We start from the raw sequence: 228,573 nt of genomic DNA, 5'->3' as shown, positions 1-228,573 counted from the left end.
AAGGATGCGAGAAATTATCCAAGCGTCCTTCTAGTAAAGGAAGATAAGCGACATTGAAAGGATAGTCACAGTTTGGATCATTGGATTTAATTTGTTCTTGTATTTATCATCTTGCAATCCTTGAAGGTGAGTCAATAGGATTCCGTGACAATGCATCCGCATTTACATTAGTTTTCCCGGCCTTATAAACTACATCATAATCATACTCAGATAATTTCAATCTCCATCGAAGTATTCGCATGTTCGCATCCTGAGCGTTCTTAAACCACATTAGAGGTTATGATCTGTTACAAGAGTGAATTTTCTTCCGTATAAATACGGTCTAAAATGCTTAACACAATATATTATTGCTAAAGCTTCCTTTTCGTAAGTATCATATTTTATTTCATTCTCACTCAGGGTACGAGATGCGTAAGCTATAGGTCGATCCTTATTAATAACTCCTTGAGATAGAATTCCGCCTATGGCATAACCGGATGCGTCGGTTGTTAAAATAAATGATTTTGAGAAATCGGGTATTGCAGCACAGGTTCCTTACATAATTCGTTCTTTAGTATTGTGAATGATTGTTGTTGTTCTAATCCCCATTGGAAAGGTATTTCCTTTTTAATAGTTGTGTTAAAGGTCTTGATAGTTTAGAAAATTCAGGAATAAATCTCCTGTAATACCCCGCTAATCCCAAAAATTGTTTAATATTTCTTGGTGTTTTCTGGTATTGGAAATTCTGTACAGCTTCTAGTTTTTTAGGATCCGGTTTCACTCCTCCATTGCTAATCACATGACCTAAATAATTGACTTCTCTGCGTAAAATTGACATTTATCGGGTTGTAATTTTAAATTAGCTTCTTTGAGTCGTTGCATTAATTTTTCGAATTTATGTTTGTGCTCTTCTAGAGATGATGCGTATACTACAATATCATCCAAGTAAACAAATGCTTCCTGTCCTTGTATTCCCGATAAAACGATGTCCATTAATCGCTGAAAAGTTGCAGGAGCATTTTTTAAACCGAAAGGCATACGATTAAACTCATAATGTCCAAAAGGTGTGGTAAACGCGGTTTTATGTCTATCGCGAGGATCCATTTCAATTTGATGGAATCCTGAAGCTAAATCAAATACAGAAAAATATTGAGCTCCACCGAGTTGATCTAGGATGTCGATTATATTAGGTAACGGATAAGCGTCTCCAATAGTTTTATCATTTAATAAACGAAAATCCAATACCATACGCCATCGCTTATTGCCCAATTGATCTGCCTTTTTGGGTACAATCCAAATTGGAGTATTATACGGCGATTGAGAAGGCCGAATAATACTATTGGCTAATAGTTCTTTACTTGTTTGTCAATTTCTTGTTTGTGAATTTGAGGAAATCTATATTGTTTTGTATTAATTGGATATTCGTCTATAGTCGGTATGCGATGTTGCAGTACGTGCGTCGAAGTCAGTTGTTCTCCAGGCAAATAGAAGCAATCTTGATGAGATTGTATTAATGCAATTATGCTACTAGTTTCGTTTTTATTTAAATGGTTAAAATCCATTAGGTCAAATAGTCTGTCTAATCGTTCGTCATCATGGTTGTCGGTTTGATTTTTTTTGGGGAACGTTTGTATGCAACTTTGAATTAATGAAATTGTTATTGAGATAAGTGGCAGTGTCTATATCGCACTGTTGTTTTGTTCCGTCGTATCGTTGAGACGTGTCAATGTTTCGTCCGTTCGTCAAGAAATCGGCTGCTGCAGGCTTTCCAGCATTTGTAGTTGAGACTGGGAGAGCTAGAACTGTCGTATTGTTATTAGAAGCGTGATTACATTTAAATTCAATTGCATTATTTTGGTTGGAAGATTGTAAAGATTCCTGGTTACGAGGGAAAATTGAAAGATCAATTACTGGCACACAGTTAGCATCATTTATAATATTTTCATTTCTATCTGTATAATTCTCATTGCATTTTTTAATTTTTTGAGTTTTAACATTTTCATAGGAAGCTTTAAATACTCCCTCTTGAGTTTCATTAAATTTTGTACATATCTTTTCAGTTACATTTGAGAAATTATATTCTGGATAATACGATTGTATCTTATCGTGTGACTCTTCTTCGATAATATATATACTTTCATTAGTTTTTAGAGTATTTTCCTTAGAGTTATTATATATTTCAAGAGATTTTTCCTCCTGGTTACCCACTTTCTCCCTTGGACGAGGAATCTGGAAATTGTCCCCTTGGTCGGGAGGATCGTGGTTTGGATAGGAGAATTGGGAATTTTTCCTTGAAATCTTATCTAAGTCTTTGCCTAATCCTACAAGAAGAGTCGATTCGAACATTTTTTGTTGATTAATTTTTTCTTTTTGTTTAATAGGAGCATGGAAGGTCGCTCCTTGCTTCTTATTCTGAATTTTCGTCACTAGGCGGGGAAGTTGAGATTGATTCCCCTTTTCAAAATTTTTGTTTTCAACATTTCTTGATTCGACAGGGGTTGCGAGATTTTCCTCCGGTGAGTTAATATGTATATAATTAAATGTACCTTGGCCGTCGCATGATGCCGCATTTCGTGGTTCTCTTTCTTCGCGGTCAAGAATATATTCCCCTTTATCTTTAGGTTTTTCGTTATCTCTATTATTCTCAATATTTCCATCTTTAATATCGTTATCCTTCTCGTTATCCTTTAAAATCGCGGGTCGTACATTGATAGTTGGTATTAATATTTCTATCTCAGTATTCAAAGAATTAATTACGTTAGTGTAAGCCTTACCGTCAATATTCTTTATTAAGCCGGTTGATTCTACTTCTACACCTTTTCCTATAGTTATCTTGGGTAAATATCCCTCTTTAATATGCGGATTTCCGATGCGCACGAAAAACAATGCTTTAGAGTGCGCAGGAATTATTACAGATTCTTGTGAATAAAAAGGAATTTTAGTGGTTAAGACTTCTAAGTGACCTTTTGAATAATCAATTTTAGCTTTAGTTTGTTGAAAAAAATCGTTGCCTAATATCCCACAAGATTGAATAGGAAAATCATCGGAAATTACATGAAAGTCAACAGGAATTCCCAAAATTATCTTAGTAATTTTTCCGATAGTGTACACGGGTGAATTATTAATTCCGTTTAATTTTAATATATGCGTTGAATCTAAGTCTGGAGTTCCTGAAATGCGAGCTTCCTTAATAAGGTTGGGCCCCGATCCTGTATCTAACATGAAAGTTTCAAAATAACTATTTCCATTTAAACTTAACTGAACAGTAGGCACGCAGCTTTCTTTATTCAAATTAATTTCTACCGGTTTAATTATTGGAGCTCGATTATTGTGTTTTCTGTTAGTGCAGTCATCACTGGGCGCCCCGATCCGTCGGCTCCCCGGTTCGCGCCCGCCGTCGGAGACCCTTGAAAGTTTCCCTGTTTCTTACGATTATTTTCGATTCTCAAAACGCAATTTTCTATTGTGTGCCCCGTTTCCTTGCAATATCTACATTGATTTGCTAAATCTTGTGTTGTAGAATTGGAAGTATTTTCCGATGACCGATTTTCGCGACAATTACGAGCACTATGTCCCGTTCTATTGCAGATTTGACAAATAATTTGGATGTTATTTCTCGGAGAATTTCTATTAATAACTTGTCTTTCTCTACATTGAGATGCTTGATGTCCACGTCGCCCGCACCATTGACATACTTCGTTATTAGGAATATTATTCCGATTAGGATTTGAATAACAATTCTTCGCGTTATGACCTGGTTTATTGCACATTTGACAAATAATATTAGTAAAATTAGAGGAATTACCTCTACAACCTCTAGAGACGTGACCAGGTCTCTGGCAATTTTGGCATATAACCTGCTAATTAAGTGAACGGCAATTTTGAGCAGTATGACCGGGTTTAGAGCATATTTGGCATGAGACGAAATCGCTTTGTACAATTTTTACCGGCTTTTGTCCGATAGTTTCTCGGAATCTACATTTATCTGCACTATGGCCCCGTTTTTTGCAAATTTGGCAGACTAAGATTTCGGTCCCCAAGGATCTTGTTGTATTTTGTAATATTAGGTTACATTTATCTGCTGTGTGACCGGATTTTTTACATATTTGACATAAATCTGTATTGACTTGAAAACCTTGCAACCCACGTATTTCGAAAATATCCCGTAATTCTTTTTCAATTCTTAAAGCTTCTTCTACAGTTGCGGTTACATCTAAATTTTTGGCAATTCTTTGCTCTATTTCAGGCTTCAGCCCTCTGATGAAACTGTGAACCAATTCATTTTCTAATGATGTTTTATAAGAGCGATCTATTGCTCCGTTATTCGTGGTTCGGTGTGCCTCTAATATACGTTTGCCTATTGCTTTCGTTCTGTTTGCATATGTGAGTACCGTTTCATCGGCCCGTTGGTAATTTCGTCCTAATTCAACTTGTAATTGCATTAAGCTTTTAGAAGAGCCGTATACATGTTTCAAAAAATTTGTTAACTGATTATTCCGCGAGAAATCCTGGTCTTGTACAGAATGACGAGCGTCGCCAGTTAATCTAGTTTGAATTATTTTAGTCAAATATTTTTCGTTTTCGGGCGGTAACATGGACTTTGCTAATTCGCATCCTTCTATAAAATATTCTACAGGTAGATTTTGACCATCAAAGAAAGGAACAGCCTCTACGGCATATCGTAAAGTAGCGGAAGAGTTATTTGTTACTACGTTATCGTTCATGGTTTCTGTGGTTGTAATAAGTTCTAAATTAGATTGTTCTCTATGATTGCTTTGTTCCGTAAGATCTTTTACCGTAAGTTTACTGCTGGGATCAATTTCACTTTCTGTGACAACCAGACGGAAAGAATATAAGGAATTATCAAAAGATTTATACCGCGTAGGTTCAGCGCAAAAACTAGTTTCTTCGACAGATACTTCTGCGATAGGACTCGGGGGTTTATTAGTTCTTTGAGGTGAATGAGTTATACCAAATGCGCTGAGAGAAAGTGGGCTATCACTCAAAATTTTCCGGATAGTTGAATATCTACGTCAGATATAGGAGCAGGAAATGTTTCAGTGGTATTAGTGGTAGTTTGTTGGTTGTGTGGCACGAATGGTGTAGATGTATGTTGAGGTTGTTCCGATGATTCTAACTCGCGAGGACGACGAAGTGGTGTATTCTCGACAGCTCCGCGGAAAGTTTTTTCCACCTCGTCTTTATCAGATTTAGACCGCGTATTCATACCCCTTTTCAACAGTCACTCTTATCATCCCGGACGAGCCCCCAAAATTTTGGTATGTTACGTCCTAGAGGAGGAACGCAATCCTTTCGTTCGCGAGTAAGGCGAATCTCGTTCGTACACGCGTATCAGTGAACGGGTCAGGGACCCGACGGGTCCCTTTACTCGGGCACCGACGTACGACGAGCGGTCCGTTTTTCGGTCAGGGACGCGAATCCCTTTACCGGGGATAGGACCATGAGTTGACTGTTGGAAGGGTATATGTGATTTTGAAATTAATTGGAAAAAGAATGAAATATAAACAGATTTATTAAAATGACTATAATAACAAAATGAATTACGGCGCGGTTTAATACAGTTGAGGAATGACTGTGTATGTATATGTGTGTATGTATGAGAAGTGAAAGAAGGAGGAAATAAAAAAAAAGATAGAAGCAAAAAAAAACAGAACTTACTGCTGACTCCTGTTATCCCGAAGGTGAGCAAAAAATAAAATTGTCGTTTGGTAGCTCCTGCTCGGTAGGTTAAGTTGTGCTCGTCCACTCCCTTCCGGTTGTTCAATTATAACACAAACACTAATGCCTTTTGCTGATTTCTTTGAATGTTCGCACAAACTCGGATATATGAATCGTAGATATATTATCTGAATGTCTGACTTGAAATCTAAATTCTGAATGCTCAAAACAGAATATCCGAGTGAGAGTATGACTGCCTTTTTCAGAGTAGAATTAGAAGTAGAAGTAGCAGTGCCCGCGGAGGCGGATTACCGCGGTTTTTATAGTGATAATCGGAAGCAGAAGCTATCAGGGTGGGTAGAGAAATGGCCTTTGAGGAAGGGGTGGATTGGTCTTAGTGGGAAAAAGTTTCAGCCATTAGCAAAGTTAAAAGACATTGTGGGAGGAGACAGTTAGTTTCTGGAGATATGAATATGGAAGGGCTAAAGGGTGGAGCGTGAGTGTCTCATAGTTTTAGGTGGATATATGATTGGCTGAATGAGTTAGGCGCGACAAGCGTAGAGGTGGTGGGTTCTTGAGATAGAGAAATGTATACAAGTGGACGGCTGGAAAAATCAAAATGCCGTAAATCAAAGGCTGGGATCAGATTTTACAACTATCAGTGAAGTAGGCTTTGTTGGTTGACTGATTGGGCACATATGGTTTTGGATTGGGAAGATGTGAGTTTCAAGTTTTAGGGCAGGGATGCTCTGAGTTGCTTTGTTTCACTGAAGGTTTATTAGCGCGGAGTTTCAAGTTTTTATAGCTGGGACGACGGACACACGTGGCGAACACTACCCAGGTATAGATTTTTACAACAGGGCACTGTTTCCTGTTATGGAATTTTCCCGAATCGCCTTTCATTTGGCGCGACGGCTGTTCCCCAGATGGGTCTGTTTCCTAATTTATATTTATATATGTATATATTCCTATTATAGTTATATTAGGAGAATATAAATCCGCGAGGGGAAAGAATTTTTGCTAATTAAATCTACAGGACGTAACACCGGGTGTACCATTCCTTTTGGGATGAGGCCTTTCTGCACCTCAATAATCCCGATGGGTTCTTCCTCTTCCTCTTCCATCATATTCGCTATTGGAGGAGTAATCCTTCCTCCTTCTGTTCCTTCCTTTTTCCCTTTCATACAGGTCGGAGGCGAGGGGGCACCCGACATCAGCTGCGGTGTCCCCTTTATACTCCCGCCTGTATTTCCTTCTTGTTTCGGAGGAAGGGGGGATAATGCCACAAGAGGCGTTATCTCCCTTATACTCCGAAGCGTCCCTTTTATTTCCTCTAGTTCTTTTTTAACGTCTTTCAGGGATTCCTTAAGACTGGCATTTTCTATCCTGAGTTCCTCAATCATATTCAGGTTCTCCCCGCTTTTATCATTGGAGATATATTTTGCCATCATATTTGTTCCCGCAGCTATTGCAGCTGCAGCATCCCGCAAGACTTTAACATGCGTTCCCTTAAGATTTTTTTATTTCACCGAAAAGCCCAGTACTTTCATTGACGCCTCTAATACGGAGGACGTCAGTTCCCTGAATGGGGCTTCCTCCATGTGCTCCATGAGTCTCTTAACTTCCGCTTTGTATTTTCTATTTTTTGAGCAGTCTTGAAACTCCACTAGCGGATTTTCCATTCCTTTGAGGTCTTCCTCCCTCCTTTGGTTTAACAATTCCTGTTTTTTCGCCATGAAAATTTTCTTTTTATGATATTCTCCCGTTGTTGTCGGCCTTCCTCTTCCTCTCAAGGCTTTTTCCACGAAACGTTCCTCATCCGTTTCTCCATCTGTGTTATGTGGAATATCATATTTCCCTTTCATGGTTACTTCCTCCTCTAACAACTCCTCTTCTTGTGAGCTGGAGTCAGACTCTAACCCAACGACATCAATATCATTAGGGGATCTGGACCTGTCACTGTCCCTCTTTGTGTCCCTTATTGCTTCTAGGGATCTAGAACTCCTCAGTCCCTTCCTCCTTGCCATCTGCTCAGGATGGTCTTTTGGGGTGACAGTCGCTGGTGCCCTCCTACGAGAGCGGTGAGCTGTCATGTCCATTTCATTTGCCAGGGTCGTCTTACGCTGTTCCGTATCCGTTAGGTCAATAGAAATTAAAGAGTATGTCATTTTGGTTTCTAACCCACAACTCCGCACGGCTCCGGTGCCCGGGCATGCCCGCATCCCTCCGGAAAGGGGGAGCCTCCGAGTTCCCCCAGAGGAGCACCATATAGCACGGGCCGACGGAATGTGTCATCGTCGGCACAGGCCTCCCGCCCCCTACACGCGCCTTGACCACCATTTCTGGTGGCCAGACCGCTTTCGGGGGTCCCACACCTCCGACAATGTGGGCACCGTGCAGAGCGCCGCCACGCGGGGGGCCCCGTGGAAGGAGGTAGTTCACCGGTGTTGCACCCCACCTGGAACGCCTCCCCAATGGCAGCCAGCGTGCTAGCGCCGCCCGAGGGTCCGCTTTAGGGTGATGCGATCGCATTCCCTCGGGCACAGCACACCGGGGCTCCGGCCGCGCCTCGGAATACGTCCGAGCGGCCAGGAGCACCCCTCCACCCCCCAGGTACCGTGAGGGGTTCCAAACCCTCATGGTGTGCAGACCTGGGTGTGAGTACCTCTCTCCGCCTGGCCGTGGCCAGGACGGATGAGGGAGAGGATCATTCCCTTTGGCTGCCGGAACACCGGCGTGCAATGCCTTCGGGGATGATTCCTCTAGATGGCGCATGAAGGTGTCTCGACCCCGACCTCGGAATACGTCCGAGCGGCCCGGGACACTCCTCCACCCCCAGGTACCATGGGAATAGTCCCATGGTGTGCAGACCCGGGTGTGGGATTCTCCATTCGCCCAGCCGTGGCTGGGACGAATGAGGGAGAGAGGTCCTCCCCTCTTCGGCTGCCGGAGCATCGGCGTGCAATGCCTCAGAGGGTGGGATCTCTCAGGACGCGATAGGGTACCCCGACCCCGACCTCGAAACGTCCGAGCGGCCCGGAGTACCCCTCCGCATCTCAGGCACCATGGGGGAGGATCCCCATGGGGTGAAGCCCTGGATGCGGGTACATCCCTCCACCCCGGTCTAACCATAACGGTCCAACCGAGGCAGAAGGAAATGGTTCTCTCTCTTCGACTGCCGGAGCACCGGCGTGCAATGCCTCGGAGAGAGAGGTCCCCTTCCTAGAGCGAGTGTAGAGGAGGTCATCCCTGTCGGTTGCCGGAGCACCGGCGTGCAATGCATTCAGGGATGGTGATCTCCTCCCACTCGCTCTGTGACCATACTGGTCATGGATCAGGCTGGTCATTCAGCCCGGTCGGGTGCTCTTGGTCCTGTCCCTCCGTACAGACCACACCGGCATGGTAGAACCTGCCAGGGGCCGAAACCCCCGCCGGTATAGCTCTGTACATCATCGGGACCTTCAAGCCTCCCCACCACGTCAAGGTGGCACCCACGGGGAGGTTTTTTAAAGGTGTGTGGGGTCCCGATGGGACCCCCCCCCCTCGGTGAGGAACCGAGGGGGAAACTGCAGCACCCATCCCCCGGGGGGTGGGTCTTCCCCCCAGGGCTCCCTCCTCCGTACTAAAACGGATTCGGGGGTCACACCCTGGGGGGAGGCTGTCCCTCCTAGCGCGGTCAGGGGTGTTCCCACAAGGGGTCGGCCCACTCCTGACCGCTCCTTCCTGGCCCATGAGTCCCGGTGCGGGGGCCTCTAGCACTGCGAGGCCACTACCGCACCGGCAGATCTCATGGGCCTGGGGTGAGGGAGTGGGTGAGGAGAGCTACTCATGCTCATTACCCCCTCCACTCCTCCCACCCCGCCTCCGCTAGGAGGGAGACTGAGGCCTCAACCTCCATCATCGCCGCCTCGGAGACCCCCTCCGGCCTAACCGCCGGAGGAGGGTCCGGCGCAGTTGGAGCGGCCGTCGCTCCACCCGCCCCTGGCCCTGCCCGATCCGTGGGCGGCAGAGGCTGGATATCCCCAGCCTCCGTCGCCCCCATCCCTTCCCCATCGGTCCGGCTTGTGCCGGCGACCGATTTCTTCGCCTCAATGGCAGCATTGCCGGGAGCTGCGGCTGGACACCAGCCGCAACTTCCCCGCGTGCCGCCTTCTTCTTTTTCTTCCTCCTCTTGCGAGGAGGAGGCACCCCCCCTCTCGGGGCAGTCCGGGGGACCGCCCGGCCACCCATACGGTGGCCGGCATCCCGCCCCTCTTTTTGGCACAGGGGGCACCGCACATCAGCAGTGCACCCCTGTGCCACGTGACCGGCCCCTCCGCTCCGGAAGCAGCGGCCTGCCAGACCGTTATCGGTCTGGCAGGTCGCTGCCATATGGCCATAGTGCAGGCACTTATAGCACTGGAGGGGCCGGTCCTCCAGTACTCTAATTTGGGCTTTACCCCATCCCACTATCAGCCCCCCGGCTGCAAGCAATTTTTGGGCCGGTGCCAGCGGGCACCGTACCCAAACCTCCCCTAGTCCCCCGGACGACCTCCTGATCTCCCCGATCTGGAGATCGTCCGGGGGACAGCCTGTGGCCCTCAAGATCGTGACCCGCACCATTAACGTTGTCACGGAGTCCTCCAGTCCAACGAGGCGGAGCTCTGTCCTCCTCGTCGGCCTGGAGACCACCGCGTCTCCGCTCAAAACATCCTGGAGATCCCTAGCCAGGCGGTCGGCTTTACTCCGACCGTCCTGGCCAGCGATCTCCAGGATGACCCCCCCGTTTCCGCTCTGCCCCTCAGGCTAAGGATCGACGAACTGACAAAACACCCAATAACGAAGATGCTTTTTTTTTCAGTGCCCCGAACACAAAAAACAGTTTTTTTTTTACATAATAATGGCCGCTTCGCGGGAAACAAACAAAAAAAAGAAAAACGGCCCGCTCCTGTGAGGGATGCGATGGCCTAAGCAAGGGGGGGGCGATCCCTTTTCCCTCAGCCGCGGGAACGCTCAACGCCGCTCACTCCAGGTCCAGGTCTTGGTGGTGGATCTCGCGCCAGACTGGTCCGCAGCGCGGGCAGGTCCGCATGGTGCACCCCGGCCTGGCGCACCGGTAGCACCTCGGCTGCTCATGGCGGGGACTGGGGCACTGCGCCAAGAGGTGGCCCGTTCCGCCGCACCGCCAGCACTTCTTCGGGGCCCAGTCCGCCACCCAACGCCGCGGACGGGCTCGGGCCGCATCTATGGCGCGGACACGCACCTTCGCCCATTCCTCTGTCGCGGCCACGCCCTCCGCCCCACTCCTCCTCGTCGAGTAGCCAATCCCCTGCCGCCCACTCCGGCTCGGGCTCCGCTACCCAGCGGGCCATCTCGGCGGCCACTCGCCGCGCCTCGGGGTTCGCCCCGGCTCGCCGCTGCTGCGCGACCCTCTCAGCCCCGGCCTCCACCGCCAGCACCCAGGCCCGTTGCCAGGTGCTGGGTGTCGGACGGGGACGGGGGTTCTCCGCGGAATCCATCGCAGGGAGCCTACAAGGGAGGTACATATTGTTTGAGATCCTTCGCATGGACCTTTCCTATTGGTTTACCCGGCTCATCAGCCAACTCATACACGGCGCTCGACCGTCGTGCCGTCACCACGAACGGCCCCGAATATTTCGGCGCCAATTTCGCCGCGATATAATTGGCCGCCGACGACAGCACATGCTGCTTCTTCCACACGAAATCGCCAACACCAAAAATCGCCGGTCGCTTACGCAAGTTATACCGGCCGGCCTGCCGCTCGTAGGCCTGCGCTAAATTCTCTCGCACCCAATCTACGAGCGGCGCCAATTTCTTTCTCCGCTCAGACCAATTGACCGAATTACCCGGATCCAGGTCCTTCCGCCCTTCTCGACGCCGCCGCAACGACACGGTCGGCTCTAATTCGCGTCCCAAATTCAGAAACGCCGGCGACATCCCCAGCGACGAATGATGTGCCGCGTTGTACGCGAATCTAAAATCCTTGAGACGCCGATCCCACTCTCGGTGATCTTGCTCAATAAATGCCACCACCATGGTCTTGAGGACTCGGTTCACCCGCTCCACGGGGTTCGCCTGTGGATGATACGGCGGGGTGGTCGTGTGCTCGATCCCATGATCCCTTGCAAAAGCTGCAATATCGTTGTTGACAAACTCTGTCCCATTGTCAGTCATCAAGTACCGCGGTGTTCCCTAACGCGAAACGACCAGCTCGTCCAGGGCCTCGCTAATCAACCTCCCCGTGGCGGCTCTAAGAGCGCGGCATTCCACCCACTTGGTAAATAGGTCCTGCACGACTAGCAGGTACGAAAACCCAGCTCGACTCCGCGGAAAGGGTCCCATTATATCCGCGGCTACCACTTCCCACGGGTGTTCGACCGCCCGCCGTCCCATGAGCTCGGCGGCCGCTTGTTGTTCCACCTTCGTTCGCTGACAGGTGTCGCAACTCCGGACGTACTCGACTACCTCGCGGAACATGCGCGGCCAGAAGTACGCGAACGCCAAGCGGTGGTACGTCTTTTCCACCCCTAAATGTCCGGCCTGAGGCTCGTTATGGGCCTCGGCTAATGCCTCGGACCGCCCCTCTATAGGCTGCACCAGTTTCCACTGGTTTAAATCCTCCGCGAACGCGGAGACCACTGGGTGAGGTCGCAAAAAATATAGGTGGCCGTCTATTATTCGCCATGTCGCAAAGCGTCGCGGATCCCGCCTAACGTCCTCGTAGCGCTGGCGGTACCACGCGTCCGTGACTCCCGACAACGAATCCCCCTCCTCGTCGCGCTCTTCGTCCGCGGCGACTGCCGACCCGCCAAACGGAGTTCCTCCGTTCTACTCCGGAATACGCGATAACGCGTCGGGCACATGGTGCAGGGCTCCCTTGCGATGCTCGATCGTGTAGTCATATTCGAGCAACTCTAAGGCCCACCTTGCTAATCGACCAGTTGGGTTCTGCAGGCGGTGTAGCCAGCGGAGGCTACTGTGGTCCGTAACAACCTTAAACGAATATTCCTTCAAATACGGGCGGAACTTCCGTATCGACCACACTACTGCCAAGCACTCCTGCTCCGTGGTGCTATACCGTCGCTCCGCATCTGACAACGCCCTGCTCGCGAACGCGACTACCCGTTCGACCTGGTCTACGGTCTGTGTTAATACTGCCCCTAACCCGACGGCACTCGCGTCGGTGTGCAGCGTGAACGGTATCGAGAAGTCGGGGCACGATAACATCGGAGCCGTCGCCAAGGCCCCTCTAATCTCCTCAAAAGCCCTGCGCTGATCCTCGCCCCATTCCCACCGACTCTTTTTCCTCAGCAACCGGGTGAGAGGCTCGCTAACCCCCGCAAAACTCGGCAGAAACCGCCTATACCACGAGGCCATGCCGAGGAATCGCCTCAGTTGTTTAATACTGGTCGGGACTGGGTACTCCAAGACGGGCCGGACTTTATCCGGATCGATTCTTAACCCGTCGAGCTGCACCACGAATCCGAGGTACCTCACCTCCGATCGACAAAATTTGCTCTTCTCAGCGTTAATCACTAACCCCGCCCCGACGATTCTTTCGAGTACCCGCCCCAGCCACAGCAGGTGTTCCGCAAAGGTCGGAGTCACGACGACAATGTCGTCTAAATAGGCGAACGCGTATGACTCCATCTCCGGCCCAATTAAACGGTCCAGTAACCGCTGGAACGTGGCCGGGGCCCCCGAGAGCCCGTACGGCATCCTCCTAAAGTGGTAATGCCCCTTCGCCGGCACCGAAAACGCGGTAATTTCCCGATTCTCCCTGGCCAATGGGATCTGATGGTAGGCCTGACTGAGGTCAATTGGTCGAGATGTAACGAGCCGCCCGCAACTTATCCAATATACCCGTCATATTGGGCAGCGGGTACGCGTCTCGTTTCGACACCTCATTGACTTTCCGGAAATCCAGACAAAACCGGTACGATCCGTTCGGCTTCCTAACCATCACGACCGGGTTAGCCCACTCACTATGGGACGGCTGGATTATACCCGCCCCCAACATGCGGTCGACCTCCGCGCGAATCGCGTCTTGCACCTTCGGCGACACCAAATAGCACCGCTGCCTTAACGGTGCATGTGCTCCCACGTCCATCCGGTGTTCCGTTAACGTGGTCGTCCCTATACGTTCAGGCGGGGGCGGAATAGCCTTCGCTAGGAAAGCTCAAAGCCGCGCGCTCTAATCCTCACTTAATTCCGCGAGCCCCAAACACCGGGCGCAGTCCGCCGTCGTACGCATTAGAGGGTACCGACCCGACGGTTCCCCTCGGAGACCCCACTCCCCGCTCGCAAAATCGAGGTTGATTCCGAAGACTCGTAGAAAATCCACCCCCAATATCGCCGGTACCGCCAACTTCGGTAACACGTGCCACATCATCTCGCGCTCCACTCCGCGCAATCGAGCTATCACCCGCATCGAGCCATGCATCGGCACCAACGAACCGTCCGCCAACGTCAGACGCGAAATCTGGGCCCGCTCCACGGGCGTCCCCTGTGCCCGCAGTATCTCCGCGGTGGCCTGGTCTATCAAAGTTCGGTTCGAGCCGGTATCCACCAGCCCACGAACGGTATGCGCGCCGACCTCGCACTCGAGGTACCCCAGCGGCTGACTCACGCCACTCTCGTATGCGCCATACTAGGTGGCTGCCGCGTAACACCTTCGGCACTTTCTTGGTTTTTTCTCGCGGGCGCTTACGCACCTTTCCGCCCGCGTCGGCTCCCCTTGGGCCTCTAACAACGCCGAAGACGCAGGGGCCCCGCCTAACGTCTTCGTCGCCCGTTTCCCGCACACGCCGGACACGTGCACAGGATTTGCTCGGGTCGCCCGCATCCAAAGCAGTGCACCCTGGCCGGTGCACCACACTCCCTCGCGAGGTGCCCGTCGCGGCTACAATTCCAGTACCGACCCCCTCGGTTGGCCCTAGGCGTGGGCGGCGTCACCCCCTGCCCCGCTTCCAACCGGGTCGGCGCCCCGCGGGCCCTATCCCATTCCGCCCCTACTCGCGGCCCTATGAGCGCGGGCTCGTCATCCCGTCGCCGACTAATTCCTACGGCCGCCTGCGGTCCAGACTCCCGTCGCGACGAGGCCCGCCTAACCTCTCCCCGTCGCGACCCTCGTGTTCTGTCTTCTAGAGGTGTCGACCCTCTTGCCCTCGACGGCTCCACCGTCTCAATCGCTTCCTCCTCTTCAACCCTCCCCTCGGGTTCTATGTTTTCCCGTCCCCATCGACGCTCCCGCCCTCCCGGCTCGGGGACGTCGGTAGTCGCCAGCGCGGTTGCCCCCTTCGCCTCCCCGTGGCGACGGGCGGTATGCCAAATCTGGGCAAACCGATCTCTCCGGCGGCGGCGGGGCCCGATATCGGCTGGCCGTCGCGTAACTCAGCTCGATACGGGTCGCCAAGATTTCCAGCCCGTCAAAATCCGCGAATTCATCTCTGTGTACCGTGATCTGTAACCGGGGCAGCAAGTTACGATGCGCGTAATTCAGCTGTTCCCGCAGCGACCAAGGCGGATCGAGTCTAGCAAAGAGGGCCATCATGCAGGCCAGATAGTCGGCTACCGGTTCATTCTCCCCCTGCGTACGGCGCATTATTTCGTCCCGCAACTCGAAATCTGCCGCCCCGAATCGTGTGCGAAAAGCCGCCTCAAACGCCCGCCACGTAGGCCATCGCGACCGCTTGGCCCGAAACCGAATAAGCGCGATCCCGCTCAGAAAATACGGCAGGGATTTTAAAACGTCTTCATCCGTCATCGTGACGACCTCCCGTGCCTCACGAATCCTCTCCAAGAACGCGTTCGCGTCCGCCCCGCGAATTCCCGAAAAACTGATATTCCACCGCCGTAACGCATTTAGTGCGTCGGCGGTGGAGAACACCCCGCGTCCCCGCGCCGCGACCTCGGCCCCGAGGGACTGTTGGCGCGCTTCGCCGGGCCACTCCGCGTCAGCGGTCCCGGCCGCTCGGTGTTCGCGCTCCCTCATATTTTCGCGGGCGAAAAGCTCGCGTCTTCCCTGCCCGGTCTCCTCCACGGGTTCCGGGAATGACGCTGCCCCCAACGCGCGGATTTCCTCGTCCGTCGGCAAGTCCAACACCTGTCCCAGCGGCGGGTCCAACGCTTCCACGGCCGCGAGCTCATGCCGATGTAAACGATCTCGCAAAACGGGCAAAATTCCGAGGGTCGACAGCCCTCGCTTCTCGCACTCCCCCTTAACTGTTCTACCGAGAGCGCGTCTATCCAACCTCCCCCCACCGGCTCCGGGGTGTGCGCCCCCCCCACGCGCCCCCCTAGTTCCGGGCATGTTCCCCCAGTATACCTCCAAATCTCTTCGTAATTCCTAATTCGCCTCTCACGCTGACCCGGCCGACCCCAAAAACCCACAGAGGATTTCCGACGGGGTGTTCTCTAACACGTAGCTATCCTGAGAGAATGTAGCGTCGTCCCTCCCGAAAGGTTTTTCCCTCCCGAAGGCCGATAGTGCCCGACGCTCGTCTGGACACGTGCGCGTTGCCTCTTCCCGCCAACAGTACAACGGACCCTCTTTTGTCGCCCCCAAACGCGGAACGCACGGTATGGCCCTGACGGCTCTCTTCCGCCGGTACCCCACCCGCTACCGCGCCACTAAACCCGATCGCACGCACGGATCCTTCCGAAGCGACGTCGGTCGTCGTCGTCGTCGCGCGGGTCCCCCTCGCGTCCCCACTTCACACGCACGCACACGACCACCGCACGCACTGGTCCTCGCTGATCACGCGCGCGACACGTGCAAGCCGCTAAAGTTTCACTCGCGAACCTTTCGGTGTTGACGATTTCGTGAGGTGTTGTTCCGCCGGGACAACTCAAGACGGACACTTTCTTACATGCACACACATACAAAAACAGACGAGACAAAGAGAATTCTTATCTTCTCTCCTCAAATCCTCGATACGCTTTAATATGTTTCGCTCAATACTCGATATTTGCCGCGAACGGTTCTCTGCTGCAAATTACGTGATCTCTATTACTTGCGCGAGCCCTACGTTGGGCGCCAAAATTTCTCTTGCGACGTTTTTCACTAAGCGATTAAAAGGAGATCCGCGCACGATTGCCCGTCGCAAGGAATTCCGCCGGTAGCGGGGCCCGGCGGGCCCGATCCGACCCCAAATAGTATATCGCTCAAAATTCCACCAAATTCGTGGGCGCCAGGTACGGAGGCGGCCGTACCACCGATCCTCGCCAACGTCACCAAAGTTATGGCCGGATCGCAATACCCGCTTCCCGCCCCGTGCGGGACCGACTAGCTTCCCATTATTTAAGTCGGAGGTGGGCGGGGTCGAAAAATAGAAGTCAACTACTAACGCGGTCTCGTCTGTTTGTAACATGCACTATATTTACAAATTAGCCTACGCAGCGGGCGATACGGCTAGCCTCCGCCCGCCCGATCGTCTCGCACGCACCAAGAGCTCGTTGGTTCGAGCCGTCGTTGACTTCACCGTCCGACGGGTTCCGCCAAGGATCGCCACCGCTACCCGGTAGTTGGCACCAATGTCTCGGACCGCAATCTCCGGAAGGAAGGATTCGGGCACTCTCGCAATAGGCGAACACGGGTTGTGAACTTACGCAGCAGCTTCCTCCTTCTGGTCCGGCTCCATGGCTACGGACTTCGCGTCCCTTCGCTGCTGGCTCGCCGTTCGCTCGTACTCCCGTGCTCTCGCTCCCTCGCCCGCTCGCTCACTCGATCTCCCCCTCGCTCGGTCTCTCGTTCGTTCGGTCGCTCGTTCGCTCGATCTCTCCCTCGCTCGGTCTCTCGTTCGTTCGGTCGCTCGTTCGCTCGATATCTCCTTCGCTCGTTCTCTCGCTCGCTCGGTCGCTCGTTCGCTCGCTCGCTTTATATTCGCTTCGCTCAGTCGCTCGCTCGAGGTTCCCAGACGGAATAGAACGATTTTGTCCTGTCGTCGCAGGGACATCGGCTCGAAGGCCCCCCACTCGCGGGACCTCTCAGGGAGCCTTGCGCGATCCCGCCGCCGTGCCCCGCCGTCTCGCCGAATCTTTCCCCTGTCGCGACCGCTGTCGCGCCTCCCCCCGCATTCGCGGGCACCCCGCTCTCACGGGGTTCCGCCGCCAATTCCTAAATCTAGCCTTAATTATTTACCCCGTAAAGGGCGCTTTAAGCTACCACGTTACACTCTCTCTCTCTATCTCGATTCGAGCGTGACGTCGAATCGCGAGCGACGGTATATATATACGCGACGACACGTTCGAACCGAGCGTTGTCGGAGCACGGTCGAATCTGTCCTCGCGCGACATGTTGACGCCGCGACCGATCGCGCGCTTCGTCGACGAGTACCTGTTCATCGATATCGACTGCATCAAGTGCAAATGCGCGTTCAAAGACGAAGCGATCGATCGGGCGATCGATCGCGCAGTCACGTCGCGGCTTCGTCGGCGTTACTGTGGCGAGACCGGTTGATCGATCGAACGCGTCGAACGCTGCGCGCCTCGTCCACTGGTCGAGCGTGGATCACCTCGCCGCCGATCGGCGATCGTCACGGTTATCACATCTACGTGGCCGATCCTTCGAGAGAATTCCTACGAGCGTGGGACGCGTCGTTGGATGATCGCGACCGTCGTTTTCGTCCGACCGCTGTGTGCGGTGAGGACGCGCCGCTCATGTACGACCGGAACTCCACCGTTCGGCGACCGATAGTTCGCGAATTCAATCCGTTGTACTCGTGCACTCGCATCGTTCGAGCTGTCGAGGAGACCGAAACGGACGACGAGCGCTGCTCAACCACGATGGATCTCTCGAGCGTTCAACGCTTGCTGATGCGTCACTACGGCGATTCGTTGACGTACAAGCGAGACGACGCTTCAATGCTCTTGTTGCGCGACATAATTGCCTCTCTCGAGCGCCAGCTCCGCTACGATGGCGACGATGATTGGTGGCGATGTGAGCGTCGTTCGATCGCACCCCGTCGCTGCGTCGACGGCGACGCGCTCGTCTCGATCGCGCGACGCGTGCTCAGACGCGATCGACGCGTCGCCGAGAACGACGCGCTCTTGCAATTCGTTCTGTGCAAACTAGCGCCGATCTTTAACGACGAGGCACCGACGATCGACAACTCGGCTCGACGACTCTGCGCGAGCGTACCATGCCGCGTCGTTTCCGTGTCGAGAGACGTGACTGTATCGCGACGATAAAAGGCGATTTTTTCCAACGATATTTTTTACCCCACCCCCCTCCCCTATTACCCACTCCCAGCGATGATGTCCGTTGTCGTCAACGACGAGGACGCTGCGAACGTGGAAACGATGGAATACGAGGAAAACGCGGTGTCCGCGCACGCATCGACGAAGAGCGAAGACGTCAGCGAGGAGAACGATCGCGTGTCGATATCGCTCATAGACGTGATTCCGTGCAATCTCTACGATCGAAGCAATTTCTGGACTCGCGCGTCGAAGCCACCGTGTCGAGGAGCGGTTTGCGCCTGTTTCTGCGCTGCTACGGATTTCTGATGTACGACAAATCGGCTAAACTGTAGGTGTTTCTCTCGAACGAGGACGCTCGAGTGCGAGACGTGGCCGCTGTGCTGAACGAATGTTCGACTCTGGCCGGTTTCAAGGTGTCCACGCGCGAGCATCTGGCCCGCGTCAAGGACATGCTGGCCGATCCGAGCGTGATCGGTGCCGTCGCTCCCGAGCGCGACGAATCGACTCGGCGCAATCAACTGTACATCCTCGACGTGGCGAAACAGTCTCTGGAGTAAGTGTTCGCGTTCATTCGCGACTCCGACCAACTGCGTCGAAACGTCAATGTGAACGAGTACTGTCGTCGCACGCTCTTCGGACCGAACGAGCGAGCCCTCGAGGAGACTCTCGCCGCTTGGCACGATTCCGCCGGCTGCGACTTCGATCGTTGCGTATCCATCGTGCTGCGAGACGCTATAGTCACCACCAGGCTGCAGACGCAATCGACGCTGTTGTTTGTGGTGCGATCGTCGCTTCTGCTGACGTATCTGGTCATGAACTTCATGGTGCGCGGCGAACGCCGTGCGAATTCACGTGCGAATGCCCGATGTGCCCGAGTCCGCGTTGCTGGACGAATTTTGGCGGAGATGTCACCGTTTGACGGTGGACAAATTAGTGGCCACTATCATGGTGACTGTAACGCGAATGTACATAGCGTCGTGCGTGGCCTGGCCAACGCGCATTCGCGACGAGAGCGCGATCTCGTTGTCGGACGTTCGAACGAGACTCGTCGGCAAGTTGCTGCGAACCAACGCAGCGTAGCGAGAACGAGTCTCGGCGAAAGCTCACGATTAGCTGCGAGTGATGATCAGCGGTGGCGCGCGTCGACGAACCTGCGCCGATGAGCGCCACGGCAAGCGACTCTACGTGCGCTTCGAAGCACTGATGGACATGTTCGAACGACTGAGCGCGAGTGTCGATTCGCTCGCGCAACCTCGAAAATCGGACTCCTCGTCGATCGACGAAACGGACGATCGCGAGATCGGAGACCTCGGCTCGACGACGGTGCAGCTTCGAGGCGGTAGCGAGCTCGCGAATCGACAATGGGCCGAATACGAGAACGAATCGCGACTGTGCGTGTCGTCGATCGTGGAGAGTATGCGCGAGCGCGCGTTGTCCGGCGACCGAAGAGACCGCGACGCGTGGATAGAACGGTTCGTGGTGGATGCGAATTCGGGTTATCGAGATCGCGGGGACGATTTGGTCTCCGTTGTCCGATCCGTCGTGGCTCAGGTGGACGAGGTGGAGCTTCTGAGCTCCGACATAGGACGGGCTCTCATGTTCGCGGTACTGTCACTGGCGCGTTACACACCACCGTCGACGGCCAGCATCACTGAAGCCGACGTGGGCCACGAGGCCAAATCAGTGTTACTGGTGCAGGCGATGAGTTATCTGTTTCGCGCCAAACTAACGGGGACTCAAGTTCGCGAACTCTTCGCATATCTCTCCGATCTGTGGCAGACGCAGATAGGCATCGTGACGTTGGAGCGACTGAGCGAAATGCTCTTCACGCTGTATCGCATGTTCCACGCGTCCGCAGCGACGTTGTCCGGCGAGGAACCACGGACGACGACGAAGGATCGGTAACATTCGCGCCTCTCGTCCGCGTCGTCGATCGAGCGCCGCGCGACATCGACGAGAAACACACGCTGTGCTCTCGCGACTTAAGACAGTGACGTCGCACCGCGCGCGAAGCCGCATCATGCGTTGGTGGGACGGAGCGATCGCGACCATGTGTCGCGCGCTGCGAAATCCCGCGCGATCACGTCGTTTGCGCGTCGTCGCTCTGGGAACACCGGACAGTGGCAAGACTTCGGTGTTGCGAGATCTGTTGCTGTTGGATGACGGAGACGTCGTCGCGAGAACGTCGCGACATCGCGCCGCGCGACCCATCGTCGTGGAATCGAGACATCTGTCGTGTCAGGAAGTGCTCGTGGCGCACTGATGTCAGCGGACCGGAGGCCGAAGCGAGGGCTCGTCCCGCAACAACGACGAATCGTCGACGACGGACATCGAGGGATTCGTGTTCCTAGACACCGACGCGACGGACGATTCGTCGTTGTTGCAGAACGAATTGGCGCGAGACGCGCTCTACGCGGACGCGGTGCTCCGCTGGTGACGATCGCGGAGACGCGACGCGCGCGCATCGTGCGTGCGCGCGCTGGTGGGTTACGAGTTGTACGACACGTCGGTGGGTCTGTGTTCGAATCGCGCGCTCGATCATTTGGCGACAGCTTACGCGAACAGCGCCGATGTGATCATCGTGGCGTACGATCCGATGAGCGAGGAGTCGCTGCGCTATTTGCTGCGAACGCTCAGCACCGTAGCCATAACCGATGGCGATCGCGCGCGATCCGTCGTACTGATCGAGTGCGATCGTCGAGCGTCGCGCGCGCGATCGGAACCGCTCGAGGGGCGAAGACGCGACGGAGACAACGACCAACGTTACGTCGATCCGACCGCGATCCGGTTGCTGCGACATTACTACGACGCTACTGTCGACCTGAACGCGACGACGACGACACCATTCAACGCCGAGAACGGCGCCGCGGAACGTCGAGTCAATTGCTTCTTCACGCGCGTCGACCCAACGGTAAACAACCGTCGTAGATCCAGCATACGTGATGTTCGAACGAATCTGGCAGCGATCGATCGTCATTGCGCGCGACGGTGTGATCGTCTTGCACGTAGCAAAAGTCGCTCGTGTGCGTCGCGATGCGAGTGGATCGCGTTTGCTCGGCCAGTGGCATGAAATCGACGACGCGACGCAGCGATGATATTCCAGTCTCCGTGTGATGCAGTCTCACGTACTGACGGGAGTCACGGCGTTTCAACGACACCGTGGTAGACGCGATCAATCGTCGGGACAGCGGAGACGGCAGTCGCTCCAATGCCGCGAACCCGACGGCGATGGCGCAGCAGTTCAGACGATGTCGCTGGAGCGAGCGGCGCGCGAGATCGCGCAGTAAGAATGCCGTGTCGGTCGAGTCGACGTAGAGCACCACGCGTCGCTGGCGATTCGGATCGATCGAATCGTCGTCGTCGTGATAGAGAGCGCGATGTCCGATCGTTCCGTCGCTGATGCGCAGAAGAGCCGACAGCGCGTCGGTCAGAGCGACGCGATCCTTGCGAAAAACGTCTCGCACGAGCAGCAGTATCGCGCGGCCGCGCCATCGCGGATCGTTCGTAGTCGCGGAGTTTCGTTTGTCCAAAGGCGACCGTATCCACGAGATCGTGTTCACAGCTCCGTCACATCCGGACTCAACGTCGTCCAGCACCACGAGGTCGCACGACAACGTTACTCCGCAGCTGGAACAGCGCAGATACGAGTCGTCCGATCGCGCCATTGACGAATAATCGATCGTTCGCCACGGATCGTTTCGCGCGCGCTTTTTTTCTCGTTTGCTGTCGCGTCAATGAAACGAACGTGAATTTGCGAAATCGCGGACGCGCTAGGTATAAATGGGGGGCCCCTTCAATCGTCCTCACTGATCACAAAGTCGCGACGCATGACTCTTCTCACACTTCGTAGCGACGTGTCGTCTACCATTGGTATGAATCTCAACAACGATGTTCGCAACGTCGCCGATGCAGTGGCGCGCGAAAGCGATCGTATTCGAACTATGGAACACTTGCATCAATACACCAGTAACTACGATATTCAGGCTCGATCGCTGGACAATCTAGAGTTGACCGATTGACGATTGCTTCGAGTGGAAGATGACCGTGCGGGCAAAGTGGGTTTTTACGATGTGCGAGGTCGATTGGTGCAGGGTTAGGACGTCACGTCTACGCAGAGTACGAGAACGATCGCGCGCGACTCCCGAGGACCCGACTCTGTTCGAACGAAATCGCTCCGTTCGTTCGCTCTCTTCCCCCCCCCCGCCCTCCGCTCCGAGATAGAGAATGACCAGAGACGGCCGAACTGTCGACGGGATTCGGGAGGAAAGCGAACGGATGTCGCGCTAGCGTTCGATTCGGACGACTGCCGCCTGATAATTCTCGAAGCTTTTTTTCGTCCGCTCAGCTCCCGATCGAATATCGCACGGACTTCCCATGCCCAACAGAATACAGGATCTCGCCTCGCGTTTGAATCAACGCGACTCGTCGTGTCGATTGGACGAACGATGATGACTCTGGAGAAACGCGTTCGACGCTGAGAGATCTTCGCTTCGCGCCGCGACACGGAGAACGAGACAGCCGCGCGGAAGCCCGATCGATCGGTTCGCAAGTCCGTTGTATGACGATTTCGGGGAACCGTCCAACCGGAGCGTAGGATCCGTTTCACCGGTGATCCTTGGCGACCAAGGATCGCGCAGGGTTCCCTCGCGCCGTTCGGACGGTTCCCCGAAATCGTCATACATTACGCGGTGTCGGCATACGAACCACCCTGTAGTATACTATTATAACGTTTATTTGTTTTATTAGCTATTTTACAATTAAGTATGTCATCAAATGTTCTAATAAAACTGTATTCATTTTTTTTACAATACATTATTCTTTTGTATCCATGAATTATGCGAATTGCCGAATCCCAACCATTTTATATATACCTTGTCACCTTGCCTGCGCAACGTCATTTCTACTAAGAATATATCTGGAATGGCGACACTATGTAGTTCGTGTTCGTAGAAACCCCCGGCGATAGGTTTTCCGTGCGAATCTGCGAGTAGGTAAGTTGTAGGATTAGTTGTCTGCACTTTGACGATTTTAAACACTTCGGTTGTCCATTCGGTGTACAGCTTTTTTCAAAGATAGTTTTGAATTTGCTGATACGTACTAGATCATCCACTTTGAATTTTGCAGGCGCTGCAATTTTTACGTTACTGTAGACTGTGTTTAAGAGCTTATTAGCAATCGCAGGTGTCACATCGATAGGACGCATGCCGATAGTTCGATGTTTTCGCGCGTTGTATTCAGCGACAAGGCGGTAACGAGTCGATCCATTTATAAGTTCCGTTAAACGTAAACATTTTCCACATGTCGTTCTTTATCGTGCGGTTGAATCGTTTCACAACAGATGCCTTCATTACTGAATAAGTCGAATAATGATTGACACCGTGTTTCTTCACAAGACTGCAACTCTGTATTGTAAAACTCCTTTCCCTGATCAGTTTGCAAGTTCTTCGGACATCTTCCATCCGCTCGAATTATCTTTGCGAATGCCTTAGCTACCTCCTTTCCGCTTTTGCTCTTTAACGACACGGGCCATGCATGCTTGCTCAATTCATCGATAATGGTGAGTATGTAGCGGTGGCCTCCATCGAATCGCGAGTAAGAACACATTTTCACTACATCGGCCTGCCAAAGATCATCGTATCTACGCACTATCACGCGCCTACGAGGAAAATTTCATTTCACTGAAGCGTGTAATTTTTTCACTAGTTGTTGTTTTTCGGAATGTTCCTACTCATATTTTTCCTCGTTATTCGCCGAGTCGTTTTCCTATCATGCGTGAGGTTTCGTCGCTTTACACCGGCAGAAACAGTTGAAATAGTATCGATGAGTTGCTTCTCTGAACTTTTCTTCTTTTGTTAAATTTTGACGATTGCTTCACCATTGCAGCTCGTGATGATCCATCTCTTCCTTATGTCGATACTATATGTCAATTTAACTGTAATATTCTACTTTTATATTTTCCTTGATGGCTTTATCTCTGAACGTGTCCAGTCTAAAATCCGTTCTATGTTCTCATTTCTGATACGATCCATCATATCCTGTCACGTCGTTAGTGGTTGACGGAACACTGCGTCTTTAAAAAATCCCCACAGATAAAAACCCAGAGGAGTAAGGTCGGGTGAGCTTGATAGCCACCAAACTCGACTATCCCGACCTATCCATCGATGAGGGAAAGTGGCATCGAGGTAATTCCCGAAGGAATATAAACTATGATGTACAAATTCGACCGAGCAACCTCTCCGCGGTGTACATCGGGTAATGAGAATGCCGGTGGTATGTCAATTTTAATGCTTCATATCTTGGGAATGGCTTACGTAAAATCCAAAAGTAGGTAGTGTTTTGGAAACATCTCGATAAGAGCTAGAAGAATATGTAATAAAAATGGAGGGTTCCACTTAGGATTTTAAAGTTGACCTTTACGTGACTTTCAAACAACAATTCAAGGCCAAGCCAGGGTCATCATCAGATATACTCCTCTGAACCCTACAACTTTTGTTTGAAACATTTTTCGCGATCCGGCTTGCCTGATGAAATATTTCAAATTGTCGATTAAAATCCCAGTAAACAAATTGACCACAGACTGCGCGCAGATTGACACCAAATTTGATCAGAAACCCACATCAGAACCATAGCCATCTGTGTCCGCATTCAGCTACGGTCTTGGCGACAGGACCTGCTGTCGGGCAATTGCTGCAGATTTGCAACAAAAACCGCGCAGGGCCTGCGTGCATAACCTTGCAGCAGATAGGCGGCTGAAACCGAGCGGATCCTGCGCACAAAACTTGAGAGCAGATTGGCAGCAAAACCGGAGCAGGCTCTGCGCGGAATCAGCTGTGATTTAAATGAACGCGCGGTGCATTGGCTTTTAAATGATTTTTAACTTATATCGTTATATTAATGCAGCTTTTTACATGAATGTAACTTTTTGGTCCATATTCTGAGCTCTCTTTTATCGTTAAAAGCGTCTCTGAACATGGCTTATAAGTCTTGTGATTACAAGTCTTGTGCTACAAACCACTTTTAGAGACGTTTCTAGCAATAAAAAGAATTCAGAATATGGACCTTTGTGTTAAGAAGGGGATGTAGAAAGAAAAACTATGACAAAAAGAGAATATATTGTTGTGCCCACGCCTTTGGGGAACGTATTGTTCCCACACTCTTGGGAGAAGACTGTGAAGAAGACATATAGAGAGTGTTTGACAGCTGTTATCGTTGTCAAGGAGTTTGTTTACTAACAACTAGAAGAGAGTCGCTCTAGTCCTGTCACGGCGTACGGACGTAAAGCGAATTCGTGCGATTATTTTGAGATTGATTAAGATCCGTTTTTCTTGGCTGTAAATAAAGCTTTTCTCGTTTAGTTTATCCCGAGTTATTTCTTTCACGCGCGGGCACAACATTTGGGGGCTCGTCCGGGATCAATAACGATAGAAATCGTAGACGTGCTCGTGTGTGAAAGTGAAAGAAAAAGAAATACCTGTTCAATATTTTTAAAGAACATAATAAAAGAACATAATAAAAGAACATAATAATAATAATAATAAATAATAATAATAAATAATAATAATAATAATAATAATAATAATAATTTTTAAAGAACATAATAAAAGAACATAATAAAAGTGAGCTCTGACCGCATTGCACTGCCTTTTATAATAAGCCGTAGTTCGCCATACACCCACAGTGGCGCGTCGAGCAGTTCCCTCTTCGATTCGGGTTCCCATTTGAGATTTGAACGATACCACCCACCCTACCCCGAGAGGATGGGGGGGGGGAATAACTTTTATTATGTTCTTTAAAAATATTGAACAGGTATTTTTTATTTCTCAATCCAATGATCATTTCTGGAGAATTGCGGAAAATATATTAGGTACGCAACTAAGTTCTCGCTGTTTTTTTTTATGAAAATGCAACTTTATTGTGAAAAAATAGTTACAAATGAATCATTCAAAATATTGCCCATCGCTAGCGACAACTTTTTCCCATCTTTCTGGCAGAGCTCGAATACCGTCACGGTAGAAGTGTTCGTCTTTTGAGGCTATCCACGAATCAAGCTATTTTGAGATGTCTTCATATGAGCGGAACTGCTGATTAGCCAGACCATGTGCCATCGAACGGAACAAGTAATAATCGGACGGCGCAATATCTGGGGAATATGGCGGGTGGAGTAGGACTTCCCATTTGAGCGTTTCTAAGTAGGTTTTAACGGGTTTGGCAACGTGAGGCCGAGCGTTGTCATGCTGTAGAATCACTTTTTCGTGCCTCTGCTCGTATTGTGGCCGCTTTTCGCGCAGTGCTCGGCTCAATCGCATCAATTGAGTTCGATACCGTTCCCCAGTGATGGTATCGTTCGGTTTCAACAGCTCATAATAAATAACACCGCCCTGGTCCCACCAAATACACAGCAAAACCTTCGCAGCGTGAATATTCGGCCGAGCTGACGACGTAGAAGCATGACCGGGCAGTCCCCATGATTTTGTTCTCTTTGGGTTGCTGTAATGAATCCATTTTTCATCACCCGTAACGATACGATGAAGAAAACCCTTCCTTTTTTGTCGCTGGAGCAGTTGTTCACAGACGAAAAAACGACGCTCAACGTCTCTTGGCTTCAAATCATAAGGAACCCAAGTTCCTTGCTTTTGAATCATTCCCAACGCATGCAATCGCTTGGAAATGGCTTGGCGGGTAACTCCTAATGCTGAAGCAAGCTCTTTTTGCGTTTGGCACGGATCCTCATCGAGCAATGCCTCCAATTCAGCGTCTTCGAAGGTTTTTGGCCTTCCTTCACGCGAACGGTCGTCAACATCGAAATCACCGTCTTTGAAGCGACGGAACCAATCGCGGCACGTTGTTTCACTTAGAGCAGCATCTCCGTAAACTTTTTGGAGTTCTCGATGCGCTTCAGCCGCCGTTTTCTTCGAATGAAAGAAGAAAAGCAACACTTCCCGCAAATGACGATTATTTGGCACAAAATCAGACATTTTCACACAACCAAAAGTATATGACGCAAAAACAAAATCACTAATGTGTCAAAGCGGTTTGTTTACCATATGTCTAAGCTTGGTTCATGACGTTTTGGTTATGCCACAATCGACCAGTACTTACTACTGGAGCCATCTCTTGAAAAACAGCGGGAACTTAGTTGCGCACCTAATAATTTTTTGCGATTACAGCGCCATCTATCACGAATCAAAAAAAAAGTTTCGAAGAAAATTTACGTATTTTGTGGCGTAGAATCCGTATCTGCAATAAAAAATGGGGGTTTCCATTTAAGATTTCAAAGTTGCCCCCAACCCTCACCCCCAGGGGGTGGGGTGGGAGGTCGAGTTTGGTATCATTGGATGTCCCCCTTCGAGACTAACAACTTTCATTAACCACTTTTTTTATCCAATGCATAGTTCTCGAGATATTTCAATGTCTTCAGATAAATCGTGCACCCTGTATAAGAGAATATAGGAATTAATTGTTTCTTCGTAATATGTTCCCGATAGATGCCCAGTATTACAAAACTTACAAAAAGACATTTGCTATTACATTACAAGCTGTTTGTGATGCTCGCTTACACTTCACAGATTGCTTTGCTGGCTATCCTGGCTCAGTTGGTGATTTGAGGGTCTTGCGAAATTCTGATCTTTGGAAAGAAATCCAGGCAAATGAAAGAAATTATTTTCCTGAAGATGAATTTATCATAGGTGATAAAGCTTATCCAGTGTTGACCTGGTGCATTCCTCTGTATATAGACCATGGTCAGTTATCTAATGTAAGTCTAGAATTTAAGTTTTCTAATTTACATATTTTGTCTTCATAGACAATAACTGCTGCGATGTTAGATATTTAATTACATTTGTTTTTTTCCAGGCTCAGAAAAGATTTAATAAAGAGATCAGTTCAAAAAGATCTGTTATTGAAAGAGCATTTGCTCTATTGAAGGGCAGATTTCGAAGACTTAAATATCTTGATATGAACAAAGATGACCAGATACCTAACACAATCATTGCGTGTACAGTATTACATAATATTTGCTTGGAGGGCATCGATGACAATGTGGAAGACTTCATAGAGGAAGGAGCTGAAGAAATAGATGAAGAGCCGCCTGATGGTGGTATAGTCAATGAGGTAGCAGGAGAAGTGAAACGTGATTACCTGTGCAATCTTATATTTACTAGAGATTAAATCTATTATTTGTTTATCATTAGAAAATTTTCCTGAGTGTTCCCTGAGTGTACAAAGTTAAATTTTGTACTCACGAAATTTTATACTAATGGAATTTAATTTATGAAAAAATAAAATTAATTATAATAAATGTTAAATTTTGTTTCATTCAATTGACATAATATAAGTAATATAAATAATTATAAACATGTTAATGTTTTAAATTTGACATGTTAATGTTTTAAATTAAAATAAAACTTGCTTGTGTTAACAATGAAATAAAATATTCAGTCTTACATTTCCATGCATAAACTTATACATAAGCAACATCTCAATAAATAAACATAAGTGGAGTGATGCAAAACAAAGTAACGTTAATAATCTAGTTTTGCATATCACAGTAATGTTAAGTTACTACAATATGAGAATAAAAAAAAATGTAAAAAATGAGAATTAAATAAAAAAAATAATCATAATTTCTGTAATATCTTTTTCATATTATCGTTGTATATCTTAATTGCTTCATCTTGGCGCTGCATCTTTTTCTCATGTCGCCTTTTTTTAGCTTGCTCTCGTACAACATTTGCTTCTTGTTGTAAAAGTACCCATTTATTTAACTCGATGCTAATTTTACTTTTCTTCTTAGGTTTCTGACCAGAATTTTTCACATTCTCCTCGTCTTCAGATGAATCAGACGTACTGTGAAATGTTGAACGCTTGTGTTTCTTTAGGGTAGAAGCGATAGCCACAGGTTGAATAATAGGCATTTCACCAAAAACTTCGTCTATTTCTTCATAGAATTTACATGTTTGCAAATCTTGTCCACTCTTGTTCACATTGTTGTCCTTAGTTTTATATAATTCTTCCGAATATCTTTAAATTAATTTTCACACTTTGCAGTGTACTCCCAAAGAGGATTTTCCTTCATTAATTTGACAGCGATCATATTCCATACTTTGTCATTTGTGATAGTAGTACTCTTAAATTTCTCTTCATGCAACTTCCATTCACGAACAAGTGCCTTGACAGCATTATCATCTTTCCAAGAAGCTTGTTGTTTGATACCTACAAACAAAAGGAAATATTGTAGAAATAAGAGAAATCATAAAAGTAAATTAACAATTATGCGATACTAACTAATAGCTGCAGTATTTTTATTTTCCTCTTTGTCATATTCTTTGATGTATTGTTCCTTTTCTACATCCGACATGTGTGTTATGTTGAAATATTTACGAACATTCTCCTTATTTGGAAGATGTATTAATCATTCGGCTGAAAAAAGAAACAATGAATCTAGTACTATTTTGGCATTTGGTAAAAAGCAACTTATTTACTACAAATTAATAATGAAAAGAGCAAAGACAGAATTACTGTCTAAATTCTACGTATATACGCATATTTCTTCTAATAAATTATTATTACTTTATAAAAATATAAAGCAAGGATAAAAGGAGTGATGCCGGTTTTTGTCATAACCTCAAAAGAATTATATACATGAAATATATATTTAGATTATTTTACCTTTGCAATCAAATGCGACAAATCTATTGTTTTGTAAAATGACGTGTCCGCTTTCGTTGGTACATAATTTTAAGTTTTTCAGCTCCATCATATAATTGTTCAAATGAAATACGAATGTAATACGAAATCAAACAAACATATGACTCATTCACATATACGCACTAAGAAATACAAAGATACTTGAATTTGGCAGTTTCGCGCTTTTTCAACTTACTCACTCGACGACCCGGCTCCAATAGCTAGGTGAGTTGAGAGTCTCTCCGAGAGCTCTCGACTAGGAATCCGAACGCTATTCCTAGTAACTTTGAGGAGAGCCGGAGAGAATCTGAACGGCTTTTGGGTAGCAGGGGACACTCGAGTAGGGAATCCGAACGCACTCCAGAGTGTGTTCCGTTTCACGTATGCGTGTGATGCTATGTGATGTGTAAGACGTTACGGAAAGACGGTTTTTCATTGGCTACCATGTTGCTTTTTGCCGCGCGCCAAATGTTTCCGTGTTTTGTGGGCAGAAGCCGTCTAACGGTCATTCCGAGTTCAATTGTAATCGTAATAACTTGTACTCGACGAATTTGTGATTTCAACTCTAAGGATACCACATTGAAGCCGCATCTACAACAATAAAATTACGTAAATATGAAACTACATTTAAAATTATCCACCTCGCGCAAATTGTTGCATAAATTGTCCATGAGACAACGAAATAGGATTATAGTACGAAATAAGGCACAAATTGCGCATGCAAAATACTAACGTTACACGTACGGAACACACCCATAATTCATAGCGTGTTTGAGTGCTTGCATTTTTCATACTCAATACTTTGGTTTTACTTCGTCCAACGTTTGAATATGAATCCGTTTGTTTCTAAATAAGAAAAATGTGAAAAATATAAGCAACGCGATAAATATAATATCCGAGATGAGATCCATTAAACGCTACAAATGCTTACATATAACTTCTAGACCAATCATAGCTTTTCTTTGAGTGTTTCAAAGCGTTTGCAGCATTTAGGGGATCGCATGTCCAATATAGATTCATTACTTTAAAAATCTTTTTTTCACGCATATTCTAAAGAGAGATCTCAGATTGGTAAAGCCATGTTGTAAACGTTATTCGATATTGAGAAACGTAAATAAATAAAATAAAATAAATAATGACAAGATCTGAATATTTCTAAAAGTATCTAAATATTTCATAATAATAGAGAATTATTTCACTATTTTATTTTGTAAACATTAAGCTAATATGATTTGCCATGTCGTTAAAATTTTACTGAAATGTTTACAAAAATTAAATTATTATTTCACAAATTTGTGAAATAAATATTATCATTATTATTTCTTAAAAGTTGTGTCTTAATGTTGAGGACAACAAAACATAAATGCATATGTATGAAATATATATTAATATATATGTTATAATGCTTACAGATGGAACGGCAAAAGCGCATTGTTCCCAAGCCATTGCGCTATCAAACAACTTCTTCTGACGAGGGTTCAAAGCGGAGAAGGAACAGCTACAGGAGCAGCAGGTGCCATTGCCTGGAATAATCGACGAAGATATCAACGATATCAACAGGATGCTGCAGCAGGATAAGAATTCAACCGATTTTAATATTACAACACATATGACACACACACATACACAAAATACACAACCATATACAAACATGCAAACAAATACGAACAATTCTTCATATATAGTATATACTCCACACACACAGACACACACAAACACAATATATACTCCACACATTGAGACACACACAAATATTGCACACAGACAGACACACACATACACATCACCCATAGTGACACAAGAACATGCACAACACACTCAAAATTTCACAGTACGCACTGAGTCTGACAAAATGTACTATACTAATGATATATTGTCTCAGCTGCAGGACACCTTGCCTATGCAACAGGATGTATCTTACCAACGTGAGGAGAGCGAAGGACATGCTGTCTGTCAAGCGTAGAATATCTCGTTACAAAAGGAAAGGACAGATAATAGGTATGTTTCTAATAATAAATATATAGAATATATTCTTACAATTGGAACAGTAAGATAAAAAACAGTAAAAAAAATTAGTTGTGAATAATAAATAATCATTGCAATTTGTGTATACTTACAGGAAAATAGAAGAACGATTGAAGATTATGGAGGACCGATTGAAGATTATGGAGACAGACATGAAGTAAGTAATTCGTACATCATGATTATCGGTATGTGTGTATGTCTGTATTTGATGTTTTTATTTTCAGGAAATCGCATGGATTGTTGCAGAAAATATTGAAATGCGTCCAGGATCGCCATTCTGCGCCACAAAAGCCGGCTGTATTACCCATTTCAACACTACAACAGATGGACGAATTCGAAAATTTGACCGAAGAAAACTATTCCGATGTTGTAAGTGACATAAATACCTTTGCTGTTAGAAAAGAAATATTTATACATTATATTTATTGTAACTATTTTTTTAGGTTAATTCTTTTCATTATGTCGGTGGCTTTCACTTAAAGGAAGCCATCAACCTGCGTTTAAAAGAAGGCTTATCCGACTCGCTGACACAGTCGTTTACATGGTTCGGTCGCGAGGAAGGACGACGACCGTTGTCTCGAATACTCGACTGGTCCAAGCGATTTATGGTAAGACATTTTTATTATATTATACAGAAAAAGAAATGTTAATAGTTTATTTATAATATATCTTATGCTTCTTTTGCAGATGCCTTGTGCAAGAACCGGCACTTTGACAGACCACTTAAATCAGAATTCCAGATGCAGATGCGGGAATCTCTGCGTGTAGCAAAGGAGAGACATCGGAGCAGGATGCGTGGTCCACGCAGACGAAACACCTGCGCAGAAGCGAACCAAATTTATGGAATGACAAGGCAGACGAGGGCGACGTTGAAGCAAGCGACGACGAGTAACAACATTATTTAAATGTAAATAAAAGATGTAAAGATATATATTGATGTATTGGTACTTTTATTGTAACAGTTATGATTTTCCTTGTACATTATTTTCATACATGCTTTATTCGCAGGATCTAGGTCTGATACAAGTCCAATGGAACAACGCAGAGACAACGCGATGAAGCAACGCAGGGAGGACGTCCAGGAAGGTGCAGTGGAGGAACGCAGGGACAGAATGAGAAGAGGAAGAAGAAGGAAGCAGGAAGAGATAGGTGGAGAGAGGGGAGGAGAAGGAGGAGAAACCGGTGGTTGGTTTCTGTCTGCGTCGTCAGACGAACCGGCACTTTTCAGTGACTATTTTGATGTCTTAAACGTGGGAACCTGTCGTGTTCGAAATACATGACACGGCGCTTTTTAGCGCCGCACCGAATATAATAAAAACATCACATTTCGTTCAACATACGACGATATGCGATGAAAAAAATTTCTTTTTTTTATAATTACAATGACACAAATTGGATAATACAAGTTGATAAATTAATGTGTATGTATATTTTTCAAAGTAAAAGAAGGAGAGAGAGAGAAGGAGGATTCTATTTCTATTTCTTTTTTATTTTGACAAATATTCATACGCATTAACTTAAAAACTTCCATTCTTTGTGTAATTGTGTTATTCTAATTATACAAAAAATTGCATATCAAACGTACATCGATGTGGATGTGGATTGGTCGCCTGCATACGAAATGATCTACTGTACGTTGTGTTGGAGTTCGTGCCTAGCGATAACCTTTGAGATTTTACATGCATTCACGGATCAGTGTTCAGAGTATGATCTGAAAAAGCAGAAGACATTGAAGGACGCAGAAAGACCCGATTTCCTTTACGTACCAAGCGGCATGAGAGATGAAGTACTTTGCCGCCAAAAATTTCCTTGTCACAGATGAATACATACGTATTGAAAATTGCTAACGGATGAATGGTCCTGGTAAAGTGAATAGCGCCACAAGCTCTCGTTCACCGTGTTTACATCGCTGAGTCTGACGTGTAAGTAATTTAATCCACTTAGTTCTGTTAAAATAACTTGTATTAACGAAATTAACGTTTCGAGAATTGATGAGAATCGTTTGTGATTAATTATTTTCATTCCACTCACCAATTAGATGCGTTATAACACTATGCGAGAAAGTTCATAACGCATCTGATTGGTTTGCGGTTACGCATTACGCGGAAAATACCTTCCATGACACTCCAACCTTAGGGAAAAAAGAAACTTTAATACAATTGTTTTTTATACACATCATATGTTTATATGAAATAAAAAATAATACATATATTCTCTTTTTGTCATAGTTTTTCTTTCTACATCCCCTTCTTAACACAAAGGTCCATATTCTGAATTCTTTTTATTGCTAGAAACGTCTCTAAAAGTGGTTTGTAGCACAAGACTTGTAATCACAAGACTTATAAGCCATGTTCAGAGACGCTTTTAACGATAAAAGAGAGCTCAGAATATGGACCAAAAAGTTACATTCATGTAAAAAGCTGCATTAATATAACGATATAAGTTAAAAATCATTTAAAAGCCAATGCACCGCGCGTTCATTTAAATCACAGCTGATTCCGCGCAGAGCCTGCTCCGGTTTTGCTGCCAATCTGCTCTCAAGTTTTGTGCGCAGGATCCGCTCGGTTTCAGCCGCCTATCTGCTGCAAGGTTATGCACGCAGGCCCTGCGCGGTTTTTGCTGCAAATCTGCAGCAATTACCCGACAGCAGGCTTTGTTGTATATCTGATGGCACTTTGGCAGCATGATTTAATATAACAGATCCTACATCAAATTTATTGCCTATTTGGCATCAAAAGTTGGTAGCAGGCTCTGCTCAAGATCTGCTCGCGCAGGTTTGGCTATCTGGGATGGACTTCTCTGTATAATACATATACATAAATATAAATTTAACATATAAATGCAGGTTGCCGAACATTTTTCTTCATTAGTGATATTCTGCAACATTTTCACTTACAGAAGTTTATTATTAACTATAATAAACTAGCGAGTATTAATAATTAATTTTATTACTCATATGAATAATTTTATTGGTAATTATGCAGAATAGGTACTTTTTCGAATTTTGAAATTTTTTTGTTGCTATTGTGGTAAAAATTTTTGTTGTGACTCCAAAAGTAATAATGAATCGGGGAAGCCCGAAAAATATGCAACCTACATATTTTTTTTAACAATTTGTGGTAAACTTGTCAAAAGGCTACAGTACCTTCAATTTCGATGAAGATAGACTAATATATGTTTTAATGGTAAATATGGTTAAAGGGACCCACTTCTGATGACCTTGAATTTTACATATATTATCAAGAACATCCTCCCGAGTAACATGCAAAAAGTTTTAGTCCATGCTTACTGTTCGTTAAAAAGTTACTAACAAATGAAGTTAGTGATAAGAGTTTGCACCGAGCATGTGTACACACACATACACACACCGAAGGGGGCGTGCGGGAGGACCTTCGGCCCCCCACCCGCCCCCCCCCCCCCTCAAGGGTTAACGGGTGAAACTTGCTTCACGTGGAAAGTCGCAATAAGTCGCAAACTCACATGTGACTTTCCATATGAAGCGAGTTTCACCCGTTGACCCTCGAGGGGGTGCGGGTGGGGAGCCCCCCCATGCCCCCTTCGGTGTGTGTGTGTGTGTATGTACATATGCTTGGTAAATATGTTAGTTGCATACTTTTCGGGCTCCCCCGATTTATTATTACTTTCGGAGTCACAACAAAAATTTTTACCATAATAACAACAAAAAAATCTCAAAATTCGAAAAAGTACCTATTCTGTATAATTACCATTTTATTATTCAATAAATAATAACAAACAATAGAATTATTTATTATCACTAGTCAATTTATTACAGCCAGTAATATTAGGAGTACAAATAAGTTTCTGCCGTTTGACAAAAGATGGCCCCATTAGAAGGTTATATTGAAATTGTTAGATGTAAAATGTAATATCGTAAGTTTGGACATCTGGTAACAACATAACCTTGAAGTATTAGTGACTCCGTATCAGCATCACGTAATTTTTTTCGTTCGAAAATGTCAAGTTTTGTGCCGAATAAGCGTCATTTGCCGGAACTTTTGATTTATTTCTTTAATTTGAAGAAATCTGCAGCTGAGGCTCATCGATTGCTTGTAGAAGCATATGGTGAGATTGCTTTAAGTGAGAAAAGTTGTCGTGGGTGGTTTCAAAAGTTTAAAAACGGTGAGTTTGACGTGGAAGACAAAGAACATAATGGAAGGCCGAAAGTGTACGAAGACACGGAATTGGAAGCATTATTGGAGGAAGATTCGTGCCAAACGCAAGAAGAACTTGCACTTACATTAGAAGTGACTCAACAAGCAATTTCACATCGTTGGGAATGATTCAAAAACAAGGAAATTGGGTTCCATATGAACTGAAGCCGAGAGACGTTGAACGCCGATTTTGCACGTGTGAAATGCTGCTTGCCAGGCATAAAAGAAAGGGTTTTTTACATCGTATAATCACTGGTGATGAAAAATGGATCCACTACGATAACCCAAAGAAGAGAATATCATGGGGACCACCTGGCCATACTTCAACATCGACAGCCAAACCGAATATTCATGGAAAAAAACTCATGCTGTGTATTTGATGGGATCAGCTTGGTGTCGTGTATTATGAGTTGCTCAAACCGAGCGAAACCATTTTTGGAGCTCTCTACCGAACACATTTAATGAGATTGAGCCGAGCACTCAAGGAAAAATGCGCCCATTACTACTCCAGACACGACAAAATTATTCTCCTACATGACAACGCTCGGCCACATGTTGCAAAACCGATCAAAACCTATTTGGAAACACTTAATTGGGAAGTCCTACCCCACCCGCCGTATTCATCAGACATTGCCCCTTCGGATTATCACTTGTTCCGATCGATGACACATGGCCTGTCTAAGCAGCGCTTTACATCATATGAAGATACTAAAAATTGGGTCGATTCGTGGATAGCCTCAAAAGATAAAAAGTTCTTCCGATGTGGTATCCGAATGCTGCCAGAAAGATGAGAAAAAGTAGTGGCTAGTGATGGACAATACTTTGAATAAAACGTAATGTACCGTTCTTTCACAATAAATTCCTAATTTTTGATAGAAAACGGCGGAAACTTATTTGTACTCCTAATATAACGATATTTAGTAACATGTTTTCAAATATGTCGTATCTAACGTTGTATACAATATCATAATTAACAAACTTTGACTCCAATTTGGAGGTTTCGGTAATGTTGATTTCAAATGTAAAGTTGTTATAAATAATGTTATGCTAACGTTTTGTTAACATTTTGGTAATGTTTCTCAACACGAAAATTAAAAACTAATTATTGCTCTTTTCTAGTAGAAATGATTCTTAAAGTTGTTAAAGTCCATGCTGGTTTTACTTTACTGGTGAAACTTAGTTTATTTTATTGATATCATGTCATGTTACATTTGAAAAACTCACACTTGGTTAGTCTTGGTGTACTGGTGGGACATAAACTCGGACACTCAAAACGGCTTCGGATTATAAGTCTACCACTTTAATACTACACCAATTCTTCATTTTATATAAGCGTGTTTACTTTGGGCATAATTTGGAAGTTTCAGTAATGTTTAAATGAGACTGTTATAATGTTACAAATCTAATATCAAATTATAAGCATTTTTTGGAAGGACCCCGCAGAAAGTATATGGAAATCCGCTCTCGGTCAATTCATAGTTGCTAGATGCAATATATTGCGATGCTACGGCGCATGCGTGAGATGACGTAGAGCTCGCTGCTTGAGTAAAAATCTCAGTATGGTATCTTTTTTAAGGTATTATAGCGCCCGTATTATATTATATGCATAAGCATTGAGAATTGCAATTGAGTAAATTAGATAATCTAAATCGTGGTTACTTTAATTAATCCGATAGTAATTCTTAATTTATAGTCTAATATGAGCGTAAGATCCCTTATCTGAAATAAAAAATGTAAGAATTATAGGGAGAAAATAAAGGTTTTGTAAAAAGACAAAATAATGTTTATAATTAATAATAAGCATATTATTTTATTTTTTAATAACTGCAGGCAATTACATGAATATCAACATTCGTTGTAAAAGCAAGGGAAACTGCAAAAAAAACCTTACTAGTATTCTTACAATAAATATGAAATACAAAATATTCTTATACAAAATACATATTAATGCCATTAATATTTTTAATAATTTGCATACATTTTTTTCGTTTCAGTCTCACAAGGGGAGGACGCATCGACCGGGAAACGGTTTGGAACAAAACTTACGGAGTTAATAGTACTTGACTACTAATAACTCATAGTAATAGCATACGATGCAATACCTCTTCGTTTTCAAGAAAAAACGGTCTAAAGAAAAGAGCCAAGAAAGTGTACGAGTTAGTAAGAAGGGTATTCAATGAAGCGGTGTAGCTCAGCAGTGAAGATAACTGACTACTGAGCTGATGGCTGAGGTTCGATCCTTGTTATATGGTTTTTTTTTATTCTGTAAGCATAAAAATAAAACAGAAAACATTAATATTGCTCCACTTTATTTTGGCAGGAATATTTGCCGTACAAAAGCGTTTTCAATTCCGTACTGCTAGTGCGACGTAAACGTTGTAGGAGGAACTCGGTGTCCTATTCGCAATAGTATCCCATCGCTTTTTTCGGATGATTTGAATACTCCGCTTTATTTTGGCAGGAATATTCACTGTACGAAAACGTTTTCCGTATTGCTAGTGCGACGTAAACTTGACAAAAAGAAGTCGCTGACACGATGAAGTGAAAAGCCGATTTACGTGAAAACAAACATACTCTTTCTGAAGAATCATTTTCGTCTAATAATATTCATTGTTCAAATTATTCTTTATTATGTTACACTGCATATACATCAGCGAATCGAAGAATCCGATAAGCAGCAGCAAAATGCACATTTCGGAAAGAAAGCAAATATCGGCAGCGTCGCATTCACATTCATATTAGATCTGTGTGTAGAAAAGTCGAAATGACAATGCAGCACACACCCATTTGTCCGAAATCTGTGAGAAAAGATATCCTCTCTAAAAAAGTGCGTGTTATTGTGAATGTATTTCTTATCGAAGCGTTGAAGCCTCTTTTCCGCGATGTTGATTAGCCGTCTCGACTGCCTCGATCGTCTCGATCGGTCACGGCTGCATTCGTGTCGCTCGCAGTTGTCATCGCGGCGAATGACAGCTGAATGACAGTTTGTACGAAAAGAGTTACAATGGGGTTATATCAGGTTAACAATTTTATAACATAAAATAATAAGATATAATATATTTTTTCTTCTTTATCGGGTAATGGTAATAAATATGACGAGAGAGAGAATCCGGACAAAAGGAGCGCTCCGGCTGAGCGCTTATATACCTGCGCGACGCTGACTCACCATGTCTTCTATAACTTTTAAAATATTTCGAATTGGGCTCTGAAACTTTGGGAATATATTCCTGAATAGTTTAACTATCGATTAAACAAAAAAAATTTCGAAAATCTTGACCCTATAAACCAGGTTCCCCCCTTAACTTGTAAACGACTCATCTCATTTTTAGTTACATCATCCGTCTATGCGTGTTCTTTCTCACCTTGGCGGAGAAGGAGACGCCGGCCCTGCTGTGGTGCCTGCAACAGCTATTCATGCTGCCTTATTACACCAACCTTTAGCATCAACTTTCTTTTATATGCAATGTACGGCATCGCTTTTCGTAGTTGTCTGCGAACGATACTGCGCAAAGTTACCAAGTGTATGAGAAAGCACCATAGTAATCGAAACCGGTTTTCGTAATTTGCATTAATTTTCCTTCCAAATTATCAATAATCACCTCTTTTTACATCACATTTCGTTTAAGCTTTATTATTGGAGAAAAAGAATAAAACCTGTCCGCTTTTGTGTACGTGTATCAAGAGGCACACTGTGCCTATTATTACGCAAAACTGCGAGTTGAAACGAGGTGAGATATTCATATCTCAGGAATGGCTGAACCGATCAACGTTTTTTTAGTCCCAATCGATTCAGCCTTAAAAAATAGGAAGAAAGTGTTCTTGTGCTTTTTGTGTACGTTGTCTCTAAGTGGAGATATTTTAAGATTAAAGTCTGAATCACAGAAATTACGATTCAGTAAGAAAGTAAGAAAGAAACGCTAGACCGCTGAGGAGAGGGGATTTGTACTTCTCATTTTTCCGACACCAGTGCTGCGATTCTGTAACTCGTTATTGGAGTTAACGACAGTTTCGTTATCGTTGTGCAGCTTTTCTACGGTATACAAAAGCTACGCAACGATAACGAAAATGTCGTTAACTCCAATAACGAGTTACAGAATCGCGGTACAGAGGCGTTACGAGCGCGCTGAAGAAGTAAAGAGCAGTGAGTGCGAGTGAGCAAGCAATAGGGAATATGAGAAAGAAGAATATCGGGTTGGTAGAACAGGAGGTGAAATAAAAATAAAATATTGCTAGTTTATTTATTTTATATATATTATATTATACAGCACGTGAATTCGAGTCGAACACGAGCAACGTGATCGCAACATTGGTAGTTTACGTCGAGCAAGGAGCGACAGCAAAGGTTTGACAATCGCGCATTTCGGTTTTGAAGCTTCCTAACCTCAAAGATATCACAATGCTGCACTCACATTTTCGACTGAAAGTTGACTTGTCCAAGTTTTTTCACGATGTGTGTCGGATCTGCTAAATTTTTATTGATTGATCACTAAGATATTTGGCATAAGAGAACCATTTCATTTGTTGTTGAACGATGCCGAATATCTGCCACCGATGGAGGATATTCGCATTCTCATCGAAAACGAGACGATCAAGTAAGTATAATTCTTTTAATATAAAGTTTTAAACTTAACTTTTCATATATTTTTAGTTCAAATAGGTTTTATATGTTTATTCATTAATACTATTTGTATGTCATTAATAGATAGAGTAATCCCTGAATCTGGCATATAGAACGAAGTTTTAAATGCATTAGTTACTGTATACCAAATCCCTGGATCTGGCATATAGAACGAAGTTTTAAATGCATTAGTTACTGTATATCAGATAATTACAAAAATTTCTCTAAGGTTAAAGCATGTCACAATATTTCACATGATAAGGTTGTCGAAACAACAAATGTTATGACTGAGAAAATAAGAATAAATGCAAGTAATGGATTGGATATATCTGACGATCCTTTGAATGATACAGATTCATCTTTGATATGTTAGTATATTTTATAATACAAGAAATGTAATGTTTACTACTACAATTGATTATACAGAAGCAGATACAGATTCATCCCTTCAAAGGTTACAGATTATAGTAATATAAATGAAAGTTGTAATACATTCAAATTACAAAAAACAAATTATATGAAAGAATATTAAAAATAAATAAAAAATAAAAATATATATATTTCAATAAGGTCGTCGGCCCCTTCTTTCTTTTCATGCGCTATATCTGGACAATTTTCCAATTGCTTGTATAACAGATAATATAGTTTGTCTGCGATATCTACCACCGATGGAAGATATTCACATTCTCATCAAAAACTAGATGATCAAGTAAGTATAATTTTTTTTTAATATAAAGTTTTAAACTTAACTTTTGATATATTTTTAGTTCAAATAGGTTTTATGCGTTTACTCATTAATATTATTTGTATGTAATTAACTTATAATCTTATTCTTATAGAGTAATTGCTGGATCTGACATACAGAACGAAGTTTTAAATGTATTAGTTACTGTATATCAGATACTAATAATTACAAAAATTTCTCTAAGGCTAAAGTATGTTACAATATTTCACACGATAAGGTTGTCGAAACAACAGATGTTATGACTGAGAAAATAGGAATAAATGCAGGTAACGGATTGGATATATCTGATCCTTTGAATGATGCAGATTCAGCTTTGATATTAGTATATTTTATTTATATTACACTAAAACAAATAGAATCTTTATAATATAATTAATGAATTGTATTTATTTTTAGATAATAATACAACAAATGTAATGTTTACTACTGCAATTGATCATACAGAAGCAGATGCAGATTCAAAGGTTACGGATTATAATATTCACTTACATATTATATATTATTATTATATGGTATTTACTGTTTTTTGCAAACTTTGAAACTTGTCGATGACTATATACCTCAGATATCCAATTTTATTACAGGCGAGGTATTGATAATGTATAAGATAAAGCCTCTTGATAAATATTGAAAACGTGTTAATATATTATACGCGTATAAATTATTATATATACAGAGTGATTCAGACCACTCGTACAGCCCTTTTATTTCGGAAATAGAACATTTTAGAGATAAATATTTCAGACAAAAGTTGTAGGGCTTCAAAGGATCTATTTACTGACGTTATGAATTTAACCTTGGTCTTAAATGGATATCCCAATTTTTTATTATATCGTCTTTTTCTAGCAATTAATTTGAACAACTTTTATCTGAAACATTTTTTAATTTTATTTAAGGAAAATTTAATAACTTTTTCAATATTTAACTCACGATATCTCGCTAACTATTTGTCAGAAGAAAAAGTGGTATTAGAGTTTTTTGCTCTATTTAGTCTCAAGAAAATATTTTTACAATAGCCCTTGACTTTTGTTTGCTGATTTTTTGAAATTTCAAAATCATCAAATTAACCAAATTCATGGCGCTATTGGAACAATATATTCTTGAGACTAAATAGAGGAAAAAATCTAGTACCATTTTTTCTTCTGACAAATAATTAACGAAATATCGTGAGTTAAATATTGAAAAAGTTATTCAGTTTTCCTTAAATATATCACAAAATATTAGTTAAATAAGATAATGTTTCAAACAAAAGTTGTTTAAATTAATTGGTAGGAGAAGATGATGTAATGAAAAATTCGGGTATCCATTTATAAGATTTTTATGTTGATCTTGACTGGACTTTTCAAGGTTATCCCAAGGTTAAATTCATAGCATCAGTAAATAGAACCTTTGAAGCCTTACAACTTTTGTCTGAAATATTTTTCTCTAAAATGTTCTATTTTCGAAATAAACCACCAAATATACAGGTTATATATATATACAGGGTGTTTGATAGCTGATCATGCAGACGAAAATTGGAGATAGATTGGGTGTAGCCGAGAAGAAAAGTCATGTACTATAATGTCAAATTGTCAATAGTTATCGAGTTATTAATTAAAACATATGAGCCAACGAGCACGTAGAAAGCGGAGGGCGACCGCAGTAAGCACGTAGACATTTGATACAGGCGGAGTTAGCGAGTGGCGATAGGCGAGCGCGCACGGCGAGGGGCAACGTAAACGACAAGAAGCGAGCGCGCGCGACGAGGAGCGAGCGAGCGTGAACGATGAGGAGCGAGCGAGCGCAAGCGACAAGAGGCGAGCGAACGCGACGAAGAGCGAGCGAGCGCGAACGACGCAGAGCGAGCAAGCTACAGGGTTTTTCAATTGGTGCGGGTCGATGTTGGCAGCCTGTGGCGGCCATGTTGTTTTGGCGGCGTCTGTCTAACCTGTTGTTCGTTATTCAGTCACTTATGCCAAATCACCATGACAAGTTACACGATTGAACAGCACGTCCAAATGGTAAAACTTTATTATCAAAATGAGTGTTCGTTAGTTCGTTAGCAAACGTTGCGCGCGTTGCGCCCATTTTACGGCAGACGCGGTGGTCCTTCAAAGTCGACTCTCCAACGTTTGGTGGACAAATTCGAGACGACTGGTTCGGTAAACGATCAGCCAATACCCGTACGTCAAAGGAACGCCAGATCGGCCGAGAACATCGCCGCTGTAAGTGAAAGTGTGCAAGAAAACCCGAGGCAGTCAATTCCTCGCCGTGCACAAGAACTCGGCCTTTCGCAGACTTCAACTTGGCGAATTTTGCGTCGGGACTTGGGCCTGCACCCGTACAAAATCCAACTGGCCCAGGAGCTCAAAGTTAATGACCATAGACAACGCCGTTTGTTTGCTGACTGGGCTTCGGAGCATTTGGAAGAGGACCTCAATTTTGGCCGAAAAATCATCTTTAGCGACAAGGCGCATTTTTTTTATGAATGGCTATATTAACAAGCATAATTGCCGTATATGGCACGACGCCAACCCACACGAGGTTCAACAGGTAGCAATGCATCCACAAAAAGTTACTGTTTGGTGCGAATTTTGGGCCGGCGGTGCCATTGGTCCGTACTTTTTCGTAAACGACGTTGGTGAGGCCATCACCGTCAATGGCGAGCGCTACAGAATGATGATAACCAATTTCTTTTGGCCCAAATTGAACGATATGGACGTGGACGACATGTGGTTCCAGCAGGACGGCGCTACATGCCACACAGCGGACGCCACGATGGACATTCTGCATGAACGATTTGAGGGTATGGTTATCTCTCGCAGAGGTGACGTGAATTGGCCACCAAGATCGTGCGATTTGACCCCGCTAGACTTTTTCTTGTGGGGTTTTCTGAAGTCGCAGGTCTATGCCAATAAGCCGCAATCGACCGATGTCCTTAAAGTCAACATAACCCAGGCCATCGCTCAAAATCAGCCGGATCTATGCGGCAGAATCATTGGAAATTAGACCACTCGGATCCGTGCCACTGTGAGAAGCCGCGGCGGACATTTGAGCGATGTTATATTCCACACATAATGGCATACATGGGCCTTTCAAATAAAAAAAAGGATTTCGTTAATACCTTACACACAGTTTGTTTTATTCCATTGCAACATCGAACCGCCCTTATTGGAAAACCCTTTATAAGGAAAAAGCTATAAAAAAAAAGCTCGCTCGTCGTGCGCGGTCGCTTACGTTGCCCCTCGCCGCGCGCGCTTGCCTATCGCCACTCGCTGACTCCGCCTGTATCAAATGTCTACGTGCTTACTGCGGTCGCCCTCCGCTCTCTACGTGCTCGTTGGCTTACACGTTTTAATTAATAAGTCGGTAACTATTGCCAATTTGACATTATGATACATGACTTTTCTTCTCGGCTACACCCAATCTATCTCCAACTTTCGTCTGCATGATCAGCTATCAAACACCCTGTACATATATATATACAGGGTGTCCGGAATGTGATCATTAATATTTTGTGTACTGGTAGATTGGGTGTAGCTGAGAAGAAAAGTCATGTACCATAATGTCAAATTGGCAATAATTATCGAGTTATTAATTGAAATGCATGTGAGCCAATGAGCACGTAGAGAGCGCTGGGCGGCCGCCTCTTGTCGCTTGCGCTCGCTCGCTCGTCGTTCGCGCTCGCTCACTCTTTGTTGCACGCGTACGCCTCTTGTCGCTTACGGTTGCCTCTCGCCACGCGAGGTAAGCCATCTTCTTATACACAGAGCCCGTCATCTCGCTTTCTCATGCGCTCATTCGTTTACATATTTTAATTAATTACGGAATAAATATTGAAAAAATTGTAAAATGGCGCAGGACTTTTTTAATTGTTTTAACGAGTTCTACCGTTACTCTACTCTACTCTACGAGTTCTACCGTTACTCTACTCTACTCTACGAGTTCAGTACACAAAATATTAATGATCACATTCCGGACACCCTATATATACAGGGTGAGTCAATTAAAGTGTTACAGATTTATATCTTGGAAATGAATAATTTTAGAGAAAAATGTTTCTGGCAAAAGTATGGTGTCAAATGGGACATAAGAAAGTATCATTGATTAGACCTTGATTAGCCATTTGAAGGTTACGTGGTCACCAACAATTTTTCAAATAGAACGTCTTACTTCTTTTGGCATTTTCTTATAACGTATTTCAAGAGCTTTCCAAAACACTATAACAAAGTATTTTTTTGTTAAGTACATCCCGAGTTATGAAGCTTCAAATTTACAGTATCGTCGGCATTAACATTACCCAAACCGCGTGGAGGTTACACGATCGGATACACCTCTTGTGTGTGTGCGTGTGTGTGTACACGTGTGTGTGTGCGCGTGTGTGTGTGCGTGTGTGTGTGTGTGCGTGCGTGTGTGTGTGTGCGTGCGTGCGTGCGTGTGTATGTGCGTGTGTGTAAGTGTGTGTGTGCGCGCGCACTCACGCACGCACACACACACACATACAAAGAGGTGTAAATCCGACCGTGCAACCTCCATGCGGTACACTTTGGATAATGCAAATGCCGGCGGTACTGCAACTTTGAAGCTTCATAACTCGGGATGTGCTTAACAAAAATATACTTTGTTGTAGTGTTTTGGAAAGCTCTTGCAATACGTTATAAGAATATGCCAAAAAAAGTAGAGCATTCTATTTGAAAAATTGTTGGTGACCTTCACGTAACCTTCAAATGGCTAATCAAGGTCTAATCAATGATACTTTCTTATGTCCCATTTGATACTATACAACTTTTGTCTGAAACATTTTTCTCTAAAATTATTCATTTCCAAGATATAAGTCTGTAACACTTTAATTGACTCACCCTGTATATAAGAAATTACATATGCCACACGCTTGCCATTAAATTTGCTTGCGATTGCGAAAATTCATAAATTATCACATTGACAGTATAAGATAGTAGCTGTTAGGCTTATCATGTGGAATGAACTTAAAATGTTATCACGCTTGGGCGTAATTTTTGGATAATCTATATATATATATAATCTCCACATATATATATATATAGATTACGCAAAAATTATGCCCAAGTGTGATAACATTTTAAGTTCATTCCACATGATAAGCCTAACAGCTACTATCTTACACTGCCAATGTGATAATTTATGAATTTTCGCAATCGCAAGCAAATTTAATGGCAAGCATGTGGCATATGTAATTTCTTTGTTAAAATATTCGAATGAATTGTCTTTTTCAAATTTCCATTTTTGCGTTTCTTAGCTAGTTCTTTGCTATTGAATATGCATATACGATAAACATAGAAAGTAAAACTTAATTAAGTTCATAATTCAAGCGATTCACACCTATCATATTTGAAGTAAATGTTACCAAAATTTTAGTTTATATATCTTTGCCCCTCCATCCGTTCTCTCGGCGAGCATTCATTGTCCAACGGAAGCTGTCAATTCCCTCGCTCGTACTTTCAAACAGAAGCCACTATCCGCCAGCATGACAAACATCCTCTTCCTCAGTACCATCGGAATTTTAGTTTTGGTATCGGGCTCGAGAGTGCATCGCCACAGAAAGTAGAATAGCATCACTTTTATCTCCATCACGGAGAACCTGTTACCTATGCAGATTCTAGGCCCAATACCAAACGGTAAATAAACCGACATGTTCGTGTGGCCATTCAAGAATCCGTCTGGATCGAATTTGTCCGGCTCTGGATAATAAATGGGGTCACGATGCAGCGAGTGATTCGGGAACCAAACACTCTCCCCGGGTTTCACAATGACCGGTTTGCTGTCTGGAGTCGACGGTGGTAATTCGAACTCTTTAACGCATAGTCTGTCGATGAAGGCCACTAACGGATACAGCCTCAGGCACTCGGTTATCACAGCATCCATATACTACATGCTGTTTATGGCTTCGTAAGTAGGTTTCCCGTCGTTCTGCTCGAGGACTTGGTCGATCTCTGCTCTTGGCTTGCTCTGAACATCAGGATTTGTCGCGACCTCGTGTGCTAAGAAATACATTACCGATGACATGGAATCAAATCCACCGGCGAAGAAGATGAACGCTAGGGTGGCCATCTCGTCGATATCGAACGCTAGCCCGGTATTTTTGTCTCTAGTTTCCATCATCAATTGAATCATGTCCGGGCGTGTAATATTCTTCTCATCTCTGATCTTCGTCGAGTTGATGACAACCTCTTTAAAGAAGTTCTTTATCTTTTCATTAAATACTCGTATTTTGAAGAATTTCGCGATTGCTGGGAAGTTCATATTCATGAAGAATTTAAAAGACAAACCGCTCTCGAAGTTTATGATCTTCCTGCCGAAAAGATAAAACTCGTTATTTGGATGTTTGAACGAGTCCAAGCTGATGCCGAAGACGCATGTGACCACCACGTCGTTGGCGTACTTGCACATTTCTTCTTTCACATTTATCGTCCTGCTGATTTTGGACGTGCTGACCATATGTTTGCTGAAATTGTCGGCGCACTCGGTCATTAATTCAAACATCATCTTCATTTTACTGGACGTGAAGGCTGGACTGAGTAGGTTCCGCATCTTGCGCCAATGATCACCTCGCAGACCGAATAGATTTTTACTGGCTATTGGATCGAGCTCTTCGTTCGCGAAATTACGGTGGTCGCAAAAATTGTCGAAGTTTGTGATGGCGACCGACGTGATGAGATCTGGGTCGCGAATCACAAAGATCGGCGTCATAAAATTGTACAAGCCATAATACTTTGCGTTCGAAAAACGTTTGTATAGTGTTTGGACAATCTCCACCATAGACATACGTCCGAAGAAAAAAGGTGCGATATTGCCTAAGAAGATCCACAGGCGTTCATGTGGAACATTCATCCCCTCGAAGCGTGTCATTTTGGTCCCCATGATGCTGTACAGATAAACACACATCGTGAGGAGGACGACAAGAAAGATTGTAATCACCATTGTGAGCCTAATGTCCAGATCAGTCACAGGTGAAGAGGAGATATGTTATTATTCTCAACGTAGTTTTGTTGATTCCGCGGAGCTATCGTTTTTGTCTATTCTTTCTTCTCGTATTTAGTTATATTGATACAATATATGAAACGTTATTCACACTTGCAGCATTTCTAGATCCGCTGACCTTTCTAGCTGCCAATTTTATTTTCTTCGAAAATTGGAAGCAATCACAGCACGCGCAATCAATGTTGAACTTTTGACAAATTGCAGTTGCGAGTTTCGCTTCTCTGACTAGTATGAGCTGCAGTGACGATTGAAAGTGACATTTATACCTACAATAAAAACTTTTCCTCTTCGTGCATTCCTGCATTCGTGTCGCTCGTAGCTGTCATCGCGGCGAATGACAGTTTACGAAAGGAGTTATAATGGGGTTATATCAGGTTAACAATTTTATAACATAAAATAATAAGGTGCGCAACTAAGTTCTCGCTGTTTTTTTTTATGAAAATGCAACTTTATTGTGAAAAAATGGTTACAAATGAATCATTCAAAATATTGCCCATCACTAGTGACAACTTTTTCCCATCTTTCTGGCAGAGCTCGAATACCGTCACGGTAGAAGTGTTCGTCTTTTGAGGCTATCCACGAATCAAGCTATTTTGAGATGTCTTCATATGAGCGGAACTGCTGATTAGCCAGACCATGTGCCATCGAACGGAACAAGTAATAATCGGACGGCGCAATATCTGGGGAATATGGTGGGTGGGGTAGGACTTCCCATTTGAGCGTTTCTAAGTAGGTTTTAACCGGTTTGGCAACGTGAGGCCGAGCGTTGTCATGCTGTAGAATCACTTTTTCGTGCCTCTGCTCGTATTGTGGCCGCTTTTCGCGCAGTGCTCGGCTCAATCAATTGAGTTCGATACCGTTCCCCAGTAATGGTTTCGTTCGGTTTCAACAGCTCATAATAAATAACACCGCCCTGGTCCCACCAAATACACAGCAAAACCTTCGCAGCGTGAATATTCGGCCGAGCCGACGACGTAGAAGCATGACCGGGCAGTTCCCATGATTTTGTTCTCTTTGGGTTGCTATAATGAATCCATTTTTCATCACCCGTAACGATGCGATGAAGAAAACCCTTCCTTTTTTGCCGCTGGAGCAGTTGTTCACAGGCGAAAAAACGACGCTCAACGTCTCTTGGCTTCAAATCATAAGGAACCCAAGTTCCTTGTTTTTGAATCATTCCCAACGCATGCAATCGCTTGGAAATGGCTTGGCGGGTAACTCCTAATGCTGAAGCAAGCTCTTTTTGCGTTTGGTACGGATCCTCATCGAGCAATGTCTCCAATTCAGCGTCTTCGAAGGTTTTTGGCCTTCCTTCACGCGAACGGTCGTCAACATCGAAATCACCATCTTTGAAGCGACAGAACCAATCACGGCACGTTGTTTCACTTAGAGCAGCATCTCCGTAAACTTTTTGGAGTTCTCGATGCGCTTCAGCCGCCGTTTTTTTCGAATGAAAGAAGAAAAGCAACACTTCCCGCAAATGACGATTATTTGGCACAAAATCAGACATTTTCACACAACCAAAAGTATATGACGCAAAAACAAAATCACTAATGTGTCAAAGCGGTTTGTTTACCATATGTCTAAGCTTGGTTCATGACGTTTTGGTTATGTCACAATCGACCAGCACTTACTACTGGAGCCACCTCTTGAAAAACAGCGGGAACTTAGTTGCGCACCTAATATAATATATTTTTTCTTCTTTATCGGGTAATGGTAATAAATATAACGAGAGAGAGAGAGAGGGAGGGAGAGAGAGGGAGAGTCGGAAAGAGTGTGTGAGAGAGAGAGTGTGAGAGGGAGAGAGAGTGTGAGAGAGGGAAAGTAAGGGAGAGAGTGTGAGAGAGAGGGTGAGAGAGAGAAAGAGAGAGAGAGAGGGAGAGACTGAGAAAGACAGAGAGGGAAAGAGAGAATGAGGGGGGAAGAGATAGAGTTTAAGATAGGCTTGAATAGAAATGTTGAACGTCGAAATTTTCATTGGTTATACGGGTACGCGTTACTACCCAGAAAATATGTATCATGGAATTTCAAATTGTATGCGCCTAATACATTGTATGTTGGAGTCAGATATTATCGAACGTATATTATACTCCAGGGATTATTTTTTATTTATAATATTTATTCTGAACTTTAATGTGAATAAGTTAAAATGGCGCGCGCGTAGCGCGCGCTTGTAGCGTTCTAGTATATGGAAAAATGCGATGAAAAGATAGTGTAATCGCATCAGCGCTTATCCGGCAATTGTCTTTACTATATAAATACTATGTAAATATATATACACATATGTGTACCAAAATTCATTAACGTCGATAACAGATGATAACGTTCCCTACTTTTTGACGATCACCTCCACGTTATCGACGCTTTGCAAGTTCGTTGACGACTTCAGCATCCCCTTTAGAGCCCTTGCACAATGGCAGGCAACAAGCAATAAGAATAAAAATAGACCAATCACAATCGACTATTACAAGAATAATCTATTGTGATTGGTCTATTTTTATTCTTATTGCCTGTTGCCTGGCATTGTGCAAGGAGCTTAAGAGTCTACAGGAGCCATACTAGAGACCTTTCGCGGAGACCCGCGAACAAGGCAAAATTATATAATCAAGTGAGCTCCAGAACGAAGCTCGATTATAATTATGCATATGCTTTCGTCCGAGTAGATGATATGTAGTCATGCTGCATGCTACTCCCTTTCAACAAAGCATTTTTAAGGCTTGCACCAAAACTTGAGGTCGCTCTAACGCCGCTTCACTGCACTGCTTTCCTGCGCCCCTGCACTGCGCGTGCGATGTGCTTTCATTATTTAAAGCAAGTCACAAATCAACAATAGGGAAAGAAGGACGGAAACTTGGAGTCCTTCGGGAAAGGGAGGATGGATTTTACTCGGACGAAAGCATATGCATAATTATAATCGAGCTTCGCTCTGAAGCTCGCTTGATTATATAATTATGCTCAGCATTCATCCGAGTAGATGATATGTAGCTGTTTAAAGCTAATGATTTGTGATTAAATTACATTTTTTTTGTTTTAACACCGCCAGGGGTGGCGTAAAATAAACGTTTATCATATTTTTGTGTAAAAATATCCAAGAAACATACATTTAGTGGTTTAAAATAATTGCTTTTGCGATATCAGTCGAAGGCAAAAGGGGCCTATTATAAAAAGTCGCGAAGGTGGAAGAGTTCTGAGACCAGCCTGCAGTTTTTCTAATTTCATTCGCGCTGATGCCACCACGGGCCGCCGCAAAAGACGCTGCATGGCGAGTTGTGTGGGATGAGAAAACAGAAGTGTCAATTCCTCCTTCAGAAAGGGTTAATTTAATCCACCGGCTAATTGACTGAGGTGAAGCCTCTTTTATAGGCTTTCTAAAAGTAAGAAATAACGCTGACGGTGGTCCTAGCAAAGATTTCTCTGTTTTGTCTATGTAAAAACGTAGAAGAGAGAAAATGGATAACGCAGGCTGGTCTTTAAAATGGTGAAAAATCAACAGAAGTTGACACCGGTTAACCCCTGAAGTTTTAATTCGGTCCAGTATCTTAATAGTAACTGTATCTGTGGTAAATTGTATATTAGTTCATCTTATGAGAGACAATGTTTGTACTCTCTGTACTGAGGCTAAAGCTAATAAAGTGACTAGTTTGCGTGTAAGAATCTCTAGGTTTATGTCATCATGCGGCCATAATGAAGACAAGTATGAGATAATTGGCGCCGGATCCCAAATTAATGAATATTTCGGCTTGGATGGTTTTAAAGCCGAAACTCCTTTGAAAAACTGTCTAATCTTATCATTAGAACCGAGATTAGAATTAATTATAAGTGATAACGCTGAACGATTTTTGTTATTCTTAAATATCGGCCGCTATCTTGAATCGGCCATCTTGAATTTGCAAAATCCGACGTCGGATTCGGTTTTAGTGAGCTCAAAAATCCCAGAATCGGTATCCGAAAAATTTATTCGCCATCGATAAAGTATACGCTTCAAAGTTTTTATTTGTCTCGATTCTATCAGTGTCAAACAGATAATAATTGTTTTTGAGTTTTCATCGATTTAACAAGTTTTGATGTCATTCTAGTCCGTTTTGAATTATTATGATATTATTATTAACGATCAATGGTACATTACTTATCATTTTTACTTAAAGGTAAAGAAACCGAATCTTTTATACCAAATTTTTGCAAATTTTTTATTTTCAATTCCAAATGGCTTCTCTTACAGAGCATGAAAGAGTATCGCTATTGATGATGAGAGGATGGGGGAATAGACAAAGGTCATACAGTGAAGTGAGATTGCTGTTCAATGAAAACTTTCGTAATGAAGGCGAAGGTATTTTAATATCGACTGTATCTCGCACCATTAGACGATTTGTAGAAACTGGGAGTAATAAAAACCGCCAAAAATCTGAGAGGCCAAGGTCCCAAACGACAGAAAAGCGACAATTTGAAGTAGCCCAATCATTTGTTGAAAATCCCAAATTGTCAATTAGAAAAGCATCTCAACAGCTTCAAATGAGTGTATTGTCAATTTCCAAAAATCTAAAAACCATTAAGTTCCACCCCTACAAAATTCATCTCCACCATGAGTTGAATGAGGATGATTTTGACCGCAGGGTGCAATTTTCAGAAGTTATGATGCAAAGAATTGATCAGCAACCGAACTTTTTGCATAATATCGTTTTTTCAGACGAAGTGTCTTTTGAAATTACTGGTAAGGTAAACCGTCATAATTTTAGATATTGGGACAACGAAATCCTCATTGGATGCTTGAGGCACATACGCAGAGACCTCAAAAATTGAATGTTTGAGCAGGTCTTTATGATAATCAAGTGGTTGGGCCTTTTTTTATAAATGGGAATTTGAATTCAAGAACCTATCTGCAGCTTCTAACTGACCAAATTGTTCCATCAATACAGGAGATTGTAGCTACATAATTTCGAGAACAAGGTCAAGGTTGAAAACGTCATATCCGAACGTAAAATTTTTCGATCTTGACACTTTTAGGTCAAAAGTATGGATTTTCAGTCCTAAAAAAAGTCCGGTTTGTCCTTAATAATAATCTTAACTCATGACCTTAAGAATAAGGGCAAGGTCACGGCTGAATGTCCCTCGTTGACCTCTTCATTCTTATTCTTATGCGTAACATTGCTCCCTAGCAGATGCATTTTCGCGTTTTCAGCCTAAAACAAGCTTAGACCTTTATGTGACCTTCAGAGGTCAAATTGGCAGTGTTCAAGGTCATATTCGAACGTAAAATTTTCCGTTCTTTTCATTTCTGGGGTCAAAAGTATGGACTCTCATTTTTAAAAAATTGACCTGATCTTGAAATGACCTTCAAGTTCATTGTCAAGGTCAAATCCAAGGTGACCGTCAGATAGCCAGGAAAAAATCATAAAGACCCAGTACTTCGCATTTTTTCTAGGACTCATGTTTTTCGAGTTATTCTGCTCTTCCCGGACTTTTATAACACCCTGTATATACTTTAAAATGAAAATTAGTGAACAAATATATAAAGTTACATATGAATATATAAAGTTTTCCTGCAATGAACAAATATATTAATTTATAAAATATGAGTGAAGCAATTGTTACGTCCTGCAGATTTAACTAACAAAATTGTCTTTTCCTCTCGTGGATTTATATTCTCCTAATATAACTATAATAGGAATATATATATATATAAATATAAATTAAGAAACAGACCCATCTGGCGAACAGCCGTCGCGCCAAATGAAAGGCGATTCGGGAAAATTCCATAACAGGAAACAGTGCCCTGTTGTAAAAACCTATACCTGGGTAGTGTTCGCCAAGTGTGTCCGTCGTCCCAGCTATAAAAATTTGAAACTCCGCGCTAACAAACCTTCAGTAAAACAAAGCATCTCAGAGCATTCCTGCTCTAAAACTTGAAACTTACATCTTCCCAATCCAAAACCATATGCGCCCTATCAGTTAACCAACAAAGTTTACTTCACTGATAGTCGTAAAATCTGATCTCAGCCTTTGATTTGCGGCATCTTGACTTTTCCAGCTGGCCACTTGTATATATTTCTCTATCTCACAAAAATCCACCACCATCATACGCGCCTAATCATAACCTATCCACCCAAAACTATGAGACATCCACGCTCCACCCCTTATCCCATCTATATTCACGTCTTCTAGAACTAACTGTCCCCTGCTACGATGTCTTTTAACTTCGCTAATGGCTAAGACTTTTTCCCACTACTGTCAACCAGGACCAATAATAAAAATTAGTAACAAAATCTTTAACTTCATTGGGTTCTCCTTAGGGCTTCACCCCTCCCTCAAAAGGGAGGGGTGAAGCCCTATCTCTCTACCAACCCTGATAACTTCTGCCTCCGATCAATGATATAAAAACCGCAGTAATCCGCCTCCGCGAACAGAAGAACACGGAAACGAAAAAGCTCAGACTCGCACTCTCACGCAGATATTAAAAACTCAGATATTCAGAACTCGGATATTCAAATCTTGAACATTAGGACTCAGATTCAAATCTTCATAATTCCAATTCATTCAAATATTTAGTATTCAAATATTCAAGTATTCGGATTTTGGAAAAAGTGCGGGCTTCCTCTTTATATAAGTGAACGACTATTTGGTGCCTCAATCGGAATACGAATATTGGAAACGAGAACACCTACGCAGATCTGCGCCATTCTCACTTCTGCTTGTGTCAACTCATCCTGAATCAGTAGTAAGTTTCATTTTCTTTACTTTATCTTTCCTACTTCTATTTTATTTATTCCACCCTTGTTTTGAAATCCAGTTTTAGTGGGCCACTACTATCATTCACGCGTAACCATCCATCGGGTCCTCCACCTCTTTGACGAGATAAGAGACCCATACAATTTTGATCAACAGTTACCGTATATCAGAAACATAATTATCATCGGATTAGATATAGATTTCCCTCCAGACCGACAATCCTACCTCCTTTCCTATTCTCTCAAATTTTATCCCCTGATACTCCTACTTCTTCTCCCCAACGTGCATCCACTCCTTCCACCCCTCTAATATCTTATTCTCCTGTTTCTTTTTCCGAACTGTCCACTCCTCTAAATTCGCCAAACCTCTCTCGTTCCCCTTCACCTGATTAACTTCCTATTCATATTCGTTCTCTTTCCCATCCCTTTCTTTTTCCATTTCATGCACTCATACACACACACATTCACTCATTCGTCTAAATGTATTTATCTTAATAAATCTGTAAAAATCCAAACCGCGCCGTTATTATCAAATTTGCTAATTCAAACCGTACTACAATATCATTTTGTCATCTTTATTTCAATAAATCTGTTAATAGTTATTATCACCAATTAATTTCAAAATCACACCCACCCTTCCAACAGTCAACTCATGGTCCTATCCCCGGTAAAAGGATTCGCGTCCCTGACTGAAAAACGGACCGCTCGTCGTACGTGGGTGTCCGAGTAAAGGGACCCGTCGGGTCCCTGACCCGTTCACTGACACGCGTGTACGAACGAGGTTCACCTTACTCGCGAACTAAAAGGTTGCGCTCCTCCTCTAGGATGTAACACAATATATCAATTTGTTCTTTGCAACTTGCACTAATTGAAGTGAGACAGGTATACTTTTTCAATCAATTAAATATACTAATTCAATAAAACAATTAAAATGAACAAGTCTATACACACACGCGCGCACTCTCTCCCTCTCTCTCTCCCTCCCTCCCTCTCTATCCCTCCCCCTCCCCCCTCCCTCCCTCTCTCCCACCATCCCACTCTCTCTCAACAGTCAACTCATGGTCCTATCCCCGGTAAAGGGATTCGCGTCCCTGACCGAAAAACGGACCGCTCGTCGTACGTGGGTGTCCGAGTAAAGGGACCCGTCGGGTCCCTGACCCGTTCACTGACACGCGTGTACGAACGAGGTTCACCTTACTCGCGAACTAAAAGGTTGCGCTCCTCCGCTAGGACGTAACACAATATATCAATTTGTTCTTTGCAACTTGCACTAATTGAAGTGAGACAGGTATACTTTTTCAATCAATTAAATATACTAATTCAATAAAACAATTAAAATGAACAAGTCTATACACACACGCGCGCACTCTCTCCCTCTCCCTTCCTCCCCCTCCCTCTCTCTCTCTCCCTCTCTCTCCCTCCCCCCTCTCCCCGTCCCCCTCCCTCTCCCGCCCCCTCTCCCGCTCCCTCTCCGCTCCCTCTCTCGCTCCCTCTCCCTCTCCCTCTCCCTCTCCCTCTCCCTCTCCCTCTCCCTCTCCCTCTCCCTCTCCCTCTCTCTCTCTCTCTCTCTCTCTCTCTCTCTCTCTCTCTCTCTCTGTAACATATTACATTAGTGTATGCGCTATCAGAATCTGGTGGAAAAAAAAATAAATTACCTATTTAATACTATAAATTCGTCACTTTGTGTATCACATTGCACTTAAAATTAGAGATCTCTTTTCTTCCTGAAGTAAAACATCTTACAATTTGTCTCTCGTTGATGCTTTTTGCCGTTCAGTAGATTTTACAAGCCAATATTTTGTTAAAGATTCTACTATCGCTTCGGAGCAACCATATGTTTTCTGTGTAGAAATTAATATTGCAGAGCAAATGCGAAAATTATGAAACTTAGTTTTTTCTTTGAAACCTAACCAACTGTATGTTTTAGCTAAATTATTAGACATTACTTTTGGCAGAATGCGTTTCACCATATGTTTACATGATGCTCCTCCGATTTGAATAATCTTTGATCTAAAATATAACAATATATTAATAAATACAAATCATAAATAAACATTTTCTAATAAGTAAATATACGCACAAATTGTTTGAAGTTATTATCTTCGATTAGGAATTCTTCTAACTCCTGTAAATTCTGTTGATTTTGCAACGGAAAATTAAATTTTTTAAATATACTATTTTCATCAAGTACATTTTCTTCATTCTTCTCAAAATTCGCTTTTATTAATAAGATGCCAAGATCCTCTGATATTTGTTGCTGTCGTAAATTAATTATTTGTAATAGGCGTAAAACCTGTTTTTGGAAATTTTCATCATCTGAAACATGAAATATTTTAATAAACGTAAATTATTTGCAGATATGTATATTAATATAATCAAATTGATCATAATCAATACATATAAACATAGGTAATACTAAATGAAATATAATGCATCATGTAAAGCATATTACCATGTAAGTTATCACGTGATTTCATAGGTTGATATGAAGACTCATTGCGAGTTATTACCACCGGTAACTCGTGATCTTTTTCCCTAGTATGTTTTTGCATCGTATTCAATTCGTGATCTTTTTCCCCAGTATGTTTTTGCATCGTATTCGATTCTTTCTTTGACAGCACAATGTGTTCAGATATTTTCATAGCGTCTATAAAAGTTTAAATTTGTAATTGTTAGAATTAAAACAATACATATATAGCAATGTTAACAAAATGCTAATTACTATATGAATTAAATACATATTTGTATCTGGTGAAGATGGTAATATTGCGTTGGACAATATGTCACGTTCGCAGTCATCGCTTGATATTTCCGAAATCGCATTGTCTACTTTGCGTGCTTAAAAATATTTAATTACTTCATTAATTATGATTATAACTTGAAAATATGTGCAAGTTTTGCTAGGAATGTTAGAGTCAAAATCTCGACCGATAAAATATTCAAATAGCACAGAAATTTTGAAAAAAAATTTATTTATATGACACTAATTCTGAATTCATTTTTAGGTACAAAAGGAACATTGTTTACACTCCATAACATTTTTCTTCTTTCTTCTATCTTGCTTGCTTTCGAAAATGAACTCAATATTAGTGACGCAGCAATAAATTCTTTTTGAATTCTCTGTGCTATATGGGTGTGCTGTATGTATGCCACATTACGTAATTCTAAATAAACTATTAATATTATATATATACGCCATTCAAAAATAGTAATATAAAATATTTACTACTCATATTATAATATCTTTATATTAACGAAAGTTCTCAATCAATCTTCATAATTTTTCATTTCTTACACAGAATACATATATTATCCCGTCAACATAATAAGGTTTTATTTATTCACAAGTAATAAAATTTAGAGTAGATACTTGAATTAAAAATTACCTCGAAAAGTTGGCTTCTTCACAGTGAACTGTTTTTTTTTAATTCGAATTAATGTTCTCCATATTGTTTGTTGCAGATTTACTATTTTTAATATTTGCATCTGGAACTACATTTCAAAACATAAAAACATAAAAAATTGAACAATTAGAAGCAGTTAGAATTATATATCTTAATATAATGTCACAATACTGTATATATATAATTAAATATGTAAAACAATAATTTTAAACAGCTTAAAGACAAAATACTTGTTTCTTTGGTAGACGAAGTTCTATGTGCAAAGTCGGAATTGCAATCAACTTCAGTTATATTCTCTTCAGAACTCTCTTAATCGAAAAATCGCTTTTTCTTTACCTGTCTTTTCACTTCCATATCTGAATTGAGATCAGAAGTATATTCTGCTTTTGCGCACATAGCTTTAGCCTTTAGGAAATTATCTAAGACATTAAAAATACATATGTTTATTTCAATCTTATTTTATGACAAAAATAAAATTTTTAATATGTTAACCACACGAAAAATAGTTCCATGCAGACAAACGTGTGTATATACGATGTTAGTAAGAATAAAATTTAATCCGTTAATTTAAAATATTATATTTGTTTTCTACACTTATTGTCGTATAACTTACCATATTTACGACCATTAGCTAATTGCCGTATTTTACATACATTCCATTCATTAATAACTGGAGACACACACGATGATATAGCTTGCGTTATTTTACTTATATTATAAGGTGGCCAATAACAGATATCATTACAGACCCAATTTGATGGTACAGTTTCGACAACATTGTCATCAACGAAATGCACTATTATCCATTCCATAATTTCCAATTATATAAACAATAAATCCTACAATGCCGTGTTGAATTGTTATATTTCTCACTAAGTATCTTTTTCTTATTATTCTACTTCATAATTTACGAACGTATATATCTATGAAATTCTTGGACACTAAACATATTATATCTAAGAAAAAAGTACATAGAATCAATTTCATAACATATAATATCTAAACGTGAAGAAATGGAAAAACGACAAAATCTGTATAATATGGAAAAATGTATAATATGATAAGTTTCTTATCAATCTCATTTATTAACCACGCAGATATACAGCTAAGTGTATGAACAGAAAAAATCTTCTCTAAACGAGAAGAATGGCATGGTTCATGAAAAAAATCAGTTACATTCTCAAACTTTTTACCAATAATATAATAAATATTACTTTTTACAGCAAAATTATTGATAAGAACTATAGACTTATCTTTAAGAAGACAACAATTGTTTCCTATATTTGTAGTCAACCTAAAGGATTTAAATGTGCAACTTTTGTATTGCTTTTTAAAATCATTTGATGGTAATGGTCCTTCACTATGCTTTGTACTAAATAATATTTCATGTTCTATTGTGTCATTTATCGATAGTGTCATATCCTTTTCATATAATCGACGTATAATTTGAGGTAATGGTACATTAGCCTTTCTTAATAATTTTTTCAGAGATTGTAAATAATTTTCAAAGGGAAAGGCACCAAACAAATCTAAAGTTCCATAAATCTTGACGTCATCAACTATGTGTGTTAATCCATGTACGTTATGAGACACATATTCAAAACCATAAATAATTTTTAGTTTGTCAACAAAATATAGCAATAAATTATGTGCAAACGTAATATATGTATTGCATAATTCTACACAAGACAAAATTCGAACTGCAATATGTAAAGAGAGGAAATGTAAATGCTTTTCGTGTTATATTATATTTCGCAAAACTACTGGTCCACTATATAATAAAAAGATCTGAATTCTGTCGCTTTTCACTGCTTTACATCATTCAGTGAACGTGTTTTTCTAACAAATTCTACTGGAACATAACGTTTTATCGATAAAAGTAATTCGGATATGTTTATTATAGATTCGTTTGATAATTTATATGCAGGTTTTCCATACAATATATTTAAAAGTTTTTTTACGACGCCTAAACAAATAAGATGCATATATTCTAAAGGAAAGTTTGTAACCATTCCGAAATTAGGTATATTCTCCAAAATAGAAACCCCATTGTGATGTTCTGGTTGCAACTGATGGCGGAAACTATTATCCGTCCTCTTTGGTAAATTATTCTGAATAAAAGAAACTCTACCATTAATGTATTTTCCCTTTTGTGTACATTTAGTACAGGAGTAAAATCCTGAATGGCCTTTACAATAAGTTATATAGGACTTTGCAGGAGTGTCACAAATGAAACCTTTAATTTTAAAAGGTAATCGCTTACCTTGATAAATGAAATCATTGTTAACAAAATCAGTAGCTTCTTGAACAAAATCTGCCAGTAAATTATTAACACTAGTAGGTTTATCATAACCATGATACACACCAACAACAGATACACACCAATAACAGATATATTAAAAGGATATTCGAACAATGAACATAAAATGGGATATAATTGACTACTCGAACTTTTACTAAGTGGTAATCCGTCAACATTAATTAATAATTCTATAGATAATAATGTATTGTTCACTTTAGAAATTAATTGTTCTATTGCAAATCTTAAACCTAAGTGCGCATAAACACCTGGCTCAATATTTTTTAAAATTGTTTTTCGAGGTGTTTTCAGCAAAGTTCTCGGATCATTTGGTAAGTATGAGTGAACAGGTATTGATTTTAGTAAGTTTAATAATTGTCTTAATGATTCATGAGGTATATTACATGTAGTTGCCCATTTTCGCAAACTATTAAGGAAATAATTTTCTGTTCCATCTTTTAATAAACTAATATCTAACCTAACATTAGAAATAACAGGTTGTTCGTTGATATTAAAACTATTTTCATTTTCATTATTACTATACAGATCAGGTCTATGATCATTAATATTTTCATAATTTTCCACTTCTTCCACTTCGTTACTACATTGATTCTGTCTATCATTCATTCTGCACACTTTCATCACATTAATATCATTAATAGCATTTGAACTGTCATTAATAAGCTGGAAACATGTCTCTGTGTTTCGTTTCACTTTTATAAAAAAAGTACATAACAATTTGCGTTTGAGCATTCTTTATTATTTACTGCTTTAATATTATAGGATTTGTAATGATTATTATCAGAAAGATTGCAGAAAGGTTCCCATATTTTAGAAAATTCTTTTATCTGTATGTATATATCATATATTTAACAAATCCAAACTTAAAATATAAATAAATAAATATTTTAATAAATGGAATTCTCTCTCTCAAGATATAAAAGGTGAAAAATATGAATTAATAAATAAGTATATATAATACTGAAAATATACAAAATATTTTTAGTTCTGCATATTAATACATATCCAAATATAAATAATTGTTATTCGTATCTTTTATTATTGGTAATTAGTGAAATAGATCGTTTCAATATATATACAGCTATAACAAAATATTTTCAAATCTTATGTGTGCTGAGATCTTATGTCCTCTGCATGTACAGAATTTACATTGATTGTTACAAAGTTAGAAACAAAGCAGAACATTAGAAATAACTAGTCCAGTTACAGATAGTACAATATATCACAAAATAGTCCAACAAGTAACTACAATGTCTTACAGGTTATTGCAGGTTATTATACAAGTATAAGATTCTGTATGTAATTTTACGTTCTAAGTTATATACTATGTTTTTAACATATGTAGAATCTTATGATGATCTTTACAATGATCTGTAGAATTTTCTGTCCACGTTTTAGATCATTGTGTGACATGTACTATTTGTATAATTTTATTATATAGTTCAAAAGCGCAATGCGCGTTTACATGTCTTGAAATGTCTCAACTTTGTAACAATCAACTTAACACAGAAAATCACTTTCATCTATATCATTACTTTTTCACTTAGCAATATAAATTAAACAATATAGTGCATTTACTCATCCGTTGAAATAAACGTATATTAATATCAATATGTTCACTAAATTGTACAAGTTAATTATACAATTTATTTTGAGGTTATTATTTTGATTGAACAAAAATGTGATATTTAATATAAAACAATACGCACACATAAGAAGTACAATAATAATATATATATATAGAATAACACTGACAGTGTGAAAGAACAATCCAATAAAAGAAATAAGGAATTATAACTAAAAACGTATTTACCTCTATATTTTATATCAATAGTACCTGTACGGTAAGGCGAACACTGACCGATACTGATGCTCATCTATGCTGATCAGTGCAGCCAACTTCGAAACTGTCTACCATATATAGTTGTTAAACGTTTTTCTACCTAGAATATTCTATTTATATTCATAGAATGTCCCATTCTCAAATATTCTAAAACTAAGAGCAGTCGTATCTCATAAGAACATTTTGTACTGTCTGGGAATGTTCTATTTATGTTTATAGAATGTTTCACTCGAATATTCTGATAATAGAACATTCGTAATTAATAAAAATATTCATAGAAGTTTGGTGCTATCTGAGAGCATCCTCGATATTAGCGCCCATCATATCCATTTTGAATGCAGCAATATTCTGCTCTAAATCTGCCGGTTCCTCCACAAAGCTTACCGATTGGCCCTCCAAGCCGTGTGATGTCTCTTCTTGAATGTTTGCTGCAAATATAATATTTGTCTGTTGAAAGGAAGTAGCATGCAGCATGACTACATATCATCTACTCGGACGAATGCTGAGCATAATTATACTACAAATTATGAACAAAATACGGAGAGAATCACCTTATATGTATGATATTTGCAATCAGGAGAACGTTCGCAGGATCGAACAGAGCGCTTTTTTGGAAAAAAGGTCGAAATAAAAATCGATTAAATAATTTGAATGAACGTTCATTCCGCGGTGCCTATATTTTGATTTATTACAAATTTCCAAGAACCTAAATGCAACATCGGGCTCTGTACGACCCTAGATATTAATATAAGGAAGATGTCCATGTAAGTCTGATAAGCAAATATGATGTACGCGTGGAAAAATTTGTAAGTGTAGATAACACGTAAAGTGTAGCCCAGTTGCACCATAGTGCAGTATATATGACCTAACCTTCCTGCCTTACGTTCGCGCAAGCAATGCATTAGTTTAGCGTATATATAAGCAGTGCATAAAGCCCATATCAGACTACGGATTGCGATTGATTATTGGATTGAAATTTAACCAATCAGGAGTAAGTTTACTATACTTGAGATTATTTTCTCTTTTCCAATTGGTCAAATTTCAATTTAATCTCAATCCCAATCCATAGTCTGATACGGGCTTAAGTATTGCCGTGTGTATATGTATGAATATCTTCCAGCATCCACTTTAAAACATAAGATATTTTGCCACGTTGACGATATATGTAACCACCAAATTGATATGGAATATTCCTTGAACTGTTATCGAGGTCCCCACAAAGCCAGTTTCGCAATCCGGGCGTCCAAAATTTATGAAAAATAAATGAAGCGTCCGCCGTACCAAGCATCGCAGCGAATCACTCCAAAAATTATTTTACAAGATGCAAAATTTCGCCTCGTTGACGATATGTATAATTGCTAAACTATTACAGCATCTTCCTTGAACTATCCCTAAGGACCTTACACAGCCAGATTTTACAATCCGGCCGTCCAAAATTTATAATATATAAATAAAGTATCAGCCGTACCAGGAATTGCAGCGAGTCAGGCGGAATACCATTTTACAAGAAGCAATATTTTGCCTTGTTGACGTAATATATGACCATAAACTTGTTTTAGCATCTTCGTACAACTATTCCCGAGATCTTCACAGAGTTACATTTTACAAACAGGCCGTCAACAATTTATTATATACAAATAAAACGCCAGCTGTACCAAATACGCAGCGAGTCAGGTGGAATACAATTTTACAAGAACAAATATATTGCCTCGTTGACAATACATATAACAGCCAAATTGTTATGGTATCTTCCTTAAACTATCCCTGAGAACCCTACAGAGCCAGATCTTGCAATCCGGCCGTCAAAAATTTATCATACATTACTAAAGCGTCCGCTGTACCAAGCGTCGCTGCGAATCATTCGAAATATCATTTTACGAGATGCAATATTTCGTCTCTTTGACGATACTCTCTTTGATATTATTATCAAATTGTTGCAGCATCTTCTTCGTACTTCGTACGTATCCCGAGATCGGTACAAAGCCGGATTTTGCAATCCGGTCGTCAAAAATTTATAATATATAAATAAAGCGCCCGTCGTACCAGGCGTTGGAGCGAATCAGTTGAAAAATCATTGTAGGAGATGCAAAATTTCACCTCGTTGACGATATGTTTCACCGCTAAATTGTTATAGCATCTTTTTTGAACTATCCCCGAGAAATCTATAGAGCCAGATTTTGCAGTGAGGCTATGAGAAATGTATCATAAATAAATAAAGATGTATGAAGCGTCGGAGCGGATCACGTACCATACCATTTTACAAAATGAGATATATTACTTCACTGATGTAATATATCATCATCATATTGTTATAGCATATCTCTAAAACTATTCCCAAGATCCTTACAAAGCCAGATTTTGCAATCGGGCTGTCTAACTTTTATTATAAATAAATAAAGATGCATCAAGCGTCAAGGTGGATCACGCGAATACAATTTCACAAGAAGAGATATTCCACCTCGTTGGCGATATATATAACCGCCAAATTGATATGGAATATTCCTTGAACTATTATCCAGGTCCCTACAGAGCCAAATTTTGCATTCCGGCCGTCAAAAATTTATCATATATTAATAAAGCGTGCGTCGTACGAAACATCGCAGCGAGTCCTGCGAAATACCATGTTACAAGAAAAAATATTTTTCCTCGTTGCTGTCATATATCAGCACCAAATTGTTATAACATATTCCATGATCTATCTTCGAGGTCTCTACAAAGCCATATTTCATATTTCGCAATCAGGCCGCCTAACATTTATCGTATATAAAAGACTGTGCCGAGCATTGCAGCATGTCACGTACAATTTTGGAACATGAGAAATTTGCCTCGTTAACGTAATATATCACCATCAAATTGTCCGGCCGTATTCTTTGTATTATATCTAACGGCGCTATAAAACAGGATTTTGATTATTAACACACATATATATATATTACAGGCGACTGTACGGGACAACAACAGGTAACTGTTAACTGTTAACTCCTACAAGTAACTGTAGGAACCGTTAAAGTTGTTGCAATATTAGAAGTTTATTAATGAATTTATTTTTATTTCTTATATTTCAGGACCGATTTTGTAAATATATACACAGGATGCTAAATTCCAAACGTAACAGGTAAAAAATCTCGAAAACTATGAAAGATATTAAAAAAAGCTAAAACAGGTGTTCCATGATTTCGAAGGGGAAACAGATTGGCATTATCTATTTTTTATTTGGAAGGCATTTTCAAGGTCAGTTGAAGGTCAAATTAATTTTTTTAAATAGAAAAACCAATTTTTTATTATATTTTCTTTTTCTACTAATTAATTTGAACAACTTTTGTCTAAAACATTTTTTTATTTGCCTAATATTTTTTAGAAATGTTTAAGGAAAACTTGGTAACTTTTCAACATTTAACTTACGATATCTCGCTAACTATTCGTCGACAGAAAAAATAGTATTAGACATTTTTACTTTATTTACTATCAAGAATATACTACTATAATAAGGTCCTAACTTTTGCTAATATAATAATTCTGAAATTTCCAAAGGTCTATAAGTTAACAAAAGTTAGGGCACTCTTATAATAATATATTCTTGATAGCAAATAAAGTAAAAAAGTCTAATACTTTTTTTTCTGTCGACGAATAGTTAGCGAGATATCGTAAGTTAAATGTTGAAAAGTTACCAAGTTTTCCTTAAACATTTCTAAAAAATATTAGGCAAATAAAAAAATGTTTTAGACAAAAGTTGTTCAAATTAATTAGTAGAAAAAGAAAATATAATAAAAAATTGGTTTTTCTATTTAAAAAAATTAATTTGACCTTCAACTGACCTTGAAAATGCCTTCCAAATAAAAAATAGATAATGCCAATCTGTTTCCCCTTCGAAATCATGGAACACCTGTTTTAGCTTTTTTTAATATCTTTCATAGTTTTCGAGATTTTTTACCTGTTACGTTTGGAATTTAGCATCCTGTGTATATATTTACAAAATCGGTCCTGAAATATAAGAAATAAAAATAAATTCATTAATAAACTTCTAATATTGCAACAACTTTAACGGTTCCTACAGTTACTTGTAGGAGTTAACAGTTAACAGTTACCTGTTGTTGTCCCGTACAGTCGCCTGTAATATATATATATGTGTGTTAATAATCAAAATCCTGTTTTATAGCGCCGTTAGATATAATACAAAGAATACGGCCGGACAATTTGATGGTGATATATTACGTTAACGAGGCAAATTTCTCATGTTCCAAAATTGTACGTGACATGCTGCAATGCTCGGCACAGTCTTTTATATACGATAAATGTTAGGCGGCCTGATTGCGAAATATGGCTTTGTAGAGACCTCGAAGATAGATCATGGAATATGTTATAACAATTTGGTGCTGATATATGACAGCAACGAGGAAAAATATTTTTTCTTGTAACATGGTATTTCGCAGGACTCGCTGCGATGTTTCGTACGACGCACGCTTTATTAATATATGATAAATTTTTGACGGCCGGAATGCAAAATTTGGCTCTGTAGGGACCTGGATAATAGTTCAAGGAATATTCCATATCAATTTGGCGGTTATATATATCGCCAACGAGGTGGAATATCTCTTCTTGTGAAATTGTATTCGCGTGATCCACCTTGACGCTTGATGCATCTTTATTTATTTATAATAAAAGTTAGACAGCCCGATTGCAAAATCTGGCTTTGTAAGGATCTTGGGAATAGTTTTAGAGATATGCTATAACAATATGATGATGATATATTACATCAGTGAAGTAATATATCTCATTTTGTAAAATGGTATGGTACGTGATCCGCTCCGACGCTTCATACATCTTTATTTATTTATGATACATTTCTCATAGCCTCACTGCAAAATCTGGCTCTATAGATTTCTCGGGGATAGTTCAAAAAAGATGCTATAACAATTTAGCGGTGAAACATATCGTCAACGAGGTGAAATTTTGCATCTCCTACAATGATTTTTCAACTGATTCGCTCCAACGCCTGGTACGACGGGCGCTTTATTTATATATTATAAATTTTTGACGACCGGATTGCAAAATCCGGCTTTGTACCGATCTCGGGATACGTACGAAGTACGAAGAAGATGCTGCAACAATTTGATAATAATATCAAAGAGAGTATCGTCAAAGAGACGAAATATTGCATCTCGTAAAATGATATTTCGAATGATTCGCAGCGACGCTTGGTACAGCGGACGCTTTAGTAATGTATGATAAATTTTTGATGGCCGGATTGCAAGATCTGGCTCTGTAGGGTTCTCAGGGATAGTTTAAGGAAGATACCATAACAATTTGGCTGTTATATGTATTGTCAACGAGGCAATATATTTGTTCTTGTAAAATTGTATTCCACCTGACTCGCTGCGTATTTGGTACAGCTGGCGTTTTATTTGTATATAATAAATTGTTGACGGCCTGTTTGTAAAATGTAACTCTGTGAAGATCTCGGGAATAGTTGTACGAAGATGCTAAAACAAGTTTATGGTCATATATTACGTCAACAAGGCAAAATATTGCTTCTTGTAAAATGGTATTCCGCCTGACTCGCTGCAATTCCTGGTACGGCTGATACTTTATTTATATATTATAAATTTTGGACGGCCGGATTGTAAAATCTGGCTGTGTAAGGTCCTTAGGGATAGTTCAAGGAAGATGCTGTAATAGTTTAGCAATTATACATATCGTCAACGAGGCGAAATTTTGCATCTTGTAAAATAATTTTTGGAGTGATTCGCTGCGATGCTTGGTACGGCGGACGCTTCATTTATTTTTCATAAATTTTGGACGGCCGGATTGCGAAACTGGCTTTCGAATCTCGGAAATAATATAAGGAACATGCTATAATAATTTGGCGGTGATATATAACGTCAGCTAGACAAAATACGTCAATTTGTAAAATGGTATTGCACGTAAGTCGTTGCGACGCTTGGCTCACTTACCCAAAAGCCTGGAAAGCATTTTCTCGCCGTGTATCGACCGGCGAAATGCCCGAGTGAGTAAAGCCAGCGGCACACGGTGCTTGTTTTCGTGCTGGATTGCTTGCTGGATGAAAATATTGCGTTGTGATTGGTACATTTCCGAAGATGGATGGAAATGCACCAATCAAAACGCAGTATTTTCATCCAGCAAGCAATCCAGCACGAAAACAAGCACCGTATGCCGCTGGCTTAAGACAAAAGGACAGCGCGATCGATCGTTCATCCTTGTCAAACTGACCTGACCCAACCTTCCTGCTCTTGCGCTCGCGCGCACGGCATTGGTTCGCAGTTTCGCCGCACGAGGCCCTCAAAGTCAACTCTGGATTTGCCTCTGGCTCCTGCAGACAATTATTGATCTCACATGGCAGAGCAACTTTCCCATGCTGGATTTTTTCGTTTCATGCAAAAACGCGTTGATTGAATATAAATTTATCAATATTAGAGGTGAGACCCCTAAACTGTATAATTACTTTGCAAGCTAACATATACGTTAATTCTGTAGAAAGATTAGTAAATCGTTGAAAAATAATGTTTAGGTTAAGTGTTAAATTAGTTTATAATAATTATATTATATGCAACACATGTAGATAAAATAAAACCGTTTTTTTTTAATATTTAACCATATTTTTTCTAATACCAACAGAAATGTTTAAAGAAGGGAAATTGCAAGAAGTCACTGCATCACCATTCATCTGCAGAAGCTGCAATATACAATTATGGGACCTGGAGCTGTTAAAACAGCACTACAAATCTGAATGGCATAAGTACAACTTAAAGAGAAAGATAGTTAATCAACTACCGACCACATTAGTGGAGTTTGAGACGTTAAATAACATGAAAAGTAAACTTGAACAATCAAAGGAAAATCGTTATTGCACCATATGTTGCAAAAAGTTTAACACAAAGAATCAATATGAGAATCATCTGATCTCAAAGAAGCATAAGGAAAATTCTGACAAATTAGAAAATAGTGACAACAAAGTGTCCCAAGAAACTAAAAATGTTATAGGAAGCATCAATGATGATACGTCAGGTTTTGGCAATTCCATTTCGATGAAAGATATAGTTTCCAATAGGAAAACAAATATGGAGGTTATAGAAATTGATTCAGTTGTAGAGTCTGTGGATTCAGATGAGTGGATTAAGGATACAGAGAATCCTGTAGATAATAACAATTGCCTATTTTGCAATCACCACAGCAGATCACTAACACGTAATTTAAAACACATGACGGTTGCACATACTTTCTTTATACCAGATCCTGAATATTGTGTGAATTTGAGAGGTCTCTTGACATATCTGGGAGAGAAAATATTTGCTGGATATATGTGCATCTGGTGTAACGATTCAGGTGAAAATAAATTACAAACTTATTACTTTTATAGTCATCACATATATCTGACTTCATTCTACCATTGGTTATCGCCCTATAAAAAAATATTTGTATCTTTATAAATTGTATTTTTTTGTGGTTTTTAATTTAATAAATAAAGTGGCTTTTAATTTAATAAATAAGTAATATATTTTATAAGGTAACTCTCAGCTGTGAAAGTAAAAGTTACTGAACTCATATATTTCTACATTTTCAGGCAAAGCATTCCAAAGTACAGACGCGGCGAGGGCACATATGCTGGACAAGGGGCACTGCAAAATGTTGCACGAGGGCGAGGCATTGCTCGAATATAGCGATTTCTATGATTATTCGTCCAGTTATCCGGACGCTGAGAATGGCGAGAATCCAGACGTAGAAGTGGCACTACCCGACGAATTGGACGATTTCGATTATCAGATGATGTTACCATCTGGCAACGTAATTGGCCATCGGGCGCTGATGACATACTACAAGCAGAAATTGAACCCGAATAGTACGGTCGATTTGTCGGTGAGCCACAAAATGCGCAAGATGTTACTGCAATATCGATCACTCGGATGGACAAATACGAAGAGGCAAGAGGTTGTGCGGAAAGCCCGAGATATCAAGTATATGCAAAGGTTACAAGCCAGGTATGCAACACAGTTGCAGTTTAAGGCGAACAAGTTGCAACGTCACTTTAGGAAACAAATGATGTTTTGAACTTTGGCCACTCTTGGATGTTATAGAAGACTGCGAAGCAAAGATTCTTTTGTATCACCGATATTGCTACGTTGTTGTATTACATGTTACGATTGTATTGTATATTTAGTGTAAAAATAAACAAATGTATTTATATTTAAATGTGAAAAATAGCAGGATCATGCTGAAGTAACTCACAACTGCTCATTGTGGTTTTGTTTTATAAACGATTGCTACCAAATCAAAATTTATTTCAAAAGATATACATATCTCATGGAATATAAATCATTATAAATCGCACACTTTTGGCGGACTCATACAAAATAACTTGTTTTACAATATACTCTCGCAAACACGCGACAACGACAAAAATATTCTTTATTCTTTTTTTATAATTCTCCTCTTTCCCCTTCTTTTTTATTCTTTTTAATTTGTATATAATCATGTGGACCCGTGTTTTATTCAACAACAGAGCAAAGACAATAGCCCATATTCTGAACTCTCATCACTAAAAGTAACTCTAAAAGTGGCTTACAACCAATTAAGAGGCTTATAAGTTACTTTTATAGTCACTTTTAACAATAAAAGGGAGTTCAGAATATGAGCCAATTTCTTTCGATATTCTCGCATGACATACAGGGTATACAATTTTAATCTAGCACTCCTCGTAACTTTGTAGAAAATGATCATAGAAAAAAATGTTTCAGATAAAAGTTGTATAGTTTGAAAGAGACATAAAATAACTATATCAATTTGTTTACAGATGGCGCCATTTTCGAGATATTCACCGATTACTTTTCTTAAATGAAAACTTCAATTTTTTATTATATCACTTTCCTACCAATTAATTTTGACAACTTTTATCTGAAACATTTTTTTATTTACCTAATATTTTTTGAGATATTTAAGGAAAACTTAGTAACTTTTTCAATATTTAACTTTGAGAAAAGTAATGTCTCATAACTTAATACAAGGAATTCGTGAAAACATAGAGCGGATTAAGACAAACGTAAAAGTCCTATACCGTTGTGGCTCGAGTAGCTGCGATGCTTCTCCAATCATCCATCTTGGCGTGCTCTCACTCGTCAGATTTCATTAATAACTCGTTAGTTATTACGAATATCGCAAAATTGTGTCACTTTTATATTTGTCTTAATCCGTTCTGTCTCCACGAATTCCTCATATTAAGTTACGGACAGGGGGGAGAGGTACAGAGACCCTATATAGAGAGAATGTAACATATTTGTGAATGTGTGTGTGTATGTATGTGCGCGCGCGCGTATGTGTTTGTGTAAATTATAAAACAATCCGTCGCGTTTCGCTGATGTTCACACAAGAGAAAAAAGGAGAAAATATCGTGTATTATTGGATTTACTATTATTGGATATACAATATAACTGGACGCTATATACATGGACCGTTGCTCGTCGCGACATCAGTGAATCGCAAGACGTGTGAAAAGAGTAAGGACAAATCGCTACTCCGACTTGACGTTACGATATTTTTCAATTTAAAGCCTGATTTGAATTTTAAACATAACATAGTTTTCACTTCACGAGGCAACACGGAAAGAATTTTCGTTCCAAAAAGAATTCTACTATTACCTCTGCTACTTTATAATTATTGTCAATAATAGAGTTAGGAAAGTTACTTGTCTAAAGTAATTCGTTACCGTTACTCGTTACACGTTGAAAAAAAATTAATTTGGTACCGTTATTCATTTTGGGACATAATTAATTATTTTTGCCGATCAACAAATAACGAATTGTTATAATTTCCATTACTTCTTTATTAACATTCGTTACCAGGGTTTAATCAGAAAAAAGTAACGATTATACTCTCTTGTTATTCAACCTAGGTTCAAGGTGAGGAAAAAAGATGGAAACCTTTAAAAAATTTGAAAAATATAAGTTTTATAGAAAAGTGTTTCAGACAAAAATTATAAAGCTCAAAATGATGTATTTACTGATCTTATCAGTTTGACCTTGAGTGGCGTTGCTAAGGTCAGGTCAAGGTCAACTTATTTTTTTTAAACAGAAACCCCAATTTTTATTATATCATCTTTTTCTACCAATTCATTTGAACAACTTTTGTCTGAAACATTTGTTTACTTACCTAATATGTTTTGAGATATTTAAGGAAAACTTGATGACTTTTTCAATACTTAACTTACGATATCTCGCTAACTATTTGTCAGAAGAAAAAATGGTACTACATTTTTTTACTCTATTTGATCTCAAGAATATTTTGTTATAATAGTTCCCTAACTTTTGTTAACTTATTGACTTTTGGAAATTTCAAAATCATCAAATTAACAAAAGTCAGTGCTATTGTAACAATATATTCTTGAGATCAAGTAGAGTAAAAAAGTCTAATAGCATTTTTTCTTCCGACAAATAATTGGCGAGATATCGTAAGTTAAATATTGAAAAAGTTTCCGAGTTTTCCTTAAATATCTAAAAAAATATTAAGCAAATAAAAAAATGTTTCAAACAAAAGTTGTTAAAATTAATTGATAGAAAAAGATGATATAATAAAAAATGAGGGTTTCTGTTAAAAAAAATAAGTAGATCTTGACCTGACCTTGGCAACGTCATTCAAGATCAAACTGATAAGATCAGTAAATACATCGTTTTAAGCCTTATAAATTTTGTCTGAAACACTTTTCTGTAAAACTTATGTCTTTCGAGATTTTTAAGGGTTTCCATCTTTTTCCATCACCTTGTATTTTCTTCTCGATAATCATCATTGAAGGAAAAAAATAACGTCACTAAGTTATCACTGAAAAAAATAACTTGCAACGATAACAACACTACTTCCTAATCTTGATCAATAATTAGTGAATATAATATTAGATCTCTCAGAAACGTTGAAAATCGCTAAAAATGATTCCGAAGAAAAACATACATCGAGTGTCAAATCGAAGCAGCGAAATGTCAAACTACAACATTTGACACTTTTTTCTTGCCTTCCTGTCGAAAACTATTGTCACCGGTACTTAATATCTCTTGCGCGATAATCAATTAATATATATCTTTCTTCCTCACGATATATAACGATTCTAGAAATATACTTCGTATACCTCCGTTTTCCTCCGTTCTTTTTTTTCTTTTGTTTTTTTTTTGTTTTTTTGTCGCTACATGGATGCGATCGGAGTTATTTTAGATGAAACTAATCCTACGTTGCAATATAGAACGGCATTACGGTATCTGCGTTGGAGGACACCCGGTAGACTTTCAGCAACTTCTCGACATGTATTAACGTTCCCCTTTGTTTCTTTAACAACGACGCCTCGTTCGAAACATTTACGTACTAATAACGAAGTGGGGCAGTAACCGACATACTTTGGACTTCGGAGACGCCGCGGAATGTGCTACGTACATTTCTTCTGACATTTTTCTGTTGTTGCTTATTACGGGTAAATACAACTAGCGAGCGTCGCGTTCACCGCGAGATACTCGAGAGACACACATTAGATAGAGAGGTGTTATTGTCATACGACGATACATACATTACGTACTTATCTACTTTGCGCTCTCTTGTGCTTTGCTTCGATCCGATTGAAATGCCGATGAACATGAAGCAAGTGGAGTTGGCCTGATTCAACAATTTGGACAGTGAAGAAAAGCGGTGAATATTAATATTAGTGGTGAATCTGCATCGATTTCAATGGTCTTGGTATATGTTATCAAAGACATGATTCTGATTAACTTGCAAGAAGTTTTAGTCGTTGTTCATTGTTTATTAAATAATTATTAACAAAAGAAGCTTCATAAATAGAGCATACTTTTCCGACATAATATATATTAAAAAATGTTAAACAATATATATAAACAGAACGTATCAACGTTATTAAAAAGGTCTCTTAAACCCACAATCATAGCCATATGTAAAGAGGTGTAAGTTGAGTTAGATGTTAAAAGTTTAATTAAATTAAACTAGGCTTCTTTCAGGGAGGGAATGTAAGGGTTTCGCCCTTCCTTCGCTCGTATGTATTGCTTAATATTTTTTGTAATATATGTATACATATATATATATATAGGGTGTCTCACATATATACAGGGTGTCCGGAATGTGATCATTAATATTTTGTGTACTGGTAGATTGAGTGTAGCCGAAAAGAAAAGTAATGTACCATAATGTCAAATTGGCAATAGTTATCGAGTTATTAATTGAAACATGTGAGCCAATGAGCGCGTAGAAAGTGCTGGGCGGCCGCCTCTTGTCGCTTGCGCTCGCTCGCTCGTTGTTCGCGCTCGCTCGCTCCTCATCGCGCGCGCACGCCTCTTGTCGCTTACGGTTGCCTCCCGTCACGCGAGGTAAGCCATCTTCTTATATACAGAGCTCGTCTTGTCGTTTTCTCGTGCGCTCATTCGTTTATACATTTTAATTAATTACGGAATAAATATTGAAAAAATTGTAAAATGGCACAGGACTTTTTTAATTGTTTTAATGAGTTCTACCAGTACACAAAATATTAATGATTACATTTCGGACACCCTGCATATATATACAGGGTGTTTGAAAGCTTATCATACAAACGAAAGTTGGAGATAGATTGCGTGTAGCCGAGAAGAAAAGTCATGTACCATAATGTCAAATTGGCAATAGTTATCGAGTTATTAATTGAAGCATGTGAGCCAATGAGCGCGCAGAGAGTGCTGGGCGGCCGTGGTAAGCACGTAGACATTTGGTATAGGCGGAATCAACGAGTGTCGATAGGCGAGCGCGCGCGGCGAGGGGCAACTATAAGCGACAAAAGGCGAGCGCGCGCGACGAGGAGCAAGCGAGCACGCCTATTGACTCCGCCTATACCAAATGTCTACGTGCTTACCGCGGCCGCTCAGCGCTCTCTACGCGCTCATTTGTTCACATGTTTCAATTAATAACTCGATAACTATTACCAATTTGACATTATGGCACATGACTTTTCTTCTCGGCTACACCCAATCTATCTCCAACTGTCTGCATGATAAGCTTTCAAACACCCTGTATATATATACAGGGTGTCTCAGAACTTTGGGACACGGGCTCCTTAGGGACATAGAGCTAAGTGAGAGGAACAAAAAAGTCCTGTACCATAATGTGAAAATCGTAATAGTTTTTTAGTAATAACCGCGTAAAGTTTGGCGTTTTCCGCGCCCATCGCGGCCTATAGACGCTCCGCGGCAAGACCGTCGCGCGACGTCAAAGCGCCAAGACGCCATCGCGATAGTCAGCGCGAGACGCATTATCGCTCAGCTCCTACGCATACAACTTGCTGCGTCTATAGGCCGCGATGGGCGTGGAAAACGCCAAACTTTACGCGGTTATTACTAAAAAACTATTACGGTTTTCACATTATGGTACAGGACTTTTTTGTTCCTCTCACTTAGCTCTATGTCCCTACGGAGCCCGTGTCCCAAAGTTCTGAGACACCTGTATATGTATATGTACGAGGGTAGTCCCAGAAGTACCTGACCTGACGTATAGATAGTGGTTGTTGTTTGAAAAGAATGACTATGGTACCAACCTTGTAAAGCTTAAGTTTGAAGTTTGACGACGCTACGTTGTTTAGTATTTGTTTGGTAGCCATTAATAGTGAGTGTCCTCGCCCAGGCGATGGGATGCCGGGAGGAGGAGCTCTCGCTCCCGCGCATGGTCAAGGCCATGTGCGGGAGCGAGGAGGTTTGGGGGGCGGCGGCCTCCTTCTGCAAGGACGTGATGTCCACGAAGGAGGCCGCCGAGTGTGAGCGCCGCCCGGGAACCCGCCGCACGGAGCGGCGGGAAAGGCAGCGCTCCCCGGGTATGGGCAGTGAGCCCGAGGTGGCGCCGGCCAAGGAGAGGCCCCCGGTTGATCGGGGGCCCCCTCGGCCGCCTCGGGCTTGTCTCCGTCCAGGCGGGGGAAGTCGGGGTTAGTCCGATTTCCTCATTCGGGTCACGGACAGGGTAGGAAAGGGGGGAGTGGTAGCCCGTTTGGGGACGAGCTCCAGTCCCCTGCCCCCCTCCTTTGGAGGGATGATAAGGGGGAGCGCGGAGGGAGGATGGATCCCCTCCCTCCAAGTAAAAACCAGAAGGCCAACCCGGCCGGGAAACCGGTCGGGGAACCACGTCCTGAACTCCCTGAGTGGGACAGGGCACGGTACTCAAGGCGAGGGGCTCCCGGAGAGTCCTGGGGCCGGGGTGTCGGGGAGGTAATACGGGAGTAGTTCCCCTGACTCCCCCCACCACGGTCCGAATAGTAGACATCCCGCAGGGGTTTTAGTCAGTAAGAATCTGACATAACCCCCAACCCCTCCAAAGGATCGAGGTTATCCATGATGGATTTCCCCTGCGTTATAAAAAAAAAAAGAGCCAACAATAGTGAACGCTCTAAGTGAATTTGTAAACATGGAAAAAATTGGTCATCGTTATATGATACAATACTTTCATTTGAAAGGCCTCCAATATCAAAGCGGAGCTAGATTCTACTCTGAGGGAGTCTGCTCCTTCGTTTACAACAGTAAAATATTGGGTGGCAGAGTTTAAACGAGGTCGTACGAGTTGCCAAAACGAACATCGCAGTGATCGACCAAATGAGGTGACCATGCCAGAAATGATGAAGAAAATCCACAAAATGGTATTGGATGACCGTCGACTGAAAGTGCGCGAGTTAGCAGACATGGTAGGTATTTCAAAAAATGCTGTACATCGCATATTGACTGAAAATTTGGACATGAGAAAGCTGTGCGCAAGATGGGTGCCGCGATTGGAACAAAAACAGCGTCGTGAGGATGTTTCAATCGAGTGTTTGGCGAAGTTTCGCAGCAATAAAGCCGAGTTTTTGCGTCGATTCAGAACCATGGATGAAACATGGTTCCATCACTTCACACCTGAGACGAAGGAACAGTCAAAACAATGGACTGAAAGGGAAGAATTCCCTTTCGACGATTCTCACTATAAATAGGGTATCGAAGCTATTGAACATCGCTGAAAAAAGTGTATTGAGGTAACCGGAGACTATGTAGAGAAAAAAAAATATTTTTTCTCAAATTTTTTGTGTTTCCTTTGTTAGGTCAGGTACTTCTGGACTATCCTCGTATATGTATGTGTATATATGTATATATATATATATATATATACATATATACACATACATATATATATATATATATATACATATATACACATACATATACTTTCATTTGAAAGGCCTCCAATATCAAAGCGGAGCTAGATTCTACTCTGAGGGAGTCTGCTCCTTCGTTTACAACAGTAAAATATTGGGTGGCAGAGTTTAAACGAGGTCGTACGAGTTGCTATATATATATATATATATATACAGTGCCTACCAAAAGTTCGGGGCCACATAAATAACTTTTGAACGGTTTGAAATATAGGATTGAAATTTATAAGGATTCAATGGGATCACAAACTTTATTATTTAACCACAAAAACACCCACCTCCACATCCCTGGGGGCCGGAGGGAGAGGGGAGCCAAAAAATCTCAAATGGCATGTTGGTTGAGTGAGGGCTCGTTCGAAAGGGCTTTCCGAGACGAAAACAACGCGAGGTCGCCGAGATCTCTACGATTTTTTTTCGCAGAGTTATGATCATTTGAACATTGAGATTTTGCGAGGGCCCACAGCGATAACAGAAGAAAGGTCAGGCTTCACGCGGGCACGCGCTTTTCTGTGTGTGCGTGCGTGCGTGCGTGCGTGCGTGCGTACGTACGTGCGTGCGTGCGTGCGTGACTGTGTGTGTGTGTGTGTATGCGTGTTCGGTCAACTAAGGCAAGACCGAGATAGGAACACTGGCGTATGTGAAGGAATAAAAACACTAATTATTTAATCAAATGTTCAAATTGATGTCCTTCGACAACTTGGCAGTGTCTTAAACGAACGTAAAACGTTTCAATTACGTTAGTTAAAAAATCGGGTGTGATTAAATTTGAAACGTTCACTATTTTTTCCCGCAGCTCTTCTAAATTTTCAGACCTAGTCTCATAAACCTCTGTTTTCAAATACCCCAGTAAAAGAAGTCTAATGTGGTCAGATCTGATGATCTCGGTGGCTATTCCATTGTGCCTCTTCTACCAATCCATCGATCAGTGAAAACATCGTTTAAAGTATTTCGAGCTTGCAGAGAAAAATGAACTGGAGCCCCATCCTGCTGAAACCAAACATTGTGGAAAGCTTCTCCAGCAATATCTTGAATAGCCGGTATCACTTGGTTTTTTAGCAAATTGCAATAATTTTGAAAACAAAGGTCTATGGGACTAGGTCCGAAAATTTAGAAGAGCTACGGGAAAAAATAATGAAGGTTTCAAATTCAATCACACCCGATTTTTTAACTAACGTAATTGAAACGTTTTACGTTCGTTTAAGACACTGCCAAGTTTAAGACACTGCGAAGAACATCAATTTGAATATTTGATTAAATAATTAGTGTTTTTATTTCTTCATTTACGCCAGTGTTCCTATCTCGGTCTTGCCTTAGTTGGCCGAAAACGCGCGCACGCACACACACACACACACACACACACACATACACACACACACGTACGCACGCACGCACGCACACACAGGAATGCGCGTGCCCGCATGAAGCCTGACCTTTCTTCTGTTGTCGCTGTGGGCTCTCGCAAAATCTCAATGTTCAAATGATCATAACTCTGCGAAAAAAATCGTAGAGACCTCGGCGACTTCGTGTTGTTTTCGTCTCGAAAAGGCCTTTCGAACGAGCCTTCACTCAACCCAACATGCCATTTGAGATTTTTCGGCTCTCCCCTCCCCCGGCCCCCGGGGGTGTGGAGGTGGGTGTTTTTGTGGTTAAATAATAGACTTTGTGATCCCATTGAATCCTTATAAATTTCAATCCCATATTTCAAACCGTTCAAAAGTTATTTATGTGGCCCCGAACTTTTGGTAGGCACTGTATATACAGGGTGCTAAATTTCAAACGTAACAGGTAAAAAGTCTCGAAAACTATGAAAAATATTAAAAAAAGCAGAAGCACTTGTTCCATGATTTCGAAGGAGAAAGAGAATGGCATTATCAGTTTTTTATTTGGAGGGCATTTTCAAGGTCAGTTGAAGGTCAACTTAATTTTTTAAACATAAAGCCCAATTTTTTATTATATCTTCTTTTTCCATCAATTAATTTTAACAACTTTTGTCTGAAACATTTTTTCATTTGTCTAATATTTTTTGAAATATTTAAGGAAAGCTTGGTAACTTTTTCAACATTTAACTTACGATATCACGCTAACTATTCGTTGAAAGAACAAATAGTATTAGACTTTTTTACTTTATTTATTATGAAGAATTTATTACTATAATAGTGCCCTAACTTGTGTTAACTTATCGACCTATGGAAATTTCAAAATTATTAAATTAACAAAAATTAGGACATTATTATAGTAATATATTCTTGATAGTAAATAAAGTAAAAGAGTCTAATATTATTTTTTTTTCGACGAATATTTAGCGAGGTGTCGTAAGTTAAATGTTAAGAGATGTTGAGAAAGTTACCAAGTTTTCCTTAAATATTTCAAAAAATATTAGGCAAATAAAAAAATGTTTCAGACAAAAGTTGTTAAAATTAATTGGTGGAAAAAGAAGATATAATGAAAAATTCGGCTTTCCATTTAAAAAAGTTAAATTGACTTTCAACTGACCTTGAAAGTGCTCTCCAAATAAAAAACTGATAATACCATTCTCTTTCCCCTTCTAGGTCATGGAACACCTGTTTTAGTTTTTTTAAATATCTTTCATAGTTTTCGAGATTTTTTACTTATTATATTTGAAATTTAGCACTCTGTATATACAAGGTGTTCTATTTTAATATCCCACCCCAAATAATTCTTCAGTATTGAAGTTTCAAGGAAAATGATCTAAATAAAAGTTGTAAGGAGCTTTTAAGTGAACTATCTTATGATAACCTTGACTTTGATTTTGACCTCTATTTTCAAGGTCATTTGAAAGTCAACTTGCGTTTTTTAAACGGGAATCCTTATTTTTTATTACACTGTTTTTTTCTATTAGTTAAGTTGAATAACTTTGTCTAAAACATTTTTTTATTTGTCTAATATTTTTTGAGATATTTGAGGAAAATTTGATAACCCTTTCAATATTTAACTTATGATATCTCGCTATTATTTGTCGGAAGAAAAAGTGGAACTAGACTTTCTTGCTTTATTTAGTCTCAAGAATATATTGTTACAATAGCGCCTTGATTTTTGATAACTTACTGATTTTTGGAAATTTCAAAATCATCAAATTAACAAAAATCAGGACGATATTGTAACAATATATTTTTGAGACTAAATAAAGCAAGAAAGTCTAGTACCACTTTTTCTTCCGACAAATAATTAGCGAGATATCGTAAGTTAAATATTAAAAAAGTTATCAAGTTTCCCTCAAATATCTTAAAAAATATTAGACAAATAAAAAAATGTTTTAGACAAAAGTTATTCAAATTAACAAATAGAAAAAACCAGTGTAATAAAAAATAGTTTCGAGTTCCCATTTAAAAAACGTAAGTTGACCTTCAAATGACCTTGAAAATGGAGGTGAAGGTCAAAGTCAAGGCCATCATAAAGTAGCTCATTTAAATCCCTACAACTTTTGTTCAGATCATTTTCCTTGAAACTTCAATACCAGAGTTATTTGGGGTGGGACATTAAAATGGGACACCCTGTATATGTATATATGTATATACACTGTGTCGAAAAAATAGATTCTATTTATGAAACTTCTTTTGTTGATAACTTTTCAATAAATAATGGACGATGGCTAAAGCCTTTTACAAGTTAATTAGAGCCATGTCCTTAATAACATATGTAAAGATTATTGAAAGCAGTGAGATTGCCATTAATATTAATATACCAGAAAAGCTCGCAATATTTGTTTTCTCTTCTTCCTTTTTTTGCTCAACAAGTTTTAGAATGCATCTGTATCCACGAAGAGAATTGATTTTTTTTGCTTAATAATTCTCGAAAAATAAACTTTTTATGAGACACTGGATGTATCTTGAGAGGTAAAATGTGTCACAATCTTTCTCGGAAGAAAGCGGATTGTGACCGTAATATTTGAAATCTATATAACGTCACTCTCTAAATCTCTTTCTTTTTTGTGCAATGTAATTAATAACATTAAATAATAAGTTAGCGTGCAAAACGCGTTAATATCAACGTCATATCACGTAATCAAATAACGGGCTGTAAATTTCTCGAAATTTCTTGAAGAGAAATCTTGTTTAATATGAATGAAAATTTATTTAGATCGATAATGAAAATACTTTCACTCGGAATCGCAAGAGTGAATGTTTTATTCATACTTGGAGTGGATTCATGATCTAGTGATCGTTTCAGACAATTAGAATAAATTTACCTTATTATAGATCAGATTAATTTTTTCATCTCGAATAAAACGTTTTAAATTCAAATAAATTAGTAATAAATTATTCGACAAGGTAGAGTAGAATTCATTCTGTGCGAGTGAAAAATCATTCGATATTAAGTGACTTATTTTATTTTCCGAATAAAATTTTATTCGAAGAATTTTGAGATCTTTTGAAATTTATTTTTCAAATTCATTAAAATGAAATACTACCACAAACGAATAAATATTCACTCTGAGACAATAGTGAAAATATTATTATTTAGAATCACAAGAATAAATATTTAACTCGAACATAAAACGGATTTTAATTCACACGATTAAAATAATCTTGTACCAATGATGGTGAAGCACATTGAATTTATTTTTTAATTTCAAATAAAAATATCAGTGAATGCAAATATCAGTCGAGTCGAGAATTCAGTCTATGTGAGCGAAAGGTCCCTACTATTGAACTTCGTATTAATAATTCCTATTAATAATTCGGTTACTATTCTTCTTTTACAATGAAATTTCACACGAAGAAATTCGAAAAGCGCAATAAAATAATTTTCAGATCGACCTTGAACATTTAACTTTCGTTTCTATTCTCTTCGTGAATCAGTACGACTTTATGCATTTTTCTGTTCTCAACGCTTCGATTCGAAGTCTCTCTTCGTCCCTTTTTCTTCTTAATTTTAATCCAGCAGCTTCACCATCAGCTTGAGTGCCTCGTGAGGCGGAGCCGGTCTAATGGACTCCTCCAGTTCCGTGTATGGTATCTCTGCCTCCACCTGGAAGCCGTGCTTCAGGCAGACCTTCTGCGAGTACACGCCGGTTGCGTCGGCCTTGAATACCTACGAGGTGAATGCAAACGAAGTTATTTTCCGTCTTATACGAAAAAATATGATTTTATTCGCGTACAGGCTGTTCTACTGAAAACGTCCATGTTCGATTTATAAGAAAACACAAATAAATGTCTCCCTTTGATTTGAATAGGTATGAAATATATTGTAATTCAGACCAAAATAAGGAACACATATTTTTTAATACCAATCGATTTGAGTCCAATCGGACTTTTAGGGAGTAAAATACCCATTTTAAAAAAATTCAATATTTTTTTTTCAGAGCATATACATATACTATCAAAAGTATAAGAGATAGAAAAAAAATTTTCCGAATAAAAATTTAATGGTTTAAAAAGTACTTTATAACGAAATTTCTATTTTTTAATCTTAAAATTTTGAACACATACTCACTATTTATCATTTTTTATAATTCAATAGTTTTATTTTCACCAAATAAAAGGATATTTTATACGTGCCTAATTCATCCGTATATATTAATGCTACTTTCCGACGTATAGACTTTTCGAAAAAGGTAGAAATATCTCTCTATACAAGGTGATCCGGCTAATATTCATGTCACATCAACACATGTGATAACATTCATATATATTATTTTTAAAACTTAAAAATTTTTATAATCGCGGGTGTAATAGCAAATGTAATATTATAAATTAGGGCTGCTATTCCGAAAGCGATCATGCTCCGATTTCAACCAAACTTGGTGAAAAGTTATGTTATAGATTAGAATAAAAGGTTATAAAAAGATTTTTGGCGACTCAAACGTTAAGTGGTTTTTTTAACAATTTTAAGTTGAGCAGTATTTTGATTATATTTTATATCTATTTTATATCATATTTATTTTATGTTTACGATTCAAAGTTAACAAAGCGTAGTCAACAATCGTGTACGTAGTGCTATTCACTATACTAATATGTGCATTCGTGCACTGTGCATACTTGTGACGAAGGATGGCGAGGGAGTGACGAAGGGTAGGTTGGCGGGGAAGGGGGGCACGTAGCGCGCCCTGCTAAACATACTTGGAACTTACGTGTTAGATCAGATGCGTGCTGCACTGATAAAAAAAGTTTCATAAATGCATAAGTTGCAAGTGCGTTTAGCACGGCGCGCTACGCTACCCCCTCTTACTTCCAATGCCTCCTTTCTGCCTGCGCCAATATATCGAATTGTAAAAAAATCTTTTTGGTATTTTTTTAATTTGTTGCCGTTGATTGCGTTAATCGTGTTTAAGTTTTAAACGTGGACATAAAATATGATAAAAGTACTGATCAACTTAAAATTGTTTAAAAAACCACTTAACGTTTGAGTCGCCAAAAATCCTTTTATTAGGTGTACAAATGAATAATCCAATTTTTTCAGCTACATTCAAAGTTTATTTTAAAAGAAAATAAATTAAATTGTTCAATCAAAGTATTCGCCGTTGCTTTCTATAACTTTAAGCCATCTTTCAGGCAGCTGATGAATTCCATCTCGGAAAAATGTTGCGTCTTTGGACACGATAAAGTCGTCAAGCCATTTTCGGATCTCATCTACTGATTGGAAATGCATATCGGACAAGGCGTGTTGCATCGACCGGAACAAGTGATAATTGGATGGAGCAATGTCTAGTGAATACGCCGGGTGCTGCAAGACGTCCCAGCCAAAACTCATTATGGTATCTTTTGTATTGGAAGCAATGTGTGGCCTGGAGTTGTCATGCAACAATTTCACTGGACGTTCTCCTTTGTTAGTATACGGACGTTTTCGTTCCAATTCTTGACTCAAGCAGATTAATTGACGTTGGTCCGCAGTAACTGTTTCACCCGGTTCTAACAACTCATAATAAAGCACGCCCTTGATATCCCACCAAATGCAGAGAAGAACCTTCTTTCCGAAGTGATTGGGTTTTGCGACCGATTTTAATGATTCGCCGGGATTTACGCATGACTTTCTGCATTTCGGATTGTCATAGAGTATCCATTTCTCATCGCCCGTAACGATTTTCTACAAGAAAGACTTTCGACGCTGCTTATTGAGAAGAGAAAGACACGTTGCCACTCGTTGATTTTTGTTGGTTTCAGTGAATTCATGCGGAACTCATTTTCCTTCTTTCTGGATCTTTCCCATCTCATGTAGGCGTTTAGAAATCGTTTGCTGCGTTACTCCCACCAACTGTTCTGCAAGCTCTTTTTATGTTTGTGTCGAATTCTCAGTGAGCAGTTGTTCCAAATCATCATTATCGCACTTCGGAGGGCCTCCAGGGCGTTGTTTGTCGATTAGACTGAAATTACTGCTTTTAAACCGCTTAAACCAAAATGCGCATACATCGTACGATATAACACCTTCGCCGAGAAAGGAATAAATCGATTCGCACGCTCTTGCAGCATTTTTTCCTTGTTGGAATTCGTAAAGAATGCAGTGTCGGATATGCACCTTATCTATTGCCATTTTCGACTGAACTGAACTGAATACTTTTGGAGATTATGTTGAGTCTTTCGCCAAACTATATGTTCTTTTTAATAGCTATATGTCAACATTGCATAATCACAAAAGAGCGGGAAAATCTATTCAATTTAAAATTGATTTCATAACTGCTTAAAATAATTTGGATTATTCATTTGTACACCTAATATAATCTTCTGTTTAACTTATAACACAGCTTTTCACTAAATTTGGTTGAAATTGGAGCATGGCCGCTTTGGGAAGTTTCGCCTAAATTAGTAGGATACAATATTATAACGTAACGTTTGAGAGTAAAATATTCGATATTACATAAACTTTTTTAACTGCAAAATAAACTATAAAAATACGAACGAAAAGAAAGAAGTGTTAATTACATCTAGGAAGCATAAGATATTCTTACTTTTAAATGAATCTACGACTTTATATTCTTTTGTTAAAGATGATAATGTAAAGATTGTCTATCTTGAGATTAACAGTTTTTATCACTCATTAGTGCACCTTCGTTCTCGTAAGATTAACGAATTTTAATTTTAATTTTATATGAGTTATGGACTTTCCTTTCTCCTCTTGGCAGATAAGATTAGAGAGAATAGAGGTTAAAGATGCGATGTTTATTCACGTCTTACAATAAGTCGGATGATTCGTAGCCTGTCTTGCAATTTTCCAATTGGTCTCGTATCTCATTAATCGGTTTCTAGCGAATCGGTGTAATATCGAATATTTTACTTTCAAATATTACGTTATAATATTGTATCCTACTAATTTGTAATATTATATTTGCTATTACATCCGCGATTATTAAAATTTTTAAGTTTTAAAACTGATGTGTATTCCGCTGCTTGCTCCACTCGATATATGTACGCGATATATGTTCTTTTCGAACTTTCTTATATTGGGTTGTCGGAAAAGTCATAACGTATTCTTTCTACGTTTTCCAAAGATCATTTATTTATATAAAGAACAAAGATCAGTCAATAATATATTGCCTGTTTTGTTCGATGACCTTTTACCATCTTTCAGTGAGTTTCATAATTCCTTCTTTATAGAAGGACCTGTCTTTATCAGCGAAAAATTGAACAAGTGCTGATTTACCTATAGCCTCATCTAAATTTAACGTTATACCACGCAAGGAGTTTTGAAGAAAGCGAAACAAGTGGAAGTCTGATGGTGCAAGGTTAGGTGCGAATATTGTGGATGTGGCAACACATCCCATCCAAGTTCCAATAATTTTTGACGGGTGATCAAACTTGTGTGTGGTCTCGCGTTATCGTAATGGAACACAACTCCTTTACGAGCTCTGGACGTTTCTGGATGATGGATTCGTTCAAACTGTCCAATTGCCGACAGTACATATTCGAATTGATTGTTTGGTTCTTTAGTAGGAGTTCGAAAAATACGACACCTTTAAAATCCCATCACACTAAGAGCATAACCTTCCTCTGATGAATGCTGCTTTCGATGTTGTTTGAGGCAAATCATTACGTCGGGACCAAGACCGTTTGCGCTCCACATTGTTGTAAACAATCCACTTCTCATCACCAGTTATCATTTGCTTTAAAGGGGGAAATATCAACTTTAAGGGGGGCTAAAAATCGACACATTCTTCAGAAATTTTTTGTGAAGCGCGTAACAAACATATCATTTTCAAATTTGAGGTACGTTTTATTTTACATTTCTGGTACTTAAAAATATTTTTTTTAGAATTTTAATATTTAAATTGTTAAAAGTATAAATAATTTTGTCGACCCCCTCAAAAAACACGCCGTGCAAAGTATAGCCTGCAGCATTCATCTGAAATAAAAAAACCAAAAAAGAACATTAATTTATTAGTATACGCTCAGCATGAATGTACTTATTAATTAAAAAATGCGAAATTGCAAAAATGATGACAAAACAAAAATTTGTATCTTCATAAATTGTTTATAATTGCTAAAAAACAATTGTGTAATGCAAAAATATTTATAAACAAAAACATTCATGCTGTGAAGAACATCTTAAGCAATATATATATAAAAGGAGAAGTCAATCGGTTAAATAGTTTTTTAGATACATTGCACGGCGCTGAAAATTTCTCATTTCGAGAAAAACGCGTTTAAAGTTTTTAATACAGAAAAATTGTATTTTTTGAAAACTTACAGCTGTTCTTTATTAGTCCGCAATGCCAGGTCCATATATTAAACCTTCTTTTTCTGGAATTCCTCGTACAAGGGCGTCTGTTGCTCCTTAGCAGCACTTCTAGCCTCTTTAGTACTGTCGAGGCTACGGCGCTCCTATTTTCTCAAACGCTGCGTATCGTACGCGTCGGCGAACATCTTGCACTGCTGGCCGATGACTAGATCCAAATTTGTCATTACTAGTAAAATGAAGGTATAATCTTCATTAAATATACCAGCAGCCAAAAAAGCAGCAATTTCAACTACTTTTAAGTCGCAGTTTAAATGTTTTGGAGCCAAATGTTATACTATTAAACTTAAACTTTCGTTGGCGTTTAGTGTGTGGCCTCCTAAGCATCTCTCTAGTAAATCTATGCGCGAGAGATCTTCGTAAATGGGCAAAATGTGTTTTTGCACGTCTCGATGAAGTGAAGGTGGATGGTCGTAATTTTTACCTAGAGCCTCTGCAACGCGCCATTGACACCATGAGTTGGCTCCCGCAGGACAGTTTTGGTGCTGCGGATTCTCATTAGTTGAACTCATATGATAATAAGTAGCCATTATAGCCTTCCTCATTTCATCAACAGGGTTGACATTTCTCATTATAGCGAGGCCATAATATTTTGTTAGTTTTTTAATAAAGGTGTCCATTAGTTTTCCTTTGCCTCTGAGCTTCGCGATTTTTCTTATGTTTCGCAAACAGCTGCTCATTCTCTTTTCAACATGACCTACACATTCTTTTTTTTTCACTTCAAATTCTCCATAAGGTTGAAAATCTAAAATAGCTTTAAATGTCTGCATCTCCGTCACTAATATACGAGTAATTACTATATCTTATACCTAACAGTTCCTCTGATCTTTCAAACATTTCAACCACAGGGTCCACCTCCATTTTTCCCGCGGAACCGGTGTGAATTATCGGGCATTGTTCTTTGTGCGCTAGATAATCTGGATCACTTTGGTCTTTTTTGTTATAGTATATACATGCTTGGCAGTAACTACCTTTCACCACAAGATTAATTACTTTGCCAGTATAGTATGCAATGAGCGTAGTCACTCCAAATAAAGAAGAGTACCCGCGTCTTTTCCATGACCCATCGCCTAAAACTTTGAAATCTAATATCGGTGTTTTATTTTCTTCATTTTTCTGGAACAGTTTCCAAAGAAACTCAGTAGGGCATTCCAAGCGGTAACTCATATGCCGTCCGTCGCGGAGCGGAGCGCAGCATAGCAGTAAAAGTGCTTGCATCCTGCTCTGGCTTTCGAATTTAGTTGTGGGACTTTATTCCCATATTCTATACCTCAAAATCTATGGATTTATGCAAAAATTTCAAATTTACTTTTTCCAATCCTCTATATGTATTTTCCCCCTTAAAAAAGGGCCGTTTTCCTCATGTTTAATGAGCATATCGCAAATGTTTATACATGCCGTCAAATGAACTTCTATGATTTCATGAGGAACCCAAATATCGAGCTTGCTTACGTATCCCAGCTTCTTCAAGTAGTCTTCCTTTTACGGAAGTAAAACAGTAAAATATGGCGAAACTGCACAGTTGGTCTTCCATCTTCAATTTGTTATAAAATCTACAAAACTTAACCAAAGAGCTCAATTTTTTTTTTTAGAATGAAACTAAAACTGTCAGCTGTCAAATGACATAGCAATAACATAAATGTGAATGACTCTAGTACTTCCAAAAATGAACTAGCGTCATCTGTTGCAAATGTGCGTCATGACTTTTCCGACAATACAATAGTAAGAGACGATTAGTATTAATATTGATATTCAGAATATACAATAATCATAAAACATTTCAATATACAGGGTGGGACATTTATAAAGACTAGGACAATTTTTTTCAAAAACAAAGCGAGATATAAAAAAATATTTCGGACAGAAGTTTCGAGTTAGAACTTCAAGGGGGACAGATGATACCGTCATTGAATTCCTTCTTGAGTGCATGTAGGAAAGTCATTCAGGAGTCAACTTTGATTTTTTTAATGGGACGATATATTTCTTCTTTCATAAATAAAAAAAGTGTTCAATTTCGAGTCTAAAAATATTAGTACGCTATTAACCAAAAATTGATAGGTGATGAGATATTTCAAAAATAGGAAAAAAATATCGGGTCTCTATATTACCAGGAATCAAGAATGTAAACAATGATGTAAACAAAAGAAAACTTATAAAATCAACAATTCATTATAAGTACAACGTAAATAATAGTTTTGTTTGGATATTTGGACACAGTTTTGGACACTTGCTTGTGATCTTGTTATTTTTAATTTGTTATACCATTAGAATAGTCGCATCACGTCGCGGAAAATATCTTTAGTTATAATATTTCTAATTCGTACATTAATGTGATTATTATTAAAAAAAATGGATTGGTATATGGTTGTTGAGAATAATAATAATACTAGTTATTTCATATACCACAATACAGTTATATTAGGTGTTTCGTTAATTTCCGCTATTTTTTTGCTTGAAAACCACATTTATTTCAATTACAAAATGGGTAGATTAATCAATCAAAATATTTTCCATCATTTTGTATTACTTTTTTCCATCTTTCTGGTAAGAGATGAATTCTGCGGCAATAGAATAATTCAGGTCTTGAAACAATCCATTCATCTATTCACCGATTTTCAGACTTCTTCGTAATTTCGAAAGCATGTGTCTTGAAAATCATGCTGCATTGAACGGAACAAGTAGTAATCAGACGGAGTCAAGTCTGAAGAATATATGGCATATGGAAAAACCTTTTATTCGAGCTCTGTCAGAGTTTCTTTGACGACTTTTGCAACATGTGGCTAGGCATTGTCGTGCAACAGAATCACTTTTCTTTTTTGTGTGCAACTTGTGATTATTTTTTATCCAACGCTGGCTTCAAACTGTACCGATCAACCGTAACAGTTCTATTCGGTTTTAAAAGCTCATAATATACAACACCTTCTTGATCCCACCAATTATAGAGCAATGTCTTATGACCATGAACATTGCGTTTTGGCGCCGATGTGGATGGTTGGCCTGGATTCATTCATGATTTTTTGCGTTTAAAGTTGTCATAATGGATCCACTTTTCATCACCAGTGACAATCCGGTACAAAAAACTTTTATTTTGCCTGACAATCAGAACGGTGACGATAGATACACGGTTCAACGTGTTCGCTTCGGTCAGTTCATGTGGTACTTATTTTCCTTCTTTTAAAATTTTTCCCATTGTATTTCCCATTGTATGTTCCCATTGTAAACGATCAGAAACTGTCGAAACTGTAACTTTTAGTGCCTCAGCCAGTTCCTTGAATGTTTGAGATTGATTTTAGTCCAATAATACTTTCAGTTCGGCGTCTTCAAACTTTTTTAGTTGACCTAGATGTTCCTTGTTTTTCACATCAAAATTATCACTTTTGGACCATCGAAACCAATTTATACGTGTTGTTTCTGATGGAGCAAAGTTACTATAAGTTTCCATTAATATTCGATGTATTTCAGCTGCAGTTTTCTTTATATCAAAGTAGTGGAGACATATATTGGAGACATATAATAAAAAATACAACTTATTGAGTTCCATTTTGAATTAATTTAAAAACAATATCACTGCTTGCAAAAGTAAACCTTGGTGGACTGAATTCTATTGAAAAATGTCTAACCTTTAATATAGCATGAGTTCCAGCTGTCACAAATCGTTACATTTGTTGCTGGAACTATCTAAATGCGAACAACAAAATTAGTCGAAACACTTAATATATTTTCACATTTTATTCTTATAAAAAGGTACATACATGCTCTTTGAAAATAAAACTTTATTTATGAAAAGTTTGTATGTCCATTTTTTGTAGTGTGACATAATTGCTATCGCTGTGTACCGCTTCCGTCCTAATTATTATGTCACACGCTACAAAAATAAATAAACTTTTAAAAAATAAAATTTCATTTTAAGAGAGTGTATATGCACCTTTCGCACCTAAAAACGAAGTGTGGAAACATATGATTATTGTTGTATATGAAATAATTAATATTATTATTATCGTTGTTACATTAGGAATGTGTTTTAGTATTGAGGGTTTGCAAGAAATGGCACTTATGTCAGTTTTGTCGAAAACATTCCATTCACGGCTATTGTTCCTTAATGTTTTAATATTAATTCATGGTATTTAGTCATTTACTAACAATAGACGTAGTAAAAATCATATTAATACTATCTTAAAAATGGAGCTAAAACAGGACATTTTCAACATATGTTGTTTTTGTTTTTGTTTTTGTTTTTAATCAGAAGAAAACGGAATCTGAAGGTCACAGAATTCTGATAAAAATTTATGGTGACGTTGCTTTATCAATTAAGACATGTGAATATTGGTTTAGAGGACTTAAAAGTGGCGATTTCAATGTTAACGACAAAAATCGCTCGGCACAATCCACTTCAGAATTTGCCAGAGTATTAAATGTTGATCGTAGAACAGTTACTAAACATTTATATGATATGGGAAAGATTCACAAAGAAGGAAAATGGGAAAAAATCATAGATTCATTCAGGTCAATCAGCAACATCCACTTCGAGAAGCAATATTCACGGTTCAAAAGTATTATTGTGTATTTGAGAGGATCAAAAAGATGTTATATATTATGTGTACTGTTAAATCCGAATGAAACTGTCACCGCTGATCGTTATCAACAACAATTATACAAATTGAAGGGAACATTGGACCAAAAACGATCACCAATTGCGAATTTAACGGTGCAAAGTGATCCTTTTTCACGACAATGCTCGACTTCATATTGTATCAGTGAAGTAAACGCTATTAGAGCTGGAATAGAAAGTCTAATTTCATGATTTTGAAATTTTCAAAAGTCAGTAAGTTAAGAAAAGTTAGGGCGTTATTATAACAATATATTCTTGAGACCAAATAGAGCAAAAAAGTCCAGTACCACATTCTCTTCCCACAAATAGTTAGCGAGATATCGTGAGTTGAATATTGAAAAAATTATTAAGTTTTTCTTAAATATCTTAAAAAATATTAGGCAAATAAAAAAATGTTTCAGACAAAAGTTATTTAAATTAATCGGTAGAAAAAGATGGTCTAATAAAAAGTTGGGATTTCTATTTAAGAAAAGTAATGATCAGTAAATATCTCGAAAGTGGTGCTATTTGTAAACAAAATAGTATAGTTGTTTTATATCCCCCTTAAAATCATACAACTTTTGTTCGAAACATTTTTGCTGAAAATGCTTCGTTGAAGAATTATCGAAGAATTATCGATCGGTGCGGTTTTTAAAATGGGACCTGTATATCGAGTGGAGTAGGTAGCTACGTAAAGCGTTATGAATATACAGGGTTTGTCAAAAGTGTGGAAACCCTTAAATAATTTTGGTAAAAATGAAAATATCAAAAAATGGTAAAACACGTATTTTGATTTTTCAAAAAAGCTACCCTATGACATGGATACCGATCATTCCCCACCCCCTGGTACGTGGGGATAAAAGGGGGGTTGAAAATTTTAAATTGGACTAAAGGTGCGTGTGCGTGTGCGTGTGCGTGTGCGTGTGCGTGTGCGTGTGCGTGTGCGTGTGCGTGTGCGTGTGCGTGTGCGTGTGCGTGTGCGTGTGCGTGTGCGTGTGCGTGTGTGTGTGTGTGTGTGTGTGTGTGTGTGTGTGTGTGTGTGTGTGTGTGTGTGTGTGCATATGTGTGTGCATATGTGTGTGCGTGCGTGTGGCTAAACAAATGTGAATGTGTTATATGTACAGTCGTGATAGGTTGCAAAACAGACGATTGAAAACTGTCATCTCTCTTTAATGATTCAAAACCTTTTACTCCGTGTTTTAAAATAAATTTTATTCAGTGTGTTAAAGTAAATGCTGAAAGTGGCTGCCATTTACTTCCTGACAATATGCCAATCTTTTATAGAATGCAGAAATGGCTCTACGATTCGTCTCAAAAGGTATCAAATTTATTTCATCCCTTATTTGCTATATCAATTCTTGGATGCTTTCAGGTTTTGTTTTGTAAACCTTACTCTTCAGGTGTCCCCATAGATAATAATCAAGAGGAGTTAGATCTGGTGACCGAGGTGGCCAATCCCCTCCTCCCTCATTTCTGTTCCTTCTTCTTATCCATCGTAATGGAAAAGTCTCATTTAAAATTTGACGTGGCCCTAAACCAAAATGAGCAGAAGCTCCATTATGCTGAAACCATATTTCTTCGAAATTATTTGGAAAAAGATTTCGTATGGCTGGAATTATTTGATCTACAAGTAAGCTATCATACCTTTGAGCGTTCAGATTTTCTTTAAAAAAAAGCGGTCCTATTAAGTAGCTATCTATTATTCCACACCATACATTTATTTTTTGTGGGTATTATGTGTGAGTTTCCAGTACCCAATTCGGATTCTCATCTGACCAAAAACGAAAATTTTTATTATTAACTTCTCCCGTTAACGTGAAAATTGCCTCGTCTGTAAAAACAATTTGATAAGGGAACATGGGCCGGACATCTATTAGTGCCATCATTCTTTCACAGAAACCTATACGACACTCCACATCTCCGTCTTGCAATTCTTGAACATATTGTAATTTGTATGGATGGAACTTGTTTTTCTTTAAAATTCTCCAAACGGACTTGGGAGCAATATCGTGAGTTTGAGCGGCTCTGTTAATAGTAGAATTGGGACCTTCAATAAATGTCTGCAGAACATCAAGTTGTTCTTTTTCGTTAATGGCAGTTAATGGTTAATCTCCCTGATTTAGGGCGATTGTTTACGCTACCAGTTTCCCTGAAATGTTCCATTGTTTTTAAGACAGTGGACTTATTAATTCGACGATTCGGATACATCTCATTAAATAATTGAGCGACAGCAGCGTACGACCGCTCGTTATTACCTCATCCACGCATCATGAGGATAGTGATTCTTTCACGTTCCGACAATTCCCCAGCCATTTTTAAAACGTTTAATTTTTAATCTGCCTAAGATCTGTGAGAACTGATTTTAAGTAGTAGTGAGAACAATTGATTTTAAGTAGCCGTGAGAATAACTGATTTTAAGTAGTAGTGAGAACAACTGATTTTAAGTAGTCGTGAAAACAACTGATTTTAAGTAGCAGTGAGAACAACTTATTTTAAGTAGCCGATTGATCCTGGATAACACTAAGTGCATGAAATTTCGAAATTTGAACGGCCACCATTTTTAATGGGGAGGTCATATCGACTTTTAAGGGTGTGTTTGTTATGAAAAGACCTTTCAAATAAGCCCCCACTCGATCCTTAATCCAATTTAAAATTTTCAACCCCCCTTTTATCCCCGCATACCAGAGGGTGGGGAATAATCGGTATCCATGTCATGGGGTAGCTTTTTTGAAAAATCAAAATACGTGTTTTACCGTTTCTTGGTATTTTCATTTTTACTAAAATTATTTAAGGGTTTCCACACTTTTGACAAACGCTATATAGTTTCTATCTATTTTTCGAAAAGTCCATATGTCAGAAAGTAGCATCAATATACATGGATGAATTCGACATAAAATATTCTTTCATTTGATAGAAACAAAATTTTTAATTATAAAAAGATGTTAAAAATTTTAACATTAAAAAAAATGAAAACAACGTTATACTCTTCAAACTATTAAATTTTTATTCGAGAAGTTTTTTTCTATCTCTTATATTTTTAATAGTACATGCTCCGAAAGAAAAATACCGATTTTTCCAAAAAGATGTTTTAATTCCTAAGTCCGATTGGACACGTATAAAAAAATATTCTTTATTTTAGTCTCACAAGGAACATCCGCGAAGTGTGTGTTCCCGATTCCGACGAAATTTGGCATATTTAGAGAATAGCCAAAGATAAAAGACCCGTACTTTTTATCGGCAATGGCGCAAATTTAAAGAGTGAAACCCACCTTTCAAAGTTTTATTCCCTTTATGCTATCTCAACAACTATTGCAGATAAAAAAAAATTTTGAAACAAAAATTGTACGGTTTTTTATAAAAAATAAAATAGATTTAGTTAAAATAAAAAAATATTTTTAATAATTAATAAAATTACCATAATGAGGCTTAATTAATTAATTTCTCAAGTTCATAATATAGAAGAAAAAGTTAGCATTTTTCATTCTGAATCCATCCATATACACTCAAACGCAAAAAACCCGGTACACTAAAAATTTGGGAAAAAATTACAAAATTTCAAATGATCATAACTTGGTAAATAATGAAGATATAAATATGCGCAGAAATGCAAAATGAAGCTTGAAACGTCCTCTTTAAGAATATCTGAATGGCAATTATGCTCGGCCATTTTTTCAAAATGGCGGATGATAAAGTAAGAGGATGCAAAATTGATAATCAAAGGTCCGTGTTTACGATGGTGCATGGTGTGCATCAGGTATCGCAGCGTAATGGGACCAAATGCACATGAAAGTATAGAGTGTTATCTTTAAAATGCTACTTTACCGAGCTCGATGTGATCATTTTTCACTGAGTTGTTCCAAATTTTGCTAAAAATGCGGTTTTCTTGTTAAATTTGCATAATTCAGTGAATAAGTATCGCATCAAGCTCTATAACGAAGTATTTTAAAGAAAACATTCTATACTTTTAGGTACTTATCGTCCCATTGAGCTGCGACACTTACTTTGCTCCATGCGCCGTCGCACGCTCGTACCTTTTTTTAGCAACTTTTCATGTTCTCCTTTTTATCACCCGCCATTTTGAAAAAATATCGTTGCGCACAATTTCGATAGATCTTTCGAAAAGTACGGTTTCAAAGCTTTCAAACCGTTTTTGAAATTTGCTGCTAGGATATTTAGGTGTCGAGATATTCAATTTCGAATTTGCAACAAATGTCGATTCAGCGAGGCTTAAGGGGCTAAGAGGCTCTGCGGTTCGTTTGGCTCTTTCATAATTTCAATAGCCGCGTTCATTATTCTCTATACAATAATTTACACAATTTTGCGAATTGGAAATTTAATTTTTATCAAAAGTTATCATTCTTTACCCTTCAGTTACGCATGATCACTGTGGTATTTAGTTCGCGAAGCTGTCCCTAGCTCTCTACCTTCTCCGTACGATTGGCCATTATGGTACACAGCTTGAATATGCTGTTCAGGATCGCGCCTGAATTCGCGGTGACCCAGCGCGCGGGATGCCGAGTCGCTGGACGCCACCTGAATGTCGAAATTCCCTGGCGCTCCTAGTCCACGGAGCCGCCGCGACGCGGCGATCTGGGTTGTCACGCGCGCGAGCCCCTCGCACGCGAGTTCGAGCTGCCCAGGGCATATAAGAGTGCCCGTGGAGACGATCAGAGATTGCCTTCGTACAGCTTTTGGTCTTCGTACGGTCCACCGCCGATAGTGGCACTATCTCTTGTACGCTGGACTTCGCGAGTTTGTCAGTACGCCAGGCTTACGTTCTGGCTTGACTGAGATTCTTTCGGTGCGCCGGGCTTTAACGCCTGGCTTGACTGGATTTTTCTTAAATGTATGTGCCAAGACAATAAACAAAGACAAACAATTTTCCTTTTCCGAACGTGTTCACTCCGATAAGCGCTGCCTCGTGCGACTTTTCTTTTTCCGTGATCTTTTCCTTTCGAGGCGCGTTGCTTCGTGCAACTTCATCAATTTAAACCATAATTGATTGTTTCGCATCGAAATTATTGCGTCGATTATGGCGACGATAAATCCTGAAAAGGCTGCTCAAGTTATTGCTTTAATTGAAGATGGCAGAAGTCGAAGGTATGTTGCTCAGGCACTTGATTTGTCAGTGTCAACTGTGCAACGTGCTTATGCCAGGTACTTACAAACCAATTCTTTCCATAGAAGGCCTAGTTCGGGACGTCCTCGATGTACCAATCACAATGATGACCGATTTATTGTTTCAAATTCGTTAAGAGACAGACATCGAACATCTGTTCAAATTAGAAACAATTTAAGGGATGTCCGCAACATTAATGTATCCGTTAACACCGTTCGGAGAAGATTAAAGAAACAAAATCTGCTTTCGCGCAGGCCAGCAGCTGTACCTTTGTTTAAATGTCACCATCGCGTAGCTCGACTCAATTTTGCAGTTGAGCATAGAGACTGGACTTACGCAGACTGGAGCAAAGTACTCTTTAGCGATGAATCTCGTTTTTGTGTCTATTCTCCAGATGGACGAGAACGAGTTTATCGTCGCGGTGGAGAACGATTTGCAGACTGTACGGTAAGTGAGAGGCATAGCTACAATGGAGGCTCTGTAATGATTTGGGCAGGAATTTCAGCTAATGCTCATACAGATCTGCACTTTTTTGACAAGACTATGAACGCAGATGTATACGTGGAAGACATACTCATTCCGTATGTTATTCCGTACGCACCCTTCATCGGAGAGAACTTCTTGTTTATGCAAGACAATGCTCGACCACACACTGCGAGAAGAGTGCTTGATTTCTTCGATGAAGTTGGCATAAATCGACTCGATTGACCAGCAAATAGTCCAGATTTAAATCCAATCGAACACTTATGGGACAACCTCGGCAGGAAAGTACGAAATCACGTACCTGCTCCTCAGTCACCGCGAAAACTGCGAATAATTCTCGAAAACGAATGGAATACAATTACGCAGGATAAAATTAAAAGACTAATAAGGAGTATGCCTGATCGTATGAATGAGGTAATACGCGCACGAGGCAGTCATACCCACTATTAGTACACACACACCACACACACAGCAGAGAGGGTTTGAAGTCATTAATTACTGCAGGAGTGACGAACTGCGGGGTCCTTATCTCTGCTGTAACACCACACACACGCACGCACGCACGCACGCACGCACGCACGCACGCACGCACGCACGCACACGCACACGCACACGCACACACGTACACACGCACACACGCACACACGCACACCACACACACCACACGCACACGCACACGCACACGCACACGCACACGCACACGCACACGCACACGCACACGCACACGCACACGCACACACACACACACACACCACACAAGGAGGGTGTGAAATCTTGAAATACTGTGGAGCTGACGAACCACGGGGTCCTTATCCTTGTGGTATACAAACACACACACACACACACACTACATACAATGGGACTTTTCCTACCAGTAAAACTCCATGCGGTTTATATTGGGAAGACTTACAACCATAATTTGAGCTAATGACAGCGGTATCTTAAAACGCAATTCATCTTTATTACGTAATATCGATTACGCAAAATGAAGAATCTAAATTGAATTTTACTTTCATTTCCCTGGCTTTCAAAATAATAAATGCAAATCATTGAATATATTGTGCAGGTTATGTAAATTATTATATAGAGAAACATGAACACAGCTATTGAAATTATGAAAGAGCCAAACGAACCGCAGAGCCTCTTAGCCCCTTAAGCCTCGCTGAATCGACATTTGTTGCAAATTCGAAATTGAATATCTCGATACCTAAATATCCTAGCAGCAAATTTCAAAAACGGTTTGAAAGCTTTGAAACCGTACTTTTCGAAAGATCTATCGAAATTGTACGCAACGATATTTTTTCAAAATGGCGGGTGATAAAAAGGAGAACATGAAAAGTTGCTAAAAAAAGGTACGAGCGTGCGACGGCGCATGGAGCAAAGTAAGTGTCGCAGCTCAATGGGGCGATATGTACCTAAAAGTATAGAATGTTTTCTTTAAAATACTTCGTTATAGAGCTTGATGCGATACTTATTCACTGAATTATGCAAATTTAACAAGAAAACCGCATTTTTAGCAAAATTTGGAACAACTCAGTGAAAAATGATCACATCGAGCTCGGTAAAGTAGCATTTTAAAGATAACACTCTATACTTTCATGTGCATTTAGTCCCATTACGCTGCGATACTTGATGCACACCATGCACCATCGCAAACACGGACCTTTGATTATCAATTTTGCATCCTCTCACTTTATCATCCGCCATTTTGAAAAAAATGGCCGAGCATAATTGCCATTCAGATATTCTTAAAGAGGACGTTTCAAGCTTCATTTTGCATTTCTGCGCATATTTGTATCTTCATTATTTACCAAGTTATGATCATTTGAAATTTTGTAATTTTTTCCCAAATTTTTAGTGTACCGGGTTTTTTGCGTTTGAGTGTATATATTTTTTTCTTATATTTTTATAGTTAGAAGGTAACATAATAGGTTTCCTCGTCACCCATGACGTACTATTGCCGACGCATTAAAAAAAAAAACGCGTCGGCAATAGTACGTCATGGGTGACGAGGAAACCTATTATGTTACCTTCTAATTATAAAAATATAAGAAAAAAAAATATATATACTTATACAAGTATATATTTGTACAAGTTTGTACGAAATATTATACATATTGTTGTATCGATACATTTATTTTTCAGCCTTTGAGGTGCGTTAAAGGAGCGCGCTGTCAACGCTAACACGTTATTCTATCTTTATCGCTCATTACATGTACAAGGATTGAATGACGCGTTAGCGCTGATAGACGCGCTCCCCGTACGCCTAACTTAGGCACTACATACAGGGTTCTCAAAAAGTCTTCGAACGATAAAATATCTCGAAAACAATCAGTTTTTGGAAAAAATGTTTCAGGCAAAAGTTGTAAGGTTTAAAATGATCTATTTACTGACCTTATCGGTTTGACCTTGGCTAGCGTCAACAAGGTCAGGGCAAAGTCACCTTGAATTTTTCAAATAGAATGCCCTACTTTTTTGGCATATTCTTATAACGTATTTCAAGAGCTTTCCAAAACACTACAACAAAGTATTTTTTTGTTAAGTATATCTCGAGTTATGAAGCTTCAAAGTTACAGTACCGTCGGCATTAGCATTACCCAAGGTGTACCGCGTGGAGGTTGCAAGATCGGATTTACACCTCTTGTATATGTGTGTGACTGTGTGTGTAGATCACGTACGCACGCTCGCACACACACACGCGCACACACACACACACACGCGCGCACACATGCACACACGCACGCGCGCACGCGCACACACACACACACACACACATGCACACACGCACGCACGCACACACACGCACACGCACACACACACGCGCGCACACACACACACACACACACGTACGCACACACACACACGCACGCACGCACGCACGCACGCACGCACGCACGCACGCACGCACGCACGCACGCACGCACACATACACACACACACACACGCGCGCGCGCGCGCACACACGCACGCACGCACGCACACACACACACACAAGAGGTGTAAATCCGATCCTGCAACTCCCACGCGGTACACCTTGAGTAATGCTAATGCCGACTGTACTGTAACTTTGAAGCTTCATAACTCGGGATGTACTTAACAAAAAAATACTTTGTTGTAGTGTTTTGGAAAGCTCTTGAAATACGTTATAAGAATATGTCAAAAAAAGTAGGGCATTCTATTTGAAAAATTCAAGGTGACTTTGCCCTGACCTTGTTGACGCTAGCCAAGGTCAAACCGATAAGATCAGTAAATAGATCATTTTAAACCTTACAACTTTTGCCTGAAACATTTTTTCCAAAAACTGATTGTTTTCGAGATATTTTGAAGACTTTTTGAAAACCCTGTAGATGCGTCTTATGATCTCAACGGTCCTGAGGTCGCAAAGTGCGACCGTCAGCTGCTGGATCCGCCGCGCGTGGACTCGAGGCCTCGATTGGACTCGAGGCCTCGATTGCAGTTACGTAGGCTCCGGGGCCCCGAGGCAAGTCCCTTCGCAGCGCCACCCAGGGAGATTTTAGCCGGTAGGAGTCCGGCATAACCCTGGCCCTTCCCCGAGGGTCAGGGTATCCATGATGGATTTCCTCCTCGTCACAAAAAAAAAGAAAAAAAGGATCCGCCGCGGTAAGGGGAGATAGAAGGCGTAGCTCCCGAGAATCGGCCGAAAGTTGTAAACTTTGCCGAGCTCTGCCATAAGCAAAGTGCTTAGTAACGTGCGTGAACGCTTAATAGCTACATCATTACGCAAATGACGAACATCTATTTACATCTTTTGAACACATTTTCATTAATACAACAATATAAAATGATTTAGAAACTATTAACACATAATATTAACACATTAATTTAAATATAAAACATTATATATAAATGGATTCAGAATGAAAAATGCTTACTATAATGAATTTCATAAATTAATTAATTAAGCCTGATATGATCATTTTGTTAATTATTAAAAATGTTTTTTTATTTTAACTGAGTTTATTTTATTTTTCATAAAAAACCGTATAATTTTTGTTCAAAAAGTTTTTGTTTATCTGCAAGCTATCAGCATAAAAGGGATGAAACTTTGAAGGATAGCTTCATTTTTTAAACCTGCGCCATTGCCGATAAAATAATACGGATATTTTATTTTTAGCTACAAATATGCTAAATTTCGTCGAAATCGCAGACACACTTCGTGGATGTTCCTTGTCAGTTACAATATATTTCAAGTCCATTCAAATCGGAGAAGGAAGAACACTTACCTGTATTTCCTTGTTGGATCAAATTTTGTAAATGGGTTCCTTTTATATAAGAAAGTATACCAGGAAAATCTTTTATGATTCAAATATTAAACCATTTTTTAACAATTTTTCATATTTTTTGTGTACAGGGTATGTCAAAAGGTAATGTTAGTCAATTAAAGGATGAAAAAAAGCTTGAGTGGAATACATGATATGTATAAATTCTTTTTATATTTGCTATGGTTTAATAAATATAGCGTTTTATACAGGCCCAATAAGCAAATTGACCCCAAATTTGTAATAAATTCGATCAAAAACCCATACTAAAACCATAGCCATCTGTGTCCGCATTTAGCTTTTTAGCGTCAAGGCCTGTTGTCAGATAACTACAGCAAATTTGAAGAAAAAATTACTCAAAACATCGAGCGATAGGTTATGTGCGCTTTTTGCTGCAAATTTGCTATAAGTTGCCCGACAGCAAGCTCTATTGCATATTTGACGGCAATTTGGCAACAGAATTTAATAACATAGATCCTGCATCAAATTTGTTATCTATCTGCTATCAAAAATTGATTGCAAACTTTGCTCGCGCAGGTTTGGCTATCTGGGAGCATATGGGAAAATGTTAAAACTTCTTAATATTTTGAAAAATATGAATTTTCGAAATAAAATGTTCTATACAAAAGATTTAAGCTTGTAAATGATACATTACGTAATAAAATTTATATGACTTTGAATAATGTTATCAAGATCACATAAAGTTACTTTAAAATTTTTTAATTTGAAATCTTTACGTGATCTTGATGATGCTACTCAAGGTACTAATTTTACTATATAATGCCACTTAAAACACTACAATTAAAACCCTATACCGTCATGTCATTCAAAACTGTATAACTTTTGTATGAAAGATCTTTTTTCGAAAATGCGTGTTTTTTCAGAATATTAAGAGGTTACAACATTTTTTGTACATCCGAATAAAGCGCTATATTTATTAAATCATAACGAATTCAAAAAAGGTTTATATACATTATACATTCTATTCAAGCTTCTCTTTCACTCCCTAGTTGGCTAACTTTATACCTCTTGACACACTCTTGTAAATTAACATATAATGTTGCATAATGTTTGTTCTGACATATATTGTCACAATCATGTCTAATAACTAATTATGTACATAGTATTAATAATACACCTTAATTTCCATTGCAAATTACTTTTATTCGTAATGTACTATTAGTATTAATATTACTATAGTATTAGTTAGCCGATAATGAGCACTGTGTATTATCCCATATAGGACAAAAGTTAGAGCAACATTGCTGCAATGTTGCAACAATGTTGTAATGTTGTAGAAACGTGGCAGCAATGTTGCTGCAACTTTTGTGCTGTATGGGATATTAGGAATATAAATTTAATTAAGTTAGTTTTTCTGCGTGAAGAGCGCAATATATATATATATTGTTTCTACATACATATTAACAAAGTATGTTTTTTAATATTGAAATTAACTGCCATAGTGCTCAAACTTTTTTGCTAATAACTTCTTATTCAATAATGAACAATGGCTAATATCTTTTTAATGTTATATAAATCAATGACTTTGATATGTTAATGTTAAGGTTATTATAAAGAAGTATGTTAATATATATATATAAAATATAAAGAAAATATTTAACTCTTAAAGAAAATATTTAACTCTTAAAAAATTAACTATTAAATCTAATTAAAAATTTCTCTAATATACTTCTTTTGGTAAATATTAATATTATTAGTGATATCAACGATTTTAATGACCTTGATGTATACTACGTGGAGGACGTAGCTTTGACTAACTTAAAGAAACTTTTATCCATTTCATTTTTATCACAAAATTATGAATAATTAAATATAATGACTGACTAATGCTTACATGCTTAACGGAACATAAGATTATATACATTGTTGCATAAATATTATGAACTTCATTAAAAAAATATTATTATATATACATAAAAAATATATATTATATACGAGGTCTGCCAAAAGTTCCGGAACAGCTAATTATTTAAAAAAATAATGATTGTAGGGCTTAAAAAGCTATCAGATATTGATAATTGTTTGACCTTGGAATGACCTTGAGAAACGTTATCAAGGTCGACATAAAAATCTTAAATGGAACCCCCTATTTTTTGTTATATATTCTTATAGCTGACGTTGAGACGTTTCCGAAACACTAGTTACAAATCTTTTTATAAGAACTTTTTCAATTATAGGACTTGAAAGTTAATATACCACTGGCATTAGCATTACCCAAGGTGTATCATGTGGAGGTTGCATGATCGGATTTACACCTCTTGTGTGTGTGTGTGTGTGTGTGTCACAGCAGAGATAAGGACCCCACGGTTCGTCACTGCCGTAGTATTTATTGACTTCAAACCCTCTCTGCTGTGTATGTGCGTGTACGTGGCCTATATCTGTCGAGGGTAGTATGTGTGCATATTATAAGTGTGTTAAATGTTTAAACTGATGGCCTTGTGTTGCTTGACAGTGTCCCAAGCGAACATAAAATGTATTTAAAACATTTCTCAAAACTTCTGGTATAATGGAACCTGAAACATTTAATATTTTTTCTTTTAGATCGTCTATGTTTCTAGGTTTCATTTCATAGACCATACTTTTTAAATGTCCCTAATAGAAAAAGTCTAACGGATTTAGATCAGGAGATCTTCGCGGCCATTCTATCGTACCTCTTCTACTAATCCATCGACCAACAAAAGTTTGATGTAGAAAATGACGAACATTTAAACCGAAATGAGGTGGAGCCCCATTTTGTTGAAACTAAACATGTGCAAAAGCATCTCCAACAATGTTTCGAATAGTTGGTACCACTCGGTTTTGCAACAAATTCAAGTATATTTCTGCTGTCAAATCCTCGTTTAGAAAAAATGGTTCTATGATACGAGGGTAGTCCCAGAAGTACCTGACCTAACAAAGAAAACACAAAAAGTTTGGGAAAAATTATCTTTATTTCTCTACATAGTCTCCTTTTAGCTCAATACACTTTTCCCAGCGATGTTCAATAGCTTCAATACCTTGTTTATAGTAGGAATCGTCGAGCTCCTCAAAATAGCCATCAAGTCACCTTGATCCATTGTTTTGACTGTTCCTTCGTCTCATGTGTGAAGTGATGGGCCCATGTTTCATCCATGGTTATGAATCGACGCAAAAATTCGGCTTTATTGCTGCGAAACTTCGCCAAACACTCGATTGAAACATCCTCACGACGCTGTTTTTGTTCCAATCGCGGCACCCATCTTACGCACAGTTTTCTCATGTCCAAATTTTCAATCAATATGCGATGTACAGCACTTTTTGAAATGCCTACCATGTCTGTAACTCGCGCACTTTCAATCGACGGTCACCCAATACCATTTTGTGGATTTTCTTCATCAGTTCTGACGTGGTCACCTCATTTGGTCCACCACTGCGATGTTCGTCTTGACAGCTCGTACGGCCTCGTTTAAACTCTGCCACACAATATTTTACTGTTGTAAACGAAGGAGCAGATTCCCTCAGAGTAGAATCTAGTTCCGCTTTGATATTGGTTGGACTGAGGCCTTTGTAAATGAAAGTATTGTATCACATAACGATGACCAATTTTTCCCATGTTTACAAATTCACTGAGAGCGTTCACTATTGATGGCTGCCAAACAAATACTAAGCAACGTAGCGTCGTCAAACTTCAAACTTAAGCTTTATAAGGTTGGTACTTTCTACCATAGTCATTCTTTTCAAATAACAACCGCTATCTATACGTCAGGTCAGGTATTTCTGGGACCACCCTCGTACGATTAGAGAATATCTTGGCCTAAACATTAATCTTCTGGGGATACTGCGTGTGACAGTCTCTCATCCAGTGAGGATTTTCATCAGTCCAGTAGCTCAAATTATGCCGATTAATTGATCCATTTAATTCAAAGGTAGCTTCATCGGAGAAACAAATCCAAGTAAAGAATTTATTATTATCATCAAATCGTGTCATCATCGTATCGCAGAATTCAATTCTCCTGTCAAAATCGTCTTCGGACAGCTCCTGTACCAAATGCATTTTATACGGATGGTACATATGTTCTTGTAGAATTCTACGAACCGATGTTATGCTTCACTAGTTTCACTTTGGTGAAATAATTTTGTAAGCGTTATATGAGGATTTTCTATTGTATTTAGCAAAATCTTTAGAGCTTTATCATCGTTAGTGGCGTCTTTAGGTCCTCCAGGTCTTGGTTCGTCTTCAATTGATCCAGTTCTTTCAAAACGATCAATTTGAAAATACAACAAAAATAGTTTTCATTTTTTTTAAATGAAGTCGGCTTTGATTTGACCTAAAATTATGATTCTTTATTCTTTGAACCTGAATATTTCAAAAACTATTAGTTTTGTATATATATATATACAGGGCGGACCATTTTAACCTTTAATGGAGAATAACTCGACCGGTGAGCGAAATAATGAAAAAAGTTTCATACAAAAGTTGTTGGACAAGGGGGACGTATGACCATATCCTTGAATTTGACCTTGACTTTGACCTTAGGGGTTATTTGAAGGTCAAATAACCCCTAAAGTCAAAGTCAAGGTCAAATTCAAGGATATGGTCATACGTCCCCCTCCTTGTCCAACAACTTTTGTATGAAACTTTTTTCATTATTTCGCTCACCGGTCGAGTTATTCTCCATTAAAGGTTAAAATGGTCCACCCTGTATATATATGATATATATATGATTATTTGATACTGAATTAAAAAAAAACTTAACGACAAAAAATGTACGTAACATAAGTTTTTACATATAAAACTGACCTTTTTGAACAAAAAAGGGCGTAAAAAAAGGCGTCAAGTACAAGCGCAACACGTATTGTGTTATTTTTAGAAATGTCAAACTCATATTATTTTCTTTTAAGGTATATGTGTACATAACATAAGTTCTTACAAGTAAAACTTATAACTAAATAAAACTCTATAACACTATTCTACTGTACAAATGAAGTGATGTACTAAAACAGTAGCGCCAATTGAGAAACCTGACATATATATATGATTATTATATACTTAATATTTTTAGAAATCTCAAATTCAAATTGTTACCTTTTTTTTAAGATATATATTATGTACATAAGTTTTTACAAGTAAAACTTATCAAATTATTTTTCTTTTGAGATATATATGTACATAACATAATAAGTTTTTACAAGTAAAATTTATATCGTGTTATAAAAATTTAACACGTTTATTAATAGTGATCAATATCTAAAAAAAATATCTTTTTAAAGGTTATTATTATTCAAGAAAAACCTAACTACAGTAAATGTCCATAACATAAATTTTTACAAGTAAAATTTATCCTTATTTATTAGAACACTAAGTTATATGGTTATTTTACTTGTTATTATAATAAATTAATTATTATAACAATGTAATAAAAAATATTTAATACAAAAATCTTGGCGCGTCTGCACCAAAAACTATATCGAACTAAAACTTGTTTAATACATACATGACAACATTTTTATTATAATAAAATGTATTTGTAAATTCTTTCTATACATATACGGTGTAATGTTTTATTTAAGTTTATATAGAGTAATTACTCATTTGTCGGTGAAACATTTCTCTAATATTAAAATGCCTGAAACTCATAAAATAGTAAACTATAAACCATTTCTTTACAAATATTTACAATACATCTAATGTAAAATACTCTTAAAATAGGTATGTCAAAATAATATTCAAATATATTGAACATTAATAATATATTCGTTGAAATTAACTTGAATCTATCAACATGTATTATATTTATAATGCGGTATTGAATAGTTTTATTTGAACATGAAATTCCATATGAGTGTAAAATATATAATAGCTTGCACACATCGCAATCATTCGTTTTTGGTTATAATAAATTATAAACCTTCATTATAGAATATACATATCGAATGTATATATATTCTACATATTTTGATATTTTTTTATTCAAAGATGTTATTCTTATTATAATTATTATAAATGTCAATGATATCTAATTTGACTTTTATGTATATACATCTTCGATATAGTTTTTGGTGCAGCCGCGCCAAGATTTTTGTATTAAATATTTTTTATTGCATTTTTATTGTAATAATAATTAATTTGTTATAATAAAAAGTAAAATAACCATATAACTCAGTGTTCTAATAAATAAGGATAAATTTTACTTGTAAAAATTTATGTTGTGGACATTTATTGTAGTTAGGTTTTCTTGAATAACAGTAACCTGTAAAAAGATATTTCTTTTAAATATTGGTCACTATTAATAAACGTGTTAAATTTTTATAACACGATATAAATTTTACTTGTAAAAATTTATTATGTTATGTACATATATATCTTAAAAGAAAAATAATTTGATAAGTTTTACTTGTAAAAACTTACGTACGTAATATATATCTTAAAAAAAGGTAATAATTTAAATTTGAGATTTCTAAAAATATTAAGTATACAATAATCATATAAAGAGTGTTCGATTTAATCTCCCAGGCCGATATTTCGTGAACTAGCAACGCTAGAAGAAAAATCGAAAAAGGTTTTTCAATGGCCTTACTTCGAGATGATTTTTCGCGCAGTGGAACCGTACCTTTCCGTACCGGACTTCGAGAGGCTCAAATTTTTTAAACAGAAACCCTCTACGAGAATAACACCAGTTGATAGGGCTCGAAAAGACGAATCCAATGACCTATATTTTTATATGCTTATTGTGAAAATGACGGCCGCTATGATTTTTAAAATAACTTATGAAGGGTGTTATTCGAACAATCTGTCCAGGCTGATATTTCGTGAACTAGCAAAGCTAGAAGAAAAATCAAAAAAAGGTTTTTCAACGGCCTTACTTCGAGATGATTCTCCGCACGGAAAGATATGGTTCCGCGTGGAACAGTACCTTTCCGTACCGGACTTCGAGGGGGGGAGGGACGCTCAAATATTTTAAACAGAAAGCCTCTACGAAAATAACACCAGTTGATAGGACTCGAAAAGAATTTTGTGAGCCATGGGTTGATACCCATGGCTCACAAAATAAAACGACCACATAACGCAGTGTTACGTCATGCTGACTCAGCGAACCTCAAAACTCTTATATAAATAAGAGAAATCGAATTTATTTTTACTGATTACACGTCTAAATGCACTCAGGCATGTTACCACACGACCCACCTCACAAGTTATCACACGAACTATTTCTGGAAATTTTGATACCCCGAAAATACTAATAATCTTAACCTAATCCCTATTTGATTTCCTACGAACTTAATCACTGATACCAGCATCACGACATCGTTCTTATAAATATCGATATTTACTTCTTAAGATAGCTGCCACGATTTTTTATTTACAAAAGTCTTTCGAAATCCTCTTATTGCCACATGCATCTTATCTCCTATAAAATAATCATCTGGAACATTCCCCTAAAAAACCCCACTCTCTCAACCGAGCTGACTTTTTGAGAAAAGTCAAAAGCCTCACTCACTTCTCGCCGATCCAGCACCCAGGACAGACGCTTCTCTCCAGCACCCCTTCAGGGTTTTCTTAACAATCAAGCCAACTTGTGGCTTAGACCAACCAATATTCTTCACTTGTTAATTATTCGGTGCAACGATCTTGTGCCTTCTTGGGCCATTGAGAGCGATCCTGCCGAAACCAGCTGCCTGTCCTTGGCGCAGAACTTGAGGCATCTATTCTCACAGAGACGCAGCAACCACACCTTTCATTGTCTACTAAGATCAGAGAAGTCCAGCAGTAAGTTATTTATATTTTATTTTACCTGAGTGACCTCTTTCGTTTCATTTTTTTATCTATTCTTCTCTCTCTTTTCTTTTCCTTTCGTTTTACTTCCGTTTTCTATTCCCCTTGGCATTCCTCCTTAATTGTTAAATCAGACCCCAGTGGCCAAACCTTTCGATCACAGTCGGACATAACGAACACGGAATTTTGCTCAGACCGCGATTGTTTATACATCTATGTATAAGTACACTTTATCAAAGCTTGTAAATTTTATTTCATTGTGAACATCCGTCTAATTACTAATAAAACAAGTTGTTTGTAATTGTAAGTCAATCACGATTACCGACTAATTATTCTCAACAAAGATTCTCCCTTCCTTCAACCGTCGCTCACGGTCCTATCCCAGGTAAAAGGATTCAGTTCCTTGACCTAAATCAAGGACCACCGGCGTACGTCCGCGTCAGATAAAGGGATCGCTCCGATCCTTGATCTGTACCGCTGACTTGCAAGTACGTCGGAGCTTGCGAAAGCAAGCGCCAAGTTACGCTCCTCCTCCAGGACGTAACAGCAGTAATGGTAGAAGATTATTAAAATTGTTTAAAGTGTAATGATGCTCGGGAGAGTGACGAAGAGGTATTAGGATTCGTCGTCTCGAGTCCTATTGATTAATGTTATTTCCATAGAGGGTTTTCATTTAAAAAATTTGAGCGACCCTCCCCTCTCAAAGTCCGATATGGAAAGGTACGGTTTCACCGCGCGGAAAATCATCTCGAAGTAAGGCCATTGAAGAATCTTTTTTGATTTTTCTTCTAGCTTTGCTAGTTCACGAAATATCGGCCTGGACAGATTGTTCGAACAGCACCCTTCGTAAGTTATTTTAAAAAATCATAGCAGCCGTCATTTTCACAATAAGCATATAAAAATATAGGTCGTTGGATTCGTCTTTTCGTGCTCTATCAACTGGTGTTATTTTCGTAGAGGGTTTCTATTTAAAAAATTTGAACGCCCCTCCCCCCTCGAAGCCCGGTATAGAAAGGTATGGTTCCACCGCGCGGATAATCAGAACCTTTTTTGATTTTTCTTCTAGCTTTGCTAGTTCACGAAATATCGGCCGGGATAGATTAAATCGAACACCCTGTATATATATATATGTCAGGTTTCTCAATTGGCGCTACTGTTTTAATATATCACTTCTTTTGTACAGTAGAAGAGTGTTGTAGAATTTTACAGTAGAGTTGACTTTCACTGTGACGACTTGATCGCTACATTTGGTTACTTCGGTAAATTCAGTTTATTCCTTTTCATTAATTGTATCATTATCAACATAATAGATTACTCGCTCTCAGAAATTGTTGACATAATTGGTATTTACTGCCGCTGATAATAATGCTAGAGAAGTACTCGTAGTGAAAGACAAATATCCGGTTAGACGACATTCCGATCATAAAGCAATTTTGCATTTAATGGATAGAGCGCGTACGGGAGAAATAAAATGCAAACATTCTAAAAAAACTAGATAAATCCGAAAATATAATAAAAAATAGTTTTCATAGAAAAAATAAAATTGATAAAAAATAAAAATAAAGAATTTAATCTGACCTATAATTACTATTCTTTGAACCTTAATATCTCAAAAACTATTAGTTTTATAAAAACTATTAGTTTCAAAAACGGTTATCAAAAACTATTAGTTTTATAAGAAAATGTCAAGATACAAAAAATATTCAATTAAATTGTATGAATAAAAGAGGCAACAAAAAATAGGTACTGCATTAAAAAATAAGATTTACTTTGAAATAACCTTGAACGGCATCTCTAATAAAGTTAAGGTCTTCATTTGATGTTTCCCTCCAAATTATACAACTTTTATATTAAATATTTTTCACTAGGATGATTTACTTCTGAGATATTAGCCTAGGGCGATTAAAATAAAACATTCAGTATAATATTGTTTTATATGTACGTACAAAATATCGAATATTATTAATGTGAAATACGTGCAAATATTTCGTGACATGGAGCCCGAAAATATCATTATGTAGAACATTTGGCAGGACTTTTATCTCGCCGGTATTACAGTAAATAAACAGATGCTTCTTTCAATATTATGGCAAATATCTATCCGATATCTGAATAATAGCAACGAAATATATAATCTTACCTAGTTCATTGCAATTTTCTGTTATTTTTTCCCATTTCTTAATATAAATGTTCATAATTCATGCGAAAATATACGCAATCTTATGTTCCAAACACCACTCAATCACATACACACCATCTTTAATTATTCATAATTTTGTAATAAACAAAAAGCGACGGTTAAATCTATTTACAAATTAGTCAGAGTCATGATATTATAGGTTTGTTTTTTCCAGCTGAACTCTTTGCACTAGTTCAAGAAGTGTACACTGAAGTGTTCTTTCTAGCAGAAGTGATGTCAGATGTTACTGTTCTTTCCAACGGTGCAGCAGAACTTAGTGCAACAGTTCACTGTACTGCTTGCACTAGGTCTGAAGCTAGTGCAAGCAGTTCAGTGCAGCGAGCAGATCTTAGAATAATACACATCTCATCTTTTAAATTTTTCATATTGTCAGTAATAAATAAATATGAAGGAAAATGATGCACATATTAAAAGAAATAAAGATGGAAATATCTTGGTTGATAAAAATGGAAATATTACAAGGTATATTAAAAGGTATTAACATTATTTATCTAAATCTGTATCTAGGTATTTATCTAAATATAAATAATATGAGTTGTTGATGATTTGATTTTTCTTCCAACTAAAATACAGTTATTAGATTCGATACTTCTGCAGTTTTTTTTTATTAATATTAATCAATTATTAAACATGGAATAACAATATATTATTATCATGTTCTTCATCCCAGATAGGTTCTGCGTGTAATGGAGGTACAATACATAAAGGTAAAATATAATCATCTTCATCTGAAGAATCATTAGCTGGAATAATGTGTTGCGCCATGTTATTTCCTACACTGTGGCGTTCTTTTCCATCCTATCTAGCATTTCTGCATCTATGAACTTTTGCTGTATTCGTCAGTTCTAGTTCTGAACCAGTGCAGTTCAAGTGCAGCACTAGTTCAGCTGAAAAGAATAAACCCTATATTATATGTTAAGGTCATTGAAATCGACAATATCACCACTGATATTAATTTTACTCTTCTTTTTTGTTTGAAGAAATTTATTTACAAAATTTGATCTAAACTATAACATGATCGTCCTTGGAAATTTTACCCGCGTATAAATCGCGTCAAAGGAGCAGATCAACACGGTAGTGACATTGATCGTTGTCTAGAGAAAATCACTATTTTCTTTTTGACGCGATGTTGCTTCTGGAAATAAGAGTAAAGAAGAAAAAATGATTTTGTTCAGGATTAGGAACTAAAGGCGTTATTAATAATGTTATTATATAATTTTTTTTTCTTTTTAATAACAGTTTTCGTTTCTTGTCTTCTTGATAACAATTTGATAACATTAATTTTTTTGTTACGGTATTACGGTATAAATCTCGGAAATTTATAATTACTTATTTTATTAAATACTGGTAAGAGAATGGAAAAAAAAGAAAACGAGGTATTTTTCAAAATGATGGATAATTACAACCCAGTAAACACAAAGTATCATCGATGTTACAATGTCAGCTGAATCATATGATATGTTACATAACAGTTGCTTTGTTATATAACAAGTTATAATTTGTCAGCTAAATCATATGTTACATAATAGTTGCTTTGTTATATAATAAGTTATGACTTGTTATGTAACAAAGCAACTGTTATGTAACATACCATATGATTTAGCTGACATTGTAACATCGATGATACTCTGTGTTTACTGGAAACAATGAATTATCTCGGGAAATAACGTGTTACAAGTAATGTCATCAATTTTAGTCTTTTTTAGCAACGTCTTGGTAACGACATTGATTTTTTCATTATATTATAAAATCATTATTATATCATTCACATTATTAGCAATTACCGAATTATCTCCTTGTGTCGTCAAGTTGTGGTAAGAAAATAATATATATTTATTATCGAGTAATGGTAATCGGTAATGTGTTATTTTTCAAAATGATTAACAATTATGACAACGAGAGATTTTGAAAAGATAACTTGTCCAACTCTATATTTGTTCATAAAAAAATCCGAGAGTCACACTCGTAATTGTGTTATACTTTACTTAAGTAAATAACTTATGTAAGTAAATAATAATTATATACAGTGTGTCCCATTTTAACTTTCGTATTAAAAAATCTCGAAGTCTTCGAGGTCGACGAAAAAATGTTTCAAACAAAAGTTTTAGGGCTGGATAGGGGACATACATCAGTGACCTTGATCTTGACTTTGAGGTTAAATTTCAAGATAAGTTGAAGGTCAAAGTTATTTTTTAAATGGAAACCCATATTTTTTACTCCTGAAATGGAAAGAGCGGAAAATTTTACGTCAGATATGGTACATACTTACGATCCGTAATGACCTTCAGGGATCATTTCAAGTTCAAACAACAATTTCAAGTGTCACGCGAAATTATCCCCAGATTATCGCAATAGTTTCAGATAAAAGTTGTAGGGATCTGAGCGGGTAAACCACTGGTAACCTTGAGGTCATGTCAAGGTTAAGTTGATTCTTTTAATAGAGACGCCCATTTCTCGTGTCTCGTATGTCTCGTGTCAAAATAGGCAGAATTCATTCAACGTACTTCTCGCTTTTATTCAGCCGATTTTTAAGCATAATTTTTAACATAAGATAATTACATGTGTTTCTCATAAGACCTACTGCTCTGCGAGTCAAATCGACCTTATAAAAAGACAACGCGTCTCATGTAAATACCCAGTATTTTCTGTATACAGAACAAGAGTCTACTTCTTATGGAAAGTAGAATTTTACGAGAAGTTATTCCAATATTACTCTAAATAACAGTGACGGTTTCAAATGACTCTTAGGGATAAACTTCACTCCATAACAACTCAACATATCTGAACGTAAAATTTTCCGTAGATTACACTTCTGCAGTCGGAAATGGGTGTCTCTATTAAAAAGATCAACTTGACCTTAACATGACCTCAAAGTCACCAGTAGTCAGCCGCTCGGACCCCTACAATTTTTGTCTGAAATTATCGCGATAACCTGGGGATAATTTCGCGTGCGACACTTGAAATTGTTGTTTGAACTTGAAATGACCCCTGAAGGTCATTACGAACTGTAAGTATGTACCACATCTGAACGTAAAACTCTTCGCTTTTTTCATTTTTGGAATCAAAAATATGGGTTTCCATTTAAAAAATAACTTTGACCTTCAAATTACCTTGAAATTTGACCTCAAGGTCAAAATCAAAGTCACTGATGTATGTTCCACATCCAGCCTTAAAACTTTTGTCTGAAACATTTTTTCATCAACCTCGAAGATTTCGAGATTTTTTAATGCGAAAGTTAAAATGGGTTACCCTGTGTGTATATATATATATATATATATATATATCTACAGGGTGTCTCAGAACTTTGGGACACGGGTTCCGTAGGGATATAGAGCTAAGTGAGAGGAACCAAAAAATCCTCTACCATAATGTGAAAATCGTAATAGCTTTTTAGTAATAACCGCGTAAAGTTTGGCGTTTTCCATGCCCATCGCGATGGCATCTTGGTGCTTTGACGCCGCGCGACGGCAGCGCGAGACGCGTTATCGCTCAGCCTCGACGCACACAACTTGCCGCGGAGCGTCTATAGGCCGCGATGGGCGTGGAAAATGCCAAACTTTACGCGGTTATTACTAAAAAACTACTACGATTTTCACGTTATGGTACAGGACTTTTTTGTTCTTCTCATTTAGCTCTATGTCCCTACGGAGCCCGTGTCCCAAAGTTCTAAGACACCCTGTATATATATATATATATATATATATATATATATATATATTTAGAAGTATCTTATGATACTTATAAATAAATGATAAATTGTAGGTAAACGAGAATGTGTGTGCGTCAATATGCAACTGTTGATATGTCATGATGTATATTGTTAAATTGTACTGGCTTCAACAAAATAACATTTCAGAGTATAATATACATAAATGTATTGAGAATTTACTCGTTTCGATCCGCTCCGTTGCCACGCGAACAAAAGACCGTGCAACATGAGTACCTGTCTGAGGGAAAGTAACGGAAGTGCACTGTGATCAGTGACTTCGGTAAACGAAAATCACTCCATGCATATTAATCGAAGGGCATGCTGAAACAAAAGGAGAGTGTGCCATACATATACACATATATATACGCGTTATCACACCTCGGCGATTACGCCGACGCGTCAATCTTAAATTAACAAAATAAAAATAAAGAAGGAAATTCTCTCGACGTTTTTGCTTCTGCTTATTTTTTTATAGTCCGTAAAGTCAATAAATGCGAAATTTCGTTCTCTGCATTTTCGGAACATCTCGACATTCCCGGGATAAAAAACAGCCCCGCGTCGTATATGGACAAGTGAATCTCGTGAAAAAAACCTTGAAACCAGCGTTCTTCGCGGTTTCCACGCTGTCTGCCATCAGGATGTTCGCCAGGCCTTTACCGCGATGATTCTCGTCCACGCTGAGGATCCGACATTCGAACAGCTCGTCGACGTTGTACTTGGTGAATAAGTCGACCTTTTCGTTTACCTTGTAGAGCAATCTGAAGATCGTCTTGAACTTCTTGTCGTCCAACTCGGCGAGACGTCGTTCCGCCTCCTCGCGTTCGCCCTTCTTCAATATTCCATTTAGTGCCATACCTGCTATCTGATAAAAGGACATTGATCATAATGTTTACCCTTGATGAAACATACAGAGACTAGTTGCATTAATAATTAAATAAAGAGAAATATACTGATATTGAAGATGAAATGTGAAAACAGAAGTGAAACATACAATTTAATTATTAAATATAAAAAAATATATACAGGGTGTCCCATTTTAAAAAATGCACCTCGATAATTTTTCAACGAAGCATTTTCAGCAAAAATGTTTTGGACAAAAGTTATATGATTTCAAGGAGGACATAAAACAACTAAACTATTTTGTTTACAAATGGCACCACTTTCGAGATATTCACTGATCATTACTTTTCTTAAATGGAAATCTCAATTTTTTATTATACCGTCTTTTTCTACCAATTACTTTAAACAACTTTTGTCTGAAACATTTTTTATTTTCCTAATAATTTTTGAGATATTTAAGGAAAACTTAATAACTTTTTCAATATTTAACTCACGGTATCTCGCTAACTATTGTCGGAAGAAAAAATGGTACTAGATTTTCCTGTTCTATTTAATCTTAAGAATATATTGTTATAATAGTACCCTGACTTTTGTTAACTTATTGACTTTTAAAATTTTCAAAATCATCAAATTAACAAGGTTTTTTAAAATGGGACACCCAGTATATAATCCCAGATAGCACATGGACGTCCACATCCGTTATATGTCCATTTTTTTTACAAAAGACGTCTATAGGACGTACATTTGTCACAACTGCGGACATGGACGTTCGATGTACGTCCATCGGACGTCCTACAGGTCCGATGTCCAATAAAGACATCCTTGTTACGTCCAATTTATGTCCGCGGACGTAAATCGGACATACGGACATAAATTGGACGTGAAACGTACATCCATTGGATGTCCGGTGCTGTCTGGGATATAAATGAAAAAAATATATTCGATATAATTGTAAAATACAAAGATAGAAATATAAAAAAATAAAATATACAGGGTGTCCAATTTTAAAGTTTACAGTACTATATTTCGCAAACCGATGATTTTATTGTAAAACGTTTTAAACAAAAGTTGTAGGGTTTAAAGGAGGGCATCTGACGGTAACCTTGGCTTGACCTTGGATTGTTGTTTGAAGGTCACGTAAAAGTCAACTTTAAAATCCTAAATAGAACCCCCCATTTTTTATTGCATATTCTTGTAACCTTTGTCGAGATGTTTTCAAAACACTACTTACTTTTGTCTTTAGCGTAAGCCATTCCCAAGATATGAATGAAGCTTCAAAGTTGACATACCGCCGGCATTCGCATTACCCGATGTACCCGCGGGGAGGTTGCTTAGTCGGATTTGTACACCATAGTACCCCTAAAAAGGGCCGATTTTGTGTGTGTGTGTGGGGGGGGGGCTCATTCATCATAGATGTTCGAAAACTCCGCCATCGACAGCTCGGCACACTGGAACTCGCTTTTTGAAACTTTCAACGAGTTTCAGAAGAACTGTTTTGTTGGAATCGCTCGGCACTCATTTCTGATGCGATCCATCATATCCTGCCGTGTCGTTGGCGGTTGACGGAACATTGCGTCTTTCAAAAATCCCCACAAACCCGGAGGAGTAAGGTCGGGTGATCTTGGTGGTCATCAAACTGGACCATCCCGACCTATCCATCGATGAGGGAAAGTACCATCGAGGTGATCCTCGAAGGAAAGTAAACTATGATGTACAAATCCGACCGAGCCCGTCTCCCCGTCGTGTATGTACATCTGGTAATGTGAATGCCGACAGTATGTCAACTTTGAAACTTCATATCTTGGAAATGACTTACGCAAAAGACAAAAGTAAGTAATGTTTTGAAAATGTCTCGACAACTAACTTGGAAATTTCAGAATCATCAAATTAACAAAAATCAGGGCGCTACTGTAACAATATATACTTGAGACTAAATAAAGCAAGAAAGTCTAGTATCACTTTTTCTTCCGACAAATAGTTAGCGAGATATCGTAAGTTAAATATTGAAAAAGTTATCAAGTTTTCCTCAAATATCTCAAAAAATATTAGACAAATTAAAAAATATTTTAGATAAAAGTTGTTCAAATTAACTAGTAGAAAAAAACAGTGTAATAAAAAATAAGGGTTCCCATTTAAAAAATGCAAGTTGACCTTCAAATGATCTTGAAAATAGAGGTCAAGAGTAAAGTCAAGGTCATCATAAGGTAGTTCACTTAAATCCCTATAACTTTTATTCAGAACATTTTCCTTGAAACTTCAATAGTGAAAAGTTATTAGGGTGGTCCGTTACTTTTAAGACACCCTGTATATATGTATGTAACAGAATTATATAAATAAAAAATATATATATATTTATATTTATATAACTCTGAAATATATATAAATATATTCTGTCGCGCGTATTATCTGTTAAATGGCAGATTGAATAATACTGAAATAAATAAATAAATGAGACAAAAAAAATGACCAGTGGATGCAAATGAATATTAAAATCTTGAAATTCGGAAGTTGAGAAAATTCCTCGAAAAGGATGGGTGTCAATAAGGCCGTTTTTTGGGTCCTCTTCGATTGGCTTGATACTGTCAGAAATTATTCTCTCTCTTGACATATCTCATAACCTCCTGAAACCCGTTTTTCAATCGGTCAATTAGAATCGAAGATAGAGTAGTTTGAAGATTCTCGATTTACTACATTTTAATTCAGAACTCGTCATATTTTTCTAAGTTATTAATCAATTTCGGCCATCAAACTTTTTCAAAAACTATGCATACGTATGATGTTGAATATATGTAAAAGTCGTTGACCTAGCCCCTTAGACTGACCTTGCAAATGTCCTCGTTTGAATAAGACCAATAACATGGTTTTCGCGTACTTATTTTATGTTTCTGGGAATCAAAAGTAGCTTTTCTATTCCGAAATCTTTATAAGCGTGATATATATTAGGTGTATAAATTAATTCTCGGCCCCTACCTTTCATCGATTACAGAACCTATTCAAATTGAAATTTTTTTCCCGCTATATAGTTATTTTAAAGTACCATCTTTTAGCTTTAGGATGATTTAGCTTTAAGACTTGATCCTATTGTGAACACAACCTGAAAAATCAGTTGTAGACGTGATGTCATTCGAAAAACAACAGTGGAATTAGAAGAGCGTGATCCATTATGAAATGCTTCAATCTTGTCAGACCGTCATTTCTGAGCTCTACCAACAACAGATGATCCGCGTAAATGACGTATTTGAAGAAAAAAGACCGTTCACCGGCAGTGGGAGAAGGATGGTGAAACTGCTGCAGGATAATGCCTGGTCCTACATAGCAAAAAAGACTCTGGAAACCATTTCAGATTTAGGCTGGGAAATTCTCCCTCATGCGGCGTATTCTCCATACTTGGCTCCTTCGGATTACCACCTATTTCGATGTTTACAGCACCATCTAACTCAGAGCTCGGAAAAAATGCACGCGACGGCCGATTTTCGACTATCTCCGCCCACCGCTGTTCCCTTTACCTTGCCACTCCGCATGCTGCCTACAAGCCGCTCGAGCCTCAGGAGCGTGTTTCCAACAGTTTTCCACGTCACCCATGAGGTACTATTGTTGACGCGTTTTTTTTTAAGTGGTATCCCCAGTAGGCCTAATCCACTGATGACTATAACAATCCGTAACTAATTGAACAGAAGCGAAATAAAATATGTTAAATGAAGAATATTTAATTCGATTTTCGGCGTCTTTTATTAGTAAGAGCGGAAACGTCAATTTGCATATTGCATGTAGCGAGCCGCATAAGACGTGGTAAGGAATCGTCGTTTAAAGAAGAACGTTTCTCATTTTTTAATTTTTAAACTTCATTTTTGAAAATGAAGTTTCACACAGATACGTGGATCCAAACATAGAATGAATGCGAAGTCCGAAATCCCGAAGCTTGGGGTATAATGACTTTTCCAATATTTTGTAAAGATCGACAGCGGTTTCTTTAACCGTTTTGAACGAAATATCGTTTTGCAAATCGCATAATTCCTCCTGCAATTCGAGAGGCTGTTCGTCGATTGCCGCTGTAAGGGGATTCGCGAAAAGAATTTCCTTTCGAAGGTTTTCGAAGCAAGTAAAACGCGTATCGAATTCGTCTATGACAGATTGTATAAAATGATTATACTCCTTAAAATTACAGCTATTGCCGTATTCTTCGAGAAGAACTTGGCAAGAAGGAAAGAATTGAAAAATATCATTATTTAAATGAGATTTTAATAACTGTAATTTTGTTCGGAAGGAATCAATGTGACTCACTAATTGACAAATATTTTGACCCGTTCTTTGCAGCTTTAAATTGAGAAGCCTAAGTTGATTCGTGATGTCGGTAATGAAGGCAAGTTCGGCAAGAAATGTGACATCTTGTAAAAGGGATATATACTCCTGAAATTTCGGGTTGTTTATTTCTTGCAAGAAAAGGAGGATCTCTTTTCTTATGGAAAAGAATATTTCTAAACATTTAGCAGCACTAAGCCAACGAACCGGGCAATGAAGTGGAACATCTTTGTGAACAGCACCATGTTCATGAAGAAATAATTGAAATTTGCGATGAGTAAGGAACTTATTTTCACCTTTAATAACGTTAATTATTTTTGTCACAGTCTCCATAGTTGTGGATAATTTTATACTACTTTACCACACAATGCCTCCTGATGAATGATGCAATGTATAACGGGGATATTGATATTTCGCTGCTTTAATTGCCCGGAATTGAATCCTATCTTTATACCCGTCATCGCTTTCGCGCCATCAGTCGTAGTCGAAGAACATTTACTGAAATCGACGTCAAAATTTTTAAGCGATTTTTCAACTGCTAAAAAGATATCAAGACCCGTTGTTGTGTCATGTAATGAGACGAAATCTAGAAGCTCCTCGGTACATGAAAAATCGTCTTGCACGATTCGAGTAAAAATACTCAATTGGCTCATATGTCGAATATCGGTGCTCTCATCGATACATAAAGAAAAATATCTACATGACTTCAGAAGATCCTTTAATATGTCCTTTATAGAATCACTGATATCGATAATTCGTGACGTTATAGTTTTTGCACTAAAAGAAATGCTCGCTGCTTCGTCAAGAGTCATGGAATTGCCGAAAGCCTTTACCGCTTCGATAATACAGCTTTTTACGAAAGAACCTTCGATAAATGGTTTTGAATGTTGTGCTATAAGCAAAGAAATAGCGTAAGAGGCTTGTAGGGATTTTTGCGAAGATGAAGAACAAATAGAAGGTATTAAACCTTCCTGTTGAACTAATTTCAATCCGTCGATAATTTTTCAGTATTAGAATAATTTGAATATTGCACCGAATGATAACGTATGAAATGCCTTTTAACTGCAAATTTTTTAACTACCGCCGGTTCAAAACCGCAAAGTAAACAAATTGTTCGACCTGAAATATTACTGAAGAAGAAATTAACTTCCCAAGATTCATCAAAAATTTGAACATATCTCTTTTTGTCCATTCTGGAAATTAATAAAAGAACAAGAAACCTATTAATTCTCGTCGCTATGGAACGGCTGCTGCTTCGATCGACCGATGTATCCGCTGTCATTCAGAGAGGTTTTTATATGATATGTAACACTGATTCACTCTTAAAAGTATGAGAGACAAATAATAACCAATTCTGCAAGGTCGCTACTATCTTAAAAATGCTCCAATGTATCCATGTACGTTTGAAAACAAAAAGTTGAAAATGAAAAGAAAATCGTGTGTAAACAATGCTGGCGACAAACGCTGCGTATTCTCGCACGTTAGTATACACACGATTTTCTTTTCATTTTCAACTTTTTGTTTTCAAACGTACATGGATACATTGGAGCATTTTTAAGATAGTAGCGACCTTGCAGAATTGGTTATTATTTGTCTCTCATACTTTTAAGAATGAATCAGTGTTACATATCATATAAAAACCTCTCTGAATGACAGCGGATACATCGGTCGATCGAAGCAGCAGCCGTTCCATAGCGACGAGAATTAATAGGTTTCTTGTTCTTTTATTAATTTCCAGAATGGACAAAAAGAGATATGTTCAAATTTTTGATGAATCTTGGGAAGTTAATTTCTTCTTCAGTAATATTTCAGGTCGAACAATTTGTTTACTTTGCGGTTTTGAACCGGCGGTAGTTAAAAAATTTGCAGTTAAAAGGCATTTCATACGTTATCATTCGGTGCAATATTCAAATTATTCTAATACTGAAAAATTATCGACGGATTGAAATTAGTTCAACAGGAAGGTTTAATACCTTCTATTTGTTCTTCATCTTCGCAAAAATCCCTACAAGCCTCTTACGCTATTTCTTTGCTTATAGCACAACATTCAAAACCATTTATCGAAGGTTCTTTCGTAAAAAGCTGTATTATCGAAGCGGTAAAGGCTTTCGGCAATTCCATGACTCTTGACGAAGCAGCGAGCATTTCTTTTAGTGCAAAAACTATAACGTCACGAATTATCGATATCAGTGATTCTATAAAGGACATATTAAAGGATCTTCTGAAGTCATGTAGATATTTTTCTTTATGTATCGATGAGAGCACCGATATTCGACATATGAGCCAATTGAGTATTTTTACTCGAATCGTGCAAGACGATTTTTCATGTACCGAGGAGCTTCTAGATTTCGTCTCATTACATGACACAACAACGGGTCTTGATATCTTTTTAGCAGTTGAAAAATCGCTTAAAAATTTTGACGTCGATTTCAGTAAATGTTCTTCGACTACGACTGATGGCGCGAAAGCGATGACGGGTATAAAGATAGGATTCAATTCCGGGCAATTAAAGCAGCGAAATATCAATATCCCCGTTATACATTGCATCATTCATCAGGAGGCATTGTGTGGTAAAGTAGTATAAAATTATCCACAACTATGGAGACTGTGACAAAAATAATTAACGTTATTAAAGGTGAAAATAAGTTCCTTACTCATCGCAAATTTCAATTATTTCTTCATGAACATGGTGCTGTTCACAAAGATGTTCCACTTCATTGCCCGGTTCGTTGGCTTAGTGCTGCTAAATGTTTAGAAATATTCTTTTCCATAAGAAAAGAGATCCTCCTTTTCTTGCAAGAAATAAACAACCCGAAATTTCAGGAGTATATATCCCTTTTACAAGATGTCACATTTCTTGCCGAACTTGCCTTCATTACCGACATCACGAATCAACTTAGGCTTCTCAATTTAAAGCTGCAAAGAACGGGTCAAAATATTTGTCAATTAGTGAGTCACATTGATTCCTTCCGAACAAAATTACAGTTATTAAAATCTCATTTAAATAATGATATTTTTCAATTCTTTCCTTCTTGCCAAGTTCTTCTCGAAGAATACGGCAATAGCTGTAATTTTAAGGAGTATAATCATTTTATACAATCTGTCATAGACGAATTCGATACGCGTTTTACTTGCTTCGAAAACCTTCGAAAGGAAATTCTTTTCGCGAATCCCCTTACAGCGGCAATCGACGAACAGCCTCTCGAATTGCAGGAGGAATTATGCGATTTGCAAAACGATATTTCGTTCAAAACGGTTAAAGAAACCGCTGTCGATCTTTACAAAATATTGGAAAAGTCATTATACCCCAAGCTTCGGGATTTCGGACTTCGCATTCATTCTATGTTTGGATCCACGTATCTGTGTGAAACTTCATTTTCAAAAATGAAGTTTAAAAATTAAAAAATGAGAAACGTTCTTCTTTAAACGACGATTCCTTACCACGTCTTATGCGGCTCGCTACATGCAATATGCAAATTGACGTTTCCGCTCTTACTAATAAAAGACGCCGAAAATCGAATTAAATATTCTTCATTTAACATATTTTATTTCGCTTCTGTTCAATTAGTTACGGATTGTTATAGTCATCAGTGGATTAGGCCTACTGGGGATACCACTTAAAAAAAAACGCGTCAACAATAGTACCTCATGGGTGACGTGGAAAACTGTTGGAAACACGCTCCTGAGGCTCGAGCGGCTTGTAGGCAGCATGCGGAGTGGCAAGGTAAAGGGAACAGCGGTGGGCGGAGATAGTCGAAAATCGGCCGTCGCGTGCATTTTTTCCGAGCTCTGATCTAACTGATTCTCAATTCGAGTCAGTTGAACAGGTCGAAAAAAGCCTCGATGAATTCACTGAATTAAAACCACCATCATTTTTCCGATCTGGAATCCGACAATTGCCTGAGAGATGGCAAAAATGTATAGAAAACGAAGGAGATTACTTTGAAGATTGAGTTTGTATTTATGTTTTTATAAATAAATGTCAATAATGTCAAAGTTGGTAAAAAAAAAACCGAAAATTAATTTTACACCTAATAATATACAAAAAAAGCATTTCTGCATCATCAATTCATACGCTATGGACATGATATCTCAAGATGTAATTGTTATAAAAGTTAAATGGAATTAACACTTCAGAATTGATAGAGCAATAGCAACAAGATACAAATCATTTTATTAATCGTAGCATATTCTTTTTCTGATATTTATAACTCTGATTAAATAACTGTCGATCTCAGTCATTTATCATTGTAAAGGATGTGGTAAGTATGTAAAAAGTGTTTTTGAACTTCTTGTTGGTCGATCCATTCTTAATGTAGATTTTGTGAAAAAAGAAAACATAATAGTATGAAACGCGTACGAGATTGCCACTTTTCTTACAAATCATACAATACAAATCATATAAATCATTTCTTCTCAGATATAATACATCTTTTTATATTTACCGTCACTTTTGCAGAAGTTGACGGAATATCTTGCAAGTCTAAAGATTCTGATATTGTAAGTAATTCATTAGCCTCGAAAAAAAAATTGTTCAACTTTTTAAATCCCGACATTTTTTCTCGAGACAATACGTGTCCACCGAATTGCCACTGCGTCGTTCAGCACCACACCCGAAACAAAATATTCGCGATATGAAAAAGACAAAATATCGAGACATTGACAGATTCAAAAATTAAAAAAGAAATACAACAGGAGCTTTTCCAAATACCTATATACAGTAAATAAAAAAGGCATTTTGCTTATTTTATCATTTCGGAGAGAACAATGGTAAATATATTATCTCGAAGAGAAAATGTTACTTAAATCTAAAAAGTATTATTTCTCGGAAAGTTATAATTCCTAAATTCATATATTTAAACAATCTTCTAAAATATTACAATAATTATTCGAAAAAGTTATAAGATCAAAACCAGAACAAAGCCAGGTACCAAACAATTGTTATTATTATTACTTTATAGGAAACTGTATTTTTTATACACTTTTGTTATACTAATTTCAGTTGTAATTTCTCACAAAAGTTGTAATTTATTACAAGAATTGTAATTTATTATGCAATTTGTACGACTATAATTTATTACCAAAGTACAAAATTTTTATTTTTTAAACAACTTTTCAAAGTAATTGCACGCATTCGATATTTCAGGATATTTATACTTTTAGAGAACGATTCAGAATTCGAATCTTTTGAGATCATGACTCTTCGAAAATCTCATTTGTCAAATTTCGAAACAATGTATGTTCACAATTACAAATTATATCAGTAACTTTAAGAACATCTCGCAAGTTAAACATTTATATGTACATACCGCTCCTTTTTTGTCCAGCAGCATCCTTGAGTAGCCTTGCTTCAAGGTAAGCAGACAATGTCTCTCGAGTTCGTACTGTGATTCGCCCTTGCTGCAGAGACCGACAGCATTGTTGAGCGGCTCGTCGGCGAAGAAGTTCCATTTGAGATGATGAATCGCATCGTCGAAGTGCTCCTCCGTCACATCCACAACCGTCAAGCAATCAGACGACATCTTTGACGGTTGGGGTGGTCGACACGGCGCGAATTTTTCGCGCAACCTGAGAGGAGCGATTTCCACACGCGCATCACACACCCTTTAGAGTGGTGAATGGGGGTCGCAACCACCGCCGCCTCCTTGTATGATGAGAAAAGCCCCGCATATTGATCGACCCACTTTGGCAAATCGCACCACTAGGTCAGTCGTACATAGCCATCGGCGATGGCCGCGCAGCTATCAGTCGGCGAATTAATGTTGTCAAAATTTGAAGGGAGAATCAATGAAAAACCAGAAGAGAGACGAAAGGAATCAATCTTGTGAAGAGATGTCTGATCTACTTTAGATAAACTTCAGATAATTTGAAAATTTCGAGTAATTTTTAAGCCACACGGAAAAAAAATTTGGTTGAATTAACGTAGCAGCAAATGAAGCAAAACTAAAAATTCTATTTCTTTCAACCGAAATGTGTTTAGTTCGTTCGTTGTCACGTTGATTTAATCAAATTCTTTCTTCCATACAGTTATTAATTATTAGCGCTTGTTATTGAATGAATTCGGATCTATATGAAAGACTCATATGACTTTTCTTCTTGGCGTATATCGATTTTTACAAATAACTCTCAAGCCCAATTCAGATTAGAATTGAAGATAGAGAATTGCAAGTTAGAGATTAGAATTTGATGGATTAAATTTCGCCCCATTTTATCCTAACTAGTCAAATTTCAATCTCCTCAATCTGCAATATCTAATTGGATATAGGTTTTAGAGAACTTGAAATAAACATTAATTCTATGCGAGTTCTCTTTGTATTATAAACATCTTTCGGTCGAAGAATTTTTTTTAAAAGTGTCTACTTTTTCTTTAAATATCCGACAAGAATAAAGCCAAAATCCCAGTCAGAACCGTAACGTTGATTGGACGTTGATTTGACGCTGAAATGGTCGATAAACCGTTGAATCAACGTTAATTCAACCCTCATCGACGTCGAATCAACATTGTGGTTCTGACTGGGAATAGCGACACGAAGGTCATTGAGAAGACAAATAGAAGTAAATATATATATACATATATTTATTTACTTGTAACTCATTATTATAGATATCTCATGTAATTCCTCACATCATACAAACCGCGGAATGATTCGCGATGAATATAACTATCTATCCCTTCGAATTGTCTTACGATAAAAATTCTATACAATTCAATCGTTTTAATGTTAAACAAGAATAATAACGGTAACGTTATGACGCACTGCAATATAGGATTAAAAGTCATCTAGACGGACTTGCGTAGCAAGCCCATACGAAGCGTACGCATAGAAAAGTCAATCAATCACACATAAAGTCCGATATAAAGGATACAACAATGCAGTGTCCTTTAGATTTTATACATGCAATTGTTTAATTTTTCTATGTATATGCATTATGCATATCCAGCTGTATACATACGTGCGTCGGTATCGTATGAATTGGTTGCTGCATAAAGAGGAAACAATATGCGGAAAATCTACCTATTATTACATCTAAATACACAAACCATTGGAACTGTTATTGCACTGTGATTCGACATCATCATGGAAAGTCGAGCTTACGCGTACGCTCGAAACGGGAAGGGAACGAACCGTTTTGTTCTTTTAACTATTAACACCATCTTAATTAAAAGGCATTATTTATAATATTTAAAACAACAGGTCCTCGTCACCCTCGTCGAGCATGTTCGCGGCCTCCAAGTTGTGCCCAGCTGCGATCAATTCTGCTCTTTCCGCTTCGACCTATAAGTGATATAAAAGGTATAAAATTTAATATACAAATGTTTTTCATTTCCAATATTTATTTTATTTATTTATTAAATAAATTTAATTATTTTATTTATTTATTAAATAAATTTAAATATATAAAAAATAATAGAATAAAATAAATTTCAAATATCATATTCGATGAATTATCATATGTCTGATAAATGGCATCATATTTAATATCATGGTTTGTTAGTCATGCAATAATTGTTTGCAAATGCAATGATTATATAGACTGTGTTCCAATATTCACTGTCAGCACTGAAAATCTATAGTATATGTGACACAAATTATGTATTTTCAGTACTGGCAGTGAATATCGGAACGCAGCCCTAGTCTTCTCAGAAGCCAAATTAGTCAATTTTTTTTTATAAATTCTTTAGTATTAAAAAGATTAAACATTATAAGCACACTATTTTTAATTAAATTAAAAAATTTACGAAAAATTAAGTTATAATACACATATATGTAATATAATTATTATTAAATTATAATAAATAATATATATATATGTAATTGATGAAATTATTACATAAATGTAAGAAAAAGACAAAGAATTGACCAACTTAGTTTAGAAAGACCCATAACGATCATACCTTTGCTTTGGCTATCTTCTTCTTATCTTGAATCTTTTTCAACCGATAAAATTCCTCTCGTTCCAGCTCGTCGAGTTCAGAGATGATGTATGCGAGAGTTCTTTCGATTCGCGGAATAATGACGTGTTCGATCGCGTTGACACGGCGATTCGTGATCTTGATCACCTCGTCGAGAGTGACGAAGCTCGTTTGTAACGACGCCAATTCTACCAGAAGTTTTACAGCCCGTTGGTAGTTCTTCTTTAGCTTCGCCAATTGCTGACCACCTCTGGCTAAGCCAGCTAGCTCATAAGTATCTGTACCATCCTGATAAGATTCAAAAACTGGAAGATTCACACCAGCAACATTATCCTTTTTGGAGCGTATCTTGATCTGTGCCTTTGTTACATTCTGCAGCACCACTTGATTAAAATCTCCGGTTGCAAACTTTGCCTCAGCCAAAGAAAAGGCAGCTTCCTTCATTACCTCACCCATCAAAGTTTTAGTCTGGAAGTGACATGAATTAAGAAATAATGATATATGTTTAATTATCTGTATTAGAGATTTTGATATTTCAGAAACTCATTCTGAGAAAAACTTAATCACTGTCAAACTTGTTTTTCTAAAATGTCAATGATAGTTTCCTGAGAAAGACACATTCTTGTATTATAAATAACAATAAAAATATTGAAAAAAAAATTCCATGTTATATAAAATGATAATCATACCTCAATGATCTTCCCCAAAATCATCCTGAAACGCATTTGTAAGGCATCGGCTTTCTTTTTCAAGAGACCATGACCTTTTTGTGCTCCGTGTAAACGAGATTTCATCAACATCTGTGCCCTGATAAACAAGTGTATAAAATTAATCAAAAGACTAACAAATAAATCCAGAAAACGATCAAATAGTTCATCTTCCTACACTATGTGCTAATCTTCATTCTAAGTGAAACACTTTGCGAGATGCAAGCAGGTGGGAAATATCCAGTAGAATGAAAGATCCTAGTGAAAGGTCGGAATATATAGTGTTGTTCTTAAATAAAGTATCTAAAGTATTTCTGTTAACAGGTGAAAACACATGGGTTACACCCATTGCGTTACGATACGCAGCTGTCGAACGAAACTGTTTGAGGATAAATGACAGACAGCGCGCATAACGTGAACAAGCACGTTGTACGATGGTCACGTCGAATTCAGTGAAATAAGCTTACTTACCCCCGAGAGGGGAAAATTTGCAGTTTATCCTTGCCCGACATTCTCGCGCGACCACTGTACGGATCAGACAGGAATGGGATTGATCAGCTGACTCGGGCGACCGGAAGTTTCGCTATCGCGTGCCGAACGGCGCGTGATTTTAATGGCGCGCGAATAAGACTAACATAAACGGCATAGCAGCCTTTAGTCTACCTTTCTCAAAATTCTATTTAATCCTTTGTTTCTAATTAATCCTGTGTAGTGATAAATATACTTACCACCTTTTCCTCTTTCATTATTACGACTTGTAGTTTTACCTTTTCACTGTGGCGCACTTTCGGAGCGAACCATCAATACAGACGGCGCGATATTCACATATTAGTCTCTGCGACTGGTTGTTCACTGAGTACTGACCAAAACAGTATCTGGAAATTTGATACTATTCTTAGGAGTTGAAAAAATAAATAATTGCAAATAAATTAAAAATATCCAGTATTTGATCTATTTTAAGTGGTCTTCTAAGCTATTTTTAATTTACTTAATTTGTACATTCCTTCAATAATAATTCGTGAAAAAAATGCAAAATTGATAATGAGGAACAAATTTATTTTGACAATTTTAACACAATGAGAACAAAGATAATATAAACAAATAAAGATAGTAGAAACAATTTAATAATTAGTGAGAACAAAAATAATATGAACAAATAAAGATAGTAGAAACAATTTAATAATTAATGAGAACAAATATAATATAAACAAATAAAGATAGTAGAAACAATTTAATAATTAATTTGTGAGTGTTATATTCTAAAGCGTGGTCTACAATGGCCGTAAGCAGTAAGAAGAAAGCGTGAACAGTAAGAAATGGACCAACCACAGTTGATTATTTTTATCATAAGCGACTGTGATTGATTTATTTCTTACCGTTTACGCTTACTTCTTAGGCCCAGTTCCATACTTGCACCAACTTGCTTTAAATGGAGTTTAAAGCTAAACCAATGATTAAAAGCAATAGTAAATGCGCATATATTATTGCTTTTAACCATTGGTTTAGCTTTAAACTCCGTTTAAAGCAAGTTGTGGAACTAGGCCTTACTGCTTACTGCCATTGTAGACCAGGCTTTAGCCAGTTAAAGTGTTACAGCAAGAAAAACGTAGATGGCATATATTTACGGCTTTCGTATATATTGATAGGGCCAGAGCACAGACTTCTGCATAACGCATAAGAGAATCAACCAATCAGAATTCTTCATTTCTGTCCTGAGGAGGGAAATGAAGAAAACTAATTGAGAAAATAATTAAAGAAAGAAGAAAAATAATTAAATTTATTCTCTTATGCGTTGTGTTATGCAAAAGCCTGTGCTCTTGCCTATAGATTTGTGAGAGCGTATAGATACGCCTTTCGTGTATATGGACCGACTTGTGAGGGCGTATATATACGCCTTTAGCAGCGAAAGGGTTAATGAAAATAACTATATAAGAAAATAAGTACTGCTAATAGTTTAACGAAAATAAGTATGCTCTCACATTTTTCTGGTATATATATTAATTTCTGGTATATATTAATACTTACTTTATATATTTTCCATACATATCCGATTATTCATTTTTAATTGTTTATAAACAAATAAAGTTATAAAAATAGCGATTTAAAAAAATTTAATTTCTTGGAAAGTATTTAAGATTAGAGGTTAAAAATTTTACTGAATATTCTTTACATGTCAAAATATAATGTATATTTTTTCCAGCATTTTCGTACATTAGATTTTTTTTATTAACAAATTACTTATTTATTATAAAAATAAAAATTATTAATTTATTAATATTCTGTGAACTTCAAAAACATATTTCATATATAATAAGTTTCATCCTATATCTAATTTACTCAGATCTAATTTATTCAGAGTTATATTAATTTACCCCTATATATGGCAGCCATATTGGATTTATTTTTAATTTTTGAAATTTAATTTTAGATTTGTAATCAGCAACCCAAAAAATATAGAAATACAAAATTTCACAAATATCCATTCAGTGGAAAAATGTATTAAAGGGTTAATCTAATTAATGATTAACTAGCAGAATCGCCAACAGTTCTTAATTATGTAATTTGTCGTCTGATATTGACCAAAGAATTAATTATTCTGCGTGTGTAACAGAATAGTACCAAATAGATAATATTAGATTGATAGTATCTTCAAATACAAGTCATAAGAATAAAGAAGTTATTTACTTATTTAAAAAAAAAAAGATTTTTATATTAGCAAATTTACCGACTTATGTAATAGTCAATTATCTTAAATACAATTTGGAGAAAATCACTTTTAATATATATCATATAATTAAATTTTTAGAGTTTCTCAATCCTTATTAATAATTTATTATTTATTGGTTACTCAAGAAGTGAAAATGATGTTAAAGAAGTATTCTATTACTGTAATAATTTTATTGGCTGCAAGGTAATGATTAATTAGCTTAATCAAAATTCAAAGAGTTACCTTCATATATTATGTAATTTGTTATTTTTAAAGTATTTTAATCGCATATGTTATTGACTTATTGATTATTGATTATTCAAAAAAGCGAGACTTGCTGTCTTAAAGCAGCAACTGTATCTGTCACTGTGATCATTTTTTGGTAATATTTATAAACAAATATATACGGTTAGAAAAATACTAGTGAAATAATTATATCACGTATTCAGAGGTTATATATCGGTTTGTGTTTATGAAATAAAAATGAATATCACTGGAGTGAAACATATCGGCCATCGAAATATCATGTAATTCGTGATTTCTCGCGTATTTTCCGCGCATATTTCTAAATTCGATATTTCAATGACACAAAAAATGTTCACAGAATCGCACGATAATTCTGCTATTTCGTCAGATTTGAAATCTTCCGAGGATACAAACGACAAGAATTTCTTTTCGCATATAAACGGTAAATCGACGAAAATGGTCGATGTATATGCTCTTCGTCTGAGTGAAAAACGAGATTTTTGGTGGTCGGACATCGTCAGAAAAGCTAACGAGATACTCGTTAGAATGAAGATAACTACAGGGACTGAGGTCGAAAAGAAGTAACTTTCATAAGTATACGTAGTACTTCTCGCGGTAAGCAAGAAACTCGTTTTTATCATGTCGGATTTTCTACAAATTCTTTAATTTTTGTACCAGAGCACACATAATGATGAGTGTTTAACTTCTTGAATTTGAAATTCGCATAAAGCAGAATCACAATCAATTGTCGACTTTAGACTTATATTGAGTTTTGCAACAAGGTAAAAGTACCAATACTATATCAATATATGTATCTAATTCTGGACATTTCTGTTTTAACCTTTACATTCAAATATTTAAACTATTAACATGCGATATACACATATACTGAATATGAACAGGGTGTCCCAAAAGTAACGGACCACTCTAATAACTCTTCAGTATTGAAGTTTCAAGAAAAATGATCTGAATAAAAGTTGTAGGGATTTAAGTGAGCTACTTTATAATGACTTTGACTTTGACCTTGACCTCTATTTTCAAGGTCATTTGAAGGTCAACTTGCATTTTTCTAATGGGAATCCTTATTTTTTATTACACTGTTTTTTTCTACTAGTTAATTTGAACAACTTTTATCTAAAATATTTTTTTATTTGTCTAATATTTTTTGAGATATTTGAGAAAACTTGATAACTTTTTCAATATTTAACTTACGATATCTCGCTAATTATTTGTCGGAAGAAAAAGTAATATTAGATTTTCTTGCTTTATTTAGTCTCAAGAATATATTGTTACAGTACCGTCCTGATTTTTGTTAATTTGATGATTCTGGAATTTCCAAATATCAGTAAGTTAACAAAAGTCAAGACGTTATTGAAACAATATATTCTTGAAACTAAATAAAGCAAGAAAGTCTAGTATCACTTTTTTTTCCGACAAATAGCGAGATATCGTAAGTTAAATATTGAAAAAGTTATCAAGTTTTCTCAAATATCTCAAAAAATATTAGACAAATAAAAAAATATTTTAGATAAAAGTTGTTCAAATTAACTAGTAGAAAAAAACAGTGTAATAAAAAATAAGGGTTCCTATTTAAAAAATGCAAGTTGACCTTCAAATGACCTTGAAAATAGAGGTCAAGGTCAAAGTCAAGGTCATCATAAGGTAGCTCACTTAAATCCCTACAACTTTTATTCAGATCGTTTTCCTTGAAATATCAATACTGAAGAGTTATGATGGTGATCCGTTACTTTTGGGACACCAATGTGTATATCTGTATATGCACAATGTAATATACAGGGTGTCCCATTTTAACTTTCGCATTAAAAAATCTCGAAATCTTCGAGGTCGACGAAAAAATGTTTCAGACAAAAGTTTTAGGGCTGGATGGGGGATATACATCAGTGACCTCGACCTTGACCTTGAGGTCAAATTTCAAAGTAATTTGAAGGTCAGAGTTTTTTTTTTATGGAAACTCCAATTTTTTTATTACACCGCCATTTTCTACTAATTAATATAAATAACTTTTGTCCGAAACATTTTTTTATTTGCCTAATATTTTTTGAGATGTTTAAAGAAAACTTGATATCTTTTTCAATATTTAACTCACGATATCTCGCTAACTATTTGTCGGAAGAAAAACTTATTGACTTTTAGAAATTTCAAAATCATCAAATTAACAAAAGTCAGGGCGCTTTTATAACAATATATTCTTGAAATTAAATAGAGCAGAAAAATCTAGTACCACTTTTTCTTCCGACAAATAGTGAGATATCGTGAGTTAAATATTGGAAAAGACATAAAGTTTTCTTTAAACATCTAAAAAAATATTAGGCAAATAAGAAAATGCTTCAGACAAAAGTTGTTTATATTAATTGGTAGAAAAAGACGGTGTAATAAAAAATTGAGGTTTCCATTAAAAAAAATAACTTTGACCTTCAAATTACCTTGAAATTTGACCTCAAGATCAAGGTCAAGGTCACTGATCCCCCATCCAGCCCTAAAATTTTTGTCTGAAACATTTTTTCGTCGACCTCAAAGATTTCGAGATTTTTTAATGCGAAAGTTAAAATGGGACACCCTGTATACATACATATATATATATACATATTTTGTGTATGTGTGTATATATGTATACAGGCTAAGCAAAAAGTCCCGGATCGATGAAATATCTCGAAAACCAAGCATTTTAGAAAAAAATGTTTCGGACAAAAGTTATGTAGTTTTAAGGGGGACATAAAACGACTATATCATTTTGTTTACAGATAGCGCCACTTTCGAGATACTCATTGATCATTACTTTTCTTAAATGGAATCTCCAATTTTTTATTATATCATCTTTTTCTATCAATTAATTTGAACAACTTTTGTCTGAAACATTTTTTTATTTGCCTAATATTTTTTTAGATATTTAAGGAAAACTAACTTTTTCAATATTTAACTTACGATATTTTGCTATTTGCTGGAAGGAAAAATAATACTAAACTTTTTTACTCTATTTGGTCTTAAGAATATATTGTTAATATGTAGTTATTACTTATAATGTAGTTAATATGCAGTTAATATGCAGTAGTGCCTTAACTTTTGTTATTTTATTTATTTATTACTTAATCGACTTTTGGAAATTTCAAAATTATCAAATTAACAAATGTCAGGGCGCTATTGTAACAATATATTCTTGAGAGTAAATAGAGTAAAAAAGTCTAATACCATTTTCTCTTCTGAAAAATATTTAGCGAGATATCGTAAGTTAACTATTGAAAAAATTATCAAGTATTCTTTAAATATTAAAAAAAAATATTAGGCAAATAAAAAAATGTTTCAGACAAAAGTTATTTAAATTAATGGTAGAAAAGATTATATAATAAAAAATTAGGGATTCCATTTAAGAAAAATAATGATCAGTGAATATTTCGAAAGTGGTGCCATTTGTAAACAAAATGATATAGTTGTTTTATGTCCCCCTTAAAACCACACTTTTGTTTGAAACATTTTTTTCTAAAATGCTTGATTTTCGAGATATTTCACCGGTCCGGGACTTTTTGCTCACCCTGTATACATACATATATATACATGTATACGTATATATATATATGTGTACATACATACATACATACATATATATATATATATATATATATACATATATATATATAGCACTCATCATTACTTTTACTTTAAGTAACTTTGGATTTCTCAAGTAAACTAAAATTATTATTTTATGTCTATAATTTTGTGAAGCAATATATACAAAAGATAGGAAATCAGTGACTGATCAGTGACATACACATTGTTTTATAATATCAAAATAAATAATTACAATTAATTATAATATATAAATAATTGTATCAAATTATAAAAATATAATCACTTTGGTTTAGCTGAAAAGTCCGAAATTACTTATCATACAACTCAATATAAAATTCAACGCGATGATGTCAGTATAATACAATTTGTCCAGGTTCCAAAACCTGTCGTGCGTTTATGTTGATCCTAGTCTCGGCAATGTAAGCACGCGCTTTGTGCCAATCATCCTGATTGTACGTGAGACTATTCGAGCTGTCATTGTGACTTACATCCCACGGAACTGGCTCGGATGCCGCTAAAATTTTTGGGATACCGTGATACCGCAAACGAGAACTGCCAGACATTATTACGACATCACCGCTCCGTAGAAACATTGCGTCAGCAGGATCCTCCTGTCTGGATCCACCGATGAGAAAGATCGCCGTTTGGCCGAAACTCATAGAGAACAACGGTGCTGCAATGTTTACCTCCGATTGATCCGTGTGACCCGCGAGAGTCGAGTTCATTCGATAATAGTTCACAATCGCCGCTTCCGCCTTAAAGTCTCTGAAATCTAATGCTTTCGCTAGAGTGGATGTTAAACCTAATAGTTCTACCGGCATGTCACTCTTAGAGCTTTCAGAGTACAGTTTAGTGTTCCAATTGTGATGGTAGCCCAGCGTCGCCCATCTTAGTTTTGGTAGAAGAGTTTTGGCTCTTTCAGAAGACCTGTGTGTGCAAAATATCAATTACAATTTTCATAACTTATATAAATCTCTTGGAAATTTAACAATGTTTGGAAACAGATCAATATTAATGATAAATATGAGACACTTTTAGATATTTAATCACAAGATATATTAATGGCCAGTAACAATCATACAAGTTGATTGTTGTGAATAAATGCTATTTGCCATTAATTTCAGCTTTTATATATTTTTTAATTTTAGTATTAGAGCATATTGGTATTTGGCTTTTTGTTAATAAGGAGTTTACAAAATATAGAATTCATTAAGTTGACATAAACATCTGAAATTCATATATATATATAAACATTTTCTTTTATTAAATAGATCTTTTTCTGTATGAAGTATGTGATTTTTCAAATACAAGATATTTTTTATATAAGAATAATAATAATAGGTAATGTCATGTGAAGCAATATAAGTTAATAGTGCTCCTTACTGAAAACATACGTCCCACCATATTTCGTTGTTTAAAATATTATGGGCATCTATATTCAGCTTATATGGTTCCTTGGAGTAGTCCTTCAAGCATTTCATGATCCAATATCGTTGACCGTTCGATGTAAACGGGTCCCGGATAAAAATAAGTCCTTCGGAAGAGAAACAAAGAACAAATAAGGATTAAACATTGACAATATATTGATATTTCCATAAAATATCGATATAATTGCGCAGAAATATCGTATATACCGGGAATATCCAGCAATTCATAGATTTTCCACTTTTCCGTTGGTTTCAGCCCAAAATTATTCCCGAACTGTACATCAGTTATCACTTGTGGTTTGACATATTTAACCTAAAACATTTGACATATCTAACCTAAAAACATTATCTAATCTAAAAGAATTTATGAACTTGGAAAATATATCAACTAATGTCACATACTCTGACGTGATCCGGATCATCGAAATCGATTACTTTGCTAAGATCAGGTGCAGGATTTCGACTCTTGTAATATTTGAAACTGTCGCGGAACATCTTTCTTCGTTCTCTTGTGGGCTGCCATGTTTCCTTTCTCCTGCTTTATTCGCGTTGCGGAAGATGACTCTATCGTCGCATTCATAGAGCCGTATTCCAAGGGTGATATTCATAGTCGAGTCTCAAATCAGTACTTAAGACAATCTTAGTTAAGTCGGTCTTATTCAATCAAGACCGTCTCAAGATCAGTACGTTTCATAGTCGTGAAATAAGACGATCTTCGCGAAGAATATGTTGCTCAAGTAAAGCCAGCGGCACTCAATGCTTGTTTTCGTGCTGGATTGCTTGCTGGATGAAAATCAGCGTTCTGATTGGTACATTTCCGAAGATGAATGGAAATGTCCCAATCAGAACGCAGTATTTTCATCCAGCAAGGCTGTAACGTAAGCTGTCAGCGAATGAAAATATTTCATTTCGTGCCTTGCAACCTTACAGCCTTACTCTTACAGCTAATGTAGACGAGCCTTAGTGTGCCGCTGGCTTAAGACTCATTTGATTTGAGATTGACTTGGTGAAGACAGACTAAAGATTGTGCTTATTCTCGAATCGACTATTTCCGTTATCGAGTATTTCCGTTAGGTCCTTCAATCAAAACACAGGATACAAGGTGCAATATTACTAGAGAGAAACCTAAGAGCGGCCACGGCCGCGTTTTCAGGCGCGAAGCTTGAGGCGCTTTTCGCGACTGTTTGATATCGCCCTCTGCATCCATTTTTAGCCGGGAACTATTTGCTGCATTCATTTTCTGGCGCGCCGGTAAAGTCTCCACTTGGTGTGAGTCCGTGTTACGTCCACTTTCAGTCGCACGGTTTGAGTTCGAATTACCAGGTGCGTGTCCCGACTATTAGATAGGCTGAGACGAGATAAATATCTGATGAGTGAGACAAGAACGGAGAAGCAATTATTAATGAAATTACTCCGTCTCTTTCTCACTACCAGTAAGCAGACCGCGCGACGATAGGCACGAGACGAGCCAGCGACGATATTTTCGCCACGCAATAATCACCCCTCCTCTATCCCGCTCGCCTTTGACATGACACGTTCCGCGTAATGCGGGAAAGGAACGATTTAGAGATTTCAAATTCGCTGTGGAATCGGAGAAGGGAGAGAGGGATGTAATTATAATCAGTTGATAGCAAGAGGCAGAGTAACAAAGCCAGCAGCAAGCAGCTAATAATAGGATCGTGCGCCGAAATTTTGTTGTTCATCCGTTCTTACTATAGCGAGAAAATGTTGAAACGCTATCATTTTCCCACCACTTTGCGGTAGATAGCATGGTGTGTTTTTTTTTTATAGTGGTTTCTCCAATAGGCCTATTCCACTATCATTATTTAACGTGTATGAAACAAAAACGAAACACGCTATAATTGATTAACAATTTCTTATCAACTGATACATATATTTTTTTAAGGCTTTCTATACAGATCTGTATATCATACAATGTTGTATATACTTATCATTCTTTCAATAAATACTATTTTATTATAAATATGTTAATTAATGTTATTTTTACGTAGAACATATTCATAAATAAAACTTTTTTACTGAAAATGCATATGATTGTTATTAATATGAACGAGCATAACGCAATATAATTTTTATTGGCATTAATGAATATAACATACAGATCGCAATCACAGTTGAAACAATTGCATAAATCTGAGACTATCAGGTCGTATCACGAGGAAATCTACATGATGTAGTTTTCCTAGAAATAATAGCATTTATTAATTGTCTTTCATGTCTCTTTTTCAATATATATATTTCAGGACATCTTCTTTTAATACATTTCTTAGTAATTGTTTTCTTGTAAATAATTAATTCAAATTATTTGTATATCATATACATATATATTACGATTTTCAGCAAGTTTTACTTGCCCTGTATATATAAAATACCGTATGCCAATGATTCACATTTATTGTGATAAAATACTTCCTTCAAATTCACTAATATTACTTGTATCACAATATTGCTAATAACAAAAATGCCTATAATTTTACAATTTCTTTACACGATCGTCTTTAACATAATTAATATTTCATTATTATTATATTTATTTATTTTTTCTCTTATTTCTATTTCTTCTTATTAATATGTTCTCTTATTTATATTTTCTGTCCGTGATAAGGCCTGCTAGTCTGATTTATGTTATTGTTTCAACTGTGATTGCGATCGTCTATGAGATTGAAAATTTATATTTATTTTTGTTACTTATTATTCGAAAATAATATTGACTAATAGATAGTACACAAAGTTACTTGTTACTTGTTACTTGTGGTCTGCAAACGCTTAATATTCCTCACACAGCACACTTTATCTCAGGGATGTCCGACGGATATCATTGTGGGATATTGTAATATCCTGGGGATATACTAATGTTCGCTATTTTAGATCCTACAGATATCCTACGAATATCCTTTTTAATAATTTGTACTTACTTTTTACTTTCTACAAATTATTACTAAAAGAGATATCCGTAGGATATCTGTTGGATCTAAAACAGCGGACTTTCATATATCCCCAGGATATTGTTGTTCGACGTCTCAGGGATAACGTGTGCTATGTGGGTTTATATATTTTGGCATTTTGGATGCAATATCATGATTCAAGTAAATAATATAAAATTAAAAATTTATGTGTTCTACGTAATTTCTCATAATTTTTCTTATCTCGTTACTTTTTCTTCTTATTACTTTTTACTGTCTCTACCTTTTTTCTTCCTTCACTTTGATACATTCTGCTGGCTTTTTGTACATTTACTTGTACGTATTACCTCCTATAAATGAATCTGTGTCTATACATATTTTCACTTATTTTCTTTCTTTATTATTTTGCTTGGTTGCAATTTTTATTAATTTTTATTAATTTTTATTAATTAAACATAAGTAGACTATAGGATAGTGCTCAATGTCATTATTACGTCTTTTATATTTTTCCTCATATAATTTGCAATGATTTATTTTTGTTCAATTATTTTATTCATTTGAAAAATTGAGAACTTTTCTAACAGATGCACTAGTCTTTTTGCCAGCACGATTATTATATCTCATATGAGAGTATAATTTTACAGTTATCATATATCTTAAAGCTTGCATTTGATGATTATAACATTCGTCCTCAACATTAAACCATGTAGTATGTATTTTGTTAGTTTCTTGTACACATTCCATAACAATTTTATCAAGAATATGTGTGGATGCCCAATAATGCTGCCATGTTTTATTAAACACCAATAATTGTAATCTCATAATATTTATAAAAAAATTTGTCAGTCGTATTAATTTTGTAACTATTGGAGCGTCTTCGTTTGCGTTCTGATATTCTCGAAATTCAATGTACTTCTCATTGGACGCTAATATATCCATTGGCGTTTTCATCATAATATTGCGGCACTGATCACAATTACTTTTTTCAATGCTTCGTCTTGCCACAAATCCTGCAAAGTAAGCTATAGCATTGTCATTATAAGTACTGCGTTGGTCACTGTTTATGTCTTCGTAATCAACATATTCTTCGATTATATTTGATAATTTCTCTCTTATATTTGATATTTGATTTTCCTCAAGCAAATCATTGTCCTCATATATATCATATTCTGGACAGGCACTACTTGTATTCATAACAATTTCTATCGCCTTTGTAACTTCACTCGGTTGATTGATAAGAGTTTCTGTTTCTGGGCATTGTACATTGCCTTTGTCACTTGTTTGAATATATCCTGTGGAAAGTATGTACCTGATAGAAAGTCGTACCATTCTTGCAGTCGGATTAGGATTAAACCCTCCACGTTGTCTCAGTTTGGAGAATAAATGCTCCACTGAGTCTTGATTGCATAATCCTGTTGCTAATTCAAATGTTTCATTTTTATTTATGAGTGCCTTATAAACTGCAAGTATGAAACTGCTTTTACAGTTATAACGAAGCCTTTGAAACAAGGTACTTGAGTTTTTGTTTCTACTGATTTAGACCATCCTGAACACCATTTCACAAGGTTTGTTAATAAAATTTCAAGATCAGGATTTTTAGAAGATGATGGTCGCTTTCCACCAAATTTAATATTCAAGCTATAAGAGTTGCAAGCATCGATAATATTATTCATACGTTCTGCAAAATCTGCTATTGCTTGCCACGTACATATATTTAATTCTTGCTCGTAGCCAGCTGTTTTTATTGCAGCAGCAAAAGTATGGCTAAATAATTGGAATGCTCTTTTTACATTCATAGCCTCGAAACTATTTGGACGAATGTGTGTTTGTGTAATGTGGGATAATAAATTAGAACCTCCTTTGGTAGAATTGTCGATAGACCATGTCATTTCAAAATCGGAATATGATGCGATTATTTTTCCATCGCAATAAATGTTTCGATGCATCCTAAGGGTGCTTGCTAATCTTTTTATCAGATGCGGGAAATCAAACGAAACGTAATATATTTTCTCTTTATATATGAAAAATGGCTTTTCTGAGTTAATGCCGAGTTGAACATAAGCACTTTGATTACATGTACCTTGGTCACATGTTACAAGTTGCACATCAGCACCAGTTTCGTTTAACCTATGTAGACATCCTTTTAACAAAGTAATTATATCTTCCGCTTTCATACATTTCCCTGGAAGAAAATATACTATAGGTTGACGCCATTGATGCCGTGCATTTATGCTATCTAGATAGAATACAAATACAAATTTAGCTTTTTCCGATTTTCTTCCTAGAGGCCCCAGATCAACGAGACCTTCTATTTCATCCAGGTAAGGTGAATATTCCTCATATGATTTAATATACATTTCATCTCATTTCAGAGCGCAAACTCTTTCTTCCATTGGTAATTGACCAATTTTTTCTTTTAGTTTTTGAAATATAAAATTGCAGAATCCCGGTCTCATTTCATATTTTTCTAACTATCTTCGTATTGTTCGCTGTCCCGGTAAATTGCAACCTGCTTTCTTTAAGCGACAAAATGCTGAGGCTGAATAATAATAAAGTTGTCTCGATAAATTTTTTTCTTCTTCAGTATATTTTGCATTTGGTGTATGCAACTGTAAACTTATCATAGCTTTAGCCACAGGATGTAAATCTTGTCCGTTAACAAATTTTTTTATTGTCTCTTTCTTTTGTTTATTTTCTTTCGGCGTTTTTTGTTTTCGTCTAATACTTAGCCGATGTTTTAGACATCTTAATCGTTTCCGCAATAAAGCATTTTGACGTCTTAAATTATTTATTATATCACTTATCTTCTTCGTACGTTTTGCTCGTTTTTTGTTTTTTTGTCAGGCAAAATAGGGTTACCGATTGTTCCATTCCTAGGCGGCTCTATACGCATCCATTCTGTTACATCTTCCTCTTCCGCTGGAGTATCAAAAGATAAACCTGATGGCCGACATATTCGGAGTGCTGACTGTTAAATTGGGTGCTCGTCCATCATCACGATATCTATATTGATTGAAGAAGTAATAGGTGTACTGAGTGGAGTGAAATTGTCTTCTGTCGGTCCAATTTCCTGTATTTCTGATTCTTGAGCTGCTTTGTCTATTTCGATTTGTCTGCTTTTCTTTGCTTGCGCAGGGTTATCATTGCACTCACTTTCAAAAAGTATTGGCACAGCATTCCGTTTTAATTTCTGTTTCCCTTCCACAAATGAGTTTTTATCAAAATGATCCTCGCATAATCCTGCACGTCTAATGGTATTGGCAGACCATTTTTCCAAAGCAGTATTCCCTGTAACAAAAATGAAACAACACATAATGTGTTGGGAGCGTGGGAAATAGGTGGGTTTGAGTGTGTACACTGTTAAAAATAATGTGTCCCAGAAACCCCACTCTAAATTTGTGTAAAAAATAACTAAAAAATTGTTGAAATCACTCATTCGTGTGTTATACTGGTCTGTACGTAATAAAAATAACACACGAATGAGTTATTTGAACACAATTTTTTAGTTCTTTTGAACACAAATTTAGAGCGGACTTTCTGGGATACATTATTTTTAAGCGTATGACAAAACAAGAAATGTTGCACAATTCTAGTCTTTGCGAAATTGGGACAATTTTTCGTTTTTTTAACGTTAATTAATACAGGTAATTATGTCCCGCGATTGTTCTCAAAATGTTCAACATAATATCCCAGGTAACACACACACGTTTCAAAAACGTTTCAAAAACGTTTTTCTGAAACGTTTCACAACTGTTTTCTAGAAACATTTTTCATGAATTAAAATGTTCACTCGAAAAACGTTTAAGAAACGTTTAAAAAAACATTTGATAAACTGTCATAAAAACGTTAATTTTACGGATGAAGAAAATGTTATAAATACAATTCCTTTAATAAACAATACTGTAAAATATTTTTCTAAGTATATCTTTCAATATTATTCATCAAGAACTGAATATTTATTTAACAAATACCCTAAACATTCCATGAAAGAACCATGAAAGAAGGAGGACGTACTAGGTGGCGACGGGACGCCGTGCGTTCGGGACCTGCATCTTATTTTCGTTCCGAAGAGAGAAAAATATCGAGAGCGCGGTAGTCGCTAGACCGGGAATCGAACCCGGATCTTTTCACTTGCCGGGCGACTGCTCTAGACCACTGAGCTATCTGATGCTCCACGCTCACGACACTCTTCTCTCCCTAAACAACGTTGAGAGATGTCGTTCGGAAGTGACATCTCTAGTGCTATCTCGAGCGCACGGCGACTACAGAGAGAGGCATTGTCATTCTCTCATTACTAAATGATCTGAATATTTATTTAACAAATACCCTAAAACATTCTCTCATTACTAAAAGGAAGCAGTTTACAATTTGCGAGTTTACAGTTTATATAAAATAATGTAATAATATAATAAATATTATTTTCAAAATATATATTATTATATTGTATATATATATATATTATATATATAATATATAATATTAGGAATACAAATAAGCTTCCGCCGTTTTCTATCAAAAATTAGGAATTTATTGTGAAAGAACGGTACATTACGTTTTATTCAAAGTATTGTCTATCACTAGCTTTGTCTTCCATGTCAAACTCACCGTTTTTAAACTTTTGAAACCACTCACGACAACTTCTCTCACTTAAAGCAGTCTCACCATATGCTTCTACAAGCAATCGATGCGCCTCAGCTGCAGATTTCTTCAAATTGAAGAAGTAAATCAAAAGTTCCCGCAAATGACGCTTATTCGGCACAAAACTTGACATTTTCGCACGAAAAAAATTATGTGATGCTGATATGAAGTCACTAATATTTCAAGGTTATGTTGTTACCAGATGTCCAAACTTACGATATTACGTTTTACATCTGACAATTTCAACATAACCTTCTGGTGGGGCCATCTTTTGTCAAACGGCGAAACTTATTCATATTCCTAATAGTTTTAACAGTCTCGTTTAGAACATATAAATTCAAATTGCAATAATTATTGCGCGATATAAATAATTTCAATTAATATTGGTCTGTTCGTTTTAACTGTACTGATTGCAATAATTTAAAAAAGAACCTGACTCAAATTCGTTCCAAATTTTTGACACGATTTTATGATTGCAATAGTTTCTACTCATGAAGAAAACTAAAACAAAGTATCAGTATGATATAATACGTGGGGTCGGAAACGTGGTTGTCATAGTCAAAGTTGGACCGGAATTTCAAAAATATAAAAAATAGATTTTTTAATTTTTGACTGGAAACGGCTCAAATATAATAAACTAGATTGACTCTAGATAATATGATTATTAAAATGTATTATCGAGGAGTTATTTTTTTCCTAAAGCACAGTCATGTGACTTTGAAAGCGCATTGCTACTGCATTGGTGCAAATAAATCAATATACAAAATTGAATGCAAATACTATTTAATGTGAAATAAAACATTCAAAACAAGAAACCAATTATCCTATTTTTAATTTTGAAGACAGATATGTTTTTTCAGTAAGAATAGTGAGTATGCGAGTTGCTTTGTTGCAAAAACGTAAAGAGAGGAACAGAATAGAAGATTTGAGCTGTTATTCTAAAATAACTCTATTGTTGGATACTGCTTATAAATAACTTAATAAACCATTCGAATAATTACATGTTTCTTTTGAATTTCTGTTATTTTAGATTAAAAATATTTTAAATAGATTTTATATAATAATTTCTTCGCCCCAATGTACTAGCAACATTGAAAGCAACGCGCTTTCAAAGTCATATGACCGCACTTTTGGAACAAAGTAACTCCAAAACTACCTGATCAAACATTTTCATAATCATATTATAACATCTAGAGTCAATCTAGTTTGTTTTTGAGTTATTTTCAGCCCAAAATTTACAAAATTAATTTTTTGTATTTTTGAATTTTCAGTCCAATTTTGACTATGGACAACCACGTTTCCGACCTCAAGTATTATACTTTTTGATGAATCCTTTTGATGAATAGAAACTATTGCAATCATCAAATTGTGTTCACATTTTGTTACGAATTTGAGTCAGTTTCTTTCGCGTGTTTGTATTATTATTATAATAAAAAAAATAGTTTCTACTTGTACTGTTTACTAGTATAACGACATAGAAAATCACTATTTTATAATTATGTCATTGTTGCAGCAAGTAAGCAACATATGTAACATAATATACATAATATTAGGAGTACAAATAAGTTTCCGCCGTTTGACAAAAGATGGCTCCACCAGAAGGTTATGTTGAAATTGTCAGATGTAAAACGTAATATCGTAAGTTTGGACATCTGGTAACAACATAACCTTGAAATATTAGTGACTTCGTATCAGCATCACATAATTTTTTTCGTGCGAAAATGTTAAGTTTTGTGCCGAATAAGCGTCATTTGCGGGAACTTTTGATTTACTTCTTCAATTTAAAAAAATCTGCAGCTGAGGCGCATCGATTGCTTGTAGAAGCATATGGTGAGACTGCTTTAAATGAGAGAAGTTGTCGTGAGTGATTTCAAAAGTTTAAAAACGGTGAGTTTGACGTGGAAGACAAAGAACGTAGTGGAAGGCCGAAAGTGTACGAAGATACGGAATTGGAAGCATTATTGGAGGAAGATTCGTGCCAAACGCAAGAAAAATTTGCACTTACATTAGAAGTGACTCCACAAGCAATTTCACATCGTTTAAAATCGTTGAGAATGATTAAAAAACAAGGAAATTGGGTTCCATATGAACTGAAGCCGAGAGATGTTGAACGCCGATTTTGCACGTGTGAAATGCTGCTTGCTAGGCATGAAAGAAAGGGCGTTTTGCATCGTATAGTCACTGGTGATGGAAAATGGACCCACTACGATAATACAAAGAAGAGAAAATCATGGGAACCACCTGGCCATGCTTCAACATCGACAGCCAAACCGAATATTCATGGAAAAACTCATGCTGTGTATTTGGTGGGATCAGCTTGGTGTCATGTATTATGAGTTGCTCAAACCGAGCGAAACCATTACTGGAGCTCTCTACCGAACACAATTAATGAGATTGAGCCGAGCATTCAAGGAAAAACGCGCCCATTACTACTCCGGACACGACAAAATTATTCTCCTACATGACAACGCTCGGCCACATGCAAAACTGGTCAAAACCTATTTGGAAACACTTAATTGGGAAGTCCTACCCCACCCGCCGTATTCATCAGACATTGCCCCTTCCGATTATCACTTGTTCCAGTCGATGGCACATGGCCTGTCTAAGCAGCGCTTTACATCATATGAAGATACTAAAAATTGGGTCGATTCGTGGATAGCCTCAAAAGATGAAGAATTCTTCCGACGTGGTATCCGAATGCTGCCAGAAAGATGGGAAAAAGTAGTGGCTAGTGATAGACAATACTTTGAATAAAACGTAATGTACCGTTCTTTCACAATAAATTCCTAATTTTTGATAGAAAACGGCGGAAACTTATTTGTACTCCTAATACATAGAATCAAATACGCAGTTTCGAATGCATGCAGCAAACGATTGTGAGAAAAATTTATACAAATTGATGACCAACGCGGTATTCGGCAAAACAATGTAAAATGTTCGCAATCATGTCGATGTAAAACTTTTGACAAAATGGGATGGACGATACGATGCAGAGGCAATGGTCGCAATGTCAAATTTTCATAGCAGGAGCATCTTTTCAGAAAATTTAATAGCTGTTGAATTGCAAAAACTCGAAGTGAAGTTCAACAAGCCGATCTATGTGGATATGTGTATTCTCGACATATCTAAGACCTGCTTGTATGAAGTTCACCATGAGTACATGTCACCTCTGTATCGCGAGAAATGTAAAGTACTGTATACAGACACAGATAGTTTAATTTGCCATATAATGTCCGACGATGTGTATGAGCTAATGAAACGTGACATTGCTAGGTTTGATACGAGCGATTATTTTCAAAATAACATATACGGTATGTCGCTTAAGAAGAAAAGAATTCCAGGGCTTATGAAAGATGAAAAAAAACGGAGCTATAATGATAGAATTCGTCGGACTCAGAGCAAAAATGTATGCACTGAAAGTAGAAGGTAAAAAGGATACTAAAAGGGCGAAGGGTGTTAAGAGGAATATTATAGCGCGAACAATCAATTTTGACGATTACACGTATCGTTTGAGAGAAGAAATTGAAATGAGTCGACGTCAATCGTACATAAGATCCAAGTTGCATGAGGTATACACAGTATTCGAAACGAAAACTGCTCTCAGTCCATACGATGATAAGCGATATATTGTGTCTGACTCGATAAATACATTACCATGGGGACATTATAGTATACCATTATAACGTTTATTTGTTTTATTAGCTATTTTACAATTAAGTATGTCATCAAATGTTCTAATAAAACTGTATTCATTTTTTTTACAATACATTATTCTATTGTATCCATGAATTATGCGAATTGTCGAATCCCAGCCATTTTACATATACCTTGTCACCTTGTCTGCGCAACACCTTTTCTACTAAGTATACATTTGGATTGGTGACACTATGTATTGTTCGTGTTTGTAGAAACCTCCGGCGATAGGTTTCCCGCGCGAGTCTGCGAGTAGGTAAGTTGCAGGATTAGTTGTCTGCACTTTGATGATTTTAAACACTTCGGTTGTCCAATTCGGTGTATAGCCTTTTTCAAAGATAATTTTGAATTTGCTGACACGTACCGGATCACCCACTTTGAATTTCGCAGGCGCTGCAATCTTTATGTTGCTGTAGACTGTGTTTAAGAGCTTATTAGCAATCGCAGGTGTCATATCGATAGGACGCATGCCGATAGTTCGATGTTTTCGCGTGTTATATTCAGCGACGAGGCGCGGTAACGAGTCGATCCATTTGTAAGTTCCGTTGAATGTAAACATTTTCCACATGTCGTTCTTTAACGTGCGGTTGAATCGTTCCACAACAGATGCCTTCATTACTGAATAAGTCGAATAATGATTGACACTGTGTTTCTTCACAAAACTCTGCAACTCTGTGTTGTAAAACTCCTTTCCCTAATCAGTTTGCAAGTTCTTCGGACATCTTCCATCCGCTCGAATTATCTTTGCGAATGCCTTAGCTACCTCCTTTCCGCTTTTGCTCTTTAACGGCACGGCCCATGCATGCTTGCTCAGTACATCGATAATAGTGAGTATGTAGTGGTGGCCTCCATTGAATCGTGAGTAAGGACGCATTTCCACCACATCGGCCTGCCAAAGATCATCGTATCCACGCACTATGACGCGTCTACGAGGAAAATTTCGTCTCGTTGGAGCGTGTAATTCTTTCACTAGTTGTTGTTTTTCGAAATGTTTCTTCTCATCATTTTTCCTCGTTCGCCGAGTCGTTTTCCCATCATACGTGAGGCTTTGTCGCTTTACAACGGCAGAAACAGCTAAAATAGTATCGATAAGTTGCTTCCCTGAACTTTTCTTCTTTTTGTTAAATTTTGCTTCACCATTGCAGCTCGTGATGATCCGTCTCCTGCTTATATCGAGACTATACGTCAATTTAACTGTAATATTCTACTTTTATATTTTCCGTGATTTCTTTATCTCTGAACCTGTCCAGTCTAAAATTCGTTCTATGTTCTCATGAATGCTATTTATGCTCTGTAGGTTCTTCTTCTGGTTGTCTTCCAGCCAATCCTTCAATTTTTTAACATTCTCATCTACATACTGCTTCGTCTCAATGTTACTCTCATGCAGTAGAAGCTTTACAGAATTTATATTCTCATCTATATACTGCTTCTTTTCAACGTTACTCTCATGCAGTAGAAGTTTTATAGACTTTATACTCTCATCCACATAATTTTTGTGCGCAACCTCATTGGAGGCTTTCGGTCACGGTACATGATGTATCGCGTGCAGTGTTGCGTCAAAACCTTTATCATCGACGGTTAGACAAAGGGCATTTTCATGTACGTATCGTTTGGTTGCAACGTTGTTCAAATGATTTCTCACATCTGCAACGCATTCTTCCACGTATCGTTTGGTTGCAACGTCACTGTCGGCTTCAGGTTACGCTACATGTTTTATCTTGCGCGACTTTGCGTCAAAACTTTGGCAGCGTTTAAACAAAGGGCATTTTCATGTATGTAATTTTCAACGTGTTCATTCCATTGATGCGCTCGATCAGTTTTCGCACCATTGCTCTCTCGCGACACTCCAAACTTATTCATCGACATTTCGGAGCAAGCTGTACCGACTGACTGACTCGTGTCAATGCCACGCTACTTAATTTATAATGAGATCAACTTCGCGGAATTCTTCGATAATCGATAAAATTTCGTGCTCGTGCGAGTTGTTGCCAGCTTGGCGCGAAGCGTCAAGCAATCGCAGACGATCCACCAGCTCGTTGGGATCATCCCAATGCACGTAATCAATATTGCTGTCATTTAAGGTCATCATAGTTTGCGATGCATATAAATCTTTTCCTCCCACTTGATGATGATGATGATGAGAATGTTTCCGAAACCCCTGATGAACCGGTAATGACATCCGTCAGACGTCAGTTGCGAACGTATAAAGGACAACAAACTTTACATGATCATTTTGATCCGTTGGGTCAAAAATATATGGGAGCTGTGCTAAGTAGTAGAAAAGATAACACCATAGATTATGTTTACGGCGGTCGTCTTAGTAACGATGGAGCGATGCTTGGTGATAAACGTATCGATGTGGACAGAGACGATAATATACTACATGGGCTGAAAAGTCTTTGGCCTGACATATAGATGGCGCCACAAACTAAAAATCCTTATATTTCCTATAGAGTACCAACCTTAACTTAGATGCTGTAAAAATTTCATGATATTTCGTTGACTCGTATACAAGTTATAGCTTTCGAAGTGACGTTACCTCTGAATTTATCTTTACTATGGAAAAAAGTGAATTTCGTGTTTTGATTAAACATTGCTTCCTGATGGGAAAAAACACTGTTGAAGCAAAGGCATGGCTTGATAAATGTTACGGCACATCTGCCCCACCGAATTCAACCATCAAATATTGGTTTGCTGAGTTTCGTCGTAACCGTACGAGCACAAATGATGCACCACGTTCAGGAAGGCCAAATGAGGCAGTTACTCCAGAAAACATCCAGAAAATCAGTGAAATCGTGTTGAATGACCGCAAAATGAAATTGGGTGAGCTAGCTAACATCATAGGCATTTCAAAGGAAAGCGTTGGTCATATCATTCATGAATATTTACACATGAAAAAGCTTTGCGCGCGTTGGGTGCCGCGTTTTTTGACAATTGAGCAAAAAGCGGAACGTGTTCGACTTTAAAAGCAAAATCTGGCCCTGTTTAACCGCAACAAGAAGGAGTTTTTGCGTCGATTTGTCACAATGGATGAAACATGGATCCATCACTACACACCGGAGTCCAATCGGCAGTCAGCGGAGTGGTTATTGCCTGGTGAAAGCCGTCCGAAGTGCCCGCAGACACAACAATCAGCCGGTAAGGTTTTGGTCAGTATTTTTTGGGATGCGCATAACATAATATTCATTGATTATCTTGAACATAGTAAAACTATCAATAAAGAATATTACTGTACATTACTGGATCGATTGGACAACGAGGTCAAGGTCAAACGGCCACATTTGGCAAAGAAAAAAATTTTGTTTCACCATGCTCCAGCTCACTCGGCTCGCGATACGACCGATAAATTAAAGAAATTGCGCTATGAATTGGTCCCGCATCCCCCGTATTCTTCAGACCTGGCCCCCAGCGACTATTTCCTTTTTCCCCGACTGAAGCAGTGGCTCGCTGGTAAAAGATTTTACTCGAATGAGGAGGTCAAATTGGAAACAAATGCCTATTTTGAGGGACTTGACACCGAGCACTATAAGACCGGCATCGAAATGTTAGCGGACCGTTACACTAAGTGTATTACTCTAAATGGAGATTACGTCGAGGAATAAAACACTTTTTTCATTAAAAAAAGTTTTTTCATTGTTTTTTCATTGTTAAACCAAAGACTTTTCAGCCCATGTAGTAATCATAGACGAAACAGGATACATTAGAACCGGTCTTTACGAGCTAATATTCAAAAGAATCCCCGACGATTCTGTGTACACCGAAGCTGATATGCAAAAATACAAAAATATACTATTGGCGACAAATACTCACAGACGCAGGTACCTCCCGCAAAATCCTATATTGCTCGACGCATCTGATACTAGGGGCGCGATTATATGTTTGTATTTGTGTCCCTTTTTACCGAGTATAGGATTTTGCGGGAGGTACCCGCATCTGTGAGTATTTGTCGCCAATAGTATATTTTTGTATTTTTGCATATCAGCTTCGGTGTACACAGAATCGTCGGGGATTCTTTTGAATATTAGCTCGTAAAGACCGGTTCTAATGTATCCTGTTTCGTCTATGATTATATTATCGTCTCTGTCCACATCGATACGTTTATCACCGAGCATCGCTCCATCGTTACTAAGACGTACGCCGTAAACATAATCTATGGTGTTATCTTTTCTACTACTTAGCATAGCTCCCATATATTTTTGACCCAACGGATCAAAATGATCATGTAAAGTTTGTTGTCCTTTATACGTTAGCAACTGACGTCTGACGGATGTCATTACCGGTTCATCAGGGGTTTCGGAAACATTCTCATCATCATCATCATCAATGGGTAGATTGTCGATCGGTGAAGGTTCATGTGACATTCCATGTATTGTATCCAATAGTTCCTCATATTGTAGAGCTCTCGTCAATGTAGGACTATCAGAGGATCGTTTAATAGTTTCCGTTTCGGTGTAGTCAATGCGACTGGTGAAAGTTTTGCCTTTATCGCTTTATCTTTTTTTCGGGTTTTAATATTACACTCTTTGTTTCTTTGCTTGTACTCATTGATAGTGGATCAGTTTTAACATCAACGTTACTTTCCACATTAGCGCTGCTTCCCGCGATTTGCTTGAGAGGTTCAATAATAGGTTTAAAGTGTCTCTCCAATGCAGTATTTTCCACTATTCTACCGGTTTTCAAAGCGCAATACTTCTTGCGGATCGATTCGCTCGTTTTCGCAATCTCTTTTGCTACCTTTTCACGATCCATGATCTTCACGCTACTATTCATCATTGATATGTTTGTCTTGTAGATGTTGAAGATGTTACCACGGTGAGGTTACAATGACGATTGTGCATCTCACAGCACAGCAAAGTCGTTAAATTCTTTCCTGTATCGTCCGTCGGTCATTGAGCTGTCCTTATCACCATATCACAATCACTATGAACCATATTTATCCTCCCAACATTTGCAACACAATGCACTGAAATCCTCATATGACATGTCAGTGTTCACATGATCGTTGTACACATGTTTCAAGTTGGTACCATCCTGTTTAAAGAGAATCAGAAGATTTGCATTGTCCCGTATAAGATGCTTGGGTATTTTTGCGTACGTCTAACAGAGATAGATACAGTCAACGTTCGAATGACGACCCATTGCAAAGTATTCTCTTATCGTATCTTGTTTGTCACATGCAACATCATCAAAGATAAAAATGGAATTTTTGAGCGCTTCGGTCGTTGGAATCACATCGCTGTTATTGGAGAATGTAAAGTATCCAATTTCATCTATAGGTGTCAGCAGATTTTCCAAGTAGCGATATTTAGATTGTTGCAACGATTTCGAATACACGTACAAGTTCTCGGAACGTAGAGCGTGCGGACTTTCCAACAAGCTGATGAGAACGTTCGTCTTGCCGCAATTCTAGGGACCGCATATGATGCTGCATATGGTGTTCGGAAGCATGTTTCCATGCCTGCGCGCCTCTTGCTCAAGCATTGATTCCGTTCTATTGTCGAAATTTGTCACGCATATCGACGTTGTTTCACGAACCGCATATTTCCCCGTGAGTCACAAAATTGATTTCGCTAACGGATCGTTGCGATTTAATTTAAATGCGACGTTGATTTAACTATATATAAGCGGGTCGATCTCGGAAACACCCAGTTTAGAAAATGTTGCTCCTGCTGACAGATACTCATGATATTCGAGAGCTAACCTCCGGACAACTGAAATACATACCGAAGATTGTTCTGTTACGAGAATTTGCAAAGTACATTGACGATTTGCAGGACAGACTCCCTGAACATTTAAGAGTCGATTCAGAGGTTCAGCAGTTTCGTCGGTGTTTGGAACATTACAATCGTCCGTGGCAGCGAAAGCATATCGACGGTCCGACACCGCTGATCAAGGATTGTAGTGAATGTCGCCGACAAAAGTCAAAGTCGGCGGCGGTCTGTTGAATCGCGCGATAAATGCGCTTCCTATCGAACTACACATTTCCGGATATCAATTTTGTGGTCCTGGAACTCGCTTGGCAAAACGATTGGCCAGAGGCGATCAAGGCATTAATTCATTGGACGCAGCATGTCGTGAGCACGATATAGCCTATTCGCGTACAACAATCTCATTGATCGGCACGCGGCGGATGAGATTCGAGCTGCGAAAGCGCGGAAACGCATAACTTCGGAAGATTCAACTCTAGGCGAGAGAACTGCTGCTGCAGCCGTTTGGACTGCGATGAAAGCCAAAACGAAAATCGGCATGGGTATGGGCATGAAGAAAAAGAAGTCGTCCAAGAAAGAAATTCGAAAACGAGCATTTCCAATAGCAAAACGGGATGGTATTTTGCCAATTCTATCATTACTGGGAGTTCTCGGTTCACTAGTCGGTGAAACGGCGGGTGTCGCAAAAGCGGTGAATGATGGTAAAGCCGCGCAATGCCAGCAGGGAGAATTAAAACATCATCATCGCGCTATGGAAGGTCGCGCTATGAAAGGTCGCGGAATCTATTTTGCTCCGTACAAGCGCGGGAAAGGCGCTGCAGGAAAAAAACGTCAAAGAGACGCCAAAATTACTCATGGGTGCAATGACTAATGTACAGTTGGAAAGACTAGCGAGGCGTATGCGTATATCTTTCTTTCGAGGTGTTTTCATGTGTGACGCCTTACCGATAGATGAAGTACGTCAAAACGAGAGCGGTATTGTAAATTTAGACAACACAGAGGGACCAGGTACTCACTGGGTATGCGTGTAACGGTCGCGCCTCTAGGCTCGGTTTTTCCGGGTTAATCCGGCCCTGTGGATTGGATCGTTGGTAGCGAGCCGACCACAGGAAAGATTTTTAGGTGAAGGTGTGTGTGTGGTGTGTGTGTGTCAATAAGAGAAGACAAAATAAGTCTAACACAATATGTCTTTATTTGCCCGTCACGACCGCGTGCCGTGACGCGACGTCCCAATGTTTGGGTGTTAGGTGATTGCGCGAATTGTTTCCGCGGACGCTACGAGCCCCGCGGAGTCACAGTGGTAGGTAAGCGATTTGCTTGAGGCTTATTTATGTAATTATCTCGGACGGCGCTTGACTCGCACAGACGATGAGGGTCGAGCCACCGATTAGTGATCGCGCGGTATGCGCCCCGAGCCTATAATATGCGCGGCGGGTGTTTTCGCCGTGAGTTAAAGCGCGAGCGTGGGTGATTCGGCACGCGACTTGACGATGGGTCGCAAAAAACGGTACAAGAACGCGTCGCGACACGTCGCGCTCGCTCTTGTCCTCGGCCGCAGTGTCGATCGCCCTGGTGGTAGAGGGGTGCGGGCGACGGGAGTATTCCTCGCGTGCTGGGCCGACGCGCCAAATCACAGCTGATCAGCTCTTGCCTTCCCGGTGTCCTATTTGATGAAATTAAGAAAGAGATAACGTGAGATCGTTCCGGAGAACGCACCGGAGTGACGGCGAACTCGCCGTTCGATCTCTGAATCACGAAGACGGCACAAAATAAGATCGTTCCGGTGAACACACCGGAGCGACGGCAAACTCGCCGTCCGATCTTTATATCGCAAAGACGGCACAGAACAAGATCGTTCCGGTGAACACACCGGAGCGACGGCAAACTCGCCGTCCGATCTTTATATCGCAAAGACGGCACTTTAAATCGCAAAGACGGCACAAAATAAGATCGTTCCGGTGAACACACCGGAGCGACGGCAAACTCGCCGTCCGATCTTTATATCGCAAAGACGGCACTTTATATCGCAAAGACGGCACAAAATAAGATCGTTCCGGTGAACACACCGGAGCGACGGCAAACTCGCCGTTCGATCTTTATATCGCAAAGACGGCACAAAATAAGATCGTTCCGGTGAACACACCGGAGCGACGGCGAACTCGCCGTCCGATCTCTATATCGCAAAGAACAGGTATTATTAATCACCGTCGTGGACGGCCTGGTAACTAACTTACGAATTTCGGCAGGAGCTTCTCGGTTGATCCTCTTTCGGAAAGAACTATCTGCGGAGACGGAACTCTGGAGACTTCCTTTCGTCCGAATCAGCCGGGATTATATACCCGAGATTTTGGGGCTTCGGTTTTCCTCGCCCTTAATCGGAGTTAATTCCGCCTTTTAATCGGAATTAATCGTGATTATGCGGCGTCTGCCGAAGATAACTTCGGCGGTGCCGCTAGCTCGGTTCGGCGGCCGATCGTGCCCGAGCGTCGTTGCCTGGTAGTCGAGCATATTCGGCTGAGCGCGACGTTTAGGCGCGGTGTCAGCGCGGGTCGGGGGGTGTGCGCTCAGCTGACTGTCGCGTGCTGTTAGGCGGCAGTCAGCGTAACGGCGCAAAGATTTTTGTGTCGTTACATGCGGAAAGAGGAAATCGCGTAGTATATTTTGACAGTTTTGGTAATCTTCGACCACCCAAGAAATTGATTCGATACCTTGAGAGAGATGTAGTGAAAATTGTGTACAATCGCACGTCTTATCAACATTACAATCAGAGCATTTGCGGACAATTGTGTTTGCAGTTTCTCCAAACAGTAGAAGATCAATTTAAATGATGATGATGACATTTCACTAACAGCACTCAGTATTCGTTCGGCAGTTTGCAAACATGTCGCTAACGCTTACGTTGACTGGCATTAGTAGCACCCTTACGGTGAGTTACTTTCCCGCTATAGATTTGAGCGATGATGATTACGAGCTCAGTTTAACGGATTTCGAAGCATACAATACGATACTAAACGTAAATTCGTCGAATAATAAATTTTACTATGGTGCTAACGACGAAGAAATTACGATTCCTGAAGGATCGTATGAATTGCGCGCCATATACGAATATCTAAAACGTGCAATTTCACATTTTCCAAAAGCAGTGCGTTCCAAAAATAATCCATATAGAGATGACGAGAATGAATATCCTATAATAATTCATGTCAATAATAATACAATGAAGAGTGAAATAAAATGTGTTTATAGAATAAATTTTAACAAACCAAATAACATTGGCTCGCTTTTGGGATTTTCATCGAGTCGTATATTAGAACCGCACCGATGGTACGAATCGGACGCACCGATTAATTTTATCAACCTGAATATCATTCGTATAGAATACAGCGTTGTCAGTGGTGCGTACAGTATGTGTGTACACACCACTGACATACGATACATGAATTCTCGCCTAAGGTGCCACCAGGATATAAGATATCGGAAACACCGATACATGTCATTTACCTTCCAATCATCGCACGGAGCATTACAGATTTAACGGTGCGTGTAGTTGATCAAGAAGGACAATCGCTCGATTTTCGTGGAGAAGAGATTACCATTAGATTGCACGTACGACGGCGATGATAATAAACGTAGTCTATGAAATGCTTGTGGTGAATCAAGTCAAACAGGAGAAACAAGCTGGAAATATATCTTTTACGAAACACGCGATTAAGAGTACAAAATCCCGTTCGAAAGAAACTCAACGCGTTAAACGTTGAATTTTTGAAATCTCTGGGATTCATCGTACGAAACGATTGAGAATGATGATTAACATTTTGAATATTGGAAGTGAACCGGTCTTTGACGAGCGTATCGTCAAGATTGAGACACATACGTACAATACGTTAACACAATAAATACGTACAATACGTTAACACAATGTTTGGATATAGCGACGAGATACGAATACCCATACAGCAGCAGGATTTATACATATTGCCATGCGAGAGTTATCTCTATGTTGTGACGCCTGGTGTGCGTCCGTGCGGGTCCTTCCCGCTAAGGACTGTTATCGAGGGATCTCGGCGAGGCGCGGCTCGCCGGACCCAGCGGCGGGAAGGGATCGCGCTCAATTAGTTGTTCGAATATTAATAAAATAGCTTTATTTAGAAATGAACAGTGCCGAGGTGTAATGAGTGGTGCGTGCGGCCAGTGGGTGGTCGCTTGCCGTGTTCCGTCCGCGGAAAGTTTCGGGCCGGCGGGCTGCCCGTGGCGCTTCGGGCCACGTATTCGCACGCGGAGATGCGGTCGAGGCGATCTGCGTGGATCTTTTCGTTGTCTACGGCGGACGAGCACCCTCGCCTTGAGATAGCAAGGACACTCGCTCTCGGGTTGGCGAGTACGCTCGCTATTTGGAAGACGGTGGCGAGTACGCTCGCCCGGGAGAAGTCGGCGAGGACACTCGCTCTCAGGATGACGAGTACGCTCGCTGTTAGGGAGGTGGCGAGTACGCTTGCCTGGGAGAAATCGGCGAGGATACTCGCTCTCAGGGTGGCGAGTACGCTCGCTTTTAGAGAGGCGGCAAGTACGCTCGCCTTGGAGAAGTCGGCGAGGACACTTGCTCTCAGAATGGCGAGTACGCTCGCTGTTAGGGAGGCGGCGAGTACGCTCGCCTTGGAGAAGACGGCGAGGACACTCGCTCTCAGGATGGCGAGTATGCTCGCCGTGGAAGAGATGCCGGAGAACTTTCAGGCGGATCGGTGCCTTGTCTTGAGGCATCGGAAGACAGATGCTCTTGCCAGTCGCACGGCGCCTTATATTGGCCGCCCGTGCGACTCTAGTTCGTTCCCCTTCCGTATCGCGCGACACGGGGGGGCACGTGATGATCGCATGCCGCGCGCGCCGAGGCGGTCCTTGCCTCCACGCGCGCGCCGCGTGCTCGCTCGCTCCTTTGTTCGCTCGCTCGCTTTCTCGCTCCCGTCGCTCGCTTGGGCTTATTGCTCCTCTCGTTCGCTTGCATCCTGTGCAGGGTGCTTTCCTGCGGACTGCATTCGGCTCGGCCCGATGCGTAACGATCGTATCGTTACAATGTCGAGGGGAAAGTGATGAAACAAGTTGCAGTCGGTGGTGCGACTGTAACGTTAGGATATAATTGCATTGTATTGCATTCATGTTTGATGAGATCCGTTATGATGGTGTGGAGATTGATCGTAACAAAAACGTGGGAATAACTTCAACGCTTAAAAACCATGTATCGGTATCTTCAGACCAAAATATTATCATGAAAAATGCCGCGTGGGATAAGACTGACACTATTTCGCCGAACGGATACTTCAACTTTTGTGTACCACTCAGCGTATTGTTAGGACTCTATGAAGACTACAAGCGTATAGTGATTAACGCGCATCACGAATTGATTCTATTACTATCGCACAGCTACAACAACAGTCTACTAGGATCTTCAGCGCTGGATCCTAAGATTGAGCTATTCAAGATACAATGGCGAATGCCTCACGTAATCTTGAACGATATCAATAAACTTTCTATGCTGAAAACTTTGGAGAACTTCGCCGGGAGACCTCCAACACCCACCGTTGAAAAATCGCCCTCAGGCGGTAGGTCCTCGGACCCACTGTGAGATAATAGATTCCCACGGGACCTTGAGTCCAAAGACGCAGTTTTTTTATTTTTATAAATGTGACACTTCATTGGAGTCACATGAGTACGGCGAGAAAGGGTCGTCGATCTCGGGTAGAGCTCCCGCATTACCCGGGATAAGGCTAAAATATCCCCTCCCTCGTGGACGCCACCTTGTCGTGGTGGGGGAGCTTGCGTGTCCCAATGATGTACAGGGCTGTACCGGCGGGGGTTTCGACCCCTGGCAGGTTCTACCATGCCGGGGTGGCCTGTACAGAGGGACCAGACTAAGAGCGTCCATAATACTCCTGGATGGGCAGCTGCCTCCAGGTTTTAACCAGGGTCTGGAGGGTCCCACTCGTGGGACCCAAAGGACCCTACAGCGCGAGCAGAGCGGGTTCGTTAGTCTGGTGAAGGCAGCCGGTCTAGGGGAAGGAAAACCCCGAAATCACACCCGAGTGGGTAGGGCTCGTAACAATCCTGCACAGGATGGATTTACTATGACTAACGAAAGGCACAACGTTTCGGTATTCGGAGCCGAAAACCGGCGTGAGGTTGGGGATATTGTCCCGGTCCCCCCCACGTCGTCATCCAGCGACGGACTATCGCAGATGTTGACCACGAACATCTGCGAGGAAACGACAATCGTGAAGCATCGTGTCGGGGAGCCAGACCTGGGCCCCGCCATGTCGTCAACAGACGACAGGTCAGCCGCCGATAATAGCTCCTACAGGAGCCGAAGTCGGAGCCTGACTGACAGTAGCGAAAGTTATTGTCAGTCTTCCGACGGGGATCCGGATTTTGATCCCGGAATCCGGACCCACTCCGTGCAGCAATGCCGGAAAGACCGCTCCCGCCGGGAAGTGAGTCAAGCGGACCCCTCGGGAAGGAAGAAAGGGGTGCCGTGCACCGAGGGAGAGCGAACCCTGGCGAACACCGGCCAGAAGCGCGGTCCCTATCGAGGGACTCGCGACATGAGCCCTCGGCAAGAAGAGCGGCGGCCTCGCTCCGGGGGAATGCAACCCTCGTCGGAAGACGAGATGCGTCTCTCCCACCGGAGGGAAGACGAGGCGGATCCCCGGAAAGAAGAGGGACCACCCAACGAGGGAACGGGGCTGACCAGGGGCAAAGGCGCCAATTCCTCAGGCAGGACGCTTAAAAATAGGCCTGGCCCCCTCTCTAGTAAGAGGGGACGGGTTTCCGGGGGAAGGGATGCGTACACGTGCGCAACTGAAAAGCCGGTAATTGTATCAGACGTTCTCCTTTCGCAGAAGTCAAGAGTGGAGAGGGACGAGCGTAGCAGATTCGTCTCCTCTACCACTCCGAAATCCAACAGCAACACCGGCAAGGATCTCGCGACTTCTGAACCCGTGAAAACGAAGGCCCTTGTCCCCAACGAGGCCGGAGTTAGCGGGTTGGGGACTCAGGACAAGGGGAAGAGAAGGAGGGAGATTACCAGCGGGAGTTCCATCATCTCTCTAGGGGATTCGTCTCCCAAGAAGCAGAACACCCCGGTACCTGTCCTTAACAGAAAAAGGGACCCAAGGGGTAGGAAGCCCACCACCGGTCTGGGGGTGGGCCTAAGGGAAAAAAGGGAGGCGAAAGTAGCTCGAAAAAGGCTGGAAAGAGATAAATGCCTGGAAAAGGATATTGAGAACCTCCTTAATACAGGCATACTGAGGTCACTGGCGGTCACAGAAGTCCTATGGAGGAGATGTTCAAGGATGCCTGCTCCGCTACCCTCCTCAGGGAGGCCTCCATGTCAGAATTGGCCTCGGAGGCAGGCCGTGCGCTCGGTGTTCTGAGATTAGTGGCACGAAGGTCAAATACCCTCAAGGGGACCTTCGTGTCCCTCATGAACCGGGCGGTAGGCTCCTCCGAGGCCATTCTTCAGACCCTCATGGTTAGGTTTGCGGCCACCGACGGCAGGACAGACGAACGGTCCAATCTGGAGGCGGAAATGAACGTTGAGGGTTGAGGGAGGAGAACAAAAAGCTAAGATTGGAAAACGAAAAGTTGCTCGAGGAGAATAACGCTGCTAAGCTATCCTCCTCAGTCGCGCTCCTCTCTCAGCCCGTTCTGCACCAACATCGCAAAACATTTGCAGAGGCTACAGGTGGCAGCTCCTCGGCCTCGGACGCTGACACAAAGGAAACACCGAAGCGAGGGATGAGGGAAAAGAAGAGGAGGAAAGTAACAAAGGTTCCAATATTGGAGCCTTCCTCCAATTCCTCGGTGGAGACAAACACGATTGCTGTCTATGACGACAACCTAGACCTCCATAGGCGGGAGGAGGCCACCGCTCCGGTGACGGTCAAAAGACTCCCATTGAAGGGAGTCCAGAAGGATCTGGCCGAATCCCTGGCATTCCAAAACATGGATCCGGAGGCCAGGGATAAATACACCCAGATGACGCAGGAACTAGAGAGGCTGGTGGACGCCAGGGCTGAACTGGACCCGAAGGGGGAGGATCACAGGGCGGTCACTGCGTCCGGGGATGAGCTGCGGTTTACCCAGCGAGGGACAGCCACAGCTGTGGTGCGAGCCCGCTGGCGGCGGCCTCCAAGGTCGCTGCCGCGGGGCGGGTCCTAGTAGGTTGGACCAGAGCCGGGGTGACGGCGCTGCCTGCTCGCGCGGAGCTCTGTTTCAAATGTATGGAACAGGGTCATGTGCGCGAGCAATGCAGAAGCGCCGTCGACCGCAGCGATAATTGTTATCGCTGCGGTAACTCCGGCCACCGCGCCAAATATTGCACGGCGACCGCGGTGCACTGCCCCGTATTTGCAGATGCGGGAAAACCCGCTGGCCATAAGGCCGGGGGTCCGGCGTGCAGACCTCTAACTGGGAGACAGAGGAGGAGAAGAGAAGCCCAGAGGAGGAGACAACCTGGACCCGGGATGACCGATACTCCTCCCGATCCAGGAAAGAGTGGAGACAAGGAAAGGGGGAAGACCAGACCGGTGTCTCCCCCAACGCGGGAGGAAATGCAGGTGGTGACGGCAACTAGCCGCAGCCAGGACACCACCATCCCTATGGAGGAGGAGCCGAAACAGCAGAGGGGGAAAAGAAGGAGGACGGCAATGGAGGCGGCCCTCCCAAAGGCTTCAATGGCGAAGGCTTCAACTGGAGAGGAGTCTGCGATGCCAGAAAGGTCAGATAAGGTAAGAAGGGTGAAGACCCCACCCCCAACCATCCTAGATGGAGAGTTGGAGGATGCGCCACCCCCGACTCCCCCGGACACCCTCCCCCCCTCGTACTCCCGAGAGGAGGGGGAGGTGGAGATAGGAAACCCCAAAGTAGGAACCTCCATCGCACCAACAGAGGAAGTGGCTGACACCATTCAGGCACCTGTAGAAGTAGCCGCCACTATGGCCAAGGACCGCTCGGAGGAGACGGGGACGGCGTCATCGCCGCCTGAGATCCCTCCGAGTGGTACCGAGGGGGAACGCCCGGAGGAGGCGTGAAGGCCTTGCTTTCACGCTCCTCCGGGTGTCACAGGCCAACCTGGGTCGAGGCGCCCGTGCGCAAGACCTCTGGTGTCAGAGGCTTGCGGAAATGGTTGGCCTAGGTTTGGTCACGGAGCTGCACTATGTTCCGGCCAGAAATAAAAACTGGCTGGACAGTAAGTGTGGGTCCGTGGCCATGGTGGTTAGACCCGCAACGGGCGTTCCCACCTGTAAAATCAGGAAGAGGGGACGCTCGTATGTGGCGGATGACCTGGGGCCCATCACGGTTGTGGGGGTATATTTACCCCCCGTGACCAATAAGTCGGGCCTCGGCAAACTTGCTCGCATTGTGAGGGTCCTGGACAAGGTCGGGGATGTAGTACGCCAGTGCCACCCCCGACCCGTGATCGTTGCCGGCGACTTTAACGCCCACTCAGAGGAGTGGGGATGCAGTCCCCGGCAGAAGGACCCTCGGGGCGACGCCGTGGCCGACTGGGCGGCGGATTTAAGCCACATGCTGTTAAACACGGGGTCCACCAGCACCTTTGTGCGGTCGGGGGGGGAGGCCATTAACCTGACGTGGGCCTTCCCCTCGGCCGCCAGGTTATTCCGAAGGTGGGTGGTGGAGAAGGAGAAAGAGTCCTTATCAGACCACAGATATGTGGCTTGGACTCTCCGACTCCCCCACCCGGAGGCTGGACCGCCGCCCAGGGGAGGGGGACCGTTCCCTCCCCAAAAGATGGGCCTTGGGTCAATTGGACGCGGACAGGTTTCAGGCGACCATCCTCGCGGCGACCTGGCACCTTGATCAGAAGCCAGGTACAAGGGACCCTCTGCCCCCCCTTGAGGGGGCTAAGGTAGTGGGCATCGTGACGTCGGCCTGCGATGCCCCGGTCCCATCCCCGCCGGCGTCGGGCAGCGTACTAGTGGACGCAGGAGCTTGCGGAACTCCGCGACTCCTGTGTCCAAGCCAGACGGGCGTATGTCCGGGCCCGGCGAACCGGCGGGGACGCCGCGGGGACACAAGAGGGCTACCGCAATGCGCGGAAGGCCCTCAAGGCCGCCATTGACGACGCCAAGGCGAGAGCATGGGAGCGCCTGGTGGACTCCTTGGACGAGGACCCGTGGGGGCGCTCATACAAACGGACGGTCGGGAAGATCCGTCCGTGGGCGCCCCCACCTACGGAGTCCATGGATCCTCGGGACCTCAGGGACCTCCTCGACACCCTCTTCCCGAGGGCCGAGAGGGGACCACCCAGAATCCCCGTTCCTGACCAGGACGGGGACTGGGACGAGGACCTGGGGATCTCGGCCGAGGAGTTCAGGAAGAAGCTCGGGGCCAAGGGCAAAGCCCCAGGCCCCGACGGGATTCCTGGCCGAGCGTGGGCTCTCGCACTTGGCGACGGAAGCCTGTCCGCCGCTACGCGGGAGGCTTTGGAAGGGTGCTTGAGAGAGGGAGTCTTCCCCCAAGAGTGGAGGAGGGCCAAGTTGGCCCTCCTCCCCAAGGAGAGCAGGGTACCCGGCGGGCCGCCGGCCTACAGGTCGATTTGCCTGCTGGACGAGGCGGGCAAGATGCTGGAGCGCATCATTGCAGACCGCCTCGTCCGGCACCTGCCCCTGGAGGGGCCGGACCTCCACGACAACCAATACGGGTTCAGGCCCGGACGCTCAACGCTGGATGCACTCCAGCACGGGGACCTGTACCGTACCGTCGTGAAGGTCGAGGGCGGGGTGTTGTTGGCGGTTTCGTTAGACATAACGAATGCCTTCAACACCCTGCCTTGGCCGGAGATAGAACGGGCGCTAGAACACCACGGTGTTCCCGCCTATCTCCGGGGCATAATGGCCGATTACTTCAGGGACAGGGACCTCGCCTACTCGGGGAGAGGCGGGGTCCAAGGCCGGCGTCTAATGGAACGCGGTGTTCCACAGTAGGGGTCCGTACTGGGACCCCTACTCTGGAACATCGCGTTCGACCGGGTATTGCGTACTCCCCTCCCCCCCGGCTGCCACGTCGTCTGCTATGCAGACGACACTCTGGTCTTAGCCGAGGGGAAGGCTTGGCGGGAAGCTCACCTCAGGGTGGAAGCCGCTTTGCACTCGGTGGTGAATACCATCAAGAACCTGGGGCTCAGAGTGGCCCCCCAGAAGACCCAGTCCATGCTATTCCATAGACGGGGTCGAGGGAGGCCGCGAAAAGCCCGGGTCCTTGTGGACGGAGTCTGCGTCCGCGTCGGGCCCACGATGAAGTATCTGGGCCTGACGTTGGACAGCCAGTGGAATTTCGGGGCCCACTTCAGGAGTCTGGCCCCCCGGGTCCGCAAAATAGGCACGGCGCTGACCGGCCTGATGCGGACCCAGGGGGGCCCTGGATGGTGGGCACGCCGCCTTTACGTGGGAGTGGTACACTCGGTCGCCCTGTACGGGGCGCCCATATGGGCGCCCCGCTTGTTGGCTACCGCCCGCAATGTGGCCCTGCTCAGGCAGACCACGCGGGCAGTGCTGATCAGGGCGGTCCGGGGGTACCGCACCATCTCCCACATGGCGGCGGCCTCCCTGGCAGGCTCCCCCCGGTGGAGCTCCTCGCCGAGGAGAGAAGCCTCCTTTATAGGCGAATAAAGGAGCTCCGCCAAAAGGAAGAGGGCCCATCGGCCAGGGACCTGAGGGCCCTGAGAAACCAGGCCAGTGACCGGGTCCTCGATAAGTGGTCGGCTGAATTAGCCGACCCACGAGGATTCGGTCGCCAGACGGCCGAGGCTGTCCGCCCCTGCCTACCGGAAATAGTGGGCAGGAGGGGACGTGGACTATCGTTCCACCTGGTGCAGATACTGACCGGACACGGCTGTTTCGGGAGGTACCTGCACCGGATTGGTAAGGAGAACACCACCGAGTGCCACCACTGCCCGGAGCCGAACGACACGGCGCAGCACACCCTCACCGAGTGTGAGGCGTGGAGCGAACAGCGCCGTGTCCTAGCCCGGGCGGTGGGGTGCAGGATGGAGGACTTCTCGCTCCCGCGCATGGTGCGAGCCATGTGCGGGAGCGAGGAGGTATGGGGGGCGGCGGCCTCCTTCTGCAAGGACGTAATGTCCCAGAAGGAGGCCGCCGAGTGGGAGCGTCGACCCGACCCGGACTGCGTAGTGCAGGGGGGTCGGAGAAGACGGCGCTCCCCGGGAGGTGAAGATAGTGACTCCGAGGTGGTGTCGGCCGGGAGGAGGCGGCGGAGACCGGCAACCCGGGCTCCGCGGCCCCCCCGGCCGCCTCGGGGTCGGCTTCGGACGCGCGGGGGAGGGATGCGGAGAGGCAGGTGAATGACCTCCTCCCGCACTCCCTCACGCGTCGGTTAGGTAGGGACAGTGGGGAGCAAGGCTCTCTGGGAAAGGGCCTCGCTCCCCCGCTGCCCCCAAAGCGGCAACTCTAGGGGAGTGAGAGCTGGGAGGTGGGGTGGGTGTTCCCCCTCTCCCGAAAGATCACCGGAAGGCCAACCCGGTTGGCGACAGCCGACTGGGGCGCCGCGCCTCGAACCTTCCCTCTAAGGGAAGGAGGGCGCGGTAACTGGGCGTGGGGCTCGACTAAGAGCTCTGGGGCCGGGGTGTCGGGGAGGGAATACTGGCATAGTTCCCCTGACGCCCCCCATCTCGGTCCGACTGGTAGACACCCCGCAGGTGTTTTAGCGAGTGAGAGTCTCACATAATCCTCCGCCCCTCCCAGGGGGTGTTTCCCCTGCGTTATAAAAAAAAAAAAAGGCTAAAATGTCCCCGTGATGCGCCAGGTTCGCACGGGTGAGGGTCCACTAGCGACAGGTCACGCACCTACCATTCATCCCATAAGCGTAGGACTTCCCACCGTAGAATTACGTGATGTTTTATAAATGACCCGCCTCATGATCCGATCGGTTAAGGCAAGACCCCGGGCCCCAAAGACATGACCTAGGGCTTACGGTGTAGTAGACTAGGGTACGCCGGGATTCGCCTGGAGCCCCCGTACAAGGATGCCGAAACATCCTGGCCTCTGACGCCCACCCCTTTCCCTCCCGAAATCCCCCTCTCCGAAACCCACTTTACCCTGAACTCCCTCCAGTTGGACCAGAGGTACTACTCCGGTGGATCGACGGATCGCCTGTGCCTCCTTACCACGACAAGGTGACACCACGTCGAGGAAGAAAAAAGGGGACACTCTTGTGGTCTCCTTCCCCACCCGGTGACCTATCGCCCGGCACAACCAGTGGCCATCCCTTCTAAGTGGGCTCTGATGTTCAACGGTTTTTGCCTGACGGATCAGGTCGCCCGCTTCCCGCAGGTTCCCCGTTGCCGACTACCTCCAGCCATCGAGCACCAGAGTATTCCCACCCAGGGTACAACCCCTACGTGTGTGCTCCAGGTTACTTGAACTCCGGGTGTTGCGCGCATAGCTTTCAGTGGGCCAGACCTTGTCCGACCCGCATCCAACCACGGCGCTGAACAAAATGCGTCATCTGACGTACCAGCTCGGCCGCGGACCGTTGCGGTACCACGGGCCAGGCACGGGACCACCGCAACACGAGCGAGGCGAAGGGTCAGGCACAGCCCTCCATCTTCGGGATTCACCTGCACCCGCAATCCGGCGCCCTGGCACGGCAGTGCCACTACCGCCGCAGTCACCGCCCTCCAGCCGGTCTCTGACATCGGCCCCAAAGGGTACCTGCTCCCTTCAGCAAGGTCTCGCTCTTATTAGGGGTCGCCATGCCAGGGCCCAGCCGAGCAGCAGCACCCGCAGCCGTCGCAGCGGAACCACCACTACGGCCCATATACCAGCCGCAGCCTCGTCGGTCCCTCTTTAATGAGAGTAGGACTGGGGCACCGATCAATGCACTCCTGAGTTCCCTCAGGAAATAGCCCATCCGGCACCCAGAACATCCTCCTTTAGAGGCGACCTGATCCGCTTCATTCGGCACACATATCCTCTCCGGTACTGGAGCGAGGACGGCCCCAGCCACCGCCACAGCCCCACTCCATCGAGGATCTGCGCCGTCGCCAGCCCCTTCCGGACCCCACCCCCACACACACATTCATATATGCATACACGGTGGAATGCCCCAATAGGCTGACGAGTCCGACCCCCCGGGTTTGTCCTTCGAGGTTCTTCTTTCGTCTTTATTCGGTGGTCTGGGAAACCAGTCTCATCAGCCCGAACGCCCGACCGATTTTTACGGAGTTGCCTCCCCGGTTTAGTCACCAGACAGGCTAACGAGCCCAAACGCCCAACCGGTTTTATACAGAGTATCCTCTCCGGGTTTATTAGTCAGGGTTTTTCCTTCCCTCTAGTTCCGATGTCTGAACTACCAGACTCACGAGCCCGAACGCCCGATAGTTAGGACTGGGCTGGCCTGTACATTATGCCACAGTAAAGTTTTACTACGTGCACAACTGAGTTTCCGGGTTTTTTGATCAATGAAAAATGAAAAATTTCAAGAGAAATACAAAAAATGGTTTATTCAAAGTATCGTCCCTCGCTAGCTACACATTTTTGCCATCTCTCTGGCAACACATGAATACCGCGACGATAAAACGACGCGTCTTTAGACCGGAACCATTTATCCAACCAATTTCGCACTTCTTCGAAATTGGCCAAGTGTTTCCCAGCCAAGCCATGCGCCACCGACTGGAACAAGTGATAATCGGAAGCGGCCAGGTCAGTCGAATACAGCGGGTGCGGTAGCAGATCCCATTTCAACGTTTTTATGGTGTCCTGGACGATGGAAGTGCGATGGCACGGAGCGTTGTCGTGCTGCAATATCACTCGTTCGTGTCTCGTGTCCCATTCTGGCCGTTTTTCGAACAATGCATGGTTCAAATTGATCAGTTGTTGTCGGTAGCGATGCCCACTGACAGTTTCGCCCGGTTTCAGCAGCTCATAGTACACGATTTCTTTCTGTCCCTATTGTCTTCTTTCCGAAGCGATTTGGCCGTGCCTTCGATGTTGATGCTTCGCCAAATGAAAGCCACAATTTTTTGCGTTTGGGATTCTCGAAATATATTCCACTTCTCATCGCCAGTAACAATTGGATGCAGGAAACGCTTTCTTTCATGCCACAAAAGCAAAATTTCGGAAGTGGCTCTTCGATTTTCCATCTGTCTCTCAATCAACTCATGCGGCACCCATTTTCCTTCCTTTTGAGTTTTTCCCATGGCATGTAAACGTTTGAAAATACCTTGGCGAGTCATGTTTAATGCCTCCGCAAGTTGATCTTGTGTTTGCGTACTATCTTCATCCAATAACGCTTGCAGATCGGCGTCCTCAATTGTTTTTGGTCTTCCGGAGCGCTCCTTGTCCTCAGTGTCGAAATCGCGACTTCTGAAGCCAATTTCTTCTCTTCATCTTTAAACCAATCTTCACAGATAATTTTCGATGGTATGTTCGCCGTAGGCCTTCTCAAGCAAACGACGTGCTTCAGCTGCACTTTTTTTCAAGTTAAAGCAGAAAAGCAAAGCTTTTCGCAAATGCTGTTTATTGGGCACAAAACTCGACATCTTCGTTGTTAGAAAAAATATTTTTGCGTTGCGATATGTGTTGGTATTACATCTGGTTATTGTTAACAGATGTCCAAGCTATAAAAAAACACAACTTCAGATATGTATGTCGACTACATGTGTCGTTAGCGCCATCCATGTGTGAAACCCGGAAACTTAGTTGCACACCTAGTATTCTATCTCAGCAGCTTCTCTATCTCAACTATTGCGAAGTCTAAAATCTATCAAATACTAGAAGAATCAAGAGATAAAAAATATTTGTGTGAAAATAATTATAAATACCTTGAATGAAGTTATTTTCTTCTCATTTTCAAGCACAGTCGAATCTTGTCGAACTTTCGCAACATAAATAGTGATGAAAATGCGGAAAATCCGTTTTCATGTGAATTATTCTCTTGTGGAACTTTCTCCATATTAATGGATCTGACACACAATACGGAGCAACATTTCTCGCGCGGCAGAAATTCACGCGGTAGCCAAAAAATTGGTCTGTTCTGTGTAGCTGTACTGTTGAACTGGTGCAGTAAGTTAAAATGAGACAAATATAGGTTTTCTCACTCTAGCTTATTGCAGCAGTTAAGCAGTGCAGCTGCAAAGAACAGACTATAAGTGCCGTTGTTGCAATAACCATTTAACACCAAAATACCGATTTTCATGCCTTCAATGTATCGATATATATCGACGACGTCACAATGACATCATCTTGACATCACTGTATATAGTCTTAATGAGAAATTGTCTATTTAAAGTCAAAATGACATCATTTTGATGTTTTCGCGACCTTGTGTTCTCCTTGGGACATTTGCTCAAATGTCAGTTTTATTAAATATTTATTGCTGTGATCAAAAAATAAGGTGAATTTTTCATTTAAACTTCGCGGGTACTATAAAATCATGAAATTATTTTTTGGTGAGTTGGTAGCACTGTCTTTGACATCTACGCAGAGTTTTATGTCAATATATTCAATTGCTGCAGAGCTATACGTGTTTATGTAAACATACAAAAGTGAGTTTTTCGATTTTTACTATGTCTGATTTTGTTGAGCAAAGAATTTGCATTAAATTTTGTTTGCGGAATGAATATTCTGCCGCGGAAACGTTGAAGATCTTGCAGAAGGCCTTTGGTGATAAGGCTATGTCGCAAAAAAATGTTTACAAATGTTTACAAATGATACAAGGACTTCAAAGAAGGCCGAGAACGAGTTCAAGACGAACAGCACCCCGGACGACCATCAACATCTACCGATGAAAGCCACGTCAAGGAAATCAATCTGTTAACAAGGAATATTATTTGAGTGTTATGCGTCGTTTGCGTGAAGCTATTCGCCTCAAGAGGCCAGAATTATGGACAGACAATTCTTGGTTTTTGCACCACGAGAATGCACCGTCCCACACTGCATTGGTTCTTCGAGAACATTTCGCCAAAAATTCAACCCATATCGTTCCACAACCACCGTATTTGCCTGATTTAGGACCGTGCGACTTCTGGCTGTTCAACAAACTCAAGAGACCGCTCCGGAGACACCGTTTTGACTCGATTGAGGAGATAAAAGTCGAATCGAAGAAAGTATTGAAGACAATCCCGGAAAAAGACTTTATTTTGTTTTTGGTCACGCAGCGGAAATCCTCATGGATACCCTCGCCCCTTGTGGAGGGCGGGGGTTATGTCGGACTTCTACCGACTAAAACCCATGCGGGGTGCCTACCGCTTGGACCGTGGTGGGGGGAGCCAGGGGAACTACGCCTGCATTGTCTCTCCAACACCCCGGCCCTAGGGCTCTCATGGAGCCCCACGCCTAAGTACCGCGCCCCTCCCAGACTGGGAGTTAAGGGCGCGGTGCTCCGGCCGGTTGTCCGGCCTTTCGGTACTAATTAGGAGAGAGGGGATACCTGCCCTCTCTCCTCGCCCCCGCTTTCTCCCTTCCCTACTGAGTGGGTAGGGGAGCAGGGGTGCGAGCCCTGACCCCAACCGGTTCTCCCTCCCCTTCTCCCTGCCATCACCTACTTCGCCCGGAGTGGGCGAAAGGGCTTACCCCCTCTCCCATCCACCCCCATCGGTACGTTGAAGGCGCGCCCGAGGCGGCCGAAGAGGTGGCCTCCGACTAGCCGGTGATCTCTTCTCCTCGGCCGGTATCACCTCGGGCCCGCTTCCCAACCCTGGGGAGCGCCGCTCTCACCGTCGCTCCCTGCGACGGACTTCTGGGCGGTGCTCCCGCTCGGCGGCCTCCTTGCGGGACATGACGTCCCGGCAAAAAGAGACTGCCGCTTCCCAAACATCCTCGCTCCCGCACATTGCTTTGAGCAAGTGCGGGAGCAAGAGAGCCCCCTCTTGACATCCCACTGCCCGAGTGAGGACACGGCGTTGCGGAGCCCAAGCCTGGCACACGGCTAAGGTGTGCTCCGTCATGTCCTACAGCTCCGGGCAGTGGTGACAGCCCGTGGTGGGTTCCTTTCCAATCCGGTGCAGGTACCGACCGAAGCACCCGTGCCCGGTTAGCACCTGCACCATATGGAAGGTGAGCCCGCGTCCCCTCCTGTCCGCCATTTCTGGCAGACAGGGCCTCGGCCGTTCGGATCCCGACTCCTTTGGGGTCAGCCAATATGGCTGACCACCGTTCCAGGGCTCGGGATCTGGCCTGGGATTCCAAGGCCCTCAGGTCCCCGGCCGATGGACCTTCGCCCCCCTCGCGGAGCTCCTTCACCCTTCAATAGAGGGTGTGCCTTGATTCGGCAAGGAGCTCCATGGGGGGGAGGGCAGCCGGCCAGGGCGTCGCTGCCCTATACGAGATGGTGCGGTACCCCTGAATCGCCCTCACGACCACCGACCGCCTGTTGCAGGCGACTCTTGTTACGGCCGGTGGCCATAAGTCGAAGCGCCCATATGGGCGCCCCGTAGAAGGCAATCGAGAGCACCACACCGATATAAAGGCGGCGAGCGTGCCATCCAGGGCCCCCCTGGGTCCTCATCAGGCCAGCCAATGCCAGGCCTGCTTTACAGACCCAAGGGGGGGCAGGCTCCTGAAATGGGCTTCGAAATTCCAGCGGCCGTCCAACGTCAGGCCCAGATACTTGATCGTGGGCCCGACGTGGACGCGGACTTCATCCACCAGAACCCAGGACTCCGGTGGCGCCCCTCGACGGGGACCATGAAAATACATGGCCTCCGTCTTTTAAGGCGCCACTTTCAGTCCCAAGCCTTTGATGGTGCTCACCACGGACTCCAGCGCCGCCTCCGCTCGGAGGCGAGCTTCCCCCCAACATCTCCCCCCGGCTACCATTAACGTATTATCTGCATAGCAGATAACGTGGCAGCCAAGGGGGAGGGGAGAGCGAAGTACCCAGTCGAACGTAATGTTCCACAGCAGGGGGCCGAGAACCGACCCCTGCAGGACACCACGTTCCATGGCGCGCCGACTTGGACCCCGTCTCTCTCCGAGTAGGCGAGGTCCCTGCCCCAGAAGTAGGCCGATAGGATGCACCGGAGATAGACGGGCACCCTATGATACTCGAGCGCCCGTCCAATCTCCGGCCAGGGCAGGGTGTTGAATGCGTTGCTGATGTCCAACGACACCGCCATCAACACCCCGCTCTCCTCCTCCACGACCCTCCAGGTCAGGATTCGGACGTGCTGGATGGCATCCAGCGTGGATCGTCCGGGCCTGAACCCGTATTGATGGTCGTGGAGGTTCGGCCTCTCCAAGGATAGATGCTGGATGAGGCGGTCGGCAATGATGCACTCGAGCATCTTGCCCGCCTCATTCAGCAGGCATATCGGCCTAAAGGACGGCGCACCGCCGGGCGCTTTGCCCTCCTTCGGGAGGAGGACCAATCTGGCCCTCCTCCACTCTGGGGGGAACGCCCCCTCCCTGAGGCACCTGTTCATGAAAACCCGCATGGCCTCGGACAGGCTTCGCTCACCGAGGGCAAGAGCCCAGGCGCGGCCAGGAATGCCATCGGGGCTAGGGGCTTTCCCCTTGGCCTCGAATCTCTTCCTGACCCCGGTGAGCTCCTTTGGATCGACCTCCAGGCTCTCGTCCCAGTCCCCGTCCCGTAACTCGGGAACGGGGATCTGGGGGGGGGATCTTCCACCCTCGTAAAGAGGGTGTCCAGGAGTCTCTCGAGAGCCTGGTGATCTAGTCTCCGTAGGCGGGGGCGCCCACGGACGGAGTTTACCCACTGTCTGCTTGTAGGGGCGCCCCCACGGATCCTCATCCAGGGAGCTCACCAGTTGCTCCCAGGCTCTTCGCTTTGTCTCAGCAATGGCGGCTTTGAGGGCTTTCCTCGCGACGAGGTATGCCTCCCACGCCCTCGCGGCATCCCCGCCTCGTCACCGGGCCCGGGCATACACCCTTTTGGTTTGGACGGAGGCCTCGCGAAGATTCGCGATTGCCTCCGTCCACCAGTAAGCGGCTCGGCGCCGGCGGGGGTGGGATCGGGGCATCGCGACGTCACACGCCGACGCCACGATGCCCACTAATTCCCTAGCCCCCTCCTGGGGGCTAGGGTTCCACTCACCTGGCCCTTCCTCCAGGTGCCAGATGGCCAAGAGGACGGCCGCCCGAAACCTGTCCGCATCTAGTCGACTAAGAGCCCATCTCTTGAGGAGAGGGGAATTCCTCTCCCCTGAGCGGCGCACAGTGGGTCAAATGGGTCTTTTCGTGGACAAAAATCGCTAGACAGCGTAATTCTTAACCGATTTCCATGCTTTTTTTTTAATTTACTCGCGATGAATTGCTCTACAATCGTATCGAGCCCGATTTTTAAATTAGGCCCTCTATTCAAAATGGCGGACGCGCAAATTTGTCAAATGTATAAAACCTGTAAAATATCGAAGACTTTTGGATCGGACAAAGTTTATACGGGCTTTTAAGGCCTCTAAGATACATATGTAAGATCGAAATTCTCAGTTTTTGCCAGTGGAGAGAATCTGCAGTGGGCCGATATATTTTATACCTGCCTGATATCCTCACATTATCAATGTATTCTACTAATGAGTTTGCGTATATGTATTGCATATATATATATATAATATATATGTCACATATATTGCTGGATTATTTATGAATTCCATAGTTTAACGTAAAATCCTGATAGGTGACAGCATATGAAGTCAGTACTTAGATGAAAATAATGGCTTAAAGTCAATCGTGTGAACTGGCTGTATTGCTGCGCCCGTGTCTTTGGGGGACATGTTATCCCCACGCTCCTGGGAGTGGACTGCAAAGGAATCGAGTGAAGATTGTTTGACAGCTGCTGTTGTCAAGGAGGTTGTTTAATAAATAAAAAAGGAAAGAAGAAGAGATGAAAGAGAGTAGCCCTAATCTTGTCAAGACGAACGGACGTATTAAAATAAAGCTTCTATCGTTTTGTTAATTCCGTGTTATTTTTCTTGCGCAAGAGCGCAACAATATATATGTATGTAATATATATACGCAAACTCATTAGTAGAATACATTGATAATGTGGGGATATCAGGCAGGTATAAAATATATCGGCCCACTGCAGATTCTCTCCACTAGCAAAAACTGAGAATTTCGATCTTATATATGTATCTCATAGGCCTTAAAAGCCCGTATAAATTTTGTCCGATCCAAAAATCTTCGATATTTTACAGGTTTTATACATTTGACAAATTTGCGCGTCCGTCATTTTGAATAGAGGGCCTAATTTAAACATCGGGCTCGATACGATTGTAGAGCAGTTCATCGCGAGTAAATAAAAAAAAAGCATGGAAATCGGTTAAGAATTACGCCGTTTAGCGATTTTTGTCCATGAAAAGACCCATTTGACCCACTGTGCGGCGGTCCAGCATCCGCGTGGGGATGGGGAGACGAAGGGCCCACACTATATATCGGTGATCCGACAATGTTTCGCTCTCCGCCTCCACCGCCCATTCCTGGAACATCTAGGCGGCCGAGGGGAAGCCCAGGTCAAATCTATGACCGACTCCCTCCTCGGCCGCACGCAGGTGCTGGTTGACCCCCTGTTCATCAACAGGAGGTCTAACCCCGCCGCCCAGTCGACCACGGCCCTGCCCTTTCGGGGATCTCCCTGTCGGGGACCGCAACCCCATCCCTCAGAGTGGGCGTTGAAGTCCCCGGCAATTATTACGGGTCGGGGGTGACACCGCCGTACCACATCCCCAACCTCGTCGAGGATCCCCTTTATGCGGGCAAGGTCACCGAGGTCGATCCTGTTTTTGCGGTGGAGGAGATACACCCCCACAACTGTGATGGGCCCCCAGTCGAATGCCACATACGAGGTCCCCTTCCTCCTGAGTGTGCAGGAGGGACCCCGTTGCGGGTTCTACCACCATGGCCACCGAGCCGTCCGGGCTGCCGAACCAGCATGGATTGCTGGGCGGCACCCAGTGCGGCTCGGTGGCCACCTCCAGCACCGAGTTCCTTGATCCTCTATATTCAGAGGTCTTGGGCCCGAGTGCCACGGCCGAGGTTAGCCTGTAGCGCCCGAAGTAGCATGAAGGCTAGGCCTTTACGCTTCCTCCGGGCGTTCTACTTCTTCCTCCTCGAAGTTGGACAGTGGAATGAACTCCTCAATCTCATACTGACCCCCCCGTCAAGGGGTCAGGGTCTGCCTGAGTGAGTCGCTCAACATCCAATGGCTCCTCCCCCGAGGAGGTTTCGGCTGTGGTGGCCTCATTCCTAGGTGTCTCCGCGAAGCTATACGGGGTCCCTACCTCAGCGACTTGGGGGTCCCTACCTGCGTCTTCCCCACCTCTCGGGAGTATGAGGGGGGACGCCTAACGGGGAAGCCGGGGATGGCGCGTCCTCCGACTTCTCCTCTACGATTGTTGGGAGTGGGGTCTCGGCAATCTCCACCCTTATCACCTTTCCATTCGTCGCCTTCGGGGGGATGGCTCCTTCTCCTCCTCTTCCTTCTCCTTCATTTCCACCGCCGTCCTCTCCTCCAGTCCAGCCATTGGAGTCGCCGCCTCCAGGGCTCCCCTCTTCCGCTTCTCCCGTTGGGGTCTCGGCTCCTCCGGGATCTTCATGGGCGTGGTGTGGTCCAGGACGTGGTCTTCGGCTGCCTCCACCGCCATGCTTTCCTCCTCTCTCGTGGGAGGGGAGGTCCGCTCGACCTCCCTTCTGCCCGTTCCAGCCGTCCGTGGGGAGGCTTGTCGGACCCCTCCTTCGTCCTTCAATGGAGGGGGGGAGGTGTTCACCGTCTCCCCCTCAGGGTTGGGTCCGGGCTGCCTCTTCCTCAACTTGGTCTCTCTTCTCCTTCTTTGCCGGCCCGTGGGGGGCTTGCAGGCCGGTCTTGTGACTGGATTCCCTGCCCGCCTCTGTGCATACTAGGCAGTGCGCCGCGGTCGCCTCGCATTATTTAGCGCGGTGGTCGGGGGTACCGCAGCGATAGCAGTTATCGCTGCGGTCGACGGCGCTCTTGCACCGCTCGCGCACGTGGCCTTACTCCATACATCGGTAGCAAAGCGCCGCGCGAGCGCCGTCACCCCGGCTCGGGTCCAACCCACCTGGACCCGCCCCGCGGCGGCGACCTTAGCGGCTGCCGCCAGCGGGCACCGCACCACGGCCGTGGCCATTCCCTGCTGGGTGAGTCGCACTTCGCCCCCGGAAATCTCCGCGGGCGAGCACCCCCCAACGAGGGCCACGGCGGCCATCACTTCCTCGGCCCCGACCGTCGCGTCCAGACCAGTGAGCCATAGTGCCGCAACCTTCACCGACCTCTGGACGCGATAGTCAGGGCCCTTCTTCGCCGCTAGCTTGCCGAGCTTCTCGGCAAGCCGGTCGGCGGAGGCCCCGGCGTTGAGGCCAGGCACCTCGATCAGGAGGACCCCAGTGCGGGCCGTTCGGATCCTGAGGCCCCCTGGTATACCCACATCCGCTGGCTTGATCCGGCGCCTGGCCTCAACCATAAACTCTTTATAGGAGTCCTTCGGACACTTGATAGTGATGACCGCCGACGTGGGCAGCCTCGGCATCACCGCCACAGCTGCTGGTCCCCTCTTTGGGCCGGCTGTCGGCTAAGAAGGGGTCGGTCCGCTCCTCTCCTTCTCCTCCTGTTTTTCCTTCCTTCTCTCCTTCGTACCTACTACCTTGCTCCAGGTCTCCGGACCTGGAACCCTGGAAGCTTGGGTAGTGGTTGTGGGGGGGGGGGTTACCTGGGGAGGCTTTCCCCTCCCAAGATCCGCTGCCGCGTCCCTCTTATTCCGCTCCTGGATTCTCCCTCCACCGGCTCTAGGAGGGGCTTCCTTTGTCTCGTGAGAGGGAGGAGCAGCCGCCTTGGCTCCCCTTTGGTTCGATGTTGTGACCCGTGATCCCTGGGCGCCCCCTCCTCAGCACCTGCAGCTCCTGTTTTCGTTGCTCTTCTCTCCTCCTCGCCGCTTGCCTCCTCCTCTGCTCTCTTTTCTTCTCGGCAGCGGTTCGTTTCCTCTCCCTTACCTGCTTCCCGCTCTCGCCGGTGCGCCCATTCCCAGCCGGGAGGACAGATGCCTCCCCAACCGGGAAGGCAGGTGTCTCCACAGCCGGAGAAGTCGGGGCAAGGGGAGGAGCGAGTGCCTTCACCAGGTCCTCTGCATTGGGGATCCAAGACCCCCTGTCGGACATCACCTTCCCGCTACATTCGAGGAAGTAATCGATCCCCTTCGTAATTACCTTATACGCTGTCTCGCCTTCAGGTCTCAGGTTGAGGTGCGCCAGGCTGTCTTCCAGTTCTTTCCGGACCCCTTTGATGGGAGGTCTGAGGGCGGGAGGGGGGCATCCACCGACATATTGTCATCGTAAGATGGAATGTCGCCGGTGGGACTCCCCCTCTCTCCCTCCTCCGATGAGCTCGGGGAGCTCTCCAGGATGGCCCTTCGTTAAGCCGCCTTCCTCTTCTTCGTCCGTGGTGGACCTGGGCGAGCCACTTCCTCCGCAGTCGAAGCTCCACTGCCTCCTGCCGCCTGAGCGTATGTTATCGCCGCTATTTGTGGAGCTAGTGATGATTCTGCCGCGATCTCCCTTGCCCTCGCTTCCTCCTCGAGGCTCCTGTTCCTTGCTCTCATCGCCCTGAGTTCCTCTCGGAGTTCCTCCATTTCCTTGTTTGTCGCTGTTACGGCCTCCCCCTCTCCATCCTGGGCTGCGACCCTCGCAATGAGGGTCGTGATAACGGCCTCAGAGGTGGCCATGGCGCGGTTAAGCAGCGCCACGAAAGTCCCCTTTAAGGTCTTGGACCTTCGTGCCACCAGTCTGACCGCGCCAAGAGCACGGCCCACCTCTGAGGCCAGTTCCGCCACTTTCGCTTCCCTCAGAAGCGCCTTCGAGGCGGGGTCCTTAAGGACCTCCTCGGCAGGGCGCGTGCCCTTCAATAACCGGAAGATCCCCCTGTCGAGAAGGTCCGCGACTTCCGCCTCGTGACGGACTTCCGCCTCCTCTTTCCTTCTCACCACGTCTGCCTCCCTCTTCTATCTAATGCCCACAAACCGGCCGTGTGTGGGCTTCCGACCCCGCGGGTCCCTGTCCGGGACCAACATAGGGGGAGGCTTCGGCTGCGTCGCGACCGACGCGGTCGACCCACCGCTCGTCGTCTCCGTCTTCTTCTTCGCCACATTGGTGGCCTGGCTGGTGGTGGCCCCGTTGCTGCTGCTGCTGTTAGCGGCCTTGGAAGTCGAGGCCCTGGCGACAAACCTCCCGCTACTATCCCTGACCACCAGGATTCGCGAACCCTGGGACAAGACGACGTCTGAGTGGACCACCGGTTTATTGGTGGTCCCCTTTCCCCCTCTATTCGCATCCGCGCTCGCGTTTCCCCCCGTTGTTCGGGTACCCCTTTTGCTACAAATGTGTCCCGGTTTATTAGAACCCAACGTCGAGGCTGGGGTCATTGACCTCACCCCCTTGGCCATCGTTCCCTCGTTGGGCGAAGGCTACGCGTCCGACGAGCTCGCCTCACTATCTCCCCCCCCGGTGAGGGGTGTGCTTCCCACCGTCAGGCAGGGGTTCTCGTCCCCCGTTGAGTGGCCGTTCCATATCCCTGGAGCTCACCATGCGAGTTCCCCGGTGGGGACCGCATTTCCGGCCGATATTCGCCGGGGTTCTGCCTCCCACGGTGCGCAGCCGCCCTATTTTCTTCCTGGCAGGATCTGCTCCACTCATTCTCCGGCGGGAGCGGTCCCTCCAGCGCCCACGCTCGGAGGAGGACCCACGGTAATCCGGGTCCACGTCGGAAGGCGGAGAATAGCTTATGTTGCTCCCGCCTGTGCTCCGATTCCTGCTCCTGATATCGGAGCAATTCTGATTCGATGGCCTGTCGTCTATTGACGACGTGTCAGGGGTCAGGCCTAAGCCCCCATCACGACACATCGCAGTCGTCATATCAGTACAGGCGCCTGCGGAGCACTCCTGTACCAGCCCGTCGCTCGATGACGACATAGGGAGAGCCGGGACGCTACTCTACCTACGCCGGTTCTCGGTTCCGAGTCCCGAGAGGTTTTCTGCCTGTGTCGTCATTATGATCCATCCCATGTCGGGTTATTACGAGCATGACCCACTCGGGTTTGAATTCGGGGTTTTCCTTCCCCTAGACCGGCTGCCTTCACCAGGCTAACGAGCCCGCTCTGCCCGCGCTGTAGGGACCTTTGGGCCGCACAAGTGCGACCCTCCAGTCCCTAGGTAAAACCCGGAGGCAGCTGCCCATCCAGGAGTGTTTTGGATGCTCTTAGTCTAGTTCCTCCGTACAGGCCACCTCGGCATGGTAGAACCTGCCAGGGATCGGAATCCCTGCCGGTACAGCCCTGTACATCATCGGGACACGCAAGCTCCCCACCACGACAAGGTGGCGTCCACGGGGGAAATCCTGGAGAAAGACTTCTCTGACTGTTTCGAGGATTGGAAAAACCTTGGCATAAGTGCATTGTGTCGGACGAGGAGTATTTTGAAGGCGATGAAATTGATTTGGAAGAATAAATAAAGATTTTTCATTTTATAAGCAAATTCACCTTATATTTTGATCACAGTAGTATGATGATGACGAAACAAATAATTTTCATGAAGAGGAAGTGGAAAAGTATTTAAATTTTACACACACACATATATATATACACACATTTGAACTGTCATTTAATAGAAATTCATGCAATTTATCATTATTTATGGCTTGATGTAATAATTGTGTTGCAAAAGTAATATCTGGAAATATTAGGTGTCCAACTTTGCTTCCGCCGTTTTCCTATAGATGGCTTTAGCGGTAATTAGTGGTCGAAATAAATAGATCATAGACGTCATGCAATAAACTTGTGCATCTGTCAACATAACCCCATAGAAACATTAGTCGATTTGTGTCTGCATCATAAAGTTATTCTTGATTGAAAATGTCAGTTTACGAGCCAAATTCTTGTCATTTGCGGGAGGTTTTAATTTTCTGCTTTAATATGAAGAAATCTGTGGCTGAGGTTTATCGAATGCTCTCAAATACTTATGGTGAGGCCGCTATTAATGAAAGAACGTGTCGTGAGTGGTTTCAACGCTTCAAGAACGGTGATTTTCACGTCGAAGACCGGCATAGCGGTGGAAGAGAGGTTTTCGAAGATGCAGAATTGGAGGCATTACTTAATGAATGACTCGTGTCAAAATCAAGAAGAATTGGCACGATCATTGGGAGTGACTCAACAAGCAATTTCAAAACGCCTCAAAGACATGGGAATGATTCAGAAGCAAGGAAATTGGGTGCCGTACGAGTTGAAACTCGTACCCAAGAGATGTTGAACGGCGTTTGTTTGTTTGTGAACAGTTGCTTGAAAGGCAAAGACGGAAGGGATTTCTGCATCACATTGTGAGTGGGAATGAAAAATGGGTTCATTACGATATCCCCAAGCGCAGAAAATCATGGGCATACCCCGGCCATGCTTCCACGTCGATGGCCAAACCGAATATTAACGGTTCCAAGGTCATGCTCTGTATTTGGTGGGACCAGCTCGGTGTAGTATATTATGAGCTGTTAAAACCGACTGAAACAATCACAGGCGATCGTTATCGAACTCAATTAATGCGTTTGAGCCGAGCATTGAAACGGCCGCAATATAACGAGAGACACGATAAAGTGATTTTGCAGCATGACAATGCTCAACCCCATGTTGCGAAAGTAGTCAAGACATACTTGGAAACGTTGAAATGGGAAGTCCTACCTCACCAAAGCTGAAGCAGTGAGGAATCATTCCAGCGACCGCCGCGCAGCGCCCTGCCGGAGGTGTCCCCCAAGTGTTTTAGTTTAGATGTTTAGGGTGCGAGAATAGTATGGGGGTAGGTATGGCCAGTCAAAACATTCCCCCTCCACTCGGCCCTCCGGCGCCACTAGACCACGCCCACTGACGCCGGAGGGTCGAGTGGTGAGGGAATGTTTTGAGTAGCCATACTTACCCCAAGGCTGGAAATGGCGGAAATTTGAATCACCGGAATCAAAATTAGCGTAATCTAAATACTAAATTTATATTTTTCATATTAGGCGTTGTTAGCGATTCTAGCTCTTGGTCAGCTGGTTAATTTGCATATTACTTTTGGAAAAATCTCTTTGGCACTCTGCAAGGCTCGAACTCGGGACCTCAAGCTCTCGAGAGTCAAACGTCTTACCACTGCTCTACTGCTACTCTTTGGTAGAGACTGGTTTCAAGGACGTACACATAGAACGGAGAGAGTGCGCGCGCGCGCGCACGCTCGTGTGTGTGTGTGTGTGTATGTGTGTGCGGTTAGTGTGAGTGAAGTCTCTGGAAAAATTCTGTAGGCCCTGACCGGATTCGAACCTGGGTCCGCTGGCTCTCGAGAATCAAGTACCTTATGCCCTGCGCTACTGCTATACCCTGATGGACACTAGCTATATTGTATACATACGAAGAGTATCGACGTCATGCGTGAAAAATTTGGCCAATTCTGGAACCTACGGGACTCGAGACCTCACCATGAGACCCCGGCTCTCGACTCTCGTGAGCGTGTACGAGCATGTTTGAGCAGATAGAGATCATTTTGAAGACAAAAACTACCCAGCGATTGTTGAAAGACAATACTTCTGATCTATGTTTACCCCGAATATTTTTACCTGTACGGGTCCCCTCGCTTTCTCGAAAAGTTTATAACAAAGTTTACAACAGGATTTGTTACCTCGAACTGGAAATCACAGGGAAGAGAGAAGAGGCGAAGAGAAAGAAATGCACAATATTTTTCATATAATTAATTCACATTTTATTCTTATATATTTTTCTTAATACAGGATTGAATCTGGTACACAGGGATATGATGATCTAGCGATTTACGTTTACATTGACAAAAGATTTTCTTATACATTCGTACAATCAACTGATCGTTTCGTTTGCAATCATTAGTAAACAAACTGTTAAACTGCCCGAGGTTATAACCACCACACATAAAGTAAAGAAAAACACAGCAATAATGACCACAAGTCGTCGATAAGAGTCCCTGTAGCTGAAATGTATTCCATTGGTAAGTGACGGAATTTCTTCTAAGACGCAGGAGAAATCGTGAGTCCCAGGGTGGCATCCCGTAGCTATCGAAGTATGTGGCCGCTCCATTCCGATCGACGTAGAATGCGACCCAGTGATGTCCCGGACGATCATGATTGTCCGTATTAGCGACTACTGCTGTCGACCTCGTCCACACCCTCGGTAGTCTGTCGGCTGGACGCCTGTGTATCTAGCATTGAGATGTTGCAACGCATGTTAAATTTCGAGCGAATCCATTTTATATAATTTCATTTACCTCTGGTAACGCGATTGTTATAGTCTTCGATGGCTCGACGGAATGTTCCAACTCAGTATTTGTCTCGTTTTCCTCTTCTTCAACCGGTGACTGTTCGCTCCCTGATTTGTCGGAATAACTATTTTCTCTGTCTTCCTCGTCAATTTTGGAGGACAAGCACCGGATCACATAGATGTTGCCGCGTTTCCTGATGTTGATTTGACTTTGTTCGATGAACCAGTGTTTCAATTTGTATGCATCACGTAATGCACAATGATAACGTCTGTGTTTTCTAAATGTGTGGAATGAACAGCCTTCTATTCGTTCACTGGGTGAAAGATCACTGGCCGTCGGCGAAATATTCTCCAGATTATACATGTTTCGCGCTAACAAATTTTGCAAGTAGCTCGCTTTTTCCTTTTGCCTTTTGTCATGAAGTCATGAATGTGACTCGTAATTTCGCGCAAGCGGGGATAAAAATATTTTGGATTAACCTTCCCATCGTACCACTCAATTCCATGATAATTCAGCGAAAGCTAGTTATTTATTCGTCTTGATTTTTCGCTGAATTCCGCAAATGAATACTCTGGTGTTAAGATCCATTGTCCAACAAATTCATTAATACCAACAATAGCCACCTCCTTGAGCACATAGGTATCGTTGCTATCGCGGAAACACTGCACTTCGATGATCACATCCATGTTCTCGCTGTATTCTCAATTTTGCTCGCCGAAACTATACTCTTTACGCCTCGAAGCCGACTGAGTTCTTTTCTCAAAATTTTTACTTTGCAGGAGAATGATGCTGAAAATCTTTACACGGGAAGGGGAATGACGTCGAAAAGAAAAGTGGGGGACTCGTTTTAACCGCTATAATCTACAATGACTTGACGAGAAGAATCTATTTTTAGCACACTTTCAAATTCAGCGTAAACTAAGCAATTGACCGTTGTTGTGAGGGCTCTTTCGAATCGTACATCCATTTGCAAACTACCGTGTTTCACAAGGTTCCATTGGCCCGCGCAATTAGGTGACAGAACAGGAGTGAGATCATAAGCGAAAAGAGTATAACCAGCAGGATAATCTTCTCTATATAGAATTAGTTTCGTTCAAAAAGTGAATGCCCGTTCCTGAGAAAAGGGTGTGATACGCCTCGATGCAGAGCATCTCGTTATCAGAGAATTTGGGTTGTAACGGCCTGCTAGGGATTTGAGTACCATCGACATACAACGAAAAGAAATTTATTCCATAATGCTGGAAATTAAATGGATTTAAATGCCGGGCACCGTTAAACGCTTTGTTATCGACAAAGCCGACAATTATGCGCTTTGGTATTTGTCCAAGAATGATGTTGTCTAGTGTCTCTCCTACGACGCCGCTATGAATCGTGAATGATTTAACTTCGACTCTCGTGAGGGGATATTTAGAAGTAGTCCTGGTTAACATTTTCGTATGAGCGAGTAATACCAGGTATATGCATAAGTGTTTTCCGGTTTAACTAAGAGATGGCGCCAGCGAAAAGTACGCAGCGTATTAATTTCACACATACGTCATTTTGTTCGTCTGACATTAAACTACAAGCACACACAAGTTGAGTCCGCCAAAAACTAGCGTCTTTGTTTTATCGTTCAGTGATCATGTCGAGTTTTGTGCCTGAAAAAGAACATTTGCGGCACGCATTGCTTTTCTTATTTAATCAAAAGAAAAAGGCTGCTGAAAGTCAACGTTTGCTGGTAGAAACATATGGTGAACACGCTCCATCGATTATAACATGTGAGACATAGTTTCGACAATTTAAAAGTGGTGATTTTAATGTGAAAGACAGTGAGCGCTCTGGTAGACCACGAAAATGCAAAAACGAGCAATTGCAGGAGTTATTGGATGATGACCCAACTCTAACTCAACGGCAATTAGCAGAAGCATTACATGTGTCACAAGAAACAATTAGCAGACGTTTACGAGCAATGGGGAAGATCAATAAACTCGGTAAATGGGTCCCACACGATTTGAATGAACGTCAAATGGAAAATCGCAAAGTCACTTGTGAAGTGCTGCTTCAACGCCACGAAAGGAAATCATTTTTTCATCGAATTGTGACGGGTGACGAAAAATGGATTTATTTTGAAAACCCGAAGCGAAAAAAATCGTGGCTTTCACCTGGCGAAGCCGGTCCTTCAACACCAAGGCCAAATCGCTTCGGCAAGAAGACCATGCTCTGTGTCTGGTGGGACCAGAGCGGTATTGTGTATTATGAACTCTTGAAGCCCGGCGAAACCGTTAATACACAACGCTATCGCCAACAAATGATTAATTTAAACCACGCATTAATCGAAAGACGACCGGAATGGGCCAGAAGACATGGCAAAGTGATTTTGTTACACGACAATGCGCCGTCTCACAGCAAAACCAGTGAAAGAAACCTTGAAATCGCTTGGATGGGACATCCTTCCGCACCCGCCGTATTCGCCAGACCTGGCGCCATCTGACTATCACCTCTTCGCATCAATGGGGCACGCGCTCGCAGAGCAGTACGCCAGCAATTTCGAGGAAGTTGGAAAATGGCTCGATGAATGGTTTGCCGCAAAAGACAAGCAGTTTTTCTGGCATGGTATTCATAAGTTACCTGAAAAATGTGCGAAATGTGTAGAAGACAATAGCCAATATTTTGAATAAAACAAAAATTAATTTCCCTTGAAAATTACGTGTTTTTTTGTACCAAAAAACCGGAAAAAACTTATGCATACACCTGGTATGCCTGGGTTTATTCTAGCTCTTCTGATGAGTAGTGTAGCATCTAAAATGCGTATCCGTGACATAGTATTTTCCTCCATAAGACAGAAGGAATCTTTCGAACAAACAAGCCTCATGCGCACTTTGATCAAGAATTTATTTTGATTGAAGACGTCGCAGTGAAGATGACCTATGAGATCCAGTGTTCGCCCTCCTTGTACAAAAGTGGCTGGTTTTTCTCACCGATGAACCGTTTTGCAACGTTTGCGGTTCTATCGCCCTTTTTCACATTCGATCTGCTTCCCCTACTCGCTGCCATTACGACGATAAGACTGTCGCAGAATGATCGTATGCATGGGTTTTATATGTAACTTCTGGTGAATCCACGCCGAACGTAAACATAATGCGTAGTATCAGTGGGGAAAATGCATGTACGAAACCGATACTTATCCGAGGTAAATTATTTCAGATCGAGCAACAAGTACCCATGTGGAAACGATGTAGCGTCATAGTAAGATTCTTCTAAAAACTTTGAATCTTCCGGACATACCTGCCTGGCCAAGTGACGAATCTGAGCACGATGGCGAGGGTTTTTGAACACCACGATGTAATTCGCGTTGAGAGAAATATCTCGTTGTCCGCGTCCTTGATGAAATAGATTTTGCGAAATGAGTATAACACTGAGGATTTTGTGATGACTACCCTTCGTGAACAGATCGACGATTACTTCGCACGATGACGATTCCCTCATGAGATCGTCTATTATCACCATTTTCGCGACAAGCGGATCGTTTGAATAATCATCCGGGCGCGGTAAGCCTTCTCGAAATTCTATCACGCATCGTCCCGATTTCGCCGCTTCATGCTGTAGTTGGCGGTAAGCCTCCTGCCACTCGGCATAATAAAATAAGATCCTGTCGAAACGTATATTCGCCATTGCAGATAAATAGCGAAGAAAAGTCTTTACGAAAACCGTTTTCCCACAACCCGTAGGGCCGCAAATGATCGATGTCCAAGGATGTTTCCAGCGCACGTTCATTTTGCCAAATGACTGATTCGGTTACCTAGTGAAGCTACATAAATGCTGAAGAAAAAGAGAAACGGCGATGAGCTTATAACTCGCGCCGGGGGCCCTTCTGCAGCGGCCGCGTGGTCCCGCTAGCTCATATCCGCGGAAGCGCCACGTCGAATAAGCTTTTTCACGTGGCGCTCGCAGCCGCGGGAATAGCTTATTTTAGCGCCGCTAGGATATTAGCTTTCCAGCGTGAAACTGTGAGCTAATCGTTCAATGAGCTCATACGAGCGAACGCTTGTAGGTGAAAGAGACTACTTCTAGCGATATAATTTGCTAAGATTTTATTGTGATTTAGGGGTTATATACAAGGATAGAAATATTGCAATCGAAATTTGCAATTCTTTCTGTTTACAATGTTTTATAATTACTTACTCTGTGCTCTATTCTCTTTATGCCTTGTTATATTATTACAATACATATATATTTGTAAAAAAACTTATTTCTTCTTTATATTGCAAAAGCTTTATTTTAATAGAATATTGTTCCGTACGGCACGTGATGCGGTACGGAAAGTCGGTGCGAGTCAACGCTGCAGGGCGGGCGGCCTGGTTCCCGGGGCGTTCTCGCTGGCGGCGGGGGACGCGAGTTCTCGCGAGCGAGCGCGCGGGACCCCCACTAGGTCCAACCGCGGCCGCTACACGGCGCGGCTCGCGATTCCGCTGCCCGCGGGCAAGATTCGACCGCCCGGATATATAACCAGGCGCGCGATGCCTGGTCCTGGCCTTGTCTTGTCTTCTGCCTGGCCAGTTTAGATAGCAAGTAGTGCTACACGTTAGTGCATCGTATTACTGGTGATTACCGACGCGCTTTCTAGGCTTCCTAGGGCGATCGGGTATTTCGTTTCAGATTCGAACCACTGCTCTATAGACTCTGCTGAGTTGAAGGTGGCGCCGACACACCCTGCTGGGTTGAGGCAAATGGTTCGAATCTCGTTTTGTGATCTCGGGCTCACGGCGTTGCCGTGATCTTAGGAGCGACTCGACCGTCTCCTCGGAGCTTCGAGCTCCCTTATTGCCCAAGTGTCCGTAGGGGGCCTTTGGCGGTTTTGGAGCGGCTCGGTCGCAGTCCTAGAGCGTTCGCGCTCCTTCGTCCAAGTGTCCATTAGGAACTTGGCTTTCTCGCAGGAGCGACTTGGTCGTCCTGCGAGCCGGAGCTCTCGGAGCTCCGTTTCCACGCGTCCTCGGGACCGTGGCTGGCTATTGGCCATTACGCCCGGAAGGGCAGGCCATCCGAAACGACGGAGGTCGTTTCGTTGCACGTCCTTGGCGTGCTTCGGGTGCCGCGCACCGTTGACGTCACGGACGTGTGTCCTGCGGGACTTGCGTAGGCGACGTTGTTTCGCTTGTATATAGCTACGTTTAGGTTCTTCTGCGTCGTTCTTCTGCGTTATTCTCTTCTGCGTTACTACTGCGTTTATTGCGTCCATTGCGTTTACACTGCGTGTCACTTTACGTCGGCACGTGCGCGTGCTTCTTCTCTCTTGTTCTCGCCGCCGTCCCTGGGCATGGCCCAGTCGGCGCGCGACGCGGCCTGATCAGCAGGGTCTGTGGTCGCCTTGCGAGGCCCCGGCCTTTGATCAGGACGACCGGACGGTCACCGAGCGGACTCGAGCGAGCCTAGACGCAGGCGGACGTCGCTCTGCGATCCCGTACTTCCAGCCAGCTCTCCGGAGCTATCCTATGTTCGGGCTAGTTCCGAACAAATATATACATACAGTTTGCACAAAAGTTTCTTATAGAGCTAGTACATACACGATATACAGGTTGGTCGCTTTTGGGGAAACGTCTATATTTATATATTTCTTACTCTACAAATAAGTGTTTAGATTTGGAGGAGAAAGAACACGCTCCACTACTATTCTTACGCCACTACGTAACCGTATGGCACAGAGTGACCGTATGGCACCTGTGTTGTCGAATCTACGTTTTACGAGCACTAGCACGCATGACTTGCTCTCGTCTCTCGTTACAATGTCGTGAAACGCTGTACGACGAATCGCTCTAAAACGTAGATTTATCGAAGTTTTCCTCGCATCCTCTTTCTTCTCTTCCTCGTTCTCATCGATAGGTATTTTATTGGTGACTAATAAATTTTTTATACTACTAAAATTAATATATTTCGAAGTCTCAAAGTTCAAGATTATCCCCTTTACTTTGCAAACTTCATGGATTTTACCTTGTGGAGTGCGAACGACATAGGCATAAAATTTTGGGCCTCCGGATACAAAGGATTCTATGTAGCTACCTTGACCATAACTTTCGAGTTCGTCCGTCATATCGCCCAAGAAATTACCCGTACGCGGCTCGTACTCATTGGGGTCACCGGTGCTCAAATATATACATGAATCTGTATCATAATATAACACTCTACGATCTAATTTTTCTAAATAAGCGTACAATTTCAAACGTGCCTGTGCCGTCGTGTAGGCCGCTGTTACGACGTTTGTAGTTGCAGAAGGAACAAGCACCTCTTGTCGTAATCGCTATGAGACGTAGAGAACCTCATCGTTTACGGGCAATATGTTTATAATTTCATGCTCGGGGCTCGTGAGCAGCGACATGAAATGTTCGCGCGTCTTAACGACTTCGGTATTCGGCAGATTAGATCGCTGACCAAATTTACCCCAGAACGAATTGAGGCAAAGCTTTGCAACCGAACGCAACCCTGAATTTACCGCGATGTTGTTTCTATTGAGAACAATATCCTCTGTTTTTTCGTATTCTCGCAGGTATCGCTCTTTGGCCTCTTCATCGTCGGTGCATTCAGCAGGCCATCCGCTTAAGTTGCAGAAAGCAGTTGATATATCCCGCGAACATACCTCCCAACCGAGTACTTGGGTCGTATTGCGAAATCTTATATTTCCATATCTCGCTCACGGATCTGACACTATAGTCCTTCTCTATAGCCTTCCGTAATTCACAGGATACCCAGATACCTTCGAATTCTCGATCGGCCGAATTATCATGTGTGCACGGAGATTGAGAAAATGTCTCGCTACAACTACGGCATAGGGCGAACAATAATTTTCCGCGAACGCGAAATGGGAGTACAGGGTGAAAGAGATCACGCGGAGCGAGCACCATGCACCGCACGATCCCTTCCACTCTGCTAAAGTCAAAATCGGGAACTATACCAATCAAGGCGGAACATTCTTCGTCCACGCACACGTCCGGGTGACCGAGCGGAAAAGAGCCCGTCTTTAGCACAAACGGGTACAAGGAACATACGTCTACGTAATGTATCTTCTCCGTACCCGTAACATCGCACCGAGTGACGATGTTCTCTGTACGACCACCAAAGAACGTTTCGCGAGGATCGAGAGGCTCAGTTTCTAACATCGAGTGATTCGCAAGGAAATCGCGCATCGGTTGATTGTCCTGCAACTCCCGATCAAAGACGCACTCCCACTTCTCCGTTACGATGTAACCTAGCTTCTGTAGACGAGATGTTGTCACGCGTGTATGCTCGTATCGCGACTCAATAGTATCCCCCTTCACGGTGGTCGAAAGCAGGGTATCGCGATTTACCTTGAAACACGCGGGACATCCATGCCAAAAACACCCGTGAAATTGCAACACGTGTCTTTGCGCAGGATTCGTTGTCTCGTAATACCCACCGACGAGCAGCCCTTCCGGTATGCGATGTTCGCGAGATCTACCTGCATACATTATAGTATGACCGAGCTCGCGCTCCATCCACAACAACCATTTCAACGCTTTGCGGGATTGGTTGTTGACACGCCGATACCCACCCGAAGGAATAATACCTATCTCCTTTTCACGTAGAAAGTTTTTACGAAAAACTCTCATGCACGTAGAGGCGATGGTTGTGCATTCTTCAAACGGACATACTTTTCCACGATCCAGGAAAATCTTACGGAACGCAAGACAAGCCCGTCGAAGAATATCGACATCGTTCCGGCAATAGCTCATAATTTCCCGTTGGAAATCAAATTCTATGTTTTTGTGTACCATGTCCTCGTGCCATTCTAAAAACCGCTCACGCTCAAGCGGTCTCATCGTTTCAGAAGAATAGTATCTTGCATCTGGTACCAGTCCGATGTAATGTTGATTTTCGACAGTGTTAAATAAATGCGGAAACAGGTCTTTGCCTGCAGTATCCTTTAACCCGAAGGCTTTTGGTAATGCTGACAAGCGCATAGGCATATAATTAACACTGTCGATAAATTTTGTTTGCCCAATGGTTAACAATATAATCTTTGTACCGTTTAAAATAAGCTTAAGTTCCACCTAATTACTGCTCTCGACCAAGTACCGTAGGATAAATTGCGCATCGAACGCGCTTGCGATATGTGCGATGCAGATGATGTTTGAAACTTTTCCTCGGTCTCGTGACAAAATCGACGAATTGTTTCACCGGTCTCGAAATATAAATTCGCGTATCCCGCACCAACGACATCGTAACGCCATATCTACATTCATGCAGCTTTCACATATCTGCTGCGCAACACAGAGCGTCACAAAGTGAGTTTTAACGTTTTCTGTGCCTTCGATCGTATCGTCTTGACGCGTTTCAAAATCATAGAACACAAACGCGATGCGACCTTTTACGCGCTTACTTGTTTCTGTCGCTTCGCCAATGTCATCAACTACGTTTTCGTTTCCTACTCGCTGCAGACTCATCGTATCGGATGAACCAGTGTCACATCGAAGTGGTTTCATATAACATAGATGATTCATTGGTTGCAACGCGTTGTAAACACGACAAAAGATCTCATTGCAATTGTGTTTCGCAAACGGCTGCAGTCGCTGCAAATTTTCAGGATATTACAGATGCTCAAAGATGAAGTGCTTTGGAGCGATTTTTGCGCGCGATGACGCTCGAAACGCACTGATCCGTAAAATTCACGTTGACCTGCAGCACATCGTATTAGTTCTACGCCCAATACCTCGCACGCTGGAACGTCGTGACACCGTGGACACGCGTTTGAGCACCGATGCCCTCTTTTCGGCTTACATCCGCTATTACAACGTGCACAATAACCCTGGCTGCCCGATGCAGCTCTTACATTTAATATTGAATTGTAATGCCGGGATTTTTCGTAGTATATAATATTGAGAGTCATTTTAGTTTCGCGCCCGTGGGAGGTGAGTATGCCGCTACCATCGTACATGGGGGGCGCACCACGTGCGAAGGAACTAAAGTAATAAACAATGATCACGATATTGCTGCTGGCAAGATAATACTGGAAACGCTCGATCTCGGGAATACCGCACCCTTCTTCAAGTATACAGACACCGGCTTTCCGTGTCAGTTCGACCGCTAAGTCTCGTTGTAATATAGAATATTGCTTCCTCACGGAATTCCATATCTGAATTGCATTTCTCCTGTGCGTACATTGCAGCGTTCGTTGTACACTATCGCAGCGACTAGCGAACGGGGAAAGCACAAATTTTCAAAGTTGTTTATAGTAAGGATCGAGCGTTTCGCTATATCTTCGTGAGTTAGTTTATATGATTTCTTTTCACAACCAGAAGTTGCCGCGACATTGAAAATATTAATTTTGAAATGTTCTAAAATATCATGACCTCCGGCACTCTGCGCTAACGAATTCGCGAGATTCCAAATCTCGTTGTAGGTCAAGTCCCGAGCGGAACGAAGCGATAAACCCGCCGGCCTCCGCGTTAAGTCCGAAGAAGCAATCCCACGTAGTTGTTCGCATCACCCGAATTTACCGCGTAGTCGTGAATTTCCCGAAAAGCATTTTCTAAATATTCAATAATGTTGGTATCTTCTGGAGATGGAAGAATTCGAATATTCGACTCCCTCCCGAGAATATTAAATTTTCTATAATTCCGCGACTCTTCCCCGAGTATTTCAATACATTTATATAAGAACTGACGATTGTTGACCGTATCGGGTTTTGTCGCTTCACACACTCTTTAGTCTTCGCTTTTGTCCCTTCGATGTTCTCTTGACTGTTCGTATCCACTACCCTGTTGTGCTGTAAATATGAATTGAAAATGTTATATAGGTATAAATTTTACACACAATTAGAATAAAAATACAACTAAGAGTATATTTTTTCTTACCTTTTCTTACCTTCGAGTAGTGCCTGCGAGCCTGCGAGCAGGGTTGCTAGGTTTTTGATACATCAAAGCGACAGTTTTGACAACCAAAAACGCCACATAGCGCCAAACTTTGAAAACGTTTGAAAACATATTATAGGACATATAAGACAGATTTTATGGATCTATCCGAAAAAGCTCTTAATCGTAAATATTCTATTATTCTGTATTTTTCTAGTATGCTGTATAAAAAAGCCGAATAAAGTTTAATTAAGTCCGGTAGTAGTAGTACAGTTAATACGATATTTTTTAGTTGAAAGGGTATATGTGGGGAAAAGATAATACGATATTTTATTTTCCTATGAAAACATATACAGGGTGTTATAAAAGTCTGGGAAGAGCAGAATAACTCGAAAAATATGAATCCTAGAAAAAATGGGAAGTACTGGATTTTTATTATTTTTTCCTGGCTATCTGACGGTGACATTGGATTTGACTTTGACAATGATCTTGAAAGTCATTTCAAGGTCAGGTCAATTTTTTTAAACGGGACCCCGTACTTTTGACCCCAGAAATGAAAAGAGCGGAACATTTTACGTTTGAATATGACCTTGAACATTGCCAAATTTGACCTCCGAAGGTCTAAGCTTGTTTTAGGTTAAAAACGCGAGAATGCACCTGCTAGGGAGCAATGTTACGCATAAGAATAAGAATGTAGAGGTCAACGAGGGACATTCAGCCGTGACCTTGTCCTTATTTTCAAGGTTATGAGTTAAGATTATTATTAAGGTCAAACCGGACTTTTCTAGGACTGAAAATCCATACTTTTGACATAAAAGTGTCAAGATTGAAAAATTTTACGTTCGGATATGACATTTTTAACCTTGACGTTGTTCTCAAAATTATGCGTTTTACGTTACTTCACTGATCGTGAAGTCTACTGAAAGTAAAGCGTCTCAAACCCGACCACTGAAGGCAAGGTGTCTCAAACCTGACCACTGAAGGCAAGGTGTCTCAAACCCGACCACTGAAGGCAAGGTGTCTCAAACCCGACCACTGAAGGCAAGGTTCAGTTAGTCCCAGCCACCGAAGGCAAAGCATTTTGTAACTCGGCCTGAGATTACAAGAGATGTTCAAAATGTTCCCCATTGACCGTTTGATAGTGTGCTAAGCGGACGTACAAATTGTCAGTCGCACTCCTTATCATTTCTGGAGGTATTGTAGCACATTCGTCTATGATCCGTTGTTGAAGCTCATCCAGGTTACGAGGTTTAGTGAAATAAACTTTATTTTTTATGTAACCCCAAAGAAAGAAATCAAGTGGTGCAATGTCGGGCGACCTCGGTGGCCATTCGATTGTTCCTCTTCTACCTATCCATCGATTAAGGAAAGTATCGTTTAAATAGTTCCGAACAATGCGTCCATAATGTGGCTGTGCCCCATCTTGCTGGAACCAAACATCATCAAAATTATCACCAACAATCTCCTGTATTGATGGAACAATTTGGTCTGTTGGAATCTGCAGATAGGTTTCTGAGTTCAAATTCCTATTTATAAAAAAAGGCCCAACCACTTGATTATCATAAAGACCTGCCCAAATATTCAATTTTTGAGGTCGCTGCGTATGTGCTTCGAGCATCCAATGAGGATTTTCGTTGTCCCAATACCTAAAATTATGACGGTTTACCTTACCAGTAATTTCAAAAGACGCTTCGTCTGAAAAAACGATATTATGCAAAAAGTTCGGTTGCTGATCAATTCTTTGCATCATAACTTTTGAAAATTGCACCCTGCGGTCAAAATTATCTTCATTCAACTCATGGTGGAGATGAATTTTGTAGGGGTGGAACTTAATGGTCTTTTTGGAAATTGACAATACACTCATTTGAAGCTGTTGAGATGCTTTTCTAATTGACAATCTGGGATTTTCAACAAATGATTGGGTTACTTCAAATTGTCGCTCTTCTGTCGTTTGGGACCTTGGCCTCCCAGATTTTTGGTGGTTTTTATTACTTCCAGTTTCTACAAATCTTCTGATGGTACGAGATACAATTGATATTGAAATACCTTCGCCTTCATTACGAAAGGTTTCATTGAACTGCAATCTCACTTCACTGTATGACCTTTGTCTATCCCCCCATCCTCTCATCATCAATAGTGAAACACTTTCATGCTCTGTAAGGGAAGCCATTTGGAATTGAAAACAAAAAATTTGCAAAAATTTGGTATAAAAAATTCGGTTTCTTTACCGTTAAATAAAAATAATAAGTAATGTACCATTGATCGTTAATAATAATATGATAATAATTCAAAACAGACTAGAATGACATCAAAACTTGTTAAATCGATGAAAACTCAAAAACAATCTATTATCTGTTTGACATTGATAGAATCGAGACAAATAAAAACTTTGAAGCATATACATCGATGGCGAATAAATTTTTCGGATACCGATCCTGGGATTTTTGAGCTCGCTAAAACCGAATTCGACGTCGGATTTTGCAAATTCAAAATGGCCGATTCAAGATAGCGGCCGATATTTAAGAATAACAAAAATTGGATCTCGTTTAAGGAGTTTTTGAAGTCGTTTCTGAAATCGAATCCGACATTGGATTTTACAAATTCAAGATGACCGATCCAAAATGGCACCTGATATTGAGCAATTACCAACAATCGGAGTGTGACATCGTACGTAACGTAAAATCTCACTCTTCACATTATGGGGAGGGTAAAAGTATGTGTTTCCAGCCTAAAAAAATTAATTGACCTTGATATGACTGACACATAACCTTAAGAACAAGGTCAAAGTTAAAAACGTCATATCCGAACGTGAAATTTTTCAATCTTGACACTTTTAGGTCAAAAGTATGGATTTTCAGTCCTAGAAAAGTCCGGTTTGACCTTAATAATAATCTTAACTCATCACCTTGAAAATAAGGGCAAGGTCACGGCTGAACGTCCCTCGTTGACCTCTACATTTTTATTCTTATGCGTAACATTGCTCCCTAGCAGGTGTATTTTCGCGTTTTCAGCCTAAACCAAGCTTAGACCTTTATGTGACCTTCGGAGGTCAAATTTGACAATGTTCGAGGTCATGTCCGAACGTAAAATTTTCCGCTCTTTTCATTTCTAGGGTCAAAAGTATGGGGTCCTATTTAAAAAAAATGACCTGACCTTGAAATGACTTTCAAAATCATTATCAAGGTCAAATCCAAGGTCACCGTCAGATAGCCAGGAAAAAATCATAAAAACCTAGTGCTTCGCATTTTTTCTAGGACTCATATTTTTCGAGTTATTCTGCTCTTCCCGGACTTTTATAACACCCTGTATTATTTTTTTTTTAGTCTTACTTTTTTATAGTCTTAGAAATAAAAAATTCTATATGCTATATTGCACTGATAATATTATAGAACATATCACATATTAAAAGAAAACTAAAGAACAATATCATTGTTCATTATACAGTGCGTTTAAGATGCATCTTATTCTATAATATATTCTATAGTTTATTCTTTAATACAAAAGTCAATATCATCAGTCTCATTCATAGCCTCTATAGTATGCAAATCTTCCTCGTATTGTTTATCTTCAAGAGCAGTTTCATTTTTACGTAAATACATATGTTTATTAAAATTTTCCAACATTTGCTGTGTGCAAATAAAATTTCTACAACAATATTGGTTGACATAACAATGAGACTTAATAGTGAGTAAAGCATTTAACATTTCTGTTGCCATTCTGTTCCTTATTTTGTCCTTCGTTACATTCATAATACTAAACATTCTTTCAACCACTGCATTTGACATCGGCAAACTTAAAATTTTCAAGCCATATTGTGCTATTGTATTAAAAACTAAAGAATTTCCAGCATTCTTATGTTGTGCTACAATAGGCCAGAAAATAAAACTATTTTCATATACAGGGTGGTTGATTATAAGTTGCCAACCCTAAATGTGAAGGTAGGTTGGGTTAAAATAAACATAAAAGTCCCATACCGTTTTGCGAGATTCGCAATAATTATCGAGTTATTAATGACAGAAGTTTCTGGATCAACTGGGCCGCGCTGCGACCTAAGCAGCTGCAACGCTTCTCCAATTATCTATGTCGGCGCGCTCCCATTCCTCAGATTTCTGTCATTAATAACTCGATAATTATTGCGAATCTCGTAAAACGGTATGGGACTTTTGTTTATCTTAACCCAATCTACCTTCACATTTCGGGTTGGCAACTTATAATCAACCACCCTGTGTATTATCTCCATATAAAAGATTCCAGTTAACAGAAGTTAATGAATTATATTCAACTTCAGCTGTACTCAAATCATTTGCATTAATAAATGTATCAATTAGGGGCAGATCACAAAATTTTGGTCTGGTAGTAGTAGAAAGACAGACTTTTGGATTTAAAAGTTACATGCCTGTAAATAAATCAATATTAAGTGGCAGTCTTTTAACTAATTCTAATAATAATTTTTTAAGATAATTACCAGCTCGATGTTGCACATTATCAATATCACTCTTTGACAAATTCATTTTTATATTATGGTAGAATTTATAATACTCAATCCCGAAATCAATATCATTTGCTTCCACAAATGCAAGTTCATTATTAACATTCTTTACAATGTCGTTAATATTATTAGTAAATATCAGTTTTAAAACTTTTTTAAAAATAAAGAAAACAAGTCTTTTTAAGTCCTCAATTGCGTTTCCTATTTCCACATAATTCGACTGAAAAATACAATTTACATTATTTATTTCATGAAGAACGGGCTTAATAATAATAAAATATAAATAATTAGTCTCATCATGTAGCATTTCGTTGAGTATTTTTGCTGTATAACATTTTTCTTTATTCACAACAAATCTGAAATGAGTTTTTAGTTCATCATAATGTTCTAGTATTATATAAGTTCTTAAAACTTCCAAAATATATTTTCAATATATCAATATTACAAAACGTACCTTCAGGCCATGATTCCTTTATCCATTGGAGGTTAAATTGTCGTATCTTTTCAGTTATTTTAGGCATGTTTTAGGCCCAACGGTAATATTGTTAATGGAAGACGCACAGAAATAAATATGCCTATTTCTTTCTTTTTGTAAACAGTGTCCAATATCACAACGTCACATGATGCTTGTTTTCGTGCTGAATCATTCAGCTTATTTTATTATTTCTAGATGTTGGCAACAAATTAACCGAAAAGTGTTCCGAACTCATAAGGTCTGTTCTTTTTAGCTGCACTGCTGAACTAGTGCAATAGGTTAGAATGAGAAAAACTATACTTGTTTCATTCTAAACTGTTGCACTAGTTCAGCAGTGCAGCTAAAAAGAACAGACCTATAGCCTATGAGGAGTTCGGAACACTTCTCAGTTAATTTGCTGTCAACATCTAGAAAAAAATATAAGCCGAGCGGTTACGGTTCAGAATACACCCAGTATTAACTTGTAAAAAATACAACTAGGAGCCATAATTGCGCCAAATATTTTTTTTCAAGGAGCCACAAATGCGTCAAGCGCCAAATTAAAAAATTTTTGCGCCATTTCGACTTAACAAGGAGCCACATTGGCGATATGCGCCACACCTGGCAACCCTGCCTGCGAGATTCGGAAGTCCTGGGTTTCATCAGCTTCATTTGCGTCTTGCGTCGTTTCATCGACTCCATTGTCATCGTACTCGATGATGTTACCCGCGACGTGAACAGCGTTGTCATGAATAATATCAATGCCATTTTCATTTATATTGCAGGCGATATCTTTGTCAGTTCTTGCTATTTTATTACGACTTGCTAAAATTTAACTAGATATTAAACACGAGGTTCTACGAGAGAATAATCTTATACTTATTTTTCCTTATATTCACAGGCAGATTTCGTTGACGAGGAAGCCTTATACTCGAGCGAAAGCGGCTCTTTGGATATCCGCTTCGTACAGTATTGGTGAGAACTGAGAAAATGAAGAACACACAAACATATTCGTGAACTCCAGCATTTATTACACTTATTCTTTTATGTCACATCACAGCGGAAGGAAATTACTTACAATGCGGAAAGGAGCATGTCCTGAACATGGTCATCGATATCTTCTTCATACACTCCGAATAATCTTCTCGCTTCCACAATCTCGACTGCGATCCCATGCAAGCGAAGGTTATTTTTAAATTGCCCACAAGCGAATAACATCGCCAGTAGGCCATGTAGTACTGCACATGGCCGCAAATTTATAAAACACTTTATATGTCTTTTCATCATTATCACTCGCGAGTTCGCACAGATATTTTCCACGTTTGATTATTGGATTTGCTACCGACGCTGCGATTATACAGTCACGTACAATTTTGAGAAGCTGCGACATCTTCTTATACTTTCACGAATATCACGGAATAAAAATGTTGCTTGAAGCGATGGAAACAGTAAAATACGTCGCCGCAGCTTCGAACACTCTTATATCAGGTGTAGTAAAAAAAAATCCATTATTTTTCCAATAGATGGCTTTAGTTATCTGTATCTCGCGTTGTATAAGTCCGATCGGGTTCCACTAGATGGCGTTAGAAAGATGAGATTTCGTACTAAAAAAACTTTTCTGACAGTTTTGTGATTAGTTGACTCAGTTTTGTTTGAGCGCGCGTCAAAGATGGACACTAGCAAAGAGAAAATACGCTATATTTTACAGTTTTTCTTCGATAAAGGCGAAAACGCAAGCCAGGCGGCTGAAAATGTGAATAATGTTTATGGTCCTGATACTGTAACAGCCAATCACGCGCAATTTTGGTTTCGTCGATTCCGTTCCGGTAATTTCGATGTCAAAGATGCACCACGCACTGGAAGGCCAATTGTCCAAAATATCGATAAAATCATTATCGAGTCGGACATTGTCGAGTCCGACCGTCATGTAAGCACTGTTTCGATTGCCCAAGAGCTAAACATTGCACAAAAAACCGTTTGGAACCATTTGAATAAGGCTGGATACAAAAAGAAGCTCGATGTATGGGTGCCACACGAGTTAACGAAAAAAAACCTCATGGACCGAATTTCCATCTGCGAATCGCTGCTGAATCGCAACAAAATCGACCCATTTCTGAAGCGGTTGGTCACTGGTGATGAAAAGTGGATCACTTACGACAACGTCAAGCGAAAACGGTCGTGGTCGAATCGCGGTGAGCCGGCGGAAACGGTGGCCAAGCCAGGATTGACGGAAGGTTTTGCTGTGTGTTTGGTGGGATTGGCAGGGAATTATCTACTATGAGCTGCTTCCCTACGGCAAAACTCTTAACTCGGAACTGTACTGTCAACAATTGGACCGTCTGAAGGAAGCAATCGCCCAGAAGCGGCCAGCATTGGCCAATAGGAGAGGAATTGTGTTCCATCAGGACAACGCCAGGCCACACACATCGATAGTAACTCGCCAGAAGCTCCGGGAGCTTGGTTGGGCGGTTCTTATGCATCCACCTTATAGTCCGGACCTGGCACCAAGTGATTACCATCTGTTCCTGTCCATGGCGAACAATTTTGCTGGTGAAAAATTCGCTTCAAGAGAGGCTTGTGAAAATCGATTGTCTCAATTTTTTGCCAATAGGGACGAGGGCTTCTATGAGAGAGGCATAATGAAATTGCCTTCAAAATGGCAACAAGTTATCGAACAAAACGGCGCATATTTGACTTAAATCGGATCATTCTAACTATGGTAATTAAAGCCTTCAATTTCATGCAAAAATAATGGATTTCTTTTTACTACACCTGATATAACACGGATCTTCCAAAATTTTTGGGAAACCGCCATGAATGCCTGTGAAAATAAGGCGGGACTAACTATGCCAACGCTTTTCAGCAATATACTCGTCTAGTTTTATCGCAGAATTTGGTATCTGTTAAAGGATCACATTATTCCTGCTATAAAAGAATAAACCTTTTTCTTCTCATATCTATATCTCACATTCTTAAACGTGAAAAATGCGAGTTCCGTGCGGTTCCCTTAGGCCCTACACAAAAAATGTTTTGTAGAATTGTCTGTTTATCTAACTTTAGATGCGTGGAAGGAAATATAATCAGTTTGACTAGGATAGGACTCCGGTTCTCAAAAGAGATGTAAAGGGCATTTTCTCATCCGTTGATCCGGCAAATATAATATATTTATATTCCTGCGATAACATAAAACTCGTCGGAATCTGCAGGATTCGTGCATTCTGTTTAGTCACAAAAGAATAAACCTTATCGCTGTCGCAAGAGAACCTTCTTTTTCCTCTCGTTTTATAAATTCTCAGACGTGAAAAAATGCGCGCTCGGCGCTATTCCTTTGCGGCCTACACAAATGATTTGTAGAAATGCATTTATCTAAACATAAATTTAAATGTAAGGGGGGACGATATAATCGGTTCTGACTACAAAAAAGCCCGATTGGAAATTTTCGCAAAAAACTATAAAATTTATTTTCCCATCCACTGCTTCAACAAATATAACGCTTACTCCCACGACATCATAAAACCTGTAGGAACATGTACGCTCCGTTCTGAGAAATTCTAAAACGTTCTAGGCTGAATCATTTAACAAATATTAAGAAATAAATTTATTTGTTGTGTGCTCGCGGAATTACCCCTCCCCTTTTCTTTTCCCTATAAGAAGCCCATTGGGCTGAGCCCAAACCATTTGAGCTTTTTCAGCCTTAGTACTCGTTTCGTGCGACGAAGTATATTAGTTCTCGTGTTTTCACCTGTGGGGTAATAAGTTCTTGTGAGAAACGTAATGGCGAATACTAACGCAAACGCTGAATTTAAGAAGATCGCATATGGTGACTCTGGGAAGGCTCGCTATGAGAGCTATATGCTTCTCTCCACTACTTATCCACTCAACACTTCGGATACTAAGAGGATGCAAATCGGATTGCGGGCATCAAACGACGAGACAACGTTCAAGCCTACAATAAAACTATCTGGCAATACCTCTACAGGGATCCAGTTCGACTTCGCCACATGGGAAAAGTTTAAGGAATACATGAAACACATAGGCGATTACTTGCACTCTGTAACCAGGGCCGTGCCGGAGCCCGTTCATATCAATGATGTGACCATCATCTTTACCACGGCGTATGGGGTAAGGGCGATCATGGTGACTGAAAATACGAAAACAGCTGAGGTGAATACCGCATCGAAGAGGATGCCTACCGATTCGTCCCAGGGACAGCAGCCCCCGACGAAGAAACGGGCCCACTGCCTACTCCCGGGGAACGCCGACTTTGCCCCCGCAGCACCCTGCGGCGGGGTTGCGGGCGGCGCTCCCACTCAGCGGCCTTCTTCTTGGACATCACGTCCTAACAGAAAGAGGCCGCCGCCCCCCATCCCTCCCCGCTCCCGCACATGGCGCGAACCATGCGCGGGAGTGAGAGTTCCCCCACGCGGCACCCCATTGCGCGGGCGAGGACACGGCGCTCCCAACTCCATGTTGGGCATGTCGTCAGCGTATGATGCGCCGTGTCCTCTTGTCCCGCGCAGTGGTGGCATCGGGTGGTGAGCTCCCTCCTGATCCGGTGCAGGTACCGGCCGAAGCATCCATGCCCGGTCAGCACCTGCACCAGATGGGAGGTTAGTCCGCATCCCGCCCTGCCTACCATCTCTGGTAGACAGGGGCGGACAGCCTCGGCCGTTTGACGCCCGGGTCCTCGGGGGTCGGACAGCATGTCCGACCACCTCTCCAGCACCCGGGCTCTGGCCTGGGGTCTCAAAGCCTGTAGACCCCTGCCCGTTTGTTCCCCCTCCTCGCGGAGCTCCCGCACTCTCCAATAGAGAATACTCCGCTCCTCTGCGAGGAGCTCCACGGGAGGAGAACCGGCCAAGGTGATCGCCGCCATGTATGATACAATGTGGTACCCTCTTATTGCCCTTATGACCAACGGTCGCATCGCCTGGTACCTGAGGCACTTACTGCTGCCAGCGGTCAATAGTTGTGGCGCTCAGATGGGCACCCCATACAGAGCTAGCGAGAGCACCGCACCGACGTACAGGCAGCGAGCCCTCCATCCTGGACCTCCCCGGGCTCGCATCAGGCTGGCTACTGTCAGTCCCGCCTTGTGCACCCGGGGGGCCAGCTGGCTAAAATGTGCCCCAAAGTCCCATCAGCTGTCCAACGTCAGGCCCAGATATTTCATCGTGGGATACGGACACCATCTACCAGGACCCTAGTCTCCGGCGGCGCCCCACGACTGCCGTCGTGGAAGAACACGGCTTCAGTCTTCTGGGGCGCCACCTTGAGACCAAGGTCCCTGATGGTGCCCAACACATGATGCTAGTGCCGCCTCCGCTTAGAGGCGAGCTTCCCCCAGCTTTCCCCCTCCGGCTACCACTAACATGTCGTCCGCGTAGCAGACGACGTGGCAGCCGGGGGGAAAAGGAGTGCGCAACACCCAGTCGAACGCGATGTCCCATGGCAGGGGGCCGAGAACCGACCCCTGCGGGACACCGCGTTCCATTACGCGCCAGCCTTGAACCCCGCCCTCCTTCGGGAAGGCGAGGTCCCTGTCCCTGAAGTAGGCCGACAGGATGCACCGGAAATAGGCGGGCACCCCGTTACACTCGAGGACCGTCCTATCTTCGGCCAGGGCAGAGTGTTGAACGCATTCGTGATGTCCAATGACACAGCGAGCAACACCTCGCCCCCTTCCTCCCCGACAATCCGCGTCAGGTCCCGCACCCACTGGATCGCGTCCAGTGTTGAGCGTCCAGGCCTGAACCCATATTGACGGTCGTGGAGGTTCGGCCCCTCCGAAGACAGATGCTGGACGAGACGGTCGGCAATGATGCGCTCCAGCATCTAGCCCACCTCGTCCAGCAGGCATATCGGCCTATAGGCCGACGCGCTCCCGGATATCTTATCCTCCTTCGGGAGGAGAACCAGTTTGGCTCCTCCACTCTGGGGAGAAAACCCCCTCCTTGAGGCACTTATTCATGGTAATCCGCATAGCCGCGGACAGGTTTCCCTCGCCGAGGGCAAGAGCCCAGGCGCCGCCAGGAATTCCGTCGGGGCCAGAGGCTTTCCCCTTGACCCCGAGCTTATTCCTGGCCCTGGCGAACTCCTCTGGACTGACCTCCAAGCCCTCTTCCCAGTCCCCTTCCTCCACTTCTGGGGCAGGAATCTTGGAGAGGCCTTCCTCCGCCCTCGGGAAGAGGGTATCGAGAAGCCCCTCAAAGGCCTGGTGGTCCAGCGTTTCCGTAGGCGGGGGCGCCCTCGGGCGGATTTTACCCACCGCCCGTTTGTAAGGGCGCCCCTACGGATCCTCGTCCAGGGAGCTCACCAGCTGCTCCCAGACTCTCCGCTTAGCCTCAGCGATGGCGGTCTTGAGAGCTTCCCTCGCGGTGAGGTAAGTCCCCCACGCCCTCGCGGCATCCCCGCCTCGTCGCCGGGCCCGGGTGTATACCCTTTGGTTTGGACGGAGGCCTCGCGGAGTTCCGCTATGGCCTCCGTCCACCAGTACGCAACCCGGCGCCGGCGGGGGTGGGACCGGGGCACCGCGACATCGTACGCCGACGCCACGATGCCTACCAACTTCCTGGCCCCCAGGAGGGGGCCAGGATCTCACTCACCTGGCCCTTTATCCAGGTGCCAGGTAGCCACGAGGACGGTCGCCCGAAATCTGTCTGCGTCCAGTCGACCGAGGGCCCATCTCTTGGGGAGAGGGAATTCCCTCTCCCCTGGGCAGTGGTCCAGCACTCGCGTGGGTGTGGGGAAACGGAGGGCTAACACTATGTATCAGTGGTCCGACAGTGTTTCGCCCTCCGCCTCCACCGCCCACTCTTGGAACATCCAGGCGGCCGAGGGGGAAACCCAGGTCAAATTTATGACCGACTTCCCCGCTGGCCGCACGCAGGTGCTGGTTGACCCCCTGTTCATCAACAGGAGGTCTAACCCCGCCGCCCAGTCGACCACGGCCCTGCCCCTCTGGCGAAACCCCTGCCGGGGATTACAACCCCACCCCTCAGAGTGGGCGTTGAAGTCCCCGGCAATTATGACCAGCCGGGTGTGGCACTGCCGTACCACCCCCCCAATCTCATCAAGGATCATCTTTATCCGGGCAAGGTTCTCGAGGCCGACCCTATTTTTGCAATGGGGGAGATACACCCCCATTACAGTGATGGGCCCTCAATCGATCGCCACATATGAGGTCCCCGTCCTTCTGATTGTGCAGGGAGGGACCCCGTTGCGGGTTCTGCCATCATGGCCACCGAGCCATCCGGGCTGCCGAACCAACATGAATTGTTAGGCGGCACCCAATGTGGCTCGGTGGCCACCCCCAGCCCGGCACCCAGTTCCCTGATCCTCTGTACCCAGAGGTCCTGGACCCGGGCGCCGCGGCCGAGGTTAGCCTGTAGCACCCGGAGTAGCGTGAAGGCTGGGCCTTCACGCCTTCTCCGGGGGTGCTACCTCTCCTTCCTGAGGGGTGGGAATCATCGGAGAGAACATGCTGACGTCAGACACTCTCCCCTCAGAAAGGGGGAGACGTGCCTAAGTGAGCACCTCAACTTCCGAATCATCCTCCCCTGAGGAGGTTTCGGCTATGATGGCCGCAATCTTAAGCACCTCCACGGAGACACGGGGGGTCCCTGCCTCGGCGACTCCCTCCTCTCGGGAATATGAGGAAGGGTTGCTCACTTGGGGAGTCAGGAGTGGCGCGCCCTCCGGCTCCCCTTTATCTGCAGCAGTCAGAGGTTCCTCAACCCTCCTTACCTTCCCTTTCAGTTCCGTCTTCTGGGGATCCTTCTCTCGATCCCCTGCAGCTTCTGCCTCGTCCTTTTCTCCTTTTATTTTCCTTTTGGACTGCGGCATCTGCTCCGTTTCCATTTCCTCGAGGAGTGGAGTCTTTCCCTCCTCCTCCCCCAGGTCCCACGGTGTGAAAAGGGCCTCCTCGGTCCCCTCCCACTCCAGGTCCCTTGTTGGGGAGGACACCGGTCCGATCCCCTCCCTTCCCCGGTCCCTCGTTGGGGAGGAGACCAGTCCGGTCCCCTCCCTTCCTAGGTCCCTCGGCGGGGAGTAGACCATTACTGTCACTTCCCTTTGACTTCCTTTGACCTCCCTTTGACCTCCCTTTGATTCCCTATTGGAGAGAAGATCCGGTCCTCCTTCTCTCTCCGCATTTCGGGTCTCGGTGACTCGGCGGAAGTTCGGGCCTCCCTCGCCGGCGTCTCCTGCTTCCCCGTTCCATGGGTGGTGGACAGTTCTGCCTCTCACTTCCTCTGCTCCTGTCCCTCCTTGGCACTCCTTCCTCCCTTTCTTCTCCTCTTTTTCGCAGGAGGGGGCCTGCAGGCAGGCCCTCCGATCTTATGATCGGACGGCTTGCCCGCCTCCGCGCACACCGGATAGGGCGCCGTTGCCGCCTCGCAGCATTTGGCGCGGTGGCCGGGGTTACCGCAGCGGTAACAGAGACCGCTGCGGTCGACGGCGCTTCTGCACTGCTCGCGCACATGCCCCCGCTTCAAACGGCGGAAGCATAACTGTGCGCGAGCGGGCAGTGCCGTCACCCCGGCTCGGTCCACCCCACCGGGACCCGCTCCGCGGCGGCGACCTTAGCGGCCGCCGCCACCACCGCACCACCACGACCGCAGTCCCCCACTGAGAGAGATTCAGCTCGCCTACGGAAACCTCCGCAGGCGAGCATCCCTCAACGAGGGACACAGCAGCCGTCACCTCGTCGGCCCCGATCGTTGCGTCCAGGCCGGTGAGTCGCAACGCTGCGACCTTCACCGGCCTTTAGACACGATACCCGGAGCCTTTCTTCGCCGCCAGCTTGCAGAGAGCCTACGCAAGCCGGTCGGCGGGTGCCCCCGCGTTGAGGCCAGGCACCTCAATGATTATGCCCCCATTCAGGGCTTGGCGGACTCTTAGGGAACCATCAATTCCCATGTCCGCCGGCCTGATCCGGCGCCTGGCCTCTACCATGAACTCATAGTATTTTTCGCGGGGGCACAAGACGGTGACGGCCGCCGACTTCGGCGCCCTCTGCCGCATCACCTGCGCCCCCCTCCTGGGTCCTACTCCCTGCGGAGGAGGAGGAACACCGTTCCTCCTCTCCTCCTGCTGCACCTTCCGCCTCTCCTTTCTCCCCACTACCTTGGACCATGGTTGCTCCATTTTCGGCTGTGACTTGCCCGAGAGTGACCACCGCAGTGCCGTCGGTAGGGGACCTGTCAACCTCTTCAACTCCTTCGCCCTTGTCGCTCCCTCCGCTGCTCCTTTCCCAGGGCCTTTTCCCGCTCCCTGTCGGTCCCGCCTCGGTTCAGCTCCCCGTTGCTGCTCCTCTCTCCTTCTCTGCTTTCTTCTCTTCTCCTGCGCCTTCTTCCTCCTTCTTTCCCTTCTCCAGCAGCTCCTTTCTGCTCCACTGGAGAGGCTGGACCCGGCTGTTGGACAGTCCTTCGCTTCTCCACTGGGGCCGTTCTCCTAGGAACCGGTGTCGGGGCCCTCCCACTCCCGGCCGCCACGACTCCCTCCCCCTCGGTCAGGAAGCGGCGCATCTCGACCATAAGCCGATCACATTCCGCCTTCCTCTCCCGGGAAAGAGCCGTGGCAACCATTGAGTCATCGAGTGCTTTCCTTACCCCTTTCAGTGGTCGTTTACTTACCGGGGAGAGGGGGTCCTCCGGCAGGCAATGTCCTCTATCATCGTATGACAGAGTCCCTCCGGGGGACACCCCTCTCCTCCTTTCCTCCAAGGAGCTAGATGAGGGGGTTCTCCTCCTCTTCTTCTTCCTCCTCATCCTTTCCTTCTCCCGTCTCTGTCCGGCAGCGACGTGCTCCTCCTCCGCAGACGTGCTGTCCCCTGTGACCTCCACATAGGTCCTTATCCTCTTGGGAGGTAAGGGATGTGGAGAAGAAGAGGAGGCAAGGGCGGGAACAGCTGGGGCCTCCCTGGCCCTTAACTCCTTTTGGGATTGCTCATTCTCCGCCCTCAGTCTCCTCATCTCCTCCCGTAGTTCCCTCATCTCCCTCTTGGACTCCGAGACCTAGGGGGGACAAACTCTCCTATACTTCGAAGAAGGATACTAAAACGAGTGCCACCTGGTAGAGGCGCGCTTGAATTATAAAAATATGGCGTCTTCTCCAATAAATACAAATTACTTTTTTCTCTACTAATGTATACCCAGTCGACAAAGCATTAGTTTCATTACATTTATGTTAAAATTTCGCATTCAACAATGTAAATGCAATGTAATGTATTATAGGGTTATATTACATTTATATTGTTGAATGCAAAATTTTAACGTAAATATAATGAAAATAATGCTCTGTGTCGATTGGGTGTACATTAATAGAGAGGAAAGTCATTTAGCGGGGAAGATGCCATATTTATATAATTATATAATTCTATATAATTAGATATAATTATAGAAATAAATAAAATAAAGGTGGAAGTGTTGAATGATGAAAGCGAGAAATGTGAAAGATAAGAAATTTTATTAATTTTTTAAAATTTAAATAAAACATGCATGAAATATATACATATATATACATACATACACATTACATATAGGGATCTTTAGGCTAATAAAAAAAGAAAACATGGAATAATATGTGCAAATATATAATAAAGTGCATATTATATACTTTCAGTATTTTTATTAATGTTATATTTAGTAAAATATTTTTCTGCATTTTGCATGAGAGCATCTCCATTAGTTGGATGTAGTATACCTTTTAATATTTTTGTTACATTGTTGAAATAAGTTCTTATAATGTGATCAGTGTATTTACATATAATTAACTCTATCAAACTTTTAACATGATCGCATTCTACAAATTTAAAATTAATATATGTAAATAAAATATTTTTGATATATTTAGAAAAATTCACATAATGCGAAATTATTGGTAAATAATAATAAGTAATATTAGCGATATTTGTCATACAGGTGTTAAAAGTTTCATATTGTTTCATAGTATTAATATTAGTATTACATATTTCGCAATTTTTTGAATATGTTATGCCTATTTTATTCAAAATAGAATACGATATATTTGACACGATATTAGAATTAATTTGTTATAAAAGGTATCTTCTCCAATATTGCTAATGTGTCAACAACTGCTGTTTCAGTGTCTTTGGACGATATTGGACGTAAAATTTGTTTCAAATGTAATGAATATCCTGATGTATCATCAGCTTTACAATTCCCTAATGTTGAGTGTATAATTATTTATCAGTAAACTTTTATAGTATCCCATAGATGAGCTACAATTTGGATTTATATTACGTATTCCATACTGTCGCACTTGGCCAAAAAATTTTCTAAGGGATCTTGGTTAAAAGCTTTCGTTGTTAATATCAGAAATTCAATATTGCGTAAATACACACTCAATAATTTAAATCCTTCCAACGTACTTATCCAATTTTTCAAAACTGAAGGCGTTTTTCGATCACGTGGATTTTTGCGTATAAATTTCATACTTTTAATTGTTTGTATCGCATCAGTCCACAATTGCTCGTGTTCATTATTTATTAATTTTACATTACTATTTAAACTATCAAACAAGTCATTAAAGAAATAAAGTAATTCCGCAGTCTCGATACCCTCAAGTGGCATACATGCATTGGTAATAGAAATTGAACTATTACTTCTGCTCATTAAGGCCATAACTGTCGATACTGTATTACTAAAAACTTGAAAGCAATATGAAACTTTCATTTTTTTAATTTTATGCGGTAAAACATGACAATCTGTCAATTTCCGCACTGCTCTAAGATGACCGCTATTACAATTTATTTCATAAGCAAGTACCACATGTGACCATTTTGCTGTTTTTATTTCACCATCCTTTAATTTAAACTGTAAATCTTTGGTCAATTAATTATTCCTTATACATTTCAATAAATGCGGAGGATCATACAAAGGAATAATTTGCTGACTATTTATAATTATGACATCATTTTTCAGCTTTGTATTATTGTGAAATGCGTCCCGTTTAGAATCTAAAATTAGCTGTTGTATAGCTTTTACATTACTGGTCCCTTGATCACATATTGATGCTATAATGTTCAGTCCTGCATCTTGTGCTCTGGTAACAATATCTTTAAATGTAAATACAATATTTTCTCATGGCGTTGTGTCTTTACAAAAAGAAAAAAACTATTGGCTGCTTCCATGGTTTAGTTCCATGTATTCCTTTTAACATCCAAACTAGTACATGGTTAGCAATTTCCATCTTTCTATTATGACCATTATCGCTAAATCTTTCAACCACATCTGAAGTTGAGTTATATGTTAACGATGCGTCCAACTTCATTTCGTCAAAAATGAGTACGCAATATTTATCTTTAAAATCATTGAAGGAAGCAACAAGAGTTTTAATTTCATCAAAAAGTGGTTTGCAAATACCGGGTCTTAGTGTAATATTGTGTATGAGTTTTCGTAATAATTCCTTACTAGGTAAGTAAAATATTTTTGATAGATATCTATAAGTTTTTGGATTCTGTTTATATAAAGCAAGTGCGAACACTTTATCATGAAACGCGTATGTTCTTCTATATTTCTTCCTATATTTCTTAAATGAGATATGAAAAAGTCTCTAGCTAGTGATTGTACTTTATCTAAGGCAGAAAATACATTATCTTGTAAGAGTTTTTCTGCTTCCTTCAATCTTTTAGCTAAATTCTTTTTACGCTTTGTTATACGCCAAACACTTTTATTTAATAAAGCTATTGTATTATATAACTCCCTTTCTTCAGGCTTCAGATGCTTCTTTCTGCTTACGGAAAATAATTTAAGGATAGGAATTGGAAGGATTCATAAAAACAAGAATTAAGATTGGAGTATATATTTCAATAAACCGCAGATAGCTCAAAATTTCGAAAGTGCATCCTGCAAATGTTTTTTGGAAGTCCATATGGTCTGAGACGAGATTTCGCCCCAGACTTAGGAAGGATGTGATAAGATATGATTTAAAATTACACACATGTCTCTATACGAGTGTGTAAATTTCGTAGTTGTACATATTGTTTTTATTTATTTCAATTGCAATACATATTATATGTGCACATATATGCACATATATGCGTAGGGGGTGTATATATTTTTCTTATTTATATAGATGCTAATTGTAATATATATTTGCAATGTATGACTATATTTAAAAATATTCATAAATTAATTATACAGGGTGTCCGGCAACCAGTTGCCAATATTTTTGTAGAAGCTATATTAGGTAATAATGAATAAAAAATTCATCTATCATTTTGCAAATAACCGCTTAAATGTTGACTTATTAATGAAAAAAGATAGACGAGTCAGCGCGTGCCGAGCCGCGGGAGAAGCTTGGTCTCGTCCAAAAATAGTCGAAGCGAGAACTGCCTCTTAACGTGAGTGGCTGTAATAATTGTCCAGCCATCGCTTGCATCGTCAGTCTCCTTTCAGATGTCAGCTGACAGCCATTCTTTGGACGAGACCGAGCTCTTCCCGTGGCTCAGCGCGCGCTGACTCATCTATCTTTTTTCATTAATAACTCAACATTTAAGCGGTTGTTTGTAACATGATGGAGGAATTTTTTGTTCATTATTACTTAATATAGCTTCTACAAAAATATTGGCAACTGGTTGCCGGACACCCTGTATATATTGTTTATAATGTTATATATTACATAATATTATAAATGTTATGTCCTGGAGGAGGAACTTGACGCTTGCTTTCGCAAGCTCCGACGTACTCGCAAGTCTGCGGTGCAGATCAAGGATCGGAATGACCCCTTTATCTGGCGCGGACGTCGGTGGTCCTTTATTTAGGTCAAGGAAATGAATCCTTTTACCTGGGATAGGACCGTGAGCGACGGTTGAGGGAAGGGAGAAGTTTCTGGTTGAGAATAATTATTTGGAAAACGTAATTGGTTTACAATTACAAATAACTTGTTTTATTAGTAATTAGACGGATGTTCACAATGAAATAAAATTTATAAGCTTTTATAATGTGTACGTATACATATATGTATAAACAATCGCGGTCTGAGCAAATTCCGTGTTCGTTATGTCCGACTGTGATCGAAAAGATTGGCCACTGGCACCTGATTTAACAATTAAGGCGGAATGCCAAGGGACTAGAAAAAGGGAAGCAAAGGAAAGGAAAAGAAAAGAGAGAGAAGAAAAGAAGAAAATGAAAAGACAGGGGTCACTCAGGCAAAAGAAAGTATAAATAACTTACTGCTGGTTCTATGATGTTAGTCGACAATGAAAAGTGTAATTGCTACGTGTCTGTGAGGATGAACCCAAGTTTTGCGCTAAGAACAGGAAACTGGTTTCAGCAGGATCGCTCGCAATGCCCCAAGAACGCACGAGATCGTTGCACAGAATAATTAACAACTGAAGAACTCTGATCTGCCTCACTAGTAGGCTTGGTTATTAAGAGACCCTGAAGGAGTGTTGGAGAGAAGACTGTCCTGGCTGCGGGTCGGTCGAGAGGAGAAGTAGAAGAGACATAGCTTTTTCAGTTTACTAAACACGTCATCTCGGTCGAGAGGGTGGAGTTTTGGAAGTTGCGTCAGGCTCCAAAGTTTATGTCCAAATATGGGTATAGGATTTTGTTGTAAACTTTTCGGAGGTGGGGTTTTAGTGGGGTTCTTAGATAAATATGATAAAGGATCGGGTATCTATGGCAGTAAAAGACTTTAAGGTTCCGCTAGGGTTAGTCAGAGATTGTGCGTAATAAAAATTTATGAATAACGTGGGAAACGCATGAGTTTCCGAAGATCAAAGGTTAGTATCATATAACAGCATGAAAGATTGTTGGTCCGTTTTCAAAGAAAATTGTTGCTCCGAACAGGAAGTTATTTAAGGTTATTTGGAGAGGAAATATATAGCTAAAATAACTCAGCGGATCTTTTCCGACGGAAATAGAGGAAACTCCGGTGATTAAAGCAGAGATAAAAAAAAGAGAAATCTGTGTGTGTGACGTCACTGTTCTCGGAGAGTCGCGGAACTTGAACATTTGGTCGTATAGTATAAAATGCAATCCGCCCTACTTGACAATGAATTCAAAGTACGCGGAGTCCGCAGGACGTAACATAAACAAAATATATACCATACCTTTTTTTTTCTGTCGTCTTCCTTTTACCAGATATTTCACTTAGTTCATTCTCCTCTTTTGTCTCTGTTTTTGTTGTACATAAGGCTAGAATATTTCATAAATAATATGTTACCCTGGTAGCAAGCACACGTCAGTTTGGTATCGGAAACAGGTTACAATATGATAAAAAATGACGATCTATTGTCACAATCTTTCGAAATCTTTAACTGTTATTATAAATATGTATAACAGGGTGCACGATTTATCTGAAGACATTGAAATATCTCGAGAACTATACATTGGATAAAAAAAGTGGTTAATGAAAGTTGTTAGTCTCGAAGGAGGACATCCAATGATACCAAACTCGACATCCCACCCCACCCCCTGGGGGTGGGGGTTGGGGGCAACTTTGAAATCTTAAATGGAAACCCCCATTTTTTATTGCAGATACGGATTCTACGCCCCAAAATACGTAAATTTTGTCCGAAACTTTTTTTTTGATTCGTGATAGATGGCGCTGTAATCGCAAAAAATTATATTTTCCGCAATTCTCCAGAAATGATCATTGGATTGAGAAATAAAAAATACCTGTTCAATATTTTTAAAGAACATAATAAAAGTTATTCCCCCCCCATCCTCTCGGGGTAGGGTGGGTGGTAACGTTCAAATCTCAAATGGAAACCCGAATCGAAGAGGGAACAGCTCGACGCGCCACTGTGGGTATATGGCGAACTATGGCTTATTATAAAAGACAGTGCAATGCGGTCAGAGCTCACTTTTCTTTCAGAATTAGAACTGAAAGCATCTCTAACAATTTCATTTTACTTGACTAGTTTTTATTATCTGCATATCTACCCTTCATTCTTTGAACAGAATTGCAAGTGGAAAATGAATTCTGCAACCGTGGAAGAAAAAATTGAAATGATTCTGATTTATGGTGAATATAGGAGGAATGTTGACGATGCTATTGCCTTGTATGCTGAGCGTTTTCCAGACAATGTTCGCTCACGTTCTTTTTTTTACAAAGTTGTGACTGCCTTTATCTCGGATGGCTGCGTACAAACTAAAAAAAGAAAACGAAGAACAACTGTTACAGGAGAAGTTAATGAAATAGCTGTGCTAGCAGCTGTTCACCACAACCCACAGGTAAGCACTCTGCAATTACATCGCGATTTCGGAATTTCCGGAGATAGTATTCGCAGAATATTGCATCGTCATAAGTATCACCCATATCACATTTCACTGCATCAAGAACTTCATGGCGATGATTTTCATAATCGAGTGGTGTTTTGTGAATGGGCACTTCAACAAATGCAAACGAACCCCAATTTCATTGCTAATGTACTATTTTCAGATGAGTCTACGTTCATAAACCATGGTGGCGTTAATCGACATAACATGCATTACTGAAGTGTAGAAAATCCCCACTGGTTACGACAAGTTGAACATCAACGTCCTTGGTCGGTTAACGTTTGATGTAGAATCATAGGGAACAGACTCATTGGTCCTTATTTTATTGAAGATAATTTGAATGGAATCAAATATCGAAATTTCCTGGAACAGGAACTATCACCACTACTTGATGATGTTGCCTTGGACGTTCGACAAAGTATGTGGTTTCAGCATGACGGTTGCCCAGCACATAACTCAATTGCAGCACAGGAAGTATTAGACCGTGATTACAATGGTCGGTGGATTGGCAGAGGTGGCCCGATTAATTGGCCTGCTAGGTCGCCTGATTTGACATCGCCGGATTTCTTTCTGTGGAGTTACCTAAAAGATAAGGTTTATCAACAAGTGCCAACAACTGGTGAAAACATGGTAGAACGCATAAGAAACGCTTGCGCTGAAACTCCCGCAGATATGCTTCTATCCTGTGTACAGTCATTTGAAAAAAGGATCAATAAGTGTATTGAAGTTGAAGGTAAAAATTTCGAACACTTACTCTAATTAATTGAACAGTGAGAGGCAAGGGGACTCACATTAAAAAAGCACCCCGATCTGTGAGAGGCAAGGGGACTCACATTAAAAAAGCACCCGAAAGGAACATAAAACTACTACGTCCTCGTCGTTGTTCCTGTGTAACGCTAAAAGTAGTTTCTCGGAAAAATTCAACGCTATCTATCACGAATGAAAAAAATTGTTTCAATAAAAATTTCACGTACAATCTAATTCTGCAATGAAAAATGTGGGTCCCCATTTAAAATTTGAACGTTATCACCCACCCTACCCCGAGAGGATGGGGGGGGAATAACTTTTATTATGTTCTTTAAAAATATTGAACAGGTATTTTTTATTTCCCAATCCAATGATCATTTCTGGAGAATTGCGGAAAATATAATTTTTTACGATTACAGCGCCATATATCACGAATCAAAAAAAAAGTTTCGGACAAAATTTACGTATTTTGTGGCGTAGAATCCGTATCTGCAATAAAAAATGGGAGTTTCCATTTAAGATTTCAAAGTTGCCCCCAACCCCCACCCCCAGGGGGTGGGGTGGGAGGTCGAGTTTGGTATCGTTGGATGTCCCCCTTCGAGACTAACAACTTTCATTAACCACTTTTTTTTATCCAATGCATAGTTCTCAAGATATTTCAATGTCTTCAGATAAATCGTGCACCCTGTATATATATTATTTATATATATTATTATATATATTATATATATATTATTTATAAGTATATATATATATATATGTACTTATAACTTTAATGAAAGCAATGTCGTTAATTGTATTTGAAGAGTTATACGATAAGTACCCTACAGTTCAAAGGAAATCTTAATGAAACAAATTAATTTGATATATCATGTACCTTCTTGTACCGTATTCTGAGTAGCCGTATTCTCGTTTCTCATAAATGTTTCTTTTTCTTCTTCTTCAGCCGCATCTGTAATAAGATAAACATTTTTATTTCAGAATTTTTATTTCAGACATATTTCAGAAAACATAAAATAGAATACTTATTAAAGTTATTACTTTAATGTTACATAAGTTTTTATTACTTTTTTATTTTGTTATTTTTTATTTATATATTTATATATTATTTATATATTTTATTTTTTTATTATTTTATTATTTACATGGAAACCTACTTATAGAATCTGTTACAATTGTACCGATTATATTATTATGTACTGCAGGCACTATAGGTAAAATGTTTCCTTTATCCAGAGTGTTGAGTTTAAAAGACATGGAATCCGCAAAAACTAAATTTTCTTGTATAATTATAAATTACTTTTTTTATTGTTTTATTGAATAATATTTTTTAATTCCTCTTTAAATATATCTACATGAAAATATTAATTACAAATTATGTCTCATATAATCACACACATATACGCGCACGCATGCATGCGTATTGTTCTATCCTTAAAAGAATAATACATTTTAAGTAGTAAAGATTTGGGCTACTCTACATAAAAAAGGTTTATATATAAAATATTTTATACTTACTGTTCCAAGAACTTGTAATTGTATTGCCTTCTTTTCCATTTATTGCAACTGTAACTTCTTCCAAATTAAGCGGATCTGTCAAAAATATTAAAACATTAATATGCTACTCACACGTATTTTGGAAATAATACTTTCATGTTAGACAATTTTTATTTCTCATTATTAATAAATCTATTAATTATTTAAATTATTAAAAGCAAATATTTAAGTTTATATGAATCTAATAACATATAACACCTAATAAATACCTGGCAATAATAATGTTGGTACAGCACAATAAGTTAATTTTTTTCTTAATTTTAAATTACTCCCAAAATGATCCTCGCATATCGTCCTCTTCACTATTTTATCGTGTGGAACAGTTAATAAATTAATGTTACCACTGGCTGCTAACCATTTTTTTTAAATCTATCTTTATCCTTTACAGGATTTGGGAAAGCAAACATTCATTTGTTCCTCGACAAACATTTATAAACTGAGCATTTTTTTCCCGTCATTTTAAAACCATAAATTTTCACATAATCAAATATGTGTATAATGGGCATAGATTTTTATTTGATATACAACGGTAAAACTTTATTACCCAGCGCCATCAGCGCTCCAAGTAGAAGCGCGCTAGCATTACGTGACTCTCTCATACAACGTTATACAGTTTGTCCCCCCTGTCGAGACCTCCTCTCCCTGGTCATCCTGCAAGGCCGTCCGTGCAATCAGGGTGCTCAGTACAGCCTCGGAGGTGTCCACGGCGCGGTTCAAAAGTGCCACGAAAGTCCCTTTGAGCGTCCGGGACCTTTGCGCCACCAGTCGAACCGTGCCTAGTGCATGGCCCACCTCCCTGATGCCTCCTGATGCCCTAGCCTCCCTCAGCAAGGCCTTGGCGGGATCCCTATAGACCTCCTCTGCAGGGCGCTTGTCCTCCGTGGAACTAAGTTCTCCCTTGCAGAGGAGGTCCCATGCCTTCCTCTCCAATCTCTTGCTCTCTTCCTCCTTCTTTCTTTCTTTCTTTCTCCTTTTCCATCCTTTCCCTTATCCCTACTCCTTTCCCCGTAGTTGCAGGTCTTACCTGTTTCTTTTTCGGAGGTATCGATAGGCATCTCTTTCTTCGAAGAGCCACTGCTGTTGGTGGCCTTCCTGACCCTCTTCCTCCCCGCCGCAGATGTCGACGGTTCTCCCTCTTTTGCCGCTGTTGTTGCTGGCTGCCTGGGTATCGAGGCCTGGGCAGTCCTGCTGAAGCCTGGAACCGGGATCCTTGACCTCTGCGACAGAATAACGTCGGAGTGGATCACCGGACCTCCGGTGGTCCGCCCCGACTCCTCCACTACCGCTCTCGGCCCTCCCTTCTCCTTTCCTGGGCCTACTCCTTGTGCTCCCTTGGTTCTAACTGGGGGGGGGGCTCCCTCTTTACCGCTTTGGTATTGAGGGAGCCGAGTCTGTTGGCCTCTGGTGTCGGAAGTTTACTTCCGGAACCCAGAGACTTCACTGTCCCACGTTGGGTAGCCGCCCTTCCTAACCGACGGGCTCACCTCACCATCCCCGCGGTCAGGGAGGTGAAACTGACTTGCCAGTGAGGACGGTGGTGAATTCTCTAATGATGATCCTCCAGAGGCTAGTCTTCTGAGGTCCATCGCCTTCGACTTCCCGGGGGGTGGGAAGGAGACATCCGCCTGTCGATTCTCTCCCACCTCTCTCGTAACTCCTACCTCTACGTCTGAAGAAAAATCACTTGCCAATGCGAGTGGTAAGTTCTCAGACGGGCCGCTACGCCCGTCCATTCGGGACTTTGAGCCCGAAGGCTCGGAGTTAGTTTTTAAATTTAGTCGAGAATCCATTTTGGTCCCACGAGCACGGCGGGAAGTGGGCGTCGACCCCGGATAGAGCCCAAGGCGACCAGGCTTGGTGGTGTAGTGCAGGGGGTGCGAGACACTGCCGCGGTCGGGTCGGCTCGGGTCGGAGGGCAGCGCTCGGCCTCCTGCACCGTCTTCCGGCTAGTCGGGGTGGTGTGTGACGGTGGTGTGGTCGTGTTCCTGTTGCCGGTCTGCGCGCCCTAAGGCCGGGATTACGATGAACTTAACGTAACGGGACGCGACGGGACGTGAAGTGACACAAAACCTAAAACACATTGTTTTATATGCGGCTAGTTACGATCGACTTTACGTAACGTGACGTGAAATATCGGAACTTGCGACGTGAAGCTTGCCAATGTCAAGTTTAGATGTTGTATTCCGTCAAGTCGAACTGTTCACGTGACACTTTCAGCCAATCAACGTTCTCGACTTTTGCGAGCGTGTTTTGCTTGAACTGAAATGTCATTTGGCATTGTGTTGTGTATTCAGACAAACATACAGACAACATACAAACATACAGACGAAATTCATATAGAAAATGTCGATCAACGATATTTTATTAATAGAGTGTGTGCGAGCGCATCCCGAAATATATAATAAAGGACATGCAGGATTCAAGAATATCGGAATAAAAGAATCCGCATGGAAAATTGTGGCCGAAACAGTCAATGATAAGTTATTCATCCTTTTTGATTGATTTATATGAACTTAAAGTTCATATAGATTTTTTTTTCATGATTTTAGCACCAGTAAAAGATTGTACAGCCAGGTGGCAAACCCTTCGCGAGAGGTTCACAAAAGAGAAGCACATTCTTGAGCAGGAGAGGAGGTCTGGAGCAGCAGCCTTAACCCGTCCAGAATGGCCAACATATAATGCTATGTCATTTCTGACACCTCATATTAGGAAAACGAAGTAAGTTTAATACATTCGTCAACAAAATAATTGCATAGGTAAATTCAAGTCAAAATTTAATGCATAGGTAACCTTGTTATGTCGCAATGCCGCGAAAAAAATCATATAAACCTACTTATAAGATATATTAAATTGAGCAATTTTTTGGAGACGCAGTACATTTTTACTTTTAAAAAGACTGCGGAACGTAGGGAGAATAAATTAAAAATCTGTACTTGGCGTCTATATGTTGTCTGTATGTTTGTCTTGTAATCTGTATGTTGTCTATATGTTTGTCTGAATACACAACACAATGTCAAATGACATCTTTCAATTCAAGTAAAACACGCTCGCAAAAGTCGAGAACGATTGGCTTTTTTATTCTTTTTTTAAGTAATTTTGTTTGGATTTATCTATACGATAATTTTATTGACGATTGTATATGGCGGTTTGTTCTGACTGTCATGATTTGATTAATTATTTCCGGTTGTAGATCTGTGGACAATTTCCCACCAACGTCGTCGGTACCTATATCTTCAGCAAGGTTATCATGCACAGATAAAGAGATGTCGCTTCTACCGTCATTGGCCGAATCCTCAGATAATGTCGAAATATTAGAGGAGCAGACTGTAGATGATCTTAGTGCTCCAGTTAATGCTCCATTTGCTACTTATTCTCCCGCCCTCCCGTTATCTTCATCTGGATCATCAACAACTGCAAGCATGCCGTACTTAGGACCTATAGGTCGATGTAAGAAGGCAAAGATGGGCGAAACTACTGAGATGTTCAAAGAGACTCTTGCTAATCTCAATAAATCTATGGCTGCTCCTCCTATACCATCACTACCATCACTACCTTCAATCGACATTAATGATCCAGATGTCTTAATTGGTAAGAATGTTGAATCTTGCCTCAAGAATTTAAAAAATATCGCACTAAAATTGAAGTACAGGAAGAAATTTAGATCCATCATTCAAGATTGCGAGGAGGAGGCTGAAGATTTAAAAATAACAGATTAATTATATGTTAGATAAATTAGATAAATATTAGATAAATTATTTAAACTTGTTGTTCCGTTTACCATACATTTTACTTAAAAATAAAAACGTTCTATTCATGTTTTATATCTCGATTTATTTAATTTCAAAACTATCATGACAGTAAATGTACATCCTGAGAGGGGATAATTCTTTGCCGTATCCTTACAATAATATCTTGATGGCGCATAGCCCCAGGTCTGTTCACGAATTCCTTCAGTACATTTCTCTGTTGTATGACACTAAGAGCAGCATTTCTTGCACCTATCTGTGAATCATTAATGATAGCTCCATTTTCTCCAGCAACAATGTCACGCCATGCTCCCTCTACTAGTTCGCCAGTTAGCAATTCATGATCCACAAAAGAAGGAGGGCAATACTGCAAGTTGAGTTTTATGTCACCTGTCTTGCGGATGAAATTGTGGAGGCAAACGGCACATTCAATGATGCTTTCCACATTGTCTTCTTTGGCAATAATAGGGCGACGAAAAATTCTCCAACGAGCAGCTAAAATACCAAAGGCATTTTCAATTACTCTCCTTGCTCTGCTTAACCGCAAGTTAAACACAGACTCGTTATCGGATATATTGCGCTCACCATAGGGTTTCATAAGAAAAGGTTTTAGAGGGAAAGCTGCGTCTCCTGCAAGGAAGTAGGGCATATCAATATTAGTTCCTGGTAAGTAACTTGAATTTGGCAAGTTAAGGGATTCGTCACTCAATCGCCGACCCATTTCAGACGATTGAAAAATTCCGCCATCACTTGTGATGGCGGAATTTTTCAATCGTCTGAAATGGGTCGGCGATTGAGTGACGAATCCCTTAACTTGCCAAATTCAAGTTACTTGCCTTCTGCTCCTATATCCAGCATAATGAAATTGTAATGTGCATCACAAACTGCCAGTAGAACCATGCTAAACGTCTTCTTGTAATTAAAATAAATACTTTGAGAAGCTTGTGGGGCTTGTATTTGAACGTGCTTTCCATCGATAGCTCCCACGCAATGAGGAAACTGCCATTCTTTCCAAAATTCAGCAGATAACTCAAGCCACTCTGCATTATTTAAAGCAGGCTTCACAAACATATTTTTTAATACACAAACAAGTGTTCGAATGATTGCGGCCAAGATCTTAGAGACATGCTCTGGCCACATCTATAAGAAAAACTCAGAGAATTCTGACTGTCTCCTGCTGTCAAGAACCTGCAAAACAAATTTATAAATTAAATCGATTTGGAGAAATTGATAAATTAAAATAAAGTAAACATTGGTAATTTTACCTCAATGTCATAGCAAGCCTCTGAGTGGGTGAAAGAGCAGTATACATTTCTCGTTTCTTTAAAAGTGGACCAACCAAGCTCAACAAGTATTCAAATCTAAGAAAATAAACATATAATTTGTAAAAATAAATTCTATGTCAGAAAACTATTAATCTCTTGCACTTCTTTATTCGTAGACCAAGCAAGACCAAGAGGTATAACAATGTAAAAAAGCAGACATATTAATTTGTAAAATGATTATATTTTTTGCCAAATAGTCACTAATTCTTACCTTTCGACATTCATCCTTGTGTAAATAAAAAATAAATGTGGATTACAAAAACGGAGTTCTTCTACTAGGTTATGCCTGTCACCAAACTGAATTCTTCTTCGAAAAATATCTCTCACACCAATGGTTCGTATTCGTTTCCTCTTCTGCAGTTGAAGATACAAATACCCGGCCAAAATTAAATTTACAAATTGATAATGCCTCACAGCAGAATTCATTATTACGGCACGTTACGGTGATCGTAATATAACCTCAAACGTCAAATTCACGTCACGTCACTTCACGTCCCGTCGCGTCCCGTTACGTAAAGTTCATCGTAATTCCACCCTAAGTCTTTCTCCTCCGATCCCGAGAGACGTTGCTCCGGTTGCTCCTTCCCTGCTCAACTTTTTTTTCCTTCCGGGATCACGCGATATCGAGATGTTGCTTTATATTTTCTTTTCTTTCGACGAGCATCTTCCGCGTGATCCAGGTTCCTCGTTATCAGGTGTCGTGTCCCGGTTTATTTTCTTGGCTACGACAATATACAAAAATACATCGACAGCAGTGCGATGTTAACGGCACAATTGTTCGAAAACAAAATAGGGGCGGGCCAACGACATGACCTGAGAGATCCCTTAGTGCTCGCAGCGGCTCCTCGATTCCTCCCCTCCTTCCACCTCGGTCCACTTTCCCTCGTTCGCTGCTCCTGCTGGTCGGAGGCTACTCGCGGCGAAGGGGCACACACATTATAGGGACGCGGGAGTATCGTCCAAAAAGAAAAAGAAAAGCAATCTCGCACTCGTCGATACGAGATCGCTCGCCAACACCAAATATATCCGCGACCCTTCCTCAAAATTACGCAGCTCGCCTCGCGGTTGCGGGCGAGCGCGATTGCCCGGGGATCCTCTCGGAGGCCCTCCGCCTCTTGTGACGAGCGACCCCAAAATCGCCACGTCACAGTATGATTAATATCATGAAAATCATACGAAGTGTCCGGTAATTAGCTGCCAACCCGAAGTGTGAGGGTAGATTGGGTTGAGACAAACATAAAAGTCCCATATTTTGTGAGATTCGCAATAATTATCGAGTTATTAATGACACAAATCTGAGGAGTAGGAGCGCGCCGACATAAATGATTGGAGAAGCGCTGCTCAGGGCAGCGATCATGAATATTTTCCCTAGCGTGAACTAGTGAAAAGTGAAAAACTTCTGTGATTAGTGAAAAATGAAAAATTTTATATGAATTTGTAAAAATCGAAATATTTCACATAATTGAGTCGTTCAACATGGCAGTTACGTTCTAGATCAGAGCTCGGCAAAATGTGCACGCGACGGCCGATTTTCGACTATCTCCGTCCACCGCTATTCTCTTTACCTCGCCGCTCCGCACGCTGCCTAAAAGCCGCTCGAGCCTCAGGAGCGTGTTTCCAATAGTTTTCCACGTCACCCATGAAATACTATTGTTGACGCGTTTTTTTTTTAAGTGGTATCTCCAGTAGGCCTCTTCATTTTTCAAAAATGAAGTTTATAAAAAATGAGAAGTGTTCTTCTTTAAGCAACGATTCCTTACCACGTTTTATGCGGCTCGCTACATGCAATATTTAAACTGACGTTTCCACTCTTAACAATAAAAGACGCCGAAAATCGAATTGAATATTCTTCATTTAACATATTTTATTTCGCTTCTGTTCAATTAGTTACGGGTTGTTACAGTCATCAGTGGATTAGGCTTACTGGGGATACCACTTAAAAAAATACGCGTTAACAATAGTACTTCGTGGGTGACGTGGAAAACTATTGGAAACACGCTCCTGAGGCTCGAGCGGCTTGTCGGCAGCGCGCGGAGCGGCGAGGTAAAGGGAATAGTGGTGGACGGAAATAGTCGAAAATCGGCCGTCGCGTGCACATTTTGCCGAGCTCTGTTCTAGATAATTCTTAGTGAATATCAAAGAAATCAAAATGATCAAAATAATAATGTCCGTGTAGTCCGAAGGATATTACGTGACACGCAAAATGCGTTTGATATAATAGCCAAAGAAGTTTCAAAATATCGTATGTATTTTAATGTAAAAATTCACATTCGCTCATCAGATTTGACCAACGAGTGCGGGCGAATAAGAGTAGTTTACCCTCTGCAATCGTAATTCAAGTCGAGTCGGAAATTATATCCCAGCTCTAGATCGCCAAGAGTCAAACAGAGGACTATAGTAAACTTGTAAACTTACCTTTAAGCTGACTCTGCTTGGCCTCAATCGGATCCTCCGGTGCGGCATCTGCGTCCGTCGGATTGCTGTTGCTTTCCGCAACAACTGAAACAGAAAAATAACTTTCCCAGTTGATAACCTGCGGTAGAGAGAGGTCTTTGATCGGGACGAATCGAAAATACGGAAATATTTTGATATGAAATTTTTATCTTTATATTTTTGTTCCAATTTGAAATTTAAATGAGACTTGAAGCTTTCAAAAGAGCTGATGAGAAACAAGTTGCAAAGGCAAAGATCGTAAAGGGTTGAACACAGATGTGTAGGAAACTTGTAAACTTTACCTTCCGACCGACTCTACTTGGCCCAAACCGAATCCTCCGATACGGCATCCGCATCTGTCGGATTGTTGTTGCTTTCCGCAACAACTGAAATAGAAAAATAGTTTTCCCAGATGACAATCTGTGGTGGAGAGAAAATATCTTTGATCGAGATGAATCGACAATACGGAAATATTTTGATATGGGATTTTTATTTTCATATTTTTGTTCCAATATTGAAAATTTAAATGAGACATGAAGCTTTCAAGAGAGATGATGAGAAACAAGTTGCAAAGGCAAAGATTGTAAAGAGTTGGATACAGCTGTGTAGGAAACTTGTAAACTTTACCTTCCGGCCGACCCTGCTCTGCCCGAACCGAATCCTCCGGTGCGGCATCCGCGTCCGCCGGACTTGCTTCCCGCAACGTCTGGAACAAAAATTTAGCGTTTTTGGTTGGTAAGCTGCGGTAGAGAAAGAATGTTTGATCAGGATGAGTGGAGAATAATCGCTACGGTTTTTTTTTTAATTGACATTGAAAGTCTAGATAGGACTTGGAGCTCTTAAAAGAGCTGACGAAAAAAAAATGACAACAAGAAGCGGAGACAACAGTTGTGTGCTCTCGAAAATACTCTTTTACGAATGGACATTTAAATTTAGATCCCGTAACAAGAGTAAACAGACTTGACAGAAACGCTGACCGAAAACAAAAAGGTCGCAGTCTAACAAGAAGTCTTGTAAGAAACGATATGACGTTGAATGTTCTACACAAGACCGGTATATTCACACAGTTGGGAATTATTCATATTTGATTGAGAACATGATGAATTAGAGATCTGCGTTCATGGACCGTTATCCGTCTCTGTCTGGATTCATAGGTTTGTTTCTTATTAGGGAACTGGCTGCATTAACTTGCATTTATTCTCTTCTTCTTTCCCTTTCACTAACTCCCAGATGTACCAGGTGTGTCGGTAATTCCTTTCCGGTTTTTTCGCTAAAGAAACACATTATTTACAATGGATAGTTAAAATATATTTATTCAAAGTATTGGCCATTTGATTCTATACATTTTGCCCATCTCTCAGGCAATTTATGGATGCCATTCCAAAAGAACTGTTTCTCCTTTGAGCTAAACCATTCATCGAGCCATTTTTTAACTTCTTCGAAATCGGCGAAGTACTACTCTGCAAGCGCGTGCCCCATCGATGCGAAAAGGTAGTCGGATGGAGCCAGGTCTGGAAAGTACGGCGGATGCGATAAAACTTCCCATCCAAGTGATTTCAACACTTCTTTGACTGGTTTTGCTGTATGAGATGGCGCGTTGTCATGCTGCAAAATCACCTTATCATGTCTTTGAGCGTATTGTGGACGTTTTTCGATCAATGCACAGTTCAAATTGATCATTTGTTGTTGGTAGCGAACAGTATTAACTGTTTCTCCAGGTTTCAACAGTTCATAATATACGACACCAACCTGGTCCCACCAGACACAGAGCATGGCCTTGCGACCAAAGCGATCTGGCCTTGCAGTCGATGGGCCGCCTTCGCCAGGTGATAACCATGATTTTTTTCGCTTGGGATTTTCGAAATAAATCCATTTTTCATCACTCGTTACTATTCGATGCAGAAATGACTTCCTTTCATACCTTTGAAGCAGCATTTCACTGACGATTTTTCGATTTTCCAATTGCCTGTCATTCAATTCATGTGGCACCCATCTTCCCATCTTTTGGATCTTTCCCATCGCTTGTAATCGTTCACAAATTGCTACTCGGCTCACATTCAACTTTTCTGCCAATTGTTTTTGAGTTTGTGTTGGGCCTTCATCCAATAACTCCTGCATCTTCAAACGTTTTCGGCCTACCAGGACGTTTTTTGTCTTGAATGTTGAAGTCACCACATTTGAATTGTCGAAACCACGTTTCACATGTTCTTATGGTTGGAGCATGCTCACCGTAAGTCTCTACCAGCAAACGATGACTTTCAGCAGCTTTTTTCTTTTGATTAAACAAGAAAAGTAATGCGTGCCGCAAATGCACGTTTTCAGGCACAAAACTCGACATTTTCAAAAAATTATTAATCTATAACGCTGTTATTTTGGCGGAACGTAACTTGTGTAGTTTTGAGGTTAATGTCAGTAGAATAAAATGACACATGTATCAAATCATAACATTGCATACTTATGGCTAGTGACATCTGTTACAAAAACCGGAAAGTAATTACCGATATACCTGGTATATCTATTTCTTTTTATATTCCCTGAGTGTACACTAGTTCAGCAATAAAAAACAGACCTAATATCTCTTGTATACAACAATGCAATAAATAGATAGACAGAGATTGACGAGAGTAATTGCAGATTCATAAAGTCATGATTATAAGTCGGATGATGACGGATCATGAATACCGAGCGCGAAATTCCGACTTCTTATTCCCGAAAAATTCGTCAAACGTCCGCTTTCGCTTATCAGAGACCTCCCGCATAATAAATAATTTCACATACCTGGAAACGTGACATATCGCTACCGGCATCTTGCTTCCCGGCTGCTGGAGTCTTTCGAATTTCACTCACTCACGCTTTTAATGCCGATACTCGTGATTCGACCGTGCGGTTAATCAACACGATGCCGACGTGATGCCGATTGAGTATCTCGAGGATCGACGAGATACATTTCTTTCAATTATACGAGTCGGAAGTAACGAACGCGTCACGCACGGCTGCTGCTGAGGAATGAAGTCGAGTACGCGAGGTGCGCGACTATTAATACGAAGGACAAAAAGTGTCGTCGCTCATGAGCCGATCAACACAATCGGCGCGATATAAACATTGCGGGTCTCGGCGGCGGTTAAAGCAAGAAAGACTTGTCCTTGGGCGTCTCTTCTCGAAAGTTTCGGAACGACGAGGGGAATGCGAGAAGGCCTTTCAACTGTACGCGAAATTGATTTACTATTTATTGATTACTGAAAATAAAGAAAATTACTCTGTCGAGGTATCGGACATTTGTTAGCTTTATGTTAATTAAAGAGGAATGTGTACGATTAGAAAATGTGTTAGCAACTAATTGTACAGAGTATCAAAGTTGTCTT

The 228,573-nt window shown here is 41.3% G+C and overlaps 10 protein-coding genes, 1 long non-coding RNA gene and 1 pseudogene across 21 annotated transcripts; 4 read left to right on the top strand and 8 right to left on the bottom strand.

The window, feature by feature from the left end:
* Positions 1-11,166: 11,166 nt before the first annotated feature.
* On the bottom strand, positions 11,167-11,832 carry LOC105190499 (uncharacterized). The gene has a single exon (XM_011153267.2). The coding sequence runs from the start codon at positions 11,830-11,832 to the stop codon at positions 11,167-11,169; it is 666 nt and encodes a 221-aa protein (XP_011151569.1).
* A 16,498-nt stretch (positions 11,833-28,330) lies between these two features.
* Positions 28,331-29,116, top strand: LOC112588090 (protein ALP1-like). Its single transcript, XM_025298635.1, has 2 exons — positions 28,331-28,612; positions 28,711-29,116. The coding sequence occupies exons 1-2, from the start codon at positions 28,331-28,333 to the stop codon at positions 29,023-29,025; spliced, it is 597 nt and encodes a 198-aa protein (XP_025154420.1). The 3' UTR covers positions 29,026-29,116.
* A 379-nt stretch (positions 29,117-29,495) lies between these two features.
* Positions 29,496-32,991, bottom strand: LOC109504231 (uncharacterized). Of its 7 annotated transcripts, none has more exons than XR_003112878.1 (8): positions 32,955-32,991; positions 32,661-32,883; positions 32,383-32,511; positions 31,954-32,066; positions 31,277-31,389; positions 30,526-31,134; positions 30,142-30,276; positions 29,496-30,069 (listed from the first exon to the last, which is right to left on the bottom strand). XR_003112878.1 is itself a non-coding variant. In XM_025298645.1 (7 exons), the coding sequence occupies exons 1-5, from the start codon at positions 32,720-32,722 to the stop codon at positions 30,939-30,941; spliced, it is 513 nt and encodes a 170-aa protein (XP_025154430.1). In that variant the 5' UTR covers positions 32,723-32,735; the 3' UTR covers positions 29,497-30,069; positions 30,142-30,276; positions 30,526-30,938. The 7 variants fall into 7 exon arrangements, 2 of the variants coding, with proteins under 2 accessions (XP_025154430.1, XP_025154429.1); XR_003112879.1 differs by having other exon boundaries at positions 31,288-31,389; positions 32,955-32,990; XR_003112880.1 differs by having other exon boundaries at positions 32,407-32,511; positions 32,955-32,990.
* Positions 32,992-33,117: 126 nt separating this feature from the next.
* On the top strand, positions 33,118-33,699 carry LOC112588484 (uncharacterized). The gene is made up of 3 exons (XR_003112883.1): positions 33,118-33,176; positions 33,256-33,475; positions 33,577-33,699. It is a non-coding gene; the product is annotated as an uncharacterized LOC112588484 (long non-coding RNA).
* Positions 33,700-47,495: 13,796 nt separating this feature from the next.
* Positions 47,496-49,061, bottom strand: LOC105185085 (cytochrome P450 9e2-like; annotated as a pseudogene).
* An 8,582-nt stretch (positions 49,062-57,643) lies between these two features.
* On the bottom strand, positions 57,644-63,428 carry LOC105185084 (uncharacterized). The gene is made up of 7 exons (XM_011144319.3): positions 63,359-63,428; positions 59,839-60,064; positions 59,562-59,644; positions 59,208-59,313; positions 58,274-58,468; positions 57,902-58,137; positions 57,644-57,831 (listed from the first exon to the last, which is right to left on the bottom strand). Exons 2-7 carry the CDS (start codon positions 60,035-60,037, stop codon positions 57,796-57,798), a joined length of 855 nt encoding a protein of 284 aa, XP_011142621.2. The 5' UTR covers positions 60,038-60,064; positions 63,359-63,428; the 3' UTR covers positions 57,644-57,795.
* A 6,234-nt stretch (positions 63,429-69,662) lies between these two features.
* Positions 69,663-71,587, top strand: LOC105185082 (zinc finger protein 622). The gene is made up of 3 exons (XM_011144318.3): positions 69,663-69,822; positions 70,022-70,729; positions 70,968-71,587. The coding sequence occupies exons 1-3, from the start codon at positions 69,759-69,761 to the stop codon at positions 71,450-71,452; spliced, it is 1,257 nt and encodes a 418-aa protein (XP_011142620.1). The 5' UTR covers positions 69,663-69,758; the 3' UTR covers positions 71,453-71,587.
* Positions 71,588-83,462: 11,875 nt separating this feature from the next.
* LOC105185886 (Arylalkylamine N-acetyltransferase-like 7) lies at positions 83,463-127,173 on the bottom strand. 2 transcript variants are annotated; one of them, XM_025298640.1, is made up of 3 exons: positions 126,843-127,173; positions 116,987-117,256; positions 83,463-83,627 (listed from the first exon to the last, which is right to left on the bottom strand). In XM_025298640.1, the coding sequence occupies exons 1-3, from the start codon at positions 127,053-127,055 to the stop codon at positions 83,469-83,471; spliced, it is 642 nt and encodes a 213-aa protein (XP_025154425.1). In that variant the 5' UTR covers positions 127,056-127,173; the 3' UTR covers positions 83,463-83,468. The 2 variants fall into 2 exon arrangements, with proteins under 2 accessions (XP_025154425.1, XP_011144030.1); XM_011145728.3 differs by lacking the exon at positions 83,463-83,627 and adding an exon at positions 113,592-113,820.
* A 1,341-nt stretch (positions 127,174-128,514) lies between these two features.
* On the bottom strand, positions 128,515-130,769 carry Vha36-1 (V-type proton ATPase subunit Vha36-1). 2 transcript variants are annotated; one of them, XM_011145725.3, is made up of 4 exons: positions 130,627-130,769; positions 130,138-130,255; positions 129,431-129,916; positions 128,515-128,810 (listed from the first exon to the last, which is right to left on the bottom strand). In XM_011145725.3, the coding sequence occupies exons 1-4, from the start codon at positions 130,665-130,667 to the stop codon at positions 128,718-128,720; spliced, it is 738 nt and encodes a 245-aa protein (XP_011144027.1). In that variant the 5' UTR covers positions 130,668-130,769; the 3' UTR covers positions 128,515-128,717. The 2 variants fall into 2 exon arrangements, with proteins under 2 accessions (XP_011144027.1, XP_025154424.1); XM_025298639.1 differs by lacking the exon at positions 130,627-130,769 and adding an exon at positions 130,334-130,541.
* A 127-nt stretch (positions 130,770-130,896) lies between these two features.
* On the bottom strand, positions 130,897-138,699 carry AlkB (alpha-ketoglutarate-dependent dioxygenase AlkB). 2 transcript variants are annotated; one of them, XM_025298638.1, is made up of 5 exons: positions 138,523-138,697; positions 138,328-138,433; positions 138,077-138,227; positions 137,380-137,620; positions 130,897-131,030 (listed from the first exon to the last, which is right to left on the bottom strand). In XM_025298638.1, exons 1-5 carry the CDS (start codon positions 138,613-138,615, stop codon positions 130,977-130,979), a joined length of 645 nt encoding a protein of 214 aa, XP_025154423.1. In that variant the 5' UTR covers positions 138,616-138,697; the 3' UTR covers positions 130,897-130,976. The 2 variants fall into 2 exon arrangements, with proteins under 2 accessions (XP_025154423.1, XP_011144029.1); XM_011145727.3 differs by lacking the exon at positions 130,897-131,030 and having other exon boundaries at positions 136,977-137,620; positions 138,523-138,699.
* Positions 138,700-163,596: 24,897 nt separating this feature from the next.
* LOC112588481 (titin-like) lies at positions 163,597-164,163 on the top strand. The gene has a single exon (XM_025298634.1). The coding sequence runs from the start codon at positions 163,597-163,599 to the stop codon at positions 164,161-164,163; it is 567 nt and encodes a 188-aa protein (XP_025154419.1).
* A 57,360-nt stretch (positions 164,164-221,523) lies between these two features.
* On the bottom strand, positions 221,524-223,895 carry LOC105183002 (uncharacterized). 2 transcript variants are annotated; one of them, XM_025298650.1, is made up of 6 exons: positions 222,990-223,895; positions 222,719-222,814; positions 222,386-222,641; positions 222,039-222,083; positions 221,844-221,948; positions 221,524-221,709 (listed from the first exon to the last, which is right to left on the bottom strand). In XM_025298650.1, the coding sequence occupies exons 3-6, from the start codon at positions 222,591-222,593 to the stop codon at positions 221,684-221,686; spliced, it is 384 nt and encodes a 127-aa protein (XP_025154435.1). In that variant the 5' UTR covers positions 222,594-222,641; positions 222,719-222,814; positions 222,990-223,895; the 3' UTR covers positions 221,524-221,683. The 2 variants fall into 2 exon arrangements, with proteins under 2 accessions (XP_025154435.1, XP_025154434.1); XM_025298649.1 differs by having other exon boundaries at positions 221,524-221,948.
* Between the last annotated feature and the right edge of the window lie 4,678 nt (positions 223,896-228,573).

Source organism: Harpegnathos saltator, unplaced genomic scaffold (assembly GCF_003227715.2).
Source record: "Harpegnathos saltator strain DR-91 unplaced genomic scaffold, Hsal_v8.6 scaffold229, whole genome shotgun sequence".
In the NCBI taxonomy this organism is placed as follows: domain Eukaryota; kingdom Metazoa; phylum Arthropoda; class Insecta; order Hymenoptera; family Formicidae; genus Harpegnathos; species Harpegnathos saltator.
The sequence above is the reverse complement of the archived record's forward strand: the minus strand, read 5'-3'. Positions and strand labels throughout refer to the sequence as shown.

Coding starts and splice junctions, on each gene's coding strand:
- LOC105183002 (XM_025298649.1), bottom strand. CDS start 222,593: ATGTGGCCAGAGCATGTCTCTAAGATCTTGGCCGCAATCATTCGAACA. Junction 222,084..222,385: donor AGCCCCACAAGCTTCTCAAA/GTATTTATTTTA, acceptor ACTTCCTTGCAG/GAGACGCAGCTTTCCCTCTA. Junction 221,949..222,038: donor TTTTCTTATGAAACCCTATG/GTGAGCGCAATA, acceptor TTGGTATTTTAG/CTGCTCGTTGGAGAATTTTT.
- Vha36-1 (XM_011145725.3), bottom strand. CDS start 130,667: ATGTCGGGCAAGGATAAACTGCAAATTTTCCCCTCTCGGGG. Junction 130,256..130,626: donor CAAATTTTCCCCTCTCGGGG/GTAAGTAAGCTT, acceptor CTTGTTTATCAG/GGCACAGATGTTGATGAAAT. Junction 128,811..129,430: donor AGAAGATAGCCAAAGCAAAG/GTATGATCGTTA, acceptor TATCACTTATAG/GTCGAAGCGGAAAGAGCAGA.
- AlkB (XM_011145727.3), bottom strand. CDS start 138,615: ATGTTCCGCGACAGTTTCAAATATTACAAGAGTCGAAATCCTGCACCT. Junction 138,228..138,327: donor TGAATTGCTGGATATTCCCG/GTATATACGATA, acceptor TCTCTTCCGAAG/GACTTATTTTTATCCGGGAC. Junction 137,621..138,076: donor TGGTGGGACGTATGTTTTCA/GTAAGGAGCACT, acceptor TTGCACACACAG/GTCTTCTGAAAGAGCCAAAA.
- LOC112588481 (XM_025298634.1), top strand. CDS start 163,597: ATGACCGATACTCCTCCCGATCCAGGAAAGAGTGGAGACAAGGAAAGG.
- LOC112588090 (XM_025298635.1), top strand. CDS start 28,331: ATGTTCCCGATAGATGCCCAGTATTACAAAACTTACAAAAAGACATTT. Junction 28,613..28,710: donor ACCATGGTCAGTTATCTAAT/GTAAGTCTAGAA, acceptor GTTTTTTTCCAG/GCTCAGAAAAGATTTAATAA.
- LOC105185082 (XM_011144318.3), top strand. CDS start 69,759: ATGCTGGATTTTTTCGTTTCATGCAAAAACGCGTTGATTGAATATAAA. Junction 69,823..70,021: donor TAAATTTATCAATATTAGAG/GTGAGACCCCTA, acceptor TAATACCAACAG/AAATGTTTAAAGAAGGGAAA. Junction 70,730..70,967: donor CATCTGGTGTAACGATTCAG/GTGAAAATAAAT, acceptor CTACATTTTCAG/GCAAAGCATTCCAAAGTACA.
- LOC105190499 (XM_011153267.2), bottom strand. CDS start 11,832: ATGACTGACAATGGGACAGAGTTTGTCAACAACGATATTGCAGCTTTT.
- LOC109504231 (XM_025298644.1), bottom strand. CDS start 32,488: ATGTCCTTCGCTCTCCTCACGTTGGTAAGATACATCCTGTTGCATAGG. Junction 31,390..31,953: donor GCGCTTTTGCCGTTCCATCT/GTAAGCATTATA, acceptor TTTCTTATTTAG/AAACAAACGGATTCATATTC. Junction 31,135..31,276: donor GTGTGTTCCGTACGTGTAAC/GTTAGTATTTTG, acceptor TTATTGTTGTAG/ATGCGGCTTCAATGTGGTAT.
- LOC105185886 (XM_025298640.1), bottom strand. CDS start 127,055: ATGTCGTCTGATTGCTTGACGGTTGTGGATGTGACGGAGGAGCACTTC. Junction 117,257..126,842: donor TGCTGGACAAAAAAGGAGCG/GTATGTACATAT, acceptor TCCTTTTATCAG/ATAGCAGGTATGGCACTAAA. Junction 83,628..116,986: donor CGAAGAACGCTGGTTTCAAG/GTTTTTTTCACG, acceptor TTCACCTCGTAG/GTATTCAAGGCCGACGCAAC.
- LOC105185084 (XM_011144319.3), bottom strand. CDS start 60,037: ATGGAATGGATAATAGTGCATTTCGTTGATGACAATGTTGTCGAAACT. Junction 59,314..59,561: donor ATATGGAAGTGAAAAGACAG/GTAAAGAAAAAG, acceptor TTTGAAATGTAG/TTCCAGATGCAAATATTAAA. Junction 57,832..57,901: donor ATAATAACTTCAAACAATTT/GTGCGTATATTT, acceptor GTTATATTTTAG/ATCAAAGATTATTCAAATCG.